This window comes from Aulonocara stuartgranti (genome assembly GCF_965226115.1).
Source record: "Aulonocara stuartgranti genome assembly, chromosome: 14".
Lineage (NCBI taxonomy): Eukaryota > Metazoa > Chordata > Actinopteri > Cichliformes > Cichlidae > Aulonocara > Aulonocara stuartgranti.
The window spans coordinates 13,189,468-13,410,735 of NC_138950.1; the positions used below are offsets into that span (position 1 = coordinate 13,189,468).

Below are 221,268 nucleotides of genomic sequence, written 5' to 3' on the forward strand. Positions count from 1 at the left end.
AAACACTTGAAAAATGAATAGCTGATAACTGTCTCCCAGAAACTGTTCCCAGTGCAGTAGTTGTTTGTCTCCATAATCTGTTACATAGCGAAACAAATTCGGGTTCAATAAACATCCTCTAAAGCTTAGCAGTAGACTGTCAGTGGACACTCATATGATGGCAGGTTAAGTTATTTGATAAGACAAAACAAAAATAACCGAAACTGGAGGTGATAAGATATGGGCTTAGCCTTTTATCCACTGTGGCTGGCTGGATTACTCAGATTTCCTTCAAATCCAACATTTAACACAATTTTGCAGAGATTGCCTTGACACTAGAAGTCCAAGGTTTAGTAGGTTTAGTAAAGTCTTCAGATACACATTACACTAGCATTCCTATTACAGTTTTAATTAATAAATGATAACCCTGGACACAAATACATTTGCTTTGATCTTCTTTGTCTTTTGGCTGGTCCACAGCAGCTGGTCACCCTATCCCTAGCATCGTCTTCTGTCACACCAATGCTTTGCACTTCCTTCTTTTCCCTGGCAGTTCCATAGTCAACCTCCTTCCTCCAATATATCCACTATTCCTCCTCTGCACATGTCCAAACCATCTCAAACTTGCCTCTTTGACTTTGTTTACAAACTGCTCAACCCGTGCTGTCCCTCTGAAATACTCATTTCTAATCTTGTCCATCCTGGTCACAGTCAATCAAAGACATTTGGTTTAATATGTTGGGGGCATTATATAGGGCAGTCAAGAAACCCTATATAATGTCCACAAAAAAGATGAATTTATCAAAATTACACATTTAGATAATTGTTAAATTTAGTTATCCAAAGAAAATTGCCAAATAATCTTTCATTTGAGCTTGAATAACATCCTTTTAACATCAACAAATGACTGACGCTAGCTGGCAACACAAACAATTTAAAGACAATTATTTTGAAATTCTAAATATTATATCAGACAAGATCAAAAAGAACTTTAACAATAACAAAAACAGAAGCTGGAGTCCTGATTGTATGGAACTATCGTCTTTGTGCAAGGTATGACTATGCTGAACCAAGATACAAACGGTATTAGGCCAGAGACACACTGTTAAGGCCTCTGTTCTCAGTGGGGTTATATAATTTTGTAAAATGATTGGTTGTAGTCACGTAGGTGACTGTAGTGTGTGTTTTGGGGGAGGGAAATCTATTTTAGTGGACGTCCCAAATAAAATCTCAATATGGCAAACAGTGCTGCCAGTACACAATGTGCCACAATCTACTGGCTTTATTAAGATGGAACTATTGGATTTTTTCCCTCATGAAGCTAAGTCAGAAGTCTGGAGCTTTTGTTAGTCAGCCTAGAGTCGTCTATGCTTCCATCTTGCTTTGTATGGTGCAGCATGGAGCAATGTCATGATTTCCACATGATCTGACTGATGATGTAACACAAGCTAAGTGAAACAATCCTGCTGTAAACCAGAGAGGCACATTTGCATAGTCAAAGGATCCAAACTGCAGGGTCAAACTGCAGAACTGCACTTCATTCATCAGTTTCACACATTGAGGACACTGGGAAGTCATTTCTTATCTTGCCCAATTCTCCTTAAATTCTCTCACTTTAAGTTCCGAGGCTATGTTTCATTTTCTGAAATGATTCCATATCCCAGTTATCAGTTCAAAGAGGATCAATTAATAATCATGTCAAGCAGCTCAACGGGCCCATTGAGCATGCAGCCATCAGGAGTGGGAAAGAGATATAGAAAGAGGGTTAATCCTTCCTCAATCTCAGTTCAGTCACTAATACTGCAACTACACCATATAATCATCTGTAAAAAGATTAAGATTTTCTTTGATTTACATGCTCGAAGTTCAAAAGTGCTATTTTAAAGTACCTTTTTTTTATACTTTAATGAAAGAAATGTAAAAAATATTTTGCTTCGGTGATGCCATATGAGTTATGTGAGAATGTGACTAGTTTATGAGTCATAAATCATGAAGTTATGACAGTTTACACTCAGATACACTGAATATAGACCATGATTATCAGTGCAATGAAGTGGAAAATAAGAAGTGAAAAACATGTACCCTGTAACTGTTATATCCATACTTAACGTAGCTTTAATAACTCTACATTATCCACTGTTGTGCATAACTCTATGTTGAATGTGAATTACCAGCGTAGCATCAGGAGCTGAACCAGAACCAAAACCAAAACCAAACCCCAAATTGTCCATCTAACCAATTAGTTGGCTGGGCTGACATATATTACCTTAAAATGAGGCCAAAATATTTACGCAATGAAAAATGCCAAAGATGTTTGAGGGAAAGGTTTTTAGAAACAATATCAATATTACATAGTTTGTCCAAGTCTGACAAGTTTATTTTCCAAATAAAATCAAATTCCAGGCAGCAGAATCACAATTATTTACTTTAATAATATGCACATGAGGTAAGTTTCAACCCATCACTGTTAATATAAACCTTACATTGCATGATAATTAAATTCTTGCAGGATTCACAAGATCACACAGGAATTCATCTTGCCAAAAAAGCAATCACTAGGAGGTTTTTGGTGCACTCCTTTTCAGTCGATTTCACCCAGTGACAGCGAGCATCACATGAGAAACCTCAATAAGAAGCGTACCCGCATAGTCTTTCTCCTCCAAATGGCAGAGACTTAGGCTGTCTCAACATACTTAAAGCTCACCCACCCACGTCTTTTTGTAACTAAACTAGTTAAATCATAAATTAACCCCTTTTTTGTTGCAACCTTAAGCAATCTGTAACATCAATACATTTGTTTAATTGCCAAAACTTAACCTCTAGATTAACCATTATATGATCTCAAATATTATTTTATCAGCCTTGGCTAGACTGAATAATACAAAAACAAATATTCTCCATCAAGCAGAAGAGACACTTCCAGAGTTTAAAGCTGCTTTAATTATGCACATGTTATTAAAATGTTAAGAACTTTTTTTAGTTCATCTAACACTATCATTTCATTACTCTGATTTTCTGAAGTTACTCACGGGCGCCTATGATTTATTATGCTATATAATAAGCAATACATCTGTGTCTAACTTACTAAAATACACTATGCAGAAATTTGAAAAATAAAATAAAAAAAGGATTGCTCTTGTTTCCCCTCTGTTCTAAGCGCAGACAGTATAAAAGATGGGTGAAGCGCCTGTGGCATCACCCATTGGTTTGTTAAGCCTTGAGATGCACATATTCATCTTCACCGTGCTGGAGTTTCGAAGTGGGCGGATCAGACTATGGAACTGCACAGTCATTGGCTAAGTCATTAGTCAATGAGAATAGCCTGGATAATCCTTCTTGTGAAAGATAGCATGATTAAGTCTTTGGAATATTTTTCATTGAAAATGATCCAAAATGAGTTAATGGGACCAGAAACCCAGCAGTAAAGTTTGTACGGAAGTTAAGTCTAGGGACATTTTCCAGACTTTTACTGAAGTCTGTTGGATCTCAAGCTGCTTTAATTATTTATGAGGTCTTTCCTTGTCTAACCATGTGACAATAACTTGTTTTCTATTTTGGATGTGTGACGCTTCAGGGTCAAGTGAGTAAACTCTCAGTCACACAGGCCTAGAGACCAATTGGTGCTCATCTGAAGGCCATCAGTCACAAGGTAGAACTATGTATTACCCAACCGATTTGCTAGCAGATTGCTGCAGTTAACTGTAGTTTGTGTGGAAGACGGGGAATTGTCTGCAAACACTAGCCTTAAAAGTATATGATGTGACTTTTGAAACGTGTTGGTTGCAGCACTGAGGCACAACTTTTACTTTGAAGATGAACATTCTTCATTTCTTGAAGTTCATTCAAGTTTAACAGCACTTGGGTAGTAACTGGTGAGTGTTTGCAGGCAAACCAACATGTTCTATACAAACTACAGTTGACTGCAGCAATCTGCTGCTGAACAAAGCAATCACAAGGAGCTTTTTGGTACAGCACAAAAAAAAAAAGATAATCTGTATGTAAACAATGACTATGTGAGTAGAGTGTCGAAGGTCATGTCAAGAAGAAGTAGTCTTAGCTACCCTCACATGGGCTCAGGATTTTTGTGGGAAAGCCTTTTAACGCTTTATGTGCAATCCAGTATGTGCAAGGGTGTTCCTCCATCATAAGAGAAAAACAGAATGACTGGAGCCCTGCGTGCTCTGTAATTGCAACGTTCTTGCATATATTAGACAATTGTAGGTAAAATAACAGGAAACTGACCACTGGATTAGATTTTCTCTTGTGCCAAAGAAAGGAGTTGTCTGATACAGGGGGACAGCTCTTGCGCAATGTGCTTATGATGAAACGTGAATAGGATTGCAAGTGTTTGCAAGCGCAACCACCCACTGGTAGCCATTTAAAAAAAATATAGGTTTAAGGCACGTCTGTGTCTGTTTCATTTTTCACACCCCGAATCTACTTCCATTGTTTTATTCTGTGGATGGTTCTAAGCTCCTCCCATCAGAAAAACACTAGCAAAGGTAAGGACATACAAATTTAGGGCTGCTCAATTAATCGAATTTTAATCACGATTACGATCTGGGCTTTCAACGATCATTAAAAATGACTGAGCCGATTATTAGCCCCTCCCTCATTTATCCGCGACACCTTAAAGGCCGGTCCGTGAAAATATTGTCGGGCATAAACCGGTCCGTGGCGCAAAAAAGGGTGGAGACCGCTGATTAAGAGGACCCGAGGGAAGCTCGGAAAGCTAAGCAGAAGTTATTTGGAGAGGAGAGTGACTGCTGTTGGTTGAAAAGAGAGGTTAAAAAAAAAAAACTTCAGTGGTGTTGCACACTATTTTCTATTATTTTATAAAGTCATTATTCAATACATTGTTATTGTTAACCCTTTAAAGCCGGTCAGAGCTGCACGCTCAGTTTTGTGTAACTATTTTTAAATCCCTGAAGAACCCTGAGCCCTGTAAGCTAGCACAATAATTTTTTTTTGCATATGAAACCAGAGGAGTTGTACTTACATCTTATGACATCAGCTTGTCCTCGGTCACGGTTTCCTTCCACATAAAGCTTTGCAAAAATTGCATAAAAAGCGCTTGCAGGAACAAAAACATAATATTCCAGAAACAGGCTTTGCCGATCCGATCAGCTGTTCCTAACACTTCCCACAGTGAAACAGACGTCAGTGCGAATTATCGCGCATGTCCGCCATTTCCTGCCCAAAACCAGAAGTGACGTCATTTTCGCGGAAAATGTAGTTTTTTACTTGTAGGCCTTAAAAGCCTATACTGGTGTTTTATAAGTCATGTTTGACTTTTCTGAATAGTTGCTGGGATGCTTAGAACTCGAATTGCACTGCTGGAAATAGTTTATTTTGATGCACCTGCTGTTTTCTTTGCAAATTTGCATCATAGGATTGTTTTTTCGTTTTTCCTGCAGTATATAAAAATTGGTGTATCTCCAAAATAAAACTATAAAGACACTCAAAATAAATTTCGTGTGGTGGGAAACTATTTTTTGCAACTTTTTTGTATTTAAAGTTTTGAGGGATAAACCTCTTAAATTTCTCCAAGTAGAAATATATGTAAAAAACAAAACAAAAATGATTTAATTTTTTTGTAGTTTATTGCACTTTTTTGCAATTAATGTAGTTACTATGGACTTAACGCATACATATTATTAAAATATGGGCTATAATAGTTGTATAGCAACTTGAAATGCTCCCACAAATGGCACTACAACATGTAAAAAAAATAATATAAGCTCTGGCGGACTTGGTTCTATAGTAGGTCGTAAGGGTTAAATAAATATCGTCAAATAATCAAGATCTCAATTTCAGTGAAAATAATCGTGATTATCATTTTTGCCATAATCGAGCAGCCCTATACAAATTTTTTTTAAAAAACACTGACTTTTTACTTCACTAGCACTGCGACTAGGACTGTGCAATTAAGTTTAATTTTTGGCTTTCAACAATTACTATACAATTATTGTGCTTCCTTACTTTGCCTTTCAGCACAGCCCCTTCAATCAATATGGCCTCTCAGTCAAAATTTACTCCCCATGAGAGAGTGGCAGATTTGGTTAATTTCACATTTATATATATAGTTAGTCAGTTTTGTCTTGTGATAGACTGGCGAACTGTCCAGGGCAGGGGTGCCCAATCCTGGTCCTCGAGAGCTACTATCCTGCAGCTTTTAGATGCATCCCTACTCCAACACAGCTGAATCAAATGGTTTGATCTCTTCAGCATGCCATCATGTTTGGCAAAGGCCTGATAACAAGCCATTCATTTGATTCAGGTGTGTGGGAACAAGGATGCATCTAAAAGCTGCAGGACAGTAGCTCTCGAGGACCGGGATTGGGCACCCCTGGTCCAGGGTATATCATGCTGCTTCCACTATGAAAGCTCGGACAGCCCCCGAAGCAGAAGAAAATGGAATGACAGATAAATCTCACATAATTATAATAAGTTTTAAGCAATCAACTTCAATAAAAGAAAAGTTTTTTTTCCAATACACTGCTTTTACAAAATCTGTCCAACTGTGTTAGGTAATTGTGAGTTTAATACTGACCAAAATTACTGTAATTATGATTTTCACACAATGATGGAGATCTAAACGCAGCTCTCGTGGGTGAAAGGACCTCTGTTTAACCCACTACACCACCAAAATGGAATTTGTTGTTTCTCCCGATGAGGTATGAAAAGGATGTGTGATTGGCTGAACTCTCCTGTTATGAAATAGGTTTTCTAAAGTCAAAAACAGAGCCAAGAGGAAGTCCACAAGTCTACATTCACCTCAACTACTGAAATCAAATATGCTAAGAGGTTAACATAAATACTTGCTCCATTACATCATAAAAATACTACCTCCTCCTACTGCTACTTCCTCCTACTTCAAATGGTTCTACAAGAGAAAATTTAATCCAGCAATCGAGGTCTTATTATTATTTTACCTAATATTTTGTAATACTGCAAGAGAGTTTACCATTACAGAGCAGGGAGAGCTCCACTCCCTCTGCGTTTTCCTCTCCTGATGGAGGAACACCCCTGCACATACTGGATTGCACATAAAGGATTAAAAGGCTATCCCACGAAAATCCTGAGCCCCTGTGAGGGTAGCTAAGAGTACTACTTCATACATAAGCACCTCACGTGTGAAATCACTAAGGTTAATAAAAAGGGGGGGGCGGGCAGATGTTATTAAAATGTAATTTCACACAAAACTCCCTCAATTACACTTACATAACGACACATTTTACCAACTTAGAGGATCTCATTTCAAAGCCTTTATCGTGGCATCAGATTACATAACAGATGATTCAGAGTAGAAGTTGTGCTTGCTATGCATCAGTGTGCCAGAGAGACCAAACACTGTCCCTCACAGACTGCCCATGCACTTCATCCAGTCATCATCGTCTTCTCAATGCTACCATCGCACCTGTACACATGAAGAGGTACCTGCCAAAATGCGTTTTATTTTTTTATGCAGATTATACCTTTACCTGAGATGCCGTGACTCAACCCAGAAGCCCGTGATTCAGTGCGTATCCCGTTCTGTGTGTGTGTGTCTACAAACACAGAGAGCCCAGCATCACTCCCCATCAACAACAAACACGTCCCATCCAAGCTAAGAGAACGGCCCACATCAACACGACTACAAATGCAGAGAAATGCATGCCACCCCTGCAAATCCCTTTTCCCATGCTGCTCCTATCCACTCCAATATAAATTTAAAGGCTCTTCTTCTTCTTCGGTGTCATATTTTATTCAATGTACAATTATGCGAAGTCAGCGAGCAGGCTGGTCACGCAAAGTGAAGCTCCCCCTCTGAATGTATGGGAGTGTGTAACACATTAGCAGCTGGCAGCTTTAAGCTGTTTTTACTTATAAGAGAAAATAAATAAACAGCTCGTCAGTAGGCTAATTAGCAGCAGTCGCAGTGCCGTTACCGTCGCACCTGCTAAATGAGTGCCTGCGGGCGGAGGTGGCGAGGAGATGCCTGCGGTCCTGGTCACTTTTTTTTTTTAAGGGTGGAAATAGAAGGGGATTCATGGCAAAACACCAACAAAAACACGTCTGTCTTAAAAGCGATGACTTTGATTCAAATGTGAGATTTTTTTCCTTACCTGTACAGCTCACGAGAAGCAAGGCTAAAAAAATATCCCTTGTCTGGACCATCGCAACTCCCGAGTAACGTGAACGTTAAACGGTGTAGCTAACGTTTAATCTCCGCTCGGTCCCTACGGTAGTGCCCTCGGGTTTCCTGCCCCTGTTAGCGACTGTTCATCCTAATCTACAGAACTGAGCTCGTCGGGAATAAGTGTCAGCGGCAGCGTTGTTGATGACAAGCAGCGGTCAGAGATTAGCAGCGATGAGCGCCAGTGCACAGTTCAAAGTCTGACTGACAAGCGGAGCCTTTTCACACACTTGAATTACTCCGCAGAGCCGGAATAAAGCACCTCCTGTAACTAGTGCGTGGGTATCAACGGGAAGCAGGGGAACAGCTGCAAATAATCATAACAATGAAAAATTTAAGTTGAAATATAGCATATATAAGATTGTTTCAAAATATGGTAAAGCAAGTAAAAGTGTGAAATGCAGAGCTGTTTAGTGTATTTTTTTTATATCGGTGTCCCCCCCTACGGTAAGATACATAACAAGGCACCCTTTATAAGCAATTGTAATTAATAACTTTAAGGGTTTCTTTTAGTTTTACATTGCTTTAGGGAAAGATGGTTGTTGGCCAGTTATTACAAATTAATTTTACTGAATTCAAATAATTGATTTCTTTTGCAGCTTGCTATGCGCAAGGATTTTCTGCTTTGCCAGTCTTATTTGATAGCAAACAGAATATATTTTAACTCTGGACTGATAACACAAATAATAATTATAAAAATAAAATAGAAAAATGCTTGGGACTAGGATATTGTGATAGTTATGTCTTACTATTGTGAGTTGTACATATTAGAGCCAAAGTCATCACCATATTTTGCAACCTTACTTGTAAGGAATTGACATTTCCCTTTGACTGTAATCATGGTACATAAAAAGGCTGTAGAGAATCTAAACTAAAATTCATTAACTACACAACCATTAACGGATTGCCAACATCTGTAATTGCATAGGCTAATTATGAAATACAAAGAAAAAGCATCAGTCAGTAGGAATTTCACAACATGTGAATGCCCAATTTGCTACTGCTGCATTAGTTAAGGATTTATTAATCATTAAAGAGACACCGTTTATTATCAACTATTGTATTTTGACTGCACACCAAAAGAAGACCTTCAAATGTCCTTTTTTCCCTATTTTCTCCAAATCAGTTTTGCTTCTTGAAAAGTTTATTTTCCTTCATGTTAGTCCAAATGCAGTTTCAAAGCTTTTATCTCACTGCCACAAATATAATTTTTGTGGAGAATTATTAAATCCATCTGTCGAACTGAGACTCCTCTGGTCTTTATTAAACCCAGCCCGCTATTCACAGAAATAATAGGGCTTGTAGTACAACTGTGGCGACAACACCACTGATATCTTACCCTCTGTGCGCCAGATAAACTAATTACAGTGTTATACACATTGGCTTATAATTTACAGTGAAATATTGATCATTTGGATCTCTTCCAACTCTGTTTTGTGTCACACATATTTGAAATGCTGCATGTTAAACCACAGGCATTTGCTTTGACATATTTGAAGTACTACTCACCCCACAGGTTACCCCCACAAATGACCAAAGGGAGCCTTTTATATAGGTTGTAAAGTGAATGCCACCTGAGAGCGATGCAGGGTAAAAGATGCTTGTTTGCTTGCACAGCAGGGATGATCGGTAGCCATGAGCACCACCCTCTCAGGCCTCCTGAGAGGGCGGTTTGCTTTATATTTTCATTGCTGGCCAGCAAAGACATGCAGTTGGCCACAGTGTAATAAACCCAAATCAATCTGTGGGCTCACTGAAATTGCACTGTGGTTATATCTGGCATATTTTCCTTAACCCACCCTTTTACAAGCAATTCCCTCCAAACATACCACCACTGGGAGTCCGGCCTCAGAATTTTCACTCCCTTCCTGCTTTGCTCTTTCCATCGACTAATAAGCAACTTGTGAAGGAGGGTGGGCGTGGAGTTCGGGTTTTTATTTTTAGGTTATCTTGTTAACGTAGGAGCTCAGTATCGTATGAATTCCCAAGAAATCTTCAAGTGGTTTCTTTTTAAATGGAGAAATCTACTGGCTGAGTAATTATTTACGATTATGAGATCTCATAGGTTCAGTCAGCTAAATTCCTTGATGTTAATTAATTAAAATGCCTAACTGGAGACATTATTTTCAATTAGTCTGAAGAGAACAAACAACATCATGCCATCTGAGTAATCTGCCCAGCATTAACAGTGTCGTGCTTTTAACTCCGCATTCCTCTCATCTTCTGCGTGGCACCATACCATGAACTGCCACATGTCCTGATCTTCCTCATAAAAAAATCATTTGGTAAAAAAAAATTGTGCTCCTGTGTTCTCACCGAGCTATCAACTCAATTTTTTGTTAAACTGAAATATGCTGTCTGTTTGTGGTAATTCGCCCATAACGTGCTCTTTTATCTACTCAAATTACCCAGAATCCCTCTCTAAACCATGTCAAGACCTATTACGTTTTCATCTCTCATGCTAAAAAGCATACAGTTGTAATAGTAGTAGTAGTATTAATAGTAGTAGTATAAGACTGTACATGCTTAAACTGTGCTTCATTCTCCTCACTTTTACACAGAGAAGCGTAGGATTAAATACACAGTCATTTCAAAAACACAATTCACGCTTGCATGCACACACATCTCTCTCCAACGCAAAACATATGTTTCATTACACACCGGCCTGTGAGGGGGTATTTTTTTTCTTTTTTCTGTCCCTCCCTTTTACAGTCTCTCTCACTTTTTCTCTCTCCCGCCTCTTCTCATCCTCTTCACCCATGTGAGCCATGACCACACACGGACTCTCTTGAACTCACACCTACATGGACACACACATGTGGAGCACTTTACATCTATTTTTTCCATTGTTGAACCATACTAGTGTATATACTATCTATCTATCTATCTATCTATCTATCTATCTATCTATCTATCTGTAGCCTCCAGTAGAGGATCCATGTGGACAGTCTCTACTGTAGGAGGTTTTAAAATAGCTTCAATTACCTCCTCCACTACTGTAACAGAAGACAACATTCAGTACTGACATGGACATTGGTTTCTGGGTCATGAGAGAAAAGCAGAGGTGTTACAGCCCAAGCCCTGCTGTGATTTTCCCCTAGCAAGTGTGCCTTGTTCTCGCTCCAGCCTCAGGTGCACCCTTCCCTGCCGCTGAGTCTACTCAGCAATTAGGCCAGAGAGAGGCGAGCTCCAAAGCTCCAGTGCCAGAGAGCCTGGTGTGTCGCGGCTGCTTACTCCTGCTCTCTGGAGAGGAGGTTGTTGGTGGTGGTTTACCTATTTAACTTACTCTTTTATTTTGTGACCAACTTATGTTTTCTTTCTTTTGATGATGATGGCAGCTTGACTGTCATTATTATGTAAAAAGCTTTACTTTACTGGTTAATGGAATGGTAATTATATAGTGCTTTTGAGCACTCTTTTGACTCCAAGCCTTTATACACTCATTCACACCTTTTTGTAAGCCTACGTGCTTTTAATCTAACATTTGCCCATTTACACTACAGTGACTACACTGTAAGTCAGAGTTCAGTATCTTGCCCAAGGGATATTTTTACATGCAAACTAACCTTTTGATTTTTAGATGACCCCCAATACCTCCTGATTAACAGGCATCCAAATCTTGCCTCTTTGTCTTCTTTTTTTTCAACAAGGACATTTTTTGTTACCTCCCTGCATCCCCTGGACTTTTAGGGGAATGTAACAAGAGGTCATTTCCGCAGGGAGGTGGACGACATGTTCTGTGGACATCAGCGTGACTAATGAGATAAACTGGGAATCCACCGTTCCAGGATAGCATTATTTTAAAACCGCCTTCTTCTTCCCACCGAGCCTCGGCTTTTTCTCTCAGGATCATATTCAATTACTGTGCATTTCAGACAGAGGAGAACAAAAACATGCTGTGGATCAGGCAGGCTTGTAGAAATACAGCATCATGGCCTGTGAAAGCACCAAACTTCAATAAGGATTTGTTGATATAACCAACAGCACTTTTCTTAGACCATTATAAATCATATATACTTTTTTAAAAATCCTGTGGTTTTGAGCTATAAACGGGCTGCCTACACTGAAAGCAGACCAAAAGTAGAGGTACAGGTGTCAAAGCAACAGTATTGGCTTTTCTAGTTGAATGTTCTGCAGTGCAGAGGAATGAATCTTTGAAAAGCCTTGAGAAAACCTGGGAAGCTCTGTCATTCAATTATCACCTTTAGTGCAGAAAGATTGTGCTTCCTATAATCTCAGAACTAAAGGGTGCGTATCAGTTAGCTTCAGTGAGAGATGGTGTTGTCACACAGTGGACTCATTGTCCTGAAAGTCTGTCCTGCAAGGCACACAGGGCTCCTTTGTGAAGTGCAGATATTAATCTACGTAGGCAGAAATCTGGAGGAGTCTGACTAAGCTCACATACAACCACACACATCAGTGCGCACATAGACAGACACAGACTAAGCCATATGCATATTCATTATGTAACAGGAAAAAAGGATGCTGTGTCCACTCCCGTGCAGCTTGCCCATCATAAAGATTTCATTCTTCTTTGAACAGATTCAAACTGCAAGCCTGCTGTCACCACTGTAGACATTAAGTGTTATTGCCAGATGTCATTGCAATGCTCTAACCAGGTTTCATCATCGCCAAGTACAAAGCGGGCATAGTTCCTCTCATAGTCTAGTGTTTTTTCCTGCCAGTCCAGTGACGGCATTTTGTTTCTACCTCGTTTGCATAACTCACATTGTAAGAAACTACATTCTGTGACCACAAGTTGACAGAGTCTAAACCCCACAAATGAATGAATGACATCTAAGTGCAACGAACATTTTCCAGTCAAAATAGCTTGAACAGTTTTGAGAGGCTCAAAATCGACATTATTAACACATGAAAATTGTCTCATGGTGGAGTCTAAGTGCGTATATCTTCAAACACCTTTTTTTATAACATTTACTTTAGGGAATAAATAAAGAAATAAAATAAGAATCAAACATCTGAACATCACAAAATGTGGGATCCTATTTGAGACACCTTTAAACAGTGTAAGACGTAAATAATTTGTTTTGAGCCTTAAAGTGTTTTAGCCTAAAAGAAAACTAATTCTCAAGTTGAAAATGAAATGTTATTTAAAAATACATATTAGATATCTGCTGCCATCTAGGGTTGTAAAAAGATTACAGCACTGAAATAAAACCTGAGAAAATCCTGAGCATGTAATTTGGTCTTTCTGACATTTGGGGGCAGTATACCTCTTCTGTAAATCTGCCTCAACAGATTCTTTTGCTTTTACTGTATAATTCATGTGTGGACACTGTACAAAAGCAATTAAGAATGAATGATAACTAATGTTGATTACTTTTGTAAAGAGGTGCAATTTGGGGAAAAAAAGGAGTGGATAATAGATTTCCATTCTGCACCCATTGTTTCTGGCTGTAAACCTAACTAACTATGACCCAACCCTCCAGCTGGATGGGAGGTCTGCCTCGCAGACAAAAACAACTGCAGTGATATATACTGAATCTGATATGGTTCATGTTTGATTGATTGTTTTTCTTTTTTGTTTCCTATGTTGGTTTCCAGCAAATTCTCTCCCTTGGTTATTCTATAAAAAAAAAAAAAAGAAGTCTCACCTACAGAGCTCAGCAAATTGCATACATTTTTTCTATTTGTTTTTTCATATTTTCCCCTGTTTTTCCACAAATTTCTTTGTTTCTGGACACTGTGAAGATATATTTAATTAAATCCGAATTGGAACCAGCGGTAGACTAGATCGCATGCATCAGTGTATCATGGGGTGTGCAATACCAAATAAAAGTAGTACTCTTATCCCGATCTTTAGGTTGTTCTTATGCTTTTGGCTCATGTCTTCGTATGCGCCCCCACGCCCTCTTGTTTTTATTCTAAAAGCAGTCCAAATTGGTTGAAACAATTCCACAAAACCTTGACTATTTGTGTTAAACGTCACCATTTAATGACATCTGACAAGTGAATCCGAACATGAAAATTCACTGACCATATGTGACATGCTAAATGGTTTTCTTTCCCATCACCTTCAAAACACGCGCGCATGCACGGTTACTATGCCTCATTGCTACACCACAATAACAGACAAATTATTGCAACAGAACCCAGAAATACACCAAAATTGCAATCTGATAATGACGGGAAATGAGTTCAACACAGATGTTCCAACTGAACAGGTGGCAAATAGCTGTATAGTGTTATAAATCCATCAAAAATGCAAGCAAACAGCCTCCTCCCCAAATGCTCTAGTCGTTACTTATACAAACTTATTAACAATCAGAGTAACAGTGTAATTTTGAGACTCACACTGCAGACAACCCAAACATGCTGTAAACCGAGCTTAGCATGCGCCAGCTTCTATAATGTGCAGTGACAGTTTGCATCAGATCTTGGGTCTTTCAGGAAGCCTGTCACTTTGGATTTCACTCAAAGTGTATGACAAGCCTCTAACATACTCAAACCCCATTTCAAACCCTTGGATAGAACACTGCTCTCTGTCATCAAACTGCCTTCAACATTCTCTCTGCAATACTGAAAATGAAAAAAAAAAATGCTGCATTAAAAAAGATGAGATGCACAAAATGCATCTTTACTGAAAAAAAGACGATCGTTTGCATTTTTTAGTGGTACATCTGGATCTAAAAACAGCTGTTGGACTGAATGCACACACAAGCACACTGCATTTTAGTGCTATACATTAAATGCAATGTGTTATCTTCACTTGTGTGTTGTTTCATATTTTGGGCATACTGCTGTTATTAGGTACCACAAATAGATCTACGTTTGTGTGTGTCTGCCCATGTAGTCTTAGTTTAACATCCCCCCACCCCTTTCTTCCCATTGTGCAGTGTTTATGTGACCAGTGTTATGGCCTTGACAAGGCACTTGAGTCCAGCCGGGCTATTATCCTGCAAGCCAACCTGGAAGTTAACTCTGCCATGGTTCGTTGGCTCCAGCTCCTACTATAACTTCAGTGGGGTTTTGAATGTGCCTTTAGATTGATGCCAAAATAAGGTGTGGGCTAAACACAGTCAGGCACTGACTAAAAGAGAACTAAGTTCAAATTCAACACAGCGCTGAAAAGCAATTGCACAACGTTAGGAAATCTATTTGGAAAACTGACACGTGGAGGTATAGAACACAAAATCAGTGAAAAGGAAAGAATGTAATCTGCATGAGAGCCAGGATTTAAAAAACAGTGCTTTGTAACAGAAACAGAAAGGTTTCCGTAGAGTCCCCTTCAAAATCTACTGTTGTTACACAGACATTACCCCCAAATTTTAAGTAGTAACTTAATTGGGGGATAGTTGAAAAACATCCCTATTTACTATCATCAAAAGAAGGGGCGATATGAAGATTAGTCTGACTTTAATGGCTACAGCCACTTACCATTTACCTCAGCTAATAGGCTCAAATCAGTGGGAAACAGCTAGTCTTATTCTGTCTAATTGTTTTTACCTGAGCCTGGGCAAACATTTCTTTCTCAACCCATACCGAGATAAAGTGTTTAGCTGATTAGTCAATTGGCAGAAAACATTTTGAGGGAAAATCTGGTAATTAATAAACATTTCAAAATTGTCAAAAACTAAATTAATTGTTTATGTTAAAAAAACCCCAAATGTGTTCAAATCTGAATACAGTATGAAATCATATGTTATACGTATTTAAAAAATAATGAAGAAATCACATAAAAACAAGAAATAAACCCACTAAAAATAGTCAAGACAAGACAAAGGATGGAAAGACAATTATACTTCAGTTTCTCTGATTAAAATAGGGATTTTATACAATTCAATAAACCCAAATGAAATGGAAATCAGGAGCTTTAGGGACTGCTGTGTGTCACCTGGGCAATTGCTCTGTGGGTGTTGTTCCAGCAAACCAAGAAGTAAGATAACGTAAAAAAACAACAACAAAAAAAAAAAAAAAAAAAAAAACCCCAAAAAGATGACTGGATGTATGAGGATGGAACTAGTCTCAGTAAGGCTATCAGCTTCTGATAATTTTTTTTTAAGCGATGTCAGCAAATCATATAGTATATACATCATGTGATGTTAGGAGCTCAGTATGCAGTCTAATTACAACACATTTTGCCAAGGTCTTTGATGGTCTAGATCAAACAGTGGCAGTACAATGCCTCCTCGATCTTGAAATGAAAGCAGGCCTAATTTCATGGATCTGCAGCATTATAACAGACCACTGTCAGAAAGTACGCTACCAGGGACACCTCTCCAGTTGGAAATACCCCATATCTGAAGATAATTGTACTAGGGCCCATCATCTTTTTGCAACGATTAACAGAATGGAAGTGACCACTGGAAAAATGTGGATGATATTATTCTGGCAGGCAGTTATCCCATACTCTGCAACAGACCCTGCAAGGCCTGGACATGGAAGAACACAGAATGAAGCTCAGCCTAAAGAATTATAAACAGCTCTGTTGACTCTTTCTATTGAAAGATCCTGGGAGTCCCAAACAGTTTATATTGACCTCAGCCAACACAAAGCTTTCTGCTTTGCCTCTACTGGAGAGTTTTCATCTTCACAGGCGATGTGTGTCCAGCGCTGGAGCATGCAGCACCTGTCTGAAACCAAGCTACACGGCAGGAACACACACTGATATGGGCATGTAAAATCATTCTCAGCCAGAGGTATTCAGGATACTCAGAAGCTCTTCGCACTTTCCGATTGTGTATTTCAGTAAGATACAGACCCGGCTGTGTCTTGGCTTTACCAGAAAGCTCCATAAAGTTCAACTTCAGACGAAGTGACTGCAACAAGGTACTGAACTGAGAAATACAAGAGATCATCAGTCTCCTGCAGTGTGCAGACTTCTAAATGAGAAGTAGATTTCAGGAATTTAATTTGTGATATAGGTAAAGAAAAAGAAACTACTGTGCATTGTTTCAGTGATATGTATGATTATGAAACTGTAGTAGTGCTGAAAGGTAAATAAAAACATAAAATTCTTGCCACATCTAATTTTAAGTGATGCATCTTGACTCAAAGTTGCTAACAACTCTGGAACTCAAGTGACAAAAGTGGTGTTCTCATTAGTTTCATAATGTGTCTAACGCTTCTAGCTCTTTTTTTTCCATTACAGCACAGTTTTATTGTAATACCACATTATCATAGGCATACAGTAAGCTGTTCTTATCATTTGATGTAGACATATTTAGACCCTTCATATATCAAAAGTAAACTTCTTCATGTGCGCTTGTAAAATATAGCATTTCTTCAAGTCTACGAGGAGCTGAGTGTAGATACCAACACACTCTCACTTGTTTTAAGTACTACAATACCGACTTCAAACAGAATAAGTTGGACTTGAAAGGGGAGGTGTTTAAAATGTTTCCCCTTTCACTTCTATTGATCGTGTGAGAAAGATAAGAACAAAGAAATGTTGCCTGTTGCATGTTTTGCAGGGATAGCTCAGTAGGTAAAGTGGTCGCCCCATGATCGGAAGGTCGGCGGTTCGAATCCACTTAACGGCTACCCTGAGGTACCCCTGAGCAAGGTACCGTCCCTACACACTGCTCCCCGGGCGCCTGCTTAGTGGGCTGCCCACTGCTTCACAGAGTGAATGGGTCAAATGCAGAGAAAAACAAGTAATTTCCCCATGGGGATCAATAAAGTATCCATTATTATTATTATGTTTCCTTTGACCCCTTTCACAGTTCACACCCTTCCAACCATCTTGACTTTCATTTCTTTCAGTTTTTGTTTTGTTTTTGCATTAATAAATGATTGCCACAAAAACTAAAAGTTCTCATGAGGTTTCATCTTCTAATTTCCTAAAGGTCTTGTCCTAAGCAAGCTCACTGACAATGAACACTTACTGTACAACACTGTTATTTTTCTGAGAAGAAAAGAATAGAAGAATTACTCGCTACTGTGTATCAAAATGAATACGCTAACAATCCCGAGAGTGTTTCATATTTTACTTTGCAAAGCAAAAGAACTGCACTTAGTCATTTCTTTTCGTGTGTACAACATTTACAAACGCTTGCAAAGAATGTGAAACGTTCTTTCCAATGTGCACAAAATGACCTTGTTGAAGGATTTCACATATTATTTTGCAAAATTCAAGTATCATTCAGGAATTGGGCCAATGCAACTGAGAAAAACTTTAAGTGCAATTGAGTTACAGTTATTTGTGAACAAGGCGAGTGCTCAGATAAACATTTATGTTGGCAAAGGCTTATCTGTGAAGAGCAGGATTATAGGAATGTGGGGGTGTAACAAGGAGAAGACAGCAGAATATACACGTATTGGCCACATCATTACGTATACCTGTTCAACTGCTTGTTGATATCAAATCGCCAGTCGCAGTATCAAAGTGCATTTTAACAGGCAGACACAGTCAAGATGACCTGCTGAAGAGAAACTGAACATCGGAATGTGGAAGAACAGTGATTTAAGTGACTTTAAACATAGAACACAGTTGTTGGTGCCGGATTGGCTGGTCCAAGTATTTCAGAAACCGCTAATACTGAAATACCCAGTAAGCAGCAGTTCTGTGGGCAAAAATGTTAATGTTATGGTTCAGAAAAGAATGGCCAAACTTCAAAATAGACGATTGATGATGACTCTGATGAGTCTAGATTTCAGAATTTGGCATAAATACCATGGTAGCATTAAACCATCCTTCCAGATCCAGCTGCTACTGGTGGTGTAATAGTGTGGGCGATCCTAAAAAGTTCATTCTGTTCATCTGGATGCAGCGTTTCCAGTGGGAGAAATCTTTTCGTCGCTCATCCAAGTGACTTCTTCACAGCTGACTGCATATTTCCCCAACCTTATAAACAGCACAAATGCATAATGATCGAAACAAGCACCACTTACTAACAATGGGCCTTGAGGTCAGTTTTATGATCATTATGCAAATTATCATGACCATTGATCCATGGCTATGAATACCATTCGCAGACAGTTGGGGAATGCCTTCAATCACAGCACTGAAAGATGGTGAAAGACGTACCCTTAGCCTTTTTGTTCTTTTTATGACAACAGTGTACCCATCCTCTAATGGCTTCTTCTAACCATGAACATGGTACTCGATGTCTTCACAGTCACCAGATCTAAATCCAATAGAGCACCTTTGGGATGTGGTGAAACGGGCGATTGGCATCATGAATGTTCAGCTAGCAAATCTGCAAGACCAGTGTGATGCTATCGTGTTAATATGGACCAAAATATATGAAGAACCTTTCCAGCTCTTTGCTGAATCTATCCAACAAAGAATAAAAAAGCGTATCTCAAGGCAAAAGGGAATCAAACCCAGTGGTGTAGTTAATGAAGTAGGCGAGTAGAAGAAGAGTGTAGAAGAGTGAATGAATGAGACACTTTCTTTCCCTGCTACTACTGCTGAGTCTGATCAAAGTCTGTGGTCAAGCGTACAGCAGGCCCAGGTATTCTCAGCACTGTTTTATTTCTGTAAGATACAATTACACAGTAATAAGTCATTCTAATTTGTTTCCACTGTGCTTCTTTTCTGATTATCTAAATGTTTGTGTTATGTGAAATACACCACAGATTTTTTTTTGTCCTACTCAATAAAATGGAATGAAAAAGAATTTGCTCAAACAGTGGTATTCAGTGTCAGTGTAAACATGTAGGACAAGACTGTCAGTAAGTAAGTAAGTGAGAAGATGGGGAACATACTTTTGTTGTCCACCGTCATCCTGACAGGATATCAAAATATTTTGACCACCCTGGTTTACACACTGCTAAAGGAACATGTCATTTTAGTGGCAGTGACTCGCTCATTGACACAAACACTTCATTTTGCTAAATGAATTAAGGACTTTGGATACATTACAGCTTTTTGCAAGTTATCTGCAGTGTTTTGCTGCCTGCATGAAATATTCTGGGAGATGCACCTTCAGAGCTGAGAACTTCAAAAATGTTGTGAGAATTGAATGCTGTCAAAGCAATTAAAAAAAAAACCTGCAAAACCCTGACATCAAAGAAATATTTGAAGTCATGAAAGCATATGCTATCTTTGAGGTGATTCCACACATTTTTCATGCCATTCTTCATTACACCTTCTGTATAGTGTGAAGGAGGTGGAGCACTTTCTTGCAGTCTTATAAACTCTGCTTAAAGATAAGGTCACGCACTAGTGTATCTCTGAATTCCATTTAAGTCTCTCTAAGTTATGTTAAATGTATAAATCTGAATGACATTCAGATCATCTTTGTTTAGTATTTATTCATTTACGTTAAAATTGGTCTTAATGACATTTAATTTCAAATTAAAGCTGGACCTTACTTTATCTGTGTGCTTAGATTTAAAAAACAAACATTCCTCAGAGATTTTGGCCCACATTAAAATTATTGCATCACACAGTTACTGCAGATTTTTCAGCTACGCATCCATGATGTGAATCTCCTATTCCACCACATCCTAAATGAGATCTGTGACTGTGGAGGACTTTTGAGTACAGTCACTGGATGTTGTGTACACTGTGGTCATAAAGGGATGGACATGGTCAGCAATAATACTCAAGTAGGCTTATGGCATTTAAAGAATGTTTAGTTGTTACCAAGGGGCCCAAAGTGTGCCAGGAAAATATCATAAAGATAACACAGATTTGCATCTTAACATTGTCTCTGTGAGTCTGTTGGTAGTACAGCTGTCATGTCAAGTTTATTGTAAAGCCCACCACAGCCACACGGACCAGCTGATGGATGCTGCTTCCACGTCAAGGAAGTAACCAGTTCTATACGTGCTTGTTGTGAGCTTCTACTGAACTACCGAACAGTCTTTTCATGCTTTAAACTACTATGTACATTTTTTTCCAGCTTTTTAACAGGACATTTCTAAAAACTAGAAGTAGATGTCTTTCTTTATGGTATGTTTATGATAGGATCACCAACCACTTTAATTGTTATGGTCCTGGGTCGTTGACCCAGCGTTTTGTGTTTATTCTGATTTTGTACTAGTTTAGGGTTGAACCTGAAGTTTGGTGTATATTCAGCCCTACTGGTGTCTGTCCTTGGTGCTCTGCTCATGTCCCCGTGTTGTGTTGTAAATCAGTCTGTGTGTTTCCTGCTTTACTTTGAAGGCTCGTGTTCTGGATTTTCTGTTCTATTCTGACGGTCTGTGTCTGTTGTCATTGTGTTCAGCTTGTGTCCTCCAGTCATCATGTGTATTCAGATCAGCTGTTCTTCCCTCCTGTGTGCGATTACCCGATTACCTTGTGTATGTGTGTGTGTATATATAGTGGGTGTCGTCTGCGTTCTATGGTGTTCCTGTTCCTGTCTCTGCGTCTCTCTGCCCCGCACCCCTTTTGTATGGTCTCAGGTTTGTCATTTAGTTCTCCCAGTTTAGGTTTCTTCAGTTGTTTTGTCATGCCTCACTGCCTGTTTTTGCCACTCCACCACTTGTAAATAAACATCACTCGAATCATCAGTCACTGCCGCATTTTGGGTCCTCCTTTTCCTCCAACACCACACGGCTCACCCCGCCAGCCGTGACATTAATAGGTACCAGGCTGGATCACCTTGTGCCTTCCTTAATTCTTCATAGCAGGGATTCGACAAGTTGCTGGGAACATTTCTCAGAGATGTGGGCCATACTGAAATGACAGCATTAGGGTTTCTGCAGATTTGTTGGCTGCACAACCACAATCCGAATCTCCTGTTCCAGTAACTGTAGAGGCTGCCTGTGTACAGTAAACTGTCATGTTCAAGAAACCAGTTTGAGATGATCTGAGCCCTGGCAGGAAGCAGCCATTAGATGATGGCTTCACTGTATTTAAGGATGGACTTGGTCAGCAACAATACTCAGGTAGGATGTGTTGTGTTTAAACAATGCTTGCCCAATACATGCCAAGGAAATATCTCCACACCATTGCACCAAAAGCAGCATGAACTGTTGACAGAATGCAAAATGGATCCATGTTTTCAGATTCTGACCCTGTCATCTGAAGCCGATATGCCAGGTTGAATGCGCATTCAGAGATCTTCTTTGCATACCTTGGTAGTTATTTGAGGTATTGTTACCTTTCTATCATTTCTGAAGCACTCTGGTCTTCTTTGATCTCTGACATCAACAATGCATTTTCACCCAGATGTTGCCTGATTAGATTTTTTGTAAACAATCAGCTGAACAAATCTAATAAAGTGGCAGCAAATACGGAGTGCACAGCACCAGCGACAAAATAAATAATAGTGATGTAAAGTTTGGCCATTGATTAATATAAGATTTGAAATGGCAGGAAATTTTTATTTGAAATAACTTCATATTTCTAAAATAATCTCATGCCCTTTCAGCTGTATGTCAAATTATTGTGTGGGCTTAATTATATTAATTAATTATATGCTAGTGAGCCTGGTGAATTTGTGCCTGGAAAAAAATCATAATGTTTGAGCTGTATAAGTTTTTCACTCTGATTTCATTCTGAGGGAGAAGATTGACAACATCCATCTCAGGCAGGATGAATCTCTAAGAGATATATACTCAACAGCATGACCTTATTTAAATGATATCCATGAAAAAAAAATCTTACACTGTAGTAGCCTCATCCAAGCAGAGATGGAAAAGCACCTAAATCAACCCGAACACCCTCTGCTATTTTGAGATATAAATCATCTTCCCATACTGTTCCGATAGTCTGCATCTAGACAGGGTTTAATAAGTGGATGAGACTATACAAAAGAGAGTGGGGTCAAAATGTGGGCAGTTCTGGTATAGCTGGTGCTAGATGAGAGGGAAATCGATTAACCTCTAAGTATCTGTAAAAAAAAAAAAGTTTGAGGAGACTAAACATGCCAAGAAGAAAACAGAAAGAAATCTTTTAAAGGAAAATGTCGACATTTGGGTGGGTGGGTGGATATATGCTCATGTGTTTTATTGCTGAGAGAAGCTCAATACCTCACTGGTGTCTGCATGCCAAATATGAAGCTACAGCCAGCAGCTGGTTAGCTTAACATTAAGACTGCAAGCAGCTATAAGGATTTGTCAAAAGGTAACAAAATCCACCTACAGCACTTCTAAAGCTAACCTAATTAACGTGTTATCCGGCACATATTGTGTATGATCACAATCCTTAGTTTACATTTTCAGTATAATAGAAACATGGCCCGAGAGCTCGGACACGTCTTTTGAAGAATTAGACTGTTTGTTTCTTGTTATCTTGTGATGAAATGAGAATCAATAAAAGAGCATCAGTCAAGACAAGCAGTACATAATGATGCCAGCCTCTTGTTTTGATATTCTGCTCTGTTCGTCATTTGTACCCTGTTTCGCAGTGCAAAATATCCTTATGTCATGGTCATGTCCAGTTTTGACAGAGAGGAAGCAGGAATGCAAATGCTGGGTTGCCAATTAATTACGTGATGGCTTGGCAGTCTGTGTGTATCCACCTGGCCCATTAACTTTCAGAGAGTGGATATTTTTTAGCCCCCCCTCCCCTATTTCCACAATAAAAAACAGTTAGAACATATACTTCTCAATTAACTCTGCTGTCAATTCTTTAAATTGATTTCTCTCATTAAATTAGAAAAAATAAAGAAATAAAGAAATAAATGATCCCTGCACTAGCCAGTCAGTATATAACCCTTTTACCAATCTCATGTGGTGATGCTGCGTGCTGAAATTACTGAGTCGCTCACTTCTCTCCTAATTTTTGTCAGAACTCAGACAACGTTTATATGCGTGTCGCTTCAGCTTAATTCAATTCATCACAAGAGGGGAAGACAGAACTATCTTATTTGCTGCTTTGTGCTAGATAGTTACATTTGACTCGTGGTTAATACACAATGGAACAAAGAGTGACATGATTTATGTCAAGTGGAAAAAATAGTCCGTTTGACGGGCCTAAATTTAGCTGTTGCATGGTTTTGTGGTGCCCATCACTCTCGCGAGCGTCTCCTTTTTAGTGAAAGAAAAAGAAAAAACCCAACCCGACTGAAGAGACAACTCTCTCAAGGTTATATGAGCTGTCACGTTACAGGCCACAACCTGAGGAGCCACAGTCCACTTGTGAAATGTCAGATCAGTATGATGTGACATTTACCCTTGTTACAAATAAAAAGACAACTTAAATAGCGGTGATGCTGTAAGGAGCTGATCTGTGCATATAATAGCTAGCCCTAGTTTAACATCCCATGCTTTCTACATGAGTAAAAAGAAGTGTTTTACAAGCATTAACAATTTTTAACATATTTTTGGATCAAAAACTCAATCTACAAGCTGGAGTTACTCTATCCCACAGACTACATAAGAAGAAAAATACAGACTTTTAACCCATCTCCTATTTGCAAGCCTTCTGTTAAGCCAAACAAACAAACAAACAAAAAAAGCCCAACTTGTCCTTTGTGGTGTATGACCAAAATTCAAGCCTTTACTTTTAGGTTCATACAAATTTGTCTTCTTTTTCATTATTTTACATCTTTGTGTTCTCTGCAAAGCCTAGGTAAAGCTCTGCGAAAGCACCTGTCATGTTTATTGCTGCGAAAGAAGGAAACAAAGGGATTACAGTATATCTGGGTGTGTAACTGGGTCTGACAGCACTTCATTGCAGTATGTCATTGCATTGTGGCAAACACTCAGGTACTTGTCACCACTGGGGTAGAAATGCATGATGCAATGTTTGCTCATCCACTTTGTACAGTGTAAGCAAGGAGATATGTGACTGAGGCCGACATCAGACAGATTGGCACCTTGAGGAATTTGTTAAAAACAAAACAAACAAAAAAGTCATCACCGCTTTGAAGTAGTACTTCTTTTAAACTCCAGTTATAAAAATGAGACTTTGGAAAGGAGAGTGAAAATTGGCTTCCCTCAGGTAAAGCTCCCCTTACACTTAGAGGTGTATAAACAAGCATAAACATGCTCGAGATGTGATGTTTTTAACCTACGTGGTTGCAGTTTGGCAATTAACATCACTGACAACATGACTATTTGCTATTATCAATTCCTGTTTAATATAATACTACTAGTAGTAATACTAATACTACTGAAACTGCTTTTCGTACTACTACTAATAAAAATAATACGTTTTGCTGTTTGCCCAGTAAATGCTGCAGAGGATTATAAGGATTATCCATGATGGGTAACAGTTTGCACAGTGACTTCCTCCTTCCAAAGCATCCAGTTTGCAGCCAATCACGACGCCAGCCTTCCTAATCACTTTCTTCAGTTTGTTTGTATCACTAATTCACCAATTCATACAGCAGAGGCTCAGCAAAGTACACTGCTATCACCAAAACTGAATGCTAAAAAATCATAAATATTTTGGTACACCCATTGAAGGATCTCAGTTTCCTCAGGATACACAGCGTGCTCATTGATGCTGATGAAGATACCCAAGTACCTTTAGTCCTCCATCGCATGGACATCTTGTCTCAGGAGAGACATGGGTTGCGTAGCTTTATTCACATTTAAAAGCAAATGATTGCTCTCAGACTGCCCCACAAATTCATCCACTACTGCTCTATACTCCCGGTGCTCATTGTTAATACATCCAACCCCTGCAGAAATGTCAGAGTGTTTCTGTAGGTGGCACGCCGTGGAGTTGCACTGAAAGCCTGAGGTGTGCAAGGTGAACAGGAATGGAGACAGCACAGTCCCCCGTGCAGCTCCCCAATCACCAAATCAAACTGTGCAATTCCTACATTTATTAAGACCTATTTTTCCTCCAGTCTTTTTTAGAATGGTATTTTCTTTCCAAATGTAAATCAGTCTAAAATTATGAGTATCCTTTCTGTATGTTTGGATTTTACCGAGTTATTGAGAAGAAATGCACTACAGTAACCCTTTCCTTGAACAATCTAGCAAACAGTGTCTTGTAGCCACCACTGCTGTTCCAGCTGCAAAATGTGTTGGTGAAAGGGTCAAACTGCAATATTTAATTGTAAAATTCAATTAAAATGTGTACAACTAAAGTCTGGGATTTAAAATTGAGGTTATACGAACCTCTATGTATGTGTGCTTCTAGCAGCTTCCAGATGCAGTATGGTTGCTTCTTATATCATTGTGTTTTTGTCTCGGACCTCGTGCTTGAGGTGACATTAATGAGGAAATACTAGAATAATAGAGGTCTTCAATGCAGATGTCCAGAGAGATGTGTATTTTGCGCAGTGTTCAAGTTACTTTAAATTTTAGCCACACGCAGTGAATATTAATTAGCACCGAAACAATCAGCATCTTATTTCAGACGGATGTTTAGCCAGCATCCCCCAAGGCTGAAAATGCTATGAATCTTTTCTTTTAGTATTTATTGTCTCACATAAAAGAGTACAACAAGTAGAACATAAACACACACTTCAACCCCTAATTGTTTCTGTTATGCTTGCGCATGAGTATTTATCAGTGCCCAGAGCCAGACAATATGACTGGCAGCGTTATCCAAGCACAGACTTCTTGTTCATAAATTTTATGATTAATACAGATTGTGTTGTAATCTAGGGAAGCATCCTGGCATGAAGGTTGAGGATTATACATTTTTCATCTCAGAAACTAATTGAAAAGACCCATGATGTTGCTCTTATCACTCATATCCCCAGCTGAGCAATGGCCAGGGTGAGATATGACTGACAGAAAAAAGGGAGACTTAATGAACAGCATGTGACTGTTGAATAGGCAGGTGCTGGATTGTAGACTTGGATGTATTTTAATAAGGATATCTTATATTAGTCGGTATTCAGCCATTCAGGCTAAGTATTAATACCTGCAGTCTGCTGTAAGCACCTTTGTAATGGATGAATGAGCAGCCACAGTAACTCTTTTGATATAAGACATTCAGAATGATATTATTCCAATTTCGTTCATGTGACATTGAAGTAATACAGCGCTGAAACATTTGGCAAGTCAATTATACTTATTTTGACGTTTATTTATACCTCATATTGAATACTGAGATCATGTTAAATCATTATGAGAGAACCCAGGTCTCTGCAGCAGTTAGCAGATAAGGCTTGTCTCCATGCTTCACACATGCTCCACACGTGGTTTGCTGCTATACTTCAGATTCTGAAGTACACCAGTTTCTTTGACCCAAGTGTGAATAACACCCTGGACATCCCGAGCTATTTTTGTACTTGACAACTTAAGGAAGATCTATATCATTTCCATGTTTGGACAGTAAACAGAAGCCAAGAGTGCAGTAGCCTAGCTAAACATAAAGACTGGAAACAGAAGGGAAACAGCTGGCTTGGCTCTGCTTGAGGGCATTTTCCCCCTAGTCTGCGAAACTGAGCTGCTGTCCAACTCCTAACAGTAGCTTCATATTTGCTGTACAGACACAGTAGGGTGGATCTTGTCATCAAACTCTTGATTAAAAAGAGTGTCTATTTCCTAAATGGTCAAAATCATCCTTCAAAATGACGTTTTTACCTTTTTTGTTAGAGTGATTTTTTTAGTAGTCATTTTAGTAAATGTCAAAGTATTTCTCACAAAAAATAAGTTGCAGTTCATCTGAGCACAGTGAACAAATTCTTGTGAGAGCTTAAGAGCTTTTGTAGGGTATCTGGGGTGTATTAATATAAGAATGAGTCATTTGTTGCTAACATTTTTCACAAAATTTCTTCTCTCATTTAACCTAACACATGTAGTTTAGTTACACATAAAGTGTCTTTTACATAGCAGTATTAAAAGGAAGGTTCTCTAGCTTCTATGGTTGTCTTTAGGTAAATGGCATATCAATCAACCACATTTCTGGAGGGAATAATATGGTCATGCTTCATCACTGCTTCTCACAGTGACCTGTTATCTCACCCAAAGGAAATATAAAATCAAACACATCCACTCCTTAACACTCACTGATGGCCTGTGAGCTACTGTGATGGGTTTTATTAACTTCCACTCTAGAGAAAACAACATATTTAATTCAATTCCATTTTCTAACTTAGTCTAGATTACACTAGGTTAGCTCATGTTCTCCTCATCCAGGGACCTTAAGGGAACAATATCAGGAACAAAGCTTTCATCATATTTTCAACCAGAAGACAAGAAAGGAGTACTGTGGCTAAAAGTAGCAAAATAATCTAAGTTAAGTTGCGTTTAAGCATGTTAAAACTGTACCTTTATAGATGCCAGCATGTTGGTTGCCCATCGGTTTGATCCAGAAACAGCTATTAGATTGACTGCCATGAAATTAAACAGGCATTTAAGGCTCCAACATGATTAATCCTTAAAACTATGTTGAGCTGCTGAGCTTTCTTAAGTACTCCACCAGGCAAAAGGTTTAACATACCCAGAACAGACGCCAGCGTTCGCATAAATGGCCACAAAATCGGCGTGAGGTTTGAGTAAAATACTGCATCTGCTGTATATAGAGTAAAGCACTGAATGACTGCATATGTGAATGAAGCTTACAGAGTGAGGGTGCTTTAAGGTGCCAGTAAACCCAGGAAAGAGATACACGAGTCCATCACCAGTTCAGTACTGGTGTATTTAAAAATGTATTTTTCAGTGTGAGAATGCAGATAGAAGCTGGTGAACATGGTCAGCATTATGACTAATAAACATTTGCATATTATTATTGTCTCTGTGAGTCTTGTCTCTGCACAGCTGTCATGTCAAATTCTATAGCAAAGCCCACCACAACACAAAGAGCAGCTGATGGCTGCTGCTTCCATGTCAGCAAAGTACAAAACTGTATATGTGCTTATGCTGAACACGAGTGTTTTCGTGTTATTAAACTATATAATTACAGTGCACAGTTTCCCTGCCTTTTAGCAATTAGAAACCAAGTATCTGTCTTCATGATATGTTTATGATATGAACTATATGTAAACACTGATTATACACTCATTAACCACTTTACTAAATGCCAGGTTGAACCTCATTTTGCCACCTTTGTTAGCTGCTTCTACACACATTTCTCAAAGATTTTGGTCATACCGACACGACAGCATCACAGTTGCTTCAGATTTGTCGAGTCACCTGTTCCAGTGACTGTGGAGGCCGTTTGAGTGCAGGTCAGGTCGGACCAGCCACAATAATCAGGCCAGCTGTGGCATTTAAATGATGCCCAGTTGCTACTAATGAGTCCAATATGTGCCAAGAAAATATCCCCCACACCATTACACCATCACCGCCAGCAATGTGAATTGATGCCATGCCCTTAAGTTTTACACCAAAATTCTGAACATACTGTCCAAATATCACAGCAGAAATCGAGATTCATTACACCAGGCAAAGTGTTTCCTATCTGCTGTTGTCCAATTTTGATTAATCTGTGCAGCTTTTAGCCTCAGTTTCCTGTTCTTAGCTGACAGCATGACATCCAGTGTGGTCAGCCTACCTGCTTCAAGGTTCGATGTGATGTTCAGAGATGCTCTTCTGAATACATGGGTTCAGGGAAAACCGCAGCAGATCATCAGTTTCTGAAATATTCAGAAACACTGGCATCAACAATCATGTCACATTCAAATCACCTTCCTTCTTCATTCTGATGCTCAGTTTGAACTTCAGCAGGTCACCTTGGTCATGTCAGGATTGAGCTGTTGCTTTGTGATTGGCTGATTAGATATTTGTATTAAAGAACAGTTGAACAGGTGCAGCTAATTAAGTAGCCCACGAGCGTATAGTCGCCGGAAATTAGATCTGCTAAAGCAGCATAGTGAAATAGTGTATCTCTGATAAAGCAGGCTGCTTTATCAAGCCAAAAAATGTAAAAGGTGTTATTCAATGGGATTGTTATACAGCACAAACCATCGTGTCACAGGAAGTAAGACAGTGTAGAAAAAGTTAGCTCATGTCCACATCATCCACTACTTTGTCTCGCCTTGAAAGCTTGTCACGAGACATCGAAGTAGGAGACATTAAACCAAAGGTCAGGGTGAAGATGAGTAAGACGCTATCTGTAGACAATCAGAGGATGAGAGTGCGGCAGAAAAGGTGGTGAGGCTCACCATTTCAGTGCAAAGCATCCCCTTTATGTCTGCTCAAGACTTTTAGTTTTATTTTCTGCTTTGGGAAAGAGGTTATTGTTTTGAGACTAAGAGCATGCACAGTATTATATCAAGCAATAAACCATCAATTTTCAAAGTTTTTTTTTTAAAGCAGAGTTTCTTTTTGGAATATAGAATATATAAAACAGGGAAGCTTTGATGTCTGAAGTTAGAACTTCAAAAAAAATACCCTCTTTCAAATGGGAGGAAAGACTTTAAAAATGTGTTCCTTTTTTCATTCTTTGAAACAAATGCATCAGAGTTATTTATATTGTTTTTAGACTGTGCAACTTTCAGATTTGTACTGTATATTTGTACATTTCTCACCAACATTCAGAAAGTACAATATCTGCCAGATAAAGCAGCACATTAAACAAGTATTTGTCACTAGGTCCTTCTTCTTAGTTGGCTCATGTATTCATTGTGATGTCTTGAAACATCGGCTAGTGAGACAACATGTTAGAGCAATTTTAAAGTGATTAATTAGTGTTCACAGAGTCAAACACTTGAGCATTATGCATGATATTATTCTGATATACCTCACATATGTTTATTCTGCAGACATGACAAACATTACGAGGCCAACATACTAGGACACTGCATGTTGCTAATGAAACATTTTGATAATTAGGGTCACTTTGTAAACACAAGCCATCATTCTACACTGCCTGTGATTGGAATAATTAAGTGTGTAAAACAGTAGATGACACCAACTACACTGCCTTCTTGCAAAGTATTTAAAATCAAACATGGCCTCTTTTTTCTTTCTGTTGTTTTTAAAACAACAACAACAATGATTTCCTGTTTGCTGAGGCGCTGTTACAGTTTTATAACCCTGTTGTAAGTTGTCATGATCCAGGTGTTTTTCAAAGAGGCCTCACAGAACTCACGCAGTCTCCACAGTCAGTATTTGCTTATACATACACATTAAAATGAGGCCATTCACCCGTGGAGGCTACTCATCGCGTACAGCGTGCAACACAACTATCTGCCCTCTGTTCTTCAGTCAAGGGGACTGACTCATTTCACTGCCCTTACATCGGTGTGGTCACTGGTGTGGATCCTCTTTGCTTGCAGTATGTGCCACCCGCCTCTGCGCAATGCACCACAGGCCTAATGACACACGAGACTGCCGGGCTCTGCCTATGGAGTGACAACTATAGCGCTATGGCTACCTGTTTGGAGATTTACTGCAAACAGAGCAAAGCGGTGTGGCTGCAGCTCTTCCGCGCCTCAGCGTCCTGTGGTTATTTGGCTGCCTATTTTTAAGTGTGTGGATTTGAGCTGCTACAGTGGTGAGGGTTGGGGTCTTTTATTTAAATGACCTCATTCTCATGAACCATGCTTCACTCTGTTCATTGAATGCGGATAGTACGCAGTTTGTTAACAATGACCCAGACATGATTTTAATCGAAGACAATGCTCCTTCAGATCAGTTACTGTGCTATTATCTATCATCTCAGAAACTTTTATTTTGAAAAGCAATTCTGATAAAGGCCATGTTCTTGCCTTGGTGGGATCAGAATACAACACTTTGTGATCTGAAAATAAATACTTTGGGAAGCAAAGGGATTTCATTTAGATCGAAAAGAAGACTAGAGTCTTACATAAAACAAATATTTTATTTTATTTAAGAATTAATGCTTAACTGGAGCCCATCATCCTCATCCACAAGACCCAAGAGACGTGGCAACTTTAGAGGAAATAAAATGGGCTAATGGCTTCATGGATGGCTTCATAGATAAAATTCACTCCTTTCACCTTTTTGTGGTTATTTCTCCAACTTTTCTTTCTGAAAAAAAAAATCAGTAAACTCAGCTGAGGTGCAAAACACTGGCTTATATTCCCATAGTCAGAACTGCTACCACTTAAACCCGTCTTATTGACTTGTTGTTTAAGCTATAGTGGGACATGCAGGCTGTAACAGAAATCTGATTAGTAGAGTAAATAACTCGTCACAGACGCATTAGAAGTCCAGCGGTATGGCTTCATGTAAACTAATTTGCACGCACAATCAAAATCAATGAGATATCTCAGCGTGACTGGCGTACAAACATCAATTAACTAACCAGCTAGAGCATAAACATTTAAACCAACATCTGATCAGTGTGTTCAAAGCTTGTGCTTGTTCAGTTTACATCCAAATTGGTCGAGCATTGGTAAAAGGACTGTGAAATACAGGAAATTGTAACAGCGCCGTGAGACTGTTTCGGTTTTTTAAAAATTAAAAATAAACAAATGTTGCCTGCAGCAGGGTGGCTACTTGTACAGGGGGTACTCCCCCTCGCAACCCTGAACTGGATAAGGGGAAGAGAATGGATGGACACACCTTTTGATATATATTTACCAACTAAATATATTCTTATTATTATACATAATAAAAATAAATTATCCTTGTGTAGGGTTATAAAGGGCTATAACTGTGAGTGCACATCAGCACATAATCAACCACAGACTGGCTTTTGGTTAATTGTAGCTGTCCCACGTAGATAGAAAGGAAACAAAATTGGACAGATTTGAAAAAATGAAGTTCCACCCGACCCTGTGAAACTTCCCCAGTGGAGAGAGAGAGAGAGAGAGACCCAATTAAGCCTGGCTAAAGCACTACTTTTCACACCTGATGAAATCCTGTCTGTTTTTGTAAAGACTCTCATACCACACTTCCCATTCATTTATTAAATAAGGGAACTTTTTAAACACAGGGGAGGAAAAGTAATCTAATCTGCTAAGACTGTTACTTGATGAGCTGTGTCTTCAAAACCGAGCCGATTTAAAACGTGGGGAGTAGCAGCAGCTTTACAGCATAAATGACTGAAATGGGCTTGAGTATTGATATGTATTTGGCAGTTTATTTATGAAGGACACTTCAGCTAAGTATAGTTGAGAAAAACAAGTAAATAGATGCAACAGTTGTCTTGTGCTATGAATGTAAAATTGTGGTAAAAAAAAAAAAAGCAAACAGACCAAGAATACCTGAAAAATAATCACATATTGCATTTAGTATCTACTTGTACAGCATACTAAATAGTCATAATCAGGTGCATTTAAAAAAAAGTTTCTTTACTATTAAAGCTCAATTGTAACTCCATTAAAAAACATCAATAAAGCCAAACCTGTAATTCTGTCTCCCTTTGGCCCTGCTCAGCATAACAAAGACAGCCCAAGACTGTAGCGTAGTATTATAATAACAATGCAAATTTACATAGAAATTAGGACACTATAAAGCCCCCTTAACAGTTTACAGGCCACTAGCTATCTAATTAAACCATCTTTCTTTTTTTTCTTGTTTATAGGGCTTGTGCTGCAAATAACATGTAATTTTTCCTAAGAAGAGGATGCAGCTATTGCCAAGTGTAGACATGTTCATCAAGCCTTTATGGACCCTGAGTGGAAGCCTTGTCTTTAATCAAAGACATTAGGCTTTGCAAGGAGCTTTCTGTGAGTTCACTTAAAGCGCTAATATGATCAAACAGTTATTTCTTCAACAGCAGTCGGTGAAATCCAAATTGCCAGCGGAGCAGATAACGTAATCGATGGGATCTCCCTTCTTAAATCCACCTGAAATCCTTTTGTAGCTATATAAACAAGAAATAAAAACAAAGATATGTTCTTTCAACTGAAAAAAGTGTCCTTTTTTTTTAAACTAATGGTCTGCTGTTTTAAGCTGAGTCAAGGGTTGGACTCTGGAGAATTTCTTCTTCTGCAGAGAGAGGTTACAAGATAATAACCTTTGCCTTTCTTCAAATCATTTGCAATTTAAGAAGTGTTTGGATGTTTCTAAGCCATATTATTGTCTCTTTGATTTCAGTAATTGAAAAATGAAATTATTTTGATGTGTGAAAGCATAGTCTTAGAATCTAATTTGTGTATCCAATAGGATTACAGATGATTGCTGCATGCTCTGTCAAGGTTAAAGCATTTTATTGGATTTTCGGAGGTCTGATTCTTGCTCTTTAGTTGGTCTTTAGTGTGTATTTTGCACTGTAGTGACTAGAACTGTAGCACAGGGCTGGGGAAAATACTGACTTGATTGGCTTTGGATAGAGCATATAATGAACTTTAAGTTTACCTTTGGGTGCTATAGGATAGTAGCACAGACTTGAACCTATGTTTGCTGTAGTTTCTCCAAATGTCGATGCCGCCACGCTATAATTGAGCATATGCATGAAATCACTGATCTGGATTACTGGAGATACAAGCTTAGTTTGGGGGATTTTTGTTACTAACTAATATGTGAATGTGTCCTAATCCTCATGCTATTTAGAGGAAATGAAGTAATGTCCTCCAACTGACTGCCTGAGCCTGGTAAAACGTTAATCTATTTATACAATTAAGTACAGCGTAGTCTGTTTTGTAAACATTTAAATTTCCTTGGTTTTGCTGTAATGACCAAATTTCATGTGGTTTCTGATGGCTAAAAATGCACCTATACATCTGTGTTAATGTGATGTAATCACTTGCATTGTATAATCAGTTTGACTTTGATTTAGATGTGGAAAATTAGAGGCATGATATTCTTCATTAACAGCAGGTAGCCACAAGCCGTTTGGCTCCCGGCAGAAATAGACAGTTTGATGCTAATGAGCCTCAATCTGCATTACTCTGTTCAGTCTACTGTATGTGGGTATTTTCAGCCAAGTGCTCTAGCTGTGCTAATAATTCCAGTAAAGCGCAACTAGCAATACATCATGAAACCAAAGAGCTTTGCTCTGTTTTTCCCCTGTTATTCACATATATTATTTGTAGTTGTTTGAAAACAACGCTCTCTACGGCTAGCATCTGTGTTGTAATTGTTGCACAAAAGCAATCCCCATTGAGTTGCTTCTTTTTGTGATTATGAGCCTGTCTACTACCAATAATCATGATAAAATGATTGTAGGATAATGTTCTATGCCAGGGATAAATAAACAGTTTAAATGTCTTCAATCCAATTTACAAGGAAATGACTTTCAACAGCTTGTAGGATATAACATTTATTAGGGCCCTTAGGCAGTTTTTCAGCCAGGGGTGCTTTTTACCGGAGGGGATCCTTCTGCAGTAACCAGGGGGTGCATAGAAAGGTTTATTAGCTCAGATTTTTTTTTAAATAAAGAAAAAAAGATGACATATTGTTTTGAAAAGATCCAGATGCAGTCAGCTGTAACACCATGGCTTCAGTTTTGTGGAAACAAGTGAGCAGGTTTAAAAGAACTTGAAACTGTTAGGACGTTAGTAATATGGAAAATTTCAACTAAATCTTGTTCTGCTGAATTAAATTAAAGCAACAGATGCTGCAAGTCTCCTTGGAAAATGTACGCGAGCTTGGAGAAATCGACCTAAATGATATGAAAACGTAATGTACAGATTCATAATTTACTGTCTAAACGATATTTGGGACAAGAGTAAGGAAGGTAGCAAAAGTAAGGTATGTGTAATATGTCGTATTAAATAGACAATATCTGGCAAAACAAATAGAGAATAAAGCAATAAGAGATCATTTCAAGCTCCAAAAAGGTTGAAGTAGCCAAACAAGTGCAGTGTGCAAGCCCCTGCAGTCTTTCAGAGTTCAGACTTATATAAATGAGACGAATGAAACAATATTTCTCTTCTACACATATATAGAGACAAGAGAGGCAAACTCGGGCCTACCCAGCCAACTTGACATACACTATATCCTGACAAATTTATTACCATTAAGCCTCTGCAAGGTACCACGTGACTCATGATTTATTACAATCACCTGCTGTATGTCTGTGGATGCAAAATTGCCTTTATCAGGCAGTGCATGCACCGGCTGATAACATGTGTAGCATGTGTGTAACAGTTTACCAGTTTTCTATATGGGAGAATGATGGCGGTCGTTACTGCATGCAGTTCATATTCAGCTACGGAGGTTTGAATGAAAGATGAATTCAGGCGCCTCGAAGAAACAAATGTATGGAATAGGGTGGTGGTGTTTTTGTTTACTGTAAAAAAGCAAAAAAAGCACAAATTACATTCAAAGGATTCATTATTAATGGAAGTAATTGCATCACAGTTCAATCTGGTCTTGCCTTTGACATTTACCTGTAGCAAGGATGACTTACAGGTGGTTACGTGTATATTAGCGTGACAAAAAACCAGACAGGAAACCAATTGAGCGCACATGTTTCATCCCTCAAAGGCATAAAGAATTGATGACCTGATATATTTGGAGTATCATTTCCTGTAATAATTTGCTATGGGGGGATAAAAAAAAAGAAAGAAATTAAAATTTGCACTAATCCTGTCCTCGGTTATAAATGCTGTTGTGCTAAAATAAGTTTAAAGACATGCAAATGTGAATTTTGGGTGAATAATAGGTCAGAAGAGAGTCTTGCAAACATGCATTTCCTCGAGCATGATTACAGTCCATTACTCTTCCCGTGTTCTAGCCCGCTGCGTTACGCATCATACAACTGTAGAGTCCCCTACAGTATGTGCTAACGGTGTGAGGAAAACACATACGTGTGAATGCTCACATACACGTATATGGCCTGAGCATAAGAAAACCTACATTTCATTTCAATAAACCATGTTCTGGCTCAGCCATTCAGGGTCACTTACAAGGGTCTGATTCAATTATTCCTCCTTTCACAACAGGAGGAAAACATTTTCATGGTGAATGGTTTTGCCTAAATAGATTACCATCTCAAATAATTCAATTTCCGTTAATTTGATTGATTTCATACCAGGGGGAAAAAGAAATCTTAATTTAAAACCATTGCATTTCTAATCAAACATTAACTGAAAAAGAGGCCTGGGTGAAAATCTTTTATTACCAGTTTCTCCACTAATTTAAATAGAAAATGCTGATGGCGGCCCAATTAAATGGCTCCACCACTATTCGGCCCACATCCAAGATCTCAAAAATAAACTGCTTAACAGTTTGTGCATGACCGTTTGTCTTGTAACACACACAACACACACTCATACACACACACACACACACACACACACACACACACACACTCATATACCAACGTACACACATAGCAGGGAGAATCTATGGTTAGCCATTACTACAGAGGATCCAGATCAAGCAGTTCAGTCATCTGATCCATTCCCATTTATTATTCATCCTGCTCGGGGAGACAGAAACGCTGGGCTTCTCTTCCTAGAGAGACCCTGGAACCCCATCTATTCTCGTGAGCAAAGGAAATGCCATGCAGTAGTCGAGTGAATCACAGAGACAGGAAAAGAGACAGAAAGGGAGAGAAAACAAAAGTTGGAGGTGTGGGTTATTGTGGTGCACATGAAGTGGAAAGGACCATGAGGCATGCTGCAAATCAAATTATAACCAATGGGTGGGGCTGGGGTCTGTAAAAAATATGAAATTTTGACTCATTGAGGATGCCTCAACCAGGTGCACTTTGCAGACTGGTGCCCACCAATACTATGCTGTCAGAAAGTAAAGCAGCCTGGCCAGTGCTGTGAGGAGAAAACACCTTGTGGAGACATTGTGTGAGTGGCAGGCAGAACTGGCAAGCTGCCACAGATAATAACATCTGAAATAAATTTGATGTGTGGAATTCAATCTGTAGTGATAGGGACGGCTGCAGCATTAGAGTGAAGTTCTAAATGCTATCTACTCATCCATGGAATGAGGACTGACACGCAGTCTCAGAGAATAGATTGTGCAATTAGCAGCCTTTGTGCTGTTTTGACACAATGAAAAAGGGAAATGAGATTCAACGTCGTCATGCACAGTTCTCTGTAGCGCTGTGATTCCCACAAGATCGTCCACATGTACCATGTTTCAGGTGAGAATAACTTGAGGGACTTGAAACATTAGGAGGTATGATATAAAAAAAGAAAAAAAGTATAGAGCAGGAGAACAACAGAGGGTTCAGGTGGTCACACTTATTAATAATCTGCAATATTACATTTCCATTCAAATTTTTTAAATGATCACCTCTGATGTGATTTCTGACATGTTTTCTCCTCATTTCGAGGAGCACGCCACCACTGCCACAACCAAAGGATGCAATACACAAGTTAAAGAAAAGGGGGCGCTCTTTGAGTAGGCATTAAGCAAAACCTCTGAGAACAGCGTTTCACCAAACTTTACTAATTATTCCTTTAATTAAACAGGCTGTTGCGGTCCTTTTAACACACGTGTTATTGAACACACACACAAACACAGACGAACTGTTAAAACCTGTGGATACATTATAACCCATGTATACGTGTTGCTCCTTTAGGTTATTGATGCGCATCGTAAATATAAGAATACACAATTCAATTACCAAATATTACTCTCATTGGACTAACTGCTGCGTAAAAATAAGAAACTAAACGCTTCTTCTACCTCAGAGTTATTTGTGCGTCAGCTATAAAGCCAAAGCGCAGCGAGCTGGGGACAGGCTGGTTTCACTCACATGAACTAAAAAGCTATAACCATAAAATAAAATTACTATAATATTCCTATAAAGTGTCTGTGGTTCTCGGTGGTGAAATCACCACACCTCCCTGCATGTTTTTTACACTTCCCGTGGAATTACTGTAATATTCTTTCAATATTCCTGCTGGGCTTTCGGGTGATTCCCTGTTTGTTTTACATTTCTGTAAAGTCTCCAGGTATTACTGTAATATTCCTATAGTGTTTTATAGGCCTGCATGTCATTGCAACACAACGCAGTCCAATATCATAGCGGGCTCCCTGCTTGAGCCCTCCCTCCGCCTCTCATGTGTCTACATTTTCATCCCATGGCCGTCTCTAGGTGATTTAGCGCCACCAGTCTCAAGCAGGTGTCCAACATGGCGATCACGGGAAGCGGATCTCTCGCAATTTCTTTCTTTGTTTTCGTGATTTCAGCAGCGTTTCTTCCGAAAGGTACGTGTTTTCGTAGGTGTATGTATGTTTTTATTTTGGTGGGGCTTCTCGTGTGTGTCCGTACCTAATGCAGAAATAGCCCTTCCACAGCAAAAGCCCGAGGAGTACCGGGAGAAGTTGTGGTGCGTTTGCGCTCTAGATGCGCACAAGCTTCCCCTCCAAATCTCAGCATCACTTTCTATTTCTCCGATAGTGCCGTCGACTCCAAATTACTCACGCCGTTTCTCGAGACTGTTGGGCTGCTTATCGTGTGGGCTTATTTTAGCGCTGATTAAAAGGGGTGCTGTCCTGAGTTTTTCACTGCAGCACAGCTACAGATAGGACTGCTAGAAAAAAGTATTCTCAGCGCTGCACAGTTAGGACAGGCGGAGATAAAGTATCGCCAGAGATAATCGAGTGAAGTGGTCGTACAGTATTTTGACCCAGGGCAAGTACAAGGCAATTGCTCACTGAAACGTGGTCGACTCTTGTGCCTTGAGAGAGAGGATAGAGAGAGCACGGCTGGAGTGCGCTCGTATCGAGTGCGCTCGTATCCTTTGCTTATACCGCATAACCCTCCACAGTCCCAACTCATCTCTGTGTCTACAAATCTCCCAAGTCTGGGCTTCAGGTGCGCTTTGGAGGAAAAACACGCATTGCAGCTCTAGTCTCGCACATTGTCCTCTGGCCGCACAACTGCAGCCGCTGCTGACCGTGTGTGTTCCCGGTCCGCAGTCTTCACTTTTCCCCTCAGTGAGTGACGCTGGGAAATGTAAATCTGTTATGTCTTTGTTACTCTTGTTTTTTCACAGCGTAACTGCACGAACCAGGGCTAACTAAATGTGCGTGGCTATTGCAGTGCTCAGTCCCATCATTTCCCCGTTATTCCACCGCGTTTGCATCAGAGTTGCATGCGTCAGTGTTTTTTTTCCCCTGGAAAACGTATCCGCTGACAATGTGACGCATGTGAAGCGGTTAAAATGTCAGCTTGGAGCCACTTTAAATCCCTCCCAGAGGTAGGATGGACATGTTGTGCTGTGCATGTTGTTAAAATGGCAAGCAACAGTTGCAGTACCAGGTTTACACTTGAAGATTACTTGAGCGACCCCCCCCCCCCCCCTTTTTTTTTAGCAGTTTATTTTATTTTATTTATTTTTTTAGAAATTGCAGGCACATTGTACAACAGTGGCATCTGCAGCACACATCAACAGGTCTGCAGAAACTAATCACTGCATGCCTGTGCTTGCCCGAGTGGTAAATAGTGTTCCCAAAATGAGGCTACTAGTCAAAGGAAGTTTTAGACATTGCGTTTTTTTCCAGTTCACTGCTTGTGAGACTTTCATTTCACAGTTGTTGAATTTATTATAGTCTGTGTTGAATAGCGGTTAAATGACATTTACAGCATTGTCTGGCGTCTCCTTGTCACATTAATTTAATTAACCTCTCAGTTGAATAAAATAAAGCATCGTGAATGTGAAACAACCCCAAGCTCGGCACGCTGAGAGCTGCAGCGTTACAGGAAACTCGTGTGACCTCTTCTTTCAGGTAATAATCCCCAAGCGAGAAAGGGTTGGATGTGACCCTAGTTTATTCAGCTCTCTGGCTGTCCATGTGTGAGTGCTGGGCGCAAAAGAAAAAAGGCCCAAACTCTGTGTGTGCAGTGGGGAAACTTTTTACAGCTTTCAAATTTTTCTTTGTAAACGATCCAGAATGTGTGGATTTGAACTAGTGAGACGAGAATAGTTTCACTAACTTGATGTTTCCTAGCACAAAATGTGCATAGTGATAGGTGAAAAGGGAAGCACTGATAATGCTAAAGAGCTTCTCAGCATCCTGTTATGAAATGCCCAGACTTTGCATTTCACCAAAGTATCTGTTTAGCAGTATTTCTCTGCCTGCGTCTCCTGGGGCTCGGCCTGTTGTAGCAGATCAGATGGTTGAATTTCAGAAGGTCGCATAATCCCACTTATTGCCAGTTTAAAGTCATTCGTCAGGACTGAGTGATGGTGAAGTGGATCAATACGAGCTGTCATGAAGCCTCAACGCGCTGCTGAAGGAAAGGGTCTGGGAGAAACAAAAGGAAACATACAGTTGTTACGGTACTCTCGGTTGCCAGTTGGCATGTGACCCAGTGAGTGATTGAAGACGTTTGTCTGTGGCTCCTTGTGGTGGGGTTTGGCTTTGAAACAGATCCTACTGAAATCTGCTAACGGTGTGCTGCTTTTCCCTCAATTTCTGTTTGTCTCTTCGGATTCTGGAGGGTGGCAGTGTTTTAGTTCTTCAGTCATCATACGAATGTTGAGCTCCCCACTTTTTTCCGCTAGTGTGTGCCAGTGGTGCAAGCTGGGGCCTCGAAGAAGTACATTCATATTTGACTTTGCATATTTTTGTTGAGCCCTACAGGATCAAATATCAAAAAATGAATAAAAATATCCTCTTTTAACTTGTTTCCTGCACAGTGTAATGTTTCCCTGCATTTTACTAATTTTGAACATTTTACCATTGCAGTTAGACAACAGTAAAATGTTATTCATATATGCATTTACTTTTTTTGAATATATATGTAGTATATAAATCCAGCTCATTATTTCCTTTTAGGGTTTTGTATTTAGCAAATAATTCTGTGAAGTAACTACAAATACCAAATAACTGGCTTAATAAAAAGCTAAAATTTGTACTTAGGTACTACCTGACTGACTGCCAGAGTATCTAGATCAATAGTCCACGAGTCTTCCAAAGCCCAAGGTAACCCGATCAAACTGCATTATTTGGCTGACTAAAAGTCTAAGGCTTGAAGATGTGCAGTTTAGTTTCACAAAAGACGAAGAAAAGCCTCAAATTCCCCAGTGAAGCTTGGCATTAGTTCTCAAAAATCGCCTCAAACAATTACTTTATTACCAAAGTAGATGCAGATTAATTTTGTGCGAATCCACAAATCGATTAATTGAGTAACTGTTTCAGCTCCCAGTTCATTAGTGCCATTTATGTAGCAAACTGAAGTGGCCTTCTTTTGACTATCTCTATAAAATAGCACTTACAGTACAGTACAGTGTTTCGGGATAAATGTAATACGGCACTTAATGGCTCATTGATATGTGCCCGCTTGCAAAGTATTTCATGGCCTGTACGGTGAGATCACCACAGTACATCATTTGTAACAATAATATTCTCTTCTATTTAAAGAAATTGAATTTATTGCTCATTAAATTTACATTAAACTCTGCTTAATAAGCCTCACTCTAATTGCTGGATAATGCATGGCACTACTTTATGCGGTGGCAGCTAATCTTACTGTTGGAAAGCGAGCGGCTGGCAGAAAAATGGCAGGTGATGCATGTAAGAAATGTAGCCACTTGTAGGAGCTGCAACGATGAAAATCATATAGACTGGAGTTTTATTACTTCACTGAGGACATCACACTTCCAGGCTGCATCTTCCTACTGTATATGCTGTGTGAAAATGCAAAGATTGCAGGGGCTCATCTGTAAATCAAATGCAGTTAAAGCCATCTCTATCTAGTCTCTGCAAGGCAGAGTGTGTGAATGTGCACTCGCGATCAAACTTCACACTCTCTTTGAGCTTATAAAATGAATCTACGTGCAGAGGGTCCTTGTAGCTCAAGGCAAATGGGCAGATTTCACTTCAACACTTGTCCTTTCACGTCAGGTGTTGTTGTAAGCCAGCCAATATACACAGAGAAAGAAGGTGGTTATGGAGGTCCGTGTTGGGAAAAATTGAAAATCTCTTTCTATCCTTGACTTTATATTCCTTTCAATTTCTGAAAGACTCCAACGTCTCTTTAAAAGTATCTCCCTGGGTGCTGGGCATGAAGGTTTTTGTCCATACACTTTATAGCAGAACCTTTAAGTAAATGCTCTATCAAGTTGTTTTGTCAAGGTCACAGGAGGTAGTGCTGGAGACCTACATCACACTGAGTTGTGTAGTTATTATTACCAACACCCCCAACCAGCCTGCCACCAAAAAAAATAAAAAAAATAACTGTGGATCTTCTATGTAAGGAATTTATGTACAACTGAATGACAAACTGAGGCCGATCAAAAATGTGTCTGTCTGTCTGTGTTGAAATGTAGTAAACAGTCAATTAGGAGAAACAGACAGATGACAGGTTCTTTCATGATTGTGGGGACAGAAGCCTCCATTCACAGTGCTGTGGTAATGAGCAGGAGTGCTGATGTCTCTGCTTATGAATATGACATTGTTCTCTCTGTTCCCTGGATCTGGGAGACCTCACTCTATTGGCTGCGATGCTTAGACGCTGACAATCAGGACCACAATGACAAAAAAAAAAAGTAAATGCAAAGATTTTGTTTTGGAAGGGGCATAGAGTGCACATTAGTGTGGGTGATGGAGCAATTACAAGCCACCATTAAGGCCGTGGAGCAGTCAAAGCACAGCACTTTGGAAATGAAGAACTCCAGTGGGTAGAAACCCTCCATAACCGTTAAAGTAATAAAAAAGAAACAATAAACAAACAATGAAAAAACCTCCACAAAACACGATTGATTGCTTGCTAAAGTTAGGTTTGGGTTGGTGGTGTCAGTATGACTATTCATTTTGCCAAATACAACTTCACAGATGCCAGTAACGGTGTAATAGATTCACTTTGACACCTTTAAACCTTCTCTGAATTTACCGCAGTGCAATATGATTCAATCTAAAACAGTGGCAATGCTAATATCTACTGCGATCGCTACTTGACATTAACTGGTTGCTGTTGTGCTTTCTAATATATCCTTCTCACCTTGAATGAGATGCTTATTCAATTACAGCGATTCTACCGTGTCATAGCTAAACATCTACTGCACATGGCTTTGGGTAGCCAAGGAGGGGTGGTTTGTTGTTGTACAGTTGCAACTGCACGCCACTCTTTGTTGAATATACATTTGAAGATTTGGCAGTAATTTTATGTAAATTCACATTTTTTTGGCTCTCTCTGATGCAAAGACGTTTAATATCAAATGAATAGGAAGACCACATGAAATAAATTACAAATGCTCAAATTAATAAATACTGAGAAATCTTATTACTGTATATAGCCATGAGAAACAAATTCTACAAAAACTCTGAAACATGATAAAAGATATTGGACTGTGTTGACATTTAGTTTTTTATTTTTCTGCATAAACATGATTTTATTTTATTAAAAAAATTATTGTCGCTCAAATGTTCCTCTCTTATAGCTGCATTGTTGGTTGCTCTTTAGCTGCTAAATGCTCAAATACGTTCATCAGGTAGTCTCTGACTGTGTCTGTCTGCGTTTTGATCTCGAATGTTGATCTTTTGAGAGGTGAGAGCCAACCAAAACAGTCACTTTGTGGGCTGTACAGCTCAAAAATGAGGTGAAACTCGCTCTTAACCTCGGTATGGTTGAGGGTTGTGCAGCATTATAAAAATTACGAGTTTGTAACATGACATGCAATCGACTGGCCATCATGGCATTTCACATTTTGCACCCACCAAGCTAAGCTGGGTCCTCCTGCATTTGTCCTCTTGCTGGATTTTGACAGATTCTGGGGAGACGTTTCACATTATCAGAAATTACACAGATCAGATGGACCCAAAGGGCCATTCTGCAAAATTTGTCCACTCATCCATGTGTCATATTCAATATCTGAGTTGTGATTCTCACAAAATATTAGATGATGTATTTCATTTCAGTGTTAAACCATCAAAAATTGCACTGCTTGAACCAAACGGGGATCAAAATAGGCAAGGATTTTCCTATTGATGATTATCCAGGTCGTCAATGCTTTTTCTTATGGGCAACCCAAATTATTTAAATAATATTTTAACAAATTGTGTTGTCTTTAGATTAGTCATGGCAAAAAGGACTGAACAAAGAGAGAACCTCGAGGGTGGATGGCACAGATGATAACTCACAACATTAGGACTAAATAACAGTTGATGAATGTGGAGGAGAAAGGACTTTTTCTCTTAGAGTAGACTGCATCCCTAATCAATAAATTCAGTTATCGAGTTCCCTCTAATCCACTGCTGGAATAAGAATGAAAAAGGTTCCAATTTAACTTATAAAAGAGGAGATTTTGTTTGATCTGCTAAGAAAAATGACCCGGATTCAGTTTATCATTACGTTTCCACATTTGGAAATATTGCCCACCCCCCCTCCTTGGACCGGTTTTATCCACTTTGCCCACTGTGGCTTGATGGCAGGTAATTTAGAAGTCTGAAGGCAGGAATTTCTCTTCCCCTGGCAGAGCTTAGTTGCATTTCAGACATCAGGAATGGAGCAGCTCCTTTCTTTCTCCTCTCGTGGCTTGTTTGGGTGGATCTGAGCCTGATAAAATAACCAGTGTGTGCTCAGAGTCCAGTGTAAACAGCAGCATACAAGTGGGAGTGATGCAGCGCTGCTTTACAAAATCAAAAATACAACTATTCCTCAGTGCCGGCAGAATGCAAACATTTCACTAATCAATAAATCCTACTCTTCTAATAGAAAGACAATTGTTGCAGCTATCACACTTTATTCTGAGAATATAGTGAAATTGGAAAAATCAAAGATTGTCAGCTCGTGCATATCCAGTAACATATTAAGACAAGGATGGCTCTTGCCTTGCACCCTCCTGTGGAATCAGTCCCTGCTTTTCTTGTTGGCACGCTCCGAATGAATTTATTCAAGCTTGATGAAATGTTGTTCCCTTACACTGGGACAACATTAGAATACCTTAGTACTTTAAGTTTTGTTTTAACACTGCAACCATTGCACCTTAAAGCTTTCCTAATTTGATTTACTCAGTGATGTCATCTGGAAAGAACAAACATGTATTAAAGAAATCAGACATATTCCCAGAATATGATTTATTCTGAGAACATATAGTCCAAAATTATGCCTCTTTTTAAATTTAATGCTGCTTTCCCAACTGTTTTTGAAAATGGTTTAGCTATTCGATAAAATGTTACAAAGCAGAAGAAAGCAAAAAATCATCTCTTTTGAAAAGCATGAAAAACAGTATTTTTTCAATGATTTATTCATTTAACTGATGAAAAAACACCTAACATATACCCCTGATATACGTTAGATGTTGACGATGTGTAGCTGACTTGATTTTAATGGTCTGTTTGCTGATTGAACATTGTTGCTGTATTGCACTTGGTGACAGTGATAAATATTTGTAATATTTGTTGGCCTTATTTATGTATATGGAGCCTTAGTTTTCCATAAAGGCTAGAAAAACACATCAGCCAACACCTTTAAAGTTCACTGATTAACATATTGCAGGTTGTTTGTGTAATCCAGACCAAAAATCAACCCTGGACTGACGAGAGCAAGGCGACATTTTTAGACTCCAATGAGGTAGTACCACCCACAAAGGCATAGTTTGGTGCTTAAGCCTCTATAAAAATCAAACTGGTGATGTTACTTTAGATTAAAGTATTCAAGAAATTAGCCAATGAAATAGTGAACCATACAGAACATAGTAAGTAGATTTTGATATTTCTCGACAAAGCAAGGCTAGCTGTATCCCCGCTGTTTTTAAGTCGGTATGCAGATCTAGTCTCTATCGCTGCTGGGTATTAGTTTTTAAAAGATTTCCTTTGATTGAAGAGATACATCCTTTGACTGGACACATTAAGCAGCTCTAAACAGAAACATTTGTTCTGGGGTTGTAGGTTGGGTTAACATCGCTTACTTGGTGGAATATCATACATATTATTAGCCAGCCTTGACAGACTGGCTGTTGCCCCCAGAGTCTACTTGGATGGATGCACGGATAGATGGCTGCCCCCTTTAAATAAGTGATCTGAATTTAATATAATTAGGCATGTATATATATATTCAGATACACTTGGTTTAACCTGATGAAAGTAAGTCTGTAGTAGGGATAAAAATGTAAGAGCTAATCATCGTTGCAGAATCCATACAGTGAGTGCTGCTCAAGGTGAAATTCGGATGCTGTTTACTCAGAAGTGAGTTGTTGTCTGACAGGTTGGTGTTGCCAGCCTCTGGGGCATCATGCTCTTGAATTATCAGCGTGACGATAGACCCATCTTAATTACCCTCAGATACAGCACTATAATCTGTCATTGTCAGGCCGATCAAGACTGTGCAAACCAAGCACTAAGACTCATTCACCCAAACCAGAAGCCTATTGATTACTTTTCATACTTGAGTCATTGCACTGCGGCGAGACATGGGAGGCAATAGAGCTAATGGAAAGGGGAAACTCAAAGTCACATTGTTTACAGCTGAGATGACAGGTAAATGTATTTGAAAGGAAATATGGGCTTGATCCAATGGCTTCCAAATAACCGTCTGTTTGTAGCTAACAAGGAAATTTAACCCCGAGCCATTAAGCCATCAGCTGCCCTGAAGCTCAGATGGTGAGCTTAACGCATGGGAGCTTTTCTATTTCAGAATCAAATCCATGTCCAACGATTGAAAATAGAATTTGTGTTGTTTGAAAAGTTCTTCAAGCTGTTTCACACAATTAGTTTTAATTTCTCTTTGTATGCGAATGATCGCATCAACAGCATCCTCAAAAATAAAGACTTTCTTAGTCTGCATACCAACTGTACTGAATATACTTTATCAGTATCGCTGCAAAACCTGATTAAATTCATGTTGCACACTCGCTTTAAACAAAAAAGATTCTGTATGTGGTGCTAAAAAACATCTTATCATATCTAGTTACTTTTTATTCTTGGTAAATATTCCCTAAAATAAAATGATCTTAGCATAGCTTAAAGTTCTCAAAGACCCAGTATGTACTTGTTTCAGTCATACAGTACTTGAGGCACTTGAGTATATATACCATCACCAATCAATAAAATCCAAGAGGCCTAATATGTGGCCTAAGAGAATCCCACATATATACATGCACACTCTGGTTCCCAGATGATAGGACCTGGCAACCTTCTACCTCCCCTGCATATTTGCCAGCATTTGATAGCAGAGTGGGCAGCGGATGAAGAGTTTGTGGGGAACTCAGTTAGGGTATTACTATCCACCCACCAAAGTGCACACTATGTGGCCCAAACACAAGAGCACGACTGCTGCTTGTGAGACAGAGAGCGAGGGAGAAAGAAAGAGACACCGGGGAGTTTATTTTCCACTTGTCTTTGTCTGCAAACAGCAAATTTTTTCACCAAACACGTGGTGGAACAAAATAAAGCTGAGAAGAGATGATTAATTAGCATCTGGAAATACGCTGTTATGTTAGGCTCCCATTTAAAAATGCAACTAACAGAAAGAAATACCTTGTATCTGTTTTCTCTTGTTTTGTGACAGTGCTGGATTATAGCTGCTCTCCACATGCATGTTCATTTGAAAGAGTGCAGAGGTGTTGGTGTCGGCTATATGCAGGAAAACATGAAACTATACCGAGGCCATTGAAATGTAATAATAATGCATTAATGGAAAAATAAGTTAAATATCTCTGTTATTGGCAAACTGTTGGCACTATTCTACTAGATGAGGGACCTATGTTGGATGTCATGCTGCTGTGTTGCTCACTCCATAGTTCCCCTACCTCTGCAGTGGCTGTCAAATAAAGATAAAATATCAAAGCAATTAACTGAAAAATAAAAAGAAATGCCACTTAGTTTTTTTTGTTGTTTTTTGCTAATACTGACCTATGACTCATTTAAGCTTAAGAAAAGCCACCTAACTAAAAGGATGAACCAGTGTTGTGTCTGCACATAACAACTTATCAAAGTCTCATTTTTAAATTGTATCTTTAAGCCCTTCTCCCTAGCAGCCTGTCACAAAAACACTCATTTGTACCCGTTTCTTTAGTCGAATCTATGAAAAATGTCAAGGATAACCCAGTTTGACAGGCAGAAAATAGTATTTTTGGAACAACAAGTTGATTCCTAAAGAGCTATTAACTGAAAACTTGCCATATGTCAACATGGTGTGCGGTGTGTTCTTAAAAAAATGGGACAAACTGGACAAGTATAGGACAAGAAAAAGAGGTGTCAGGCCTACAAAAACAATCTACAGGAGATGAGCAGTATCTCAAAGTCATGTCCTTGAGAAATAGGAAAAAGTCCAGCAAAGATGTGTCTCTCCATAAGACAGGTCTTAGTGATGAATACAAATTTGAATGCTTTGGTTAAAAAATGAAGTATACACATGGAGGTCAGGAGAGAGGTACACCAGTCAGGTCATGGTTTGGGGCTTCAGTTCAGTTAGTGATGTTGGGGATCTTATCAAAATATATGGAAGTATTATTATCTTTTTTTAAATATATACACTGCTGATTGTGTTTTAATGGACCAAACAAACTGACCAACGTGTTGAAGCCAAAGCCTCCAAAACATTTTACGAAATTTAATTGCATTAATTTAGATTTCAGTTTCTTTGTATTCTTGTAATGATTATTTAGTTTATGATTTTTTTTCATTCAGTATGTGGCTGTATGCTGTTTTCTGTTTTCCCAGTGGGGTCTACACCGTCTTGAGACTCCCTTAATGAACTGCGGGGCTTTAATGGAGCCAGAATGCATGTTTTTGCTTTATCATTATATGTTGATGTTTGTTTTGTTCTTGTGTTACTGCTTCCAAACCCTCTATAACTTTCCTATTAAAAGTGCAACTTATATTGCACAAAATAGTTTCAGAGCTTAAAAAAACAGGAACATGGATCTAAGCTGCATACCTTCATTAATGCTATTCATTTGTCAAGATAAGCCGATTCCACATGTCAGATTTTCACTCAAGTTAATTCTTTCATCTCTACTTTTTTCTTTGTTCCACCAGTGTACAAATTCTGGCAAAAATGGAAGAGCTGTTATATTTGCATATATAAATATATGCAAAGTGCACAGTCTTAATGCTTTGAATTTGTGATGAAGTTTTTTTGGGGGGGGGGGTGGGAGTCTATTTGTGGGAGGGCACACCCACTGAATGTTTCCCTTTTCCATTACTAACAAGCAGAACTTTCATTTATTCAAATCCACAACAAATAACCCAAATTTCTATCCATGCTTGCCATTTACTGTTCTAAAGTTATAGCTTAACTCTTTACTTATTGAGAACCTATAGGATTAACCCTTGAACGTTATGGTTTCTGTCATATTTCACGTCCGCTTATATACAGCTACCCTTGCAAAATCTGGAAACTATCCTAATGGATGTCAACCCACATTTTTATTGACATATACTGAGGTTTCAAAACTCATCATTGAGGATACGGTGGAGGTCGTTAGGTGTCGTTTTTATGGGAGCAAGACGTCAATCATGTATTCCCTTTATTCTAAAGGTAGCCTTTTTGTTGTAATGTTTGCCTTTATATGTTTTAGTATGCACTACATAGTGTTCATTTTACATACTTTTATATGCCACTCGATAAACACATAAGAAGATGTATGGAGGCAACGGGACAGCTAAAAGGTAGAATAGCAAAGTGGCACATATTCGTACATTTTAGTGGCTGTTCTTGATCAGGAAGGACCTTTGTCTTTGTGGATGGCTTTGTAGCTTACAACCAGAACTCCATACTTTAGCAAGGTGAAGAAACAACAAAGTCTGCTTCTCACTTCAGTAATATTTGATTTCATGTTCTTTTGTGTAATCAGGTCTCATCTAGTTTTGAAACACTGTGAATTTAATTGGTCATTGTGAAATTTATGCCCTCTCTAAACCTGTTTCAATTGGTTTTGCATTCTTCAGAGAGGGAGAAGACATGCCAGTACTCATTAGTGGGGAGCTACTGTTTACAAAAAGGTTCAACACCTCTCTTGCGCTTAATTTGCCTTTATTTTTAAGTGTGTTAATGATCTAGTTTTTGGACAAGGCAGTAACTAGTAAAATATGTGGACACTGTAGCACACTGTGTGAACCTGTGTGTGCAGAAACTGAAGTTTAGTCTGTCTGTCATCTTGTCTATCAGTCATATTAGGATTTTGTTTTTCCTTGTAAGGATCAGTGTTGCTCCCTCTCTTGTGAGAGCTATCAGTCATTTCAATAGTTGCTCGGTAGCTGTGTGCACTTTACGGAAATGCTTTTTCCTTCCTTCCTGTGAACTCTGGGCTCTGTTTTCATCCGGGTGTGTGCCACAAAATTTTGCTGTCTTATTTTCTGATGGTACAGGGGTTCACAGGATCATTATTTGTGAGCCGTAAACAGGGTCATTACCGGAATTGTCACTTTGTGCTGCCACAAACACTTCCATTCCAGTTTGGCAATAGTGACTTAGCTGCTTGTAGACAGAACCAAATCTAACTAAATGTTCCTAAATAATGTGAAAAATTTAAACTACAAAAAATAAACTGCATTTTTGTTGTCCACCATTATTTGGTTTATATTATGTCAAATTGCATATTTAGTTCATGTTGGAAATTTGGGATTTTAACATCGCCTGTGGCACTTTATTTTGCTAGCTGCATTTTTTTCACTTGCGCATCCTTAAATTATAAATTTCCTCTTGGGAGAACCTCCTCTGAACTCTCTGGCATTGCCAAATTATACATCACTATGGGGAGAGGAATGCTTTTAAAGAGATGAGAGGAGCTCGTGATTGACCCTGATTGTTATCAGCTGCTAACGCGCTCGCTGATAATGCATGATAATAGCTTATGTCTAATTCAGTCCTGTTTTTATGTGCAACAAGAAAAATGGCATTGATCTCAAAATTTCAGAGCTGAAATCACTAAAACTGTTTACAATTTGAGAGAAAATTCTGTGTTTATGTCAGACTCGGCTCATGAAAGAAGCTGTTTAATAAATATTTTTTCATCAGCATTTAGAAACCCATAACCAACGTAGTGTTTACAGGTACACTAGACCAGGAGTGCACAATTAATTTCCCCAAGGGACTACATGATAAACTGGGACTGTTGTGTAGGGCCATACCAATAAGCTTAAAAAAAAGACCAAATTAATAATGATCAGAACTGAAGTTAGGTTACTCGTCCAGTCCCAATTTGTCCTGTGACCCCTTAGGAAAATGAATTATCCATGCCTGCAATAGACCGTCCTCCATTGCTCTGTTGTCCTGAAAATGCAGTAATTTCTTGCAACGGTAGCCTACTGTTAGCAAGCATTACGGCTAAGGTTAGCTAGCTACCTGTAACTTAGCTCTACTTTAAGGTGGTGATGATTGGCACAGTAACTAGAAGTATACTTTTAAACCTGTGAAATTATTTTATTAAAAACAGAATTCAGCTTGTGTATCAAGCTTTACATGCAGTATAAGTCATGTGAAGTTTTGCAGACACATACCTGCCAACCATGTGATGTTAACTTGTCCGTGACTTTCTACAGTTATAGTGACAATGTACAGTCAAGTGATAACGCAGCAGCCCTACACGTCTGGAGGGTTTATTCTGTGTCCATTGAGTGAGCGCTTTCTGGAGGTTGTTGGTAGTTGCTGGGAAATTGATCACTGAAGCCCCAGTCACACAAAACTTTAGACCTGGCAATGACCTCTTGGCAATCACTGGCCATTTGGGAAAAATGTTTTCCAAACCTTCTTGCAATTGATTTGGCCGCTAGTAGGTTGCTGCATTCACTCGTACTTTAGGTGGAACATGCTGTCTTCTCTTAGCAGGTACTCTCCGAGGGGTAGCGAAACTGTTAAAAGTGTGACACAAACTAGAAATGGAGACCATTTGCTTTAAGAGTAAAAGTTTGAAACATGTCATTTGCAGTGCTAAAGTGCATCTATTACTTTGAAAGGGAATGTTCTTCAGTTCTAATTTGCTTTGCATTTTTTCAAGTTTTATAGGCACAGCAAATGTTTGCACATAAGTTGGTGTCTTCCCTGCAAAGATCAGTTGATTTAGGCAGTTTCCTAGGGACCTAAGAATTCATAAGGAAGTTTATCGTGAATAGCCTTCTTTATAAATGACTGTCCAATCAATCGGGACTACATATTTTTCACATACAACGTCTGGGTGTATCATGTCCAATATGACGGAAGACTCCCAAGCAATGTGCATATGAAACCACATGAGGAATATTCATTGATTATACTACTTCCACTTGATATGCAATTTAGCTACTTGCCCAATTGCTTTGGCAAATATATGTTATAGTTTTAAAGTTTAATTTAATTTCCATAACATGTAAAATTGCCAAATCAATTACTTTTAAGGTTTTGCTTTTTAAGTTGCACTCTTTTTAAAAAAAAACATCAACAGGATGCATCTCAGAAAAGAATATGAACAAAATATTTTTACAGCCTCTTTCTGTGGTCAAAACTTACCAAATGAAAAGTTTTGTTGTCAGCGTAAGTCAAACTTAGCTCTGTACAGAAAACCACTAAGGAAGGCAGAGTTGCTCCAGTCTAAAAACAGATATCAATAAATGTAAACAGTACTGGCCTAGGGATGTCATTAAAAAGAATAGCATGTCTAGACCTCATAAAGCGAAAACATATTGTTATTTCGAAGCAGCAGGAGTTATTGCCTGTGAGCACTAAGATGACATCCATCAATTTAGGGTTTTATTGGAAAATGTAGATAGGCTGCTTGGGAGATGTAAATGATTTACTTAGCATAAAGTTTTGCTTGAACAGGCAGGGAGATAGTGTAGTTAGCGAGGGCAGGGAAGTATGCATGTGACAAAAGCGGTATTGAAGCAAAAGCTGATTTCCCCAACCCTGAGAGAATCACGATCTGTGCATGAATAAATAGGCTGGACCTGCACAACATGGATTATTCTGGTTCAAATATCAGTAGACTTAAGGGTTGTCAAATGGCATACATGTGTAATAGGATTGTTGTACATGATTTAATTTTGTCACTTGTACCCAAATGTCATATCTTCTAAGGTTTATGCTGATTGTTTCTCACTGTTTTGCGCAAATGAGTTTTTCTTTCCTTCTGCCTTTTTATATTGTACGTTCAGGCCAATTTAACAGAATCTCTTCACATTTAAAACTCTTTCCTTTGAATTTCTAATGATATGATGGCGAATGAAAACCCTTCCTGTAATGAAGACAGTTTATACAATAGATGTCAGCGCACGGGCAAATCACTATTAACTTCATTACTGCCTGTCAGTGGAATACGCCAATACGTGGTGTGACAACAACCTGAATAAATTTAATTAACATAGAAAAAAAGAAAAGATTTTAGATTCGGCACATAAAAGTTTGTAAAATTTTCGAAATGCTAGAGCTTCAAAGTCAGAGCATTTGCATTCAGTTGTGTATCACTTTGACATGTTGGCCTCATCTTTCAGTAAATCTCAAATCTACATTTATTCAAATGTGCTCAGCGCGGTGAAGGTTGACACTGCATAATCCATCAAAATGTTCCATTTGAGGAGAGGGGCTGGAATTATTTGAATCATCAGAAAGCAGCCTTGCTTGAGGTGAAGCAGCAGATATTAGGGTAGAAAGCTGAAATTTTTAACCCCTCGGAACAACAGCTTTTAAATTCTATTTAGATAAAGGACATGAAAGCATTCCTTTTTCTCAAATCGCGTCTCTCTCTTTTGTAATACTACTTGATGAAAATGCATGAAATGTGGTGACACAGGCCTAGAGATTGCTTGGTGATTTCCTGGCAGCAGTGTTGAGGCAAGATGGCTACATATGCATTGTGAAACTGGATTATAATATAACTTATTTTCTAGAATATTTTTGCTGTCAGCACATCACTTTTGTAAAAACAAAAGAAGAACTGAATCTGAGAAGCCAACATCTCCTAATTTTCCAAGTTTCTAAGCAGTGGATATATCAAGGTATCATCTAAGGCATTGTTTTCCAACATTTTGGAGCCACGCACATGTTTCACATTAAAAAAATCACACGGTCACACTTTTTTGCTTTCTTCTGACCACTAGTCATGCTAGGGCCTTCATCTGGGTCGGAACTTTGTCCAGGACCCAGGTCATATTTTCTTTTCAAATATTTATCTATTGCTATTACTCGCTGCGTTGTCTCACTCACAGCATGACTATTATGTAATTAATTAGAGCCACTGGCTGTACTGCCCTCTAGTGGAAGACAATGTAATTTTCCACAGCACACCTGATCATTTCTCACGGCACACCTATGTGCCACGGCACAGTGGTTGGGAAACACTGATCTAAGGAGACAACCACAAGCACATGATTTATGTCTGGGATTTGCACAGCTTGTCACTAATAATACTGGTTGGTTATATAGAACCCAACCCAGGCTCAAAGCCACCTATTATCAGCATGAACGTCATACAGTCACCTGTGGTGGAGCTGTAATTTGATGTTCAGAGTGTTGCTCCTGGCATAGATGTGGATGCTGGTCTGTCTGGTGGTCCGGCGGTGTTCTGGTCTGCTTTCCCAGTGGTTTTCAGGGCAGGCTGTGGGGTGTAGAGGTGCTTCTGGGCTGTTGTGCCCACTTGTTGTGTTGTGGACTGCTTCTAGTGGTGTGATCGGTCTTGGTTTATTGGTTTTTAATCCTGATGGTGAGTGTTTGGGACATGGAGCTCCTGGGCTTGTTTTCTGAGATTGGTATGCCTGGTTTGGAAGATAAGCTCACAAAAAGCATTTTTAAAATTCATTTAAAACTATAAAATGACTTAAAGGTAAATCCAAATGTAAAACTGTCCCAAAGAGCCAGCAGCAAAACCTTGAAAATGCTCTACAAGGGACTGATTGGATTGAAGTGATTACAGATGGGGGCATAGACAGCGGGTGTGATTTATTTCTTGTAAAAATTAATGAAGTGTTTCATTAGAAGGAGGAATCAAAATAAAAGAAAAGGGAATACTGATAAAAGGTGGGGACAGATTGCTTAAAAATGGTCTTTATGCATACCGACAAATATTCTGGCAAAAGTAATAGACCATACTATAGGCGAAACAAATGTTTTTATTCAGATAACTTAAGGGACAAAGGAGAATGGGGAAAAACTGCCAAGAATTACTAAAACTACTTTGAAGACAAAAATAAAAGATGTAGAATTCAGAATTAGTAATTCATTAACAAAAAGGCCAACCCCTATAGCTAAGATAGCAGAGTTACTCACTAATAAACTAAACCATGGCTGCAGCACTTTACATCCAATTTACATCTAATTCAATTTCGATTCTTTATATAGTGCAACATTTAACAGAAAAAGCTAAATGTTTACTGCATATAATGCATATAAACACTTGCATGGTTACTGTAAAGAAAGAATTTAACAGTGTCAGTCATCAGCTCCTTTTATTGAAATGGACACTTTTAAATTTTTCTAGAAAAATGTAATCAGATCATCATCAGATGATCAGATCATCAAATCATATTTATCTCATAGGAAGTAATGATGGTGCCGCATTAATGATCTATGCAATATGTGACAACATGTTAATATTCAAATATATGCAGATAATGCAACAATCTTTACACTAAAAGACACTAAAATAGTATCTCTGATTCTTAAAAACCTATTGAATTATGTCAGCCAAAGTCCTTTCACTTGTTTAAAAAATATTAAAACAATATGTATGATAGAAAAAAAACAGAACTGTATGTTGCCTCATATGTGCACAAACTGTGTTGTAAGTCAAGGGAATTAAATATCTGAATTTTTACAGTGGTAATAAAAGAGTGCTCTACTTATCCCACATTTAAGGCACATCTTAAACAATGACTGGCAACCAGGTCTGTGACCACTATAGCCCCTTTTCCATTAGTAACAACTCTGGTCAACTTGCCACAGCTCACCACGAGTCAGCTCGGATTGGATCGACTTTTTTCCGTCACAATTGAGTATCATCTAATGTGTGTGGCTGTTGTTATAGCAACGAGTCAGAGCATCCCATGACGTAATTTGTATGCGTCATGAACGCTAAAACAAAGATGGATATACATGCTGTTCTGTCTGTGGCTTTTTCTCAGACTCGGGGACCACAGTGTTGTTTTTGTTGCATTTCCCTCATTGTCGGGCTTAAAAAATGGTGGTTTTGATATTCATTGAGAGATGCTTTCATGACTCATCGAGTGCTGCCGCTGACCAGCCAATTTGGTGGCATGCAGTATGACGACCTCACATTTTAGTACCTGCTCGGATCTCTTGGAACCATTTTAGTACCTGGTACCAGGTACTATGACCTAATGGAAAACCCTGAAAACGGTGGCGAACTGTGGGGATTGGATCCAAGTAGGTACTAATGGAAAAGGGGCTTTTTAACCAATTTCTGTCTAAGTTTCACTGTTTGCATACAGTTCAACATGTTACATGAAAACCATGCGTGACTCCTCTTGCAAGACTGTGGACCAGGCTCTTTGCGACTGATTTCACTTGACGATAGCCTCCAACATCCAGCAACGATTCAGGGAAGCACATTTTTCCTAGCGACTAGAGGTTGCCAAAGGGTTGCTGACTGGACTGTGTGACAGAAACAGCCATGGCCTTGGGCATCCATATTTCTCTGGATCTCCCTCTGCACAGTACCTCTAGAACCCCTTGAGGAAAATACTGTCAGATATTCACTTGGATTCAAGGGTGAACTTACTATAATCTGCTGGTAAATAAGGTTACTGTGACCTCACAAATCTGTTTTTAGTCAAGTCAAGAATTCAGGTGCTAATTGAGACAAAATTGGCAAATGTTTTATAAGATATTTAGGCAAAGGGATGATTGTGTTTTTATCCAATAGGTCCACAGCTCACTTCATAGGGTTCTGCAAAAACACTTCTGTACATTTTCCAACAGCAGAATGGGAGATATTTGGTTGGATATTTAATTTATGACACTTTTTGAATCTTTTCAAACTCCATTCATCCATTAAAGCAAAGAAATGATAAACCACAGCGAGGTGGTCTAACACAAAGCAGATAGGAAAACCACACGCTCTCACATCCTCCCACATACAGCCAATTTAGATTCATCAATTAACCTAACATGCATGTCTTTGAACTGTGGGAGGAAGCTCACACAGTCACGAGGCGACAGTGCTAGACACCCCACCACTGTGCCCCCTATTCAAAGGTTAGGTTTGAGCTACAGTTGGACCTTTTTACCTAAGCTTGTGTTTTAGATTAATATTTTGGTCCTTTTATTGTCCATTTTTATAGAAAATGAGACAGTGCTGCAACTTTCAAATCTAATGAAGCTTAAAAATTAAACAATCTCTTGTAACTATCTGCGGCACATTAAAAGAACCTGCATAGCTTTACTTTAGTTGGAAACGGATCTTTATGTCCCCATAAAAGTATCTTCTTCCCCTTTACTGACTCTTCTGATTGCTTTCATGTGTACTATTTGAGTTTTACAATCAATTACAGACATGGTTTAAATTCCATTTTGGCCATAAAGAGTAAAAAATTATGCCCATGTCCATTCTTCATTTGTTGCAGCGGAAAAGTGGAAAGGAGATGAATACTGAAGAGAATAAAGAAGTTGTGTTTCCATTGCTACCTGTTCCGTGACTTCAGTCAAGGTTGTAGTTCAGGGCAATGTATTAAATGATGCTCACATTCATACACATCTTCACTTTGTATGTGTGTGTGTGTGTGTGTGTGTGTGTGTGTGTGTGTGTGTGTGTGTGTGTGTGTGTGTGGTGAGAGCTGGGAATGTATTTTTTCATCTCTGTGTCCAATTTCAAGGTTGGAGTGTGTGTTCAGGGACACACGTGGAAAAAATGAATTAAACAGCATTTTGCTGTGCTTCACTTAAGGTCAAAACCATACCCTTAATATCAGTCACAGTTTTGTAGTGCCTTATAGATCAAAATGTAATTCTGTTGATTAAATGCAACTTCAGAAGCCTTCACACAGATGTAATTACCGATCTTCAACAGTTTGTCACGAGATTCTTTTAGTGCAACCTTGTATTTTAATGAAATTGATACATTTCTTTTACTTTATACACATATATATGTTATTAGTATAAAGCAGAATTACTTTTGACATGTCTTGCTTAAGCTCGGATAAGAAGATTGATGCCACTTTTATATTTCCGTGATAATAATAGGTGGAACCGCATCTGTACAGAAAGTGCAGCTTGGAGATGGTAGCATTTGTCACGCACTCAAAACCAAAAGTCTTTGAAAAGTTACTTGGGTTATTTATACAAACAGCAAACATCACTCTTGCAGAATAAAGATTTATTTGTTGTCTCTTTGACTCGATTATTCGGTGATTAGCGGCACAGGTAGAAAACTTTGCGTGGATGACACATTGAGCCCTTGGCTGATGAACTGCTGAATGACAGTTGGCTTACCCTCAGGGGAGCACCTGTCTTTCAAAATATATTGTAAGTGTAAGTGTCATTATTAGCAAAATGCTGTCACCTTGTGCTTATGTACCGTGTAAAGTTTGAAATGATATATTCATAGTAAACAAACTATTAGTGTGATGGGTGACATGTTTTGTCCGGTGATTATGCATAATTGTGTTTAATGATTTTCTAGGCACACAAGCATGTCAGACAAACCTACTGCATGTTTGTTTTTGTCTCCAGCCATCGCTCTTTGTGTTGTCTAGGTCACTTTGGAATATTCATAACCTCTTGTGTCATCAACACCCACGCAATTTGCAGAAAAACGTCTCACTCTTGACTCCGAGGCCGGGTATTGCCAATCCAGGCCAGTGTGGTCATCAGGCATCCGCGATGGCATAATTGTGGAGTATAAAACATATCACAATGACATATCAGTCAGCGGAGATATGCAAAGACCTACTTGGTTTATCCTTACTCTTGTCATAATGGCCTGAAAAATGGAGGTTTGTTTTCTGCTGGATCATAATTATGTTTGGTATTTATGAGGCCCATCAAGCCTTCAGTCTGGAGGAGCTGCGTTTGAAGGTGACTCTCAGACACATCGCATCTAACTGCGGACACATCGAAACAAGGCTCTCAGACAAGCTGTCTCCTCTCACCGAGCCTTTTAAATCATCATCACTCTATCCAGCTGTATGATGGTTCACATGATATATCACCTGTTAGAGCAGCAGCGTGCGCACCACCGGCAGACAGTGACAATGAATCTGGCAGCGAGCCTTTGCTCGTTTGTTGCTTCTGTTTCCTGTTATTAAGCTATTGCTTCCATGCTGGTGAGTTAAGCGTCACTTAAACTGCCAGTTGAGTTTAAGGTTGGTTTACTTCGTTTCTTTTTTCTTTTTGCCCTTGAAACTTGTTTCAGTGATGTGGCCAGTTGAATTTTTCATGGCTTCAATCAGCTTGCAACAGCTTGTTAAACTCAGGAATCTAACGCGACTGTAATGCTGCTGCCCGTCCGCACGTCATTCTGATAAAGCTCAAGCTGTCGGCACATTTACACAGTCTGAGTAAACTCTCTATTGTTCATAGTTAGGAAACCATTTTTGTGTGTGTGTGTGTGTGTGTGTATGTGGAGTTTTGTCAATCAAAGCTGCTGTTCTGATTGTGATAATAATGCACTCACAAGCTTAATTGCTGACATAATGACACTGCTACACAGACAGGCTTCAAAGGAAAACTAGGTGGATATTTTGTCTTTTGTTGATGGTGACAGCGGAGAGATAAAAGGAAATAAGGGTGAAAGATGGAGAGAGGACTGGTGTGCACCAAATGTTGTCGGAATTTTACAATCAGAACCTCTAAACAGCCAGGACAGTAGAAAGGGCAAATCCACCATCTGGTTCAAGGCCTTTTTGGGATATATTCACCCCCGTCTGCGTGGGTTCTCTCCGAGTACTCCGGCTTCCTCCGACAGTCCAAAGGAATGCAACTTGTGGGTTAGGTTAACTGCTGATTCTAAATAGGTGTGAATGAGAGTGTGAATGGCTGGTTGTCCCTCTGTGACGAGCTGTTCAGGGCGTACCCCACCTCTGAATGGGATAAGCGTTAAGTGGATGGAAATAAATTAGCTCAGTAAAATATAATACAATATCTTCCTGAGAACCGAGGAAAAAAGAATCTTCCCATAAGTAAAAAGATATCCAGATGTTTTATTATGTTTTACTCTTTTCTGTTAAAAAATGTTTCTGATCTATCTGCAATTAAAACATTTTTACAATTTCTTCTTTCAGAACCACAAAATAATAACTTTACTGCAATTAAGAAATAGGAGTTTTAAAGCTAGTCTATAAGGAAAACCCATCTCATTCATTGGCGATTGGATTCTATCAACAAGATTTGTCTCTGTAACCTAATTTGATGTATTTATTACTGTTAATTAGTCAAAAGAAATGCAGAGAATTGATTGTGTTCAACATCTACATTGTGCTGTTGGCACAAATATTTTAAAGATGTATTAATTAGCAGTTTGAATGAACCCCTAACAAATTCTTGCTACCTCTCTGTGAGGCAGGTTGTTCTTCTTTTTGGAAATTACAGAGCGCTTTCATTAGGCAAATGATATTGATTATTTGCGATTTTTTTTTTCATTGTAATTATGTCATCAGTGTGAAAAGGGCGAGCCACAGACAAGGGAGGAAAAATATTAAAACACTTAATAAAACCAAATGGATTTTACTGACAGTAACAAAACACAGAATATTGCAGACTTTGTGCTTTGAGTTGATATCACGTTTAAGCTGCTTATGTGAACATTCGTCATTTTGACAATCAATAAAACTGTGGAATAACCCAAGTAGCAGAATCCTCATTTCTGCTTGAAATAGTCTGACTTTAAATCACCAAAAAAAAAGTCATGTTGCCAGCTTCTAACTGCGGGAAGAGAAATTACGTTTTCACTACTAACTGTGGATCTCAGTAGTAACACTGAGGAAGTGTGTGATGCCAATTATTTTTTTGTTAAAGACAACAAATTATTTCTCATACGTAGAGTGTGAATTAAACCAGGTGGGACTGCTGGAATCTCAGTCCATGGTGCTTTTTTGCGGCTCCTCATTACTCTTCCTTTTTTTCCTCTAACCTCTTTTCTTTGTTTCTTTCTTCACTCCTCTTTGTGTGACACAGCCACTTATTACAGTTAGAGGGCAGGTGTTTCTGGCCTCAGCTGGACATTATCCTGGCCCAGATTGTCCTTGGACCCCCATGTCTGTCTTATGACCTCGACTGAGGCAGCCACATATATCATCTGCTATTCTTAAAGCTACCCATACCACTGATTAATCCGCTTTGGTCCGATTTAGAGATAATCAAAGGCAACGCATCAAAGCATTTTATGGAAATAATGACTCACTCATTAGCCATATGTTTGACAAGTACGCCCTCTTGGCATTGGGAACCTCTCTATAAATCATAAACACAGATCTGACAAAAGGAGATGATGAAATAGATATTCTGACTGAGAATCATCGAGGTTGTATTATTGATGGATTACAGAGCAAGCTGTCATAAAGTAGCCCAGTCTTTACTTGATGTATGACTGCCGAGAATATATTTTGGGTCATCTTTGCTGCCACCATATTTCTTCACAGAACATGTTGCAGTCATCATTATCAGTCTGACCTGCTCGGGGAATTTTTCTCCCCATCCAAACACCCAGATGTCATCACATACAGCTTGTTATAACTGAAGCAATCTAAACAAATGATCTCACTGGCCACCTAAACATGTTTTCCTCCACATAATATGAAGCTGATACCCTCCCTTGCCCCTCCAAACCAGCCACCCACTCTCTGTCTCCTGTCTTCCTGGGCAATCTCCCCAGGCTGTGAGGACAAGACAGGACAGGAGAGGATAAATTACAGCCACAGAGCCCCGGCTCCCTCTCATGCTTTCATTTGCACCAGCAATTAATCAGCCATCACTGGAGAGCTCTTGCATGTCAGACTGAGGATTTTATTAGGGATGTCCTTTATGGGCCTTAATGAGACTTATGTCTTCCTTGAGTATTTCATTTGCTGCACATAGCATGGCTGCTTGTAACCTTGAGGTGAGGATTTTTTTTTCTAAAACAGTAAAGCTTGGCAGGGCTTTGTTACTCACCTCTTCCTGATCTTGACTTGATTTACGCTTTCATCCGCTGCCTCCCTCACTATTACAACTCCTCTTGTCTTACAGTTATCTAATTTTAGGTACAATTAGGCCTGATTTGTTTTGTTTATTCTGACATCCTTCCTGCTCGCTCTGTTTTTGAAATACAGCACTAAGTGCATCATTGAAAATGTGACAAATTGCCTTTCATTCTGTGAAACGCAGGTAGACAGTACAGCAGTGCGATAACTGCTCTAAGTTGATTAAAACAAAAATGTCTGGGCTTCGCACTTCATTATTATTGCGACAGCTACATAAAACGCACTTTTCCGGGCTCTTGGAAAAACGTGACGTCACGTACTTTCATGAGCCAATCGGGATTTAGCGAACTACATATGAAGAGAGGGTTGTTGGGTTGTTTCCTCACATTACTGGACCGCTGCACAAAGCCTCATCCAATCGCACCCACACAGTCCTTATGACAGATCAGCTGAAGTTTTAATTAACAAGTAATGATGAATAAGTTTTTGTGTTGCTTTTTTTGGCACAGCAGTGAGTTTGACACTAGACAGAAGGGAAAGGAAACGTGCAATAACTGAGTAGTCTGCTGCTAAGGTGCATGTGTTTAAAGCATCACTTTAATCATTTAAAAAAATTAAGTTCAGCTATTTGTTTCAGAGACAAAAACATTGGATTTACAAAAAAATAAATTCAGTGTGATCTTCGAAAAACTCGTTAAACATGTACTGTGGGAGTATATAACCTCTTCCAACCATCTGGATTAAAAATATTCCATCTGTGAAAGAATAACTACAGATTATTTTCTTACCAAGGTAAAACATTCAGCGCAATAAGGGGCAAGTTCAGCTTCATAATTTCAATTTTCAAAGAGCTTAATAACCTGTGTTAGGACAAAGAGACAGGACAGAACTTGCTATTTAATATGCATCATCCTACAATAACATGTCCTACTGCACAATAATGTACACTAACAGAGAATTATCTAGATGTACACACACACGCACACACAAAGTGTTAATGTGCCATGCATACTAACTGCATATATTTATCAGTTTCATTATTGTGTTAATGTTCATATTTCTATTTGAATATTAACATTATTAAGATTATTGTTTACTGTTCAAATATTTTGACAAATGATAATGTCTTGCTTCAGCAGTTCTTGAAACACTAATACAAATAATGGCACAAAAAATATATTATTTCTGAAATTCCAAGGTCGGTCGATCTGTTTTCCTAAATTGTCCATTAGATTGGGTGATGGAAGGTGTACGCCTTGGATAGGTCCATTGTAGAGCTAAAACAGAGATGTTGTTGAGGGTAACATTCGCACCTACAGACAATTTGGAACCTTCAATTAACATAAGATTTCTTTGGATTTTGTGAGGAGTTCCCTGACAGAACCAATGCAGACACAGGCAGAACATTGAAACACCACACCTGCCTGCCAAGTTTGAACTAGAAACCTTCTTAAGGGGAGGTGACCGTTCAAGTTCAACTTGGCTTTATTGTCACTTCAACCATAGACATTTAGTTCACAGTGAAACGAAACAACGTTCCTCCAGGACCAAGGTGCTACATGCAACATAAATTTACAACATAAGTTAACACTAAACTAGCTAACTAAGAGGCCTAGTTAGCTGGCTAGCAGAGACAAGACAGACTGACCTAACATAAATTACAACATAAATTAACAAAAAACTAACTAACTATCTACCGTGTTAACCACTGCACCACTGTGCAACCTCAGAGTTCCACTTTTTTATGCTAACTAGGAAAATTTGATGTGTGATATTTGGCTTCTAAACAGTGTAATACTCAAGCTCTTTTCACACACGCATGGCTGTAACCAGCTACCAGGATACAGAGGTTTGGTTTTCAGTAATTATTTTTTCAAAAAAAAGACAGAAAAACTGGTCACGAATCAATATTTGATTCTTCAGATGGCTTTTACTTTGAAAAGACTTTAGAAAGTTAATCACACGTACTACAGCCCATCTAATTAGGTTGTGCTGTGTTGTGAAGGAGGTCAAGCTGACGTTTGACAGTAAGGCCAGAGCCACAGAGTAAGTGTCTTTTTCAATATTTTGTTGTCTTATTTTACTTCACTTTTAAATGATACACATATTCCATATTTCAACCAATATGTCTGCCGTTATTAGCCATTTGCAGCCATATCGGAATCAGAATTTATAATGGCCGATAAATTTAAAAAAGAAAAGAAGAGATGGGAGATACAACCTTCGACAATGTTCTTAGTATTGATGTTACATAATTTGTACACCAGCTTCCTTGTTACAGGCAGGTAGCGATTTTTACGTTGTACATTATTTTATAGATGACATTTGGTCGCTATCAGACATTCCAGGCTCCAGTTGCCTGGGTAACTAATTATTTACCACCCTACCATATGTTAATCAACAGTATTCTCCACTCTCATTGGTAGTCCATCCAATATCTTGCCTTGGAATTGAGAAAGGATGAATTCAGGACCCGCCTACTTCACGTCACCATTGGTTATTTCGACAAAGTCGCTGAATGTCATTGCCTTTCTACGGCCTCTGCTTCCCTCATGTTTGCTAGTCCTGTGTGAATGTGACTTTAAGCCGCTTGTACGTATATTTGCTTGATATCTGACAGTTGATCAGTAGTAGACATTGCAATCTCTGTTTGCCTTGGTACCTTGTTTTTAGCCCCCCATTATATCTTCGCTTCTATTGGTAGTCAAGCTTTGATCATGAGATTAGTATAACTTTGTATCCACTTGCATTCCAAAGGTTATTTCAATACAAATTTACAGGTTGGCAGATTTCAATGACATTTCAGTGACAGTGATAATCTAGATAATATAGTCCTACCTGATTCACATCTGTTAGTGTTAGCAGAAAAAATATAGCAGAAGAGGATTGTGGCTGTGTTTTTATTGGTCTTTACCTCACAATATAAAGCACCTTGAGATGACTGTTTTTGTGTTTTCGCCCTATATAAATGAAGTTGAATTGAACTGAAGCCTAGCTTGCTCATAACAAAATAGTTTAAATAAAGATAATAATTAAAACTCCAATCTCAGTGTATATTTCGGACTGCGTGATTAGGTTTGTGTGGCTGCTCCTTCTTGCTCAATTACTCGCTGCAGTATTTTTTTTCCGTCTCTTTTTGGACAAAGGCGTTGCATTAACGAAGCTTTTTTTATCCAGTCCAAGGCATTCATGTGTCACCAGTTTGAAGCTCTCAAAATGAAACAGTGGGAGTTTGAAATGTATGGCTTGGAGTAGCAGTTGCTTAATAAAATATAGAAGTAAAGAAATGAACAAAACAATGAGTTCAAGCAGTGGGATTGTTTTCCTTTGTGTTGCTTATCCATATGAAGGCAATTTGACTCCACCGATTAAAAAAGTACCATCAAGGAGATAATGAATACAAATGTATCAAATTGCCATTAAGGAAGAATATGACAAACATAAAAGACTATAAAAAGCATTGTACGTTAAGAAAAGTAAGAAGAATATTTTCATTTATTTACTTCTGTATGTGTGTGTGCGAGTAACAGGCGGAATACTTTCTTTTTTCACCCAGATGGTTATCAAAGACTCTTACCTTCAGAACAGCAGTAATTCAAAGCATCGTTTGAATGAAGATTTCAGAGATTGCTGCAAAATAAGAAGCCTATGCATGACTCGTATGTTCTGATAACTGGTGCTAGTGTCAGTGTGGCTGAAGGACAGAACCAGAGCTGCCAGTGGAACAAATTAAACATCAGTTAAATCAGAGCTAACACAATGGCCACTGTATATGTCTATTTGTATGTAGAGAAAATGCAAGCAAAGGACTTTGTCCTCTGGTTTTCTTTGTTTGTTTGTTTTTTACTGGGAGCCTGACTGCACTGTTTTGTGTGTGCCTAAACAGAAACCGGCTACAATCACTGTGAATACACTCGGAGTGGGCGTCACTAAGTTAACCCGTAACCACAGAGTCAGGCAGTAGGAGGATATGGAGGCCATCTGGAAGCATTTTTACAGTATGGTGTGGCACTTTGCCCATGTGTGCTACAGGAGGGGTCGTATGACGGTCATGAAAGAGAGAGTCTCTGGAATCCTCCAAGGACGCTCACATGAATATTCTCAGCCCAATTTTCTGGGTCAGACCTAAGCTCAAGTGAAAGTACATGACCTGATCACATCTGTCACCAGGTTGTGGAGCGAGAATTATCAAACTGTATGACCTTTAAAAACTTAAATGATATCTTAGGAATTCTTCAAGCAGCTTTTGTGAGTGTGTGATGAGACCCTATGACGACAGAGGCCGTTTAAAATTACAGTGCCTGACTGCCCTTCTTTTTTTCCCCCCTCAGAAACGCCATATGTTAATAAGTAGGACATTTTACTGGGCTGCTGGAAAGTTTGGAGATGGTTTGAGGAACTGAACTAAAACTGGGAACTGAATATCATTATTACATTAATAAAATATAAAAAAAAGGCTGTAATCATTATGCTCCATAACATAAAAGCTTTTCAGTTCTCTTTTTTACCCACTTATTTCAATGTTGTATAATTCTATGTCTTTTTCAAGCTTTTCCACTCAATTATTATTGAGTATTCACAGCTATAGTAAAACACAAGCGACTTGGACTGTAGCTTACAAGGTAAAATAAAGCTGTTGGTTGGTTGTTGGAGCTGGTGTAGCCTGTACGTGTAATAGATGTACTATTCAGGACATTAAAGCAAATGTAAGCTCTGCTGAGCATTTGTCAAGTAATATTATTTTCATATTTTCTCTCGCTCTTCCCCTAAAAGTATTCCAGTGGTTAATCAATCAAAGCTGAGACGGTGAGTAGTAATAACACAAAATTCACTATTTATTATAATGTACAAAGTTAATAAAAGTGAATAAAAGATAAAAATCTGTTTTGTTATTTATGTGTAATACTGTGTCATTTATGGAGCATTTCTACCATCATTATTGCCACTCTGAAAACAAGATTAGTACTGTACATCAGGAAAAAAAATTCCAAGCAGAGCTTTCCATTTCCATTATATGGAAATTATGAGAGAAAACCAAAAATCAATTTTACATGGGAAAAACACAATAAAGAAAATGGAGACAGTGCAACTCTATGGGGAAGTACATAATCGTGACTCCCACATGGTGAATTTATATCATCTTCCTCCACAATCGCTTTGCATAATGCATCTTTGATAATTTTCTAATAAATAATAATATAACACAAGTGCTTTTTTACTTTTGACACAAAAGATACAGTTTTCTGATAATATTTCCACACTTTTAAGTAAATGATCAAAATCATCAGATTTAATTCGTTAAAGCAGGTTTATTTCTTTCCTCGTTGCAAATGCAATTAAAATGAGATGAAGGTGATGTCCTTGAGGCCAGGTGTGTACAGTCAGTGCTTAGCAGTCCATTCAGATGATATCAATTAGAATATTGTATTGAAAAAGACACGTTTTGGCACAAACTTGTGCTCAGACTAGTCTGTTTCTCGCTGTGTTCCCTGTTTGACAGCCAGGTGGTTCAGCCTTTAGCGCACAGCAGCTTCAGTTAATTAAGGTTACCCATTTGGATCTTGTCAATGGTTAATTTGCAGATGAAAAAGAGGAAAGTTTTTCCTGCTTCAGCAGCCTAAGCATTGTTTTTGTCTTCTGTAACAGCTCAGCCCTGTCAAGTTGAACACAACTGAACAGTGCACGCAAGCCAGCATTCAGAGGCATAGATAAGGTTTACTCTGAGAACTGCTGGAAATCAATACTGAACCTAGACAAGCTGTTTAATGTACTTTGATAATGTTTGACAGAGGCTTATCTGCCTTTCAGTTTGTGCATGGTATGAGGAAATTACTGGCCAAAGCTTTTCATTTCTGGAGAAATGTTGCAAATATTAGATGAAGTAACTGAGCTTTATTCTTAAGCAAAAATGCCAAACATTGCCTCTTCTCATAAGTTGGAATTTGACACTTTTCTTTTGCTTAAAGTTAAACTGAATATACACTCACTGGCCACTTTATTAGGTATACTTGTTAGGGCTGGCTTGGACCACCTTTTGCCTTGTGGCATAGCTACAACAAGGTGTCGAACACATTCTGGTGCTCTGTTGAATTGAGATCTGGTGACTGTGGAGGCCATTTGAGTCCACTGAACTCGCTGTCATGTTCAAGAAACCAGTTTGAGATGATGTGAGCTTTGGGACCTGTTGGAAGCAGCCATCAAAAGATGGGGTCATAAAGGGATGGTCACGGTTAACAAGCAGGTTGTGGCATTTAAACAATGCTTAGTTCTTACAAAGTGGCCCAAGAAAACAACCCCCAGACCATCACATCATTGTACCAGCATAAATTGTTGATATAAGACTGGATGGATCCATGCTTTCATGTTGTCCATGCCAAATTGCTGTTGTGTAGCAGAAACCAAGATTAATCAGACCAGTAAATGTGTTTCACTTTTGGTGAGCCGGTGCAAATTGTGGACTGTGTTTCCAGTTTTAGCTGGAAGGAGTGATGCCCATCTTCTGCGCACCTTGGTTGTTACAAGGGGCTATTTGAGTTACTGTTGCCTGCTGTTGCCTCCATGTGAGCGGCTGATTAGACATTTGCACTAAAGAGCAGTTGAACAGGTGTACCTAATAAAGTGGCTGGTGATTTGTATTTTTGAATTGTTGGCAAACATGATGTACACTTCGATTGCCTCTAATCTATTAGGCGGTTTATCTGGATATATCTATTCCTACTAGTTTTCAAAAATGAGGCTGTTATTGTGTTGTATATGATATGTATGTATTAACATGTGCTATATAAATTGTTTTTGAAGAGTTTAATATATTTACAGATGCCCTTATGTTCTGTTTTCTTGCTCTCTGGGGCATTACCTCTTCTCACATAGAAAACAATTGACATTCTCTACGTAAGTCTGAGACCACAGAATATGACAGAACAGCATCTTTTCAGCCCTTTATATTGAACCGTAGAATCGGAGAATAAGTTTAGGAAGATTTTATTTCCCCACACAGGCCTCGTAATCTTTGATATTCACTGTTATGTGCCACTTAAAGAATATCCTTACACCTGGAGTTTCTTCACACATCTCATCCTACAACCACTTTATTTCACAATTAATTATCTGTGGAGAAGTGCCACATTTCTGCTGCGCTTTTGTAGAAAAGGAATCACAAAAATGTAAATACTTACACTGGATATGTCGAAAGAGTGTTGCGGCGACGGGTACTGCGAGCTTTTTCGCCTGTCTTGAAGAAATCTGAGAGAAAATGAGGTGCAACCTTTTTTGCATTTTAAACAAATTAATTTGTAGTTTGAGGTGTGACAGTGGTAAGAAGCACTAGTGGAGGAGCAGAATAATCAAATGACTCCCTCTGTGGGATTTAATAAACCAGAAAGTGCTAATTTCACCTTTGATTGCGTGCGGTATTTAATGCCTAAAGAAAGCAGATCTAACTTCTCATCATGTGCCCAGCGTTCCAACTGTTCTGTGCTGCGTGCGTTACACCGAGCTGTGCCCTTGGCAGCGGAGTACAAAGATCGACTGAGGAGAAGAACACGGTGACCCATCATGTGTGGACATTGATCTTTAATAAATATAGACAGGAAGTGCCTGCAAATATTTATCTTGTAGATACAGAAAACACCAAAGCTCTTAAATCTTTAATGTTTAAGTGATAAACCGGGGGGTGAATATTGATATTCCCGTCACAAGTACACCTGCGGAGCCTCAATTATTGCCTGTAACAAAATAAAGACACCCGTCACACTTTTCAGACTCAGAGCTGGCATCCTAAATGGAAATCTTAAATATTATATGACAAAGCAGCAAATTCTCACAAACTGGAACCAGCTGTGTAAGTAGACTGAATGATCGAAATGAATTATACGTTATTCCCCTAATCATTACAGCTCTCCTTTCACCTCTGCCCTTCCCATTAAGTTCAGCAGCCAATACTCCCACTGCCACGCTGATCATTAAACACGCAGAAAAGAGCGGCATTAGGCGCACGAGCCTACACGCACAATTTATTTACATGATCAAGATTTTTATATTCGCAGCTCAAAAAACTGTTTATGCCATCACTCAGCTTGTAAAAAAGAATTTACATCCTGACTAACAGAAGCATTCACATAAAACCGAACCTCGCGGTGCCTTACAAGATTCGGGGGGCAAATAAAGGAGGCAGACTGAGTGACTTTTCTGCACAGCCACCCACCAGCTGCCGGAACATAAATAGCAATGTATCATTATGGCTGCTCTGAGGGAAAACACCCTGTGTTTTAGTTCTTTGCGGAGGTCATGTGGCAGTCGGTGGGTTTGTTCATGCAGCTCTCGCTTAGAAAAACAGTCTAAATTAGGCCTTTATGATACAGCCACGTAGATCTTCTGAAGCTTATGATGGCAGTTATGGAGATTTTTGTTTTTACTTATTCTCTTTTTTTATTCTCTGAAATCTCGGGAGCAGAGATTTCAGTAACATTGATTGCACTGGCTCTGGGAGCTGATGGAAGTGACCCTGAAATAAATTAGATTTGTCTACTTCTTATTTATGTCCCATAAATATCACTCTGGAGATTATTATTATTTTTGGTCTAAATGAGGTGATGGGGAGAAGGAAAAAAAGATCAATGAATCTTTCTGTTTTGTTGCACACACTCTGCTGCAGGTTTGTCTGGAATGAGCTCTGTGGCAGATGACTCGGTGGTGTGCCCCCACATGATGCAATACGCCGCAAGTCCATATTTCTTTGAACTCGGGCTTTCATGGTAGTCTACCAAAGATTTCTTTTTTGTTATTGTTTTCTTGCCTTTCGTTTGTTCTGAAATTTATCGTTCATTACACATAAAAATAAAAGCTACAAATCCATTATTTTGCCGGAGTCTCGCTGTAACTTTCCTGGTTAGAGTTTGTATTAGATTTGATTGGCAGATAGGATTAAGCTGGGTGAGTTGCAGCGTAATGCAGAGAATTGTAATGCCTTTAGAAACCATGTGGTGCATGTTTGTTGTTGGGGTTTTTGTTATCTGGCTTTTCGCGCTTTAATCTAGGCAACAAAGTGTTGAACTCTTATGATGAAATTTGACAGTACACTGAGAGGAGATTGCCTGTATGGCGTTTAGGGGATAACAAGTTGTTTTGCTTCGTCGAAAGAGAAACTCCACCACATGTGAATGAACGCGTGAAATGACTGATTTCATTTGTGAGGATCGCTCTTATTCACTTCATCGTGTCTCGAGCACCGTTGATCATCCCTAGGTCGGTTTTTCTTACCGCATTTTTCGGGGGGCTCGTGCATTTTTGACATAGAAATATTTGGCTGTCACGTTCACTGACAGTGTTGATGAATTCTTGGAATGACTTCCATAAAGTGGCCTGTTTTCCCCAAGTGAGAGCAACTGTTAAATATGCATGGCTGAAAAATAAATGAAGCCGCCTTCTAAGGAAATGTTGATACTCGAGAGGGACTTCTGTATGATTTACAAGTCTGTTTTATTTGGTAGTTTCAAATTTGACGAAAGAGGCGTGGAGATTCAGGTTCGCGGGGATTGACTTTCACAAAATGCAAGAAGCTGCTTTTGTCATTCCGGTCATTTCTCAGCTCACATTTGATGGGTTCAAGCACATATTTATTATTTTGATGACACTGTATGAGTTGGTTGGAGGTGACAAGATGTAGGCAGTGATATGTCTGTGATTTCCTGCCAGGATGAGCTATAAATGATTTTCTCCTTATCCCTTTGGATTTTTTTTTAAGTAGGCTGAAATTAAAGACATGCCGGCTCCTTCTGAGCAGCTCTTTAAATCTTCCCGTTAGCTTTCTTTGCTCAGAGTGACCCATTCTGTAATGAACAAATCCATAGTGCTTGTTTCATCTCTCTGCTGCTTTATGTTTAAAGCAATACCAGCTCCGCCATTCGGCTGCTCCGAACACTTCTGTGATTTTCCAGTGGGCTGAACGCTTGCCCAGTTTTGCACAGATCCAGGTTCAGTTTCTGGCAGTGTTGTTGTCTGATTACTGGTGTGAACCAAGCAGTGCAGTTAGCGGTGCTAGTGGATGGGAGGTTTTTAAATAGACCCTGATTAGAAAGGTTCATCTAAGCAAATTACACATTCGCAAATTAATTTCCTACTAAAATGAAAGAACTCAATCTCACGGTGACAAGAGGACCATCAGACCTGCTCCTACAGAAACAGAAGATAATTAGACCTGTTATAAAATTAGAGATGAACCCGTCCCAATACAGAGACAACATCAACACTGATGGCAGCGTAATGTACCTGCAGTGAGGAGGCACAGTTAAAAAGAGCAGCAGCATAGGTCATTTTGCCCGCACTTTGCAGTTCTCACTTTCCATCTCACTTTGCATTCACTTTCCACTTTCCAAGCTAAAAAAACACAATTTTTGGACACACCAGCGGTACGCTTCGAGTCGCTATTTTTTGGTATAATTAAACTTGACAACTGTTGGATGGATTGCCTGTGAGTTTCACAGGTGCGTCATCTAAATTTAAATACTCATATCCATATACGTGCAAATGACGGACATTCCCATCATTCTCAGCAGTACTTTTGTTTGATTTTGTGCTATCTTAGCATGCTAACATGTAGTGATTGCAGATGCTAAATGTCAGCAAATCGATACTGTTACTGTGACCTTGCATACATTAGCATTTTGCAGCGTGTGTGGCCATGCTAGCGTCATGTGAGGCTGCACACTCTTGGTCTTGTTCGTCAGTAATGACCCAAACAGCTTCTGAATTTTGAAGCAGAAGTAACTCCCTGCGGTCGTTAAAGAGTCAGAAACATGTTGGAGGGTAGCTTGAACATCTGCATGTGTTATGCCTTACCAACGAAGCTTCTCGTTTGTTGAGGGGATGTGGTTGGTAACTTATTGTCTATCACTTGAGGCACAAGGCTGTCAAACCAAGAGTGGAGAAGCAGCACTACTCACATTAAAGGAAAGCCGGGCAACTCACCTGGGTAAGAGTGGTGGTAATGTGCAGGAAGCACAAGAGTTTGAAATGATTTTACAAGTTGTGCACAAAAGCACCTGAGGTTTGATGAGCGCAACTTCCTTCATTTATACACATAAATCCCTCTGTTTGCATTCATTAAAATCCCATATTGATTCTAAAGGACTCTACTCTGACACTGTCGTGGCTCAGAAAATCCCAGTGGCTTAGTGCTGTTGATAAGACAAACTTTTGTACGAAGCTTTTCATTCACACTTGCAGCTACAGTTCACAGCTGTCAGAGATTTAAACATAGTTCAGCCATAGTTTTTGACATGTTTATTACTGACAAGAACTAAAGATCAATTCTCACTCACTTCACACCTCGCCCATCATGTTGAGCATCACGCCGAGCATCTTCTATCATTTCAAAACCTTAAAAGCATTCACAGGGTTCACATAAATTCTCTAAAAGGAAAGGGTTTTGTTGTTTTGTTGTTGTTCTTATGTTGTTTTTCTTTTCTCAAGTGAATCCCGAGAGATGTACTCCAGTTAAATATGATATTAAAGTCAGAGTGTCCACATTATAATTTACACAAGGCTAGATCTAATGTGTCTTTCTGACCCTTCCATAACAGCAACTCTGGAAATAATGTTTGTCTTTTTCATCACTTCCTTTTGTTATATAAAACATTTATTACTGTAAATCAGAGGCACAGTACATATATTCACTCTTGTAACCTTTTGCTTACAGCAAGCCTTCATAGTCATTATATGTGTAATGTGGAAATTGTTTTTCCAAAAGGTCAATTGCTTGGTCAATAAATGATGTATTTTAAGTTCAGTTTTCCATCTTAACCAATAAAAACATCCGCTTAGCGCTAAGAGGCTGAAAAGAGAGGTATTTAAATTGAGGAAGCGTTTCTCGTCATTCATTTAATTTAGCTTTTTGATTTATTCGTTAGTATTATGTTGTTTTCCAGTCAAATAATAGATAATTATAGGTCAGTTATAAATGAACTCACGACATGTGACTTTACACCTGTCATCGATTATTTAAAGTGTCTTGAATTCACTAGAGTAAACTCTGGAAGTTCTACAGGAGGAAGTGAATTTGAAAACAAGGAGCGGGTTTGCATGATGGCGTGCATGTGCTGAAGATTATGGTCAGATCATGATCACCAAGAAGCAGAGAAGCAATTCGGAGGTTTCAAGATATCCATGAATATCATGAATGAGGCAATAGTCTGGAAATGTGCTTGTCTTTGTGACCAGAGGAAAAAAAGCAACCAACCTGGATTATCCTTTAGTGACATTTTGTCAAAACTGCTGGCGTGGGTCTTTAGGCTCAAGGTGTTTGGGGTCTTTTGAGAGAGGTCTGTCAATCCCAGCCTGGAAGGCCGCAGTGTTTTTGTAGACCTAATCAGATATTTCTTGGTACCTTAATCAAATGAACAAACAAAGTAAAATGTGTCAAAAAAAAAAATACAGCAGATGAAAAAAAACAAAAACTTCTCTACAGAACACGAACCACGGTCTCCTGGTTGACAATCCTGTGACTTAAACCAGCGGTCCCCAAACTTTTTTGCACCATAGACCGGCTTATGTTCGACCATATTTTCTTAGACCGCTCTTTAAGGTGTCACGGATAAATACAACCAAATAAAACCAGTACCAGTACCAAAAAAGGGAAGATTTATTCATAACACACAGGAAAAGACCCAGGTACACCGAGTTAACGATAAAAACGATAAAAAAATAACCAGAAAAACCAATAAAAACCCTGAAAACCGATAAATTTCACACCCGAGCCTCAACTGTCGCAGCCCGGTACCAAAAGACTCCGATCCATGGCCCGGAGATTGGGGACCACCCACTTAAACAACTGTCACTCCTCCGCTTCCTTACTGCGAGCTTTGCCAGTCTTTAAAATGTGTCCCTTATCTGGAAGTGGCCAATATAGCCGAGGCATGAGTGCCAAAGGACTGCTTGTGCATACTAAGATGATGACGGCGTCTGATAAAACAGAACTGTGTGACACCTCATAACGAAAATGCATTGGGCACCCTGTACTCTTACCTGCGTAAGTGTCCAACTTTGCCTAATTTCACAAAATAGATGTGGACATTATTATTGCAGGGTCTTTGCTTTACAATATAAGAGATCCCGAGGCAACTTTTCTTGTGAATTGATGCTATAGATTGATAAAAATAAAAATAGAATCGTAAAACTTCTTGGTCTCGCAACCTTGATGGGGGTGAAGAGCTTGTCTGCAATTCCAAGGCCAGATGTGACTCTGCATGGCCGTCCTCGCTCACCGCCTCCTTTCCAGAACCTTACAATAAACTTGTTCCCCTAATAACAGGCTGAGAGCCTCTGGTCGCCTGTTTTGCAGATGGGATAATGCATTTAAAAAAAACATCATGCCGTTTAAGGCATCGGACAAATCTTGCATTTATACATATTTTCGGAGCCACGGGGTGCTTTCGTGTTGGCGTTGAATGTTTGTTTCAATAAGTGGATTTACGAGAGCAAAATCTTACACATGAAAAAAATAAGTCTACAATATGGTATGAAGTGTTTTGGAGCTCACGCTGTGACAGACTTTGGCAAAAATGTGTTATCATTCATTTACACATGAAGAGTGTGAAAAAAAGTATCACCATATGAAAATGTTGTCATGCGATGGTAATATGGAAAGATTATAAAAAAAAGAGATTATAATATTAACATATTGTCCGGCTCCACATTAAAATGTGTTTTCTGTCTCACTGCTCCCATTTATCTTATTGATTGTGGGATAATGTTTTCTTTTTATTTCCGGCGCCATGCGACAGGAGTTGATGCCGGCGAAAACGGGGCCGTCCGCGGCTTTAAGCACGCTTCACCCTGAATCATCTCATCTGATATTCTCCCTATTTCTTTTCCCCTGGATTTTGAATAAAATAATCATTGTTTGCTCAATGAAATTTCTACCCCACTTCCCTCTGCTGATGATTATCTTGTTTAAAGTATATCAGCTGGAAAATATCCTGTGTAATTTGAATGGCAATGATTCCACCAAATATGTTTGGGGAGAAACATAATATTGTGAGCTCTTATTGCTTTTTTATCTTTAGAAATGCCTTTGCAGTTTCCATTCAGAGGCTTCAAGATCGTATGAAATGTGCAATTAGGCAGTCCTCGCACCTGTGAATATGACCTTTATAGTGCGAGGATGGGCTTCGACAGCATGTGCGTGTCTGATCATTGTTTCCTGATAAGCAAATGCGTGTGCGTGTGTGAATTTCACGAGCGTTTGCGCATGTGTAGCTCTGTGTGTTGTGTGGGAGATTCCTGCTTAGCCTTGGTCTACTTCAGTATTGACCTAAAGCTGTCTTTGCTCTGTCAGAGGCTTTAATGAAGATGGCAGAGTGAGGGTCAGCCACCCCTCACTTCAGAGCTCACAAAAGCTTTCGCCGGCCATTATGTTCCTCAAGGGTTCTGTTTTGTAAACACATATTTCTCAGCGTGCGTGTGTGTGCTTGTGTGTGTGTGCTTGCGTGTGTGTGTCTGTGTCTTTTGGGAGGGGGTGGGGGCTTTCAATTAGGTGGGCGGCTAGGTCATCAGATGTCTGTGTATTGAATGACTGTCAGGTTTCAGACTTTCCTGCTAATGCTTAGCCATCTGGCTCTTATGCTGGACTGAAGCACCGAACTCCTTTCAGACAGCTTTCTAGAGTTTTCCAGGCGTGTTTTATGTCAGAGAAAAAGAAAACACATTTCTGTAAACGCTTTCCAACTGCAAGTGCGTCTTTTTTCTCTTCCCTCCTTTGAGCTCCTCGCCCATTAACGATGATATGCTAAAACGCTCTGCAAAATAGCCCGGCAAGACCAATATTCCCATCAGCAATGTTTGTACTGATATTTCTGATTGTCCCCCAGGACAATTAAGTAATCTTTATATTTAATGGGACAACTTTTCTTTTTTTAAAATATGAGGATAAGCCTCATAACTAAATTGCTGCGTCTACAGTTGGAGCAGAAATGAGTAATCTGTCCCTGGTTCTGCTGGCTTGAATTTTCAGAGTGAGTTAGACAGATGGTTCTAGTCGGGATTTCAAAGTGATGGAGTAAAACTAACGCTGCCTTCGCCAACTCTAATTCTTTCATCCCAGCGAGTTGCACTTAACGAAAGCGGCCCCTTGTTGCCCAAATGAAAGTGCACAACAAAGCGAATCTGCTGACTGTCACTACTCAGCACATCAGCCTTCTTGGGTGCCATACTGAGCAGAGCAAAGTGAAGCAGCTTTCTGCACTCGACTGCTTCTTCCTTCAGGCTGGTGCAGCCCAGAGTCCTGAGAGGTAAATGGATGAATGGAGGCTTTATGGAGATGAGGAAGTGTAATGGTACTCTCTTCTCAATCCCGGTGGCTGGAACAGTAGCTCTCTGTGTCTTTTATCAGAGACATGAAAGGAGGACAATAAGCCTCTCTGCTATCAACAATATGGTGTCATTTGAAGCAGATTATCCCTCTGTTGAAGTAGAGGAAAATAAAAGACTAGGAGACAATGGATGGAGTTATGAGCCAAGGTTTCTCCTCCCATGAGGAAATCCTCCATTCTGCTTTGTCTTATTTCAAAAAATCTAATCTGCCAAAGTGCCCACTCGTTGTCATGTGAGGAAACATTTTCACACTTGAAACCTAAATGCCAAATGTAAAGTTTTCTACACTCAAAGCATCTTAAAGCATCATCGAGTCTAAATGATTTTCCGGTATCTACTTAATGTTAGATGTGTACCCACTCTTTCCTTTTTAAGCGCCAGGGGATAACTTTGGTGCTTAGCATCTGACAATGGGAAGAGAAAGGGCAGAAAAACTCATAAATTATTGAAAGGATTTCCCATTTGAAAAAGAATGGAAATAGAAAGACACTTGTAATTATTAATGTTTATGTTTTAGATGTAGTGTGTATCTTAGAACACCCTCATATCATCATTTCAAATGAGCAACTACGGATATATACACATTCTTTTTTTAAATTTCATCTCTTTGTATGACCTCAGTTTTGTAGCAGTGCACATTTCTAAAGCACTCTGGGGGAAAATAGCATTGTTAGTTAGGAGAGCCACAACACCTTATTTTATTAAGATTAAAAATCTAAATAAAAACAGCAACACTGAACAAAAAATAATCCTCCACACAGTCATAATCATGCAGAAGTATCTCCAGGCTCAAGGAGTCCTGCGACAGATGGTCTGGGCCCCACAGAGCCCTGATCTCAACATTGCTGAGTCAGTCTGCGATTATATGAAGAGACAGAAGACACTGAGACAGTCTAAGCCCATAAAAGAACCATCATAGGTTCTTCGAGATGTTAAGAAAACCCGGCCTTCCACTGTCAATTATTTTGAAAAGGTTTGTGCAGGTGTACCAAGGACAATTATGACTGTTTTAAAGGCACTTGGCAGTCACAACGAGTATTTATGCACTGCCAAAGAGGTGCCTAAATGCAGACTTCATTTTTATTTTTTGCCAGAGGTACATGCACTGAGAACCCATTTCATTTGCATGAATGAGAGGGTCACAAATTCCCACACAAGTGCACCGCTGGTGTCTCTCTGAACGTGGTGTTTGGCTTTTGAGTTGGACAGCAACAATTATTTTTACTTGTAAGATGCCAGTTATTTTCCCAAGTAATAGGAAAGTAATTTCTTGTTCACTGTTAAAACCTTTGCAAAATAAAACAGCAACGGCAGTTATAATTTCCTGCAGCCCATCCAATGCCTTCACAGTGATAGCTCTGCTACACCAACAGCTCCAAACACAAAAGCAGCCGAATTTACTGAATTGTAAGAAAAAGTAAATAAATAAAAGCAGGAACCTGTATGTTGGCATATGGGCTCAAATGTACTATTCAACAGTTGGCTGCAGTTTAAATACCATAAGCATCAACTACAAGAGAAGTCACAAGCGAGCCTCTGAGAAGTGAACTTTAATCTTGTTATCTTATGAATTCCATGTCAGCCTGCCCCCACACAGTTTTCATCCTTTGGGGTCAAATTTAAAGTTCATCCATCTATCATCCCTTGTCTCTGTCCCTAAATCAGCTGTAGAGAGCCTGTTACAATCTCTTCCATCACTCCTCCCAACAAGCCCCAGGCTTTAAAAGGCTATGCTCAAATTGAGACTAAATGCTGTAGTAGAGCCCCAGTTTAACAGTTTGACACTTTACGCCATCACTTATCCAGCAGGACACTATATAGGTTGAATATATCTCTCATATAAAAAGCACGAGCACAGTTATTGTGATCCTTTCGGCCTGCTGCCCTATCATTCTCTTGTGTATTGGTCTTTTTTGATTGTTGTCTCACATCAGTCACTCCTGGTTTGATTTCTCACAAACAAACTGTTCAACCTCGTTGGGGATGTTTTTACAACAGCAACACTCGAAAATTTCATTTCAATTCCATGGCCTTAAAGTTAGTTAAAGTGATAAAGTATGATTTTGTTATACGTGTTTGATATTAACTGTTTCAGAGGGGGGACAGGTCTCCAAGAGAGACAAACAGAACATCACGCTTAGATAAAAACGCACCGAAACTGCCGTCTTAAATTTGACTTTACCCAGATGGGATGAAATGATGACAGCGGCTGCAATCAAAGGTACCGATTCTGCGCCGTCATGGGGGTTACGCACGTGAGGAACGACAGTCTCTGCGTAGAAACTTGTGACAAAGAGAGGGAGAAACAGAGGCAGAAAAAGAGATGAAGACAGCAGAGAACAAATTATTGGGATCAAGCCAGATGCTTCAGGTCTCCATAGAAACTCCCCACACTTCACACTCTTCTCTATTTTCCTTCCATTTCTTTATTTATTTTGTTGTCAGCAGTTCCAGAATAACTTAATTAAAGCCAAGGCAGGCTAGCATGCTGTGTGAGATGACAGGAGGCCTGAGATGATTTGTGATGGATTACTGCATTTTATCTTCCCTTTATTTACTCGGTTGAAATGCCCTGAAGCCTGCTATAATGCCAAATGAATGTGTGATAAACAGTGTTTTTGTGTTTGCTCAAAGTGATTTAGCAAACAGGTCTTTGCAAATATGCATGAGACGCCCCCCATCCCCACCCCTTTACTTTATACATGATCCATGTTTTTGTTTTGAACTGGTGTCCTGCTGTCTGTGCAGATAAAAGTGGCAGCAGCAGCGGTGGGTACCTGTAAAAAGCTCCGATGTAGAGCTCCTTTGATAAACACAGCTCTTAATTGGACATCATGGGGGGAGTAAAAACACATCATCTTCACGTGAACTGGTTAACTAGCAAAGTTTGCTTCCTGTTTATTTTCTGTTTACGTAGCATCATCCCAGTCGTGCCAGTACAAGGTCACGGAGATTTCTGGATGCACAAATTAGCATCGGTGATTAATTCAAAGTTGAGCAAGATTTAATGCTTGAGGGGTTTTTAAACAGTTACAAAAATGCAGTATATGTCTTAAACCTTCAAGGTTAGGTCCTCCGGGCAGAAAATATTATTTTTCCCTCCTACACATCCGTTTCAACTCCAAAATATAGACCTAGTTTCAGTCTGTCTTCATAAAAAACTTTAACTTTGACTGATATCAAATACCGACTGAGCTGTCGCACGCTGTCAATCAGCCTACTGTATCAAGCGCTCTGTCAGTTGGCACTGAGAAGTGTTATTTTGCTATTTCAGGGCTAAACTATTGAACGTGTCTTAGATTTTTTTTGCAATTGAAGCTTCAAAATGAAGTACAGAGTGGATGCACCCTAGTCGCCTCAAGTTGTCTCTTATTCTGTGTTTGTCGCCCCAAATCAGAATAATACTGCTGGATCGAGCTGAGCTACTTTTCTTTAAAGGCTGCTGAGCTCTGTGGCAGTCGAAGCTAAACTCTCTGCAGGGTTGGAGTTCAATGATCTGAACCTGTGAGGGGTGCTAGGATGGTTAACTGGGGTGGACGTTTGTTCTAAAACATTGTTTTGTTTTTTTTCTTTAGTAATGCGGTATACAGAGCTGCCACTACCCCCGAATTGCACTTGAGACAGTGTAACTGGGCTTTTGCTCTGTGGTTTTCTTTTTCTACTAATGGACTGTCCTCAGCCAGGGGTGCTATCCATCACATGCACTACCTGAAGTCTGGAGCCTCTATAAAGATTGGGACTGTTAAGAGAAGATGGATGGCCCTTGTCGCTGCCAAGCATCATCCTCCAAATGCCTAAATTAAATCTAGAAAATCTCATGGGGAGGTTAGATTAGCCTAGTAATAGCAGACATAAGGGAGGACTTGCCTTGCCCCCGTTATCACTACACTGGCAGATCTTTAGACATTTTATAAAAACTGTGAACATTAGCTTTAAGAGTCATTTTAAGGTTAGGTGAAGAGCACTTTATAGATGTGAGATTATCTCACCTTGGTTAAATTCCCAGAGAGAGCTGTGCCACAAGGAGCAGGAAGTGGACTAGCTAACTGGATCTTTCCTCATTCCCTCCCCATGCTCCTTTCTTTCTTTTTTTTGCCTCTGGGAATTAGTCAAAGAGTGAAACAATCGTTAAAGAAGTCCATATTAGATTGACCTTTGTTTCTCAGCTTACACCTCTTTTGGTCTTTTAAAAGGTTTGTTGGTCCTGTGGCCTTTTAAAGCCAGTGGTTATGGATTTGTTTCCTCTCTTTGAGGTGGTTGACTGGGGTAGCATGGTTTTCATTCGCTGCTGGAAGCTCTTTAAAAAACAAGCACACCCAGTTTCATAGACACAAATTCTCCTTCACTTTGTAGCACTTTTTCGGAGAGGTAGTACAGAAATGGGGTGTAATCTGTTGATTATGATTGATTATGAGGGCAGATATGCTTCTTTTGAGTTACTGTCTGGATCCAAGAGATGCCTAACGCCTGTCTTTTCAGTTCAAATTACAATTATACAAATGGGTGGATAAAAAGTAATCGCGCAAACTTTTTTTTACATTATCTGAGTGGCTGAAAAATGGTATTCTTTGTACCTGTAGTTTGAAAAAGTACAGCAACTATTATGGAACTATTTTGGTGCTGTTATTCCAGAGATGGGCAAGTAGTTCCACTCTCGTCTTTTGGCTCTGAACAATGTCAGCGAGTGCTGATATCCTTATCATGCTCATATCAGGCACATAGCTCTGGCTGTGAGCACAGCAGTCCCACCGACCTGCTGTTCAAACGTGCTGTTTGTAGTGGGGAGCCAATCACAGAAAAGCTGGCTTGCAGGGAAGAGGAAGGGAGCTTAAACAGTTTGTTTCAGGGAGTGTGTAAACTGAAGTGCTGCACCAAGGCCCAGTATAAAAAGAATAAGGATCATTTTGAACTGTGACTCATTCAAAGCTACTCAGGTAAAGTCCAAGAATTAAAATATTGAGGTGGAAAGGAGCACAACAGGTCTCCTTTACATTTTATTGAATTATAGTCATGGTGTCGTTTAGTTCCCCTTCACCACTCAGGGTCCTGGGCGGGCTGGAGCCTTTCCCAGCTGTCACTGGGAGAGAGATGACACACACCCTGGACAGGCCAACAGTGCTAACCACTGCACTGGAAGCAACATTTTAGATTTTGCTCATTCCTGTTGATAAACAGGTCGATTCTTGAATTTCTTGAATTGAAATTAGATTGAAGATTCAATGTGCAGTTATAGTTTCTGTAAGTCTTAATGGCAACACTCTGGACAGGCTGTGTGGTTTTTTTTAACACAACTAAGACTAATTATTTTTTGAATCTGTCATTTTTATTCTACTGGAAATTCATTTAGTCAAAACAAGCTTTAAGAGTGCTGATCTGCTTTACAGACAACACTGAAATAATTACAGAGTCTCAGACAGAGTAGTCAGAACAAAGGGGACAGAGAATTAGTGTAATGGGTAAATTCAGCATAATGTCCATTTCCACAGCACTTAGTCCATCAGAGTACCAATGGAGTCATCTCCTACCTTTCACTCTCCTGTTCTGGCTTCTTAATCTCCAACCTAAGGCCTGTGGTCAGTCACTTTTATTATTATTTCTCTTCTGCTTTCACTATAAAGCGGACATTTCCTGTTTGTGTTTCAAATTAAAAGGCTGCTGAGGCCAGTTTCAATAAGGAAATTAGCGATGACACACATGAAAACACAGAGGCCACAGTTCACTGATAATGATTAATAAGAATTGCAGGTCAAAAACATAAAGGTGATTAATTAAAGGTAGATTATGTTTAATATCTCCCACTCAAAGTGGTCACCGCTGTTTCACAGTTGCACACAGTTTGAATTCTACATGGTGCTGCCTTGCTTTTTAACCCGACTTTTAATAAATACAATAGTACGCAGACGTGCAAGCAGCAGATGTTTGTTTCTACCAAGTTACACAATCTCAGCTTGCAAGAGGACCAGGCCTCCAGTCTTCTGCATCAGTTGATGCCTCTGGTCATTGGAAGTAGATAGTGCCACGAAGAAAACAAACTCTAGGAAGCCAACTATCCCATTGGTTGTGTGCTCTCCAGTGGTCGCTTGGCAAGAGCATCTACCCACGGTGCATTTACTTTTTTTTATTCATAGCATGCCTGTCCTTCAGCATGATTGACAGGAGGTCAGAATCATATTAAAACATGCTCTTTTGGCTCACCTATTTGTGACCTCAGCAAACACTTTCCTGATGATTTCACGGTCTCATTCACATACAGGAACATGTTAGGTGTTTAATTATATTCCCAGTCAGAGTCAAAAAGGACAGTAGCGCGCAGTACTTTTTGATCGGCATGCCACAGGAGTGTGAGGTGTCCCTCGGATTCTCAGTCTGATCCACTCGTCCATGTTCAAAACAGCGCGATGCTCAGCTCAAGGCTGCACAACTGGACTTTGGCACGGGCACCACGTTCCTTCTTTCATATTTATGGCCATTATTTCATCGCATCATTAATTCAGTAAACGTTAAAAGGCAGTGTAGCTGTTGCGGAGGGGTGAGCATAATATGGCGATATTGTTGCACTGGTGGCTGTGGTGCTTACAAAATGCAGGCTAAATTCACTAGAACTGAAGGTAAACAAAGAGGGCTTTTATTATTTTTTTCAAACAACAGCAAACAAATTAAAGAGGAGTAAATCAGCGAACGGGGTTTTTAAAAAAAAACTCTAGTCTAGCATGCTTGGAAAATTAGAAATCATCATCTGTCCTTTATGGAAAGCTTATTTCAAATCGCCTACAGGCCTGGCACTCTGCAGCTGAGGTTAATGGAAAATATGTTAAAAATGAGCAGTCCAACATACATACTGCACAGACACAGCGCTGCAAAGGTTTACACCGACTTCCCATTTAAAGTGAATTTGTATTCGCTGTCAGAACATTTTCCCTGCATTTGGATAGACTGCAGCTATTTATTAAATGGCTAATAGTGAACACTGCAGGCATTGTGGCCAATTGATATCCTGGTGCTTTCCGTGAAGCCTATTATGTAGACTTAAAAAAAGAAAAAACACGGGGCTTCTTCTGAATGTTTTTCTGATAAGTATTTTGACTGCCAGCGTGTTCGATAGTCTGTAAAATACAGTACTCCGGCTCTTGTTCCATGCTAAGCCCAGGGGAGGGTTGCTGCCAATCATTTTTAGTTTGAAGTGTAATGAACTGCCACCAATCTTTCCTTCACAGTTTCTATTCTAACATTCAAATCTATCATCAAGAATATCACGCTGCTGCCGCTGCACTCGGTGGTAAGTGTCTCTCCTCCACTTATTCCAATGTATCATGAAAGGTTTTTATAATTTTTTTCCCCTTCCTCCTGCTAGCAGTGTAAAGCCCCATGTGTATCATGTCTGAGTGCTACAAGGGTGGGAAAGAGTGGCTTTTCTCATTTCCTCTGACTGTTTTGGAACTGAATCACATTAGCACAGTGACAGGGAGTATGACTAGACCATAAAACATCTCGCTTTGCCTCTGTCCAAATGAGAGATGTGTCTGCTCAACGCTGCAGGTGCTTGCGGCAGCTGAATGATGCAACGAGAATATTGAAAATCACTCTTGCTAGCGTTTCTTTTTAAGGCGACCTCTCTGCTGCATCTCACTGTCGGATGGTTCGTATTTAGCGTCTTATCAGATCTAAAGCCGTCATTACTGCACCAAGTGCTTGCTGTTTTATGGCGGTTCTCTAGTGCACCAACTCTTTGGGGTAGGAGATACTGTTGAGTGGATCTAGCAGATCTGGGCAATGCCACTGGTGGGTAACAGGCCAAAATGTGTCAGGGGACCAGACTGTTATTATCTGCGATGAAAATCCATGCTATCTTGACGGCTACAATTAGTGTCAGCTGGGGTATTGAGTCTTTAAAAAGGACTCCTGGCCTTTTGGCTCCCAGCCTGTCTGGCTATAGATGTCTCTAATGAGTCATTAGCCGCATGGCCTCTCCTCTCATGAGTCCACCCCATAATGGCACACCTTTCATCTATTTTACAGAGAGGCTGTCGTTGGTCATTAGTACAGCTCTGAAGTCCTATTACTTTTACGTCAATGATGAATGAATAAAATGCGGTTGCCAAGAACAATATCTCTTCGTATCCTGTGGTCAGCCATGACTCTGTTTTAATTCAATTTCTCCTCTACCATTAAGTGTAATTGATAATTGATGTGGTCTAACTTCATTGTCAGAAGATGCTGAATTTTTCAGACTAAACCACGGGGCACGTTGTCATTGCTGCGTGTTTACCGGAGGTGCATTTTGCTGTCTTCAGCAGAGGCAGTTTGCTGTCACGGATGATGACTTGACACTGATGCGATCCGCAGGGAGCTGCAGCTCTCGGGAACAAACCTCCTAAAATAATGAAGCTGCTTTAGTTGTTTAAAATGCTCCACGGTGCCATCTTGCCCGTGCCACTCGGTACCGACACCGTGCCCTCGCGTCTCTCTGAAATTGTGCCGCTTCGGATTGTTGTTTTCTTTTCATGTGTTTGTTTTTGACACAGGAGCAAATTGTTAGTGTGCGCAGCCGATTGACAACCACGGGCAAGCACAGAGTCTTCGGTCCAAAACGTAGGGCAGTATCGATGGCTTCAGAGGCTTGTTTTGCATAACACCGCCCGGGGAAATATCCGCTTTTCTTTTAACTTCAGTTGAACGCGGCTCCCTATCAGAGTGCCAGTTTAGCCAGGCTGCAGGTCTGCTGCTGTGCGTGGTTTAACTCGCACGATGGCACATCGTATTGATGGAATAGTAAATTTGTAACTTTGAAAGCAGCAGAAACATAACACAGCTAGAGGTGTCACCCAGAGTGATTAAGTAATTACTTTGGGCTTGAGGTTAATTATTTAATCAGTGGATTTATTGTTAATCAATGGTCTTAGCTGACAAACTCTTGCTCTTTAATTGAATAGTCATTCTGTGTTTCGCATAAATTATCCAGAGATGAAACTATTCGCGCGTCTGTGACACCACTGCAGTTTTCACATTCATCGCTGGGTGCCAATAAAAAACAGACGGTTTTATTATTTCTATTGATAGACAAATGAAAATCTCTCTAAAGAAGTCAAGGGACTCCTCATTTATGATGATTTAAAGATTCTGGTGAAGCCTTTTAAAAGAGAGATGTTTCTGAATACGTGAACTTTTGGGTATGGATGAATTGGAAATAATAAAATCTACTTTAATAAAATATAGCAATTTTATTCATAGATAAAATATCATCTAAAAATACAAGTTCGTTTCAACCAGGAGACGAAAAACAGAGACCCATTTTTTATCACAATGTTTTAAATTTGCATATTTTTTTTACTTCCTCATTTTTACTTCTTCATAATAACCAAGAATATTATTAATTAATTAGAAGTCTATGGATAATAAGGTCAGATCTGAGATGGCAGGAGGTCTGGCCTTTTTGCATTATCTTATCCCCCAATTCTGTGAACTGTCTTGTCATTAACAGCGCTTATTGTAAGAGTTGGCAATGGCTGGATGACCTCTTTCTATCTGCATTTGTGTAACTTTGTAAAAGTTCCGACCTTGCTCAGCAGATCAGGTCCCTCTTGCTAATTCATGGCTCAGAGCTCTTTGTAAAACTGGAAACGATCTTTAAACCTAACACTTTTCAAGGCTGGAAAATTAGAGTGTGTCCTTCTTGGTTGGAGCATCAAGGCTTCAGAACAACAGTGAAAGAGCGGCTCTGTGAAGCACAGAGCGTAGTAAAGCTACAGTTGTAAGTGCTACGATGAACTAAATGTTATCTCTGTGCTGATAACTTACTTACCCCGAGGCTTTACTGCAGAAATCACTGAACAGATATCTCATTATTTAAGAGCAAATAAAATGCGAAAAGCTGCTTTACTCTGGAGATTGTGTTTTTTCAGAGCTCACAGAAAGCTGCGTGTTATTCTATTGAATGGGCAGTTGCCATATCCCACCAAGGGAGACACACTCAGGTGGACAACCTTGAACTCCTCCTACCCATTGACCCACCCGTGCATTTTGACTGATTATCAGTAGCAGTCTAGACAGTGTGCTTTGCCCTTGTGTCTCCCAGGCTTTGTATGGACTATACTTTCAGTGTGAGTCGATCTTTGTCCTGCTCCATTGGCTGTCACAGCTCAGTCAATTTTTTTTTAAAAAGAGAGAAAGAAAGCCATCTCTGAAGCACCTGGGGTTCATAGTCCAATGGACTGAAGGGTGGAGGTTGTTTTTAATGATGAGCCCAGATCAGCCACGAGGGCACCAGGCTAACTTGCCTCTGCTGTCAGTCATAGTTCAAAGCTAACAGCAATATTTTGCTCTCATTGCCTTTCTTTTGTTACTTTGTGGCTTAAACTGTTGTTCCTTTCCTCCTCGAGAGAGTATTGTAACCCATACCATTTAGCATCGCTTATTGTATTTACCTCCACATGCAATAAGGAGATGTTGTACTTTCTAGTCCTCAACGTTTGTTATGATTTTCTGTTTTCAGCTGTTTTGCAGATTCAGATTAATAATAAATAAAGTATGCTTTCAGACTGCAACATGCAATTATCAATAAATCTACACATTGTCTTCCCGATGCATCATTTTGACTTTTTATCTGAAATCACTAACATTTTAAAAGCTTTGAATGAGACTTTTTATTTGAATCCATCTCTCCTCCAATAGATGTGCTACTGTTAAAGGCTCACTATCACACTTAATCTTGCGCGGTCCATGAATACATCTCTGGTGTGACGTTGGTAATTTGCCAGATTATCTGCCAACACTTTTTTTGTCTATTGGACTTTGGAAGTTTTTGATAAGAGAGCCGAGTATGAATCCCGTGTTTTAGCAATGTTAATGTTTGCTCTTTTCGCATTTGTTTCATTGTAAAAGGTTAAAAATAAATAAAACCTGAAGAAAAACAAGTCTTGTTTTGTAAAACCAGAAGGCCAAAACCCAAAATGCTCAATGTTCTATAAAACCTTTAAAAAACAACTGCATTACAACTTGTTATTGCTAATTTCTTAGAAAGCTTAATAGTGCTTATGAATTCTGTTAGGGCTTTAATGTGAAATGTTACCCCTCATTTCAACATCTCTTGTAATGTAGGACTTAAGTGAAGCAAATCCTGGTTCATTTTGTCGTCTCTTAATCTTAGCACCCAATTGTAATTCTCTGTTTTCCGCTACTACATTACATCAGTAGTAGGTACTTGATTGATTGGGATTCAATTCACTCGAGTCTTTCACACACTGCATGCATCTCCATTTATTTTCCCTCAGAAGTTGTGCAGCTTCCGTCCTCAGATTGTTCATTTGCCTTGTTTGTGTGCCTACTTGGCTTGGCGGAGGGGTTGTGAGATCCCTGGAATTAAAAGGGTACAAATAAGCAGAGAAATGGATAAGAGAGTGTGAAGAATCAAGCTGTGTGATGTAACATCCGGCGTTGGAAGACATCCTTGTCTTTTGATCGAGCCGAGTGAAAAACACTTCACACAGGCCCGTGGACTGAATACAGGGCTCAATCCCTCCCGGGCTACAGCACGAAATCCCCCAAACTTGCTTTTTCCCCCCTCCTTTGCTTTTCTCCTCTTGAGCTTTGCTCTGTGAATATTCAAAAATCAAAGCCAGAAGACCTAGATTTTAGATTCTCAGCTTGATGAAGGTTTTCAGTGTTTTGATGAAGTACTCGTTCCTCGAAAAACACAGATGTGTATTGACCTTTGTTGCTGCCTGAATTTAGACACATAAACTGCTGAGCACCAGAATATATGGGATAATCTCCCCTCTCTCCATTTCAATTGGAGGTACAACTCCGTGGCAGTGCACTGTGCAGAGAAGAGATTGGCTAATCTGTGAAAGCGAGTCTAGTGCTCACTAGAATATTATGCTCACTGATTTAATGTCCTCTCTGTCTTTTTCTCCTAGGTAAGCACTTTTCTGCTGCTGTATCGGGCATGGGGGTCGGGTCGCTAGTAGCGGTGGCTGCCTACAAGGGCTGGGATGACTGATTGAGGTGATGTACTGCAGTGTGTCCATTGACAACAGAATAGCTAGTAGCACTGATTTCTCAACACATTGACAAGTGAGGACTTGCTCGTGCTGGAAATGGAAGCCATGACAGCAACTAAGACACCTAGAGACGTCTATCCTGTAAGGTTTCTGAAAAGCAATCACAGTTGCCTAAAACCTGGTCTTATTTTTGCTAAATGCCATTGCTGAGATGTGGAAATTCAGCATTAAAAGAGCCCCACCAGGAGAATGCACATGAGCCATCAGCTAATCAGACAGGTTTTAAACAAAGCCCCAGGACAGAACTGATTTAGAAGAGAAAATGGAAGATGAGAAAGTTATTACCCAAACTGTAGCATCCATCATAATTCAGTTTCAATTTCTTCTCATTATGCAGATAGATCAAACCTAGAGTTCAAGACCAGGTCCAAATAAATAACAGAGAAATACTGACAAAGTTCAAAACTGTGCACGTTGGAGGGGAAACATTTGGCCCTATAATACGCAACCACGGTCTGAAATGCAGACTAAATGTTTTTAGCTAACACGTGTTAGTTTTTTACCCTTTATCTAGTCAGCTGTCAGATCTACAGCTGAAGGTGAACCACTTGGAAACATAACTCCCACATTTCTCCGGTCGCACCAGATGGCCGCACCTCCCTGAGCCTGGTTCTTCTGGAGGGTTCTTCCTGTTAAAAGGGAGTTTTTCCTTCCCACCGTCATCAGGTGCTAGCTCAAAGGGCACCGTTTGATTGTTGGGGGGGGGTTGTTGATGCTATATAAATAAAAATGAACCACTGATTTCTGAATCATCCCTAATTTCCTTCGGGATTAATAAAGTATTCTGATTCTGATTCTGATTTCCCTGTCAGAATCCTTACAGAGTCTAATGCTAATAATGCTAATATTTGTTGTATCTGTGAGAGTGCTCGCTACATATATAGGTGTAGCTGTCAGCATCCCAAGTGTCACATTTTTTTATACTGATGATTCATATCTTATTGCTGGTGTCCTGATGAAGGGCTCAGTTTGTTTTATTTTTTGCTTAAAATGCTCTTTACCCTGTTGGTCCTACATCCAGCCACATTGTAGCTTCATGACAGGTTTCAGTTTTTTGCTAGCAGGCGTAAATAAAGAAGCTTGCTTTCCCAGATTGAGCGGGACTAAAATGTGCTATACTGCGATTGAAACACACACATATATAACATAGTTATCCACTTGTTATCCGATCTATATTTTGGATAACCTAAAATGTCGTCTATAATCAATATGTTTGTATTTACAATAAGCCAACTGACTTCACTGTAAAATTCTTCACTTGTAGTTATGATCCCACAGGGAAATAGAACATCTCTGCAGTTCCTCTTATGGCTCTACAGAGCATTTTAGAGTCTCTAAGCTCATTGTTTTGGTTTTATAGCTGCAGTTTTAGTGTTTTGGCTCATAGCCGTCGTTTTCTGCAGCAGCAGGGAGCCGTTTTCACTTTATAGCTCTGATGAATGCACTTTACATTACGTTCTCAGCACCAGATGACGGAGAGACAACGTTAGCAACTTGCTAGTGGACGAAGTAGACCATTTAGCTCCTAAACAGTTGGAGGTTTCTTTCTGAAGTTAGGGGGACATGAAAAGAGAGCGTGCATATTGGACTTATTTATTGGATTTATGATGTGGGCACAAACGCGACTCCCAGTGAATGCACATCAGTGATGTTTCCCTGATGTGATATATGCAGTCGTTTTCTAACCCTTTTTATCATGTCAGCTTAAAATATCTTAATATTTTTGCAGATTAATTTTGTGGTTCATACTTTTCATACTTTAATGTCCCCTGTACATAAATCTGATCACCTGACTGCTCGTACCTCATCCTTTTTCTCTTACTTTTGTCATGGCCCATACTGACTGACCATAGAATACAAATACGAAAAAAAGAGATTGTTTTAAGAACAGGCAAATATCAATCAGCACTTAAATGCCTGTCCTGATCGCAGAGTTTAAACAGCAGTTAATATTCAAGTAACCCTGCAGTATTGACACTGAGATGGAACTACTTCCACATCAGTGAAGCAGTCAAGTTGTGGTGTGGTCTGCTGTGCCTCCATTATGCATGAGCCCTGACCACCCTTCACCAGCTGTCACCGAGCTGACCACTGAATCCCATCTGGACCCTGGGGGACATCACCATCGTCCATCAGGGAGGCTGTAAGATGAGCCCGCTGACACGGAAACTCCCACCTCAGATCCCACTTACCGCAGCCCTGCCTCTCCCCTCAGTCAATACCCCCCTCCCTCTGAGGCTGGCTTTCTTTCGTTTCTAGGTTCAAAGGTTGGACCGCTGCTCTGATCTAATAGCTCGAAAGACATTTTTCTCTCTCCGCGCGCAGGTTGTTTCTGGCTTAAGTCAGCGCGAGGATGACATTTTTAACACATCCTGGGTATTTAATGCTTTGTCATGTATTTCATTATGGAAACAGTTTGGAAACATTATGAAGCTGTGGTGCTGAAATGTGGCAGCTTGCACTTGCATGTTGCTAGTGTTGAAGTTATCTTAATATGGAGGTGCTAAATTGTTCAGAGCCCTGTAAACTCATTTTTAAATCAGTTCTGTCAGGGGCAGCAGGAGAGCAAAGCAAACACACTAGAATGGGTGTTGTGTGCTTGCTCCGAAGGACTCTCACTGATATACTCAGATCAGACTAAAATACTGTAGCAGGTTCTTCTCAATAGCCACAGATAGGGAGTGATTTTACATCACACGATCCCTCTACTATACACATCCATGCAGGAAAATGCTTTACAGCTCGCCCAGTTTCAGTCTGTTAAACTTTTCTTACTTTGGCACCTACTATATGAAGGGGGGAGGCAAATGCACTCCAGGTGCACTATTTCCCCAACTGATGCTGCACCCTCTCCCTCCTATAACCAAGCCACAAGCCATACCCTGCTGTCACACATGCCCCCATTTATATCTGGTTATATATCTGGTAGTGCAGACCATGTAAAACCTAAGTAGAAATTAAGTTTTGTTATAAGTCATGGTATGTCATTTTAGGTGAAAAAATGCAGACTTATTGACTTATGTGCTCTCCGACAACCGAATAAATAAATAAATAATACTACTAAAAGACATTAGCAATGCCAGAAAATGATTTAAAAAATGGATTTCTAATGAATTTTCATCATTATATTTTATGGTGAAGTGTAGCATTAATGGGACAGGTAAGAAATGTTATTTTTCAGATTTCCAGAAAGTAAAAAAATGTGTTTTACAGATATTTTTCAGGCTTATTTTTACATATACTGTCGTGACAACTACTAGGGTGAATAGTTTTTTTAGAGCTGTTCTGAAAAGCACCATGTGATGTTGTGTAAATATGTGGACAAGGCCACACTTCTCACACACTTTCCCGGCAGTTCAAACTGCTTTTTCTGAGACAGTTGGCCAGCATAACCTGAAGTGGGCGTGAATGTTGGCTGTGAAAAGTAAAAGTAATAGAAAGAAAAATGAAAAGTAATAGAAGCCTTCGTTTGTACAGCACAGGAAAGGATTGGGAAAATTCTTTCCAAAGCTATTTGACCTGAGCTCTGACAGATTTGTAGAGGTCTCTTTGGCAACCTAACTGTAAAATGATCATGTGTCATGATACTCAAGCTTTTTGATTTACGTTCAGGATTTTGCTGTCATTTTGAATATTAAGTCTCTTTTCTCTCTAAATTTTATTCAGTACATTTTTTCAGTGGTTAGCACTGTGGCCTCATGACAAGAACGTTCCTGGTTCAAACCCCAGCTGGGGCCCTTCTGCGTGTTGTCCTTGGGCCTGCGTGCATGGGTTTCCTCTGATTACTCTGTTTCCTACCACAAAATATTCGTGTTAGATTAATAGGTGATTCTAAATTTGCCATGCGTGTGAGATAGATTACAGTCCTGTGGGGGGAAGAAAAAGTTTCCACGTGATTCCCTGCAGTCCTAAACAAAACCAAAGTACACTAATGCTGTTTCATTGAGGTTAAGACGGTAAGTAGCAGCCAGGTGCTGCTAATCAATTAACTGAGCAGACATTTAGGTAGTTTGCTGGTCTGGTCTGGAGCATTCAGGTAAGATTTAACACAATGAAAAGGAGGAAAGACAACAGCAATGATCCTAGAGAAACAGTGAGTGCTGAATGAAGTTCGTATGTTATAAAAGAGAGGGCCAAGTTGAGAACTCTGAGGATCACCATGCGTGATATAGAAGCACGCCTTCTTACACAAACAACTGCCCCTTCTGAGTAAGAAGAACCTGGGCTAACACCTGTGACCTACTTTGATCAGCACAATATGATCAAATGTGGGACTACTGGATTTAAAGCACATCTGCAGCTATTCAAGGAGATTTTTGTGGAGTCTTTCCTATGGACAAATCCGGTTTATCCAGTCATCGCTAAAAGAGCCGAGCACCCCTCTGTTCTGTCTGTATTGATGATGTCATGGCTCTGATAATCACCACCTGTGTTCGCAAGTACAGTATTGTCTATTCAGCATGTCTAAAAGTGGCCTTTTGCGGCAGATGGTGCTAGAGGCAGGAGACCAACCCTTCTCTCACCTCAATCTGGATAACAGGGCTCATCACTCCCAGCCTGGATGGGATGGGAAAGAGTTTGCTCAAGGCAAGACAAGAGGCAGCAACCTCGAGAGCCTAGCGGTGGTGAATTTATGCTTTATGTAAAACTGAAAAGATTATGTCTTTACGTAACCGTAGCTGTGGGTTCATAGCGGTTGTTATTTGTAAGAATTCACCTCCCATGATTTTGTTAGGGTGCCATATGAGGCAGCGTACTCTAAAGCCCTCAGGAAGTCTATAGATTACTGTTAATAAGCACACATCATGCTGCAAATACACATTACACACAGCCTGTCATCGCTCAATCGTCTTAGAAATAATCCTTATCTGAGCCTTTGTGTTCTAACATCTGATTAAAGAAAATTGAAGGGACTCCTTTATCTCTCCTGCTCTGCAGCTGTGCAGCTAATTGGAAATGTAACTAGCGCCTCCAAAACATATCTCAATTACATTTTGTACATTGAGCATCATAGAAGTGTTTCGTTCAGAATAAATGCATGTGTGTCTGTGCTTTTGTACAGTATGTGTACAAGTGTTTTCAATAGATAAGAAATTGTAAAAGAACAGATTAATTGTAGTCATTGTGCGATGAAAAATACTTTTAATAAGTTAAAAAAACGAATAATATACAGCGGCTCACAAAACGTTTAAAGACCATTTAAAATGCATGACAAAAACCCTCAAACATTGCGGTAAATATTCAAATGATAGCGCATGCAAAATATTCCAAAAGTATCCGGACAGTTGGAATATTCTTTCACTTTTTCGTTCGTTGGCTTGAAGGACTGTTTAATATTTGAACATGGATTCAGCCAGCAAAGCTTTCGCTCTGTCATCCTTGCTCAGAGGTTTTCCTTTTTTTTCCTTCTCCATGGCATTCCATAGGAGCTCTGTATGATTTCAATCAAGGTCTTGGAGGGCTTTTCTGAGACTTTGATTTTCTCCTGGGCAAAATATTATCTTAACACACAGCTAGTGTGGTTTAGATCTGAAGGATCTATTTCTGTCACTGGAGTTATTTTTTTTTCTTTCATTTTTCTTTCAGTTTGTAACTAGAAACACTTCTGCAGACTTCAGAGTTCATATTTCCATCAGTACATACACACTCACGTCCATGATTGAAAGAAAAACAGCCCCACATTCTGATGTTCTCACCTACTAGCTTGATGGTACCCTTGGCACGGTCTTGTCGGAGGACTTCAACAAATCAAAATCATCAACAAATATTTACTTTTTGGACTCATCTAAAAGTAAAACATCCCCAAAAGGTGGCATCTTTCTTCACATGTCCTTTTGCAGTTTTTATCCTTGCTCTTTCATTGTTTGTGCCTGGGTGGTTTCTGCAGTATTATTCTCACATCTGTACGTGTTGGCTGCTTTAAAAGGTCTATAAACTGAAACATCTACCTGTGTCCCATTTGTACTTTAGTCCTTCACAACAGGAATGGAGCCTTTTTAATTATTTGTCCAGAATTTATTTCTTTATGGCTGCACTATATGAAATTACTCTCTAACCCCTTACCGGAGTTTTAAGCGTCCAGATACTTGCAAGGGTTAGTGTGGCAGTAATAGTATAAGAACTGCAATATAGATATGGTTTTCTAGTAATTAACTTCACAATCTCCATTTTCCCAAAGATCATATTTTACTTCTTTTCATAGGTTTTGATGCCCTTGTTTTATCTGAAGGCACTGTGGCTCTGCCAGTAACTATGCAGAATAAGATTTTACACCTGGAACGTTTGATGAGCTCATAAAATGTTATGCATTGTTAGAGTTTAAACTAGCCAGCAATATGTGGAGTGGTGATCCTGTCTGTAAGAAGTCTGAGATTTTCTCGCCTTGGATGCAGAGTTGGTACAAGTTGAATGCAAATACAGCATACTGTTGTATGAGTTGAACATGAAAAATACATTTTACTGATATTATACCAGTACTATAAACTGTAAACAGACATTTTTCCCACACTGGAATTTCCTGCAGCCAGTACAAACGAAACTCACAAAGCTAACCACCAAAAATGTTGTTTTAATCAGCACACTGTGTTAGTTCTATTTGCACACATATAACTAGTACAAGTTCTTTGTTTGCACAATGTGCACCACAATCTACTACTTATTCCCCGAGTTATGAGCATAAATCACACATAACTGACATTTGTTTTTTAAGCTTTCCTTCTAAATAACAGATTGTTATTGTGACACGTTTTCATGCATGTCTAAGCTAAACTAAACAGTCTGAAGGTTGAATGCAGTAATAAGATCTGAGCTTTTAATACTGTGAGTTCTTTCTGCCTATTTCTGCAGTTTTGCAGGACTAGGGCTGGGCAATATGATCTCAAATCAAAATCACAATTGATGGAACATTTTATCTTGATTTTGATTATTATTATTTTCTTAATGGAAATGAGGAGTATTCTTCACACAGGAAAGTTAGGCATGGACTTCCATAGGGTTTTGTGTTGGGACCAACTTCCCTTGGGCAATATTTTTAGATAGCACTGCATACTAGAGATGGCACGATACCACTTTTTTATATCCGATACCGATACCATAAATTTGGATATCGGCCGATACCGATATGAATCTGATATAGTGTGTTTTTTAATCAATAAAACTGTTTTTTTAATATCTTGCTGCATTTTGTATAAGTTCATACTCAAGTTTAAAAACAAACAAACACTAAAGCTATTCTGTTATACCTGTATGCAAAAAATACACTGCACCCAAAATATTTCATAGTTCAGCAAAACTGATCAATCTAATAAACTTAAACCTACACCATCCTCCCTATTCTGTTATTTTAAATATTAAGCAACCTAACTAATAGGGTTGCAAACTCCCAACAAAAAAAGTAAAAAATAGGGAACCACCAACCCTCCACCACATGATGCTTAATCTACGTAATCAACTTTAATTTGATGCAGGGTGGAAAAAAAATGCACAGAAATCAATTATTTTTCAAGAATAATTAAATAGATTCAACATCTTTCTTTAACAGAATTGCAGACTGCACAGATGGTACCTTCCCAAAGGAAAAAGTACTATAGCTTACTAGGGTATATTAGACTTAACAGTTACTATATACAGTAATGGACTTCTATACATTTTACATCAGATTAAAACTTTGGGTGTACGATTCAGATAATTATTTATTAAAAGCTAGACATTTTAAATGAGAATAAGAAAGAAAAGTATGTTTTTGTGCCCCCTTTTCCCTGTTCATGCCCTATCGGCCCCCCTGGCTAAACTTTGTTAGATCCGCCCCTGCACAGTTACCAGCCGTCAGCTACGTAGAAAAAGATCCTGGTGTACAAAGTAATATTAAATAAATTCTAACAACAGATTATCAAGCTGTTATTCAACCCCTGGTTTCCTCTTTCTGGCGTGAAGTGGGCAATAAACAAACAAGAGAGACCGACTTGCGACAGAAAAGCCAATCAGTTGATCATTAATCAGTTTCATGATTGAAGTAGCAGCAGGAGAGGGAGGGGGAGAGAAGAGGCAGTCGCTCCATATATCGGTTGTTAAGCTTAAAGCTGGAATGCTTTACAAACATCCTAACCCTAACCCTAACTTACACACTTGCTTTACTTCTCTCTGGGATAACTTCCTCGGGGATGAAATGCCAGTTTGGTAGCGAGGCTCAAAATGCTCAACCAGACTGCTGACAGGTCTTGCACGCCACAGCCGCTCTATCACATGAGGCACACTGCTCCAGCGTTCTACGGTTATGAGCCGGGTTATGCCATGTCGCAAGTTTTGTGAGCTGCTTTTGTGATATTTAATGGATCGGATTACATTTTTTATTTCTATATCCGATCCAGTAATTTAGGTCAGTATCGGACCGATACCGATACGTGATATCCGATCGGTCCATCTCTACTGCATACATTTTCAATCCTTTGCAGATTTATTTACCCACAAAGCCAAATGACACAAATCACGTAGTTAAAGACCTGCATGGCCTCTGATTTCCAATTTATAAATTCAGATAAAACTGAGGGTACTGTACTCAATCCTAAATATCTTAGAAACACGGTGTCTAACCAGTTTTGATGCCATTACCTTGGCCTTAAGTTGTTTTTTTGAGCAGGATATGTCCTTCAGTGAGTAATTAAATATTAATTTGCACAAGATCTCTAAATTTGAATTATTCTGTGTCAAAGTGATGGTGCAAAACTAGTTCATGCATTTGTTGCACGCTGGGCTGTTGTTGTTCATTATTATTAAGTCGCTTTAAAAGCTCCATGAAAAGCTGCCAGTGGATCCAGCATGCTGCAGTGAGAGCACTAACTGGGACTGGAAAGAGAGGCCATATTTCTACCATTTTAGCTTTTTTTTCAGTGGCTCCCTGTTAAGTTAAGAACCGAATATAAAATCCTTCTCCTCACATACAAAATCTTGAATAATCAGCCCTGCTGAGTTATGCTGCAGTAGGCGCGGGGGGGGGGGGGGGGGGGGGGGGGGGGTTCCTTGAGGAATTCATTGAGTGATTTTCCTTCACTCATCTCTTTTCTCTGTATGTTTACATACCACTGATGTATTCAATCCTCATTAAACTCTAGCCTTTTCTCCTATAGTTTCTTTTATAGTTTTGTTTCTATCTTCTCTTTCCCTTCCCTGGGCCTGGTTCTGCTGGAAGTTTCTTCTTTTTAAAAGGGAGCTTTTACTTCCCATTGTCACCAGTGATTGGTCATTTTTTGCTCTTGCACTCATAGTTCACTACGCTTTTATTATAAATAAGCCTGACTAACCTGAGACTGTTTTTTTGGCTTTAATTATTTGTGCTCCAAGTGTTTAAAAGCCAAAAATGTGTCCAAACACGAACTACTTGAGTTGTGCAGTGGTTTGAATTTTCCTCCATGATGTTTCCATGTTGCAGACTGAGTTAGTCAGTAATAATCACATAAAGGCAGCCCCGTTTACTCAGCAGTACACTATTGTATTAATGTCATAACTCATCTACTTTTGTCATCCTTTGTTGAGTCAGCGACCTGTTTGTATTTCTTCAAAGGGCTAACTTCAATTAACCTGCACCGCTAACAGAGCGAAAGCTGTAGGTTCCCTTCATGGATATTGACGATATGCTTCGTGTCTGCCAGCTATTGAATTTGAATCTCATTCATAATTTCGTTTCTAATATTAAAGGTCACATTTGCATTTGTGTTGATAAGCAGTTGGTATGCAGGGCCTATAGCACTCACGCCGCTGCTGTGGTTGTTGCTGGGTGGATGGTTAGTTCGTGTGGTTCAAGAATAAACACTCATCACACTGGAAATAATTGAAAAACCGGCTTATTTAATTAATTAACAGTGTAATGTACCGATGTCTATCACCAGTGTGGGAGTAGATTGGAATTAATATTTCAAAACTCTGCATAGTGGCTTGTTCGATTCACTCCATCTTTACAAACAACATGTTACGTGTCAGTGATTATTAAACTCATCACAATACCTTGTAGGTCTATAAGTTCTTTGTGAAGTCTAAAAAAACACAATTTATTATTAATAACTGTAGATAAATCATGCATTTATTCAGTGAACTGAGTCATTATGTAACTATAGCTTCTGGTTTCAATAAACTCAAAGTTTCAGATTTACAGGTACATTTTAAGTAAACTATGCACTTTCTCTGGCCCATGTAAGTACTTTCTGAGTTTTATTTATTTATTAAGTTTTAAAGAATACATCATAACCTCTCCAAGCATCCTGATTTTGAGTGGTGAGTTTATGCACCAGGATGAAACCTCTATCCAATCATCCATTTTCTTACCACACGTTGCACAGCAAACGTAATTAATCATACACCTGAAAGATATATAGAAGGTCCGCAATCATCACTTTTATTTATCCCACTGATTTGTTACTTTTGAAGTGAACATTAGATATCATTTGATGTGCCGTACCAGAGTTAGCTTCAAGCCGATGTTCAGCAGTCTCTCCGGAGGTCACAGTTAAACACACCGTGCAGGATATAGTATGCTTTCCCTTTAACCTTCAGTTACTCCGATCATATGTTGGGAAGACCTTGATAAATAGCTGCGTCACTGTACACACTGTACACACAGCCTAACAGCATGGAAAACTATAAACCTTTACAACCCGAGCCTGCTCTCCTAATTACCAAGCTACTAAATTAGATGTGAAGGAAAGAGATACAGTGGGGCAAAAAAGTATTTAGTCAGCCACCGATTGTGCAAGTTCCCCCACCTAAAATGATGACAGAGGTCAGTAATTTGCACCAGAGGTACACTTCAACTGTGAGAGACAGAATGTGAAGAAAAAATCCATGAATTCACATGGTAGGATTTGTAAAGAATTTATTCGTAAATCAGGGTGGAAAATAAGTATTTGGTCAATAACAAAAATACAACTCAATACTTTGTAACATAACCTTTGTTGGCAATAACAGAGGTCAAACGTTTACTATAGGTCTTTACCAGGTTTGCACACACAGTAGCTGGTATTTTGGCCCATTCCTCCATGCAGATCTTCTCGAGAGCAGTGATGTTTTGGGGCTGTCGCCGAGCAACACGGACTTTCAACTCCCGCCACAGATTTTCTATGGGGTTGAGGTCTGGAGACTGGCTAGGCCACTCCAGGACTTTCAAATGCTTCTTACGGAGCCACTCCTTTGTTGCCCGGGCGGTGTGTTTTGGATCATTGTCATGTTGGAAGACCCAGCCTCGTTTCATCTTCAAAGTTCTCACTGATGGAAGGAGGTTTTGGCTCAAAATCTCACGATACATGGCCCCATTCATTCTGTCCTTAACACGGATCAGTCGTCCTGTCCCCTTGGCAGAAAAACAGCCCCATAGCATGATGTTTCCACCCCCATGCTTCACAGTAGGTATGGTGTTCTTGGGATGCAACTCAGTATTCTTCTTCCTCCAAACACGACGAGTTGAGTTTATACCAAAAAGTTCTACTTTGGTTTCATCTGACCACATGACATTCTCCCAATCCTCTGCTGTATCATCCATGTGCTCTCTGGCAAACTTCAGACGGGCCTGGACATGCACTGGCTTCAGCAGCGGAACACGTCTGGCACTGCGGGATTTGATTCCCTGCCGTTGTAGTGTGTTACTGATGGTGACCTTTGTTACTTTGGTCCCAGCTCTCTGCAGGTCATTCACCAGGTCCCCCCGTGTGGTTCTGGGATCTTTGCTCACCGTTCTCATGATCATTTTGACCCCACGGGATGAGATCTTGCGTGGAGCCCCAGATCGAGGGAGATTATCAGTGGTCTTGTATGTCTTCCATTTTCTGATGATTGCTCCCACAGTTGATTTTTTCACACCAAGCTGCTTGCCTATTGTAGATTCACTCTTCCCAGTCTGGTGCAGGTCTACAATACTTTTCCTGGTGTCCTTCGAAAGCTCTTTGGTCTTGGCCATGGCGGAGTTTGGAGTCTGACTGTTTGAGGCTGTGGACAGGTGTCTTTTATACAGATGATGAGTTCAAACAGGTGCCATTCATACAGGTAACGAGTGGGGGACAGAAAAGCTTCTTACAGAAGACGTTACAGGTCTGTGAGAGCCAGAGATTTTCCTTGTTTGAGGTGACCAAATACTTATTTTCCACCCTAATTTACGAATAAATTCTTTACAAATCCTACCATGTGAATTCATGGATTTTTTTTTCACATTCTGTCTCTCACAGTTGAAGTGTACCTCTGGTGCAAATTACTGACCTCTGTCATCATTTTAAGTGGGGGAACTTGCACAATCAGTGGCTGACTAAATACTTTTTTGCCCCACTGTATGTGTAATGGAAATGGAGGGCAGCACGTTTCTGTTCTGCTCTGACATGCTCAGCTCTGGCACCGAAGATGAGTAAAGTTGGCTAAACTCTATTCAAAACAGGCAGCCGTACAACTTCTTCTTTTGCTGTTAGCAGTAGGAGATCAAGAGAGAGGACTTATGATACCCAAGAGTTTTATCAATCTAATAAAAAAACATCACTGCTTACCTTTGTAATGCAAAAATATATATTTAACGGCGCATGGAGCAGAAAAAAAAATCTCCATTATAAATTATTAAACAACAGTTAATAATTTAAAAGATTTCAAATGTTGAAAATATTAAAAGCAGAAGTAAGGTGACTGATTATTGGGATTCATAGTTGAATTATGGGCAGAAAATGATGAATAAAGTAATTTTTATAGGTTGCTATAGCACGGAAGTGTGGTGTGTGTAGCTGTAATACCTCAGCAACATCAATTTACATTTAAGGATATTGATGATGGAGCTGCAAGGCAGGTGGAAAAGAGGAAGACCACAGAGAAGGTTTATGGATGAAGTGAAAGAGGCCATGCAGAGGGTTGATGAGACAGAGGAGGATGCTGGGGATAGGGTGGAGATGGAGGCAGATTGTCCCCTGTGGCAACCCCTAAAGGGAGCAGCCGAAGAAGAAGGAATTAAAGCAATATCAGCAGATAAAGATGGGAAGGGAACCCAAGCACGTGACACTTTAAAAAAATAATCAATGAGTAAAAAAAAAAAAAAAAGCAGACGGCCATAGAATTGGGAATGACCAGAGACCACAAAATGTAATATTACTCTATCACGCTACTTAATAGGATATTAACATTTTGCGATATTATTGGTATTATCCTCAAAGGTAAATTTTGTTAGTATCTGCTTTACCTAATAAGATGAAGTTCTGAGTCGTTCCTCTTACTTCAGTCATTTTTACCGCTGCTAAATGGGATTTTCCACAAACAGACTGAACAAACTGTCAGTAAAAGCTGTCATAAATGTTGCAAACAGCTGACAAACTGAACGGTTTATATTAGTCTAGTCTGAGGTAAATGAATTCACACTTGTGTAGTATTACAGCTGTTTTGAACACAAGAGAGCAGTCACCAGTCGTCTGGGACATAATGAGCAGTTGTAATCACATATGAATCATAGCCTGTGAAGTCCATGGCTTACAACTCTTTTTACTACACTCAGCTTTTCCTCAGCATGGACATGACACATCGTGGGTACGGCTGTGTGTTGAGCATGTAAAAAAAGTGCTAATTTTCCACAAAGTTGTATGGATTCAGGTCTGGGTGTGTGTGATTTTCTTAGCTCACTCTAAATCAGGAAGTAGCTTTTTCAAGCTAAGCGTGTTGGGTTTTCTGTTGAGCTGATGTACTGTTAGCTTTGCCGTCGTCAGCTAACATTATCACAGGATGGTGCTGCGTGAGAGCCGTCATGTTTGTGATATTTCCAAGTGTCATTTACGTCTCTTTTGTCCCATCGTTGTTGCAAACAATCAAAGCAGACAGTGCTTCTCTGATTTCTTTCTCCTGTGCCCCAATCTTTGTTTGACCAACTTCCTCCTGTACTCATGACTATCACTTCTCCTCATGTAGCTAAAAATCTAATATCTAATAATAATAATAATAATCTAATAATAAGATGTCAATATTTGGTGTTCCTGTGTTGATATAATATTTCCACTCAAAATATGGCAGTATTACACTGTATTGATTGTCTTTCCCTCACCCCTAACTCCCACTTCGAAAAGCTGAATATTAAGTAAAAACGCTGAAGACTCAGGCTTGGAAAAGAAAAGTGAACAAAACAGGGTATCACACTGGCCAGGCAATCAAAAAGTGCATGAGAGACAAATTAAAAGCAAGAACTCCCACAGGCAGTTAAAGTCTCCCGTCCCTATAACCTGTATGTCATTGGATTGTTGGAGTAAACCTTGTGTGAGACGGCAGTAACTGCCACCCAGGAAGAAATAATAAGAAATGCATTAACTACCACAAACATACCGTCGATTGACAGCTTAAAGTGTTTCAGTTTAGCACTTTGCCAGTAAGCATTTTATTGGAGCATCTGTGTTGTGCAGATCTGGGTTTGCTGCAATAATGTCTTCATGTATCTTATTGAATACATGTGTTTGCCCCCAAGAATTATGGGCCTGTGCAATATTGAGTTAGTGTGTATGTATGTGTGTGTTTTGTGCCTGTAAGCGCTCTTGCTGTTTTGTGTCAGTGCATAGAGTATCTGTGGGGTTTTTTTTGTCTTTCCATAAATCCATTTTCGCTGGTTGTCAGCACTAACGCTACTGTCAGCAGCAGTTGATGGAGCTCCACTCTGCCGTAAGACTCTCTGATCTATCAGCTGTGACGTAATGCTCTCCTCAATCACCAGTCCTGGGAACAGTAAATCAGAGCACTGCTGCTCTGCATGGTGCTAATGCTGGTACCCTGCTCCCTGCTCAACCACTGAGCTCATCTACAGTCCAAACAGCAAGAGAACAGCAGGATGATTGCTGGACACTTTAATCGCTTCTAATGACCTCACCTATCAAGACCCTATTAAAGCATTTGTATGCAAAAACTAAAGATCATTTTGCATTTTAGACACTGCTCCTCTTAAAATATATATATTGTTTTGTTTCCTAACAACAGGTTTTGTCAGAGGCAAGGTTGGTCTCAACTTGAAACCTCTGTTCATCAAATGTACGGTATAAAAAAATCCTGCAATTAGAGTCTGGCTGTAAACAGAAAAGCTGGTGGTTGAACTCAATTGGCTTTCATGATAAAACCTTAAAGCTTAAATGCACATTGATTACAGCCTGGTACACAGTGGTTTTGTTCTATTTAATCAGTTTTCTCGAAGCTACAGGTGGGGATTTCTGTTATTTCTTACCCATCTGTATCAAATTAAGACTTAAAGTTATTAATTATTGGGGTTTGGCTGCTTTGAGATACTGAAATGGATCTCTTGGCCATGTCTGTAGCGTTTGTATATGCTATATTGTTAATTATACTAAGAGCACTCAAGAAGTTTTAACAAGAAAATATTCATCGCATTTGTGATTTGCATGAGCACATTAGCAGGTATCTGCTGTGTGATGTAACCCTACAATTATTCGAGTACAGCTTGCAACAACACTTGACAGTGTTAGATGATAACTGAGCATGCCAGAGAAAAAAAGAAAAAATACCACGGCGACAGTCATAAGGTTTTAGACAAGGCACCAGACAGGACTTCAAAAAACCACTGACGCATATCTCATCACACCCGCGTCCATTTTTGGTATTCAAATACAAATAGTGTGCGTATAAAACCACAGAAAGCTCAAAATGTTTTACAGCAAGTCCTTGTCAGCCCCTCCATATATTAATGTTGAATCAACAAGCCTTTAAAATTAATTTAAGGAAAGACATAAATATTTTTAAATAATTTGATCACTTAATTACAAGAGCACTGGAGCTTTGTACAACCCTGTATTCCATACGTTTTAGGACGCCAGTCACCATCTCCTGGTTTCAGTCATTCCAGTTCACACTGAGAAAACATAAAACAAGAAGAATGAATTTTAATTTTGCTAATCCTTCATTGAACATGTTCTCTGAATCTTTTTTTTCTTTGTCATTTTCATTCTTTAGACAGGATAGCTGCCTGCTGGTAATGCCGACTTTGCTTTCTCAGCGGGTCATTGAGGGCTTGTATAGAGCACAACAGGGAGATTCCTGAAGTAAATATCACATTCATGTTCTGCCTAGGGATTTTGATTATGAGCCATAATGTTATAACCATCTAAAGTAGACTTACTAATCACCTACGACATGTGAAAACACATCTGTATCATCTGTAAAGTCAGTAAGTGAATACAATTTGATTTGTAGAGCACCTTTCAAGATAAACATCACAAAGTGCTTCACAACAGAACAGAAGATAAAAACAAAAGTAAACACATATGAACCTTTTTAAGACAAAAGTGATTTATTTGCTCTACCCACAATCCTAAACTGTAACTCGTCTGTTATTGGTGGAGGTTGCGGGTTATTATGGAAGTGTTTAAAACCATGAGTATCAGGTCTCTTAGTGAGCCCAAAATATCAGTAATATTACTGAATATGAATGGGAAACTTACTTCTGGAACTGGAGCCATTAAAAAAGTGATCACTAATTTTATCTTTTCGTCGTTTTCCATTTTGAGCTGTTTGTTCGCTATCGTGAAAAAATCACCTTGAATTGCCAACGCAGAAACAAAGTAAAACACACTGGTTAGCGGTGCTTAGGTGGTAGAAAAAATATTTGTCTTTCCTTAAATTTTCAATTTCAGCAGTTTTTCTGTCCAAATAGCGAGTTTTTATTTCTTTTGTGTCTTTGTTGTTAGCATTACTTTCTCCTTTTGCTCCAGACAGAGACGTGTCACTTTGTTGCTTGTAGCTAAACATATGTTGCTTTTGGCTATATGACTGGCACTCTCATTTTTCTTGGGAGGATAGACGTGTATCAGCTGCACAGGCATCATTGAGAAATAGCTGAGGATCAGACTTGGTGGAGTGGTGTGCTGGATGAACTTACAAGCAGTGTGGGACCAAAAATGTTAATTAGATCATAAAAGAAGAGGCAAAGCCTCGAGAACTAGAAACTGGCAAACCTGTGTACTGTTGACCTCTGCACTTGTTCATTTAGAACAAGGAGACTTTAATCATGATCTACTTCTTATTTCCTCATGAGAGGGTTTGTTTCAGACAGTAGTCCAGAATGAGCCATGCTGGCAGGGAGAGCTAATCGGTGCCAAAAGTATAGCTATTTTCCTATCAGGAGGCGACAGACAGGTAAAAGACCCTACAGAGATGAGTGAGCACAGGCAGAGGTCAACAGATGGAGCTTGGCAGGGCAGGGGGAACAAGCTGCACCATTCCTTTCTCAAAGGGAGGCTACCATAAGTGTCAGCACCAGAAAGTCAGAGTGAGCAAGAGAACAGTCGATGAAACTGGAAGGACATCGGAGGGTCGGAGATTTTCACCAAATTACATGATTTTCTGTGACAGGTGTCATAGTTTAAAGGCAGGGAGGGTGACATCGGGTTGCTGGCCATGTAGCAGAACTGACAAGGCAGAAGCTTCACATTTAAGAAAACCGGCATGAGAGAAACATCTGAAGAAGAAGAAGAAGAAGAATATCCATCTGGCTTTGCAAGCATTCAGGATGCCTGATACTGCTGGATCTTTGCACAATCCATGCACTTTTGTAAAATCTTTGTCTTCTTTCATGCGGTGTATTCTCTTTCAGCAGCGCTAGCTTGCCTCCTGAACAGCTAGTGGTTGAACTCAAGGAGCTAGGATGGAGTTTCTCATATAATGGTTAAAGCCCAGTGTCAACAGCAATGGAAAGTGATGGGTTAGAATGAGGTAGACTTATTCGTCAGTTCAAATAATGCTTTTGCCCTAGCAGTCAAGCCGAATGATGTGGAGCAGGAAGGGAATTTGTTGTTGTGAGAGACTGCCATGAAAACTCTGAAAAACTTAATAAGCGCTGCTGTAGTCTGGACAGGATCTATCGAAAGGTGGTGTCCTTTGAACAAAAAGGTACTTTTCACATCACTAGGCAGCGTGTGAGCTATTCTTGAAAGGTCTTTTGTTTTTTTTTTGATCGTATATGTAAGTAATAACATTTTGTCTGTCATTTACATGTAAATCCAGGCAGATTCTGAACAGGCAGCCTGACTTTAATTGTTCGTTTGCGTCCTTTAAATAACAATAGTAGAATATGATATGATTATACCCAACAACAAGACAAATGGGCAAACGATTGTGCCAGTTAAGTTAAAAAAAAGGAGAAAAAACACATAGTTGTAATGCATCACTCCAAGGACAGACCAATAACAGCAGCAGTAAGAACGAGAATGACAACAAACTGGAGAGAAATGGGTAAAAAAAGCAAAGGCTTATGTGATAATGGGCAGCAGCTGTAACAGGTGAAGCCTGCATGCACATGTGGTATTTACCGGGTCTGTCTATAAGAGAGCACAGGGAGGAAACTGGGAGCTAGAGGAAGAAGAGAGAGGTGGAGATGGAGCTACAGTCTTGACACTTGTTATCTCTGACCTAATTTGTCATGTTGCTTCTCTTTATGTCAGGCATGGTAGATATTTCCACTGCCTGACAACCGGTGATGTTTCAACATATTTGGATGCTGAGAATCAGTCTCAGATCATAGCAGCTGAGGTGTGCAAAGACAAATGTGGAGTATTTTCTTGTGAAACCGACACGCAGTTACACATTTCAGCATCTTTATGGACATTCTGAAAATGTTACAATGTGTTGGCAGGAAAAACACGACTGAGAAATCTCCAATTTCAAGCAACAGCATGTACCACGGTGTTCCACACCCCTCTGTTTGGTCTGCACATGTGAGCCGGTGTGCAACACGAAAGCTCCAGAGAAAACTTAATGCTATCAACCATGATTCTGAGGCAGAAAGCTTTATCAACATTTCCTCAGGGTAGCAAGGTCAGATGCATCTTCACAATCCAAAAGATAAATGGATCAGATTTCCACGCCACATGTAGTTCAGGGCCCAGTCTGCCAGCAGCCACATAAACGTAAGCTTTCGGCCTTAAACACAGGGTGCTCGGTCTAGTGAGGCTCGTCTGAAATACAAAATGTCCCCAAGCTTAAAGAGCAGTTTGATGTGATTGATGGACACCGGACGGCACATTACAATAAATTCACTGGAGTGACCTGCAGACTTTCTGAGGCCTGGCTTGGTTGGATGAATGCAAAGTGTTTATGCTGAGATTTTAGAAGGAATGATTGTGGGATTCGATGAAATTGACATCTCAAGTAGTTTTGGTTTTGAAGGAGGCGGTAGTGCTCACACAGCGACCACGTGAGTTTGCACAAATACGCACATTTAAAGTGATTTTTTTCAAACGGGATGTACAGTGTGGCTTCGTTTCCCTGCCCTGGATCTTTTTTTTTTTTTTTTTTTTTTTTTCTTAAATGACATCAGAAACAGCAGTATGCGACATTACGTGATGGCAGAGCTTCAGTTCATCCTTTGTCATTTTTTTTTTTTTTTTTTTTTTTTTTTTTTTTAATAAATAGGACAGGGGGAATGAATGAGAGAAAGAGGGGGAGAGAAAGAAAGAAAACCAAAGGGGAGAAGAGACGGTGAGAAGGGGGGGGAAGAGAGAGAGAAAAAAAAAAAAGAACTCCTGGGTCACCTGTATGGAGAAAAAGAAAAAAACTAACAAAAAAAACAAACAGAGGAGACAGCAAACAACAAAGAGCAACATAATAATAGAGAAAACAAAGCACCATCACAATAAACTAGCTAGTCGTAGATATCAATATTTACTAAATAATAAACGATATTGTGCAGCACGCAAGATAGACAGCGCACAGTGTGCTTTGAGGCAGCAGCCAAGAAAGCTTTAGTCCGCGTCTGTGAATACCCATGTGTGCATACCTGTGTGGATCAGCATGCTTGCATTCCAAAGGTTTCTCCATGTAATGATCTGCTAGGGAGTGTGGGGGGGCCACAGCCCCGTCCTCCAGGGTGTGAAGCGGGTATGGAGGAGATCAAAACTCCAGACATCCAGAGGCCCCCAGAACACAAGAGACCATGGAAGACCAACAGAGGGGCAGCCGCGCCTATCTCCCTGCCCTGGATCTAAGAGAGTATTGGCAAGTGAATATCCCTCATGTGTCTATATCCATTCGACTTGTTTTCATCGCAACAGGTGTTACCCACAGATAAAATGTGGAGGGAGAATATGATTTTCGGTTGAAGGATAGACGTTTCTTATCTCAGATAACCACTTTACTCCTGTCATAACCTGTCGCTTCCTCTGAGTTCAGCTCTTGTGATTGCTTGTGTGTGTGTGGGACTCGGCGTTGTTTGACATGCATACGCTCGGTTGTGTTGTCATATGCATTCGCTGCAAGACCAGGGTTCACCAAGTGTGGCCCACACTTTGCGTAGTGACAAAGAAAGATTGCATAACTGTTCCTTTTTTATCGTATGGCAGATCATAACGATTTGTTTATTTAACTTCAGCTCTTCTGTTTCAGCTCTTCTTAACGTTAATGATTGTAATAACCGCCTTACTAATGATTTGAAAAGAAAACTATAAAGCGTCAAAAATAATTGAAGTTATAACTACAAATCAGACAAATTGCACACACCAGTTGTAATTTTCTTTGAAACTTTGAGAACCTCTGCATTAAAAATGTGCAGAACAAATGCAAGGTATATTCAATTTTGATTAAAGATCAAATCAGATTTATTCCAGACTGATGTTGGTAAATTCTGGCATTTTTAGCTATTACTTAGTACCGTCTGTCTTTCTCTATGGCAGTTGGTTACTTGATGCTGTGATCCGATAAATGGAGTCACATGGGGGCGTGCCGAGGTTACAGCACTACACGTTCTTGATTATAGTTAATTTCCTAATGACTAAGCTGGTGTCAAATGTTCAAATTATAGACGGTACAAAGCAGCAGCTAAAAATGTCAGCCCCCAAACAGCGTTGGCAGATTTTGTTGACAGCTACCAGCTCCACATACAACTCAAACCCCCTCGATCACCATAAAAGTAAGGTCACTTTAAAAAGAACAAGCAAAAACATTTGAATCCATGATTAGAAGAAATGTTGAATTACATATATACATATTGTTTGTGCTTTACAGTGGCTCATTAATGTGTTTTTGAACTCTGTGTGTGTGTTTTTTTAACACAATCCGTTGCCACCGATTGTTTGGATTCACAACTTTTCTGTGAAGAGTGCTCCAAGCCACCGAGACCTGGAAGAGAAATACGCTTCTGAGATCTCAAAATTAAGTGAGGAGCAAAACAGAACATGAAGACGAAGTAACCTCTCAGCAAGATATTCAGAGAGACATGATCCTGCAGGCTGGTCTGTTGGTGTTACTCATAGAAATGTTGGCACCGGTTGCTCTCTGTTTATAAAGCTGGCGGGCCCAGAGCATGGGGTGGAGACTGTGGAGATCTCCGATATTTGGCAAAGTCAACAGCGGTAACAGGAGGATACTTCATCATAGTCACAGTCACTGTCAGGTAGCTGAGACCTTGCCAGCTTTTTCAATTTCTCCTGGCCTCATAGCAATTTGCCAAGTGGCGGAATAGCAGTTGAATTGCAATCTGTGCATAATTTTATTTGTATAACGCAGCGGAGGGAGTGACCTAAATAGGGCTGAAGGACACCCGCAGAGAAATAACCAATAATACAGTCATAGGTGCTATATTGCATTGCCGCCACCAGAGAAATGTCTCCTAGTTGCTTTGAGGAGGTCACCAGATGGCATGAAAGTCAGCAGCCTTTACGTCCGACAAACTGGGAGCCTGTTTAGTGAGGACAATACTTTGTGGTGTGAAAGAGTTTGAAAGTGGACGACCATACTGGACTGGACTGGAATGTGTCACTTTTTCTAAAAAGGTGTCTAAACGGCACTTCTGTTTAGGTTGGATCGCTTGAGAAATTTACCTGAGATATTCATGAAAAAAAGTGCTACTTTCTTTAAATGAGTTGATGTTTTATGTAAAATACTTTGATGACATTAACAAAGTAACAAGGAACATTTTAAATTTAAAAATCCTACTTACAAACACCTCATATTCTGTCTCTTTAATTACGATAACTGAGTCAGTGAGATATCTTTAAACAAAACCAAGCTCGCTGTTTTTGTCTCTGTATATTCATTAACTTTGCAGAATTTAGTCTTTGGTTACAAAGATGGAGACTTTGATGACTGGCCATACTGCAGAAAAGTGCAAGTACCTCTCTGCCGTAGATACACATATTTTAGATCTGCTTTGTTCAGGGAGAGCAGAACATTCATTTAACTGCATGGCAGCTGACATAGAACACATAAGCTGCAACAGTGTAAAGAAAATTCCTAAACTTTTGATAAAGCTTTTTTTTTATTGAGGATGTTGCAGTTATTTTTTATTGTCAGGCAACTGAATCAGAGTATGAGTGTGGTTTTATAGAGAAATAATGTGTATTAAAAACTGTATGTGAGCACAGAGGGGAAACACATGCAAAGGATTGACAGCAGCTGACACTATGAAGAACGCAAATGTGACAAGACGATGTCACGAAGAGGCTAATTAGGTGGTGACAACATTTAGAGACTTTTTAACCTGGCTTTGGCTAGTTTCCATGGAAAGCAGTTGAAATGCTGTTTCTAGCATTGCAAGTATTTTTACACAGCCGAATTACCCAGCTATTGACTAAAACTCCATAATTATAACAGGCAGAATGCTGCTTTGAGAGTGGTGACAAGCATTTACAATGGTGGAGCATTTCTTTAAATATTATCTACCTAAGATCTTCATATGTGGTTTATTTACCATCATTGAATGTATACGTGAAAAAATTAGTCATGTCCGAAAAGTCAGAAAATGCCTTTTTTAAAAATTTGGATAAAAGAAACACTATTATTCTTATGGTTGTCTCTCTCTTTCGAGTCCCTCAAACTGATGCAACAGTGCCCTCAGTAATTCAGTCACAGGACAGCCTCAAATTGCACTGTGTCAAGATAGGTGCAGTTCACTGAGAGCATGTCAAACAGCAGTACTGGGCTAATGGATTTCCTGTGTGTCCCGGTGGGTTGTTTCACTATCGACAGGAGAGTGGCTCAAGTCCTGCCATTCACAAACCTGGGAGCTGATAACACGGGGAAGGAAAGCAGACAGTGCCACAGTTCACCTGTCACTCCAGCTCCCGTTCCAAACGGCTGCTGTTGATTTAACTGATTGGAGACAGGCCCACTTAAATAAAACAGAGTGTGGGCGTCCCACCGAGAGTGTCACAGAGACAAAACACGTTGGTATAACTGGCCTCTTGTTTACTCTAACATGGCAGACGTGACCTTTGGTGAGCATTTCAAATAACCAGGGGGACCCGACAGAGGCTAAGCCGAGCTTGGGAGACAAAGTTCCTGCTAGTGCTGACATTACCGGCCATCTGCTTTAACTGGTCAACTGGGAGACCAGCGCAGATGCAGGTAGTTAAAAATCTGCAAGCAGCCGTAGCTGCTTTTTTAGGGGCTTCACAAAAAAAATCTCTAGTTTTTATTATTTTTTTAATTATATCTTTATTTGGACAAGAAAAATCCATCAACATAGCAATATATGAATAACATGAAAACAGAGTTCATTCAGGTTTTTAGAGTTAAGTCCAGGAGAGCCAATAATTATCCTCTAATGGATATTACTTGGAGAGCTGCCTGATGAATAAAGTTTAACAAGGTACACATGTTCTCCAGAAGGGGACTCATGTTACATAAAGATAGAACACATTATATGGAACTATAAACATGAACTGGGGGGGGGGGTGCCTGTGCTGCTGTCATGGCGAAAAATCAAAAATAAAGTAAATTGGCAATGGTCAGAAATTAGATAAGTAGGTTACAAAAGTACAAGTAACAGTGAGATCAAGTAAAGTCAGCTCTTGTGGGTGTAATGAATAGGATCCAATTGTTCCAAATTTTGTAGAATTTGGCCTTTTGATTTCTTAACAGATATGTCAGTTTTTCCATCCTAAATATCTCTAAAATGATCCCAAACCAGTCATCCAGGGTAGGCTTGACTGGGCTTAACCATCTTCTTGTAATTGTTTTACTAGCCACCAAGAGTAAATGCACCAACTTAACCTCACTCCTACTAGTTTTCATTTTTTAAATATTGTTTTTAAATGTTATTTTCTTCTTTTTTGGTTTTGTTTTTCTGCTATTGACAGTTACAGTCAAAAATGTTCTCACACAGGCTTTGGAAGGTTTTTCTAGTCAAGGCTGCAAATAATGTTCACAGTCATACTTTGTTGATTATTTTGTTATTTATTAACCAACAGTGAAAGCCCAGACTCAAAGGCAATGTCCTTGCCAATCTGGGAGGGGGGGAGCTGACCAAATAGTTTAAAAAAACAAAAAAACAGTTGTTGAAGGACACATTTGCATTTTTTGTGCACAGTGTCAGAGTGAGACAGAGAATTGATATAAAATACATAAAAAATACCTCAAACTTTTGCATGAAATCAACGTAATGTAGGTTCTACTAGTGTTAGCTTCATTACTACTTGTTCTGTTTTTGTCTCCCTTTATTGACTTCTTCACTCTTCTGCTGTTTTTCTATTACGTTTTGTAATAGTAAGCACTAAACAAGGGAGTAATGTGCAGCAAAGGTCTAGACACACTCGCTTGATGTGTTGCTCTGGCTAATGCAGCATTTCAATTTTAATATGAACTGCACCACATACTCAGTGTGCTAAACGCTATTTAATGTGCTATGAGACTGAGGAACGTTGGCCAGGTTTGACAAGTCAATGATGGCATTAACGTTGTTGCCCAACTTCACAATGAGCAGTGAATAATAAATTCATTATTCATCTCTCACTAAAAACAACAAGATGGCAGTTCTGTAAAATGCAACAGGAGGATGCTCTGTAATTTTGAATGTGAGGAAAATAACAGATTGCGGCTTTAAGATGTGTTTTAATCACGCCGTTGGATTTCCTGGAAATTTAATTGCACACATTTTCAGGGCCGTGTTAAGCTTTCGTTTATAGACGGGCTAACTCGCGACGTGTTTTGTGACTGTCTTTTATGGCTGTGTGTAATCAGACTGCATGCCCTTCTCTGGATTAATAATGGCTGTGATTTCACAAGGTGCTACTGTATCGGGGTGGCTCTTTTCCAAGGTGTCATTTGGCCAAAGAGTATGAACCGGCAGCAGAATGAATGACTGCATATCCTATTACCCCCAGTGCTGGGTTTGCATTTTGTCCTCTCTCATGGAGACTTACTGAAGGGTATTTGTGAAATAAATAAATAAATTAGTGAAACACCTCAGAGTACCTTTACAGCAGAAGGAAATAGTGTCGAGATTTCTTTCCTGTGACGCCTCGCTTATTCGTGCTTCCCCTCATTCTTAAATGAAAGCCTGTGAAATACTGGCTATTGCTGGTTGCGTAGCTAGCAGCAGGAATAATGTAATGACATGTTAAGATTCAGAGAGAAGGGTTTGAACCAGCAGGATAGAAGAGTGACCTCAGCCCGGCTAAGTGATGGTCTCAGCTCAGCTCCATCTGCCCATTGTGTTTGCCCTTGGCAACCCAACATAGTTGCTGGTGTTGGTGAGTTAATGAGGACTGCGGAAAGGTTAAGTAAACAGGAGGGGCCGGCCTAACAGGAAAATTACTACTGCCATCATCACAGACCGTAGCTGAGCACAGCTCGCGCTGCTCTCATCATTATGTCATTCATCAAGTCTGATTTTAATGATGCGTGGGTAATATTGAACTGTAGATTACAGCAGCATGCCAGTGGTACATATTGGCACCCCTGGCTGCTAAAATGCTTTGAATTCTAATTGAAGAGCACGCAGCCAAGTTAGGTAAAGAAATACAACCAGTTTCTGCTGCCATATTCTTCCATGCAGAACAAAAAGTACAGCCCGTTTCTTTTGTTCTGTTTTGAAGAATACAGAAGCAGCACGAGTGGAAGTGGCCGTTTTCAGCCTTGCCATTCCTCCTGATTGTGAACTGCTCCTTGGAACTTTTCCTCGGGACGAACGCAGTCTGCCGACTCCCTACGTACCATGATGGATGATGGGATTGTTATTCAGCATTCCTAGGCTCCGCTCGGCTGCCAAACTGCTGTCTCCTCCGATGGCCATTGTTCTCCGGTCGGCTGGAAGAGTCACCTTTATCCGATTGAAATAAATGAGATATACTCAAACTGAGACATTAATTACAAAGTTTATCTCCCGGCTAAAGTACACTAATAAAGGACTCTAATAAGGCATCCATCATAGCTAGACTCTGTGGATGTGGCTAAGGGCACTGGCCAGAGGTCACCCGGTTTGATGAATGACAGTATCTATGATACAACAAAAGATATTACAGATCTCCCCTTTCACACAGTAACAGTGACATGCCTCCCTTTCAGTGCTCCATGTAAATCTCAGCAAAATAACATTATTACTATTTTCTCACTTTAAAACGTTACCTGCATTTACAGTTTTGATCAGATGCAGTAAATTGTATGTTTATGGGTCTGAATCCGCTCGTTTTCACGGTGCTCTATTCAGTCCTCCAGCCAGTTGTACTGCTGGGTGTGTTCACCTACAATATGCTTACTTGTCAAAGCAGAAAACCAGCACAACAACTGTAAGTACTGTTTTTGTGTGCTTGCCTGCAGACAATTATGACAAATGTGCACGCTGCACTGCCGGCACTCACTGCTGACTGCTGCAGGCCAGGCCAGAAATTGGTCCTTCTGGCTCAAAAGATAAACTCAAAGAAACAACCAACAGGACCGAGCCAGTTGTTCACAATTGATTAAGCTTTTCTGTAACCTAACCCTGGGGCAGTAGATGACTCAGAAAAATTCTCAACCATAACATTAGATCATAAAAGTCATTTTTGTCTACATGATCCATTACTGTCAGTAATTGACTTTGAGCTATGTTATCTTGAGCCACCTGCGATCAAACACGATGGCAAAAAGATTTCTCAGTTATTTTATTTAGCCCCCCTCCGTGAAACAAACTGGAACAAGCAGTGGCTGCACGGTGCAGTCGTGCAATTCCCCCACTGAGCTTGATTTAAGACAGGGAGAGACGGAATGCATGTTAACGTTTTACATCCCATTTTTTTTGCATGTGTAATACAAAATGCCCCTTTTAAACGTTTGCCAAAGGCAGCAGCTCCTTCCTCTTGCACACGATTTAACACGATTTCGTGACCGTGCTTCGCATTCAGGAAAGACTCCATTCATGTTTTGTGTCTCTAAACAACAGTTTCCTTTTAAGCCGGGCGTTAGGGTGAGACCTCTGGGTGTTGAAACGCTCAGATCATAGGTGAAGTTCAAGGTGATTACACACGTTTTTCACAAGAACACATCAACACTGTGCACAGGCTGGCGTTACAAAAAACTAAGACGAGTTCTCCTGCATGAAAATACCTTGAGAACTGATTTTTTTTAAGAGTAGCAAGATATTTTTATTTTCTTTGATCTAACTGAGCGTATAAAGCTGAAGTAAAGGTGTTCCTTTAAAGCAGATCCCTACAAAGCGGTATGAAAAGAACTACTTCTTGTACTCTAAGTCTTGAAGAGCCATTTTTCTTGCACAAAAAAGCAAATTGTCCATGCAGTGCAATTTTAGTGACCATATTGTGCCTTTTGGCAGCAACTCAGAATGTCTGTCTGACATCTCCACTGCTGCTCTGCTCTGCTAAGATTGCACCAGCTGTCTCCCGTTTGCTTTCTAATGTCTTCTTTGTTAACATTTCATCAACTGTCTGATAACGGCGTGACTGGAGGGCAGGCTCCCTCCAGCAATGGACTACAATGGCACAGTGTGCTTAGCAAAGATCTACTGCATGTGTGAGTCAAAGAGAAACAGTTACAGAGACATGGGAATCATAAATCTACTTGCAATCAATGCATTATTAAATATAATGCAGAAGATGTGCCGCAAATTATCTTTAAATGGCCAGAGTTTAATTTTAAAAGGCATGTCGAGTGAATTAATTCTCATCGGTGTCTTTTATGCTTGATGCAATTAATTGTTACTGCATGTAGCGACACACTGAAGCAGAATTAGACGGGCTGCGAACTGTCAACAAGAAACATAAGGCAGTCCTTTTAACATCAAATCAAAACAAGTGTGGTTAAAACTTTCAGTCTTTTAATCACAGAACCGGTGTCCCTGTGCATGTCACACATCATACAGACATAAAAGCTCATTCATCAGTGAAAAAAAATGACCAGCATACTCAAGTGTACTACTTAAAGTATGCAAAATAGCAGCTTCCACTCATATGCAAAACATTCCTTTCACTCCATGAGATCTATTATTCACTTTCTTGCTTGCATATCCAATTACTAAATGAGCTTTGCCTTATTGCAGTAACTCAAAAAAAAAAAAAAAATCCTCATGGACAAAAGTCTGTGGTAGCAATTAGTAACACCAGAGGGTAGCATGGCTTGTCTTCTTGTTGCTCTCATAATGATTCCCTTTGGTGTCATTAACCGCTAAGTCTGTGGACTGTGATCTGTGTTGATCATCCAGTTCAATTTTTTTTACTTATCTTCATCCAAGTGCAGAAAAAGCTGCATATTGTATTTGCGCACAAATTTCCTTTCCAGGTGACCACTTCCTGTCTATGAAAATGATTCGAGTAATTTCTATGCTAAAATGCTGCCAGTTAAAGTCTCCAGTGTGTTTTGGCATAGAATAAGAGAAGAAAAACTGTCTGTATCATGATGATCTCCTGATGCTTAGTTGCACATAATGCATGCTGTGGTTGGTGGTGGGTTTGAAAGGACAGTGCCATATTGTAGTCTGGAAATAACATTACATGCGCTTTTTTTCTTCCCGTCACTGCTGCAGAAGTTCACCCCTGCAGGCTGACCAAAGCTCTGTGGTTTGCCCAGGGCAAGCTGTCTCGCTCCTGCCTCTGCAACTCATCTGTCATTGGCCAGACCTAAAGCTGCTGGATCATTGCCTGAAGACTTTTAAAACTCTCTGGCGAGAGGTCATACATTGAATTAGAAAGCCAGTGGGGGAAATATCTTGGTGCTGGAGCAAAAGCAAGTATTAAACTGCATTTCTGAGGCAGGAGAGCCTCAAGCGTTGCTACCCTTCTCAGTGTGGGCCTGGTCTGTCATATGAAGTTTTAGTTTATTCCAGGGGAAACACATTTTAAATACCAGGACCGAGTTTACTGTTTAGCTGATGTCTAAAAATTTCGTATTGATTTTGTAGTTTCTCCAAGTTTTTTTTTATTGACATTGTGTTCAATGTATGCAGTTTTTAAATCATGTTGCACTATAAAGATGCTCCGCTTCAAGCAAAAGTTATGCATTGGAAGTTTTTTATGTACAGAATTTTATGCAATAACAATATTGCTCAACACCATCTTAATCTAAAGCTCGCCCGAGCTTTAAAAAGCTTTACAAGGAGTTTCGGCTTAAAGTTTTGCTGTCGGTCCTGCAACTTTTCCATGTTGGTTCACTCTCATCGCTCCCTTGGTGTTGATTTTGGACACAGCAGGCAGTCCTTTTTCAGAGAAACAGCTACTGTACCAAACAGCAAACACAATTAATGACTAGCGGGTGAAAACACTGGAGCATTTAGCAGCTAAACAGCCGCACATTCCCTTAGGACTTGCTAGAGAACAAAGACAAAGCTAAAATAGAGTGAATCCTGAGCTCAAATTAATGCTCCTTAACTATTGGATGTGTGAATAAGGATTTTCTCGGTAACAAGTTCATTGTATAAACTTAAAAGGGGGTAATATGTCATTGTTCTATGCACAATAGCCTCAAATTATTGCTGATTTGCATAAGAAAATATTTAAACTTATTAAAAACGAGTAAACAGATATACTGTCCACTGTGTGTCATACGTTTACATGCTGGAAGTCTTGTATGAACATTTTTAATTAGTAATTTATTGTAGAATAACAATTTCTGCCTAATAAGTACCTTTGAGGTACAGTCACTGCATTGTGACATGGAAATACTCATATACAGTGTTACACGTGAAATGCCTACTTAGTGCACTGCTCATTAGTTAACTTCAACAAAAAGCACGGCAGAAAATGTACAGCAGAATAAAAAAAGGTACTCTGGAAAAGTAGCATGTGACTGAAATGTGGGAAAGCACACGCCTCCTCTCCCAGCAGCCTCTCTCCACTTCAAGTACTGAAGTGTTTGTCATTCAGCTTAATAAGGTGGCCTCAACAGGGAACACCACACCAGCAACCACAGGCTGGAGAGGCTGGGGCTGTGGAGGGTTTATGTTTGATACATCAACAGCAGATGCATTTGCATAGGATTGTGGATCTGTGAGAGTCTGAAAACGGACGGAAATAGGTACCAGATTGGAGCGAGTTATTACGAGTGAATGTCTTCAGTTTACGAGTGTCTAGCCTAAATGAATTAAAGCATAAAATAAATAAGCGAAACAAATTCAAATGATGTTTTTACAATAGTGACATCATAGGTTAGATGTCCTGAAATGCGCAGTGAGGCAAAGAGAGCAACTAAAATATGCATGTGGGACAAAGCCCATTCTCAAAGTCGGCTTTAATAAAAAATAAAACAAAATCAGGTTTATTTAAAGAAAACTGCAAGTATAAAACAGTAGATAAAACAAAGGACCTTAGAAACAAGAGTGCTTACACTCCTGCAGTCGCTGAAAACAACCCCATTACAGTGACAGCTTTACATTTTGTTCTGTTTAATTATTCATCTCAGCCACTGAATTGTAAACATGTCTTAATCAATCAAATGACGATGGCTAGCAATTCGTAAATATAACCACTGAGGGGGTACTAAGGCCATTAATTATTAAAACTGCTCGCCTCTTATTAGTAGGATAACAGTGAGGAGGTCAGTAGCGTTCTCGGTTCAGTTCCTCAGCTCAGCAAAGTGACCCTGAAGTTCATCCGCTGTGTTGGATCGCCTGCAGCAAAACTTTAAACTTCAGAAATTAATTTCTCTCACTGAGTTCAAAGCCTTAGTTAGGGTTGTATAAGACGAATCCTGTGGGAAGTATTGTTTTGCATAAGTTGTTATCTTCCAGACTGTGGCACTTTTAGGGCTGTGAGATTGTTTTTGTAATATGATAATGTTTTGTTTGTCTCAGACTTCATATGTGTTGCCCCCTTGCCCACATCTGACTCATAAAAAAACGGTGAACTCATAATAGAATAAATTAAAGAATACTGAAAAAGACAGAAAATCCTTCCCGGTGATACTCCAGAGTGACTCAGACTGCCAAACTGCACCAAATGGTCAGTCTAGCAGCGAAACCTGCCAGTTATTACTCTAAAGCTGCACCAGAATCTGCACAAACCGTACGGGCTTTGAGATTCCAACGACTGCAGAGAGGAACGGAAGATAGCAAAGTGATGCTGACAGGTCTTCAGATAGGGGAATTTATGACAGTTTACTTGGCTGTGGAGCCCTCGGTAAATTATGCGAACAGCCAAACATATGTGATTATTAAATGCCTCATTCCAAAACTTTGGGATTCAGTCTGCTGCTATAACAGCCTTTACACGTCTATGAAGGCTTTCCAGGCTGAAGGGATTTGCTCCAATTCAGCTGCTAGAGCATTAGTGAGGTCAGCCAGTGATGTTGGGTGATAACGTCTGGCTTGTAGCTCCAGTTCGTCCCAAAGCTCTGTGCAGGCCGGTCAAGTTCTTCAACATGGAGTCAGATGGTCCAAAATACTACAGTTTTGTCAATCCATACATTTTCTGACTGATCCCTATCCAGGTTTGTATCACGGGGGCATCAGTCTATGCAGAGACACCCAGACCTAAGACATTCCCATACACAGCGACACATCAATCTCATCTAGGAGGTATTCAGAAGGAATCCTTGTTGGATTCCTGAACCACCTCAACTGGTTTTTTTTCAACGTAGAAGAGTAGTCCAGTAGTAGTCTCCTCATCCTATGGCTAAGGGAGAGCCCAGTCACCCTTCAGAGGGAGGTCATTTTCATCGCTTGTATCTGCACTCTCATTCTTTTGCCCAGAGCTCATGGGCATAGGTGAGGGTACTACATAGATCGACTAGTAAGTCGGCAACTTCGCTTTTCACACTCTCTCTTATTACCAAAACAGGCACCGCAGGCACCACACCAATCCATCTGTGAACCTCCTGCTCCCGTCTTTTTTCATTTGTGGAAAGAGACCCAGAGATACTTAAACTCCTTCATTTGGTACAGCAGCTCGTCCCTGACCTGGAGTGAGCACAAACACGATTTAAACCAAAATTGCAAAATGAAGAAAATAAACAAAAACAGTTATTAAATAGGGCTGCTCCTGTGGACTGGCAGCATTTGTGGCTTGATTAAAGCTTGAGATCATGTCAGATGTCAGGATTAGTCTTGTATCTTACACTTCCATCTACTCTGACTTGATGTCTTTGGTGAGGTTTTGCTCACTATTGAAAGAGTGACTTTTTCTTCAAATTACAGTCAATTTTATGCTATATCACGTTTAGATTTTCTTAGGGTAACACTATAATTGTCAATTATTTATTTAAAAATAAATAATTTACAATATATGTTAAAAAAAAGAAAAAGAAAAGAAGATTTCACAGCATTCCTAACAGTCCTGTCATACTTTAATAGCTTGAAGAAACACCTTTGGCTTCATTTCTTTTATGTTGGTTGCTGTTTATTTCTGCACAGCTCTCCGAAGGTCGTACCACAGCATTTTAATCACTCTGAGGTCTGGACTGTTGACCATTGGTACACAACAACTCTTTTTCAGCTATTCTATAGATTTGCATGCTGTGTCGTACTATGTGACGCAATTTTGGCCAAAGTTTAGCTGTCAGATGGACTCACATTTGACTCTAGAGTCCTTTGAAATGCTCAGTGACTGCAAGTTGTCCAGGTCCTGTGGCTACAAAACAAGCCCAAGTCACCAGGTGTTTCTGCTGCTATGCTAGTTTCTCTGTGCATTATGGCCAGGCATCTCAACATCTGTCTCATCTGTCCAAAGGACATTATTCCAGATGTCTTGGAGAGAGTAGATGCTTTCACTGGCCAACCCTTCCAAGCAAGTGCAGTTTCTCTTACCTGGGATGTCCACTCCTGGGACCATTGTGGTATTGTGTTAGCGCACCTGAATGCTCCAGAACAGCAAACTGCCCTAAACTTTGGCTTATATAGAGGTTATCACACTTGCTGATGAATTTGTTTAGCAGCTGCCATTTATCCCTCTTAATTCCTGTGAAAGCATTAAAGGTATTCTGCATAGAGGCATGTGGAAACTTTGTTTTCACATGAATGATGTTAATGCGTTGAATTATATACTTGTAAGTAGATACATTTTACATCATTACATCATAGGTTTGTTCTAATATAATCATTTTCTTAATAAAATGTGCTGAAAGAAAATCATAATTTAAAAAAAAATCTTTCAATTATCTTTTTTGCCATCAAAAAGTAATAAGTCTGCTAATAATAGACTTCTGGGCTCAAGGCAGAAGTTGACTGGCATGACTGGCTTATCCATTTACAAAGCTGTGTGTCATATCATAAGTCCAGTTTTTGGCATTTTTGCTTGGACTGAGCACTGTGAAGTGGAGGATGACGGGACAAATGTGTAAAGAAAAAGAGCGAAGGGGGGGATGATATGCAGACATGGTCTTCAGCCAGATTTACCTCATATACCCGGGATGTTGCGGTTAAATTGCGTCTGCCTCTGTCATACCTTGTGGTCGACGTGATGCCTCGCAAATCGCTTTTCTCACATTTGATGAGCAATACACGTGAGAGTGACTTCTTGACATGAAAAATAGCATGTGGTGAAATACAAATAGGATCACAATCAGGAGGAAGTAGTTCATACTGGAGATGTTGACAAGACAAATGTTTGTTCATTGGGTTGTAATAATCTGTAATCAGAGCACAGCAAATGCATTTTCCATCAGACTGTTTTGTAGTGCAGATAGATTTGAAAAATTGCCTTAGGATTGTGATCAAACACTGGAATCACATCATCTCAAACAGCCAGTATTAGAACATTTTGTAAACAGTGTTTATCTGTAATTGCTGTCTTTTTTTTTCTCCTGACATAGTAAAAAGAAAAAGACATAACCTCACCTTTTTTTCTCCTTGAGTATAGTTTGGCATTTAGAGTGGAGATGACTCAGTACTATTTTTTTATACAAATGTGGTTGACTTTAGAAATTAGACCTCTGGGACTTTGTAGTTCCTCAAATAGCCACAGAGATGGGCAGTGCTTCCCCAGAGTGAAGGCGTGTCCTACTTTGCACAGGAGTACGCGAGGCAAACTAGATGCTTTGATGTGCAATGCACTATATTCTTTGGAGACTTACAGCGGGATGGATTTAGCGTTTAATCGAGGAATTTGTTTGAAAACAGCAGTGAAATAAAAACCTCTCGTTTATTTTAGCCCGGGAATATATTTGGAAGACTTTATTAGAAATGGAGATCATTATTTCATTTTTTTTTAATCTTTATGTAGTGCCAGAAGAAGAAAATCCCAGTATAGGTTGACTCCCAGGGGCCTTGAGTAAACAACAAACATGCACTGGCAGATTGTGTACCAACCTTCTTTTTTTTCTAGTGTTTTACTTGTGAAAATCAACACATTTGTTAACAGGGTTATATTCACTGGCATAAAATAACACTTTCAGTCCAAGAAGTGTTGCTTTTTTGTGCAGCACAAAATTGGTGAGGGGGCGGTCCTGTGTGAACATGCACATAAAGGAATATATACAAGTTTTTTTCAAGAGTTTTTACTGGTTTAGCTTTTGTCTAGTGTAGTATTGCATTACATTGAAACTGCAATACTCCTCTGCAGTACCACATGATACTTTTATAAGTATCATGTGGTACTGCATTCATTTAAACAAAAATGAATGGAAATCAGCGGGTTTGAGGAACTGTAAAAACTAGCAGAGCGGCGTGTTCTGCAGCGTGATCGTAAGCGTGCGTCATTAGGAGGAAATCGGCTAAACCAGTTCAGTATTTAACCGGCAACCTTTCCCTAACCTTAAACAAGAGTTCTGAGCGGATAAACAAATTAAAAGCATTATCAGTGAACATTTACACATATCAATAAAAAGAGTCATTACGCTCATCAGGTGTCAACCAGGTGGCACATTGCTTCTTTCTAGATGCATTTTATTTCTCAAATTGTTGTGTTAATGGTATATAAATGACATTATAAGCAGGAGATGTTTAGACTCTGTGGTGAGCGTAATTAAATTCCTGACATGGTGATGTTCTTGCTATTTAATGAAGATATTAATCTTCTGAAACACTTACTGTTATCATCAATATTGTTCTTAACATTTGACATTATGTGGCCGCTGAAAAATACAACTCATCAGCGTGAGCGTCGCCACACATTGTGTGAACGACTGGCAGTGTGTTTGACATCTCGTGTACTGTTTTGTTATCCTAGGAAAGAAGAATAGAGATTGACTATGAATAGAATAGTTTGACTCTAGTTTGGATAGATGTTTAAATTTAACCGTTGCACAAAATACTTTATTCATTGTCTGTCTTAAGCAGGACTGTGGTCCAATAAAATCTGTGTGAGTAAAATTGCTAAACCGCTCTGTTGTGTTTACTTCATAAGAATAAAAATACAGTGAGAGTAAACACTGTAAACGGTGTAGGAATCTTCCAGCTGAATAAAAGTTTAAAACTGTACTGAGCTTTGATGCTGTGGCTTCTTTTGAGCTTTGAGATAAATTCCTCAGTCAAACAAAGATTTTTTGTCTAGTTTCTCTCTCCACGACAGCGTTAGCAAACCACGAATTCTGAAGCATGGTTTCCTCGTCTTTGTCGGTGAGGCCCACTAGTCAAAGCAGGTGTTACTCACTGTTGCCATGCCGACTTCAGCCTCATGATGCGTAACATCATGGTGCAAAATGAAGCCCTAATTTTGTGGTGTTGGAAGCCCGTGAATATTTGCTCCTCACAGCCAGCAGGTGCGGAGGTTTAACCGATATCTGAAACATATTTTCACGAAAGAAGCTACTTTGGGCTGCCCCCTTTATTCACCAGGGGTCACCGCAGCAGGTAGCTCCACATGCTTGATTTGGCAGAGTTTTCACACAGGGTTCCTTTCCCAACGTAATCCCAAAGGGATTGCTTTTCCCCGAGCTCTGTCCATTTTTTTGTATGATTGTCAGTGGCCTCGGGAGAGAACCCGGAGTCTGTGGAAGCGCCCCAGCTCATGGATTTTCATGACACTGTCATAGCTGGAATTGTTCAGTTTGCACAAATGCAAATTCACAAAAACTTCGAGTTTAACGTGAACCAGCCATGAGAATTAAGTTAGCTGGGGTAAATGTGTCTAAAAGTCTTTAATTAATGGTTAATTTACAGGTTAGATATCAAGGAATCATACTAATACTTGTTTAACTCTAAAGCATCCAACAACCCCAAGTATGCTGCCATGGATATTATATGTAAAATTTCTAATGCTGAAGTTCTTTTTTCAGGTTGTGTCTCTCATTAGCAGTAAAGGCACAAATTCACGAGGTGCTTACTTTAAGATAGCGAACTGCAGTTTTGAGCAGCTGCTTAAACAGGTACGTTTCACTGGGCAGCAGTACGTACATGTAAATCTGTAATTTCATTTAAATAAGTTTCCTTTCATCATCACATAAAGTTCCAGAATAAAAATAACTTCCCATTCTCTGTGATAATTGAGGCGACACACCGTTCACACAGTGGCACTGATATCAGAGTAAGAGCATGTAGGTGTATTTACAGAATTAATCCTCGCACGTGAAGTGCCATATGTGTTTAAAGCTTGCGCGTATCAGTGTGTTTGCTGCAAATAATCATCCGATGAGCGATACAGACTGAATTCTGATATGATTTAATGCGGTACAATAAATATTTAAGCGTGTACAGTGCCATGTGCTGTGGCTCAGCCTTGAAATGCTTCTTACGTGTGAGACTTCAAGTCAATTTTGCACATTGGAGCTGAGAGTTGATCTCAGCTGCTGTTCAGCCACTTAAAGTTAAATTTAGCAGCTCCTCATCCTTAAAAATAGATGCGTAATGAAAGGCAGTGCCTCAGAAAAAAAGCAAGAGAATTGAACTTTACCTCACGTCATTTATTTATACAGCAACGCGGACCTCTTCGCGGGCATACTGTTTCTGGAGAGAAGAGAGTATATTACATTAATCTGACTAATGAGCTATCACATAGAATAAATAAATCTACAAGAACAATAATGTATTTTAATAAGAAATGCTAAAGGCCACTCAGATGAAAAATTACCTCTCAAAAGTCTTTGCCTATAGAATAAATCTGACTTCCCTGTTTTGTTGACACGTGGGGGCCATGTGAAGTTGATTTTAATAATTGATCACCACAAAGTGCTGCGAGAGAGCTTTGCTGATAAGCAAAAGAATGGGTTTTTGTGTTTGAATCACAACATCCTATTGATCCCTTTTGAATAACGCTTACTGGAAGAGTCACAGACTTGGAGATTATTTATGGATCCCTCTTGACCTTAGCGTTTCCCAGAGAGAATGTGTTTAAGACTATGAAATTGACTGCCAAATCTGCACACATACAATGGATAAATCTAAAGTGACAGCAATAATCAGAGTGGAGAGATTAGCGCTTCTCAGCGTTTTTTGTTTTTTTTATCCTACAAATGCAGAAATCATCATCAGCAACAACCAAGGTGGAGCAGGCTCACCTGTGAGGTTGTGATTCTCAGCTTACGTGCATTTGCGACGCCGTTCTCATTTGTCAGCTCCGATCCATCAAGAGTTATTCGTTTCAAATAAAGAGCACACAGAAATATTTTGCAGATGGATTTCAGAGGAGTTGGATACAATGCAAATGCAAAATCAAATTTAAAAACGATGTAAGGGCCATTTCTTTGGCACGATGGCCCGTGGTTAAAATGACTTTGTGCAGAACTCTGCTTTGAGGCCTGGAGGCATTTTAGATGTTTTCTTAATACAGCACCGAATTTCAAAATTAAAAAGAAAAGTGATATTAGCTTTTATAGGCCTTACAAGAAAGTCCAAAATATTCATTTTTTGTGCAGTATGTGGTCCATAAAAGAACTTATCTCTTTATTTCACTCGCTTCACTTGTAACTTGGCACAAGCTGATGATTTTTGGGTCAAAGTGAAGATGCCCAGAAACAAAATGGCTTAAAGATTTGTTTTATAGAGTGGACTCTATCTGCCCGCTGTGCCAAACTAATACGCAGCCGTTTGAGAGAGCAATCAAATGGAAATGGAAATTTGAGCAGCTTAAAGATGAAGCTCATTTTTCCCTTAAGAGCTTGTGTGTGTTCTGCCAAAATGTGTGACTCTGCTTTTCACGATGACTGTACCGAGGGTATGCTGGCCGATGTTCACAGCCTCCTTCTGTTATATATTGTGTAAACTTTCACTTTTTCTCGTGCCAGAGATTACTTTCTGAACAATAGTGCTTGTGTGTGTTTGGCGTTTATCCAAGATAACACAAGCGTCCTTTATATTATCGTATCATATTAATACTTCATCCTTCCCAAATGTGTTCAAGTTGAAAAAATTCAAGTTTTTCCAACATTTATAGTAATGACTCCTCACTAAACTCTGTCCACTAAACTACTGTGGCCGAAAAAAAAGAAACAGCAGCATAGCCTGTCAATCGTTTTGCGTTGAAATCAGGCAACTATAAATAAATTAGGTGAACGATTTGAATCCATGTCTGCCTTTGAGTATCTTAGAATTAAGTACCACTCATCTGTCTGTTTTCATGGGCCCGAAATTATGTTTTCATTTGAACCTAATGTTGTTTTAAACGTAAAAGACTGACTCCCAGTCTCTTCCTCTGAGTGAGAAATCCAGCCTTTTAATTAAACTGGTATCAGATCCGTACTCATTATCAGCAGATGCCTTAAGCCAGACTGGAAGTGGAAAAACTCCGAATGACGGATCAGTTTGTGAACTGTGTTGCTTGGCTGTTATTGCAGTTTTGAAGCACCTCTGTCCTGTGCTTGATTAATGTTTATGAATGCTTTTCTATGAGTTTGTTACATATCTGAACCTGAACCTATTATATGCAGCAGTAATATTGATGTTGCACAATGCCCCATTGTTCAACCACTGTACAAAGCGCACTGTGGCTGTGCACATTATGTGCATTTAGAAATCATTAAATTTTTTTTCTTTGTTATTAATGCTGTGCATTTGTCTGTTTTATCAGTGCAGAGATATGCATGCTGTCAGACTTGCAGAAAGGTCCAGTAGTGACCAAAAAAGCTTGACTGCATTTTGGTGACAGTGTTGATGCATGGTACAGTGTCTTCTGATCTGTTGTTCTTTAGCTAGTTAGCAGCTAGCGGCAGAGCTAGTGTAGCATGTAGGGCGCTACAGTAATCTAAGCTAAGTAAAGCAGCAGCAGTTTGGTGGTAAGCTTCTGCTTTTATGTTTTCTTTTATTGCTTAACTGCAAACAGTGGTCAAAATAAGATTCAAGAGTAAAGTCAGTCAAGTCAAGAACAAGACTCGACTGACTTCCTCACTTTCAATATGTTTGGTCAGAGAGGCGTGGTGTAAGATAGAAGCACGAGCCATGTTGGTTGGATTTAATGCTTGTTGGGAAGCTTTTATTGTACTTATGGTAACATAAAGTGTTGCCCTCTGTCCAGTTCAATAATATTTCACTCCAGCTCTTTGGCAGCTCCAGACAGGAGGTGTGTGTGTGGAAGAAAAAGGACAAAGAGAAAGTACTGTGACTGTAATTGACAGCAGTGTAGCAGTTGTGACTCGCACTTGAAAAGAAATGGGAAGAGTGCAGATAAATGTGATGAATAACACCAATACATATTTTATTTTTTAACTTCTGTTTATCACAGACCTGTTGTCATTTATTATTTCACTAATAAATGACAACAGTTCAGCAAATATATATTCCTGGATGTAGACTGTAAAACCACCGCTCACTTCTTTATATTTTCCTCCAAGAAGCCAGAATTTATTGTAGGGTTGTTGTTTTTTCATTGATCTTGAATAGTCCTCCAGACTTGCTGAGCTTGCTGGGGTTTTCTTTGGACACTGGGTGCTTTTTCACTCAAATTTAGTCCAGTCCTTGTACCTGAGTACTTTCAGAGGAATGTTTAGTTTTTTTAATCAACTTAGCACTGAACTATAAATCATTCAAACATATAAAGGCACTAACTCAAAGGATGATTCAGTGTTATGTTTACACATAACAGACAACTCAACAAAGAAAGTTTTAAATTACATCTTTAGGCACTTTGTTCGTAGCAACCTGTTGCAAAACAAACTTTTTGCACCCGTTTCTTTATTTGAACGGAAAATGCCAAAGATAACAGTCTGACAGGCATAAACAGTATTTTTGCTGAAAACGTGGCATATCTAAGTATGGCGTGCCCTACACCCCCCACCCGCCAAATTTGAGAACACTGGGCAAGTGGAGAAGAAAAGAAGAAATGTCAGGCAGCAGATGAACAATATCTGAAATTCATACCTGTGAGCAATGGGAAAAAATAGCAAAGAGCATCCAGGCTGTCACCCGGACCATCTACTGTTTCAGAAATGGTCTCATTGCAAGGGTAGCTGTCAAAAAGCCATTTTGTGGAAAGGACAATGGGAGTAAAACTGCTGAGGTTCGCCAAATTACTCAAGAACTGACCTGAGAATCAGTGACCACGGGTTTTATGGAGTGATGAATCCAAATGTTGCATTTCTGGTTCAAATCTGTAAATCAGATGGCTGTAGAGACATAGTTTGAGCCTGCATTTCAACAAGTGGTTTTGATGATCTTGTCAAAACTGATGGAATTATAAATGCAGAAAATCAGATTTTGATCCCCCATGCAATACCATCTGGAAAACATCTGACTGGCAACAGCTTCATTTTTCAGGATGACAATGATCCCAAACACGCTGCCAGTGGAGTAAATGCATAAATGGATAGAAAAACATACATTGGAATGCTGTCAGTCATCGATTTGCCTCCCCTGAGCCCAGGCCTCAACACTATTAAAGCAGTGTGGGATCATCTTAACATAGAAGAAACAAACAGCAGCCAATATCCAAAAGACTGGTGATTTTGTTTTATATACTTACTTCCCATATGAACATTTCACTCAATCACTGCACCTATTCCCCATTTTCCTCGCAAAATATGTTTACATCCAGCTCAATGTTGTCTCTTTCTCTCATTAATTAAAAAATAGTGTGGATCTGCATCGGCAGATAACCACAGCTAAGATATGCGGAAAAGCTGGACGTGTGCATGCTGTAAGACTTGCATGTTCAAATCAGAAACTACATGCACGTGAACTCACCTTGTGACTTGCATCATGCGTATCATTGATCTTTCCTAAATAGTAATGATAAACACAAGCAAAATCTTTTTCTGAGCTGGCATAACATATTGCATTCCTTTCAATAGAGTAGAGCATTAAATTACTCTGTACGAGTAGCATGGATGCAGCTTAGAAACTTTTGCTGTTAGAATCCAATACCTCCTATTTACTATATATCATTTAAACATATGCGACATGTCTCATAGTTCTACTTTCAAAGGAAAAAACAAACACCACTGTGATCACAAACACTTCAGTTAAATGCCTGTTTGTGCTCCATCAAGTACTTTAAAAGACTTTCTTCAACTTTGAAAACACTTTTAGCTTCTCTTCCGTGGTAAGGGAAAAAAAACAAGACTTTGAAGGCACGGTTCCTTCCTTGGTTTATTTAAAAGTAAGGTAGTTCCTCTTTTTAAAAAACTATACCTTTTCAACACAGCGAGCTGGCATCAAATTCAAAGAATGTGGAGGCAGGAGTCAAAGAGCTAAAGTGATGAAAGAACGAGACACCAAAAAGAGCAGTGGAGAAAGAGATGCCGGCTAACAGAACAGTTGTCACTATAACACAGCTGCTGTAATGACACTGATATATTCACGAGATAATCCTTGCATTCGTGTATAGATCCTGTTTCCTAAATCGAGCGAGTCCAGAATATCTATGTGAGACATTCTTGCAGGTTGAATATTAACGACCCTCGTGCGCATCTATACATCGAACCGGGGCATGTGTGAACGACGTGAATGTTAATGCGCGCTTGTGGGGACCAAGTATTAGCAGTGGATTACAGGTGACTAGCAGGCTTTTGAGTCTCCTCCCTGTGATACCCTTTGAATGTGTTCACTCCCTTTGAAGTGATGTCAGTTTTAAAATATCTCAGCCCTTTTATGTTTAACCATGGGTGTTTGCGTTCAAGAATTCTTTCTCTTTTTTCTTCTTATTCCCCCTTTTTTTTTTTTTTTTTTTTGAGAAAGGAGATGAAAGCATCACAACAGTCAGCATCCATCAAAGAGCGCAAAAGTCTGGGAAAAGTCCCGCACATAACGAAGCATGACTTGTTAAAACAGAACGTGAGGCTGTTGTTGTGTCTGCGCTGGGTGATTGGGGCGCAGCAGCGGGTTAAAGAGTTGAATGACAGGCGGATCCTGACGGAGCGCGCTCCGCCGCTGAATTTGATCGACTGATTGTGTGCCTTGCAGCAGTAATGAGCTTTACAGTATGTGCGTAATGTGCCAGGAGCTGATTCGTATGCTGGATGAGCTAGCTAATTGTTCTCAGCGCACATTCCACGGGTCTCATGGCTCCTCTGATTTGGATTCATTTAGCCTTTATTTTACCTCATTATACAGCTCTTTGTTATCGCCAGGTTGTATGAGAGGTATTCTGTATTGTTGAAACTGACTCTAGTAATTTCATTTTAAAAATCCACTGCTCAACCCTGCGCCGCTCCTCGTAAATACAAAACGGAGTAGGAAGGTGCAAATTTAAACTGAAAGGTGAAACATATTGAGGGGGTTTTGCTGTAACATGAGCTCAATACAAACAAAAACATCTCCTCGTCGCTCCTCTTGTCATGTCATTTTATTGCTTTCGCCAAAAAGCTGCAGAATCTTTTAATAATTCTTCACCGCCACAGCAAAAGGCAGACCTCCCCAACTGAACTTGCCACTGAACCGTGGCTCCATCAACCTTGTGCACAAACCAAATGTGAGGAACAGTTGTGAGGGCTTTTTAAAGAAATTCTGGGAGTAGAGCTGGCTCAGAGCAAAGAACAGTAAGGCTAGGAAGAGGATGCGGAGCTCCAGTTTGGTATGTTTGTAAGCCGAAGGATAAGAATGTTCTCTGATGCTGATCCTGTGGTTGCTCTGGATCCCAAACAACAGCAGAGAGAACTGACAAAACCGAGTATTTACACTGGCATTCCAGTGGCAGTCTCTTGTCTGAAAAACAAACAGTACCCTATGCATAGGCCTCATCTTCCTGGAAAACACACTACTGCCAGTGTTTTCTGTGTCTGGCAAAAAAAAAATTCTATCAAACGCTATTTTTCTGGGCATGAAAGCTCCAACAGTCTGTTCTGCTGCATTAGCGGTATGGTCGCACCTTTGATGTTAAAGTTTGCATTTAAATTTGAGAGAAAGGAAACTCCTGACGAGTGATTCATGACTGCTGGGGAGTTTCCACCGCGTTGACTGTGCCATCAGCCCACGGAAACACTTTCTATAAAGACTTTCACTGAATGTTTTTCCTGTTAATCATCATATTTGATTCATCTTCATCCCGTTCGGTGTGACTGTGTGAGAGAAAGTGTATTTGAGCTTGGCATCCACTATCGTGTGGGCAATAGACCCCTGAGGGTAGTACCCCATAAAGGCAGTAATAGTGCTAAGCATGCAGATAGAGGCCTGATTTAGACTGAAAGGCATCTCTAATCTTATGAGTGTCAGCGGTGTTGTGTCATAGATTAGCCAAATGGTTGTCTTTATTTCTTCAGTGATCATCGTGTCTTCCACGTTCGACGCATCTTCTGGCAAGGACTACTGTGCAACATCTCACATTTTATTGCTATTATTATCAGCAGCAGCAGCGATATCCACTGGATTGCTGATATTATATGTTATAAACCTTTTTGTGACAGAACTATGATATTGGTGTTATTGTTATGAACTGTGGAAGGATGCATAATAAGCACCGATCGCTAAAACAAGCAAGACAGCAAGAAATATTCAGTATGTTTCACAGAGCCACTCTGTGCTTTAAAGAAAGAAAAACAAACATGAAACCTAGAATTAAAAGCAAGAACAAATTACAAGAAAAAAGCTGAAATAAGACCAAGATTTTTTTTTTAGAAACAATTTTTAAAAAGATAATTTTTTAGAAACAATTTTAAAAAAGACTCTTTTTTTTTTTTTAAGTGGAAAAATACATTATAAAGCCTGGCATTTCAATAGTTTTCAATTACTGATGAAATTTATTTAAATAATTAAAATTGTTAAAAAAAAACTGGAAAGTGTTTGCAGCATCTCTGTGATCAAATTAAATGAAACCTAAAATTTTAACAATGTAAGCTATTTCCAGTTTACCTGCTAGTCTCTGCATTGTGTGAACCACTTAACCATTTTGATGTAACCTTCAGGTATATTTGTATGAAACTCACATATTTTACAGGCATATTTTGCCAACATTAGTTTGTTACATCATTTTGATGCACATACTGGTGGATTAACCATTAGAAAAACATTACAAGTACTGTCAATTTTGTACAACTGTGGCACCCACCCTACATTTGGTGGCTGAGCACTGTGTAGAATTATATACTTCTAGTTTTGTTTCTAGTTAGGAGCCTTTTTTGTTTAATCCACTGCATTTGTTAAGTAGCTGCAGTTAAAGTTCCTCACCATGCTAAAAGAAAAAATATTAAAATGTTAGTTATAAATGTTTATATTTGCCCTGGTGATTCTTACTCGAGTTTCCATTGCACAAGCTACAACTACAAGATTGACATATTTCACCTTCAAGTTCTTTTGGCAAACATCTTTTTTTTTTTAGCACATCCAGTAAATACGAAGCAACATTAGCATTTTTTGTGTTGTGTTTTTTAGGTGACCTGATGAATATTCAGTCTGGCTTTACTGTAGCTCTGTACTTGTCTCCACAAACTCCTTAGGGAAATATCAGCTCGTTTGCTGCTCCATACTGTGTTCACCCGTTTCTAACTTTGTCTGCCACTTGTTTGTTACCGGGCAGGTCATGTACAATATGGTTTTACAGCTTTTTTCTTTTCTTTTCTGTAACTGAAAACTGAAAACAGCTGCCTGCTGCAGCTGAATATGAAACTGCCAGAGCAGCAGCAGTGAAGTGAAACAGTAGAGTTGGGCAGCAAGTTGTAAGCAATGAACTGAAAGGCAATATAAAGCTCCGTAAAGCTGAGTGCTGCTGCAGCGTCTGCCGCTAATTCTCTGTCTGTTCCCTACAAGGAACCAGTTTCTTGCCATTATAAGAATATTGATTACAGCTGCTTTAAGCAACAATCTAAATGCATGCTCGTACCCCGCTGCGCACCACATGATCAACTGCATCATTTATTTAATTTATCAGTAAAAAATTAAAGTTACAAGCAGTTGAACTGGTGGTAGATATACTCCTATTAGCTAGGATGTTTTTAAAATAAATTTATATCATTATAAGAACAAGTATGGTTCTGTAATGAATTCAATTCATTTCAAAAGTGATCAATACATTGAAGTCGTGTCTGGTGTATACATATTTTTAAAAAATCCAAATAAGCTAGGACATTACAAGCTTTGGTCTTCTTCATCTGAGGTGATTAGTGTGTTTGCCGGCTTTAAGGTGCAGACACTGTGTTATATGGCTGTGCAGATGCAATAAGCTCCTGTGAATTTGTGAGTCTGCTGGAGTCTGGTTTGTTTGGCGCGCACTTGGTTGTGAGGAGTCTTTGATGTTGTGCTGAAAGATCTGACGCTCTGATCTGAAGCTTGACAGAGATGGCATTACGTGAGACTGCGTCAGAAAATTTAGCATGTACAATGAAATGTTTCTGCTCGCGTCCACACAACATCATAGCCGCATGTTCCTCCACTGTCCTGCGTGTCCTGCTCTCAGAACAGACTCATTCCCATTAGAATAAGCTTCAAACATTCCCTTTAAATTGACAGTACAATTCATACTAATGCTGTTGGCGCTGTGGCCGCGCAGTGTATTCCCAAAGTAGTTACAGAGGTGTCTGAGCTGTTTCTGAGAAAGATGTGGAAAAGCCATTACAACTTAAAGTGTGTAAATTGCCGCAACCAAATGTGACCACCGCAAGTCATGTGGGTGGTACGCTAACAACGGAGTCAAACTTGCCCGAAACACAAAGACAGACAAACATGGCTGTGCATATAAATGTGTGTATGCTGCTGCATTATAGTGTTCATTTGTTTATGCTGGGTGCCAGTGGGGGCAAGCAAAGATTAAAGTGGTAACTTTAACCTACAGAAGACGGAGTCAGTGTTGACAAAAAAAATTGAGAGAACAGGAGCAAAAGGGAATGCGGCGAAAAAGCAGCAAGGCAGCAGAGGGTACAAGGGTTTAGAAACTCTTTGATTGATCATAAAGGTGCTGATATTCCCCTAACAAGCCAAGCAAACCGAGTCTCTGAAGAATTTCTTTTCAAAACGATGACCAACAGTTGTTAACCCACAGATACACAAACGATTCACATACCGTACAGACAGCTTCAGACAGCTTCACTTTGGGAACTGGTTAGAAAAGTTTATTTCCCTCGAAGCCAGCAGGTCTCTGCACAGTACGGAGCCCGTTTTATTGCTGACAGCTTCACAGCAGTCTAGCTTTAAAGGGTCAGTTTAGCAGGTTATTTGTGTTTTCACACAATTACAGTAGACGTTATTGGTATTTTATTTTACAGAGAAAATAAAAAAAATAATAACACCTGTCGGCGGCAGTTTTGCCGTAAGTTTCTAAAACAAGAAACATTTTAACGTCGACTTTTCCAGCCCACTGCCTCTGGTAATTGCATTAATATTGGGTTCATCAAGTTGCACGTCTCACAAATTATCTTTAATACCAGCATTCTGCATGATTGCAGAAAGGCAGGTGTCCTTCATCTAGCAAGGCGGATTGGAAGGGCTTAGAAGGTGGATTAAAGGTTCGATTGATGCGGGAGACGAGAGTTTGCATCTGATCAGGGATATTATTTTTTTTATCACAGTCCTTTGTAGTTTCCTGTTCTAAAGCACGCATCAGTTTTCCTTGCTATAGCTGAGATATTTAGTCAAAGTTTTTTTTTATTAGAACGTCAAAAGTTAAAACAAAAGAACTAGATCTAAAAATAAAAATAAACCCTGGAATATTAGACCCTGACAACAAGTAAATGAAACTGACAAATGTTTTTTTTCTGGTTTGTTTGAACCATCTTTTTAAGGTTGCTTTCCCTTTGGAAAGAGAAAAAAGAATTAATTGACATCGTTATCATATAAGCTGTGGGTGCAAGAAAATAACTCCTTTTTACGTGAGGGCACACAGAAGCCGCGGAAGATGACCACATTTGTTGATTGCAATCATGCTTGGAGCCACTGGGCTCAACCTCACAGCGCAGTCTATATGTAGTCGCTGTGTCTTTTTATTTGTAGAAGTTTTCTCAGCAGGTTGTATGAGACAGTACGTAGCTGTAGAAGAAGGAAGTCAAACAAATGAACCTGTGCGAGTTTGTTTGCTTCTGACTCACTCCTAGATATGTTCTCCCTTTGATCACATGGATTTCAGCTTGTTTCCCTCCCACATCCAACAAACATACAATCACGGGGATCGGAGACCAAATTGCCTGTTGGTATGAATGCGAATGTGGACCCAAGCGAGCCTCACAGTCACTGAGGCTAATTGGAATCCAAATTTAGAAAAATAACCTGCGTTTTACCCACAGTACTCGTAGTCATGGTTATACCTCCATGGGGAAAAGTTTGAATGTAGACACCATCCAGACTCATAGCGGTGCTCCTTTTTCTTTCTTTCTTTTTGCCTGATGTGTGTTAAGTTTGTGTGAGTGCCCCTGGCCTGTCATTGCGGCACATCAGCAGTAGTAACAGGTGGTCCCCGTGGAGGGCAGACTGACAGGTAGATAATGATCAAAGAGGCCGTTTCCTGTGTTTCATGTCGGACTCAGAGAGAGACACATCTGTACTGCCAGTGCCTCTGCTTTTCTAATGGGCTCGGGTTGCAGAAAGCTCATCTCACACACATGTGCATGACTGCATGTACGAGCACAAACTTTAGTCATTTTGAGACCCCTCGCATTAACAGCTACTAACACATTTCTCAGATCTCCCCCGTGCCACACTCCCTCCCTTTTAATAAATCGCTGAACTCTTGCCGCCTGCACGCTGACTCTCCGTCATCTCAAACTGTCACCTGAACTGTATCACACATCCATAAAATATTAACCTCAAGGGAAAACACAGGCAAAAAAAACCCCACCTTGTCATTCTCCCCACCTCCCCCCTCCTCCGCAAGTAAGCAGTACTATCTCTCAGACTCAGGTGCCCGGCCACTCACGGATATCTTACCCTCAATCTTGTGTCCACAGTCGCCACTGGCTGCGTGGACGAGTTTGTACTCTCCTCTGCTCTGTTCAGCCTGCCAGTTTCTGTTTAATCAATTCAGATTGTATTTGAAGGAGGCCAAATCTCATCTCAGGTTCGGATGTTGTTGGAAATGAAGTGCATCCTGGACGATGGGTGTAAAAACAGCTTCACTTTATCTGGTAGATTAAAACTTCAGGGTCACGGTAATCTGTCTTAATGAAACTGTCAAGTAATCCGAGAATCTGTAAACTCCACGTGTCACGTCGGCATCCTGGGCACCCTTTCGTGCGTACGTGTATATTTTAGCTGACTGAATTTAAACGTGATTTTTAAATTGCTGATTGGCAGACCAGAGGGTTATGTGATTGCTTTGAGAGGTAGATTAACTAGCAATTAACCAATGTTAAGGTAATTGCGTAGCCAATCAAATAAAACTCAAAGCAGGTACGGGGGAAGCATGAGGCGCTGATTTAATCATCTATAAGCACTACTTCTCTATGCGCTCTTAGGTTTGATCTGTTGGCACTCTTAATATTCGAGGATTTATTTTGAAATTTCATTTCTGCAAGCAGTTTTATTTATTTGCAGCATTCACACCTTTGTACCAGCGGCCTCAGCAGTGGTCTATCAGGATCCAGCAAGCCTTTCACTGATGCGGATGTCATTTTAAATCAGCTTTTACAAATGATGATTCACTCAAACCTCAGCTTGAACCTTTCCCTCGCACAAAATGGTACAAAAGATCTTTTCATGGATCTCAGATTGCATGCTTCTCTGGAACCAAAATTCTCTTAAACCTTATCAAACGCTATATCAAACATACATTTAAAAAGTAGGTCGCGCAGTTGTCGCACACGTGCTCTATTTTATTCTGTTATTAGGAATCATATAAACCAATTTAAGCCCTGTTGACCCAGTTTTCTTTAAAATATCCCTTAAATAGTTGCAAGGTCACAGATTGTCTGATAGGATTACACATAATATGTGATGCATAGAAGCATGTTCCAACAGTTTCTTAGAGTTGTAATATATTTACAGTGTGTTAATTCTTTTTAGGACTGCAGAAATTAAGTTTGAGGTTTAATAAATGACTTATTGCATAAATGCAAGATGGAAATTGAAAGAGCAACTCTTTTTTTGCCTGTTTCACTTGTGCTGACTGTATATTATTGTAGGGTTTTATAATATAAAGCACCTCAAGGTGACTTATTGTGATTTGGCACTATATAAAAAAATGAATATATGCTAAGCTGTATTATCTGTTGGAAACACATTGTTAACGTAGCTCTAAACTGTCAAATTCTGGGCTTCTTCTAGATTCAGTTCACACATTTCCCTGAAATTCAGTCTGACATATAGTCTTTAGTCAGGCAGAAAAATTGGAATCCCCATTAAGAGTGTTTTGCTGTACAGGACAAGTTTTAATTCACTCTCCCAACAGTGGGATAGTGGGATTTAATAGGTTAGGTAGTTCAAACATCAAACATGATTTGATCATTGGCCAGCCACGGATCTGGTTGATCTCCTTCCGTTACAGTGGATATTTTCCAGAGTTAAAAATTGTATACACAAAACCCAAGTTCCCAAGATGTACTGGAGCGCGTTCAAAACAAATTATTTGTGGTTTATATTTGATCTTAGTTCTCTCCCTTTCTTCAAAATGATTTATTATCATCGCTGATGTAGCTGCATAATGCATCTGACAGATTGTGCAATAATACAGTACCATACAAGTTCATTATAGCTCGTGCGCCGTGAAATGCATCTTGTGTAAGTCTCGGTCACGTTTGTGTCGGGCTTAATAAAGTTTGGAAGCGTTTCACATGATGCAATGGATGTGTAATGACCTAGAGTGCAATGCACATGGAGGAAAAAAAGGGTAATGTTGAAAACCTCAAAAGTTAAGTTTGAGATTATGAAGCAGTTTTTGCAGACAGATAAAAAGAGGGCATCACGGAAGAATGGAAACTGAGGTTTTTATTCCATTAACCGTAGCACGATGCTAACTCACGAAGCACATCTGAAGCTGTGTTTACATTTACCTAAAGCTGCATTCAGTCGCAGGCTGTCTGCCTCTTCTAAAAAGGGCTTGTCAACAAACACCAGTGAACTCGAGGCTGACCCTTTTTTGCACAACCCAAAGCTGGCAGCTGATCCCTCTGAAAACCGACCGAATCTCTGAAAGGGGAGCAAGAGATGCATAGCTGGCAAGCATGGAAAGCTTCAAATGATTGATAGCCATTTGTTTTGCCTGCTTAATACAACATAAACTCTCCAGCGATTCATCACCGGAGTGAGGGGTTTTTCACGGTGCCTCTGCAAAGCCCACTAAAAATAATTCATTTTCTGCGTGCTACGAGCCAGGCGCTAATGTTAAATATTCATGCGGGTCCAGTCTAAGTGATGTGGCCATTGGCACACAGTTAGAGCACACTCTGTGGAAGGGAGGAAATGTCAAGCTGTGAATAAATGAAAGCAGTGAAGCCGTATATTACCCTGCCATTGTGAATTTACTATAGTTGCCATTTTGTCCAGCCACTTCAAATGGATCTCTTTTATAATCAATACACTCAGTAAAACATCGAACATATTGCCACGTTGGCAAAAATCTCGGCTCGCTGTGTTTGCCCATCCTTTATTCAGTGTTTGTATTTGTTTCCTAATTTGTGCCTCATGAATGTTAACCGAGGGCTTTGTGCTGTTCCTCTTGTAGCAGTGTTCAGTACCGGCAACTAAGCCGACTCTCCTCAAGGATGTCGATGCACTTTGAGCCCATCTTGTCACATTAATCAATATAGCTTGTGCCTATGCAGCTGTTGTGTATCGACTGCCACATCAGTCAGCTGCATTCGTTTTTGAGATGTTTTCACTGCAAGCTGATATGAGAAGATGTTGTCATGGTTGCACAGAAATTGTTTTGAAACGCTATAGGTCATCTTCTGCCATGATATCAGTAAGCACAGTGGAGGGAAAGGGCAAAATATAATAGAACTTACTGGGTTGAATATCCATTTAGAGAAACTCAAATAGAGAGCATAATGTCCGCTGTGCATCATTTGGATGGAATAGGAAATGCTAAATGGCCTCATATTGACAGACACACTCTCCCTGTATTCATTTTTATCACGTGCACACACATTCGCACGTGCGCGCGCCACTCACATCCACGCACACGTTTCTTTTCTGCACTCTCTGACTAATGAGGCCTGGGGCTGGAGATGGTTCCATCAAGGAACTTCCCCCTCTCTTTCTCCTCTCTCTCTCTCGTTCTCAAACACGCACCTGATTGATAGCAGTGATTTGACTGAGAAAAGGGAAATGGGAAATTGAAAAATGGTGGGAGAAGATTGGAAACAACGTGCTGATTATAAACTCTGTGAGGAAACAAAAGGCTTTCCCTCTGCCTTTTCTCTTAGCTCTGAGGTAGCAGGTGTGTGTCTGACAGGTGCCTGATTGAGGCGCACAAAAGACATTACAACTGCAAACAAATGGACGTATTTAGCGTCCCCGGATGCAGTTAACGTTTTGGGCTGATAGAAGTGATTATGAGTATATGAGCACACGCAGCCGGGGAATGGGCCCAGGTGTTTGGGTGAGTGTAGCAAGAAGGCAGCCATGTTATTGTTGTGATGATAATAATCCATCTATACAATTAATGGTATGCCATCACCAAGGTCATCAGCCTTTGGAGATGTATTTAATATGTCTCACATTGTAATAATAGAGCCTTTCTGCGCTGGCGACACATACACAGGAGGTGTAAGACCGCACAGATTTATCATCATGAGAAAAAAAGAAAAGAAGCGTGAGTGAAAAAGTGAGAACAACAGACGCTGTGTTCCAAATTCGCTGATTTACAAAATAACCTCAGTTACCTCGATGCCATCGCCATTTATTCTGGTCTTTTTATGTTTATGCTCTTTTGTTTCATGATCAAAAAACCCCCAAAACCACAAAAAAACCCAGCACTTTCACAACAGTGGCATAAATTAGCCACTGCCTCCTTTTGGAAAGCCTTTGTGTATTCCATAAATAAGGGAGCATCTTGGCTGAAGCCCCGGTGGTTTAATATTCTCTGAGAGCTTCCAGACAGTGAGTGGTGGTGCAGCAGCTGTCTCTTGACCCTGCCGGACCCCCACTTACCCCTCTGACCAGCTCCTTTCCACTGGGCAGGCTGTGGCGATGACAAGCCTGTCAGAAGCTTCTCCTAATGTCCTAATTACCCCTCACACACACATACACGCAGGCGTGCTTGCACAGATGTACACACATTCCTAGTGAGTAAGCAAATATGCTGGCAGACAAGCTAAAAAGGACGCACTCACGTTCTCACCGTTTCCTGCTTGAGTATTGCTCATGTGAATTTTCCTTGCAAGAGACCGCACATTAGGTGAGGCATTACAGTGTAACCAGAATAGCAGTGGTTCTTCCCCATAAACAGTTCTTGGAATCTTGATCTGAAACATTTCTTGTTTCTTTTTTTTTTATCTGGGCACAATCAGAGCGTCGGTTTCTCTACTGTGATAACAAACGTGGCACTCCTGCTGCAACTTTCTTTTAAAAACTGACACCAGGCTGAAAAGAGGTTTCAAAGTGCCTGCTGCCTCTGAGCAGAAAAAAAAGACACCAAAAAGTTGCAGCATCACCCGAAATAGACAACGTGAATGAGATGTGATGTGTCACTTTGCCAGAGGTTAAGCTTTGCTTCGGCTTAGAACACGAGTCTCTTCTCTGGTGCATGGTTTTGGGTGCAGAGCGTAGTGCTGCTGCCGCTGCTGCACTTAAGTCTGTGCTCAGTCAACTAGTCTTGTTAACATAACAGAGTGGATCATTGTGCCTGGTAGGAAAAAAAAGGAAATCATTGTACCTCCCAGCAAAAGCAGTTGCTAAGTGATTCATAGACCCGGATAGTTACTGCATTTGTCACAATCCGCATGACTTAATCGTGTGCTGCTATACCGTTCTCCCTTCCTCATATTGTGCTGATTTGCAATATATCTTTTGAAAAAGTGTTGTTTTGTAATTCTTGTCGGATCACCTTTAGTTTGACAGATCTAAAGCAACCACTGTCTCTTTTATTTTGCTTTTATTTTTGCCACTTTTCTTGGTAACAGGGATTGTGTGGTGCCTATCATGTGAGACCGTGTGGAAGAGCAGCCTGGCATCCACACTCATCAGAAATTTGTTAGCAGCTTTTTTTTAAACACACGCACACACCCCACCCCCTTGTTTTTTGTTTTTTTCTTTATGACACGACTGTAAGACACGAACACTACCGGAGCTGTGCGGAGCTGTCATGAAAGCGGTTGGCTGCTGTTTGCAATTTTTTTTCTCTTTTTTTTGTCAGCCGCAGAGACATTTTCATGTGTATTGTGAACGACAGCACCCAGTCAGGTACACCGATGATATTATTCACCTTTTATGCTTTCAAAGGCGTTTCTAACACTGACATGTCTTAATTTGAAAATTGCATTCACAAGAACACGCATCTCTGGGAATTTCTGTGCAATTGCAGATGCCCATAGCACTTCACTGAGGGGGGACAGGGCACCGAATTCAATATAGCTACTTTTTTCTTTTTTTATCTGACAGCATTTCTGAAGGATTACCCTTTAATCTCCCAACGCAGAGACTCGCGTCAGCTACATGTGTCTTGCTGGCGCTGCTCACACAATCAAGCAATAGATTGGACCTTTACAAAGCATATCCCATTAACACAGAGCAATTACCCACTTCTGTGGGGATATTTGCAAAATCTCCTTTTTGTTGCGGTTTATCAAGCAGAAACATGCTTTGCATCTCCTGTAAGCCTACCTGATTATAATGTCTCAATTGACTCAGGGGAAATTTAATCTGAATATTCCTGGCCGTGTTTACAGGTGAGCATTTTCTGATATTTCACTGACTGTTTGGGCTGGATTAAGTAGTACCGGAGAGGTGATAATAAAAGAAGTGGGTCAAGTACATAAATGAAATGCAACTTAATTAGTTCTGCCATTTTACAGAGTAGAAAATAGCTCTTTTTTTTTAGTATAACAAGAGCACACAATCTTGAGAGGTCCACTCAGAAGCTTTTTGTAGAGATTTAGGCCATATTATTCAGTCTTAATTGGCGGATGACGTTGGCTCCATTGTCGTAGAGATTAAGCTGCTCGGTAGCTGTTATGATTTCAGCCACGTCAACTTTTAAGTCATCTGCTTGACTAAATGTTATGTAATCCCAACTCAGGTCTGTTTGCTTTTTTAAAAAAAAGGTTTTTAGGAGTCAATTAATGGCTATTTTCATGACACATTAAGCAGTGAGTAAGCCTAATATTATTTCCTTAGGCTCATAGACTTTTTAGTCTTTGTGTTTTGCAACAACCCATAACTCAAAGAAGTATTTCATAATTTGCAAGGTTGATTTATGCCAAAGGGATGACTCACTTTCCACCCCAAATGGGAAAATAAATCCTTTGTTTTGGTAGATAAGAAAGGTCTCCCACCTGAGAGCTGTTGGCACTGAACTTTTGTCTGAGCACCCACAGACTGTAACTACAGATGGGCTTAGCCACTTTTCACAATGTAGCTGCAAACATTTTTATTTATTTTATTTTTTTTTATTTTTGAGAAGTGATCATAGTTTGGATGAGAGGGTAAAATGCTGAGACAGCAGCTAATGCTTGTTTAATGAGGTGTATCCATATATACTGCTTGGGTGCATCCCACAGTCAGTATCTGCTAATTTATGCTAAGTAATATACAAATAAAAAGTTAAAGACAAGCAGGAGCGCTTTGTTGGTGCTAACGACACAGCAGGCCATAATAATTGAACTAAAACTCCAACCCCACAGGCATGACAGAGAGGTGGCTCTGTCATGCCAAGCTGCTAATAATGGATAGCATTATAGCTTAATGTAGCTTAAATAGGTGGGCTGTTAAAACAGTTATACACTATTGGAGATAAATTATCTGAATTTCAGGAGCAGGACCGCGCCTCCAAACACGCCCCTTCTGGATCTTATCTATATATGATGACCCAGTTCTACAAGCTGTTCGTTCCCGCTTTCGTGCCCCATCCTCCCTCCCCTTTTTTCAATTCTTTCACTTATTCACTTCTTATTAGTACATGAGGATCTGCCAGGCCTGGCAGCTGCATTGAGAAAATGACAACATGGGCCCAGCTAGTGAATTGTCATGATGTAAAATATTAGCTTTGGGGATTAAAACTGCACTTTTTGTACTGGTTTGAAAGCTGCTATAAAAAAAACCCTGATCACGAGTCTTCGGGGCCTGACTCACCTTTGAACCCTGCATCAAGTGGCCATCAGAGGAACTGCTGCCTTGACATTTGAGTCTTCATTTTTCAGCCCTGGAGTTGCTATATGTATGCACACTATTAGGCCAATAGGCTACCTACAGTACAAACCTGGAATGTCTGCGAATTTGTTTTGCTGTTGATAAATGAATAGATAGGCTTTCAGCTAAAGCATGGAGCGTGCTCAGATGTCATGAAGACGCCTCCAACCATTTCATCTGCAGTTCACAGAAAAAATAAATGGCATATCTGCGGAAACTGAACAAATTGTTTAATAGGGATTTCAAACTAGTTACAACTGATAAGAAAGACTAGAGTAAAGTGTTAGAGACTGGTTTTTGATCTTATTTGTGAGGAAAGCAGAGTTTCTTTCATCAGTTTGCTTTGTGAAAATTCTGACCTCAAGAGTCGCCTGTGTTTATTGGGTCCACTCTGCAGGAGTCCGCTTCTCCATCCGATTTCCTTGAAGAGAAAAAGTTTGAAGCACACCTCTGATCCTACTAATTAAATGAAAACACAGTGGGCTACCCACAGTAAGACAGCATTACTCCACACACACATGCACTGTCGCAAAGGTAACCAGTGTGGGTGTCTCTATGGGGAACTACACCAAGCTCCAACATCCCACTCTGTTGTGTCCTCTTATGCAGTGCGATCACACACTAGGTTGACATGCAACACGCTTCAGATCATGAGCATAAATAAGCAAGGGATGTTTTACCTGAAAGGAAGAACATTAATTCAAAGGCATCACTCTAGTACTGAGAAGAAATGTTGCCTCATTAGTGTTACCCCACTGCTTTTACCGAGCAGTAGGAAGAGAGAGAGAGAGGCTATGTGCCACTCTTGCCACACAGACATCTTGTCTCCGGAGATCTTAGTTTGCCTCAGTGACTAAAAAACAGCGTGCATTATTATGGATTCACTGGGGTGGCAATGGGTTGAACGTAGACCCCTGAATACTGGTGCACTTAGAGCCTCACTTCGTATAGAAAACATACTGCAGTGCAAGAGTCTGCCCTTTCAAATGCTCACAATGAGCCGGTTTCCAGCAGGAAATGTAGCATCAATGTAGGTGGAGAGTGTGAAATGCTCCACTTTTGTGTTTCTGAACATAATGTTGCTCATTGTGCAGAACGGGAAGATGCGATTTGGATGAAAAGGAAAAGAGGTGAGGCGACAAGGACAGACATTATTTGGAGGACGGTTAGCCTGCCTGCTCTCATCCAGTGTGATTGACATATTGGTGCAATGGGTGCACTCGCACGAATGCCATCACATGCATTTCCCCAGAAATCTGTCTATCAGCACTGTCTAAGCAGAGCGACAGCCATGACATCTAATCACAGGCGAGCTGGCACCTCATAACTTCTACCTAATGTGCTGCAGGTACAGAGGAGAGAAGGGGAGCGCTGCACGACAGCACCCCCGCCACCAAAACACTATTTATAGCCCCTTCAGAGGCCACCAGCAGGAAGTGGATCATACTGAAGGGTTAGGGAAGGTGTCACTACACTATATCACAAGTCTCTGTGTTTAGATATAGGTCTCTCTTGACAAGATTAAACACCGAGATGCCCCGCTATCAGGCCGACGCATTTTTCTGGGTTATAGTCCTGACAAAGTATTGCAGCAAAACGAGGGCAGATATGGTACACATACAAGATGATAATGAGTCATTTACATAATGTTGCTACAACATATAATTACCTGGCAATTAAAGCAGCTCAAAAGCCTCATTATGGACTGTCCTGAGGGCTGGTTGGACTGGGATACATGCAGCGTGCTCATTCAAGCTCAAGTCTATCAACGCCTATTATTCGTGAGTTCTTTTTTTTTTTTTACATCAACTGCCCAGAAGCCTCATTCTGGTGAATTATCACATATAAGCAAGTTTTGGCTGACACGCTGTGTTTTAGATGAAGCAAAGCTTTAAGTTAGTGAGATATCGTTGCGGGCTCCTGGACAACGTTCAAAATTTGTTTCCCATCATGTGTGATTTGTCACTCACATTTTTGTGTCCCGAGGGACTTGCTGACACGTCGAAAATGCACAAAGGAGCCATAACAAGGACATGTGTCATACCTTACACCCTTATTAAGCCAGCAATGACAAGTTAGACAGGCAGTCACTTCACCATACTGTACAGCACGCTTGGCACTGAAGCTCCCATTGCTCACAGCCAGAGTAAAGAAGCACCAAAGTCTGTGTGAAATGTCAATATAATAAAAGATGGTGCGAAATATAAAAATGTAGATGTGCAGCAAGGGGGCAAGAGATTTGTGTGTGTGTGCATGTGTGTGTGTCAGAGTTGTTTATGAATAGCAGACAATGAATGATGGAAGCTCTCCCGAGGGTACAGGCCCTGAGCAATGCTGCAGGGACTTGGGAACGCGCCAGTCTCCCATGCCCTGTGAGATGCCAGTTTGGGTGGGCACCGTTCCGAATGGGTGCTCTCTTCTCCAGGATACACGGCGGGTCCCAGGGGAGCGTCTCCAGGCAGTGGCTGCTCCACAGTGGGGCTGGCTGGAATCTCAATCAGGGACACAAGGGGTAGAAAACAAAGTCCAAATATTCCCTCTGTACCTCTATATTGATGTAACATCGGAAAATAGATGAAGGCAGGAAAATGGCTCATTACGTCGGAATCGCACACACCTGTGTTGTAAAAATGACTCATTATGACGGCTTTTGTATTTGTCTTAATTGGTGGAAAATTACACAAATAGCATATGGAGCTTGAATTTAATGAATTTCAACAAGCCTATTTAAAAATTATGAATATGCTTTTTGTTACCAGTGGAATATAGCTCCCTGCTTACATCCTGTCTGCTCACAACTTGTCTGTTTTTTTTTCTCCTCTTTTCTCTCCTGCTCTCCTTCTCACCTGTGCTGCAACAGGAGCTGCTGAAACCCTGACAGGTAATCTTTCTTTTTGCTACCTGCTGTTCATTTGGAAGTGCTTGCTTCTGTCTGTGTCTGTTGATTGGCTGTCCATTGCGGTTTGTTCATCTGTGCATGTTTACATGAATGGCTGGTTATGTTCATAACGTTTCTTTTCAGGAAGGAGGAGATAGCCGTCGGCTCACAGCTCTGATCCTCTGTTTTTATTTGTAATTCTCAAATCAACATTTCACCACATGTAATGGCTGATTTCGATTTCTTTTCAAGCCACTTGGTTTCCTCTTCAATTTGTCTGTAGCTTTGACACATTCCTGCTCCTAACTATAGAAGTTTTGCTAATCTCCTCCCATTCTGTAGCCTCTCCAAAAGTAGAATCTCAGCAGTAAAAGTGTGAGGAATGAATTTAACAATGTGTTTTTCTCTCTTTCGGAGCTGTAAACAGCAGTATTTTCACATAATTTCCATCCTGTAATAAACTAAATCAGTGCTACTTCCCAGGCTAAGAGCCGTAATTACCTAGTTTGAGGGGTGAGGCTATGAAAAAAAAGACCTGTCACGACAGAATATCCACTAAGGTTATTTTCCCAAGCTGCTCCTTTATCAGAGGATAAGTGTTGCAAGTAAACACTCAAAAAGAGTTAATATGGAATGAAGCATGATATTATCATATTAGTGCCTAAACTTAACCGAATTACTAGTTAACTTATTACTAGTACTAGTACTGGGTTGGCCCAGCTTTTGCCTCCAGAACTGCTTTAATAGCATCGTTTGAACAAGGTGCTGGAACAATTCTCAGAGATTTTGGTGAATATCGTCATCGTCTGTTACACAGTTGTTGCAGATTTGTTGGCTGGACAGCAAAAATAATCAGTTAGGCTGTTCCATTAAAATGGTAATCAATTGATGGTGGACCAAAGTGTACCCAGAAAATATCCCTGACATCATTAAACCAACACCAGCAGCCTGAACTGTTGATCCAAGACATGATGGGCCCATTTCAATTTCTGACCCTACCATCATAATGTCACAGTAAAAACAAAGACTCATCAGACCAAGCAGTGTTCTTTAATTTTGGTGAATGCATACAAACTGATAGGAGTCTGGTCTTCTGCTGCTGCAGCCCATCTCGTTCAAGGTTCAATGTTCAGTCAGTGATCAGTGCTGAGTGTTGTGCATTCAGAGATGCTTCTCTGCATAGACATGTAAACCCTAGAAATCTCTGTGACATTGTGGTTTTTAACCTCCTAAGACCCGAACTCTTTCATGGCATACATTTTTAATTTCTCTTTGGTATTTGGCTTTATAGTGTTTGATAGGACACTATAAAGTTACAATCGAGTAATGATGTGCAAAACTCTTTATTTGGTGTCTGAACACAGCAGCATTTTGCCTGAGTACAAAAACAAAATGAGAAACAACAATTGTGCCCCTTTGAACAATATGGCTCATTTGAAAGCCATTTGAAAGAGCAAAATTTAGTATTGTGGTCTAGACAACCCAAAATGTGATGTGGACGCCGGTCCTAGGAGGTTAAAATACTCAGGCCAGCATATCTGGCACCAACGATTATACCACATTCAAAGTCACTTGAATTGCCTAAATGTATCGAGTTCCTTCCATGTGATTGGATGGTTATGTGGTGTCATTAAAGAGCAGTTGAACAGGTGTACCTAGTGAAGTAGCTTGTGAGTGTAGTATATGGTGTTTAACCTTTCATGGACCAATACAAAAACAAACAGTGAACACAGTGAGCGTGCAGACCTAGTGAGAATCATTCAAAGGGATTTCTCATATCTTTGCAGTTTTATTCACTTAAAACTCATCTCTAAAGAGCTGCTACCGCTGATGAGTGTGATTTATAAACCCGCTGGAGTCTTTCGTTTCTGTGAGAAAAACAACACTGTAATATTTTAGTTGATAAAAGATGCTTTTTCAGGAAGGACATCCTTTTTTCTAGTTGTGTTGCAGCATCATTATACAAACGGGCACCCTTAGCTTCTAAGAGAGCTTATATTTAGTTAGAAAAAAAACGATGGTCAAATTAGGGGGTACGAATTATTTTTTTGAAGCTTTTCCATGCAGGTCTAGGAGAAATGGCACAGCGCTAATTATACCCTGAGACACAGGCCTTCTTTCTTGTGAACATCCTTAAAACAGCATTTCATCATGAGGATCAGGATTTAATGACTGAGAGGGATAAAGTGCAAAAAGGCAGCATCAGAGAAAGAGAGGGAGAAACTTTTATTGTTAATGACTGTCTATAGTCCTGGTTGTTCCTTGAAAGGACATGACTGCTGCAGACAGCGGTGACTCAAGGGAGAGGAATTGGGGGCTGGCTATCCTGCTTTTTGCTGCCCCTTTCATGTCTTTTGATGTGAAAACAAGAGAGAAAAGTTCAAAGAAAGCGCGAGCTCCATTCAAAAGGTGCCTGTCTCCGAACTTCTGATGGAAGAGCCGACCCCCTAATATTTCCTGATTTCGTCAACTTTTGTAAAAATTGGTCAGGTTTGTGCCGTTTTGCATTTTGAGTACGGCTGATGAACCGAGACTCCGCGCCAGACACTTCATGCCAGATTGTACATCCCCTTGGAGAGCACACAGACTTTTGAAGGTCTGTATTTCCCTCTGACTGTTTCATTCAGTATGTTGTGATGCAGGAACAGGAGGGCAGCCATGTGTAGAGATACAGGCACTTTACTCTCCCAGACAGCTGCTGGAATGAGTGTGAATTTATCAGCCAGTCATCTGTGCCATGCCTCTGCCCACTCCCCCCTACATCCCCACCCACCACCCAGAATTAATGACTGCCTTTCCTCATTTGCACCCAATCATGACTAGGATGCCGAGGCAATTGAAAATGTTTACTTCAATTGCGAAAACCCTCCATGTTCCACAAAGTGGCCTGTTTTTACTTTGATGGGATTGCTAATCACAGCGACGATATTTATGTGTGTTTTGAATTGGAGATGAGCCTAGGCTAGGATATTGGAGGGGGACCAACCTTGCTTGGGGCTGCTAAACCTTATGGAGAATTTATCTTTTGCGTTCCCTTTCTCTCAGCCCAACAGATTGGGAGCTGAATAACCTTGCTTTGAGGCTGCTGCTCTATGTTGCTGTTGTGACTGCCAAATATATTACTTTTACAGCAATGAAATAAAATAGACATCAAAACACTACACTTTGCTTTTGCCTAAAAACACTATTATGTAGTGTACAGAGGAGCTGCACTGTATTGTTTTCTTTATACTATACTAGAATGCATCCACATTTTAAATGTTCACGTGAGGTCATTTTTGATTTGATGCTCACCATTATCTTGTTTTATTCTATTATTTTAGATGGTAAACAACTAGTGTAGCTAGAAAGTGCCTCTTTCTTCTTATCACTGATTCAGTCGTTCTCATACACCATATTGCTAATGGGTCAGGAGCAAATTATGTGACACTGGAGACTTTAAAAGCTGTGATTAAAGTCTGATATAGGTTTTTTTGTAGACTAATAACATTCTGTGAAACCCATGAGACCAGAATACTGACTTTAAACTAATGCAGCTCATCAGAACAAACCCTGAATTGCCGTCATATTGAATTTTTCCTTCACCTCACAATGAGCCCTGTTTCCTTGAAATTACTTCCTTATTCAAGTAAACTGCACTCTCAAGGGAGGCATCTCCTGGATTCAAATACGTTTGTAGTCAAGTCAACATATCTTTGCCATTTATGTTTTTGTTTTCTTCCCTTTTTCAGGCAACAAATCACATTAGATGGTTGGAACCAACCCTCAGAAACTGAGGAGAAGCTGACATGAGCTCCAGCTTCTTCTTTGAGTAATGTTTGTGCCTAATCTAATCTGAAAAGTTAACTTAAAAGAAAAAAGGAGTAGAAATGTCTAAAGGTTACAAGCTGGGGTTAAAGTGGGATTTCACAGGTGTAGCAGTGCAGCTTGGAGAAAAGAAGAATTCAAATAGTCACACTTTTTGTATGCTCTGTGACCAGCTAACCTGTGTTGTAACACCTCACAGCTCGTTATTCTACTGAATGCAGCAACTTATAAGTAGGGCTTACACAAACCTTATGGCTAGATTTCCAATCCCTAGATGCTATACAGCTATTATAGGTAGAATTTGGTGAGTGAATCTAATCCGCATTATTGCCTTAAATGTAAACTAATTGCTACCCTGTATGTAACCAGTCCATTACTGAAGACTTTATCACAATACTGTAAGCTAACCAGGTTAGCCTGCACTAAACTGCCTAGTTTTTAACGCAGTGTTTGAATAACACAGACAAACTATACTTCAAGATATTTCACTAAAACATAATTCAGCAACATACCTTGTGTAGATCCAGTTTATGATTTTAAAAACTCTGCAATGAATTAGGACATTATATGCAAGCTTAACATTGCCAGTGTGTAACATTTCACTTGCTAAGCTGTGCTTACCTTTGAAAATAGTCTCCCGTCTTCTCCTTTCCTCCCCTTCTTACATCTTTATCCATCTCTCTGTGTCACATATTGACATGTTTCCTCACGATTTTACATTTAACTCACAGACACATTTTGTCAGACTGCACAAAATAGTTTGTATGTTCTTTGAGCTGTTTCTAAAGGCACGTTTGAAATTACATAGCACATAAAAACAATGATCCTCCTCAGTAGTTAACCAGATCCTTGAAGTTTTGCGACCGCCACTTTGCATCTGCACCATTAACACATTAAAAGGTACACGTATGTCCATGATGTCGCTGGAAGCAACGCCAGGCTGCAGCACATGAGAAATGAACTCTTGATTCTTCCGACACATGATCCCCTGGTTACAACTCTTCAACGTGGTTTTGGTTCATATGTGAGGATGAGGATCAGATTATGCTACTTTTCAGGCTGTTTTTAAACTCGTGCTGTTACGCTATCACAAAAAAAGACTGTTTAATTCTGTGTTTAACCATAAAGCCTGGCTAGCATACCAGTAATGCCCTTGCAGTTAGCTACAATGATAAATCCATTCCTGTCTTTCTGGCTGTCACATAATTTTTCTCCTTAGGTCAACTTTTACAAGGTTTTTATCATTCAATCATCTATCATTGCTTGTATTAGAAATGTAATAAAAGTTCAACATTTGTGGCAGGGGGTTGGGCAGGAGTGTGGAAGGTATTGTCACACTGGTATACAGCCTGCTATAGCAAGCCAGGGATTTTTGTAAGTTTGGCCTACGTTTCAGAACCGTTACACCTCCGTGAACTCGCTTGTCAGGTATTTTGTTGAAGAGAAAATAGGTTTGCGTTCAATTGTAAAGGGGAATATAGTGTAGCTGTTTGAACTTATATTTTAGGGAGCAGGATTGTCACAATATATAGTGTTTATTGATTAATTCACAGTTAACCGTTACACAGTTTTTTCAGGTACCTGGTAGATTGTGGTGATTCCTCTATGGATTCAGCCTGTGGCAGTGTGCACTATTTTGCACTGACTTTAGTCACAGTGTAGGTGGGATCCACACTTTTCTGATCTGCATGTGCACTATCCACTCATTATTTGCTGTGGCTTGTTTTTACACAAGGGAAACTAAAGGTCTAATATATATGTTACATTAAAACATAGATCTCATTTCCATTTTTATATGCATTACAATCCATCAGTCAGAGGTAATGTGCTGAAAAAGATGGGGCTTCAAACCTTTTTTTGCATTTTCTCATGTACTCTCTCATTTACACATTCAGTCATTGTTGTCCTATCTGAGCAGTTATTCTTGGACGTATTCTTAGTCCATGCCTGTTCAGCAGTATTACATGAAATTGTCCTCAACCACATTAGCATGTAGTAAATATTACCTATTTACGATAAACCTTTAATTGACTGTATTGTGTACTTGTTGGACATAATCTGTGGCTGTTTTTACCTATTACCTTCCTTTTGTCCTGAGCCTGAGACCCGGCAGCAGAGTGGAATGAAATGGGTAGTTCATTGCATCAGACAGGTCTGAGGAGCTTTTCTCCACAGGAGGTTAATTTCTTATTGCTTGCCGCATTCACAGAGTTCATTTTGAATCATGTTAGTTTGCCTGTCTATTCCCATTATCACTATCTGAAAATGCAGGCGTTTTTTCCCCCCCCTCCACTTTGTAAATGTCAGAATGCAATAGAGGTGTCTGACAACTCGGGCATGCAAATGTGCTTTTGATGTTTTCTTGGGGCTGTGGCTTAGAGTGTTGTTCCTCCGCTGGTGTGAATCTGAAGCATTAAAACGTATTCTCCATTCTTCTTACGCTTTTTTGGCTCCTGCCGGATAAATATAGCACAAGGTGACTTTTGATTCTCTTCCTCTTTCTCTCCAAAGACAGGGGAAACAAAGCAAGGCTTTTTGTGTGTGGGGGGTTTGGTGTGAGGTGACAAGGTCCAGGGTCTGTCAGTGGCAACAATGCCAGTGTACAGAGAGTGACTCAGATGCTTACAGCACTTTTATTCCTAGAGATACAGAACAGAACCACTGAGCACACTGAGCACACATTGGTCACATGGAACCTCAGATGGAGGGCTCTGATAAAGCTTAACCATATACAGCATCCAACTCGGCTCATCTCTCCTCTCTCTGTTCTCTCGTGCTCTGTTTAACTCCCCCTCTCTTCTTCACCTCCTCCACCCCACCCATATCTACTACTTGCCACTTTCTTACACTCGTTCTTTGTCTCTTTTTCTTCCTACCCTCTCCTCACTCCCTACCTTCGTGGGCAGCAGAGCTTACAGCCCATCTGGCACTGACTCACAGGGCCCACTCTGAGCTGGGGGAGATCAATAGTGACAAACACTGCACATGGCTCTTATATTAAAAGGATTAGACATGGCTGCAAACAGACAATCTACACGGCCTATTCACGTATCTTTGCACTGTGCGTGTGTTGACATGCAGTCCCTGTTGTTAGAAACATAAATATTTAAGATACTTTAAATATCCAGACAGAGATGCTTGTTCCACATTTCAAATGTATTTTTTGCTTCTGTGTTTTCCGCCTGCGTTGTGAAGTCGAAGGTCAGAATCTGGCAACTGACAACGTGACGGTGATTGAGGGGGAAACGGCCACCATCAGCTGCAGAGTGAGGAACAACGATGACTCCGTCATCCAGCTGCTCAACCCCAACAGACAGACCATTTACTTCAAAGACGTTAGACGTAAGTGCCAGTGTGTCTTGCACACACACACACATACAGACAGACACACACACACACACACAAGATGTCTTTCTGCTGTGAGTCGTCATCATTCTTCCTTTTTTGAAGAAAAGCATTTGTCAGTTAGCGCCTGTATTGTGTTTGTAAGCATGAAGGCTTGAAATGCAAACTTGTGGTCCTTGTTGCATGAGTGCAAACAATTGATGGAAATAGAAGAAATCCAATTTCTTTTAATCCTGAGTACCAGATACCAAGAATATTTGTACTGTCAGTTTTAGAGAATCTTTTTTTTTATGTTTATGACTTTTATACAGTAGTTTGGCACTGGTAAGATAAGCCTGGTCACTCTTGGCATACTCCCGCTGGTATAAATACTTTCAGGATTTTGATAGTTATGCACAGTATCTGGGGTTGACATCTAGTAAACAAACAAAATAGATTACTTCTACTACTACTATTGCTCTTTTATTTTTGTCATTTTAAATCATAGCTGCTGAAAGCTGGAGTGTGTTGATGTGAGGACCCAAATGCAAGGACACAGAGAGGCAGAGTTTAAAACAAGAAGTGACTGACAGAAATTCAATAAACATAATCCATGAAAAAGCCCAAAGGGAAAAATAAACAGAAATCCCAAACAGGTATGAGATAAATCCAGAAACACTGGGCGATAACTAGGAATTAAAGACAAACAGGGACTCGGAGTTAGGAGTAAACGATATAACACAACAGAGGACGAAAAAAGACTGAGTTCATTTATACAGACAGGTGCACTGAGGGGTGACCAAAGAAAGTGGAAACAACAGGGGAACAAGAGACAGCTGAACTAAACCTAGATAAGAACAGAACAGATTAAAACATAGTATAAAACAAATGGGGAGACCAAAACCACAAGTAGCCAAAAACAAACAAACAATACTACTAGATATCAAAACCAAAGCAAACAATAATCAAACACAGAACAAAGCAATTTGAAAAACTGGAACTTTACTCAAAAGTCTTCCGACTCAAAGACACGCGTTCATGATAATAATATGACCCTGTGATAATAGTCCAGGATACGGTGCCCCCGTTTCCTGGAATAATCTGCAGAAGGAGCTGAAATTGTCAGAAGTGGTTACCTTGGGGGAGTTTAAGTCAAATTTTAGAAGAACAAGAGAATACCTCTTTTAGTCAGTGCGACTGTTTTTAATGTCGCTCTTAATGACCTAATGTCGTATATTGTTTTTCACATGTTTGTGTGGAAAATTGCATTTGTTTTTAATTGTTATGTCATTATGTGGCGTATGCGTGTTTGGCTTTTGCTGATTTTTACCTGGATAAATAAAGGAATAATAAAATAATAACACATATGTTAAATGGCCTGCATTTGTATAGCACTTTTCTAGTCCCTAAGGACCCCAAAGCGCTTCACACTACATTCAGTCATTCACGCAAACATTCACACACTGGCGATGGCCAGCTACACTGTAGCCACAGCTGCCCTGGGGCGCACTGACAGAGGCGAGGCTGCCGGACACAGGCGCCACCGGGCCCTCTGACCACCACCAGTAGGCAGACATGGGGTTAGTATCTTGCAGTCAGGAGGCAGCCTGGGATCGAACCACCGACCTTCTGATTAGTGGCTGACCTGCTCTGCCACCTGAGCTACAGCTAATAATGGCTCTTCTTCCAGAAGACTATGGTGCAAGAATCTGTCTGGGTATAATTTAATGTGCAATGTGTGTATTAGTTTCCATGTTAAATACCCACTTTCAAACTTCAACAACAAAAACTGTAACCTAAGAATTTTTTCCTCACTGTCAAGTGGAATAATTTATAATCTATTGCAAAAAACCCCAAAAAAATTCTATTGAAAGTTACAAAATTTACCTCCACTTGTCATGGGCTGGGTCTGTGACCCGGTGTTTGAGTTCTTATATATTTTGGTATTCATTTGTGCCCTAGTTTAGTTAATCTAGTTAATTTCGAGGTTGCTGTTTAGTCCTTTGTTTCTTAGTTGTTTATGTCATCTCCTCCTGTATTCAGTCTCCCTGGTCCGTGCGTCTACCTGTCATGCGTCATGTCTGTGTGGTTATGTTCAGTTCAGGTCACGTCTAATCCCCATGTTTCCTGTTTTACTTTGAAAGTCTGTGTCTAATGTCAGTGTTTGTAGTTTCACTTTCCCTGTCCTGTCATTAGGTTCATGTGTATCAGCTGTTCCCCCTCATGTGTTTCCACTTCCCTTGATCATCCCTTATGTGTATTTAGTCTTTGTGTTTCATTCAGTCTGTGTCGCGTCGTCTGTGTTCCCACCCTCCATGTTTTCACGGCCAGTCTTTGCAGTCATCGTCATAGTTCTCCGAGTTTCCATAATTTATCACAGTATTAGTTTCCCAGTTAAGTTATAGTTTAGTCACGGTATTTCTGCTTTGTTTGAACTCTGTGTCATCAGCCATAATAAAGGCTCGCTTTCAGTTTAAGTTCACTCCCGTCTACTCACTTGTGTTCGCACCTGGGTCCACCACACACACCACCGCACGGCCTACGTCCACAGACCGTGACACCACTTAAGCAGAGCAGAGATGTTTAGCTGTCTTTCTTTAATGTTACTCAGATGTGACAGCCTGAAATGATCCTGTGCATTTCTCACCGATATTTTATTTTTTAGTCAATTGTCAAAGAACACAATAAACAGAGTAATCATAAACAGCCTATTCCTGCAGCATAGTGGAACATCATATTTCTCCTCATTAGCTTGTCCACAACATCTCGTCTACACTCTCGTCTAGACTTTTTGCTTATTTTGCTTATTTTGTGCGATTGTTGCACGTAAAGAGCTGCAACAATTGTAAACACATCCCGTTCAAAGGAATTGTCCTGTGTTTGGCATTACTGTGAAGATATCAGATATCACTAGAACATCAGCTCCAGCTTTTTGTCAGATTTTCTGTCCAAACATGATTCCATCTGTCCTTGACTTTCTGGCTCTTTTACACAAGTCATTAGGCTAAGAATACTGCAAGATTGATATGAGATAATTAACAATGCTACCATAATGGGAATACTTTTGTGTCCTTGTCACTGTTCGATTTTACGATAATCTCTTAGATTAGGATATTGAACATTATGATTATGCATGAGCATATGGGCTACTTCTACTCCGAACTGAGTTTTTGTCTCTGCTTTTTTTTTTTAAAACTTGTTTATATCTGGGATCTGAGCCAAGATTCAAGGTGAACGAGGAACACCCTTCATTTCGGTCTATATTGCATCCCAGCTGTTTCACAAGTCTAGGTAGTGAGACGTGTGTTCCATTTTCCACTAGCGAAGAGCATCGGGGGAGTTTGAGTACACATCTTTGTCATATTTGTACAAAATGCCTAAAGCTGTCTCACAATATGGCAGAGAAGAATGGACTGTAAAATAGCAAAGATCATGTTGTGCTCTACACCTAAAAAAATATTTATTTTGACACCAAAGAGCAGATAGAAAAGCAACAGTGAATAATTCACTGTTACATCACAGAGACAATCAAATTTAGATCAGCACTGCTAAGGAAATCTTTCCATGATGTTAAGACAACATTTTCCTCTTCGTGCTTTGTCGAGGCGCTCCAAGCGGGCCTATAAACGTGGCATTTTCTCCGCCTAACTCAATGCAGTGCCACCTTCAATTACAAAAAACAAGCAGTTTTGTTTATCCACGATTAGATCTGAGTATATGTTTGGCTGGAGTGTTTCTGGTCCGCCGCTGCATATTTGTGCTTCTGGTAATGGGGTTTAGTGAACCCCATAGCAGCGCTATTCTAGGCTCTGTTCCTAAAGGACTGCTGGTTCTGCTGGGACCCCCCTCGGCCAGTGGCATTGTTACCTGTCAACGGGGCCGCCTGACACAGTGGCAGATCTTTGTATACAAGGAAGTAAACAGCAGTGACACAGAGACACACCAGGAGCCAGAACAGTGGCTACAAGCAAAGCGGCAGCCGCAGAAACACAGATACGCACAGAAATACCAAAACGATAACAGCTTTACAGTACCAGTGAAGGCCATATAAACAAATTTCTGCTGCAGCAAATAAAGATGAATTATGTCACAGGTAGAAGCGGAGCGAGTCTTGTTAGGGTGAGCCATTTATTGTGCCAGATACATGCGAAATGACATGCAATTTGGCAGACTTGTCATCTGAAATGGGAAAAATGAGCCTTTATCAGCGAAGGTGGACCTCTTCGGATGGTGATGCAATTGAACACCATTATTTATTCACTGCATCTTCTCAGGAGTTGTCTGACTTTGTGTTACAAAGGTTTAAAATGATACTGCCGAAAGGCTTTTGTTTCAACGTCAGACCTGGTAGGTTTAGAGCTTCTGGAAACTGGTTGCTGTTACAGTTATAAGGCTGTTATAAAGACTTTTTTTTTTAATACAAATAAAGTGAGAGCGTCAACCCAATGTGACAGTGTGAAAGGGTTCATTCATAGTTAGGCGTGTGCAGAGAATTACCAGCCAAAGCTGCATCTTTCCTAGACTTTATTGAGCTTTACAACAAGTTTCAGCTAATTGTTTAGCGGTCTAGCAACAACTTTACCACCTTGTTTCACTTTCATCAATCTTCACGCATCAGTAAAAAGCTTAGGAGTTGGCAGAGATCTAAACCCAAGCAGCAATAGACTAAGCGCTGGATTTACAAGATTCTGATGCCTAGAAACTCCGTGCAAATGCCATATCACTGCTTTGTCGTAACAAGTACGCCGGTTATAGCAGTACTTCTTTACGACGTGAAGAATTGTGGCTGATTGAAATATATTTGACTTTAATATGCAAAAGCTCAGCCAATCTACTTCATAAGTATGCGGTGGGGACCTGGCACCATAAGCGAGCGTTTTGATTTAAATGTTCCTAAATTGTGATTGGAGCACAGAAATATGAGACATCCCCCTTTTCCGCTTCAGCCCTACTTGTAATGTACAGGCACAAATACTAAATTACTGATATAAAATATACCACAAGTGTTCTAAATTTGACAGGAAATAAATGTGTATTCATGAAGGACTTCATAAGTAGGATACTGTGAAGCATCGGATCATCGGAGCATTTAGAGAAAGTCCAGATGTCACTCTCTTTCTAAGTGTTCAAGGACCATAACTTAAGGCCCATTCTAACTAAATGTGTCTTACAGATTGACACAAGTAATGTGATTCCAAAACTGTTTATAAATTGCACTTTGATTATGAAAGGCTTTCCAAGAAAAGTACAAAAAGTACACAGATCATATATATGTATTCTTACCAATTTTTTGATTCATTAAATAGTTCCGGCTGCTGGTTGGTGGACCTAGTACTGTTGTGCACAACAAATGTGATTACAGCTCTCAGTTTTGATTAGCTCATCACCATTTCAAAGCACCAGAGAAAGGATGTCCAATCCTTGAATTTGACTTTCTGACTTCCTGATGAGAGCAGTCTCACTGGCTGCTGTGATTATTGATTTACTTGTGAGTTTACATGATGAACAATGGACTGTTTGTTGCTATTTTTTGCCAAAATTGTAAGACAATTAACTAATTATCTTTCTTTTAAGCTCTTTGAGTTGGAATATGTTCTACTTTTATATTAATAAGCATGATCTTAGACTGGATAACATTTTAATGTGAGATAATTTTTTTTTCATAAAGCCATCATATTTCCTGATATTTAATAGGCTAATGAATGTAATCATTAGACATATTTTGGTGAAAATATGCACATTCTAATAAACAGCAGACACTGTGCATCATCCACGCTCTTATGTAAGCAGCGAGCCAGTTATGAAACAGCTTTGTGTAAACTGCCATCAGCATCTCACAAGTGAAGGGTTTCCCTCCCTAGCAGGTGCTCGGATTCTCAAAGTGCATCAGTGTCATTGTTTCCCTTTGAGGAGAGACTTCCAAAGAGCTCTCAAATTATATCAGGGAATGAGGTTTCATGTTGACACTGCCCCGAGACCTTGGGTAATGATCATGATGCTAAGTGTAAAGCCTGATGGGAATAATAAACTCCCTGCGCTTTAAGGGGGCTGAATTGAGTTCGTTAGCTCGACAGATGCAGAGAGGGCTTGATAAAGAAGGCAGGTCAAAACATCAAAAGGGCTCCCAATCAAATCAACCAAAGCTGTTTATGTAAAAGAGTGCTCTGGGATGAGGGCTGGCCTAAATGAAACGCAGTGGGTAAAACTCAGAGATGGCTAACCTAGTTTGATGACATTAAAAGAAATTTCAGCCAGTCTATACAGGCATTAGTATACATATTCTTGTCTACTTTTGATTTAGAGTTTGAGGCATCCGAGCCTCTCTTCTTGCACACAGTGATTTCATTCATTATGTATGTTTGAATGCCTCTCCTTTTTGTGGAATATGTGAGTTTGATGCATCCATCCATGACCAGCCGCAGCCCATTTTAAGAGTTCCTAGCTTGTTAGGAGTCTTCATGAGCACTCTTCACACTTTCCTTTCTTTGCGAGTGCTCTTTGGACTGTAAAGCTACTTTATAAATCAACTTGTATGAATCATTTTGAAACTCACTTTTCTTTTACTCAATTAAGGAGAAAGCCCACAAAAGAGCAGCACTCTGCCCACCACATTCTCTCCTCAGTCTCATTTTCTACTGTCTCTTTTGTCTTTCTCCGTCCTCTCTCTCGTTCTCACCACTCTCCACCACTTCCCATTTCCCCCACCCGTCCCCCTTCTTTCTCACCCCATGTCCCGTGTTTGTGTCCCTGTACTCTGTATCCTCACTGTCTCTGTCTCACATGTATCCCCACAGCTCTCAAGGACAGCCGGTTCCAGCTGGTGAATTTCTCTGACAACGAACTGCGGGTGTCTCTGTCCAATGTGTCACTCTCCGATGAGGGACGCTATGTGTGCCAGCTCTACACAGATCCTCCTCAGGAAGCCTACGCAGACATCACTGTCCTAGGTAGGTGTGAGGACACATGTGTGAACCTCACGCGCACACAGTCTTTTGTTTTATTTTGCTCCATTATAGACGGTGAATATGAAATAATAGTAATCTTTGATCCTGTTATCTTTAGCAACTGAAACAAAATGTCAGCCAATTAGGCTCTCGCGGTGCTCAACAGCATAACGAAAAGGAGCAGATGCTGAAACTGATGGCTCAGACCGCGTTGGTTTTGGCAGCTGTGTTGACTATGTGAATCCCGGTGAATGTTGACTTGGCTGCTCCAAATGATTCCCTATTGAGAGTCAGCTGTGCCACACTTTGATGCTTTGGAGTGAAATTACTCTAGTTAAGCTTTATTATACATGCAGACATCCTGGGGGATTGAAAGGAATTAAAAGCACTTTAAAGTAATTACTCTAGTTGTACAATTGAAACCTAGCTGCAGTATTTCTGAACTAAGGGTTGCATTGAAGAGTCCTTGAAATAAGCACCCTGCTGACTTTTTTCTTTCAAGTAACTGAAGTTCAGCAAGTTTGCTGTGATGAGTAATACAAGGGATGAGGGAGAACTGTTCCCCATCCTCTTTTTACACCCATAGGTTCTAATCACATATGCTTGTTTAACATTAGCTTAAAAGAAATGCAAGGAGATAGATTCGTGACTCATGCTAGCTGAAGGTGTTAATGAATGCATCACAAACTCCTTTTACTCACCTAATAAAAAAAAAAAACAACAGTAATTGAGGTAATGTGGTTTGTTGGTCCGCCACTTGTTTGATGGATTGTCACGACACTGTGCAGATTATCACGCAACTCATATCAGCTACTTAAGCCCCTCTTGGGATGAATAAAATAAAAATGTGAGTCATATGACCTCTTGTGTAGGCACCTGCAGTGATTAAAATAAGCACACGTCCGTTCATTTAGACAGGTATGATATGAACAACTGCAAAAGCATCTGAAATGCAGACAAGCTGTTACAAATGAAAATATATTTTAGTCTGTAACAGCTTGTCTATTCTAGTAGCATCTAAATAAAACTATATTTCTCGTGTGAGTTGGTAGAAATCGTCAAAGTTATCAAATATACAAACGAGTATCAGGCTCCCATTTTCCAGATGGTATAACAAAACTTTAAATAAATGATAATTATATGATTTAAAAATATGAACCAGTTCACTATATCAGCATGAAATGATGATGCGTCACAACCTCACAGCAGAACAAACAAAAAAGATTTTTTTTTGTTTTCAGTTGTTTTCTACTCTCCATAAGGTTAACATTCTAAATTAAAGCTTTGCTTGGATTGTGCATGCTTTCAAACGAGAACATGGAAAAGATTGGATCTCCTTAGACAATAACAGAACACTGCTTAATGTTAGCCTGTAGTTTATCCTTGCCACATTCACACAAGTTTCTTTTCTTTTTTATGAGAAAATAGAGTATTTCTGTTATTGCTTCCCCAAAAATCTGCGAAAAGACTAGATATCTGTCATAGCTGGTGAGGCAACATCATTTTCAACCTCTCACACTAACGGCTACTTTAAACTACTGTGGTGAGTCTTTTAAGTGCCTACTACGATGCCGTTGCTAACATTCATGCTTGTGCATGCTGTTAATTGCCTTGTGGTGCACCTATGCAGTGCTAGCCACAATAGAAACAAACAAAATCCTGGCTCTTTTTTCCTTCTTGGATCCCCTTTATTTGCAGTAGTGTCTTTTTTTTGTTTGGTATATCTGTCGCTCAAGTTATTCCACTTCTTTGTATAATCGTGTCCATCTCCTTCCAAGAATTCGCTGAGATATGTGAGTCCTTATATTGAATCTATAATTATTATTCCTCATACTGAAGACACAATACTTGTAGTTTTGCCTCTGTACACCACCACAGTGGAGTGTAATTTCAACAATACGTGATTGAAGTGCAGACTTACAGGTTTAATTCAAGAAAAAATGTAAATTATTGGTCTAATTGACTGGCAAGTAGTCTCATGGCCATGTGAGGCCTATTCCCTTGTTATTTTATGACAAATACAGCAGACGTGCTGTCATTTATTGCTGTCATTAATTTAATTTTAAATATGAGAAATGTTAATGCCATTATTAGGCAGAAGACAATCAAAGTCCACAATTCGGAGATGCATTCATGAATGGAAATGCAGAGAGTTTAGAAGGTGAAAACCACTAATTACACTCAAGAGCACAAAGGTCAGGTTAGATCTTTAGACAAATGAAATACCAGAATGATGGGAAAAGGATGAAACCTGTTAGACATAGTGGGGGCAGCATTGTGACGATGCGACTGCTGATAGAAGAGATTCAACCAAATGCTGCAGACTGATCAGTACAAATGACCCAAAGTGTACTGCAAAAGCAACCCAAGAGTTTCTTAAGGTAAAGAAATGGGATATTGTTCAATGGCCAAATCAGTCACATGATCTGAGCTCAACAGAGCATGCTTTTCCATTATTTGATACAAAGGTGGCTGCAGTAAAGGGGTAGCGGAGCATCTCAAGGGGGAAACAACACTTTGTGATGTCCGTGGGTTCTAAAAGTTTTTCCATCCAAGTACAAAGAGTCTTTATGTTTATATTGATTTTGAGCCTCTGAAAATGGGGAACTGTGTATAACCAGTTTGTTAAGTTTGTGTGCTTCCATCACATATTGACTGATTAATTTATTGTGATGGTGCACAGATGCAAAACTACAAAAAAATGTATCATCGTCCCAACTGTTATGGAGAGCACTGTAAATCAGTAAAAGCTGAAACTTATGTATTCACTGACGATCAGTGTGAACAGGTAGCTTACTAATAGTGAGGAATAGTGACTTTACCCAGTATTTAAGTATTTGAAACTTTATTGTAAAGTTTTAATAGATTTTTGTCTGTGTGTCTATGTGCTGCCTCTGCCATTGTTCTGGGTCAGTCCCGCCAGGCAGCCCAATCATCGAGAGCCGCGAGGACGTGGTCAGCGAGGGGAACGAGACGGAGCTCACCTGCACAGCCATTGGCGGCAAGCCAGCCGCCTACATCAGATGGATGAAAGGGGAGGAAGAACTGACAGGTCAGTAGAATAACAGCCTCACCCAGTTTGTTTCACATGCTCCAGGCACTTCTTCTGTGAATAAAACGGAATTCTACTCCAAAACATTAATGTGTGTTGTACTGATTATGTTGACTGACACATATAAGAAGATAATCCAGTCTGGCATACACAGCTGCAGAAAGACAGTGCTTGCTTTCTTTCTTTTCTTTTCTTTTTTTTCTTGTGTGTAACCCCCCTCCCACCCGTCCTTCAGCCTGTGCTGCCTGCTCAGCTCCACTATGTAATCAACAAACTATGCAACCGCAACTGCAAGACCTGCAATTCGGGCCTGTGTTATTTTTCTCATAAATTTTCGAAAACATTTGCCTTAAAGGCATTTTCATACTGTAATTTTCATTTCACAGATCCAAGTTCAGATTTAAAATTGCTTAAATATTTACTGGTTACACTCCGTCTCCTGATGGAATATGTTTTCTAAAGCTACTAAACTCTACATCTTTGTATTTTCTTTAAACCATCCATACATAGCAAACATGGTTATTTGCACATTTCTCCTCCATGCATTTTCCGCCTAAGGCCGGCTGTAGGCTGCTCAGAAACAGGGATGTAATGTGGAGTGGTGAGAAAGCCTTATTACCTCTCCGTTATGATTAGGGGGTCATCAATTATTCATGATATACTTATTATACAACTAGGGAGATATTCGTTTTAGTCATATCGTATTTACACAGAGTGGATGTCTCAGAGCTTGTTGTCAAATTATATATGTATTAGAATGGAGAGGATTCATTTGGCTTGTTGAGAGATGAAATATTTAGACAAGAGTGAATCTGAAGCTAAATGGCATCTGTGCCTCCAGTGTTCCCTACAGGAGTCGAAGTCAATTTCTGTTTATGAGATTTTGAGTGTTGTGTAAGGAAAGAAGAGACAACAGGATGGTTAGATCAGTGAAATGCCCCTGACATGCTGAGCAGGGCTAATCCATAGTGGCAGTCGATACATAAAGAAAGCCAGAAAGTCACGTCCTCCTGTACCCAAGGAAACACAAATCACTTCTCATTATGGACGTGCTAAACAATTCATTAGCTCCCGCTCAGATTGAGATTCACATGCACACATCTCAGTAGTTTTATAGAATCTCTCTGATCATGTTTGTCTTACGTATGTATGTGGGCGAGACAGTCGTGCCGGTAATAAAGAAATCCTTGGCCTAATTTACACACTCTTTCAAATTGGCCGAATTGCTTCTGCAACCATTTATCATGCTGGCAGGTACGGGACTGATGGGCTGTGGCCTGCGAGAGACTCAGCACACAAAATGCTTGTTAGCATAAATGACATCTGCAGTGTTATTTCAAATGTAGTGGAGCCGAGTGCTCGTCTGCTGAGTACAGGAAGAGATCTGTTCTGTTGGACAGCTGCATTTAATGTTTTAATGCTTTTTTTCCAAATTTACAGGCGATCATGTGACGCCACACGCGGAAAATTTAAGAGGAGCTTTGAAAAGTAGCAGGCTTTGGATTTTATAATGAATTTGAAATATTCCATTTATTGAAAACACACTAAAAACTCAAAAGCTGAACTTTCAAGTTCAACTTTGAAAGATTTTGAATTAATATACAGTTTAAAAAATCATTTTGAAAAATTTGAATATCTTAACTGATAAAATAAAACGTTATTAATTTTTTTGCCCTTGTTTTTAATTTGATGCACTTGAGCTGGTTTATTTTTGACTTTTGGAACTTATATGAACAAGTATTCCAAAGTCAAGGTTTACCTTTTTTTGGTATGTAATGCTATTCTGTCCCCTTTTGTTACTGAACATCCTGGCATCTAAATAACAAAAAATTACATTCGACAATATTACATCAAAAGAGCTGCTTTTAAAATATTTTAATAAATTCCCAATACAGGTCAAATAATCTATTTTTCACTGCTTGTAAGCTCGAGTACATTTCAGTATCACCGTAATGACGTATAGCTACCGTAATGCTTTCTATATATGTCAACACCTGCTTTGTCCTTTGAGCTATCAAAGATCTTTTAACCACTTATCTTGTGGCAAATTGGCACCATTAAATTTCCACCAAATTAACTATTATCTGTTCCTTATTGTGCCCTGTGGTGGCCTCGGAGACCTGCCCAGGGCATACCCTGTCAGCTGGGATCGGCTCCAGACCCTGAATTGGATAAGCAGTTAAGGAAATGGATTGATGGATGTTCTTTATTGTAATGGATGCAGAAACAAGAGTAATTTAAAAACCTGGCAATTCTCAGACAGGTTCTGGAGTAATGAGCAGTGTCTTTCTGTTTCTGATTTCTAAGCAAATTTATGGATGTTTATTTACGGTGACATCTGAGATAATGATATCCTTGGTAACTGTAAGTCACACTGAATCTTAAAATATGTGTTGTGTCTCAGAGTATCAATTTTGACAAATTGTAGCAATTGAACACCGAGGGTTTAAAGCATTTTAATCACTTCTTTGTGCTTTGCGTCACAGGAGCCCCGACTGCTTACTGTACAGGTTAAGTCACTCACAGTGTATTTTCCTTACATCTCCAGGGTCCCCAGCGTAACTCGCCTTATCTTATATCGAGTGAATGGAGCAAGTTAAAAATCTTTATCATTTTCATTTTCTCTGCATTGCTAATCGAAATACCTCTAGCAGTTTACTGTCTAAGCCTCGCCAAAAGAGCTTGATCACTGGTGGCTCTGCAGTGTGTTGGCAGGCAGAAGACCCGGGTTAGAAACTGACTGAAAGAAAATGTCACCCTGAGAAGCGGTTATGCTTGATTGCACTGGGATTGATCAGTGCTCGATGCTCACAAGAGCGTTTGATTTGACATCTCTGCTGCAACTCTCAAATCTCCTCTGCATTCAGATTTGAGTCCTTCCATGACCTGATGCACGGTTGTTTTCCTCATCTGGGTCTTGGATGACACTGGTAATTGACAAGCGTTGGTTGGCCTGTACATCATTAATAACTCTGTATGAGTTGTCAAGATGCGGTGCAGAACTTTGTTTCCCCATGATTTTCTACTGGTTTTCGTTTTAAAAGAATTTAATAAGAAGACTCGAAACAAAGCAGAATTGATCGTAGAAGTCAAATTAAAGACGCTTTACTGGTTCATGAAAATGCCAAGACAAGGGTAAGTGGTGCTATTTTCCTGACCTTGAAAAGTGTTGCCTGTCCCTTTGGTATTTTGTACTGTCAAATGAAAGACACAACACCATGGGACTTTCAGGCAGACACAGTTACACAAGGCGGATTGGGGCTAATTTGGCAGAAAGTCCTCTTGACATTGCACAGAGACAGCTCTTTTTTTTTTAAGGCGGAGAGGTTGTTACATACCACAAAAAAGCAGAAGAAAATAAAATGACATAAAAACCCATTTGTTTTTACTTGAATCATCAGTTACATCAGCCAATAACTGGATTTTCAGTAGTTACTACAAAAAAAGTCACACATATCGTACCTCTTCTATCTATTACATAGGATTCACATCTGCTTCATAAGCTAACTACTGTTGGAGCAAACATCAAGATAGCTCATTACCTTTAGCGTTTCTGACAGAACTAATTGCAAAAGCTGTTTTTAATAATAAATTCAGCGATTAAATCAAGATTCAAGGCAAGGCAACCAAGGCATAAAAAGCAGGTGTCACGAGGGTGCCAGATTCATTTCTGATGTTGGGGTGACAAAAAAAGTTGAACTGCTTATCTTAGAATAAAAAAAATACATAAACACTGCCTTTATCACACAGTGTCAGTCACAGAGTCAAATGGTAATTTTCCCTGACATGTATAATGACACAGCTTCACCTGAAGTGACGTTCAAAAAGCTTAAAATATTTTGATACAACACACAAGATTTCTCAATAAAGCAGTGTGCCATATGATTTAAGAGCTGGGTTTATGTTAGTTAACATAAGTGGCCAATAATGCAAAGATGTAAAACTGCTGTCCTCTCTCCAGGCGCTCATGCTCAATGTGTCTCAGAATAAAGTGGCATTCCTGTAGTCGGCCTGTGGCCGCACATGCCCACCTCTGGGTCAGAGCCCATTTGCTCGATCACATAAAGTGAACAGCATTGGCAGTAGTGTTTTAATATAATTCATTCTATTATTTTCTAAAAATTTCTATAAAATCACATCAATCAATTCATCAAATTATGTCATCACTCTACAAGTTTTTGCTATCCAGCTGATTATTTCCCACAACATGCAATTAGCCTAAAATGATTATAAAAAATTAGATGGGCACCAATTACGGCTTAATTTGATTAGTTCATTATTTTTGCCACAATTTCACGTATTTATTGATCACTTAATCTCTTTATAAAGAAAAACTGTACTGTGCGAAGCTTAGTCATTTCTTTATATTTTGCTGCCAGACTTTGTTGTAATTCTTTTAAGTGTCTTTGAACAACAGTTCTCCAGAATTTCTGAAGGCATTTCAGTTTTTCTTTAGGCACTGGCTGCCTGTTCCAGTCATTTTTAGTCCAGTCCAATTTTCAGAGCAATTTTTTTATTATTTGTTAAGCGGTTTAACGCTGACCTATAAATCATTCAATAAATAATTTAATAAAAAAGCCTCCTAACTCAAGGGATGACGTGTGTTGCATCTGCACATAACAGGCAACTTAGCAAAGAATCAATATTAAATTGTATCTTTAAGTACTTTACTAGCAGCCTGTTACAAAACCGCATCATTTGTTCCCATTTCTTTAGTTCAATCTATGACAAATGCCAAAGATAACACCGTTTGACAGGCATAAAATAGATCTTTGCATTCCCAAAGAACTATTAACTAAAACCACTTTGCAGTTGTTATGCACGTGTGCAGTGTGTCATTAAAACATTGAGGAAACTGGATAAGTGGTGGACAAATAAGTGTCAGTCTTACAGCAGATGGATAGTATCTAAAGGGCATACCCTTAAGAAATGGGACAAATTCCAGCAAAGATCTGAAACACAGCATGAGAGCATCATCTGATCCATCTAATGTTCACTGAAGCCTCATCAGAAATGGTCTCAGTGGAAGGGTGGCTATCAAAACTAAAAGGCTAAGGTATCCCAAATTACACAAGAATTGGACTGAAAATCGGTGGTAACAGTTCATATGGAGTGATGAATTCAAAAATGAAAAGTTTGGTTGAAATCACTGTCAATATGCATGGTGGAGGTCAGGAAAGAGGTACAGTAGTCACTGTCTTACAGCCATCTGGAGGTTTTTAGGCTTTGGAGCTGCATTAAAGCCAGTGGTTAACGGATCTTGTTAAAATTGATGGAATTATGAGCATGGAAAATCAAATTGTAAACCACCATGAAATATCCTCTGGAATGTGTCTGATTGGCAATGACTTCATTTTTCAGCATGACAATGATTCTAAAAACACTGCCAATGCAGTAAAAGCATACCCGGATAGGAAAACACACAGTGGCCTCTCCAGAGCCTGGACCTCAACATCAGTGACGCAGTGTGGGATCATCTTGACAGACATGAGAGCATAAGACAGCCAAAATCCAAAGAAGAGCTTTGAATGTCCTTCAAGAAGTCTGGAGAACTATTCCTAAGGATTACAAATTACAAGAACGCCCGCCTAAGAGAGTTCATGCTGTGCTGTAGAATGAACGTGATCATGCCAAATATTGACTTTCATACTTGTCAGAATTGTGGAAAGTCTGGTTTCTTGCCTTATATGCTGTATTTGCATTTAAGTTTGTGCATTTACCAGTTCTTACAAAATATAAAGAAATAAGGGGTTGGCTAAGGCTTTTACATTGTATTTAAAGAATTCCAACCATATATTTAATTTATGGTGTCAAATCCTGAAACATTTTCATCAAGTTTTCTTTACACTGTGCAATTATGAAACCTGGTAAGACTGTTATTCATCAGTCTTAAATGTTGGTAGCCTGTGAGATCTGTGAGAGCCTGTGTCTGCTACTGGCCAAGTTGATTTTTTCCACCAAGGCACCAGAGTGCCAGAATTTAAAAACAAAATAAAACAAAATCTCACAGTGTGACTGTTGCTACGACCCATGGCCACACACCAACCATTCACAATACGACATGGTGTGACACAGGATACACCAGCCAATTTTGTAAGTGAGTTTTGAATGAAGCTTGAAAACACACACACGCAAACTCTCACACATAGAGACACACTTTTCTTTGGCCAGGACAAGGTTGTCATGTTTTTAAAGCATCTTCTCTCATACTGTATGCACCTTTCTATTTACGATTTGACATGCCTCAAATTGATATTGTACACCCTGTCAGAGATTGCAAACCAACATTTTATTCGACACAAACATAACGTAAACTGCCGTGATTGTTGTTATCGCACGCTCTAAATGCTTCACTGTGATTTTGAGGCAATTAGTGCGACTGGCCGAGAGAAAAATGGCTAATCACCGCATCTCTTCAGTTTACACTCCACTTCACCCAACTCTTTGGCGCGCAGGGCGCTGCTCCTGGCAGGTGTGCTTGGAAATGCCCTCATTGACCTTGTGATTGTATGGTGACAATACGGCTCTTAATTGACTTTTTTTTTTTGCTCTTATTTGGAAAGGAACAAGTACCCACTGATCACAGGACTCAACTTTAACTAAAGATGTTTGGGATAAACTCATTTACTGCTGTTGTGGTGCTTTTTCGAGTGAAGTTAAATGGCATAATTAAGCTGGAGTAGGCACCATGCTTTTGGCATCACTGGACCAAAAACCCACTAAAACCCTGCAGCATATTGTAATTCAAGTGGTCTGCAAGGGAATGAGACTCCTGCACCTCCTCTTGGCTCTGATATCAGGTTCTAATCAGATGTCTTTTAAGACCAGATCAGTTGAGTGGTCTAAAATAGAGTGAGCATGTCCACATGGACGCTGAGATGTAGTAGTACACATGATTAATCAAAGAACCTTCACCTTTACCCACTGCAGGGCACAAACACATGCTGCAACACTTTTATGCATTTTTGTGCAGGCTAGCAAGATCGCTGTTGTTTAGATGAAACCCTTTTTTTTAATGCAGCCTCTTCACACTGACACTGTATTCCTGCTGTTATTACTGTTATTACTTACTTACCCTTTTCAAATGGTCAGTGCACTTTTTCGACTGCCTGTTTCCTCATTGCAGCTGGCAGTGTGGTCAAATTTAATGCCCACAAGTGCATTGACCACTTACTGCTCCCAGTACTTTAAATTTTATGTAGGCAGGTCTTGGGTTGGTGCGTATATGTTACATGGGGTTAATATCCATCAAGAGGCCGCATATATGTGTATTGGTGATCATCAACTGTGGAACAACAGTGTTTTGCCCTCACTGAGTCCGGCACAGCTCCCCTGTGACAAGGCTGAAATGGAAGTGTGCTGCAGGTCAGTGTGGGGCTGTAATTATTTCCTCACTTCATTAAGTGCGAGTAAACCATCACACTCAGCACTGCAGCTAATGCAATGCCCCTGTGGCATTGTAATGCTCTCTAAATGAATGCCCTTCTGACAGCCTAGGGCCTAGTGGGCAGCAGATTACTGCAGGGTTAGCCCCAACAATGCTCAACCCTCGAGCAGCAGAAGCCTTCATTATCAGGCTGGATATGACCCAGCCGCTCCTCGCTGCTCTCGTCAGAATCGAAGGCCTTCGGACTCTTTGAATCCCCTAAAGTCTCGCCTGGGCACCACATCACTGAATCATAAATTAAATGTAAATGCCATCTGAAAGTAGTCCTCTTTGACAGGTAATGCTCTCTTAATAGCTTTGACTATTTGCTCATTAAAGCCAGTGCAGACTGCTGCTGCTGCTGCAGGAGTTCAGATTTGTTTTTGCCCTGTTTCGCCATTAACTTTCTCTTCCTGTCATCCCTGTGATGGTTTTCCAGGTGAAACAACAGTTGAGGAGACGTATGACAGGATGTTTACTGTTACCAGCCGGGTAAGATTTTCTGTCACCAAGGAGGATGATGGAATGCCAGTGGACTGCATCATTGACCACCCAGCTGTAAAGGACCTCCTGGCTCAAAGACACTTGGAAGTACTTTGTGAGTGACCCAAAACTCAGTCTTTTCAAGCCTAGAACTAGACCGAGGCCCCACAGACAGTGTCGGGAACTGTTTCTTTTCTGGGATAGTTGAGGGGTTAACTGCTTATTAGTGAGGCTGGGCCATTGATATCAGATGTCCTTCATTTCACTTCACACCTAAGATGTTTCAGGTGTAACACTTGATTCTGATTGCAAAAAAAGTAAGTAAAAAATACTACATGTAAGAATAAGAGAACCTACACAGCCAGATAAGCAAGAGCACTGACAGGGTTCTTTTAGAGTTACTAGAAGCATATTTATACCTCTACCAGAGTTAGAATCCACCACAGTGTTGGTTATTTTGTCACAGTTGAGCAGTGGGCACAGAATTTGGCTGTATTGATTTTTCAAATCCTTACAACTGTGAGGACAAAATGAACAACCTTGGGCTGTATTGATAATAGACACTTGGGAAAATTCTGAAATACAAGTACAAGCACAAGTCTCCGCATCACCAGGCCAGAGTGAGTCCGCCTAGTCAAAGTTGTAAATTGGGCAGAAACTACTACCTGGGAAACAATGATCTTTTGAACCTGTTCTAAACAGCAAAAATAATTAAAGCATAATAATAATAATTCCTTCAGCCTTCAAAAGATGATGACAAAGTGCATTTTTAGTAACACACACAGGCTAATCTCAGTAAAGGCACCTGTATGAATGGAAAGGGTTAATAAGATAATATAAGTCAATGTGATTATGAGCCTAGTACACTTAATCTGGAGTTCTGTGGGTAATCTTAGCCATAAATGTTTGTGTTGGAGTTTGAAAGTAAACACAGACAGAAGCCACCTGGAAGGGCCGTTATGGTTGACTGCACGGTGAACAACAGCAGTGTAAAAAGAATGTTAACTACTAAGTACACCCTTACAGCTTTCATAGGAAACAGCAGCCAGGTGATGCTAACATGAAGCACTTGATTAACTGATCATTAGCACTTTTGTATGTGGGTGTGTGTTGACTCGACACAGTGCCATAATCTTCAAGTGAGTGGACATTAAAACAACAGCGACATCTCAGACTCTACAGGCCTCAGTTAGCATTTTAGATGTTAAAGTTCATGACTGCTTTTTTTTTAAATAAGACTGAGCAAATATGTCTCGTTTGGAAGGGTTGCCAAGAGAAAGCCTCTTCTCGCTAAAAATACGATTCGCAAAGTTGCATCTGAGCAAACCGCAAGGCTTCTGGAATAATCTTGTTTGGACAGACGAGACCAAAGTGGAGATATCTGGCCATAAAGCACAGAATCAGAATCAGAAAGACTTTATTTATCCCCAAGGGGCAATTAAGAGAGCACAGCAAAGCCTTTGGCGAAAACTAGGCTCGGCATATCAGCACAAACAGCTCGTAGCAACTGTCAAGCATGGTGGTGGAGGGTTGATGATTTGGGAGCTTTGCAGCCACTGTCCTTTATACCAAATAATTGTAGAGTCAAAGCTTGGTGAAAATGGGTCATAAAACAGAAATGCTGGGGTGAGACATTAAGAGAGCTATGCTTAAAAAAATGCTCACAAACCTCAATAAACCAAAGCAACTTGGCCAAAATTCTTCCACAACAAAGTGAGAGGCTGATAAAACTTACTTCAACTTGTTGTAGCGAAAGGTGGTTCTACAACGTATTGCATCATAGGGTATATTTAGTTTTGCATAGAGTCCTGTGAAAAACATTCTTTTTCACATGACGGTACATCCTCCTTTTTCCAGATCTCTCCAAAGGAAGTGCAAACTATGCAAAACCCACAAATAAACATGTAATATATAATAAACACTTTCCTTTTACATCTCTGGAAACTTGCAAGACAGAGTGGCAAGAAGTAACAGACTCTTGAACCCAGCGTTATAGCTGAGCGTGATCAGGTGTAGATCTTGCGCCATGCTGCGGTGTAGATTACACTGCCATATTGCACGACTCCTGCATGAACTGTGCGCACACAGGAATAAATAACTTGCAGTTGATACGGTCTTAGAAAGACTTGTAGTATCCTCAGACCTTCATGCCGTAGATGTGTCGCATGTATTTGACTGCTTTATCGTACAGCTGGTGTTTCTTAGAGTGTAATGGTGCCTTGGCCTGAGAGGTACAGCAATCATAAGGGAAAACGTTTCTCCTCAGGTATCAGTGATGTTTATGTGTTCTTTAAATGGTGAATTGATTGAAGAGGTAATGCACACGGCCTTACGCTGTTAAACATCAAAGAAAGGTTAAGGTACCCTTTTGTAGTCTGTGCAGAATTTTAATTTTTTTTCAGAAGATAACTGTTTTGTCTGACCTTTCAAGGAAAAAGAGAAAGCTTGACTGCAACCGCTTGACATTTTGGCAATCTTTGGCTAGCATTGATAAGAGGAGGGGGGGGGGAAAAGCCATTTTACTATAAGGTACTGCAGGCGGACTGGATGTCTAGTGAGCACATCTATAATCATTTCATACTCTTCTATGTTTCGTTATTGACTGTTTTTCTTTCATTTAGAAGTCTGTTTCTCACTGCGCTTCGCTTTAGAGTCCAATAATCATTTAACACACCCTTTAGCTGCAAGTATGAGAAAGAAAGTCAGCTGGATTATAGCTTACACCACTGAAGCATTGTAAATACTGATCTCTTTAACTTCCAGATAAACCAGAAGTAAAGATCGTGGTGACATATCCTGAAGGTTTAACCAGAGAGGGTGACAATCTGGATTTGACATGTATCGCTGAAGGAAAGCCACAGTGAGTATGGATGCATTTCAGTGCTTGAGACTTCTGTTTCATTTTCTATTTTCCACTGTATATTATTTTCCCCGCCAGTCCAAATACCCTCTTAACCTTTACATTTCAGTGTACCATTTAAATGTTACCAGTTGTTAGCATGCTGTATAAACTACATCATTAGACAGGGCCTGCCAATGGCCCTTCTCAGATTCTCAGATTTGACCTTTATTTCAGATTTCTACGATGGATATACAGAGGCTGAGTGATGTGTGTGGTATTTGTGCTCTCCAGTCCCCATCAGATTAACTGGCTGAGAGTAGATGAGGACGTGCCGCCTCATGCTGTGGTCACCGGCTCTGATCTCTACATCGAGAACCTCAACAAGTCCTACAATGGCACCTACCGCTGTGTGGCGTCCAATGCTGTAGGAGAGGCTTATGTCGACTACATCCTCTATGTACATGGTAGATGTTATACTTTATTCCTTTTTACACTATTATTTTAAATACCTCCATCGATTCTCATCATTCCTATGAAAAGCTTATAGACTTAAAGACCTTCGGCAGCTTTGGTGGTTATGATTTTGTGTTACAGTGATGGCACACTGTGTACATACAAGCAGCCACTTTTCAAGCATAGATGTACGTTAGCCGTTATTTAGAGAAATAGGAAGTTTAAAAGGTGGCGGCAGCTGACAAATCCACAGGGCTTTGAATTCATGTTGAAGATTTTAGCTGTAGCTGTATCATCAATGTATGATGACTCTGAAGTATGTGGAGTACAAAGGGATGGATAAAGTGGCTGTTGGCATTACACTGGGATGTCAAAAACCCAAATAGAGAGCTGTGTTATGGTATATTATTATTTTTGAAGCAGCAGCAAATAAATCAGACCCAGTAGAAACCCAGAAGCAGCTATATGTTATATCACATTATACTTACCTCCCCTGAATGTGTGGCCCAAATGTAACTATTCAAATGTGGGGTTTTTTTGTGTTTTGTAGTTCTTCCTCCGTTCTGTGGAATTGCTTATCATTCATTGTCTGGTTTTGCTCACTGATAAAGGACACAGACACTTTTAAGAAGGTACTTGACTAATTTAGCATTGCATTCCTAGAATGTCTGAGTTGTTATCGTTGAGCAATTAGCAAAGATAAAGAAAAGTAGGTCACTTCTTTTAGCCTTGATGTCAATGCCTGTTGACGCCTAGTCTACTAAACACTTATTGATTCATTTCCATTTTTAATTTAATGCAGTTTTTTGTATCTCCTTGTAAGGTTATCGCTTTTTTAAAGTCTGCACCGTGTCTGGAAATAGACGCCACCTTGCTTTGTGCAGAAATATGCTATCAGACTGTGATGCATTTAGAAATGTTATCAGAAATATGCACCTTCCGTTACCACCAGTGGAGACAAGGATTATACAGACATGCATCGTCACACTCATGCACAAACAGTACCATATTCCTAAGAGCACTGCGTAACACTATGCACTATATTGGCTATTACTTCATTTTCTGTGATCAAGATCGGCCGTGGTGCTGTTGACTTACGTCGAAGTGGTTGGAATTTCAATGTGTTCTCCGGCCATCCAGTAAAGGGCAATTGAGGGACCATCTCTCCCAGGACTTGACTTTAAATTTCACAGACAGTTTGCTCCTCTTGGTTAACCTCTCTTCACTGAGGCCTCATTTTCTTCTTAGCTTAACATGCCTGTCAGCCTTTTCACACTAATTGGAGTTTTTGTGTTTTTCTTGTTTTCTTTTAAACACAGTACAATCCTCAACAAAACAACCAAATGGAACACAAAACAAAATCTAAACATAGGGATTTAATGACTAACTCGACTACTTTTGCCGTTGCCAGTAAATTTTACTTGGATGCAATTGCACATAATTCTGAAAACATTTTTTTTCTCCATACAACTGTTTAAAGGCATCAGGCACTTGCACTTGAATCCCCGAGGGGGGAACAGCAGGAGGTAGCTGTTTGAAGTTGCACAAAGCACCGCGGACTTCATCATTTAGAAATCTCGTAACTTGATGTCAGTGAGGTACACACTACTTGGACCTTAATTTCCTATTTTTGGTGGCTGGCAGGGGTGATGTGGATAAGGGGAAAATAAATTTTCAGCAGGTGCAGCCATTGTTGGTGGGTTTAGCTTTCTCTCCTTGGAGTGCTTGCTCCCTGCTGTTTAGAGAAGCATTTTGTATTTCACTCCCAAGTTTCAATTTGTTCCTGCCTGTGTGCCAACAGCATTGTCTGCCAGTGACCATACACAAGACCAGGAATGAGAATCTGTTGTTTAGGCTCTCAGGAAATATAAACAAAAATACATGTTTGCGTTACCTCAAATAGATTTTCTTTCTTTTTACCTAAGACTCATAACCTATTGCCGGTTGCTTGTAAGTCTTTGCTTTAAACAAATGTCAGGGGCTGGAATCAAAATGATTCTTGATGTTCAGATGAGATTGTGGTTTGTTTGTCCCTTTAAACCTGGAGGCTGTTTTCTCTTTCATCCTGTGCAGGGGGGATGTTTCTTTGGGTGGAAAGAAACTTAAAATTCGCAGTTTCGGGCGTGTACTCACTGGCAGGATTTTGTAACACCGAATCTAGTCTGGATGCCAGTCATGGTAAATTATACAGCTTAAACTGTTAAAGTGAAGGAAAAGGCACTAAGTCAATGAGTTACCCTTTAAGCTGTATAAAAAATAAATTTAAAGCTGTATGTTTATCATTATTTTACTGTAATTCCTTGTATGTATATGCTTTATATCCAATCTGTGTGGCAGTAAACATTTTGTTGTGGTCATAGCACTTGTATTCCTTTCACCGATACTGGTATGAGGAGTCACGCGGCATATAGAATAATATCAACTATGTGTTTTTAAAGTGAACCAATCGTCTCTCTCTCCGAATTAAAAACCCAGAAAGAAACAGGACAGCTTGGTTTTAAAACCACCCAAACCATGCTGGGTTGATGCAGTTTGTTAAATTTGGCCTCCAAAATCAACACTCACATTTAAGCCTAACATGCGCAAAGCTGCAGAGTCGAATGAGAAAGGCTCTGTTGTTCAAAATTGGCTTTTTGTGGATTTTGTGCAAGAGCTGATTGCAGGTTTCCTGCTGGTGATATTGTTTTGATTATTACTCAGTCTGCTTGCTTAGGTCATGTTGACAGCCATGAACTGTGTGTCAAAAACCAGCAATGTAACAGTTCTTTTTTTTTTTTTTTCTGTCTAGCTGATGAGCAGATGTTTACGGCAGTTGCTGAAAGATGTGCATTTGTGAAAGTAAATGTGTTTGTAATGGCCTTCATGTCAACACCATTTCACCAATTGTAGGGCCAGCATTGAAAAGGATTTTAATGGAGGGACAAGGTCTTGTGCAGAGGATGCAAAAAGCTGTCAGACTCTAGAGGAATTAAGGAAGAATAAACAGCTACTGTTGGAGCAGGGATGATGGTTTTCTGGGGCTTTGTAAGAGTAACCTGAGACTGAATTTCTACACCTGGAAGCATTACAGAGTTGTGAAATGACTCCCCCGTGATTGCTGAAACTGCATAGGTGCTATTGATGGTTTGAATTTTCTGAAGAATAACCATGTGGGGTGTTAGGAATGTCTTCTAAACTGGGCTTCAAACACAGCAGGATGTCGCTAATCCAAATCTCTGAGGCACAAAGCACTCAGAAAAGCGCTGGTATTCCATTTTATCATTGCTGGAATATTTTCAGTCACATAAAAATGTCTCCCTGCACGCAGTTAATGGAACATACACAGAATTCCTCATCACTGTATGTCTGACATTCAGCAGTTCTGCTCGAGGACTAATGTGTTTATTTCACCAGCTGACACGCGTGACTTTGTCACCATGACGTAGATTTCCTGTAACTCCCATAACTCTGCCGCCCCATGGTTTGTGCTCTGCCAGGCAGATGATGGCATCTGCTTGTTCCCAATGGGCCTATAATGATCACTTCCAAACAAAAGGACAGCATATGCCAGCAAATAGCTCACTCAAGGCAGCGTTATTCAAGCTACCACGGCTAAATTTCTAATTGCTGTGTAAAGATTCCTCGGAATCAAAGATTTATTGTACTCTCTCAGATCAAATCCTCTCCAATTTTGAACAAGTGGCATAAGCATTTTTTGACTCCCCATCACAGATCTTGAAAGTAATATAATATTCTAATAGTTCAGAAGTTTCGACTGAATCGCCTGCGGGCATTTAGGAACTCATGCATGATGCGTGTCTACTGCTGTTAAATTCATGTATCATTTGATTCATTCTGCACCCATAACACTTACGTGAATGACTGAAAGCCACGGGAAGCGAATGTTCTCCGGTCCCGAATAAAAGCTACAGTGTCTGCGTTGTCAGTGTTTGTGCCTTTGGCCATGACTCCTTCAATTAGTAACTTCCTATCCACATATTTTACCAATTTCCATTAAACACCATTTCTCTGGTGTGCAAATGGTGGACGCTCCATGACTTTAGCTCTCCGTAATGAGACACAGGAGATTGGTAAAAGGTGCTCAAACTGCATATAATTATATCTGCGACTCCCACTCCTGTTTTCTGGAGGATTTAATGCCAGAAAAAAATCATGTTGTGGTCCACGTGAGAGTTTGTTGTCCCAGACTAATCATGCTTGCAACAGTAGCTTAATTAATGTGTGTCTCTGCAACATGCATTGCTCTTTGCGTGATAACCTTGTGCCATTTTTTTCCATAGCTTTCCAGCAGTGCACCCCTCTTATCTGGCCAGCTAGCATTAGGCTCATATTTTTCTGTTGTAAAATGCAATTTTCCCTCTCTTATCTGCCAGTTTTGCTTTGTTTTGCTATTTGCGAGCTCCTGCTAAAGCCATCACACGCCTGTTGCAAAAAAAAGTATTTTATTTAACTAAGGGCATTGCAACCAATAGTTTTATTTTAATGAGCTGTTTTGTACTTGATAAATATTTGCTTGCAGAATTATTGATAGAGCTGGGCCTGAATTGTCTATCAGTTTCAGCCTGTTGCCACCCTCTACCAGCACTGGTTCTTCGGGCTCTTCCTATTTCAAAAAGACTAATGACCTTTCACTGCGTGACAGCCGGGACAGGTGTGAGGCCGATGTAACATCACGTCAAATCAAGCCCCATTGTAGTGCTCGTATTGTATGTGGCCAGTTGAAAGGCTGAAAAAGAGGCCTGTCATGCTGTTCTCCACAAGGGTGTGCCTTCAACAGGCGGTGAATTGTGCCCTCTGGCTGGTGTGTGTTGTTAGGGAGAGCTGGTCAGAGAGAGGCCTTTCTCTCATAGAGGTGACCTGATGCTATAACTCACACATGCTGCCCGTTGGCAGGAAAACAACCCTCACTTTGCCACCATGGTTAAGCCCGCACTTGACTTCCTGACCCAAAAAATCCTCTACAGACAAAAAAAATAAATCAAAGCTTCACAAGCACTGGGAATTTAGGGTTTATCAGGGTTTCGACATAACATGACGGGGCTCGTGGGTCTCCTTGTTCTTATGAAAGGCTGTCGGGAAACTGTGTCCTTGTGAATCACACTGATTTTATGAAACATGCAACACAGTGTGGAATGAGTTTCAACACAACAGCTTGCCGATTTTTTTCGTCGCAATAAGAAAAAAAAGAGAAATCGTTAGATAAATTGATGCAACCTCTTTTACAGGCTTTTTTTCTCTATGTGTGTTTTTATAGAATACCTCTGCAAAACTTTATATAAAGGGCACTTTTAACTAAGAGAAGTAAGCAGAGAAAACAAGAAACAAGTAAAATACATTCCACGCCGTCATGTTGGCAGGCAGGTGTAAGCAGGCATAGATAAACAATTTCTCCTACATTGTTTCACTTTATGGTTAAATTCTCTCATATCAAATTCTTCACTGATACAAATGCTCCCTGAAAATATGGTCTCTCAAAAATACACTCATATTTCAGCCCTCATAATGCTGAGCCCAGAGTCATTCAGCCTGGAAATTGCCCATGGAGAATTCTTGTTCGTCTGGATATTATATGTGCCACATCCTATCCCGGCCTTTGTGAAGACCCTCATCCCTGAATGGCCAATTTCCCTCTTCCAGACACTGACATTTCAGCTATCACACTGCCTTCGGTCACAGGGAAAGAAATCTAGCCCACCCCCCTTTTCAAATACTGTCAGAGCCGAATCTCTTCCTGATACCCGATGCTACACCCTACCACCATCAGCACCACCTCTGCCATACACTCCATCCCCGGCGGCAACATTATGCTGTCCTTGATGTTTTATCATTAGTTTGGGAGTGTGTGGTCCCCCACTGCTGTCTTTTGATGGAGTGCAGACAGTAAAGGCATGGAGACAGCCAGCCAATTTCCCCTGCTGTGACTCTCCCACAGCAAGGGGTCGTGCTGTCTTCCCTCTGCACCAGAGCCTGGCATATATTCCCCTGATGAGGAAGCTTTCAGCCCTCCTTAGTACTATTGCATACCTGAATTGCCCTCCATTCTGTCTTTTTGATTATTTTGTTTGGGGGTTAGTGACAGGCCTAATCAGTACAGTGTGGGGCAGGGGATGCAACTCAGGGCTCTGCTGTGCTGCAGCGGGAGACCACCAAAGTGCTTTAATTTGCAGCCTGACTCAATTATTGAGACTGTGGAAAATAGTAATACCTTTGCATGATTGCCAGGCATTATTATTCATACTTAATTAGAATTTTTTTTTTTTTTTTACAAATAAAGAAATATAATAGCTTGTCATTATGAAATATAATACAACAACCCCTGTATAGTGAAATGTTAATGCCTTTTTTTATTGTATTTTTAGCCATGATAGTGACATGACTGTTTGGGCTCAGCGACTACTTAATGGGGTTTTGGTATTCACCTATTCATGATCCCCAGATGATGTGTGCTAAATACTTTCATTTCTTGGCTTACCTGTAGAAACACTATGAGGTTGTTTTTAGTGAAATGAACGATCATTCTTAACTTGTGAAATGTCTGAAAAAGGACAATGTTTTTAAATACGGTCACTTTATTAGGTACACATTACCAAGTTGGACTCCATTTGTCGTCAGATCTGCTTTAATTCTTCATGACCAGGTTCAACGAGGTGTTGGGAACATTCCTCAGAGATTTTGGTCCATGTAGACACGATGGCGTCACACTTTCGCTGCAGATTTCTGGCCTGCCGCATCCTAAAGGTGCTCCATCAGACTGAGATCTGAAGACTGTGGGGGCAATATGAGTAACGTGAATTATTTGTTGTGTTCAAGAATCCACTTTGAGATGATTTGAGCTCTGTGGCATGTTGCATTATGCTGCTTGAAGCAGCCATAAGAAGATCGGCATAGCCTCAGGTAGGCTGTGGCATTAAATGAGCGGCCCAAAGTGTGCCAAGAAGATACCCCGCTACAATATTACACCACCACCAGCAGCAGCCTGAACTGTTGCTAGAAGGTAGGATGGATTCATGCTTTTATGTTGTTTATGCCAGATTCTGACCCTACCATCTGCAGGTGGTACAGCAGATATCAAAACTCATCAGACCAGGCAATGTTTTCCAATCTTCTGCTGTCTAGTTTTGATGAGTTTGCCTGAATCTTCGGCTGTCTTTCCTGTTCTTGGCTTAAACGAGTGGCACCCAGTGTGATTTTCTGCTGCTGTAGCCCATCTGCTTCGGGGTTGAGTATTCTGGGATGTTCTTCTGCATATCTTTGTTGTAACAAGGGGTTATTTGAATTACTGTTAGTAGCTTAAAGCCGTGTGACCAGTCTTCTTTGACTTCTGGCATTGACGTCAACAGAACTGCCACTCACTGGTTATTTTCTCTTTTTTGGGCTATTGTCTCTTTACACTAGAGATCCCAGTAGATTAGCATTTTATGAAATACTCAGTCTGGCACCAGCAACCAAAGTCACTTAAGTCACCTTTCTTCCCCTTTTTGATGTTCAGTTTGAACTTGAGCAGGTCACCTTCGCCATATACGCATGCCTAAATACATTGAGGTACTGCCATGTGATTGGCTTGGACCATTTTAAGTTTGTCTGGTTTGAAGTTTGAAATTTACTCTTACTTACTCTTTTGCTTGTTTCATTGGTTCTGCTCAGTTAAGTTTAGGCACAAAAACTTTAGCACTTGTTTAGGAAAAGATAAAGGTTAAAATACATGTTTTCATAAAACTGTTACAAGGCTCAGTTTTCTGGGTTTCCAGGGTGCTGTAGGTGACGACAACTGTGGACATTTTACAAGCAGTTTTTCCACGTGGCAGTTGAAGGCTTATTTTTAAAAGCCAAGTGTATGATTGTGTATTACGATGGTCATCCCCAGCAAGAAAACGCAATGTCGATTCACCAGAGGATGACTCTGGATGACTTGATTCTCAGACTTTTCTATCTCAACAATTACTTGATGGTTTGCCATTTAAATTTAGTTCAGACACTGCACCTCACCCCCCCCCCCCCCCCCACGTCTGGACAAACTAATATGACAAACATGGTAAAAATGTTACCTCTGAAACATCAGCATGTTAGCACTGTTGCTTGAGCATGTTAACATGCTGATGTTAGCTTTTACATCACAGCTTTTGCTTGAAGGACAGGTCCACATTTTTCCATGTCTGTATTAAAACACCAGTCAGGTGTCCATACGAACATGAACACATGTTTGTTTGCTCTAATCTTTCGACTCATACTGGTCCGTGCTACTTAGGCATTTCCAGTAAAATAAATTGAGAACAAAAGCAGTCCCGATTTTTGCAAAACAAAGTTTATCTTCTGTGCCCCGGCTTGAATAAGAGGCTATCCTCTAAAGTCAAATTCTTTTAGAACCCAATTTCCTCCTTTTGTTTCCTGGGCAGTGTTTCTCTGTAGAGCTGCAGCAGATGATTAGTTAGACAAAAAGATTTCATAACTTAAAAAATGTGACTTTGAAAGGTGCTTGATTGATTTTGATTTAACTGACATTGGCAAGGCCCTGTAAAAGTTTTGAATTTCTTTCTTTTTCTTTTTGCTTTTTCTTGAGTTTTGCAAAAAAAAAAGTACCAAATCACTTAAATTGATTGGAGAACTGCTGCATTAGGACCAGTAAGAAGAGGATGAATTAACAGTGCAAACGATGTTTAAATGTTCATACGGGTGCCTGACTTTGTACCTGACTTCTGTTTTAAGATAAACTTAAAAAGTGTTGCTCTGTCCTTGAACCAGTCTCAAAGCTACGGGCATGACCTTACAGTAACTCACACCGTAGCTAAAATGTGTGCATATCATAATTTTTATAGTATAGCTTTTCATCTTCAATGACTTTTGTCTCTTTCTTTACTCTTGTCTTTCTTTATTTCTTATACATGTTCTTTATTTTTTACTCTTTTTCATCTAGATGCTCCCACTACTATCCCCACACCCACCACCAACCCAGTCAACACGCAAGGTACTGTATGCCCCCACTGCTGTCCCTCCTAATAGTTGTGTGTGTGTGTGTGCGTGTGTGTGTGCGTGTGAGTGTGAGAGAGAGAGAGAGAGAGAGAGCCTGCATGCAAGTGCGATAAGATGTTTGGAGAGAGCGAGAGAGTGAACGCTGGTTTGTACCTACAGCTAAGAGACTGTGGATGGCCAGTTTTAATCAGATAGTGCCTCTGATAGGTGACAATGACAACAGGCAGTGCAGGGCTGCCAGAGACACCTGTCACAGGCTTTTCCAGTCACATGATCTTGATCTGAGAAAATTTAGAGACTCCGCGTTGCTGCTCTGCTATCTTATCAGCATCTGCAGCTATATCTCAACCGGCCCATCCATCATATTATAATGCCCTTTACATCTCCTCTACAAATGCCAGTCACATTTCGTCTTTGCGAGGCCAAAAAACATCAATAACTATTTTCTCAAACACATATGAACTCAATGAAAGGCAGTTCATTTGCAGTGTTTTTAGCAGAGCACCCTTTTGGCATCATCTGTGTGCTGGATTCTACGCTTTGATTTACCCCGGCTGAAAAAATAAAAAAAAACATTCATTTCAATATAAACCTTTTTTTTTTTTTTTTAAGTTTTGCTATTATTTCAAAAGCACCGTTAAGGCTAGACAGATGGTGAGGCAACCTTGGGAGCTGACATTTAGATATGCCAGAATGTGACATTTCAATACAAAAACTATCCTTAAAGAATAGATCAGTTTATCAATAGCTACTTTAGAGTTATGTCAATTTTCCTCTTTTGTTCTGACCACTCTGCAATTCATAAAGTCATAAAAAAGCAAAAAGCAACCAATAAGTTGGAAAGAGTGCAACAAAGAGCTACGGGAGTCTAAAGAGGGGGATGCTTCCAGACAGCATTCATTTATACAGTCATTGGATCACCGGCCTTTAAGCAGTATTTGTGTGCATTATGCATTCATTTACTAAAAACAGGGCTATATGTGCGAGATCTCCTCCATAAACCGCTATGACACAGCTCTTCCCCAGAGCAAGTTAAGAAATATTTCCTTATGTGTCCTCACTATCTGCAGTACTGCATGTCAGTGATCGCACTGCATGGTTACAGCCTCATTTCAGCTTTCTGACTCTCTCTGGGCGTGGCAGAGTCACAACAGGAAGTTGCTTTGCAAAGCTGTGCATTACTCTGCAGTTTTCTCTAAGCTCTTCTCCTCGGAGTTACTCTGCTGCAGTCGCCTCTGTGTTTTCTGCTGTAACATTCCAGTAATTTCCGAAAGACAGGCTTGAAAAGAGGATTTAACGTGATTTACTCAGTACATGCTGGGAGGATGTAATTGAGCTTTCTTGCAGTTCACTACTCTTCTAAATACCCTGTCACAGGGGCAATGCTAAGCTGGCTTGCGGTAGATTGGTTTGCGCTACCTTAATCAGCATAACAGCAAAGTAAAGCATTTTCCTCTCTCCAATAAAGTATACAGAACTATTTTTTATTCATTCATTTAGACTGGTTTGACTTGGCATGGCCACCACTGTAGGGGTTTTTTTTTGTAATCAGAGGCAACTGAACTTCTTTAGCTACTGTATGTGATCCTTAGTGATTTTAAAGGTACAGTACAGTAAATCTTTGGTAGCATTTATTTTGTTTTAGTTTGGTAGCATTTATTTTAGCTACTTTAGTTGCTCACATATCCTTGTAGTGTTCCTTACAAAACCAAACATAATTATGTAGCTTACAAACTGATTAAAAACTTCACATAATTGTAAACTATAAATAACTTTACATAGTTGCATAGTTTCTCTGCCAGAAGGCACTCTGCAACTTTCCTGTTAGCAACATGTGTTTGAGATCGAAGCAATTGCTCATTGACAACTTGTTGTGACATTGAAAGAAGATTATTTCTAAACTGCCATATTTGTCTGATGTCATATTATTTTAGTAAAGGCTAATGAATAACTAAACATCACAACCTTTAGAGAAATATGTTTATGTTTCATGTGTCTATTGGATTTTTAAACAACCGACTGCTGTTATTGGCATCAGTCTTAAAAATTTAACATCAGTCAAGCTTTGGAAGTGCCTTAAACCTGCATTTGTTTTAGTGGCCACCAGAGGGCGATATTTTGGGTTGTAAAACTTTGTCTTCGGGGTTGCCTTCGGTACTATCGATGGCTGTGAGCGAACTATGGGCAGAAATCTGTGCCATCAGAAACTGAATTTGAATAAGTTAAATTTGAATTTGAATTGCTCAGATTGAATCTGAATTGTAATTTGAATAAATGCTTTTGAAAACTGAATTTGAATTAGTCTAATTTGAAATTGAATTTATGGTTTGAAAATGATCATCACTAAATTGAAATTGAATTTTATATTTTGAAAATGAATTGATTTGCTTTGAAACTGCATTTTATCCTTTAAAAATTCAGCTCTCGAATAATTTCAGTTTCACTTCTCACCAGTCAATTTCAGTTCCAAAATTCAGTTTTTTGGAACTTACATCCGGTTCCGGTTCAAGCGCAGATTAATAGAACTACGTTTTACTAGCGGACCGAAAGTGTTACTGACGGGAATCTACAGCGTCTTGAGCTGAATTAAGACTTCAGAAGTCATTCGTCATGTCGAATGACCAGCGGATAAACTCTCAGGTTAATAATAAATGTATTACATGTATAAGAACAAGCATCATGTTAACAAATGATAGCCGTAAGGTAACTTTTATGCTTATTGCAGCTGTTAGCTAAAAACGCTAATTTAGCGTAGTTTGCCCTGAATTCAGCTTTGACAAATATGATCGACGGTTTCTAGTAGAATTCCAAAGTTGTCATCTTGTACCCTCTCAGAGTACCCCCTCTGTATGCTTGCAGAGACCCCTACAGTAGGGAAACATGCAAAACAGTGTCCAAACCTTTGTGTTTTAGCTTTACACAGCATCCCAACTCTTTAGCTAACTTAATAACTTTAGCTATCCAGGGACAAGGGTACCTAGACCCGGTTTGTAGAGTACGCTTGGGGAGTGTGATTGTGTGTACAGCGTCTCTTTATGTCTGTCTCCACGTTGGTTGAGTGTGGAGTGAGTGCATATGAGAGCATGAGGGTGGGAATGGATGTTTGTGTCTGTGTGTGCCTGTATGTCTGTGTCTATATGTCAGGTTGGGTATCAGACGCCACCTCTCTGGGGACACCTCAGGCCCTCCAAGGTTTGGAGGCCTATCTCCACCCACCACCACTTCCCCTGCCGGTGGCGGACTCCCTCAGGTGTCGGTGTGTTGGTGGTTCTTTGTGTCTGGGGGTGGGCGTCCGGGTACACACCGGCTCACTCCTTGGCGGCCGCTTGTCGGGGCCTGGGGCCTGGGGCTCGCTCGGGCCCCTTTGGAGGTGGGGTGCCCCCGGCCTCTCGGCCTGGGGCTCGGTCACTCAGGCGCAGCTGGGGGCCGGCGGAGCTCACGGGCGCGTCACTGCAACTCCCCCTGACTTCTGCTCCGCGGCTGCTGGGCGAGCCCTCATCTGGGACTCTCCTCAGCTCTTACTGGAACAGTGGCGCGGCTGCCCCTCTGTTGGTCTTCCATGGTCTCTTGTGTTCTGGGGGCCTCTGGATGTCTGGAGTTTTGATCTCCTCCATACCCGCTTCACACCCTGGAGGACGGGGCTGTGGCCCCCCCACACTCCCTAGCAGATCATTACATGGAGAAACCTTTGGAATGCAAGCATGCTGATCCACACAGGTATGCACACATGGGTATTCACAGACGCGGACTAAAGCTTTCTTGGCTGCTACCTCAAAGCACACTGTGCGCTGTCTATCTTGCGTGCTGCACAATATCGTTTATTATTTAGTAAATATTGATATCTATGGCTAGCTAGTTTATTGTGATGGTGCTTTGTTTTCTCTATTATTATGTTGCTCTTTGTTGTTTGCTGTCTCCTCTGTTTGTTTTTTTTGTTTGTTTTTTTTTTTCTCCATACAGGTGACCCAGGAGTTCTTTTTTTTTTTTTTCTCTCTCTCTTCCCCCCCCTTCTCACCGTCTCTTCTCCCCTTTGGTTTTCTTTCTTTCTCTCCCCCTCTTTCTCTCATTCATTCCCCCTGTCCTATTTATTTAAAAAAAAAAAAAAAAAAAATGACAAAGGATGAACTGAAGCTCTGCCATCACGTAATGTCGCATACTGCTGTTTCTGATGTCATTTAAAAAAAAAAAATTAAAAAAAATAACTTTAGCTAAAGTGAATAGTTAGTCTAATTCATTAGTGCAGCATTACTGGATCACCTCTGTTTGAAGTGATATAATGTGATATACAACTATCACTGTGTTTAACTACCATAATAATTCTTAGGGTACTGAGTGCATGCTTAATTAGATTTTTTTTTTTTTTTTTTAAACATACTGCTCCATTACTATGTTTGACAGGCTGAAGTTGTCGGGTCACCTCCTAAATCGACCATCTGTTACAGGTGTTTTGTGCCAGAAATGGAGTGTCCACTGAAGACTGAAGATACTGAATCTCTACGCCTTGCCATTGATCCCTCTTGTGCCTTCATCTAGACAAGAGACATTAACTTAACCACTCTCATATGCTCTGTACCTACATCACCTTCCCTGACAGTTGTAGCTTGGCTCATCTGACGGTGACATTATAAGAATGTGTTATTTTGCAAAGTGCTCTCTAGGGTTCCTAAATAAAATATGGCATTGAGGTAATTTCTTTTGAATTAATCCCTTCTTCTGAAATATAAGAACCTCTCCTGGTTTTAATGGCACTTTGGATTTCCTTACTTTCTGTTCCACTTCCAAACCCAAATAGATGCTGACAAGCTGACACAGTGACATGGAAGAGGGAAAGAAGTTGGAAAGGACTACTACAAATAAACCCAATGCCTAACAATGAAAAATGAATAATAATAATAATAATAATAATAATAATAATAAAGATAAAAGATGAAGTAACAAGTTTTTAGTTTTTTTGTTTATTCCAAATGATCATCCACATGAAATGTGGATGATCTGATATCCTCGTGTTGGTGTTGTTCCCAGACCATCATGAAAATGTTGTTCCAGGTTCAACATTGCAAGTGACCAATCACATTGTTGTGACGTTATTCTTTTGCGCGCCAAGCCATTCGTGCATTTATGAAATTCCAATGTTGCAAGGACAATATCAATTCTGCTTACTGTTTATTAAAGGGTTAGGGTTAGGGTCAGGGTCCGTTGATCGGCGGACAGAGGCGGTTTCACGCAGCTTTAGTACAGTTTTTTGTTTTACGCCGTTTTTTCCCGAAGTCGCAAAAGTATGACGTCACAACATTCTGATTGGTCACTTGCAATGTTGATCCTGGAACAACAATTAGTATGATGATCTGGGAACAACACCAACACGAGGATATCAGATCAACCGTGACATGTGATGACAAACACCATAATGGAAGGCCTTAGTCATCACATGCTTAAACTCATCATATATTTTTTGCATATGCTGAACAGGCAGTCAGACATGCTGTAACTGTGGGGTAGAAAACAGCATGAACACCATACGGCAGGGGTCTCAAACTCCAGTCCTCGAGGGCATGGAAAAGTTGCATGACACTGGCCCTTGAGGACTGGAGTTTGAGACCCCTGTCATATGGAATATGACAGGTGTGTTGAACTGCATGAAGACTCTGAAGTTTCTCTTCTCTTCTGGCAGGACAGTAATGTGGCCTTGTCCTGTGAGCCACTGTAAGGATGTACAGTGGGGCAAAAAAGTATTTAGTCAGCCACCGATTGTGCAAGTTCCCCCACCTAAAATGATGACAGAGGTCAGTAATTTGCACCAGAGGTACACTTCAACTGTGAGAGACAGAATGTGAAAAAAAAATCCATGAATCCACATGGTAGGATTTGTAAAGAATTTATTGGTAAATCAGGGTGGAAAATAAGTATTTGGTCAATAACAAAAATACAACTCAATACTTTGTAACATAACCTTTGTTGGCAATAACAGAGGTCAAACGTTTACTATAGGTCTTTACCAGGTTTGCACACACAGTAGCTGGTATTTTGGCCCATTCCTCCATGCAGATCTTCTCGAGAGCAGTGATGTTTTGGGGCTGTCGCCGAGCAACACGGACTTTCAACTCCCGCCACAGATTTTCTATGGGGTTGAGGTCTGGAGACTGGCTAGGCCACTCCAGGACTTTCAAATGCTTCTTACGGAGCCACTCCTTTGTTGCCCGGGCGGTGTGTTTTGGATCATTGTCATGTTGGAAGACCCAGCCTCGTTTCATCTTCAAAGTTCTCACTGATGGAAGGAGGTTTTGGCTGAAAATCTCACGATACATGGCCCCATTCATTCTGTCCTTAACACGGATCAGTCGTCCTGTCCCCTTGGCAGAAAAACAGCCCCATAGCATGATGTTTCCACCCCCATGCTTCACAGTAGGTATGGTGTTCTTGGGATGCAACTCAGTATTCTTCTTCCTCCAAACACGACGAGTTGAGTTTATACCAAAAAGTTCTACTTTGGTTTCATCTGACCACATGACATTCTCCCAATCCTCTGCTGTATCATCCATGTGCTCTCTGGCAAACTTCAGACGGGCCTGGACATGCACTGGCTTCAGCAGCGGAACACGTCTGGCACTGCGGGATTTGATTCCCTGCCGTTGTAGTGTGTTACTGATGGTGACCTTTGTTACTTTGGTCCCAGCTCTCTGCAGGTCATTCACCAGGTCCCCCCCGTGTGGTTCTGGGATCTTTGCTCACCGTTCTCATGATCATTTTGACCCCACGGGATGAGATCTTGCGTGGAGCCCCAGATGGAGGGAGATTATCAGTGGTCTTGTATGTCTTCCATTTTCTGATGATTGCTCCCACAGTTGATTTTTTCACACCAAGCTGCTTGCCTATTGTAGATTCACTCTTCCCAGTCTGGTGCAGGTCTACAATACTTTTCCTGGTGTCCTTCGAAAGCTCTTTGGTCTTGGCCATGGCGGAGTTTGGAGTCTGACTGTTTGAGGCTGTGGACAGGTGTCTTTTATACAGATGATGAGTTCAAACAGGTGCCATTCATACAGGTAACGAGTGGGGGACAGAAAAGCTTCTTACAGAAGACGTTACAGGTCTGTGAGAGCCAGAGATTTTCCTTGTTTGAGGTGACCAAATACTTATTTTCCACCCTAATTTACGAATAAATTCTTTACAAATCCTACCATGTGGATTCATGGATTTTTTTTTCACATTCTGTCTCTCACAGTTGAAGTGTACCTCTGGTGCAAATTACTGACCTCTGTCATCATTTTAAGTGGGGGAACTTGCACAATCGGTGGCTGACTAAATACTTTTTTGCCCCACTGTACTTAGAGTAGAACTGGACTGTCACCGGCCTCAGGCTCTTCACCCTTTTCAAAGACAAAGCAGTCATTTAGATAAAATATTAGATATTGTTTACCTGTAAATGCACAAAGTAAATTTAGAAATGTAATTATTGTCAAGAGTGAACAAGCACTGATAGTGTAATCTACAGCTGTGGCCAAACGTTTAGAGAATGAGAAGTGTTGTTTGCTTATTTACAAAGTTTGCTGTTTCAGTGATAGTTGTATATCACATTATATCACTTCAAACAGAGGTGATCCAGTAATGCTGCACTAATGAATTAGACTAACTATTCACTTTAGCTAAAGTTATTAAGTTAGCTAAAGAGTTGGGATGCTGTGTAAGACATAAATAAAGCTAAAATACAAAGGTTTGGACACCGTTTTGCATGTTTCCATACTGTAGGGGTCTCTGCAAGCATACAGAGGGGGTACTCTGAGAGGGTCCAAGATGACAACTTTGGAATTCTACTAGAAACAGTCGATCATATTTGTTGTCAAAGCTGAATTCAGGGCAAACTACGCTAAATTAGCGTTTTTAGCTAACAGCTACAATAAGCATAACAGTTACTGTACGGCTATCTTTTGTTAACATGACGCTTGTTCTTATACATGTAATACATTTATTACCAACCTGAGAGTTTATCTGCTGGTCATTCGACATGACGAATGACTTCTGAAGTCTTAATTCAACTCAAGACGCTGTAGATTCCCGTCAGTAACACTTTCGGTCCGCTAGTAAAACGTAGTTCTATTAATCTGCGCTTGAACCGGAACCGGATGTAAGTTCCAAAAAACTGAATTTTGGAACTGAAATTGAATTGTAGAACTGAAATTGAATGGTGAGAAGTGAAACTGAAATTATTCGAGAGCTGAATTTTTAAAGGATAAAATGCAGTTTCAAAGCAAATCAATTCATTTTCAAAATATAAAATTCAATTTCAATTTAGTGATGATCATTTTCAAACCATAAATTCAATTTCAAATTAGACTAATTCAAATTCAGTTTTCAAAAGCATTTATTCAAGTTACAATTCAGATTCAATCTGAGCAATTCAAATTCAAATTTAACTTATTCAAATTCAGTTTCTGATGGCACAGATTTCTGCCCATAGTGAACAACTTTCTAATTTGACCTCAGTGAACAGTTTGCTGCTGAGTTTATGGGCTCGGTCCCTCATGTAAAAAAAAAGAAAAAAAAGAAACAAGAATTAGGCCCATTTTGTAAATTCGCATCGTACTTTTCAGAAAGAAGGGTTATCCAGAGTGTGCTCATTGGTGGAGTTGGAGATTAACAGCCTGAGCTACTCTTTTGTGGTCATGTCCAGGGGCGTAATTTCCAGAGGGGGTTAGGGAGGTTATGACCTCCCCAATAATCAGACCCAACAAATATAAGAATTATCAAGTATCTTGCATAAATAGGCTGTTGATTTTCTTTACTCATTTCAGGTATTACCAGCAAAATAGTTGCTAATCATCAGGGAATTTACCCAGATTTATTTATTTATGTAGACAGAGATCTTGACCCCCCCAATGTTCAGCACAAAGTTACGGTCATGGTCATGTCCTGCTTCAAAAAAGGATTTCCCATGGGTGTTGTCACGGTAACTATGTCCATTATTATTTTATTCTCTCTGTGAGGTTACAGTCGGCCTTTGCATGGAGTTTTTAATATATATGTAGAGACTGAGAAGAGTCACTTGGACAGATGTATTCAATAAAATAAATAAATACATAAATATGTTCTGTTTAAGAAAGTCTGTGAGGCGTACACTTTTTTTACTTTCAACGCACCACATACACATTTTATGACTAGCAGGGGTTCAGATTACCATTTTGTGGGATGATGAAGTGTAACAACCAGCATAAGTCCACATGAGAAGGCAGGCTTCTCTGCCATTACCGTCTTTGGCTATGGCCTCACAAACTGCCCAGAACCTTGAAAAATTACTCTAAGGTGGTACCTGGTGCATTAAAATGTGATGCCAAAGGGACTAAGCATCAGTATATGAGTTGGGAATGAGACCAGGTATGGAGGAGGATTTCTGAAAGCAGTCAACCAACTCCTGCTCCTTTTTGTGGATCAAAAAAATTGAAAAAATGTTATTTTGCTTGGTAGACTTTTTTATTTATTTTTAAAATATTTTTTTGGTGATGTTTTTTCCCCTTGGTGAAGCCTCAGAAGCATCACCCCCAGACCTAAAGCACAGAAAGTCACAGTTGTTTGCCTTCTGTGCTGTTTCATGTTCAGAAAGTTTCACAGGAGTTCATTGTGTCAGGTCTTCCAGTGTCTGAAAAGATGCAGAGAGTGTGTGTTTGTGTGTCTGTGTCGACCACCGGGGAGAGATAAGTCACTGCTTGAACTTGCGCCAGACATATCGCGCTAAATGCACATAGTATGTGGCTGTTCGGGAGAAATTCATTTCAGTTTGAAAGAAGGAGAATGTTGTCTTCAGGATGGACAACCGACATTCACAGCATCACAGAAACAAAAAAAATAGTATGCATCTAGCATGCTGTCAGTGGGTGTATTTTTTGTGGGCAGAGGGTCAGAATTTATCCAGAATCTCCAGCTCTGGAGGAATAAAGGGAGTCTGTGGCGATAATGCTCCAGCTCGTCAGATGCTCAGAGATGATCCAAGGCAGGGACATCATATCCTGGCTAAGCCTCCAGTAACCCACCCCCTCCCTTTCCCCCAGCTTGCTGAGAGGAGCCAGAGGAAAGACATGGAACAGGGAATTATCTTGTAGACTTGATTGAACACACCCTATGTTTCAGCGTATCTGCAGTCCAGAGTAAATTGTTGTTTATCATGCTGCAGCAGAACCTCTGCTGATTAATCTGTAGGACCAAAGGAAAGGCGGGAAGGAGGTTGGGGTTAATTTTTTCTTTTTTGTTACCCATAATTTTACAGTTTCAGCTCGATATCCTCGCTGAAAATTGTTCTTAAGATTTGAGTTGATAAAAATGTTAATGCAGTCATGTGAGCTTAAACAGCACCAGCTTCTCCAGCTACATTCATGCTATAATAGCTTGTTGCTGGGTGTTGTTTAACCTGAAATGACCTGCAGACACTGTTTGGAGAGGAAAAAAATATTTAGGTTGCAAACGTGACTAGAATTATTCACTAAATAATAAATAATTTATGTAGGATTACAACACAATTAAACACAATATTTCTTTCGCTAACTAAACATGGCTTTGGGTTGTTATGAGTTAAAGGTGGATTTCTTAAGTCTTCATCCTTCTGGTTTATAGAAGGTGCAAAGCTGTAAATTAGCTGCCAATAAGCTTTGCAAGTAAACACCACACTGGCTTCTATACAGCACCCTTTGGACTTAATAATACTACTAACAATAATGTAGGTTTATTACGTGCTTGGCGAAGCTGTCAGGGATTTATAGATCTTTATGACTTTAACATGCAGCTGCACTGAATACAAACATGACTTCAGGGCCCGACCTGAACATGGGTTTGTCTGTTTTTTAGTGAATAAGTCACGCAATGTAATGCCAGACAGTATTATAGGAATCCATCTCTGGCAGGTTTTCAAGCATGTTTTCCAGCAGTTTAGTCATTGACAGGTTTTCCACTTCTGTTTAGTCTTGGGAGTCAAGTCTTAACTCCTGTACGCTATTGACTTCAACAAAGACTGTTAGGAGTGCATTTAGTATTCAGCATAATTAGTCATTAAACATTTACCAGCGTTGTTTTAACTCTCGCATGTATCATTTTTTTCTTTGAAGTATTTCATTGGAAAAATTAAAGAATCATTTAGAAATGCTAATTAGGTTTTTCTCACGTTTGTTTACTCTGACTCCCATACGCAATTGTTTTTTTTTCCCCTTCCTGCCTTTTTTTATTTATTTAAAAGAGTTATTAGAAACAGAAAAAATATATATTTTAATGGTCCATTTTAATTGGTCTCCAGGGAAATGGTTAGTATGCCAACCCACCCTGAAGTTAAAAGGCTACCTCATGCCATGATTGATTGATTGATTGATAGATAGATAGATAGATAGATAGATAGATAGATAGATAGATAGATAGATAGATAGATAGATAGATAGATAGATAGATAGATAGATAGATAGATAGATAGATAGGAGTGTTCTTGGCACATTAGGGTTTCAAGGCTGAATGTTATGTTTCTCACACTGTGTCTTTTGTGGCACCTCGCCTTGGTCAACTCTAGCAAACTCTAGCAAAAGAGAAAGGATTTGATTATTTTGTCAACCTTTTCCATTGCCTTGATCTTAACTGGGGTGAAAGCACACAAAACAGAAAGGATGAAGTGTCCATGGGTACTTCTTCCTATTGTGTGCAAAAAATTTGCCAGTCTCAAAAGATACAATAAACAGGGAGGTTAAGTTCAATGGCATAGCTTCCATTCAGCTTCAGTTTTTATTAGTTGCAGTCAGGCCTTCACTTGCATCTGAGCACCTCTGTTAAATGTCACTGTTGTATTGGTACATCTTCGAATCATTGTTTGGGTTATTACAAAAGACACGGGGAATCTATTTAGCGGGCGAGCATTGACATTGGAATTCAGCTGAGGACAATGTTGTGCTCTATTGACGGTCTGCTACAACAGCAATACAAAAAAATGATTTGGTGGAGATTGCCCACGTATGCTCATTTCATTACGTTCATTTCCTTTTCGAATGGCAACAAATACAAGAGCTGCGGATGTTAGCAGTTCAATGCAGTAAAAATGGCTATTGACAGTCCTTAAGTTTACTCTGCAGCAATGCTTCATTGTCCTGCCCTTGTCCTGGAAATAGTTACTCTGAGGCTCTATTCAGTGCAAGTGAAGGGTTTTTTTTGTCTGTATCAATGCACGAGAGTCATTGTTTCAATTATATCCATGTAATTACATCTATAAATTATAATGCGTGTGTGTGTTGGGTTGAAGCATGTGTGCTGAAATTCCTCATTATGTGAGTGGAAAACTATTAAAAGAAAAAGATGGGAAGGCTGAAATCATGTGTCCATGTAATCAGCCCGGTGACAGGCCTGCAGCTGTGATCTCTAACAGTGACAGTAGCAGTCAGATAGGATGCTCTGTTACTGACCAGAGAGGCAATTAGTCATTCCAGTACAGAGCTGGAAAGGTGCGACTGTAAAGCATGTGGTACTGGGAGTTCAGCGGAGCAGATTTCACCACCGTGCAGACACAGGCATCAGTTGCAAATCCTCTTTATTCCCCCATAAATCCCCACGGCTGTGCACATCCTGTCAGGACGCCTGTGTGGGCATGTCAGCACTCCCCGACCGAGCCGTGAGCAGAGCTGTGCTGGCTGTATGGACACCAGCCACATTACAGACATAATCAAATTCTACTTAATTCAAGTGAGGCCACAAAGGCTGCTTTAATAATACTGCCTGTCATTTGGAGGTTTTTTTCCTGCTCCTAGCACAGTCGAGTATTATATATATACTGAACATGTATGCCGGAAGGAATCACAATCTTGATCCTGGATGTGCTGGAGCAGTGAGTGACAAAGGCATCATCACAGCAATGTGGACGAATGATAGTAATATTACAGTAACACTTTATGAGGTAAATCTGCTCCTGCTCCTGTCAGAGATCAGGGTCAGACACAGATCAGCATTTCTGGAGAGGAAACCTTTGTACTGTTTATTTAACGTTGCTATTCTACAATGTTCTGCTTACTCAGTCTTTCATGTGAGCGACATACAACCTTACAGGATCACAAATGAGGTGTGTCCGTAATTTGTGACATGCATACAGGATTCATTGTTGGCAGGTTAAGTGCTGGCTGCAAGTAGGAAAAGAAGGTTTCCTAGTAATCACAAGGTAGCGCTTTCCACCTGCCTGCATGTCAAAACATCTTTAAGTAAACACTAAACTTGATTGGCTCCTGATATTTGGTACATGTGTGTTTGCATTAGTTAATAAAATGTGTATGAACTTTTTGGTTTCTTTTAATCAAGGTTGAATTATTCTGAAGCATTCAGCAGCTTGCTGGAATCATTTTTTTCAGTTTATTTCATTTGGAGATCTGCTCTGCAGGTGTTAAGCCATGAATTTAATTCACAAAAGGCCCTTTTGTAAAAGGTAGTAATGTTATTACACTTGCATTAGACTATTGTGTGAGAATGTGGTTTTTTAATCTTTTTACAGGGATCTTTAGTCAGGAAGCTCCTCATCAAGTGATGATGAGCCAAAAAATTAAACTTTTGTATAAGTGTGTCATTTTTAAATGGGTTAATCCAGCAATTCACTGTCTGGCACTTATCTATCCACAGGTGGCATTTGTTAAATTGCTGTTAAAGTCTCAAAAAAATCTTGAATTCACCTTTTGTGAACCCAAAAGAAGCCTTTTGGTTCCTTTCATCTGACTTAGACATGGCCACCAAATGTATGTAGCAAAGTAGCAAAGGCTGTTTATTGTCAGAAGCTGCTGGCATCACAGAGATAAGCACAAGGTGTCCTTTGGCACTGGTTCTTATAGGAAGGCTGGAGGTGTGTTGGTGGCTTTAGTCACAATTGTCTCAGCCAGGAGATTTTTCAAAGTCACTCACTGCATTTAGGGAGGTCTGTGCTTTGTTTTCAGTCAGCGATTAGCTTCAGTTTTAACCCTTTTTTTGATGATGTTCAGGCACCACAGCTAACCTGTGGTTTGAAGTAAATATCATCCAATGTTAGCCCAGCACTAAAAGAAATAACACTTCAAAATATGCTTCATGGCAAGGGGTCAAGCGCTCATGAATCGACACCAAAAGATACCTAGTATCTCTTTGACAAAATGGAAAAATTTGGTTTCCTCGGAGTGAAAACTGTGTGGTTTATTCTGACTTTTAGCCTCTGATTTGATTCCTTAAAAAACTTCCGAAAACACTGCAAAAAAAGCAAAAAGTAGCATCTTACCAGCAGACCTACCCTGCCTGATAATAGAGAAGAATTCTGAAGACAGAGTAGTGCTTCTCACAGGTACTGACCTTTCTGTTAGGAATTACCGTAAAATGCACTTCAGACATTTGTGTTGCACAGCATTATTTTGCTACTGTTTGATTATCTCCTTGCAAAAAGCTGCAGGCTTCATTATCTATTGTATGTATACTAAATTTAAGACCATGCTTTTGCAGAACATCCTCTGCAGTAAGCACAGAGAGATAAAAATAAAAACTAGTGTTGAGTAGTGTACTTAATGCAGGCAACATGAAATGCAACCAACCATAACAGCTGATACTGTAGGTATTATAGGATTTTTGGTTTCTCTCTGACATTTTTGTGATAGGTCTCGGTGCTTACTCTGGGCGAATTTTTCTACCTGTTAAATAAAAGTCTCCCTCGGTGTGCAGAGGCGGCTGAGACCCTGCATGTTTCCTGGTGGATGTGTCAAACGGAAGACAGCGGGGAGCAAGGTGAGGGCAGCAAGGTGTGGGGTGGGGAGTGAGCGAGGGAGGGGAGAGGAGACAGGACGGTTCGCAGGCCATTTAGTGGGTGCATGTTCATTAGCATGGAGCATGGGCTGTTCCCTCTCCTCGGGGAATGAGCCGCGCTATCTGACATCCTCGATACAGTAAACAAACTGCGCCTTGCACATCCCTGCTTCGCACACCCCAACGCACAGCAACGGCTTGCTCTGTGAAGACGAGTCCATTTTAAGGGAGCGCTCAACTGAAACACAACTTTTCTCATTAATTAGTTTCATTGTAGCTCCGCTGCTAAGATGTCCCGGTGCTAAGTGAACGCAGCTTAAATAAGGTGTTGTTTTTTAGGCCGAGATCTGCCCGCGTCGCTCGTCTTAGACCCTTCGACTCGACTTATTACGCCCTCGCAGCTTTAAGAAATTCTGAACTCTCCGCTTGTCTTTTATCAAAATCATTCAAGTTCAGAGCATGACTAGTGAGATTGATGGAAAATTGAGCTGCTCCCTCATGCAGCAAAGAACAGTGGAGCCATTCCCTCACCCGCCACTCCTCCATCAGTCCAAATGTGCACAGATATAGACTATTGATAAATGCCTCTGAACTATTCTGAGACTAGAAATTTAAAGGCTTCAAATTTTGTTCTTCTGTGGTGCACGGATAAATCTGGCTAAGTGCTAGACAGTGATACTCTCTGACACCTGAGGCAGCCACGTATTTCTCTGCATGGGGACACCGGGCGCCAATTTATCTCCAGACTTGTGTCTATTTCTGATGATTGAGCTCTATAACTTCCAGAAATGGCCTCTTAAATCAGACTGTATTTTACAGTGTGTGAACCCTCGCTGAAATTGCAGACAGTGTCTACTGTTTCATGGTGAAATAACTGTCTTAAAACATTTTTCAACATCGCTCACTCAAGGGGCAGCTACATCAGCTATCGAAGCGCTAGAAATATCCACGTAACGAGCTTGGTTCAACAGTGTAACACCACAAATGTATGCTTAGACAGAAGTGTGACTTTTCTAAACCTGCTCAGAAAATAGATTAGATATTTTTATTAATTAAACGACTGTTTTAAAGTCCCGAGCCAGCCCTAGTTTCTTTATATTTTATTTTCAATGAGCCAGATTTTCTAGTAATTTTATTAAAGTCTTGAGCAATCGTTCTCCAGACTTTCTGATGGTCTCACTCACCAAACTTAAGAGATGAATCACTGTTGTGTCTACATACAACAGACAACTTAGTTTCTAGCAGCCTGTCACAAAAATGCATAATTTGTTCCCATTTCTTAGTTAAATCTATGAAAAATGCAAAGATAGCACAGTATGACAGGATCAACAGTATATGACAGTGTTTGTGCACCAGTGATTCCTAATGAGACTTGGCATATCTCAGCGTGGTGTGCGCTGTGTCCTTAAAAACCTGGACAAACAGAGGGCAACAGAAGGAGTGGCGGGCCTAAACTCCCTACAGCAGATAAATAGTAAGTCGTGTCCTTAAGAAACAGAAAAAAATCCAGCAAAAACCTCACACAGAACCTGATACGTGCATCTGGCCCTTTTGGACACAGGGAGAAAGGCTAATGTCTTATACAGGCTAAGCTTACTCTTGAAGCCACTGAGGTGTTCGTTGGCGAGGGTGATGCGATGTCTCTGGTATGAATTAACTTATTAAACTTGATACAGTCCAATAACTTCAGCCATACTCATCTTGTCCTTTAGATTCTTTAATTCCACGATTAACATAGCAGCGCAGGGGTTACAAACTATTTGCCTGCTTCTGATCAAAAACACATCTGCCACTAATTACGGTCACTCAAAAAGTGACCTCTAGCGGCATACATAAGGTATCAATCCAAAATTGGCTCCTACAGGTCTTATGGAGTGATGAATCCAACAGTTGACATTTTTGGTTGAAATCATGGTCAATATTTATGGAGGAAGTCAAGTGAGAGGTGCAACAGTGAGTCTGCAGCCAGCCCTGTCATGGTTTGGAGCATTTCAGCCAGAGGTATTGAGATATTCCTAAAACTGATGGAATTATGAATGCAGAAAAATATAGTCAGATTTTAATCCACCTGGAAAGTATCTGATTGACAACAGCTTCATTTTTCACACTGCCAATGTAGTAAAAGCATACTGGAATAGAAACACACAGTTGCACACTATCAATCACAGATTAGCCTCCCCGGAGTCTGGACCTCAACATCATTGAAGCAGTGTGGGATTAGAACAAAAAGTCAGCTAACATCCAAAGAAGAGCTTTGAATGTCATTCAAGAACCTGGAGATCTATTCCTGAGACTACTTAGAGAAATTAAAACAAAGTTAAGAATAAAGCTGTTGATACCAAATATTGACTTTCAAGCTTGTAGTAACAGTACAGAAACTATATTTCTGTCTTATGTTCGGTATTTGGATTTTTGTTTGCATGTTTCAGTAACTGCTGCACCTATTTCATGCTATCCTAGCAAAATATAAAGAAATAAAGGGTGAGCTGAGACTTTTGCGAGATTCTTATTCACTCATTCTTTATCTATGCTGCCCTCATGTCTGTACATGTTACATTCAGGAGCGAGTTAACTTTAGTTAGCACAAAGAACAAGTTGCCGCAGAACTCAGAGAAGTAGCCTGGCACATAGTCCCTGTAAATTCACAGTACTTGAATTTGGTTAATTAGTGGAATTTTATTACCGTAGGCCACAGTAGCCCACCCCCAGCCCCTCATTTACAGGCTTTATGCTAAGTTACACTAACAGGCTGCAGCCTGTAGCTTGTTATTTACTATGCAGTCACAACAGTGATATTGATTTTCTCATCTAACTGTTGGCGAGAAAGCCCATCTGCCTATTCCCCCAAAATGTTAAACGTCAGTGTTAAATGTAATACGTGAATGGGTTTGAATTTGAATTAACAGGTGCTTAATTTTAAGGGGTTTTATAAAACAACCGCATTATAATGCCGCAGATACAGCCTGGAAGGATATTGGTGAGGAAAAATGAAACATTGCTCTGAGTAAAAAGCATCAGTTTGGTTATTAGCAGGCTGAATCAAACTAAACTGAAATGATTTATAGCTTATTTTAAGGATTTAAGCAACATATTGTGAACAGTTTACCTTCCTCTCTGGACCAGCTTGTGCTGCTTTATCATCTATTTTTCATTGGCAAATAACATAAGCTTACTTTTTTTTCCTCAGCAGCTTTTTCAAGAGTTTCCACTCTGTGGTTAGGTCATGCTAAAATGCTCTGAGACAAAACAAACCAATTTCGTTTATTTTGGCAGCCTAATGATATAATAGCCACAGCTTCCAGTGCTGTCCACGTCTCTGTGAAGGTATTAGTTTTGTTGCTGCCTGAGAGGGTTTGCTGATCATGAAATTATTTACGGTTATTGTCCTCTTTTTAGACTCCAGAGCCGGGGAGGGGGCACCGCAGAAAATTGACCACGCTGTCATCGGTGGAGTGGTTGCTGTGGTGATGTTTGCCATCCTCTGCGCGCTCATTGTTCTTGGTCGATACTTTGCCAGACACAAAGGTAAAGCACCGGCAGGGCAATCATACTTGATCATGAACACATCTTAAGCGTTCAAGTGGGTTTTTTTGTTGCTTTTTCTTTGTTGCCGATGGAGTACAATGGGACTGAAGTGAACAAGAGAGTGACGAGGCGGCATGCAGCTAATTTGCGTGCGCTCTTTTGCAGGAACTTACTTCACGCATGAAGCCAAAGGGGCGGACGACGCAGCCGATGCGGATACGGCCATCATCAACGCGGAGGGGGGACACAACAACACAGACGAGAAGAAGGAGTATTATATTTAAACTGGACAGGCCAGGAGAGACGGGTGGGGATGCTGGTGGTTGTGATAGTGGTTGTGGTGGTGCTGTAGGAGCATTGTGTCTAACTCTGATTGGTTGAAGATGACTTAAAGGCAGGGAGGGCAATATTTAAAGAGAAGGAGAAGAAAGAAAAAGGCGGGAAAAGTTGGACTGACGTGGTGGCCAAGTGGTAAGAAGAAGAGGTGTTGCTGAGTGTCCTATTCGACCCTTCCTGGACAGCTGGGGCCTATTCTGTACAGTTCAGTTATTTTACAGACAATTTTGTGCCTTGTTCTCTTTCTTTTGTTTGTTTCGTTGTTTTCCCCTCACACGCCGGTTGAATTGGATTCGTTTTTTTGTCTTTTATCATGTACTCCACTTGATCTTTTGTTGCATTTGGCTTCGTCTATGTGTGCCGCAGCTAGCTTTGAGCTCATGTACCCAGATACAGCGTGATGAGCCTGCTCCTCAGTGCTTTTTTCTTTTTTTCTTTTTTTGGAGCAATCTACAGAGTTCATTAACTGGAATACGGTGTCAACACATTTCTCCCCGCTGGGTCAAAGTCCAACAGTGCCTGCAAGTTCATCAGAGGCCCCCCCTCCTCCCCACATTCCCTCGTACAGGCAGGTCTGATTGGGTTTCAAGTATTACAGCGCAGATTTCCCTCAGCCCCTTTGAGGTCAGGTTCACTGTGTTGATTACTTATATAACAGTCGTGAGTAATTTTGCTCATCATAGAATGTATTTGTACATGAAGGTGATGTAAAAGTGGCGGTACGTACCATTTCGCACCAAACCACACAGTACAACCAATCTTTTGTGGTTTCTGATGATTAGTCGCTAAGAGGCTTTTGCCCAACTCCACCTACGATATCTCGGCAGCTGTAATGTGCCATGATATACAGTTCTAAGTTCTATATAGCCCTTTCTGTCATTTCTGATTGGGATACATAAATAATGAATCTATAATAGAGAGAGAATAACTCTACACAATGCCTTTTGCTAAGCTTCAGATAAGCTTGATGTCTCTATGATAAATAGAAAACTACAGCCAACAGCCAGCTAGCTTGAGACTTGGCTACCTTGAGCTTCACTGCAGCTTGTAAGTGTAGCTGATTCTACCCCTCTTCAGTAGTTATTGACCCAAAAGACTCTGTTTGCAGGTGTTATTATGGGTCAAACTTTACATTCACACATACACGCCTTACACAAAATAGGTCCTGCTACACTGATCGTAACATTTTATTTAATGGTATTCATTAGCTGTTGGTATACCCTGCCATGTGTCTGTTCGCTTTTGTTTTAAATATGACATTTGTCACCTTTTCATACCACCCACGTAGTCTACCTTGGACCAAATCTAATAATTATAGTGCGCTTATACAGTATACAGCAAGTATAGCTTGTGTAAAGCATAGAGCTTTGCAGTGAGCTTCTCGCTAAATAACTGACTTTATTTGATGGCACACTATATTGGCCAGTTAACTGGGAGATGTTAAAAGGCCTTGAGTTATTAATTTTCCAAGGTTTTACCCTTTTATTTGCCGTATCTAAGGGAAGAAAGAATGTTAGGCCTTCAGTGTTTCCTGCCCATGTAAAATATCCTGGCACGTCTCTGTCAATACAGCACGTGAACAAAAAATTCACAGCTTATTTTTATTTTTTTTTGCCCTTACCCATACACAAGTATCTCTGCAAATATGAATGAGTTATATTTTCTTGCTGTGTTTTTAGACATTTCACCTTTGATAACTTGCGAGGGCTCTTGGCCATACAAGTTATCAAAGATTTGCAGATAGCTTTAGACTTGGGGGAAAGATAATTTTCTTACTGTCATCCTGCAGCCACAAACCTTCACAGACGAAGTGTCTGCTGTTAGAAATTTCTCTCTTTTTGTTCGACAACACAAATCGGCAGTGTGCACACGGCGCGCGCTTCATCTCTGACTAGAAGAGGAAAATCCGTTTGGTAATTAGCGAGTGATTTCAGTGTATTGCCTAAAATAATGGAGGAAAAAAAAAATCTGTAAATGTATTATGAAAAAGGATAACCACTGCCTTAAACCCACCTCTTGATACTTATCATTATAAAGGAAAAGACTGAAGGACTTAATTTAGTGCCTTCTCCTTTGATTTTGAGGCATATGGTTAGTATCATACAGTATCCTCATGTACACTCTTACAGTATACCTTGTATATATCCGTCCTTTTTAACTTACAGGGCCAATACTCATCCCAGTCGTCTGTCCGCGCACCATAGAGCGGCATCACAATTACAACCTGCAGCATAAAAAAGCTGGAATGAGTTTAAAGCTGGAAAAGAAAAAAAGTATTGGCAGCTTCCACTGACTAGAATGTTGTATTCCAGGATATAGTACTTGTCTTAATTAATGACCACAAAAAAAGTGTTATTATCTCAGCTTCACTTCATTTATTATTTATTTGGATATTTTCAAGGACAAGGCTCTGTAGTACTGTATTATCAGAGAGGAATACTGTACTTAAAGCTATAATAAGCTACAATAAAAGTAACTTTTCTGGATTGTAGTTACAGTGTCATGGGAACAGTTATGTGCATGACCTTTTTGTTTTCTGGGATTTGATATTTATCTTAAATGGTGATTGCTGCTTTTAATGGGGCAACGTTAAAAGATCGCCGGAAGCATCGTTCTAATTCCGTTTTTGATTTTGTTATTTTGAAATACTTGATATTGAGTATGTTTGTTTTCACTCTCTCAGGTTCATGAGTGTTAATAGTTGTGTTTTTTTGCATCTCAGGTAGAATGCAAATTTATGGCCCCAAGTATATACTGTAGTACCACAGCTATTCGAAAAAGTAAAGAAACCACAGGATGTACATGTTTTTCTCAGTTGTACAAGTTTATGTGTTCTTAATATGGTGCACTGTTACAGTAAACGTTAATTATTTTGCATAGACCTAGTTCACAAAGAAAGAAAAACTAGATTTGTTAAGCAGACAAAAATGATGTACAGTCAGTGTCAACAAAATCACGATGATGTTCATGAAACCTCTTCTTCTTCTTCCTCCTCCACTGTAACATTTTGCTCATGCAGTATCGGTTATTTAGTAATTATAGGATGTGACCACAGACAGTCAATCAAGCATCTGTTTGCATTCATAGATGAAGATGGTGTATTTACTGTGACATGAAGTTTTATCAACGATCTGTAACGTCTTGGATATTTGGATGAACTTTATGTTTAAAGCCTGGGGCGGCGGCGTGGGGAAGGGTCGGGAGCAGGGTGGGTGGGTCGCTTGTTTTATAACCCCACAATGGTTGTTTATGTTGTTGAATCTTAAATTTCTCTCTATTCCCAGGTGGCATATTTTCTTTTGTGTAGTGAAGAGGATGTTTCTCATATGGCCATGCATATTTTGTATTGGTTCACGCCAACATTTTTACAAAAGGAAAAAAAAAATCAGAAGAGTACTTGTCTTAATAAAAAGATATCAATGTTTAAAGTGGTGTGCCGCTGTGACTTGATCAAAAAACATGGTTTCACTTTGTAGTCTTGTCCTGCTCGGAGACGGCGCTGAATTTATTAACTCGTATCTGTTGTCAAATTCACTCTGCCTGTTTACCATGCTGAATACATTAGCTGGATTGAACCTGCCTGCCTCATCCTGCGCTGCTGATACTCGTCAAACTCACAAAGGAAGAAAGGTCTCGCGTCGAGGCAAAAATACTGTACAGATGTAGATTCGTCGTGGGTGAGCAGCAGCAGTGGCAGCAATCTGATCTCCCATCAGTGACTGACACACGTGGCGTGGCACAGATAGAGGCGAGAAGTGTTTTAAATGACACGATGACTGACATCGACAGGCTTGGGGGCCCCTGTTAAGGGTTCCAGCTGAGCATGTGGATGTTAGTGATTTTGACAAATTGATAGGCATTTTGAGGAACAAGACCTTATTCATAACCATAAGCTATTTCTGTCATCATAATTCTGTCAGTGCCACCATTTCCCATTACTTTAAGTGATCCATCCCAGGTAAAGGTCAATAACATTATTCAAATTTTAATGGGAATAGTTTAACCTTACAAAACAGCCACTTTTCTCCCTTACTCATACAATCACTGCAATATAATGCTTCTCTCAAAGAACATTAGCCGTGTATTGATTTTTTTCTGTGTGAAATATAGCAGATTATGGGATTTTCTCCATATTTATTCTCGAGGTTAAGCCGTCTAAATTAAAGGCAGGTAGGGCGGCTTGCTGGTTGTCTTGGTGATGTTTCAGTTAGATGCTACTAATCCCATTTAAATGTTCAATTTTAATTTGGAATGACATGTTTAAGTGTAATTAGCACAATGGGGAAATTGAGAGTGAACGAATGTCTAAGCATGGCTTGTTTAGTTGGGTAATTGATTGATTGAGATTGATGGCATGTAGCACTTGGCATGGATGAGGTATAATTAAATGATGTGGGATTAAATAGTGGGTGAACAAAGGCAAATGCAACAGGCTGCACACTTGTCTCCCTGTAAATCACTCCTGTTTAGCACAAATACTTTGACTTTTTTTTGTCAGATTATTAGCAGGAGGACAAATCTAATCAGAACGGAAACCTTTCAATTGCATTTGTTTAATTCCTTATAAAGAGCTCAATATCTGTTTTATACTGCTGTACCATTTCTTCAGGTGACTCAGGCCATATATATATCTATATATAGATATATAGATATATATACTGTGGGCTGTATCAACCCTTTACATTCTGCAGGAAATTTGTTAGAACATCACAATTTTTCATCATGTTAAGATAAAATCATCACTATTAAATAATGCTGTCAAACAGTAGCGAATTCCCATGAGTCAATGCCCTTTGTACTAATTTCCTTAAAGGTTATGCAAACAGCATAGAAGGAAAATGTGGAATTTATGCAAGAGTCCGTATGTGCAATTATGTAGAGCAGGAGTAATTTTAAGCCCTTTAGAAGGAGACATGTTCTGATTTTAAACAGTTTTAGTGGATATTGTTATACTACTTGTTTTTTCATTTTCATTTTGGTCAATGGATAAACCATTTATTCATCATGCTAAATATTTCAGCTAATATTTTAGCTAATTGACGGCGCATTATCTCTTATCTTTTTCAGCCATTTACTGTATTAACAACTATCAACATAGCATTTAATGCAGTGTTTGGTCTACTGTGACTCATTTGTTTTCCCTCACTATGAAACACAACAAGCAGTGACTCAATATGTGAATATTTTATAGTCTTTCGATCAGAATTAACTTTTTTTTCCTTTTCTTTTTTCTTTTAACTCAAATTAGCTGCAGAACTGTGGGTGATTTGGTGAATATAGCTGCAGAAGCTGGTGCTAAAGTATCTGGTTATAATGTAAATGGAAACACAAAATAAAAGATTAAAAAGTAATAAAGTGAGAAATGCAGGAATAATAAATAACCGGGGGAAAACATGTTTGAGGTGTGACTTAAAGAACGTGACTGACTTCACCACCTTGTCTTAACCATATACTGGATAGGTATTATACACCCCACTCCTCCCACTGAGGCAAATCCTGCCATTGTCATGTTGCAGACAGACATTCATGGTGTTCTTTGGCACCTGTGCCTTTGTACACCAGTGGCACCAATGCTGGGTGATGAGAGGTAATTGTACTCTTTTAAGAAGCAACAAAGTCTACATTATAGGGTCAAGACAGGAGAGTGCAATTCAAGGTTTTTATACTATGCTTTGCTTTTCTTCCACCTGCTGATTCCTTTTCTGTTCACTTCCTTTTCATTTGTTGGTAAAACGAAAACACAATCATTTGATTAGCTTTTTAAAACACACCCCATCCAAAACATGTGCTAAATTTATACTTACCCATTGTGTTTAAATGTGATGCACAGGGGGTCTTTTACAAACTGCATATAACAAGCTGGGAGGGAGGGCCTGTTTAGTTATAGCCATATACCTTGTGTGTCACAGCACAGATGCCAAAGGGCACCTTGGTATTTGATGCTCTGTCAAAGAAAGCAGCCTGGTAATCCTTACACTTGTAATTTCGCCCGCTGGTGTATTTTTCCTGTTCTCCACAAACCGCAAGTGACTTTTTATCCAAGACCGTTTTAAATTTGTTGATTTTAATCATATAAAAGTACCCTAAAGTCACATTTTAACATTGTAACATTAAAGTAAATAATAACTCACATTGCAATATAAGAGCCTGTATTTATTCTAACGTTTTATACTTTCAGTTGCAGCATATATTTCAGATTTATGCACTGTTGTTGTGGTGACTGTCACTATGGGTAGTGTTGCTATAATAATAAGAAGAAAAAGACTGAGGAATATTTTATTTATCCCAAATGTCAGGTAATTACTATGTTACAGCAGACAGAACATAAAAGCAAGGTAGCTCAGAACAAACACCGCGGGAGGAGCTCAGTTAAAAGAAAACACAAAAAAACTGACGAGCTCAATGAGCTCAGATTTTAAATGGCATATAATAAGGAGCTTTAATTTAAAATTCATGCAGATATTGCAGTATAAGTAAAGATCTTCTGTATCTGTTCTTGTGGAAGCAGAGCTCAAACAGAGACAGTATTCAGCAGCAAGTCCACTGCGTGCTTCAGAGGGTCATCAGAATCCATTAAATATCCACATCCATTCACCACAGCCACAGTCACATTGACGACCTCTACGTCAGCTGATGGAGGAATACGAACAGTGTGTCTATTCAAACCGGATTCAAACAGCAACAGCGATGACGAATTCCGCTCTTTGAGATGTATGGATGCTTTCCAGCAGCCATCAGTTCAATGTTCAGGCTAGAGAAATGTTCCTTCACAGCTACTGCAAACCCTCCACATTTCTACTTGCTTACACATTTCTTAATGTTGCTGTTTTTCAGTGATCATAATAAGCACTGGAATTGCGCCAAACAAGAGGCGACTGTATTCTTAAGACATCAATATGCGATTTAGTGTTTTCTGCTTTGTATAGAAGAGCAACGTTTTGCTTTTTAAGATAAGTAACATTGTAAAAGTTGCAGGAGAAAGCAGTGTGCAGGAGCCAAAATGCACAAAGTTACTCCACTGTATGCCAAATAGGTTGGTAGAGCAAAAATAAATAAATAAATCAGCTGACTTCTACTGAAAATCTCTAATGTATATAACTTTTTTATGTTTTGGGGGAAATGCCAAGTCATACTCCATGAAACAGATGAGCTGGCTGTTTGAAACAATGGTGAAGGACAAGCACCTGAAGCCCGTGATAACCACAACACAATTATCTCCGACTGCTACAGTATGACCCAGAGAAATCTGCATTAATTAAAGCACACACAACCAGCCTGTTAATCCCGTATGAAAGTGTCAGAGAGAAGAGACTTGTGTTTGTGAGGTGATTAACTCCGAACCGGAAAGATGCTGCGAACAGCACTATAGGCTCTAATGTCAGCGATGTTGCTGCTTGATGTTTAATGCCCTGATACTTAATCAGAGATTGATGTTTACCAGAGGGAGGAAATGTGCTGGATGTTGATGTTGAAGTTTTAGGTGTTATTAATGAGAAAAAGCCATGAAAAAAAAGGGCCTTTCTTACCCTTCGCTCCCCCTCCCCCAAAAAGGTTAAGTGTTTCAGACAGGAAATCTGTAATTATCTGCTGAGCCTAAGCTTCAAGCAGCATCCTGTGAAGTTCCCTCAACCAAATCTCAAGGTGACTCCTCTCTGCAGAGGCACCAAGTTTTCTTTTGCTAAATTTACATTGATGTTCCGCTTCATAGCCACCACCCTGATACAATAAGCAAGGCAAACATTTCCCAATCTACTGCTCTTATCTTTTATTCTGCTATGTCTGCATGTAATCTTTCTATCATATTTAGTATTGTTGATGCATAATTAATTTTCATTTAAAGCAAATTCTTAATTTCTGATTATCTTTTAGAGATAGTCGGGTAAAAGAAATACCATTGTTGCCCTACAAAATTTATTTAGTCATCCAGCTCCTTTCATATACACTGCAATGCCTCTATGGATGTTTTTTTTTTTTATGCTTACGTTTTTGTGTGTGCGTTTCTGTTGTCAGCTTATGAAAGCGTTCTATTTTTGTGGGACAGCCTGCTACAGCCTAAAAAAAATGTCTGTACAAAGCCTTGAAGTCAGTCACATGGAGCTGGTGAGTTGCTGCAGGAACATTGCCACCTCAATTATTTATCACTGAGTCTATTTTTTCACTTATTAAATTAATTAGTTAGGTAATTAAAAGTTACATGTTTTAATTAAATTGGCATTGAATTCTAACACAGGGCCCCTACCTGAAAGAAAGGCATTGTGGGATGGAGTTCGTCAGCTTGAATGAGCTTGAGCTTAAATTCATTCCCATTTGGGAAGATGTGGATAAGTTTAAAAAAAAAAAAGAATTATCTGTTTCATGCTCTGTAACCATTTCAGTCACGGTCTTTGTGAACAGCATTTGGAGATAGTAGCACAGTGCATTGTCTTACAAATGCTAAGAGCAATGAGTGAAGCTGAAGAAAAAAGGGTTTAAAGTTTGAAAGATTTCGCAGAAAACTTCATGCCATAGATGTTCTGGTTGTGGACTTTAAAGGGGGGAGAACAGCATCCGTTATTTCAACTGTTACATACATAAATACATGTGTTAAAGGCAGCTTATTCAAAAGAAATCACTTTTAACAAGAGCTAGAGGGTACCCCTTACCTAGGGGCAAGCTCAAGGGCTGAAAAATGAATGCCAAAACCTGCAGTTCCTCTAATAGCCATTTGACGCTGGCTCTAAAAGCAGTTAATTTCTATAGTTTATAGCCTGGTTTTGGCTTCTGTTAATAGATGTGCCTTTATAATAACTCTAATTGGGGTGATGTTTTTTTTTAAATCAGAATTAATCAATTAAAATACATAGGAGCAGCTTTTGGAAGCTACCATGTCCATCCATCTCTAGAGATGGACATAAGCCTATTGTATGCATGTGGATAGAGACCATCCACGTACACCAAAGGCAGAGAAGAGAACTCCTAGTTGTTTCTGTGCACCTTCACACTCAAGATATAAAGGATCATTGCTGTGTTTTCTCATCTGAGTAAGTTTCCCCTTCACCAAAGAAACAAAAATATGATGGAAAGAGACACTATGACATCTAGATAAAACATCTCCTAAGCCTCATCTCCTAAACTGAAGTCAGGGGTCCAACATCCAAAAGTGTGCATGAACATGCTTAATGGCCCAATTACTTACTGTCAATAGATTAGCCATGCGACCTTCCCATGACAGCTGACAACAAGCTGGCTAAAAAGCAGTGGGTTATAAGCTTGAGTGTCCTAAAAGTCCCAAAAAAATTATCTCTAATAAACAGCTTGATTAAATCTTCAAACCATATGAGAGTTTATTCACTAAGTGTCCAAGTCCAACAATGTAAGTAATTGACTAATGCTAACCGCAGCTAACACAAGCTAACAGCCGCTAAAAAAACAGCCACACTTGCCAACAGAAAAGTTCAAGATATCGTCAACTCACCTCAGTATTGCTGTCATTGGAAAGAAGTGAACTTAACTGACTCCTGTCATAAAGATTAAATGGCCTGCATTTGTATAGTGCTTTTCTAGTCCATAGGACCCCAAAGCGCTTTACACTACATTCAGTCATTCACACACAGGCGATAGCAAGCTACATTGTAGCCACAGCTGCCCTGGGGCGCACTGACAGAGGCGAGGCTGCGGGACACAGGCGTCACCGGGCCCTCTGACCACCACCAGTAGGCAAACATGGGGTTAGTATCTTGCCCATGCAGCCTGGGATCGAACCACCGACCTTCTGATTAATGGCTGACCTGCTCTGCCACCTGAGCTACAGCCACCCCCAACAAAATAGACTTGTTAGCTGAGGTAAACAGCAGACTGACTGCTGACCCTCACTACAGCTGAACAGCAGCAGTTGTTGGTTCCTTAGTGAGCTTTTTTAATGGGATATCTGACTAATACTACAATAATACTACTCTGTGCTGTATGATCATTCCAGAAGTTTGTGCTCAAGTTTTAGTGAGTAAACCTATGTGATTTTAGCATTCTTTTTGTAGCACTAATTGTGTGTGTGTGTCTGTGTGATGCACTCTACTTTATGGATATGTAACAAACCTTGATATAGTTAGCCATGTCTGAAATAAAAACAATGTCACATGGCTCCAAAAAAAGCCAACATGTCAGTAGCCAAAAATCTAATAGTTATGTTTCAAAATGTAAATCCAAGCTCAGTAGTTCATGTCATGGTGGAATTGAATTCAGGACCTTCTTGCTGTGTGGTAACAGTGCTAACCACCGTGCCACCGTGCTGCCCAATATCCCCAAGTCTAACATTGTATTTTATAGAAAGGCAAAATTGGCATTTAAATAAAAAAACGATTTTTTTAATGTGTGTCAGTTAGAAGGATTAATATTTTCTTTGCTCCATGATCGCGAAGACCAAATAGCTAAAATGTTATATATATATATATATATATATGTATATATATATATATATATATATATATATATATATATATATATATATATATATATATATATATATATATATATATATATATATATACTCTAATTCTAGGGAATATATATATATATATATATATATATATATATATATATATATATATATATATATATTCCCTAGAATTAGAGTTAGTGTTGGGTCCTCACGAATGATGATGACGGTTATGTTTGTGCACTTTTGTCCTTATATTAATAATTGTCATTTAGCATGGCAAGTTTATAAACAAGCTGAGCTATGGTTGAAGATTTAGCCACTGCCTTAATTGTTTAGTACAGCAAACTCGCTAACTAAAATAATTCATTATCAGAAGTGAAAAGTAAAGAAACACAAAGGCGGGCAGCTCTACATAAAGGGTTTGAAGTTTGAGGTGCTTAGTGATACTGCACAACTGGTGTCTGAACTGCAAAACCTTCCTTTTAATCATCGTTAGGCTCGCTGCAGCTAATCATCACAAAACAAACAACAACAAATCATTTAGATGTGCATCTAAAATTTTCATGGATCTGCAAACTAATTGTATTTTTTTCCTACAGCCCCATTTGAATAAAGAACCTCCCATTAAATGAGATATTTATTAAATAATCCAAAATATACAGTTTAAGGTGGTTTACTCCCAATGAAATCAAGAGAATTCCACTAGAGACCAACTGTTTTTAGGTGGTTGGCTTAAAGAGTACTCCATGATGATTTAAGATAAGCTGCTGTCTTATTTTTGTGGTCTAACAAACTGTTATGTGGATCCCCCCCTCCCCCCACTCCACCCAAAAGTCACAGGCTTTTGTGGTATCTTTTCTACTTTAGCGAGGTAAGATGTCAGCAACAGTAGTTATTCTGGTTTGGCAGCGCAGATTAAAAGTGAGTGGATAAAAAGGTTCACAGACAAATACAGAGAAATGTTTGGAATTCGTTTCCTTTGTTCAGCTGTGCAAAGGATTTAGCTTTCGGTTGGTGAAACATTGCTGAGAAGAGCTGTTTATATAGTTGGTCTGTGCGGTCATCGCTACACGTCTACGCTGAGAACTATGTTGACACAACAGTTGAGATCGCACACATACTGTGTGACAAACTACCACAAGATGAGGGAAGCCATCATCTAAGGCATAATTCTTGTGCTATCACTGGGTATTCATTTTAAGACATGAAAGCCTGAGCTTGAGATGTCTCGGCACCCAGCGTTAGTGCACTCTTACCAAGTCATTGTGATGTGAACAAAGAAAATGGAGCTAGTGAAACAAGAAAAATGTGTACAGGAAAGAACAAAAGAGACAAGTTAATGGAAACAAGATGGAACACTTTTTTTTCTTCACTTAATTAGTGTTTTGAGGAATAGTAGCAGCACAACGAACAATGCGTTTTTTTCGAGAGTTTTATTTTAAACCTTGAGTAATTATAGCAAACGTGAACACACTCCAGTTACATAGATAATTACCTGTAAACACATCATTAAGTCCTTTATATCTCCAGTCAGGGTAGTTTGCCACTTCCTGCACCACATGTAATAACAGCATTTTGTTGTTTGGGGTAATTTTCTACATTTCTGAGTTAAGGCGCTCTATGTCTCAATTATTTACCTTTAATTAATTGCAAAAAATATTTTATATTAAGGCTTTGTGAACTGTGTGCCAACCTTTAATGTAGGAATAAGGTTTTGAAAACAAGGTCTCCACATATTGAATGTGATATCATGTAAGTTATGTGGGAAAAATAAACAGCAGAGGGAGGCATAATGTAGTTAGTTTACTTTTAACCATATTACATGTTACGTAAGAATTTCGCTGGTTGCTGGAACCTGAAAAACAAAACCCTTTGCCTGCCCCGCCTCAAAGCCTATTTGATTTGGTCCACTTTAAGAAAGGGCATGTCAGAAAGATAAATTATACCCAAGCATGCTTTGTTTCTTAATGTAGAAATTAAATTCAGCTTTTAAATGTATAAATTAAATGGTTATGAAATTGCAGGAGGTGGAGCCCGGAGCACTGCAGGCTCCTGTTTCTGCTTTGCTAAATGACTGCATGGATGGAATTACTCTTGTGCACAGCTATAGATTTTTTTTCTACGAGGTCTTCATCATGCATGTCATGATATATATCTGACTTACAGTCACCGACCAACCATAACTTACCAGAAGTGAGGTATGTCTACCTGTGGCAGTGGAACAATAACAGTAACCATGCAACTAAGCGTGAGCATGCTTTGCTGGATTTTTATCTGATGGTTACACTGAATGCTCCTTGATCCAGATGGTGGCCTTTATTTTTCTTCTTTTCTGATGAATAAAACCTTTTCCTCAGCAGCGCAGAACCTGTTGACTTATTTGTCTTTTGTCCCCATTTCCTCATTAGTGACGCCTTATGAGTTTAAAATCTGTTGAATTCAAAATCATCGAACTGTAATCACTAGTGCACAGATATGCTCCATAATAATAGATATATCGCTTACAGATAAACGCCCCAAGTGGATTCACATGGCTAAAGCTTACTCAACTAGTGGTTACCTTTTGAACCAGCCGTACTGCCTTGGATAATTACGTTCTGTTTCTCAGGCTATTATTCATCAGTTAAAGGTCAAGAGCATTGTTTGCAACACAAACTGCGCCTTGCATTGTATGGGCCAGCACGCAGTCTTCCAGTTGCTTAGTCGCTTTTGATATGCATGTGAATGTCAAATTAGAGAACTAAGCCCTAACAGGCAGCCATTACTGCAAGTGAGGAGCCTTTGTGTAAACCTGAGGTCTAATCACTTATTCAATCACTAAGCATTGTCCCTGCTCCCCTCCACCCTGCCACCACTACTCCCTCTAAAAAGCGTCTGATTTTCATTTTCTAAAACCATGGATACACTTGAATAAAATATATATTTCTGCCCAAAGCCAGGGCCTAATTGGTTATCTGAAGTACTAACAAGGTTCTCTTGGCTGCTTTAATTAAACGCGAATCCATTGTCATGTTAACTAGTTAATTAAGTGAGACGAAGATGATCTCTAAGAACTTTCTCTTATCAGATGAGATACTCTGGGTTTTGCTAACAAGTATACAAAATGTTCAGTACACTGGTGATTATGGAAGCGTCTCCCAATCAGCGAGATGCTGAAAACACAACAGAAACCCAAAGTCGGATCTGCGACGCTCATCTCCAAACTGTCGCCAAGAAGGACAAGGTGGCACCGAGCCAGAATGGCAGAACGCGGATCAGATGTTCCTCTGTTGCACGAACAAGGGAAAGCACCCGAAACTGATGTTTTAGCTTAGAGTAAGATCAGGTGCTGCTTTATGTGCTCACTAAAACATCTATTTTAAGGCAGAATTCCAGGCCATCACACACACACTGCTATCTATATACAGAGAGCAGGTCTTTAACCCTCTCGAGGCAGGCGTTGCCGATTTGCAACAGTTAAAAACTAACAACCTGATTACCCCACATACATATTTTATGAGTTTTTTTACTCAGAAGTACCACTGCAGGACTTGGTTGTGCATTAGCAATAAAAAGTTTAGTTTGACCCTGAGTGGGTTAAAAGACAATGCGTCTTTATACATATTCACAAAAAGGGAAAAAAAAACTTCTCCGTTATTTAGGCTGATGATATGTATTCATAAATAAGCCCCAGCTGGATGCATATCTTTCTAAAAGGAGGGTTGTTTTTTTTTTTTGGTTTGTTTTGAAGTGGATGCTCCTACTGCAGTGTTTTGCTATTTAAATATGCTCTGCACTTCACCGTCAAGATCCATCAAAGAAACAATGAGGAAGTGAACATTCATAAAGTTCCAATAATGTTTTGTAATGGAACATTACACTGTAATGAACAACCAAAAATGGTTCTTTATGGAGCCACTAAAGTGCTGTGAACCAGAGAAACGCAGCTCCTGCCATGTGCTATATTACTAATAGATCTGCTGACTGCAGTCACAGTCAGAACCATTAAGGATTTTAAATTGTTCGCTCAGAATGTAAAGAGTCTGTAATGCACAATTTTGTTCAACTCTGAAGAGTCGTCTTCCTAAGAGTAGTGGGTAACTATTATCCTGCAGATCACCTGCCCCTGGAGAGGTGAGAGTCCTTTCACCTTGCACCTGCTGGCGTTTGGCACCACACGCCTCACACATTCCATCTCTGCATCTGGACTCCACCAGATGTTCTTGAATAATTTCTCATACAGGTGAAAGTTCCTTCCCTTCGCAGCTGAACCTCAGCTTCTTCTGCCTCTTTCTTCCAATTCGGGTACATCGAGACATGCTCATGCAATTTCCCCTCTGATATATATATATATATATATATATATATATATATATATATATATATATATATATATATATATATATGTGTGTGTGTGTGTGTGTGTGTGTGTGTGTGTGTGTGTGTGTGTGTGTGTGTGTATTTTGCACTTGAAAGCCTTCGCTGCAATGAGGGGCGGTGAAAAGTTCGAGGGAGGGACACTAGAAAGGCCCCCTCTTTTTTCCCCACTCATTTCATTTGTCCCCATGCTGAAAAATAAGACTTTAACCTGATCCTGAAGGGTAGCATGCCTCAGATGCATCACAATGTCCAAAAAGCAGATGGCAGTCTAGCAGGGCAACAATTCTTTCTCTCAAAAGCTGAATAATACATGCATATCTTGCTATGATCCAGCGAATTCAATAGCCTATAGAAAAGGATTGCTCTCAACGTAAACCATTTTGCTAGAGGCCGTGCGCCTTCCTCAGGTCCGGTCTCCCATAAATAATTTGACTTCAACCTTCACATGCATAAAAATTGCAACTTGTTGGTTATGAAAGAGAACAGTGAGGATGCACTTTGAATGCCAATGTGGCGATGAATAAACAATGGCTCGCTGCTCCAGGAGCAATGCAGAGCTGCCAGGAGACATTGCCTAGAGTCCGCAGGCTCTCTTAATGGTTTTTGCCAAAGACCGAGCCTTTCAGTCAGCTGTGAATGGGAGGCTGTTTTGATCTGGTGGGGAACACTTTAATAATTTCTAACAATGCAACAATTCCCCAGACACTTTGGACAACCTTGGCTGATTCCCTCTGATTATTCTACTGCCCTCAACTCTCTTTAAACCATGGCTTAAATGGGCTTTCTGTGGCTACAAGCTTAAGGTATATAAGTATAGTATCACACTCGCTTTTAAAGCTCGTCTTCTACAGCTAATTACGCTACTACAGCTAACTGGAAGAGCATATCTTTGTCAATAAATGAGCTCTTTACACATTTCTACATCACATCCAGGTATTTTTCTTTAACAACCTGCACAGTTATTCAAAAGCAATACAAGCAATAAAATAGTCAGGATCCTCTGCAGTGTTTCTGAGCAGATATGAGATGTCTGAGAAGCAAATCAAAGTCTGTGATCTCCCCTGAATGCAGTAGGAGCTTATGTTGTTTCTGCAGTGCTGCAGTGCCACCTGGTGGTGAGCACACGCCACTGTTAAAACTGCTCCAAGCTCTGTGACTCTCAGCCTGAGGATCAGAATAAGAAAGATGGAATAAATACATATTTATTTAAATAACTGCATTATTTATTCACAGCATTTTAGAAATTGATTTATAACATCACATTTCTTGATTTCTTCACATCTCAGATCTTTTAAAAAAGTAGATAGTTAGTAGACTATTTGACTAACGACGCTTCATATTGTATTTCCATAATGCCTGCTTAACTGAACAGAAAAGCTTTGAAATTCCCCAGTTTGCTTAAGAACACTATTGACACAAAATGTTGTTTTGACTATTAAACCTGGAGGGATGAAGTTTCATGTTTCATAGTCTATTAGCTCAAATCCTGGAATGCTTTTTTTTTTAGTGCTCCTGTAGTTTCTTTCTCCAAACCCAGCCTGCTGATTCATAACGGAGTCACAGCTTATAACCCAAATTCCTGGGAAACTGACTTTACACATAAAATGTCAATTTGCAAGTCATTTATATGTCGTAAACCTTTTGTGACTCAGCAAAATCTTGTAAATGGCACCAAAACCAGACTTTGCTTTCAGTGAAAAACTAAAAGTATGAAAACAAGAAAAACAAAAAGGTCAGGAAGTGTTTAGCTAGAAAGACGTGAGCTTACCAGACCTCTGTAGCCTCACCCTCTAATGGATGCATTGTAGAGAAACACCTGTTACACTGGTGCACATCTACACATTTTGTTTTAGACTGGTTTTTTTGTGTTTGCCTGTCTCTTAGAAACAAAAACATAAGTGCCAAGTATGAACCGTAGGCCAATTTAGACCTCAAAAGCATTTTTTAAGGTAACAATTAGTGGTAAAAATTTACAAAA

At 39.8% G+C, this 221,268-nt stretch overlaps 2 protein-coding genes and 1 long non-coding RNA gene across 13 annotated transcripts in view; 1 reads left to right on the forward strand and 2 right to left on the reverse strand.

The window, feature by feature from the left end:
• ncam1b (neural cell adhesion molecule 1b) overlaps positions 1–8,383 on the reverse strand; it is an 84,050-nt gene extending 75,667 nt beyond the window's left edge. For 5 of the 9 annotated variants that reach the window (XM_082503578.1, XM_082503576.1, XM_082503577.1 and 2 more), the window contains exons 1-2: positions 8,088–8,383; positions 7,464–7,529 (exon numbers count right to left, since the gene is read on the reverse strand). In XM_082503578.1, the coding sequence (XP_082359704.1) occupies positions 7,464–7,529; positions 8,088–8,139 (118 nt within the window). In that variant the 5' untranslated portion in view covers positions 8,140–8,383. The remainder of the gene's footprint in view (positions 1–7,463; positions 7,530–8,087) is intronic. The other 4 variants (XM_082503582.1, XM_082503583.1, XM_082503579.1 and 1 more) reach the window with 3 other exon arrangements.
• A 10,091-nt stretch (positions 8,384–18,474) lies between these two features.
• Positions 18,475–40,506, reverse strand: LOC309688007. Its single transcript, XR_014270931.1, has 4 exons — positions 38,970–40,506; positions 35,881–36,017; positions 29,424–29,505; positions 18,475–18,543 (listed from the first exon to the last, which is right to left on the reverse strand). It is a non-coding gene; the product is annotated as an uncharacterized lncRNA (long non-coding RNA).
• cadm1b (cell adhesion molecule 1b) lies at positions 38,684–207,724 on the forward strand. 3 transcript variants are annotated; one of them, XM_082503403.1, is made up of 11 exons: positions 38,688–38,905; positions 148,593–148,613; positions 155,613–155,759; positions 162,536–162,688; positions 165,600–165,737; positions 173,603–173,761; positions 176,410–176,506; positions 176,780–176,952; positions 185,853–185,903; positions 204,053–204,181; positions 204,347–207,724. In XM_082503403.1, exons 1-11 carry the CDS (start codon positions 38,830–38,832, stop codon positions 204,463–204,465), a joined length of 1,263 nt encoding a protein of 420 aa, XP_082359529.1. In that variant the 5' UTR covers positions 38,688–38,829; the 3' UTR covers positions 204,466–207,724. The 3 variants fall into 3 exon arrangements, with proteins under 3 accessions (XP_082359530.1, XP_082359529.1, XP_082359531.1); XM_082503404.1 differs by lacking the exon at positions 148,593–148,613 and having other exon boundaries at positions 38,684–38,905; XM_082503405.1 differs by lacking the exon at positions 185,853–185,903.
• The last annotated feature ends 13,544 nt before the right edge of the window (positions 207,725–221,268 follow it).

What these genes read in the sequence shown, in the direction of transcription:
- cadm1b (XM_082503403.1), top strand. Translation starts at nt 38,830, where the DNA reads ATGGCGATCACGGGAAGCGGATCTCTCGCAATTTCTTTCTTTGTTTTC. An exon ending in AGCTGCTGAAACCCTGACAG is followed by an intron (nt 148,614 to 155,612) that starts GTAATCTTTCTT and finishes TGCGTTGTGAAG; the next exon opens with TCGAAGGTCAGAATCTGGCA. An exon ending in CAACCCAGTCAACACGCAAG is followed by an intron (nt 185,904 to 204,052) that starts GTACTGTATGCC and finishes TCCTCTTTTTAG; the next exon opens with ACTCCAGAGCCGGGGAGGGG.